At 40.1% G+C, this 280,564-nt stretch overlaps 27 protein-coding genes, 1 long non-coding RNA gene and 1 other non-coding gene across 46 annotated transcripts; 13 read left to right on the forward strand and 16 right to left on the reverse strand.

Annotated features, from left to right (window-relative positions):
• The first annotated feature begins 54,315 nt into the window (after positions 1–54,315).
• LOC112171591 lies at positions 54,316–54,687 on the forward strand. Its single transcript, XM_024308752.1, has one exon. The coding sequence runs from the start codon at positions 54,316–54,318 to the stop codon at positions 54,685–54,687; it is 372 nt and encodes a 123-aa protein (XP_024164520.1).
• Positions 54,688–77,062: 22,375 nt separating this feature from the next.
• Positions 77,063–81,508, forward strand: LOC112171567. Its single transcript, XM_024308728.2, has 5 exons — positions 77,063–77,400; positions 78,256–78,436; positions 79,064–79,466; positions 80,179–80,256; positions 80,491–81,508. Exons 1-5 carry the CDS (start codon positions 77,314–77,316, stop codon positions 80,990–80,992), a joined length of 1,251 nt encoding a protein of 416 aa, XP_024164496.1. The 5' UTR covers positions 77,063–77,313; the 3' UTR covers positions 80,993–81,508.
• Positions 81,509–83,939: 2,431 nt separating this feature from the next.
• Positions 83,940–85,668, reverse strand: LOC112171568 (GDSL esterase/lipase At1g54790). Its single transcript, XM_024308729.2, has 5 exons — positions 85,426–85,668; positions 85,096–85,299; positions 84,840–85,006; positions 84,495–84,765; positions 83,940–84,400 (listed from the first exon to the last, which is right to left on the reverse strand). Exons 1-5 carry the CDS (start codon positions 85,625–85,627, stop codon positions 84,123–84,125), a joined length of 1,122 nt encoding a protein of 373 aa, XP_024164497.1. The 5' UTR covers positions 85,628–85,668; the 3' UTR covers positions 83,940–84,122.
• A 1,577-nt stretch (positions 85,669–87,245) lies between these two features.
• Positions 87,246–90,847, forward strand: LOC112174560 (elongation factor Tu, mitochondrial). The gene is made up of 12 exons (XM_024312349.2): positions 87,246–87,522; positions 87,830–87,905; positions 88,036–88,128; positions 88,244–88,318; positions 88,459–88,563; positions 88,674–88,764; positions 88,846–89,051; positions 89,308–89,391; positions 89,615–89,680; positions 89,772–89,834; positions 90,035–90,275; positions 90,423–90,847. The coding sequence occupies exons 1-12, from the start codon at positions 87,350–87,352 to the stop codon at positions 90,488–90,490; spliced, it is 1,341 nt and encodes a 446-aa protein (XP_024168117.1). The 5' UTR covers positions 87,246–87,349; the 3' UTR covers positions 90,491–90,847.
• A 978-nt stretch (positions 90,848–91,825) lies between these two features.
• Positions 91,826–95,116, forward strand: LOC112174227 (E3 ubiquitin-protein ligase SP1). Of its 4 annotated transcripts, none has more exons than XM_024311968.2 (11): positions 91,826–92,241; positions 92,361–92,413; positions 92,519–92,640; positions 92,805–92,852; positions 93,033–93,107; positions 93,249–93,314; positions 93,738–93,850; positions 93,963–94,073; positions 94,275–94,318; positions 94,402–94,510; positions 94,614–95,116. In XM_024311968.2, the coding sequence occupies exons 1-11, from the start codon at positions 92,168–92,170 to the stop codon at positions 94,714–94,716; spliced, it is 918 nt and encodes a 305-aa protein (XP_024167736.1). In that variant the 5' UTR covers positions 91,826–92,167; the 3' UTR covers positions 94,717–95,116. The 4 variants fall into 4 exon arrangements, with proteins under 4 accessions (XP_024167736.1, XP_024167735.1, XP_024167734.1 ...); XM_024311967.2 differs by having other exon boundaries at positions 91,827–92,241; positions 92,757–92,852; XM_024311966.2 differs by having other exon boundaries at positions 91,828–92,241; positions 93,033–93,170.
• Positions 95,117–106,147: 11,031 nt separating this feature from the next.
• On the reverse strand, positions 106,148–107,914 carry LOC121050174. The gene is made up of 2 exons (XM_040509498.1): positions 107,786–107,914; positions 106,148–107,446 (listed from the first exon to the last, which is right to left on the reverse strand). The coding sequence occupies exon 2, from the start codon at positions 107,443–107,445 to the stop codon at positions 106,306–106,308; it is 1,140 nt and encodes a 379-aa protein (XP_040365432.1). The 5' UTR covers position 107,446; positions 107,786–107,914; the 3' UTR covers positions 106,148–106,305.
• A 2,842-nt stretch (positions 107,915–110,756) lies between these two features.
• On the reverse strand, positions 110,757–115,968 carry LOC112171592 (bystin). 5 transcript variants are annotated; one of them, XR_005801994.1, is made up of 7 exons: positions 115,482–115,968; positions 115,254–115,310; positions 114,705–115,041; positions 114,253–114,336; positions 113,451–113,498; positions 112,583–112,733; positions 112,380–112,429 (listed from the first exon to the last, which is right to left on the reverse strand). XR_005801994.1 is itself a non-coding variant. In XM_040509143.1 (6 exons), exons 1-5 carry the CDS (start codon positions 115,700–115,702, stop codon positions 113,463–113,465), a joined length of 735 nt encoding a protein of 244 aa, XP_040365077.1. In that variant the 5' UTR covers positions 115,703–115,968; the 3' UTR covers positions 112,560–112,733; positions 113,451–113,462. The 5 variants fall into 5 exon arrangements, 1 of the variants encoding a protein (XP_040365077.1); XM_040509143.1 differs by lacking the exon at positions 112,380–112,429 and having other exon boundaries at positions 112,560–112,733; positions 115,254–115,308; positions 115,480–115,968; XR_005801997.1 differs by lacking the exons at positions 113,451–113,498; positions 114,253–114,336; positions 114,705–115,041; positions 115,254–115,310; positions 115,482–115,968 and adding exons at positions 110,757–111,751; positions 111,853–112,067; positions 112,822–112,878 and having other exon boundaries at positions 112,357–112,452; positions 112,563–112,733.
• A 15,462-nt stretch (positions 115,969–131,430) lies between these two features.
• Positions 131,431–136,343, forward strand: LOC112172464 (RNA demethylase ALKBH10B). The gene is made up of 7 exons (XM_024309817.2): positions 131,431–132,134; positions 133,923–134,050; positions 134,172–134,289; positions 134,539–134,640; positions 134,864–134,979; positions 135,156–135,310; positions 135,410–136,343. The coding sequence occupies exons 1-7, from the start codon at positions 131,615–131,617 to the stop codon at positions 135,885–135,887; spliced, it is 1,617 nt and encodes a 538-aa protein (XP_024165585.1). The 5' UTR covers positions 131,431–131,614; the 3' UTR covers positions 135,888–136,343.
• A 779-nt stretch (positions 136,344–137,122) lies between these two features.
• LOC112172465 (BSD domain-containing protein 1) lies at positions 137,123–138,872 on the reverse strand. Of its 2 annotated transcripts, XM_024309819.2 has the most exons (2): positions 137,696–138,872; positions 137,123–137,641 (listed from the first exon to the last, which is right to left on the reverse strand). In XM_024309819.2, the coding sequence occupies exons 1-2, from the start codon at positions 138,800–138,802 to the stop codon at positions 137,294–137,296; spliced, it is 1,455 nt and encodes a 484-aa protein (XP_024165587.1). In that variant the 5' UTR covers positions 138,803–138,872; the 3' UTR covers positions 137,123–137,293. The 2 variants fall into 2 exon arrangements, with proteins under 2 accessions (XP_024165587.1, XP_024165586.1); XM_024309818.2 differs by having other exon boundaries at positions 137,123–138,871.
• Positions 138,873–150,249: 11,377 nt separating this feature from the next.
• Positions 150,250–151,509, forward strand: LOC112171593 (putative F-box/kelch-repeat protein At4g22430). The gene has a single exon (XM_024308754.1). The coding sequence runs from the start codon at positions 150,250–150,252 to the stop codon at positions 151,507–151,509; it is 1,260 nt and encodes a 419-aa protein (XP_024164522.1).
• A 2,233-nt stretch (positions 151,510–153,742) lies between these two features.
• LOC112171594 (probable galacturonosyltransferase-like 4) lies at positions 153,743–155,320 on the reverse strand. The gene has a single exon (XM_024308755.2). It carries the CDS (start codon positions 155,227–155,229, stop codon positions 154,165–154,167), a length of 1,065 nt encoding a protein of 354 aa, XP_024164523.1. The 5' UTR covers positions 155,230–155,320; the 3' UTR covers positions 153,743–154,164.
• Positions 155,321–158,217: 2,897 nt separating this feature from the next.
• LOC112170059 (exosome complex component RRP4 homolog) lies at positions 158,218–160,968 on the forward strand. The gene is made up of 7 exons (XM_024307204.1): positions 158,218–158,459; positions 158,593–158,694; positions 158,791–158,836; positions 158,927–159,016; positions 159,987–160,052; positions 160,134–160,199; positions 160,295–160,968. Exons 1-7 carry the CDS (start codon positions 158,305–158,307, stop codon positions 160,754–160,756), a joined length of 987 nt encoding a protein of 328 aa, XP_024162972.1. The 5' UTR covers positions 158,218–158,304; the 3' UTR covers positions 160,757–160,968.
• A 119-nt stretch (positions 160,969–161,087) lies between these two features.
• Positions 161,088–162,911, reverse strand: LOC112170061 (auxin-binding protein T85). Its single transcript, XM_024307206.2, has 5 exons — positions 162,754–162,911; positions 162,351–162,457; positions 161,901–162,104; positions 161,575–161,642; positions 161,088–161,434 (listed from the first exon to the last, which is right to left on the reverse strand). Exons 1-5 carry the CDS (start codon positions 162,842–162,844, stop codon positions 161,323–161,325), a joined length of 582 nt encoding a protein of 193 aa, XP_024162974.1. The 5' UTR covers positions 162,845–162,911; the 3' UTR covers positions 161,088–161,322.
• Positions 162,912–162,997: 86 nt separating this feature from the next.
• Positions 162,998–165,473, forward strand: LOC112170058 (transcription termination factor MTERF4, chloroplastic). Its single transcript, XM_024307203.2, has 2 exons — positions 162,998–163,111; positions 163,796–165,473. The coding sequence occupies exon 2, from the start codon at positions 163,825–163,827 to the stop codon at positions 165,388–165,390; it is 1,566 nt and encodes a 521-aa protein (XP_024162971.1). The 5' UTR covers positions 162,998–163,111; positions 163,796–163,824; the 3' UTR covers positions 165,391–165,473.
• Positions 165,474–165,702: 229 nt separating this feature from the next.
• On the reverse strand, positions 165,703–167,278 carry LOC112170060 (protein RESISTANCE TO PHYTOPHTHORA 1, chloroplastic). The gene is made up of 4 exons (XM_024307205.2): positions 166,912–167,278; positions 166,360–166,570; positions 166,076–166,245; positions 165,703–165,989 (listed from the first exon to the last, which is right to left on the reverse strand). The coding sequence occupies exons 1-4, from the start codon at positions 167,161–167,163 to the stop codon at positions 165,963–165,965; spliced, it is 660 nt and encodes a 219-aa protein (XP_024162973.1). The 5' UTR covers positions 167,164–167,278; the 3' UTR covers positions 165,703–165,962.
• A 798-nt stretch (positions 167,279–168,076) lies between these two features.
• On the forward strand, positions 168,077–181,635 carry LOC112174060 (piezo-type mechanosensitive ion channel homolog). Of its 2 annotated transcripts, XM_024311757.2 has the most exons (21): positions 168,081–168,575; positions 168,682–168,762; positions 168,912–169,062; positions 169,163–169,323; positions 169,635–169,791; positions 169,884–170,070; positions 170,432–170,547; positions 170,791–170,875; positions 171,890–172,105; positions 172,190–172,367; positions 172,695–172,823; positions 173,003–173,176; positions 173,317–173,550; positions 174,282–175,814; positions 176,152–178,619; positions 178,848–179,243; positions 179,327–179,485; positions 180,015–180,524; positions 180,601–180,748; positions 180,886–181,030; positions 181,130–181,635. In XM_024311757.2, exons 1-21 carry the CDS (start codon positions 168,527–168,529, stop codon positions 181,263–181,265), a joined length of 7,413 nt encoding a protein of 2,470 aa, XP_024167525.1. In that variant the 5' UTR covers positions 168,081–168,526; the 3' UTR covers positions 181,266–181,635. The 2 variants fall into 2 exon arrangements, with proteins under 2 accessions (XP_024167526.1, XP_024167525.1); XM_024311758.2 differs by lacking the exons at positions 179,327–179,485; positions 180,015–180,524; positions 180,601–180,748; positions 180,886–181,030; positions 181,130–181,635 and having other exon boundaries at positions 168,077–168,575; positions 178,954–179,152.
• An 8,308-nt stretch (positions 181,636–189,943) lies between these two features.
• Positions 189,944–191,821, reverse strand: LOC112172509 (methyl-CpG-binding domain-containing protein 4). The gene is made up of 2 exons (XM_024309880.2): positions 191,633–191,821; positions 189,944–190,672 (listed from the first exon to the last, which is right to left on the reverse strand). The coding sequence occupies exons 1-2, from the start codon at positions 191,669–191,671 to the stop codon at positions 190,181–190,183; spliced, it is 531 nt and encodes a 176-aa protein (XP_024165648.1). The 5' UTR covers positions 191,672–191,821; the 3' UTR covers positions 189,944–190,180.
• A 4,507-nt stretch (positions 191,822–196,328) lies between these two features.
• On the forward strand, positions 196,329–200,399 carry LOC112173698 (putative E3 ubiquitin-protein ligase RF298). Of its 4 annotated transcripts, XM_024311376.2 has the most exons (4): positions 196,330–196,573; positions 196,823–196,936; positions 197,206–199,129; positions 199,523–200,399. In XM_024311376.2, exons 3-4 carry the CDS (start codon positions 197,216–197,218, stop codon positions 200,063–200,065), a joined length of 2,457 nt encoding a protein of 818 aa, XP_024167144.1. In that variant the 5' UTR covers positions 196,330–196,573; positions 196,823–196,936; positions 197,206–197,215; the 3' UTR covers positions 200,066–200,399. The 4 variants fall into 4 exon arrangements, with proteins under 4 accessions (XP_040364988.1, XP_040364987.1, XP_024167144.1 ...); XM_040509054.1 differs by having other exon boundaries at positions 196,329–196,573; positions 196,748–199,129; XM_040509053.1 differs by having other exon boundaries at positions 196,329–196,573; positions 196,823–199,129.
• A 3,307-nt stretch (positions 200,400–203,706) lies between these two features.
• LOC112171595 (acetylglutamate kinase, chloroplastic) lies at positions 203,707–204,375 on the reverse strand. Its single transcript, XM_024308756.1, has one exon. The coding sequence runs from the start codon at positions 204,373–204,375 to the stop codon at positions 203,707–203,709; it is 669 nt and encodes a 222-aa protein (XP_024164524.1).
• Positions 204,376–205,817: 1,442 nt separating this feature from the next.
• TRNAS-UGA lies at positions 205,818–205,899 on the forward strand. Its single transcript has one exon. It is a non-coding gene; the product is annotated as a tRNA-Ser (tRNA).
• Positions 205,900–208,343: 2,444 nt separating this feature from the next.
• LOC112174577 lies at positions 208,344–211,891 on the forward strand. Its single transcript, XM_024312375.2, has 4 exons — positions 208,344–209,776; positions 210,816–211,023; positions 211,123–211,252; positions 211,337–211,891. Exons 1-4 carry the CDS (start codon positions 208,896–208,898, stop codon positions 211,609–211,611), a joined length of 1,494 nt encoding a protein of 497 aa, XP_024168143.1. The 5' UTR covers positions 208,344–208,895; the 3' UTR covers positions 211,612–211,891.
• Positions 211,892–216,078: 4,187 nt separating this feature from the next.
• Positions 216,079–218,199, forward strand: LOC112172051 (probable indole-3-acetic acid-amido synthetase GH3.6). The gene is made up of 3 exons (XM_024309218.2): positions 216,079–216,437; positions 216,526–216,633; positions 216,722–218,199. The coding sequence occupies exons 1-3, from the start codon at positions 216,151–216,153 to the stop codon at positions 218,037–218,039; spliced, it is 1,713 nt and encodes a 570-aa protein (XP_024164986.1). The 5' UTR covers positions 216,079–216,150; the 3' UTR covers positions 218,040–218,199.
• A 4,966-nt stretch (positions 218,200–223,165) lies between these two features.
• On the reverse strand, positions 223,166–227,434 carry LOC112173933 (sugar transporter ERD6-like 7). Its single transcript, XM_024311619.2, has 19 exons — positions 227,277–227,434; positions 226,984–227,176; positions 226,818–226,880; positions 226,299–226,388; positions 226,127–226,186; positions 225,952–226,017; positions 225,780–225,845; positions 225,544–225,619; positions 225,383–225,447; positions 225,203–225,295; positions 225,017–225,097; positions 224,847–224,931; positions 224,627–224,670; positions 224,477–224,539; positions 224,325–224,384; positions 224,188–224,241; positions 224,016–224,075; positions 223,809–223,923; positions 223,166–223,456 (listed from the first exon to the last, which is right to left on the reverse strand). Exons 2-19 carry the CDS (start codon positions 227,131–227,133, stop codon positions 223,341–223,343), a joined length of 1,407 nt encoding a protein of 468 aa, XP_024167387.1. The 5' UTR covers positions 227,134–227,176; positions 227,277–227,434; the 3' UTR covers positions 223,166–223,340.
• A 16,541-nt stretch (positions 227,435–243,975) lies between these two features.
• LOC112171596 (F-box protein At5g49610) lies at positions 243,976–245,225 on the reverse strand. The gene is made up of 2 exons (XM_024308757.1): positions 244,974–245,225; positions 243,976–244,929 (listed from the first exon to the last, which is right to left on the reverse strand). Exons 1-2 carry the CDS (start codon positions 245,223–245,225, stop codon positions 243,976–243,978), a joined length of 1,206 nt encoding a protein of 401 aa, XP_024164525.1.
• Positions 245,226–245,580: 355 nt separating this feature from the next.
• Positions 245,581–249,417, reverse strand: LOC112173934 (sugar transporter ERD6-like 7). The gene is made up of 18 exons (XM_024311621.2): positions 249,109–249,417; positions 248,957–249,019; positions 248,502–248,591; positions 248,330–248,389; positions 248,175–248,240; positions 247,957–248,022; positions 247,762–247,837; positions 247,608–247,672; positions 247,420–247,512; positions 247,242–247,322; positions 247,063–247,147; positions 246,881–246,924; positions 246,736–246,798; positions 246,589–246,648; positions 246,440–246,493; positions 246,273–246,332; positions 246,073–246,187; positions 245,581–245,957 (listed from the first exon to the last, which is right to left on the reverse strand). Exons 1-18 carry the CDS (start codon positions 249,244–249,246, stop codon positions 245,842–245,844), a joined length of 1,395 nt encoding a protein of 464 aa, XP_024167389.1. The 5' UTR covers positions 249,247–249,417; the 3' UTR covers positions 245,581–245,841.
• A 1,043-nt stretch (positions 249,418–250,460) lies between these two features.
• Positions 250,461–255,878, reverse strand: LOC112172558 (sugar transporter ERD6-like 7). The gene is made up of 21 exons (XM_040509469.1): positions 255,619–255,878; positions 255,481–255,543; positions 254,867–255,310; positions 253,933–254,140; positions 253,755–253,817; positions 253,471–253,560; positions 253,284–253,334; positions 253,134–253,199; positions 252,925–252,990; positions 252,722–252,791; positions 252,554–252,618; positions 252,351–252,439; positions 252,165–252,249; positions 251,990–252,074; positions 251,846–251,889; positions 251,699–251,761; positions 251,549–251,608; positions 251,411–251,464; positions 251,230–251,289; positions 251,030–251,144; positions 250,461–250,933 (listed from the first exon to the last, which is right to left on the reverse strand). Exons 4-21 carry the CDS (start codon positions 254,098–254,100, stop codon positions 250,800–250,802), a joined length of 1,428 nt encoding a protein of 475 aa, XP_040365403.1. The 5' UTR covers positions 254,101–254,140; positions 254,867–255,310; positions 255,481–255,543; positions 255,619–255,878; the 3' UTR covers positions 250,461–250,799.
• Positions 255,879–264,145: 8,267 nt separating this feature from the next.
• Positions 264,146–268,391, reverse strand: LOC112173931 (sugar transporter ERD6-like 7). Of its 4 annotated transcripts, none has more exons than XM_040509468.1 (20): positions 268,043–268,391; positions 267,892–267,958; positions 267,576–267,775; positions 267,406–267,468; positions 267,109–267,198; positions 266,958–267,017; positions 266,800–266,865; positions 266,590–266,655; positions 266,379–266,454; positions 266,212–266,276; positions 266,009–266,101; positions 265,826–265,906; positions 265,651–265,735; positions 265,511–265,554; positions 265,364–265,426; positions 265,214–265,273; positions 265,076–265,129; positions 264,891–264,950; positions 264,691–264,805; positions 264,146–264,607 (listed from the first exon to the last, which is right to left on the reverse strand). In XM_040509468.1, the coding sequence occupies exons 3-20, from the start codon at positions 267,741–267,743 to the stop codon at positions 264,474–264,476; spliced, it is 1,443 nt and encodes a 480-aa protein (XP_040365402.1). In that variant the 5' UTR covers positions 267,744–267,775; positions 267,892–267,958; positions 268,043–268,391; the 3' UTR covers positions 264,146–264,473. The 4 variants fall into 4 exon arrangements, with proteins under 4 accessions (XP_040365402.1, XP_040365401.1, XP_024167383.1 ...); XM_040509467.1 differs by having other exon boundaries at positions 267,576–267,783; positions 268,043–268,390; XM_024311615.2 differs by lacking the exon at positions 267,892–267,958 and having other exon boundaries at positions 267,576–267,783.
• Positions 268,392–269,527: 1,136 nt separating this feature from the next.
• LOC112172027 (probable LRR receptor-like serine/threonine-protein kinase RKF3) lies at positions 269,528–271,923 on the reverse strand. Its single transcript, XM_024309182.2, has one exon. The coding sequence runs from the start codon at positions 271,724–271,726 to the stop codon at positions 269,813–269,815; it is 1,914 nt and encodes a 637-aa protein (XP_024164950.1). The 5' UTR covers positions 271,727–271,923; the 3' UTR covers positions 269,528–269,812.
• A 465-nt stretch (positions 271,924–272,388) lies between these two features.
• Positions 272,389–274,312, reverse strand: LOC112172893. Of its 3 annotated transcripts, none has more exons than XR_005801885.1 (4): positions 273,993–274,312; positions 273,551–273,642; positions 273,382–273,457; positions 272,389–272,946 (listed from the first exon to the last, which is right to left on the reverse strand). It is a non-coding gene; the product is annotated as an uncharacterized LOC112172893 (long non-coding RNA). The 3 variants fall into 3 exon arrangements; XR_002925392.2 differs by having other exon boundaries at positions 273,339–273,457; XR_002925393.2 differs by having other exon boundaries at positions 273,339–273,457; positions 273,551–273,634; positions 273,993–274,311.
• Between the last annotated feature and the right edge of the window lie 6,252 nt (positions 274,313–280,564).

Below are 280,564 nucleotides of genomic sequence, written 5' to 3' on the forward strand. Positions count from 1 at the left end.
ACGGTGGGTAGTAGATGAATTTGCATAGCTACATGTGATATTACATAACCCAAAGAGGATATATGGAGATTTGTGCGCATTACCAATGTCCGGGCTACCATTGTAGTCATTTCCGTGAGACCATTTGGGTGTGTACATGGGAATATGATGTCCAACATCAGTCTTAGTGATATGCAATAGCCATCGAAAGTCTTCGATGTAAACTCTCTAGCATTGTCAAATTCAATTGACTGAATGGGATGATAAAGGGACTTAGCCTGTTGTCATATGATAAGTGCTAGGAGTGTAGTATAAGCAGCATTTACAAGTAGATAATGGCACACCACGTGACCAGCGTGTTTGCGTGTCAACCAAAATCATGAAATATTTAAAAGTCTGCAAGTTGGTTGAATCAGTCTATAGAATCCCCACGGATTCTATATAAGAACAGAATGAGTATTTTCATATCTTTTGCATAAGACGGTCTCAGTCCTAATTTCCCTAAGGAACGAGGGCTTTGTAAAACGAGCGAGAGGCCTTAGAAACAACTAATGAGGATTTTGGTTGGGCCTTAGCTTCTGAAACACATTTTGATGTAAAGTTTGTGACTACATCACCCTTCATGGTGTTAGGACCATGGGAAGTGGCATCCATGGTGCTACGACCATGGGGATTGACATCCATAGCGTCATGACCATGGGTGACACCTTTTATGGCGTTGTCAGGGGGGACAATAGTGGCCTTAGGGACGCAGTGGAGGTCGGCGTCGCCAAAGGTGGCTGCAGTCACACTTAGACTGGGAATTAATCTTTGATTCTTGCTTCGTTTCGCTCAAAAGAATAGATGTTCTTGTGAAGTCGTTAGTAGACGGATCATCATATCATGACTAGGATGACCTATCCTGTCATGTCAAAGCCAATATGTATCTAAATCTAAGAGATCTTCTCTCATAACTTTATTGGATTTAATAGCTCAAATAGTGACATAAAATCCACTAGAGCGATACGTGAGTTTCTCTATGATGCGCCTTTGTTCGCAATCATTAGAGATATTGCAAAGGAACTCATTTTCGTTCTTTACATGCATTTCTGCATGAAATCCGTTGGCTATTCATATAGTGCGATCTTCCTTAGAAGTGTAGAGAGTTTCTGTGATAGTAATCAATGTGCCATTTGGCAAAGGGAACTTGGGCTATTCCATGTCCTTGAACTAATACTAATAGCCCAGCCATCGTAGTCATAAAGTAATATGCTCAGAATAAAATTTGAGTCACAAAGAACTAGAAATTTTATTCATAAGCCAACAGAGTACAAAATTGTCTCTCAACCATTAAGAGAATCTAATCCAAATGCTAGCTAATGCAAAACAGTAGTAGTCGTCTAACTTCTTTCAGTGACTCCAAAATAAATGTGACCAGGTGAGTAGAGAGATGTTGGTGGAGCAAGGCTCGCTTAAGTACCACTAATCTCAAAACCTTCCTAGACATCACACTTACTTTGGGTGAGCCTACTTTGAAGAAAGATTAAACCATTGGCATTTACTACAAAGTATATGGCAATTGCCTATTACATCTCTTGAAAAAATAAAGACTTAAACAGAATTGCTGATCTATTGATCCCGGCCAGATTTGAAGTCTTCAACCTTTCATTTTAGATCATCTTCTTGATCTTCTTGTTCCACACAGTGAACTTCTTTTGCTTCATAATATGCTTTGTAGGTGGTGACAATATCTCCACGAGCTCTTCAAATGTGTGCCCAATGACCGAATACTCTACATCAAGAACATACATCTCTGTGCTCAGACTCTATTGATTGAGGCGTTTTGAAAGCGTCATTTGGATGGCTCTTAGTGTTGGTGGCACAACCAACATGTCCAGAGGCGTTGCCTCCCTCCTTCATCTCTCTTTCCACGTTGACCTCTTCGGTTCTTTGTTAGCCTGTTTTGGCGGTTACCTTCCTCATTAAAGCGAGAATATGGACCAGAACATCCAGAATTGTCCCTAAATTTAGGGTTTCGCTCTTAGCGCCCTCCCTTAGGGGTGCGACTATAATTGGATTCCAGAATATGCTCTGTTTTCACGGGTCTCGAATTATAGTTCTTCACAAGGATGTTGTTATGCTTTTCAGCGACATTCATAGCTCCAATGAGCTCATGAAACCTTGTGAACCATCATGCAGTAACATTGATTTGAACGTTCTTTGCAACCATCAAAGCAGAGACGGGAAAGGTAGAGAGAGTCATCTCAATCAACATCGCATCCGTGATATCTTTTCCACAGAATTCCATTAAGGATTTAATGCGAAGTGCTTCCGAATTATAGTGAAGAACTTACTTAAAATCACAGAAGCGAAGGCTATGTCATCTCACTTCTAGGTTAGGAAGCAGGGAGTCACAGACGCTGTGAAATCTTTCTTCGAGTGAGACCCGCAACCTTCTGGGGTCTTCTTTATTCATATACTCATACTGGAGAGAATCATCCATATGACTAGTCATTAGGATGATGGCTTTCACTGTATTTTCCTCTAAGACTGCTCTATTTGCTTCCAAAGCTTGAGCTTGCTCAACAGTTAGCACATTCTCGCTAGGCTCGAGAATCGTGTCCAAGATTCCATCGGCCATGAGATCTGCAGACATTACGAACCCATTGTGATATCGAGAGCCCATTATTCCCAATAGAACGAAGTTCAGTTTATTCATGTTACTCATCCTGAAAGAGAACAAGAAATTAGGGTTAGTTTCTGAACGTAAAAGACTACCACGAAAACATATAAAATTTCTTAGCGTATTCGCTCCTAAGAAATTATGAATTTGAGAGCGTAATCGCTTCCAAGAAATTAGAGATTTCTGAGCGTAGTCGCTTCCAAAAAATCCTATTCCAAGAGATATTGGATTAGATAGAATCAATGATGTGTTTGTGGTCGATCATAACTTCTCAACAAACTTTAAGTTTGGAGGACTCTACATGCTCCAAGCTTGGAGTGAGCACGAACCCCCACAGTTCGGCTTTTGATCTCCCTTATGAAGCAGAAAGGGGGGGTGGAAGAAGAGAGGTTACACGTCCCCAAGAAAAAAAAGAGAAAAATAATAAAATAAAATAAACTTCAAAAACAGGAACTAATAGAACCTTTAAAACATACCTGGAAAAGTATAGAAAATTACTGGGAAAAGTCTCCGGAATTTGGTCGTCGGAGGGTGTCGGAGTTTGGCGGTGGTTGGCCGGAGTTGTTTGGTTGGTGGGCTGCCCTTCTTTTTCCCTCTTTAGCCTTTTTTTCCTTTCTCGGCTGGTCTCCTCCTTTTCTCTTTTGGGCCCGCACCATTTTTTTTCCTTCTTTCTTCTTCTCTTTCTTTTCTTCTTTTGGGCCAGTTTCCTCCTTTTTCTTCTGGGCTCGAGCTTTTTTTTTTTCTTCTTCTTCTTCCCTGACTGTGGGCTACAAGCCTTTATTTTTCCCTTCTTTTTTTTCTTTCTCTTTTTATTTTCTTCCTCTTTCGACAGTGGGCCGCAGGCCTCTCTTTTTTCTTTCTTTCTCTTTTCTTCTTCTTCCAGGCTGCGTCAGTTTTTTTTCTTTTCTTTTCTGCTGACGTGGGCCGCCTTCCACTCCTCTTTTCTCTTTGCTGGGCTGCTCCTCTTATTCTGCTTTTTTTTGTTCTTGGGCTGGGCTGACAAGAACAGAGGACAGGTGATCAGTGCTCGTTTCTGGGAGTCCGGCGGTTCAAGGTCATGTGACGTTTTAGCAAACCAGTTAGGCACTTTCCGGCCAGTTTTTGCCGTTATCTTTCCAGTTCTTGGGATCTGAAGTCAGGGCTCTGTTTGTGGCCAAATATGGTAGTAGGAAGCAGTCTGGAAGGGTTTGAACCTGGCAGGATTATTTTTTTCTCTTCTAGGGGCCGGTTATGTACTTTTTTTGCCGGTTCAGGGGCGGCGCTGCCAGTTCTGGACTCCTGGGATTGAGGGTTTCAATATATGCAGTGCTGGTTGCTAGGGTTTGAAGGCTACGATTTTTGGTTTCCAGGGTTAGGGTTTCGTGCTGATAACGTGTTTTAGGAAAAATTGAATTGGGAGAGAATTGAGTCATGCTTTCATTGATAATAGGGGCTTCTTTATATAGAGGATTACAAGCATAGAAATAGAGTTGTATAAGGAAACGTAATTATACATTGATTGGATATCTCTATGATTCTCTGAGATTATCTCTAATACAAACTCTACTACAACTAGAGCAAGTAACCTAGAGTTTGGGCCAGACACATATTCTGGATTTACTTGAACACAATTAAATTTCTAATCTGATAATCACTTTGGCAGCTTTGATTATCTAATTAATTAAGTTGCTTTGCCTCGTAAGTAGGTCAACCATCATGTCAAGCAAAGATCTTATTCTATTAAGATTGCACTCGTGTACGCACTTATAGCACAATCTTGCTTTCCCTAAACCAACAAAATGTCAATGAACAAAATGTCCACTGTCACGCCCCAATTTTTAAACATAAATAAAAATTGATATATAATCTCATAATTATACATGTATGATAGTTCAGCCATCAATACAAAATACTAGAAATTTTTTTTCCTTTTAAACCAAGTATATATTGATGCCTTGAACCTACAATGTCAATATATACCCGCTACACAGAGTAATATATTACATAAGTTTACAAATTAAATTGCCACAATAAAATTATAATTAAATGCTCCTCAGAGCTTACTACAAGCGGAAGTCTTAATAATAGTAAAGTCACAAAATTGGTTTCCTACAGTAAAGCTGCAAGCACGCTACCTCAGTTTTAGCCACGATTACCCTGACCTGCAGGATTAACCCATACACCATTGAATAGTGTACCGGGTTGTCACACAACAAACCCGGAAAGCTTATTAAAGCTCGTATGAGTAACTCAAAACACACACGCACAACTCGCAAAAAAGGAACACACACCCTGTTTTCCCAAAACAACACATTTTTTTCCCAAAAGAAAACAACACAAGCCATCTCGTGACAATAATCATATTAATTGAAACTCTGACAATTTAAATATGATACACAAGTCCACCCCTGACGTTTAAAAGAAAGAATCCCCGAAACTCTCTTTAAAAATACGTTCTCAAATAAAAAAAAAGTCATCCTGTGACAAAATCATATTAATTGAAACTCTAATAATTAAATATAGGACTAATTTCAGTTTACCCCCCTGAGGTTAGGGGTCGTCATCATATTAGTCCCTCTAGTTTCAATTTAATCAGTAACACTCTTGTACTCTCCAAATTCATCAGCCGTATCCAATTTTTGGACCTTGGTCCAAATTGGCCGTTAAATCTGTTATGTGGGCCCCACTTAGGAGGTAAAATGGTAATTTTGAGCTCCAAATTATTTTTTAAAAAAATTCTGTTTTTTTTTTTTTCTCGTTTCTTCGTTTTAAAAAATTTTTTTTTTTATTATAAATTTTGTCTTCAACTTATACACCACAAGTTATAATAGGTTTATAAAAACAAAAAAATACTCTAGGTGTTTCTTCTTCTTTTTTTTTATTTTTATATTTTTTATTTTTATAAATTTTATTTTCAACCTATACACCACAAGTTATAATAGGTTTATAAAAACAAAAAAAATACTCTAGGTGTTTCTTCTTCTTCTTTTTTTATATATTTTTTATTTTTATAAACTTTGTCTTCAACCTATACACCACAAGTTATAATAGGTTTATAAAAACAAAAAAAATACTCTAGGTGGTTAAAAAGCCACTCACTGGTCTACGATATTTGTGATATATCTCCGATAAAGCGAAAATTTTTAGGATATATCTGTAAAATATATCTATAAAATATAATAGGTTTATAAAGTGAAGAATAATATGATATATCCCCAATAAAGTGAAGAAATATCTGTAAAATATGATTAAAAAAATAAATACAGATATTTCTTCACTTTATTGGAGATATATCCTAAAATTTTTCACTCGCTGGTCTACGATATTTGTGGTATATCTCCAATAAAGCGAAGAATTTTAGGATATATCCCCAATAAAGTGAAGAAATATCTGTAGTTATTTTTTTGTAGATATTTTATAGATATTTCTTCACTTTATTGGGGATATATCCTAAAATTCTTCTCTTTATCAGAGATATGTCACAAATATTGTAGACCAACGAGCGACTTTTTAACCACCTAGAGTATTTTTTTTGTTTTTATAAACCTATTATAACTTGCGATGTATAGGTTGAAGACAAAATAAAAATAAATAAATAAGTGAAGAAACAGGAAAAAAAAAAAAAAAACGAAGAAACAGAAAAAAAAAGAAAGAAAAAGGAAACATAATTTTTTTTATTTTATTATTTTTTATATTTACTTCAATAGTGTCTGAACTCTTCGAGGACTTTTGAAATGATACATGAACTTTCAAAGTTATCAATCTGATACATGGACTCATTTTTTGGTATCAACGTCGTACATGCGGTCGATTTCCGTCACAGAACAGTTAACTATGACCACGTGCCCAGCACGTGAGGCACTTAATGAGGTTAAAAGACTAATTTACTCTCAAAAGTATATACTTCAACAGTGTCTGAACTCTTCGAGGACTTTTGAAATGATACCTGAACTTTCAAAGTTATCAATGTGATACTTGAACTCATTTTTTCGTATCAACGTCGTACTTGCAATCGATTTCCGTCACAGAACCGTTAACTATGACCACGTGCCCAGCATGTGAGGCACAAAATAAGGGTAAAAATGACATTTCCCACTTCCTTTAGTTCTTCACGTGTCCCTTCGTACCTTCAGTTCTTCTTCTCCATTTCTATTTCCTTTTTCATCTGCAAAATGCAATAAGATGGGATGATGAAATTTCCAAGCAAAATGCAAAACCCAAAGCAAAACTTGAATCCAATTCTCTGATGGACAGACACCGCCGGGGACTCCATCTAGTCAGAGTTCTCGAAACACAACTTGCTTGACGGTTTTGCTTATCTGAATTTATTGGAGGCCGGAGCGTTGTAGACGGTTTCACTACTCTTGGCCTCCAGATCTGAGACTTGGAATTTACTTGAGATTTCAGACAGAGGGATCAGAGAGAGACTATGGTTGGCGGCAATCCAGACCTTCTTGTGCAGCTTGCCGGAGATATAACGGAGGATAGCCACGCCGTCGTGGCACTCGGTTTTCTCACCGCAACTAACATCACAGCACAAGTTCATGAATTTCAAAAATAGTCTGTGTCTTTGTAATTGATCAAAATCTGCAAAAGTGAAGGAGACTGAGAGTCTCTCTCTTTCTCTCTCTACAACTCTCTCTCTCTCAACAGCGGCGAAAGGTGAAGGATGGTGATGATGGGAGAAAACCCAAAATTGATTTTTCCGCGACTGCGTGTCTGTGTATACCTATATCTATTTGTATATGATTTATCGAACAATGGGGCAATGATCATTTCACTAATTCCAACTTCTAATCAATTTGTCCAAAAAAGAACCGGCCTTTGGTTATTTGCGGCTGTAATATCAGTACTTAGTGGGAGCATCGGACGAGGTACTCCTGCGAGGCAATCGGTGCCAGTCGGGGCGGGTGAGGAACAATCTGAGGGTTTTACGACGGCGGAGGTGGATGACGGGGCTGGCGGATGGGCTGCGCGTAGGGTTTCAAGAGGTGACGGGGAATTGACTGGCTAGGAGCTTCAATTTTTGCAAGGTAGCCATATCGATCTAGCTGAGTTCAATGTGATTGTAGTCAGGTAGTGCTTGGAAAGGGTTGGGTGGTTGAGAGAGAAGGTGAGATCTGATTTGCGGTCATGACTTCCAATCGGAGGGGACAAATCTGAGGGAAGAAGATGTTGAAAAAGAAAAAGAAGAAAGAAAAAAAGAAAGAAAGAAAGCAAAAAAAATAAAAAACAATACTTTTGAGGGTAAATTAGTCTTTTAACCTCATTAAGTGCCTCATGTGCTGGGCATGTGGTCATAGTTAACGGTTTTGTGACGGAAATTGACCACAGGTACGATGTTGATACGAAAAAATGAGTCCAGGTATCACATTGATAACTTTGAAAGTTCAGGTATCATTTCAAAAGTCATCGAAGAGTTCAGACACTATTGAAGTAAAAAACCCCGTGAAGAACTAAAGGAAGTGGCAAAGGTCATTTTTACCCTTATTTTGTGCCTCACGTGCTGGGAGGCACGTGGTCATAATTAACGGTTCTGTGACGGAAATCGACCGCAGGTACGACATTGATACGAAAAAATGAGTTCAGGTATCACATTGATAACTTTGAAAGTTCAGGTATCATTTCAAAAGTCCTCGAAGAGTTCAGACACTATTGAAGTAAAAAACCCTTTTTATATATAATTTGGAGTTTAAAATTACCATTTTGCCCCCGACCCACATAACAGATTTAACGTCCAATTTGGACACGGCTGATGAATTTGGAGAGTACAAGGGTGTTACTGATTAAATTGAAACTAGAGGGACTAACATGATGACGACCCCTAACCTCTGGGGGGTAAACTGAAATTAGTCCTTAAATATACATTTCTCCAAAGAACACAACAAAAGTCACCCCCGTGACAAAATCATAATAATTGAAACTTGGACAATTAAATATGATCACAAGTCTCACTTGGACATTTAAAAGAAAGAATCTCCGAAACTCTCTTTTAAAACATGTACTCATGAGCATCAAGTAGCTCCTCACTACTCCCCATGATGTTCAATGACAACAGACTAGACTGACCGTATCCATTCACCCGACCGAAGACGTGAAGTCTCGATATATATGCCTGAGGTCACTCCCAGCAACCCCAAATCCTCATACCTCCCCGGTCGTCAGATCAAAACATTTCAAAGCGGTCACTCAAGACTAAAAGTTACTCAACTCTCAAAAGGAGATATCACCCAGTGACCTTCGATCATCAGACCTCCCCAATCGCCAGATGAAAACATTAAGCACGCTCTGGACCCAAAATGTTAAACCAAATCAAAAGGATATGTTACCCCGTGACCTCCGAATCTCCAGACCCCTAGTCATCAGATTCAAAACATTAAGCAAGTCACACTGGACCCAAAATATTAAATCAAATCAAAAGGAGAAATCACCACTTGTGACTCTCAGATCTTCGGACCCCCCTGGTCGTTCAAAACGTTCAAATCACATTAAAGTAATTCACACCAAATGTTGACACTTTTCAAACAATAGAAATTCCAAATTCCTAAAACAATGTTTCCTAAAAAGTCAAGCCTCAAAATAATAGAATGAAACCCAACAAGCCCTATTAATTCACCCATCAACCCATAAGAATATACATATTTCACGTAATTATATATATATATATATATATATACACACACACGTGGTCATTCACTCATGAATGCCACTAATATCAACTATAGTTTGCATTTAACTAAATAACTCTCAAAACTATAAAGGTAAATTCGTTCGTAAATGAACATTGTGAGATTACTCATATTTGAATCTTGCTGTGTCTTCTATACAGAATAGAGAAGCACAACCACAAAATATTAGTCCAAGAATACTTCGTCAAGTACCTAATCACATACGGTCTCAACTTAGTACACGAATCACAAGCGATTAAAGTCTGAAACCCCCGTTTTGAACTAAAATCCCCATAAGTAACGCCAATCAAGGCGAAACTTCATCCGAGACCACCCCAAAGTCTCCGGAACACTTCTATAATCGCTATATCAAAACCACAAGTCAATCGGACAATCGAATCAGCACGGATCGAAAATCAAACGGTTCAAAACAATAAAAATCATAACATATATCAAAACGCTCGTATCGATGAGTAGATGATATATAAAACTAGAAACTGTCCCTTACATGGCCGGAACGCCGCCACAGGCGGTGGCACACAATCAAGCCATCTAGAAATGTTCATCATGAAGAGTAGAGCAACTTTCATACCTGGAGCTAAGCCTAGATCGTCCTACATCACGCTTGCAAGATCGATCAATCTCTATCATCTGATCAAGCTCCAGATTCATTGTGCACCGCTGATTTTCAAACCTTGATGTTTCACTCCACATGAAAAATCCTCCTTCAAGGTGGGTATGGGGATGATCAAGAGGAGGAGGAGATTCTAAAACCGAGAAGGATCGGCCAAGATGTTGCTGGAACAATGGATTTCCGACCGGGTCCCGATCATTTTGGCTTTGGGCACTCCAATCTCCACTTTCCGGTGAACCACTGTGAAAACCACCACCACAGGGCGACTCACGAGGCAAGTTTGAGTTGGTCTTGGCTTGTCCCGTTACCGGAGGTGCCCGGAAGAGAAAGAACGAGTCCGGTCGGGTCGGAATAAACCCATCGGGTCTGGGCTGCGCGGAGGAGAGAGAACAGAGAGAATTTGGGGGAGGAAAATGGAAAAATAGGAAATTATGGGATTTATGAAAAAATCCAGAAATTTCTCAATTTTCAATCGCTTGTAACTTTCTCATACGAACTCCGATTTCCTTGTTCCACATGTCCATGAACTGGTATCGACGCGCTCTACGACTTTTATGAAAGAAGTTTTCAGAGAAACCTAATGTATAAAAATTCAACCTTTGCACTCCCCCCCCCCCCCCCAAAAAAAAAGTACTTTTCGAATAACAATTCGTCCGAAATACTTTCGCTCCGTCCACGAGCCACGAAACTGTCTAATAATCACTAAATTAAATTCCACAAAATCCTTAGAAAATAAATACGAATTTCCGAGGCCTCACATCCACAAACTCACAATATGCCTCTGGTTAACTATTTGGCAGGCTTGAGGAATAGTCGAAGCCACACCCAATCAAAAAAGGATTACTAGTAATCGTTTCGTTATTGCCAAATAAATTGGATAATTACTCTTTCAATGAAAAATGGTTTTTTCTTTAGGGTTTTTGTCCATTTACCCTATTTCTAGGGATTTTTTTTCCACTTACCCCATTAAATTTTTTTAATTCTCTCTTACCTAAAACACTCTAAGGAGGTATTCCCTAATACCCATTAAGGTTGTTGTTGTTGTTGTTTTTTTTTTTTTTTTTTTAATTTTTAAAATACCATTTTACCCTCATCCCTTTGTTACTTAGAAAGAGAGAAACCATAGGAGATTTGGCTGAATTCCTGTCACCGGTCACTAGATTTCAGTCGTCAGATTCCGGTCACTAGTCACCGGATTCCAGCCAACTTTCGCCAGATTCGGTCACCGGTCACCCGCAGCCGCCCACCAGAATTTTCTAAAAACCTCTATTACCCCCAATAAACGCAGAGGCAATAGAGGTCTAATAGACGTCTTTTTCCCCCCAATAAAAGGCAATAAATCTCTATTGCCCTCCAATAGAACTTTCGATTACCAAAATGAGAACTAATCTCCCTAAATTTAGACAAATAAAACTTTGATTAAATAAAAAAAACGAGGGGACTACATCAATTCAAAACGTCTATTGCCTCCCAATAGACACTTAACAGATCTCTATTGCTCCAATGGAACTTCCCCCCCACCCCTTTTTTTTCCTTCCGGCTATTCTGCCCACAGGTTACCAAAAAAAAAAAAAAATTCGGCGACTCCAAGTTTGACCATTATTAAGCACAGAGAAGAGGAAGTTCTCCAGTAGTCGTCGTTTGGGTTTAGAAGGTTGAGATTCTCCGGCAACAGAGTCTTGGCGTAGGAGAGCACGCCGTAATTGGTCCACTTGTGGAGAACTTCGGCGACGGTGGCCTCACATCCAGTCTGTCGTTCTGGATTGCCGTCAAATCTGACCAACACCGTCGCCAAACTTGCCGGCGAGTTCCGTGTCCTCGACAGCGACGACGCCTAACTCCTCTGGTGACTGGTCGCCTGTACTAGTTCAAACGGGAGCAGCAATTTACGACACTCGTGCCACTTCTCGAGCTACTACATGTCGCGCGGAGGCTAAATCTGCATTTGATGTAAGATCAAATATGGACATAACACATATCATCATAAAGTAATTGATGATTAGCTTAATATCAATCCTAGTTTAACATGGATACAAACAGTAAATCAATACTTGTAACTTAATGAAGCAGTGTATCTATTCATTAAGGTAAGTAATCCTATTCTTAGTCTGCAAGAAAGATTACAATGAAGTGTTACATTAAGAATCTAACTAGGAAACCTAAACCGATATGGATAGCTTTAATGGGAAGCTTCTTGAGGGTTAAGTCTCCTATATATACAGATGAATTGGTCCCTGATTACTACCGACGTTTTGCATATTGTTCTGTCCATTGAGAAGCAAGTTGGTAAGTAACAGAAGACCATATTCAGTGATCGTGTTTGCAGCTGCATAAGATGGAATCTATGCCAGTGATTGCTGAAGGTAAGCCTTAATCCTTTTATGATTGTGTGCATATGTTGTGAGCATGTAATTATGGTTTTACAATTGGTATCAGAGTATAGGCTCACAAATATGAATGAAGTTTTTGCTTGGCATCAAGATCGTTTTAGGGTTTTGCAAAACAAATACAAAAAAGAAAAAAAAAGAAAAAGGGTTTTTGCTTTACGGGTCAGGTAACTGACCAAGTCACTGATCAGGTAACTGACCATGTAACTGGTCATGTAACTGATCAAGGTAAGTTACTTAAGTCGATTGTTGCATCTGGTTAAATATCAAATTCATGCTTCCGCTGTGATTTTTTAGCAGCAAATTGGGGAAAAAGCAAAAAACAGGTTTTTCTGTGAAATTGATTTCGATTCATAGCATGATAATTGAGTTTTTGATTGTGCTCAAGAACACTAGTTGCATTCCCGGCGTGCGTTAGGTTAGAGTAGATGGTGACCGGATGAAATTTACAATTTCTTGATTGTTCTGTGGTTTCTTGGAATCAAATCAATTTTGGTTATGCTTGAATATGCATGTTGAATTGATTGATGATATGGTATTGTATCTGTGATTGTGTAAAAATTGCATGAAGAACAAAAATCTCCCAGAATTTTTTACACATTATTAAAATTGATAGATACGAGAGCTTAATTTTCTTACAAGGATGAATCTGGGTAGAATATAAAGTTAAAAGCTCATGGGTTTTGTGGTTTTCTGTTGGCATAAGTGATTATGATGCACAAAGCATTCTTCATTGATGTTGGCAGAAAACAATGATCAGGTAACTGACCATGTAACTGGTCAGGTCACTGACCATGTAACTGGTCAGGTCACTGACCATGTAACTGGTCAGGTCACTGACCATGTAACTGGCCAGGTCACTGACCATGTAACTGGCCAGGTCACTGACCAAGTAACTGGTCAGGTAACTAATCAAGTAACTGATTGAATAACAAAACTGAAATTGTGTTTTGTGTTTTAAAACTATGCTTCAGTTTTATCTTCCAAAGAAGTGGTCAAGTATGGTTTTAGAATACAAAACAGCAATATGCGTGCTTGATGAAAATAAATACGGATACTTAGAAATTTTTCTTCTGTCTAAAGATGTGGATAAATTTCTTTGGATAACTTGTTTTCATTGAACATGGTATATTGATAAAGAACTCCAGGATGTTATGCTTCTGCTCAAAAGTGTTGCTTAATATTATTTTTGGTTATGGACTGATATGAATGCAAGTATGGATTGTTTAGGTTTTCTGTATGTTCTTGTTTTGGTTGCTTAAAGCTAAATAAAACACAGAAAACTTAAAGTTATTTTTTTTACAAATTGAGAACTCACACGAATTTTTGTTTTGCTCCTTAGGTAACTCTTACATGAACTTGAACAGTGTCTTGATGCTAACTGGAACCAACTATAGAGCTTGGCTAGATTCTGTAGAGAACTATATGGGAATGCATGAGAACATAGACTATTGCTTCACTAAGGACAAACCTGAAGAGTTAATTGAAAAGAGCACTAAGAAGGAAACTGATCTTTACAAGAAGTGGCATAGATCCAATAGAATGGCTAAGAACCTCATTCGTACCTCTATGTCCAAGACTGTCAGAGGAAGTATAGAAGAACCTGAGCTAGCATCAGATTTTTTGGAACTCATAGGTGCTAAGTTTAAAGAAAGTGAAAAGGCAGAAGCTGCTAGGCTAACCAAGGAGTTTCATGATTTGAAGTACATGGGTTCAGGGGGAGTTAGAGAGCATATTATGAAGATGATCAATATAAATGGCAGACTCAGGGAGCTCTTGATGGGGGTTAGGGATGAGCAGGTAGTGCATTATGCACTACATTCCTTGCCTAACAGTTTTAGTCATCTTAGGACCAGTTACAACTCTCAAAAGGGAAACTGGACTCTAGATGAACTTATATCTATCTGTGTGGATGAAGAATCTAGGATCAAGGAAGAAAAGGAACCTGCTACAACCATTAACCTCATTGAGAAGCCTAAAAGGAAAAAGCCCCAAAATAAGCTCAAGCCTATCAAAGCCATAACTAAGAGTTCAACAGCTGCAGTGGCCAAGGAAAATAGGCCATTTAGGTTCAAGTGCTACTTTTGCAAAAGAGTAGGACACATGAAAAAGGACTGCACTGGCTATAAAAATTGGTTAGCCAAAAAGGGTAAGATTTTTTCTAATACAGTTTTTTCTTTAGAAATTAATCTTATAAATGTTGAACCACAGTCTTGGTGGATAGATTCAGGCTCACCTATTCATATTACTAATTCTTTGCAGAGATTCATAAGGAGGAGAATCCCAAAAAGTGATGAAGTGAACCTGTGTGTAGGCAATGGCATGAGAGTGGCAGTCAAGGCTATTGGAACCTTAAAGCTCGATTTAGGATTAGGAAAATTGTTAGTTTTGGACAATGTTTTTTATGTACCTTCCATGAGAAGGAATTTGGTTTCGGTTTCTCTTTTAGTAAAATCTGGTTGTAGACTTGTTATGGATAGTAATGGAATTCTTATTTCTAAAAATTCTGTTCAAATTGGTTCTGGTGTTATTATGAATGATTATTTACAGTTAAATTGTTCAATGGCTCAACAAGAAATTTTACTTGTTGAAAATAACACAAACAGTACTAACACTTTAACAGGTGTTAAAAGAACCAAATTAAATGAAAAGTCTGCATTTTTATGGCATAGAAGACTCGGCCATGTTTCAAAAGAGAGACTGAAAATTTTGGTGAAAAACAACATCCTAAATGAACTTGATTTTTCTGATCTAACAGACTGTGTTGAATGCTTTAAGGGAAAAATAACTAATACTAGAAAGAAGACTGCATATAGAAGCCAAAATTTATTAGAACTCATACACAGTGATATATGTGGACCATTTAGGCATCAAACTATCTGTGGGAATGTGTATTTTATCACATTCATTGATGACTTTTCTAGATACAGTTATATTTATCTACTTTCAGAAAAAGCACAAGCATTGAAAGCCTTTCAAATCTTTAAGTCTGAGGTAGAAAATCAACTGGAAAAGAAAATCAAAACAGTGAGGTCAGATAGAGGGGGAGAGTTCTATGGAAAGTACACTGAATCCGGCCAACAAAAGGGTCCATTTGCCTTGTTTTTGCAAGACAATGGAATTAAAGCTCAATACACAACACCCTATAATCCACAACAGAATGGTGTTGCAGAGAGAAAGAATAGGACTCTTTTGAACATGGTTAGATGTATGATGTGTACAACTGGTTTACCTAAATTTCTGTGGGGTGAGGCTTTAAAAACTGCAAATTATATTTGCAATAGGACACCTAGCAAAGCCATAGAAAATACTGCTTTTGAGCTTTGGTGTGGCAGGAAACCTAGTCTTCATCACTGTCATGTTTGGGGATGTCATGCAGAAGCTAGGATTTATAATCCAAGCTTGAATAAACTTGACCCCAAAACTGTTAGTTGCTATTTTATAGGTTATCCAGATAAATCTAAAGGCTATAAATTATATTCTGCTCATCATTCACCTAGAATTTTTGAAACACATCAAGTAAAGTTTCTAAGTGAAAAAGTTCACAATACAAACCTTGAGGATTTAACCTCAGATTTTGAGGAAATTGTGTCAGATGAGAAATATAAGTGTAGCATTGCCTTTAGAACAAGATGTAACTGATCATGTCACTGATCACGTAACTGACCATGTCACTGACCAAGTAACTGTACCTGGTCGAGTAACTGACCATGTCACTGACCAAGTCAGTGACCATGTCACTGATCAAGTCACTGCCCATGTCACTGACCAAGTAACTGTGCCTGGTCAAGTCACTGCCCATGTAACTGACCAAGTAACTGACCACGTAACTGGTCAAGTAACTGAACCTCACCATCCTCCAGTGGCTCAGCCTAGAAGATCACAGAGAGCAAGAAAACCAACTTATGGGGGGGAAGAGAGTGACTACATTGTTTATCTACAAGAAGCAGAAATTGAAATGGACTGTGCAGAGGACAATGATCCAACTACATTTAATCAGGCCATTAAAAGTAGTGAATCTCATCAATGGCAGCAAGCAATGGAAGCATAAATTAATTCCATGAGTCAAAATGCAGTTTGGGAATTAGTTGAACCTGACCCCAACCAGAAGCCTATAGGTTGTAAATGGGTTTTCAAAACCAAAAGAGATGCAAATGGCAACGTAGAGAGGCATAAAGCAAGATTAGTTGCCAAAGGTTTTACACAGAAGGAGGGCATTGATTTTACTGAGACTTTTTCTCCAGTTTCTACAAAAGACTCGTTTAGGATAATCATGGCTTTGGTGGCTCATTTTGATATGGAGCTGCACCAGATGGATGTTAAAACAGCTTTCTTGAATGGTGAACTAGATGAAGTGATTTATATGAGGCAGCCAGAAGGGTTTGTACAAGCTGGAAGTGAAAACTTAGTGTGTAAGTTAAGAAAATCAATTTATGGCCTAAAACAAGCTTCTAGACAGTGGTACAAGAAATTTGATTATGTGATTTCTACTTTTGGATTTACAGAAAATCTTGTTGATGAGTGTGTTTATTTGAAGACTGTTGGGAACAATTTTATTTTTCTGGTACTCTATGTGGATGATATACTTTTGGCTAGCAGTAACATTAAATTGCTTAAAGATACCAAGAGTTTTCTGTCAAGGAATTTTGACATGAAAGACTTAGGAGAAGCATCCTATGTACTAGGTATTGAGATTAAAAGAGATAGGGCATAGAGACTACTTGGTTTGTCTCAACAGAATTATGTTACCAAAATTTTAAAGAGATTTGGTATGGAGAAGTGTGCAGCTGGAGAAGTTCCCATGTCCAAAGGAGATAAGTTAACCAAGAAGCAAAGTCCCAATAGTGATGTTGAGAAAGAAAATATGGAGTCAAAGCCTTATGCCAGACTTGTAGGAAGTCTCATGTATGCACAAGTCTGCACTAGGCCGGATTTATCTTTTGCAGTAGGGATTTTGTCAAGATTCCAATCTAATCCAGGCCATGAACATTGGGTAGCTGGGAAGAAAGTGTTGAGATACCTGCAAAGAACTAAAAACCACATGCTAGTTTATAGGCAAGTGGAGGATCTAAAACTCATTGGATTCTCAGACTCGGATTTTGCAGGGAATTATCCAGACTCCAAGAAGTCCACTTGTGGATATGTGTTCTTGCTTGCAGGAGGTGCTATTGCTTGGAAAACCATGAAACAAACACTTGTTTCAACTTCTACTATGCAAGCTGAATTTATTGCAGTATATGAAACTGTGTGTGAAGGACTTTGGATTAGGAATTTTCTCATGCAGACCAAAGTATTGAGTCACATTGTGGCTGGAACACTTGTAATTTATTGTGACAATGAGGCTGCAGTTTTCTTTAGCAAGAACAGTAAAAGGTCAAATAATTCCAAGCATATTGATCTAAAGTATTACAGTGTTAGAGAAAGAGTAAAGCATGGTGAAATAGCTGTTTTGAGTATTGACACAAATTCAAAGCTAGCAGATCCTTTCACCAAGGCATTGTCAGTAGCAGCATTCCAGAAACATACAGCAAGCATTGGAATTTTAGCTAATTTAGATGCTTAGGTTCAGTAGAGAGTTAGTCCAGTTGGAGCATTTAAAATTCTAAGGTTTTTTGAGTTCTTGTGTATTAGTTGTGATCTTTTATTTTGTTTATCACAACTTGTTTGTAATGACAGATTTTATTATTAATAAATTTTGAGGTATTTTCAGATTTTGGTTATTACTGCAGTTTTTGTTGAATGTTCTGAAAATTATCGATTTTGTGTTTAAAGTTATACTTGCTATCAGATGGCTTAAATCATGTGAAGCATGATGTTAAGGTTCAAGCAATATCTTTAAGCCATCAGTGTTCAGTAAATTTGCTTGAGTTTTTGGTTTTAGAAACATAAAGTAGGACCTAATATATGTTTACTTGTTGATACACATTAACATATATTGTATCACTTCTGGTTTGACATATGTGGATTGCAGGAGCTTGTGTTTGTGGTTTTGAAACTCTGCATTTTTGTTAAAATGTATACTGTTTCTTGCTCTGCATAAGTAACTGTGATCTGACCATGTTGGAATGGATTTTCGATTTAAGTTTGTTATCTGGCGCGCACTTCAGTAAGTTAAGTAGGTTTTGATGTTCTCTGGTGCAAATCATCGAGCATGATATGTGTGAGTCCAAAGGGGAGATTGTAAGATCAAATATGGACATAACACATATCATCATAAAGTAATTGATGATTAGCTTAATATCAATCCTAGTTTAACATGGATACAAACAGTAAATCAATACTTGTAACTTAATGAAGCAGTGTATCTATTCATTAAGGTAAGTAATCCTATTCTTAGTCTGCAAGAAAGATTACAATGAAGTGTTACATTAAGAATCTAACTAGGAAACCTAAACCGATATGGATAGCTTTAATGAGAAGCTTCTTGAGGGTTAAGTCTCCTATATATACAGATGTATTGGTCCCTGATTACTACCGACGTTTTGCATATTGTTCTGTCCATTGAGAAGCAAGTTGGTAAGTAACAGAAGACCATATTCAGTGATCGTGTTTGCAGCTGCATAAGATGGAATCTATGCCAGTGATTGCTGAAGGTAAGCCTTAATCCTTTTATGATTGTGTGCATATGTTGTGAGCATGTAATTATGGTTTTACATTTGAGGCTCTCGTCGCCGGTGACAACGTTGTCGACAGTGGAGCGACGAGAAATCTAGCGTCTGGAGAGAGAGAGAGAAACCGGGTCGGGCTGAAGGGATAGATAGAGAGAGTGGCATGATAATAGTTATTTAATTAAGCTGAGGGTAAAATTGTCATTTAACTCTTAAATTAGGCTAAGTTGGTTAAGTTTAGCCAATTGTGATGTTTTGGGTCAAAGACCCTAATTATAAATCTCTAAAACAAAATATATCCCATGGTGTTTGATAAAACCCGCTTCTAATTAAATTTCTAATCTCATAATCACTCTGAATCATTTGGCAGTTTTGATTATCTAATTAATTAAGTTGCTTTGCCTCGCAAGTAGGTCGACCATCATGTCAAGCAAAGATCGTCTTCTATTAAAAATTTAAAACTTCACTCGCATTATCGCATACACTTGCACAATCTAGCTTTCCCTAAACCAACAAAATTTGCGAACTTACGGCAAAACATGTCCGAATGGAATCTCTGATTAGTACAATGAAGGGTCTGTGGATACCTAAGTCTGAGCCGCCGGACAGATCTAGGATTACGGCTTGCCAACTGGGCGGTGGGAAGAGAGTTTTGTTCTCGTTTAAAATGGAATCCGATCTGAAGTGGGCGATTAAGGGCTGCCCGTGGTCTTTTGACAAGTCCGTGTTGGCGGTGGGAGTTACGAATGGTCAGGAGGATCCGTTGTCTGTTTCTCTGAGCACACAATACTTTTGGATCCGCGTCAGAGACTTACCACCGGTGTACTTGGAGGAGAAACAGATTGACTCCGCGGGTAGATGCATTGGTCAGGTGATTGGTCATTTCGTGAGGGCGATCAAGGGTTGTGGGGTGAGTTGTCTGGGGGAGTTTCTAAGGATTAGAGTTGGGGTGAATGTTGAAGCTCCTCTGATCAAATGGGTGAATTTCAAACCTACGGGCTGGCTGGAAAGTAGGCGATTTGCCGTAGAATATGAAAGACTCCCACATTTCTGTTTCTTTTGTGGTCTGCTGTCGCACACAGGTGGGAAGTGCCCTAGGCGGGCGGCGGGGGAGTTATTAGAGCCAGCGTATGATTCACTTCTTAATGTCGAGAAGAAAGAAGATTGGTTGCTTAAGCAACTTAAGATGAGTTCCCAGGAACAAGGGTTGAGTGGTGGTTGCACACTGGGGTTTTTCCCACGGAAGAAATCTGGGTGGGTGATGTCGGCGCCGGAACTCCTTGTCACCGGCGTTACTCGTACCAGGGATGAACGTGATTCTGAGATAGTTCTTCCTGTAGATCAATATGGTAGGGCAATGAAGTTGGATTCGGTGACGACGGGAGAGGAGCGGGAAGGCCAAAAGCATGCAAAACTGAGGAAAGTGGTGACGTCGGCTGGGTCGTCTGCAACGCCGGCGGCGGTCTCTTCTGTGATGAGTAATCTAAGGGAAGTGCCTGTGATGGTGGCCACAGATTTGGGATCTGTTTTAATGGAATCACCAATCTTGGAGGCTGGGAATGGTAAGCAATTTGAGTCGGCATTGGGGTCGAAATCTGTCTCCTAGCTTGATCCGGTTCCTCCGCAGATTCCCTTTATGGACAGTGTTGTAGTTGAGTCAACTTTTAATTACGATAAGTGAGATTCTCTCCCTACTACGGATATTAATTTGAAGTGGGCTGGTGACGAATCAGTTGATTGATGGACCTAAAGGTATTAACCATGATGAATTGATCGATGATGCAAGTGTGGGTGTTAAGGATAGTTGTGATGTGGGGTCTATTAAGAAGAAGGGTAGTGGACGTAAGAGGGAGGAACTCCCCATGCAATCCATGCTGTTCATGCTTCCCATGCACCCCATGCAACTCATGCACCTCATGCAATCCATGCAAATCATGCTTCCCATCCACGTCAAGGTAAGATTGCTAGAAAGGGATTTGTTATGCGTAAGGCTGTGGTGACATCTGTTTCTCCGAAGTCGAGTAATGGGCGTACTCCTGAACGCTCTTCCGTGATGGGTCCGGTCTCGACCCATCACGAGCAATGCATGTTTTTTGTTGGAACTGCCAAGGGATTGGACAGTTAAAGGGCTCAAAGGGTTGATTTCCCTAACTCATCCCAGTTTAATTTTTTTTGTCGGAAACAAGGTGTACTGTAGGTGAAATGGTGGAGATTAAGGGTCAGCTTGGGTGGCGTCATGCTTTTGTTGTACCATGTACTTTCAAGCAAAAGAAGTCTGGGAAGGGTGTAAGCAGGTCGGGTGGGTTGTGTCTTCTTTGGAACGGTGATACTCCGGTCTCTCTGCGTAGTTACTCTAATAATCATGTGGATGTTACTGTGGGTAAGGCCTCGGATCCGAAGAGATGGAGATTTACTGGAGTTTATGGGTTTTCTAGAGTAGAAGATCGTCATAAAACCTGGCCTTGAGTTTATGGACCTCCCTCTTTCTTATCAAAACCCTAGGGTTACAGGATTCCATGCCTTGGGTGTTGGGTGGTGATTTTAATGAGATGCTACACTCTGATGAGAAAGAGGGAGGTTCGTTGAGAAGTACTGATCGTCAAATGGAGGGTTTCCGTGAAGTGGTTGATTTGTTTGCCTTGCAGGATATTGTATTTACTGGAGCCAAATTTACTTGGAGAGGAAAACCGGGGGGGGGGGGGGGGGGGGGTGATAAGGATAAGGTTGGACCATTTTTTGGTCTCTAGAAGTTGGTCTGATCTTTTCCCTATTTCTAGGGTTGTTCACCAGCTCCCAAATAAATCAGATCACTTACCCATTGTCCTAGAGGTGTGTGAGTGCAGGCCTAAGAAAAAAAAGAAATGTTTCTGGTTCGAAGAGCTCTGGTTATGTGATGAGGAGTGTGGAAAGATGGTGGAGTTGGGGTGGAGACATGTGATCGGTGATGACCCTTGTATGGTGATTTCTAACAAGATTAAGAGGACTCGACATGTTCTCATGGAGTGGAGAGAAACCAAGTTTGGGTCCCTACGTAATGATATCACAGATATTAGGGAGCTGTTAGCTTTGTTTTATGATACATCTCTACCCTCTCATCCTGATGAGGTACGATTGGAATTAGAAGCGAAGTTGAATGATCTTCTTCAGAATGAACAAGATTTTTGGAGGCAGCGGGCTAAGATATTCGATCTGGTTGACTGATGGTGATATGAACACAAGTTTTTTTCATAAGCGTGCTAGTAATCGGAAGAAGAAGAATAGAATTAAAGGCCTATTTAACGAGGATGGTTTATGGTGTACTGATGATGGTGAGATTGAGAGTATTGTATTGAACTACTACATGGCTCTTTTCACTTCCTCACAGCCACAGGGAATCTGTGAGGTTGCGTCTATGCTTCCTCGATGCATCTCGGATGAAATGAATGTCTTGCTGGAGCAGTGTCTGAAGCATAAGTTTTCACAGCCTTAAAGCAGATGCATCCAGCCAAAGCGTAGGGTCTGGATGGATTTGCACCATGCTTTCTATCAACATTTCTGGTCTCTAGTAGGAGTAGATGTTACAAGGGCTATACAGTGCTTCCTAGAATCAGATGACATGATGAAAACTATTAATGGCATGAATGTTATGTTGATACCTAAAGTGAAGAGTCCTGAGTATGTTAGCCAGCTTCGTCCAATCAGTTTATGTAACGTGCTATACAAGCTCGGTTCTAAAGTTCTCTCTAACAGGGTTAAGCCGCTATTGAATGGGATCATTTCACCCTTTCAAAGTGCTTTCGTACCAAGTAGATTAATTTCTGATAACTCCTTGGCTGCTTTTGAGATCTCACATTTTTTGAAAAATAGAAGACGTGGGAATCTGGGGTTTGGAGAGTTGAAGCTTGATATGAGCAAGGCGTCTAATCGCGTTGAATGGAGTTTTTTTGAAGGTGGTGCTGCTACAACTAGGGTTCAGTCCTGTTTCGGTTAATTGGGTGATGAGATGTGTTACTACTGTATCGTATTCCTTCATTATTAATGGGACACCTAGAGGCAGAGTTATACCAGAAAGAAGGCTACGACAAGGCGATTCCATTTCACCCTATCTCTTCTTGTTTTGTGCTGAGGCTTTATCAAGGATGATATTGAGGGCGGAAGAACTGAGTCTCATCCATGGGATCCGAATATGCACAGGTGCACCATCTATTTCCCATCATTTTTTCGCTGATGATTCTTTTCTTTTTTTTCAAGGCTGAACAAGAGGAGTGTGTTGTGTTGAAAGATATTTTCAAGCAATATGAAGTTGCCTCAGGTCAGCTCATCAATTATCAGAAGAGCTCTGTTTCCTTTAGTAAGAATGTGAGGATGAGCAAGAAACACGAGCTTGCGGCTATCATGGTTGTCATGCGAGTTGACAAACATGAAAAATACCTTGGCCTCCCTACGGAGATAAGCTACTCCAAGGCTGAAGCTTTCAATTTTCTAACAGAGAGGGTTCGTAAGAGCACAAGTGGATGGAGGGAAAAAAACGTTGAGTGCTGCTGGCAAAGAAGTCATGATCAAGGCTGTGGCTCAATCCATTCCTACGTATGTTATGAGTTGTTTTGAGCTTCTGAAATATTTGTGTATGGAGATGCATAGATTAATGGCTAATTTTTGGTGGGGTGATAAATCGAATGCGAAGAAGATCCATTGGTGTGCTTGGGAGAAACTCTGTGTTCCAAAGAATGAAGGTGGCCTAGGGTTTTGGAATATGAAGCTCTTTAACCAAGGGCTTCTGGCGAAGCAAGGTTGGAGAATCTTACAAAATCCTACGTCCCTTCACTACACCAAAACTGGGCTTTTACCGCTTGCCATGTGCGCCGTAAAAGCCTATTTACGGCGCACAAAAACAGGCTGTAAATGCTCGCGCCGTAAAAGACATATCACATTCACAGCGCGCTTTTGTGAGCCATAAATGTTTATCTATGCACGCCATAAAAGTGTTCCTACTGATTCTCGGATCTCTAATTTGACATATATGTGCGCCGTAAATGCTCAACAAAACGCATAGTAAAAGACTTTATGAGGAACTCATTTACGGCACACATGGTATGCCATAAAAGAATACCTGTAGAGTTATTTACAGTCCACATAGCACGCCGTGAAAGACTTTAGGCATAATTCTCATTGTCATTTGTGACACACTCTGCACGCCATTATTGGCATTTATTCTTTGCAAGAAATTTTATATTGTTGCTCATTTGTTAAATATGGCAGTATATTCAATGTAGCTGCTCAACTAACAATAATTCATTTCAAAACCTTATATAGATTGTCAAAGAGCAAAGGTGAATTAACTAGGCCTGGGATTTTCAAACCGGGAACCGGTGGAACCGGCCCAGACCATACCGAAATCCCCGGTTCGATTCGGTTTCAAGTTCTGGAAGAGGTGTTTTTATAAAAACCCGAACCGATTACCATCTTCCGGTTCAGTTCCAGTTCTGGAATTCCCTAACTGCTAGGAACCGGGAGAAACCGAGGTACTGGGCTTCAGCATATATGGACGCGTATTTTAGAAGCCCACTAGCTCAGTTTAGGTAACCCAAAGATAAAAAAAAGTAAAAAACCTTGACCTCCTACTCATTCTCAACCAAAATGACCTAGCCGTTCTTCAGTTCTTTGACTTCGCTCTTCTTCAGGTCTTCTTCAGTTCGACGTTTGTTCATCACTTCATTGAAGATTGAGATGCCCAATTCATTCGAAAAGCCAAATTCTTCCATTTGAAAAGCCAGAAACTGATAAACTCATAAACCCCCAGTTCATCTTTTGATCTTCATCCCCAAGCGGCGATTCCCATGGCTTCTAATCCTTCAATTCCGTCCATTCCTTTGAATTCAAGTAGTCATTCTCGGTCCGGGAATGAGATTGTACCTGTTGCAGCTGCACAAGGAGATGAAGAAGTTGAGACTCACGATCCCGGCAAATCGAAGAAGGGTGCTGCAAAGAGAAAGAGGGCCGGCACAGAAACAACAGAAACCTCCTCGAAGCTGGGTTTGGCAGCATTTCACCAAGGAGGAGCACCCGCTTATGGGGATTGTTGATGGAGTTGAGCAGCAAGTTGGGCACACCACAAGAGCACAGTGTAAGTATTGTCCAACTCACCTTGCATGTAATTCAACTAGTAATGGAACTAGTTCTCTTATAAAACACGTTGAAATTATATGCAAGAAATATCCGGGTAGAAATCAGTTGGCAGGTGGTCAAACTCAGATTGTAGGTGATGATTTGGATGATACTATTACTGCTAGGCAGTGGACTGAGGAAGGTTGCATTAAAGCTGCTACTGTTATGATAGTCATGGATGAAATGCCATTTAGTGCCATAGAAAGACCCGGGTTTAGGTACTTCTGTAAGGTGGCTATTCCAAAATGGAAAGTTCCATGTAGGAAAGTGATTGTGAAAAATTTTCTGAAAATGTATGAGATGAAGAAGGAAGAGCTAAAAAAGGAATTGAGCTCTCATTGTGTGTGTTTGACAACCGATACTTGGACATCGGTTCAGAACATTAACTATATGGTTTTAACTGCCCATTTCATAGATAATGGGTGGAAATTGCACAAAAGAGTTATCAATTTCTATGTGATCCCAAATCATCAGGGAATTACAATAGGAAAGATTTTGGAGTCGTGTTTGAGGGCTTGGTCTATTGACAGGGTGTTAACTATTTCTGTGGATAATGTTTCTACAAATAAGCATGCAATAGACTATATTAGGAGAAAAATGAATAGTTGGGAAAAGGAAATTATGTTGGAGGGTAAATTTCTGCATGTTAGGTGTCTAGCACACATCATCAACCTTATTGTGAGGTCTGCATTACATTTATTGGACAAATCTGTTGGTAGTATCCGAAATGCAGTTAGATATGTCCGAGTAGCTCATCAAGGTTGGATGCATTCAAGGCTTGTTGTCAAAAGGAGGATGTTGAATCGAAGAAGATTTGTGTGTTGGATGTTCCAACAAGGTGGAATTCCACCTACATTATGTTGGATACAGCTTTAGAGCTTAGGAAGGCATTTGATAGGCTGCAAGATGATGAGGATGTGAAGTACACAAGTTACTTTGATGAAGAAGAAGAGCCGGTTGAGGAGGATGGTGATGAACTGGATGATTTCAGTGTGCCTTTGTCTCAATTTAGGAGCAGGGCATCTCGTAAGAGAGTTGGACCACCTAATAAGCATGATTGGGCAAACGCAGTGGTGTTCACGAAGTTTTTAAAGGTGTTTTACGAGATTACTTTAAGAGTTAGTGCCACAAAACACCCTACCTCACCTCATGCTTTTCATGATATTGTTGCGATACATGCTGAAATTGAAGACTTGTTTACGCAGCCTACAGATGGCGAGGCAAGTGAGACACAAAAAGTCCTTTTTCAGATGGCACAGAAGATGAGGGCTAAGTATACAAAATACTTCGGAAAGCTTGAGGACATTAACCAGCTTTTGTTGGTTGCCTTGGTTTTGGATCCTAGGTATAAGCTAAGGAATGTTGAAAGGACATGCAAATGGATGTTGAACATGGAAGATTCCGTAGTGAAGTAGAAGAGTAGTGAGTTGAAAGACTTGGTGGTGACTCTAACTGATCTGTATGCCTCTTCTAATGGTGCTACAAATTCACAAAAGACCAAGTCATCATCTGACATGACTCAAGTTGGTGGCAGTAGCAGTGTGAGTGGCAAGATGGCAGATATGCTTAGGGATTGGGAGAAAGAGCTTGAAGATGGTGATGCCGTTGTTGTGAATAATGAGGTTTAAAGATACCTTCTAGACCCTATAGAAAAGCCCCCTAAAGGCACTGAATTCAAGATGTTGACATGGTGGAAGCTAAATGGCCCTAAGTATCCCAATCTGCAAGCCCTAGCTAAAGATGTTCTTGCCATTCAAGTGTCAACCGTGGCTAGTGAATCCACTTTCAGCACTGGAAAGAGGGTTATAGATCCTCACATGAGTTCTTTAACCCCAAGATCAATTGAGGCTTTGATTTTCCTTCAAAACTGGCTGAAATCAGATGCCATTACCAACTTGGCTTATGTTCCTACTCCGGAGGAAATGGAATGGTTTGAAGAGGTTGAACAAGGTCTCTTTTTAACCTTATGTTTAGCTTGGTATCACACTTTGATTTTATGTCTCATAACCTGTTCTAACTGATTTGTTTTGCAGAACAAGATAAAGAAGAAAGAGAGAGGAAGAAGAAGGAGAAGGAAAAGGAGGCTACTGCATCTACAAAGGCAAGCAAAGTCAGCAGGGCATCCACAAGCACAGATGCTGCAAAAGCCATCCAAGTGTCTGCTTGAGGTGATATAGCCTATTCCCTGCTGCAGCAGTGCAGCTTGCTTTGTTCTTTTTTTTTTTTGATTGGTTTGGTTGTGTGTATGGTGTACCTATGCAGCTTAGCTTCATTTTAAGTTGATTTTGTGGCTTGTGTTTGGCTATTTGCAGAGAAGATGGTGGCTTTGCTGTTTGCATTTAATTTTTAGCTTTGTTGTTTGCATTATAGTATAATGATTAAACTAATTCAACTCATTCAAGTGTGCAGCTTGCTGTGTGGATTTTTATTTTGTTTGTTTGTTATGTGTACCTATGCAGCTTTGCACTTTAGGAGTGTTTAGGTTCATTTTTGATATTGTTTGGTGGCTTCCAGCTTTGCAGTTTGCAGTTTGCACTTAAACTGATTTAAGTATGCAGCTTTGCACTTTAATATTGCATTATGAATATTGCTTGTATTATGGAAGAATACTGATAATGTCTTGCTGTATTTTGGCATCTTACTGTGCAAAGAGTTTTGGGATGTTGCTATGTATTGATAATGACACAATAATGATACTATCATGGTGGTTTTGCATAATGCAGTTGGAAGAATCAAGGCTGCAAGTCAAGGACCAGCAACCCTTTATTTTTTTTTCCTATGAACTTTCTAGTTTCTAACTTTCTATTGTGCTCAACTGCTCAATTATTATTTGATTTGTGCAAGACTGCATTGTGATTCAAGTTCCATTTGCGAATTGTGCAAGACTGCATTGTGGCATAATGCAGTTGGAACTCTTTATTCAATTCATCACTTCATTGTGGCATTTTCATGGCATTTGTGAGCTTGTGTATTGCTGCTACCACACAGTTGAAAAAGTTAGATGTTCATGAACTCATTGAGCTGTAATTAAAGACTTCCAACTGTTGAAAATTGCATCAAAGACTTGAAGTTCTTTGAAGAGGTTGAACATTTGAACTTTTGATTCATTTGATCCAACTGTTGAAGTGGTTTTGAACTTTTGATTCATTTGATTTTATATTTTCAATGTATTGTACTACTGATTGTTTCATTTCATTGTCTTGGTTGTGTTCTGCATTGAAGTTTAATGATCTGTGAAGTTATGAACTGCAATGAAATGTGGCTGGGAAACTGGAAAAAGTCATTTGTTTAATTTCTGGCTAAAAACCGGTTCCAACCTGTAACTGAACCGAAAACAACGGTTCCGGTTCCTTAAAGGTTCCGGCAAAAAAAAACTGGCACACCGAACCGAAAAAGAGACTTCGGTTCCGGTTCCGGTTCCGACAAAAAATGGCAAAACTAAAACCGATCCCAGGCCTAGAATTAACATATATGATACATTAATTGAAATAGGATATTTGTACAAACTTGTTACTATGCCATATGTAACTAAACTATAAAACAATTGCATTTGCACGTCCCTGCAAACTTGAGTTTAAAAGTAACATATTAAAGTTCAAAAATATATTGCAGGGTAATTGCAAGGTTTCAAGCACCACTATCCAACTACAATTTGTATCTCCCAATTAGTTCGAGCAATTTACCAGCAGTACCAACATAAAACATTAATCTGCATACACCACAAAATTTGGCAGTACCTGCTGGAAACAAGTTTGAGAATATATGTTATACATTGGCTGCACTGTTTTCTTCTTCAATCAAGATAGAGTTAATTAAAGAAGATACTAGCAAAGGATCAGAACAGAATCTAAATCACTGAAACCATAGTACAATACTCGAAATAATAAATAAGATGAGTTCATGCAGTTTCTGAATCTTTCCTCCTTCTTTCAGATATATTTGCATCCAATAAATGGTTTTCAAAAGAGATTCTTATCTTCACAAACTACTTGAACTAAAGTTTATGAAAATATTTATAATTTGAACTTGGAAATTAGTATTCACCCGACTATATTGGCATAGTCCTTGTATAATGACCTTAATTCTACAACTATAACTAAATTATAAGCAAATGCAGAGAGTTGCAATATGAGAACAAACCAAAATAGAGAATCTAGATGGATGTTATTTAACCACAAAAAAAAAATAACACTAGTCAAAACAAAAATGAAGAGGTGATTAGTGTTAGGATATGTTACCGAAAAGTTCATAAACTAAACTTGTTTGATGTACTTGATAGGCCATGCAATTGTACTTCCTTGAGCCATACTCAGTGTTCCAAATTCCCTAGTTGGTCGATATAAAGCTATATCCTGAAAAACATCAAGCACCCAAACTTTCTAGCATTCATGACCAAGGGGCACATGATAGACCTTTTCATTTGGATCTTTTGACTCTAGTTTTGTAATTGCAACAACCTGTTCTTCCATCTCAAACCAACTTAACAATTCGGTTCTATTCTGATCATCCTTTGTAACTTTGGTCCTTTTACCTTCCTTGTTTTTGCTTTGTGACCCATGATCAGCAGAATATTGAATACTTGAAGTTTTCTTTTGGTTGCTTTGCTTGCTTTGTGGCCTCCCACTGTCAGAACCTCGAACACTTGCAATATTTTGTTTGCTTTGTACTCCATCACTGCTATGATGTTGAACACTAGGATTTTCATTCTGTGTTTGCAGTGCAAACATATTAGCAGAATGTTGAACACTGTTACTACCCTGCTATTATGACATTAAGGAAATCAATAACCTGGTTGACTTATCGACCCAAAGTTAATAATTACAAATAAATAAATAATTTAATAGATGTATTTTAAAGACTTACGTGGTTATATTCTTCTTTCTCTGATCTTGCTAAAAGAGTAGCAACCACTTCTTTCCATCGTTCAATCTCTTGTGATTGAGAAACTATATTCTGTGCTTGAGTGGACACTTGTTTCTCTACGTTAAAGACTTTGTTTCCAACTTTGGTCTGATATTCTAACTTTGAAGGGACTGCTCTAAATCCTAACCCTCTTACCCGTCCTCGTGGATCAGGTCCTAGAACTTGTGCTACAACATCATCTTTCAAAGTGTACCTACATGTGCCAGAACGAGCATAGTTAGCTATGATGAGCCACGCTCATGGTACCGCCGGAGGTACCGACTCCCACCAAGGAGGTAACCCGTGGAGGCATGGCCAGGCGGGCTACCGTTCGAACCCTGGACCGCCCCCGGATCACCGCTGACGCGCCGCCACGTACCGCGTCAAGATGGCATCAGAAGCTCCAAACGCTGGGAATCGAAGCACATCTGTCCCACATCGGAAACAAGAAGAAGATCAACCTCTTCCTCACCTATAAAAGGTTCTCTCCTCTCTCCTCATTAATTACGCAATTACTACTCATTTATGATTATGCTGCCCAGATACAGTGACTGACTTGGGCATTGGAGAAGAGAAGGCCGCCCAGCGCGGTTTCCCTCTGAAGTCCTGTCTCTCGTGTTGCAGCAAGCGGAAGTCACCTAATCCTTGCAGTAAGCGGTCCGCCCTCCAGACCCGCGTTAAACAAGAAGCCGGCTACTGCCGGATCTGAGCATTAACATTGGTGCCGTCTGTGGGAATCCTTGAACAAAAAGACATCCCACCACAATCACCATGACTAGCGGTAGTGGGGAGGACGCTGACGACCAAGCAGATCAGTCCGCCATCCCCCAACCCACCAACCCAGCGGTAGGCATCAACCGCGCATTATTCACCACCCCTGTCAACCCCGGCGGTGAGGTAAACCCAGGTAGCAGCCGCCCACCAGGCCAAGACCTCGCCTCTCTATATGAGCTGGCACTGGCGGATCTTCACAAGGCAAACAGAGAGCGTGAACAAGAACGTAAGGAGAAGGCCGAGGCCCAACAGCAAGTGGCCACGCTTGTGTCCCGCTTTGAGGAGCTAAAGAAAATGCTGGAGGCAATCGCCAACCTTGCGCTAAGTGAGCAGTCACGAAGCACCAGGCACAGCTGACCCGGCACAGGAGCATTGATACCAGCAACAGTCGTGCATATACAGGTCCCGCGACACCCACCAGAGCTAGCGGGAATGGGACCACCCCCTGTACCCCAGCTAATGTTGGAACAGGAGGCAGAGTCATCACTGCACACTCACCGCTCGAGACCTCGAGCAAGAACAGAGGGAAACCCACCCGCTCCCAGACGAGGATCAGTTCAGCGGAGTACCAGGCTGGACCCCGCCGGCGACGCAACAGCTCAAATACTGGAAAGGATGCAATAGTTGGAACAAAGGTTGATTCAGGCGGAATCAGGAACCCCAACACCAGCTTCAAATCCACTTTTCGCATCCAGGCCAGGACCATTCACCACTGCAATTTTGCTGGCCGTCAGACCGGCGTATGCGAAGACTCCAAAAATGTCGCATTACAGCGGTAAGACTGATCCCTTCGTCCATATGGACACTTTCAATAAAGTCACCAACAACAAGGGATTCGATGACTCCACCTTGTGCCACTTGTTCAGTGAAACGCTGGACAATGAGGCAATGAATTGGCTCTTCGAGTGCCCTCGGGGATCCATTGACTCATTCCAGGCATTATCACACGCTTTCCTTTCCCGGTTCATCCTACTGTCCGCCGGGCACCACAACACAAGCCAATTATTCAACGTCAAGCAGGGCACGGAGGAAACACTGAAGGCGTTCGTCACAAGGTGGCGAGCAGCGACATCTCAATGCCGCGATCTTGATAAAACAATGGCTTCGGCGGCTTTTAAGCAGGGACTCCTCAAAGGGCCATTTCTCTATCACCTCAACTACAATCATCCAAATGCGGTATACGACCACCTCATGAGTGAGGCAGTCATTCATGCCTAAGCAGAATTTATCACATATGGAGAGACCCCACCGCCACCAGCAGCATTGACAAAGTCAGTACAACCCTCATCCAGTCAGCAGGGGACCGCTAACAAAACTTCCAACACTCCTCCAACTGACAAAAAGCGGGAATGGCAGCAGGGCCAGTACCAAAACAAGCGACAGAAGGACCAACACTACAAGGGGAACCGCCCATCCCATAGGGACAACCGCAACAAACATACGGAGTCTTCCCAGCGGTATGCAGTGTTCACGGTCCTCACGGCCTCATATGAAGAAATATACAATCAGTGCAAGGATCAGATCCCACCACCGCCCCCGAGGAAGTACCCAAAAATAGGAAAGCCAAGAAACACCGGCAGATGGTGCAAATACCATGAAGATAGTGGTCACAATACCAACAGCTACAACGCCCTCAAAACGGCCATTGAGACCTTGTACCATGACGGCAAGCTTGAGCAGTTCAAGGTACGTCAACCGCCACCTGTGATCGCCGACATTGAGCCCATGGGCCGCATTAACACCATCGACGGAGGTGCTCCAATCACCAACATGTCTCATAGAGCTAGAAAGCGTTATGCAAGAGCTAACCACCCAAAGGAAGTCTGCAACATCCGCTATGAGAGATCCGCCAAACTCCCAAGGGCTGGTTGGGAACCTATTACCTTCTCAGAGGAGGAGGAACGCAGTGTGCATCTGCCCCATGACGATCCTTTCTTGATCGACGCCATTCTCGGCAAAATGTCCGTGGGCAGAATCCTGGTTGATAGTGGGTCCGCTGTCAACGTTATATTCAGTGGTTGTTACAACGACCTTAAACGGAACAGAAAATTGCTCCAAGATCATGAACCGCTGCTCAGCTTCTCCGGTGACGTCACGCAACCTCTGGGTTCTGACTATATGCGGCTAGTTATCGGCACTAGTCCATGTATGGCCGAGATACATACAGAGTTCATAATTGTCGATTGTTTAAGCTCATACAACGCCATCATTGGTCCGCCAGCGCTCAACAAACTCAAGTGCATCATCGCCGGGTACATGCTGCTCATGAAATTCCCCACACCCAACGGCACAGGCTGTGTCAAGGGAAGTCAATAGTTGGCACGCGAGTGTTATTCCACTACTATAGCACAATCAGCTCGTCGCCACGAGATCCTGGCGGTAGGCAGTCAGGCACCACTACCAAACATTTTTGAGGACCCTAGGGAAGACGAAAAGAAGTACGTAAGGAAAGAGCCGGTCAACCCAGAAACATCACTTAGGGTGGTCAGCATCTCTGATGAGCACCCTGAGCGGACAGTCCGCATAGGCGCTCAATTAGACCCAGAGCTGGCGACGGAGCTCATTCAGTTCCTACATGACAACGCTACGGTCTTTGCCTGGTCGTATGCAGACATGCCAGATATCTCCCCTGAAATCATCTCACACAAGTTGAGCATCAAACCATCCTTCTACCCTATCAAACAGAAACGGAGAGCCTTTGACGAGGAGAAGTACCGTGCTATAGGAGAAGAGGTTGCCAAGGTCCAGGGCATTGGGTTTATCCGCCAGGTCATCTATCCCCAGTGGATTTCTAACCTGGTTATGGTCAAAAAGGCCAGCGGCAGGTGGAGGATGTGTGTCAACTTCAAAAATCTTAACAAGGCATGCCCGAAAGACAGCTTCCCACTACCCCGCATCGATCAGCTCATCGATGCAACCGCCGGACACGAGCTCCTCAGCATGATGGATGCGTTCTCCGGCTATAACCAGATCAGGATGCATCCCGACGACCAGGAGTGCACCACCTTCACCACCGACAAGGGCCTGTACTGTTACAATGTGATGCCTTTCAGTTTGAAGAACGCAGGGGCAACTTATCAGCGACTGATGAACGCCATGTTCGTGGAACATCTGGGCAAGATAATCGAGGTCTACGTAGACGACATGTTGGTCAAGAGTATTAAAGCCAACGGACATGTGGCAAACCTAAAAATCATAGTAGCCATCCTCCTGACCTATGGTATGCGCCTCAACCCAGAGAAATGTTTCTTTGGTGTCACCGCCAGCAAATTTCTGGGGTATATTGTCAGTGAGCGGGGCATCGAGGCCAACCCTGACAAGGTGCAAGCCATCCTCAACTTAAAAGATCCAGAATGGAAGGTGCACGTCCAGTGCCTCCAGGGCAAGCTAACCGCCTTGTCTCGATTCATCTCCAGACTGACCGACAGGTGCACCCCATTTTTCAAAGTCCTTAAAACAACCCACAAGAAGGTCATCGATTGGAACCCAGAGTGCCAGGCGGCGTTCCAAGGCCTGAAGGAATACCTGGCGGCAGTTCCACTTCTCTCCATCCATGTGCAAGGAGAAACATTATACATCTACCTAGCGGTATCTCAGTCAGCGGTGAGCTGCGCCATAGTCCGGCGGGAGGGCCAGGACGAGCTCTCGGTGTTCTATGTCTGTAGGGGCATGAACGGAGCAGAAACACGGTATCCTCCATTGGAGCAGCTTGCTCTCGCACTCATCGTTGCTGCCAGACACCTTCGCCAGTACTTCCAAGCCCATACAATCCATGTGTTAACCAATCAACCGCTGAGACAAGTAATGCAGAACCCTGAACATTCGGGGCGCCTCAGCAAGTGGGCCATCAAACTTAGCGAGTTCGACATAGATTACAAACCACGAACCGCCGTGAAGGGCCAGGCGGTGGCAGACTTCATTGCTGAGCTCACCGAGCGTCAGCCCAAATCCAAGGTAGATGTACCGCTCGGAACGGAGATGGTCACAATCGAGGGGCCGGCACCCCAACAATCAGACTGGAACCTACACGTAGACGGTTCAGCTTGCTCCAAGGCCAGCGGCGCCGGAATCATCTTAACAGGACCAGGGGGGCTTAACGTTGAATACGCGTTGAAATTCAACTTCAAAGCTTCCAACAATATGGCGGAATATAAGGCACTCATTGCCGGCCTACTCCTCGCCATTGATTCAGGGGCCGACAGTGTCAACATCTTCAGCAACTCTCAGTTGGTCGTTAACCAGGTCAACGACAGTTTTCAAGCCAAGGACCAGCAGTTAGCGGCATACTTAGGGTACGCCAAGGCGCTGCTCAAAAAATTCAAGTTCCACACGATCACACAAATCCCCAGGGAAAAGAACGCCAAGGCTGATTCATTGGCAAGACTGGCAACTGCCCAGCCACATCAGAGTCCAGCGGACACAAGGGTAGAGTCTCTGGACAGGCCAAGTATCACAAAAACCCTGGCGGAGATCTTTAACATTGAGGCCAATCCTAGCTGGATGGACGAAATTATTCAGTACAAACGTAACGGGACATTGCCAGAGGACAAGATCATGGCGCGACAGCTCCAGCGGAGAGCAACCCGTTACAACATACAGAGCGGCAAACTTTACCGCCAAGGATTCACTCACCCCAACCTCCGCTGTCTAACCCCAGAGGAGGGAAAGGTCGTGTTGGCAAAAATACATGGCGGAGAATGCGGAAATCACTCAGGCGCCAGATCCTTGGCTAATCGCGCAATGCGACAAGGCTACTTTTGGCCTACCCTTGGTGACGACGCCCGGCGGATATCAAAATCTTGTCACAAATGCCAACAATATGATGATCTTCCACATGCCCCGGCGGAACCTCTGTCGGTTATCGTGGGTCCCTGGATTCACTCAACTTGGGGCCTGGACTTGATGGGAAAATTCCAAACCGCCAAAGGTCAGTTCAAATACATCATTGTCGCCATCAACTACAACAGCAAATGGATAGAAGCAGAGCCCCTGACGGCAATAACTACAGCCAAGGTAATTCACTTCCTCTGGAAGAACATCTACTGCCGCTACGGTGTCCCACATGCAATCATCACAGACAACGGCACGCAGTTCAACAATAAGGAACTCATCTTTTTCACCGCCAACCTGGGCACCAAGATGCGTTTTGCGTTAGTCGCTCACCCCCAAACCAACGGCCAGGTCGAGGCGGTAAACAAGATAATCAAGAAACTGCTGCAGAAAAAGCTCGATAGGGCCAAGGGTTTGTGGGCGGAGAAACTCCCGGAGGTTCTATGGACCATCAGGACAACCCCAACTTCCGCCACAGGTGAAACCCCCTTTTGTATGATATTCGGAACTAAGGCTGTCCTGCCTATCGAGGTAACCCAACCAACCGCTAGGGTCGAAGGTTACAGCCCCGAGACCAACGGCGACGGCGTTAACCTCGACAAGGATCTCCTAGAGGAAAGGCGAGACGCAGCCCATTTGCGCAATCTCCAAAACAAGCGACGGGTATCGCGTTTCTACAATGCCAGGGTCAAAGCCCGCAACCTCCAACTGGGGGACTGGGTAATGAAAGAAGTCATACCACCGCCAACAAAACTCCGCCCAACTTGGGAAGGTCCATACAAAATTGTAGAGGTCGTGAGCCCAGGCACCTTATACTTAGTGGATAGGGATGGCGTCACAACGACCCACCTCTGGAATACCGAGCACCTTCGGTATTACTACAAATAGTCATTCCGCTACCCAAGAGCATCTTGACTTAGCTAAATTTTTGTTCAATATTTAGCTAAGGGAAGCTACCCAACGGGTACGACCTCGCTTTTGTAAACGCTGTTCAGATAGCTATCAATGAAACGAGGAATTATTCAAACCATTGTTACCAAGTCTAGCACTGGGGGCAACTGGCAACGCCAGTCAGCGGACTACGTCGGCTACATCGTGCACTTGGACCAATTTTAATTCCTTTAATGTTTCATTCATGGCCAAAAACAAAATTGACAAGATCCCTAGCGGTCCACACATCATCACAAACACAAAGAAAAATAATACAGAGTATAGGAGCTTAAATTCCAAAATTTCATTCATATTCCAAACAGAATTACATAAAATATTTATGCCTCAGCGGCTACAAAAATTTACTACTACTTTCAAGGGTTGGAGGGGTTGGCAAGGTCAGCTCCGCTACCTTCGGCACCTCCACTGGCAGCCTGCGGTGGATGTGAAAGGCTCGTCTGGTCAGACCCTCGGGCTGTGGGACTGGGGGTCTCTACTGTGCCATCCGCCCGGGTGTGGGCCGCCAAGAACCCAGCGCGTGACACCTCAGACTGAGTGGGCGTCCGCTGAGAGTCACCCTCTGGGAATCCACCACTCTCCCCGCTACCCGAGCGGGCTCCTTCAACATGACCAGGGGAGGTAGTGGGGGCAGCAGTAGGAGCGGCACCTGCTGTTGGCCGAGCTTCCGTTGATGGCGGCACGACCGGCATCGACGCTTTCGCCCAGTCGATGGCGCCCTTCTGCTGCAGCATCTCCACATTGGCTAGGGCACCCGCCTTCGCTGCTTCGGTCAGTGCCTTCTTGTACTCCGCCGACTGCTTGTATGATTCAATAGCGGTAGCAGCAGCACAGCCCCCCTCAGCCTCCAAGCGAGCGACTTCACCCTCTAGCCACTTGATCTCAGCCTGTTTGGCGGCGGACTCCCGCTGAAGGATCTCAACTTTCTTCTCCTTAGCGGCCACCCGATCCCGCAGCAGGGACATGTCTTGCTCCAGCTTGGCGAATCGTTCGTTCTGCTCCAGGTGCCGCTCAATGGCAACGTTCAGCTTGCCCCGGGCGTCTGCAGCATCGCAGTCGGCCTTTGTCAAGCGTCGCTCGACATCAGCCAGCTTTTTCTGGGCCTTCCCCAAGTCCCTCTATAGGCCCGCCACTTCCTCTCTCAGTTCCCGCTTAACCAGGGGCTGTTTGGACACCGCCTGGAACATCTCATGGAGCCCAACGGCGACGTGCCCAAAGGCTGTGCGGAAGGGCGATCCTCTGACGGGGGTCGACCGAACAATCCCCTCCAAGCCGCCGAACCCCAGCCGCTCGCAGAGGTGATACAGGAACTCCCGTTCACTGTCGTTGAGGAACTCAGAGTAAGCGGAAAATGAGTCCAGGCCGCTAGCACCCACCGCTGTAGCAGCGTCAGCGGGAGCCTCTAGCCGGGCCTACCTTGACTTCTGCGGCTGCTCGCGGGCCCCGGTGACCTCCACCTCTTCCTCCTCCCCGCCCGAGTCGGGTTGACGGCGTTTTCGCTGAAAGGTCCGCGTACCTCTAGCAGCGACAGCCCTCGCACCCCCCGTCGGCGGCTCCAACCCCGCTATGGTTACACCCTCCGTCGGGCGCACCGTTTTCTTCGATACCCCGCGCCGTATCGCCGGCGCTCTCTCCTTCCGTGGGGTCGCCTCGCTCCCCACCTGAACAGCGGGCAGCCCGTCACCACCAAGATGAGAGTGGTGCGGCATGTGCAGCACCACGGGAGCCTATGACGGGCTCAGCGCCAGCGTATCGGGGTCCACCGCCGTTTTCTGCTCCGCCAGCCCGGAAGCATACATGGCCTCCAAGAAATTGTCTATTTCAGCGCGGTCCATTGCTTTCTTGAAAGCGTCGCGGCTGGCCTTGTTTCCCGGAGGAGTCTCTACAAAATATATAACTGAAAGCCGGTCAGTATGAGGCAACGTCACAAAACATGCCACACGGCGGAAAGTACTTACCAACTGCACGCGTCAGTTGTTGAGCTACCAGCAGCTCCCACCCGGTAAGGAGACGGAAGTCCAGTAAGTTGCGATTCCGCCAACAACCCCTGATGCATGCTACGCGGCACTCTTCCTCACGAGTCAGGTTGTACTGCAACCCCGCTGCACAAAAGAAGTCACTATTAGTACAGAGTAAAAAAAAAAAAAAAAAAGAAACCCCGCCAGTCGTGTTCAGCGGAAACTACAAACAACCTCGGATGGGCTGAAACTCCGACTTAATTCTAAACGTCGGCTCCCCCTCGTTAGACCCCGCTTGGTACTCCCACCCCGCTGTGGCAATACAGAAGGAACCCCGCCAGTACGACATTGAGTCCCTCAGGTTCTCGATCAGCTTGGGCGCTCCTTGCGACGACTGAGGTTTACTTGCCCTCTACAACCCTGGCGCTTCACGTACACCAGTTCGTAGAAGTGTAGCACCTCCGCCACGGTCGGTCCTTCGCACCCAGACAACCGCCACAGCGAGTTCAGCGCCAGCAACAACCGCCACATGTTGGGGCACACTTGCCCAAAGGCGATGCCGAACTCGCACACCAAGATCTGTAGGTTGGGCACCAGCGGGAATGTCACTCCCTCATGGAATATAGCCTCGTGCACCGCGGCGTGGCCTGCTGGCAGGATTGAAGCATTCTCCTCTACAGTCGGCAGGCGTAGCTTCACCACGCCGGGCAACTGGAACACCCGCTTCAGCCGGTTGACAGCAACAACGGTCACCCTACCTCCCGCCTCGCCAACAGGGGTGCCGTCCTCGAACACCCACGCCGACTCGGTATCCTCCCCCTCTACGCTCTCTTCATGCAAAGTGTGGGTAGCGGCGGCACTATTACTTTCTAGGCGCTCTTCATGCAAAGTGTGGGTAGCGGTGGCCTCCCCCGCCCTAGAACTCTCCGGACGCGATGCACGACCCATAACTTCGTCCCACGGAATGGTCTACAGCGGCTCGACCTCTAGTGGTTCTGGCAGTGAGGTTCCTGCACGGGCAGACGGACGCAACGAGTCAATAAAATTCCTATCCACCGCGCTGAACGACACTTCCGAGCCGGAATCCTCACTGCTCGAAATCTCTATGACGTCGGCCATCCCCAAACCCTAAAACCCAAATCAGTTAGCTCACACAGGATCTAACTTATCCCTACATCAGTCAGTGGCCAAGAACATCAAGAACACTCAAACCCAGAAAATACCAAAACAAGAACAAACGCACTCAAACCCATATTCGACCATCTAGAAAATCCGTAACAACCCCAATTCTGTCAATTACAACAACCCCTCCCCAAACCCACTCTCACACCCTCACAGCACGTCGACAAAGGACATCACAGAAACACCCAAAACCTAGAAATTCAGAGGCAGACACCCAATCAAACAGGGATATAGGCAAAAATACCAACCTTAACAATGGAGTCTCTGACAGCAGTGTGCACACTAGTCTTCGAAGCCGGAGGTCGTCGGTTCTTCCACGTACGAAAACTCGGCAGTATCACCTCACCTTTCTTCTCCGATCTCAGACGCAGAACGCTTGAAGACGACGAGGGCACAGTTCAAAGTTTAGAGCAGTGTCAAAAATGCTACCTTCCCCCCCTTTTATGTCAACGTCAAACAATCCTACGCCGTCCGTTGAAGAACGACATCAAATGTCAGCCGTACACTTGTCCCACAACTGCAGTTACTCTCCGGATTAACCGAATCGTCGCCTCGGTTACGAAATCCATCATTACTCGACATTAATGGCGAGGAGACGGCTAGGAGGAGGAGGCACGCCTCCGCACGCTAACCCTTTAGGGGATCGCCACGTGTCCACCACCAGCAGACGAAGCGTCTAGTGGAAGCCACAACTTTTGGGGAGGAAGGCGCTAATCGTCGTCAAGATCCGCTGAGCGAAATCCAGCTAGCGGAACTTCTCACTTATCACCCTCCTTCTAGCGCCAAGTGTCGAAGTCCGCTATGCGAAACCCCACTAGCGGAACTTCTCACTTGTCATCTTCCAAGTGTCGAAGTCCGCTATGCAAAACCCCGCTAGCGGAACTTCTCACTTATCATCTTCCAAGTGTCAAAGTCCGCTATGCGAAACCCCGCTAGCGGAACTTCTCACTTGTCATCCTCCAAGTGTCGAAGTCCACTGAGCGAAATCCACGCTAGAAAACTTCCACTTGTCAATTTGCAAGAGGCACCCTCCGCTATGCGTAGCACTGCCGGCAGAACTCCCTCCATCTTGCAAACCCTATGCGTTGCTGAGCGCAACTCCGCTCATCAACTTCCGCCAAACACGTCTACGCGACGCTGTTTCCTACTACATCCAGCGGGGGGTATCCGCCAGCGGCGAATCCCGAGGCTACGCCTCACTCTGACAAACGACCGCCACGCGGCGTTAAGGTCAGATCGTCCCTATGGGACACGGGGACTTGTCAACAGTCTACGACGACCCTGATCAGGTACGTTGACCCCCGTCACCCGGGTACTAAGATTGGGCTCGCTACCCAACACCCTCTGCTCCGCGCAGCTTCCCCTCAACATACAATTTGCCGACCATCCGGAGGTCTGTCTTGGCTAGGGAGTGGGGGACTCCCTAGTGGGCCTGGTAGGGGCCTACCCGAAAGGGTATAAAGCGTTCGGTCAGTAAATCCATGGTTGACAACGCACTGACGCCAATTATGCTGTTGCAAGTCTAGCGGAGGTAACGCTTCACACCGCCGATCAACTCCCCAACCAAGATTGCCCTCCTTGACTGGGGTCTTTGGGGACTTGTACCTACATGTGCCAGAACGAGCATAATTAACTATGATGAGCCACGCTCATGGTACCGCCGGAGGTACCGACTCCCACCAAGGAGGTAACCCGTGGAGGCATGGCCAGGCGGGCTACCGTTCGAACCCTGGACCGCCCCCGGATCACCGCTGACGCGGCGCGTCAAGATGGCATCAGAAGCTCCAGACGCTGGGAATCGAAGCACATCAGTCCCATATCGGAAACAAGAAGAAGATCAACCTCTTCCTCACCTATAAAAGGTTCTCTCCTCTCTCCTCATTAATTACGCAATTACTACTCATTTATGATTATGCTGCCCAGATACAGTGACTGACTTGGGCATCGGAGAAGAGAAGGCCGCCCAGCGCGGTCTCCCTCTGACGTCCTGTCTCTCGTGTTGCAGCAAGCGGAAGTCACCTAATCCTCGTAGTAAGCGGTCCGCCCTCCGGACCCGCGTTAAACAAGAAGCCGGCTACCGCCGGATCTGAGCATTAACACAAAGAAGATGTTTGTGAAGGTTCTTGCTCTGCCCTTTTCTGCTTCACTTGTTTCTGTAAAAACCATTTGTCAGTTAGATTGTCAATTAGCTAGTCTTGTGGTATAGATATAGATTTCTTATTGAATTATTTGGTTAAAGAAATAAAAATATCTATGGCATTCAGTAAATACTTATTAATGACAATGGAAGGTGAAATTCTTAACCGCAAATAATCTATTATTAAATTTATCATTTCAATAACCAATCATTTTAAATTCTTGCAAGATTAGAAGGAAAAAAAAAACAACCATCCAAATTGCATTAGTACATGAAAAAACCCCTGAAATCACAATGACAAAGATAATGCACTGAAGCTTTTTCACACTACACGTTCTGGAATAAATTCAAGACAATCAAAACAAAAGTAACTCACATATAGTCCCCAAAATTCTTTAACAACTTGATATTTGGATAATTCCCATTGAAAATTCTGAAATAAAAAGAGGTACCAATATAATCAAACATGTGCAATTGACTCAGGAAACCTAATTTAAAGCCTGCTTAAGATAAAAACCTCCGGCAGATTGAAACCATTGAAAAATAATCCAAACTAGCAAAGCAAGCAAATAGAGAACAGACACATAATGGAACCAAATTTGCTTCTAGACAGAGAATTAATGACCATTATTTGACTCTTTCCATAGAAGAAGAAGAAGATATTATTCTTGCAAGTAATGATAATTTACGAGTCAAAAAAGACTTCCACTAACCCTTCTGGTACCTCTTCACCAAAATCCAAACTAAATACATAACTGATTAGGGAAAGAAAAAAATACCAAAAGATGAGCCATAAAGAAGAGTATACATACCACTATTTCTGGATCCTCAACTAGTTCATCTGAACTCTTCTTCTTCTTTGCTTCATAAGCATGTATCCATATGTCAGACCTTGATATCGCATCTGGATTTTCACTTTGTTCCCTCTACAAATCAACAAGTAGAAATAATCTTTATGTTATCAAATTATGAAACTCATATGACGTTAATATATAACCACACTATTCTTACCAATTCTTCTTCAAGCCGCCCAAAACTTTTTCTACTAGTTCTATGTAGTAAAGTTCTTCCTGCCCGCATTCTCTTGAATTTTTGACACTTCTCCTATGATAAACATGTGGTTAAAGCATTTTTTGAAATCTGATATTGCAAGATAAATTCAGACTTGTATATATATTACAAAATACTTCTAAAACATACCTTAAATCCCACACTAGTTCTGTGTTTAATAAGAGCTAACCACTCATCCATGGATTCTATGTTATTAGGCTTGAGAAGGGCAACAGCACGCTGTAAACCAACAACTTTGGCTTGCTCTTCCACTTCTTTCATCACTAAAGATCTATTATCTAGCCAAAGTTTCGTCATCCTTCGAAAAATATGCTTCTTGTAGAATTCATCAACAATGAAAGTTGTCTACAAAAGAAAATAAGTGAATCAATTGGTGAACATAAAAGGCTCGTTGTAATATGTTCCTAGCTATATATAAGTTTAGAAAACTTACTATGACATGTTTCCAAATCTGATCTTTGAAAGTATTAGATAGATCTTTCCAAGTTCAAGCGGTCATTGGTATTAGTTCTCTTGTTGAGGCTCCAATGAAAGAAGAGAATATACCTGCGTTTTCTCCAATGGGCTGGCCTCTTTCATTGAATTCAAGTACAATAGGAAGTTTCCTTTTTTTTTTTGGCAATATCCAACAATTTGGCTTTACCCCGAGGTGGAATTTTTTTCTTTTCTGAGTTTGATGTAGCTTGACATTCCGGAATATCAGCTTCTATAAGGGATGAATTTGAATTTCCATTAGATATTTTTAAGGATTCATTCCTTTTTTTCCTTAGCCGCAAGCACAAGAGCTGCTTGTGTAGCTATTTCCTGCCTTTTGGCTTTCTTTCCACCTTGTTTTGAGGTCTCTCCTCCACCCATACTTTATAGGGTCAACAGAATATGTTCTACAAAGTTAATGGAGGTGATCATTTAATCTTTCATTCCACAGAAAAGTTGCCTTTATTACCAACTCTAGCACTGAACTGTCAATGTTGATATCTCCAAGGGTTGAAAAAGTGTAGCTGGCTAATAAAACAACTAGATTAGAAATCATATAATAACAATATAGCAATTAAAGAAAAAGTGGCTAGATAGAAGTAATATAACATAGACGTCCAGAGGACAAACATATAACAAATTTGAAAAAAAAAATTAATTATAACTCTTGTGATCAAATATGCTAATTAATACCTACAACGTTGAGAGAAAAGAGGAAAAAATAAGTAGGCAAAATTGAGAGGAAAGAAGAACAGCTTAGAAAAAGTTAAGGTGGTTTTGGGGTCCTTCTTTCTCTTAAGTCTTAATTAGAGGGTTCAATAACTATAAAGGTTTCAAGAAAGAAAAAACCAAACTCCTCCCTTCAATTTCAAAGGCTTGATTAGCTGCTCTAAGGCCGTAAGTCATGTATAATATTCCCTTCAAGATTATAGCATGAGGGTACCTAATACCAACCATACCAAATGAGATGTTGGAATCGTACACAAACCGCAAACTATCATATCTTTTGCATTGCTTCTATATCATATCAAAGAACATGTATATTCATGAATAATGATGCAGTATATATACTATATCTGTCTTAAGACTGCTCAACTTTATACTAGGATTAAATACTTGTTACTCCTCAAACTTTTCCCTGAAAAACAGTTTAGTCCCTCACCTTTTAAATTAAACTAGATAGTCCTTATTCTCTCTAATTCTCACACAACAGGTCCAAAATAGGTATAAAATGACTATTCTACCCCCAAGATCCTCTTTTTATTTTTTTTTCTCTTTTTCTAATTTTTCTCCCTTTTTTTATTTCTCTTTTTTATTTTTATTTTTTTTCTGGTTCTCTCTCTCTCTCTCTCCAAGATTATTCTACCACCAAACCAAGCGCCTCTTTTCTCCTTCTTTCTTTGTTCTTCACTGCTCTTTTCCCCCCTTCTTACTCTACTCCATATTCCAATTTAATTTAATCTAGAGCCAATCCTCCCCACAAAATTCCTCCACCTCTCCAAATTCACACTCCCAAATCCAAGAGTAATCTCATACCCAAACACAGTAACACACCTTGGCCACCTCTTCTCTGCCAAGGCCTTCTCTGCATGCCTGAGATCGTCAAAATGGACGGTCACGATCCCGTCGCAGGATCTCTCCGTCTGAACCCACCTCACCTGGCCGAACGCCTCCTCGGACAGATCTAAGAACTCTTTGAAGAGTGGACTGCCGTCGGATCCAGAGCTTGGTGCTCGGCGGCTCTGCATGTACTCCTTTCGTACCGGAGAAGATGAAGGGTGAGGAACAGTGGCGCTAAAGCTTGCGGTGTGTGTGTGGGGATCGGGGTCGACGTATGGTCGTGATTGGCTCGGGTTTCGGTCTGGATTCAACTGGTGATTGTGGTGCTGTGAGATGGTGGCCGGAAGTGGTGGTCTTCGATGATGGCAGAGGAAGAAAAGAAGAAGAGAGGTTAAGGGAGAGAGAGAGAGACCGTGGTCTGGTCCTCTGCTGTGCTCATGGAGATCTTTGGCTTTGAAAAAGCAAAGGGAGAAGAGATTTGGATTGCTGGGAAAAGAGAAGAAAGGTCGCGGCTTGGAGACTTGAACTTGCGGCTGCTATCTTACTCGGAGATTTGGATTGCTTGGAAGAGACTTTCAGCGGCGGCGGAGGAGGACGAAGAGACTTGAAGGCTGGGTTCGAATGTTCGACTAAGGGATTGAATTTGAAATCTGGAAGGGGATTGAATCATTTGAATGGGATTCAAGGCTGGGTATGAGTGTTCGACTAAGGGATTGATTCGATTGAATTTGAAATCTGGAAATCTAGGGTTCTGTTATTCGAAGCTAGAGTAGAGAGGATCGGGGACAATTGAGAAAATTAGCAAAAGTGAAAAACGATACCGTATATGAGGATTTTCCGATCTTGAATCCTGGAGTGGAGCTCGGTCCTGGTTGGTAATGGGATCGGAGCTGGAATTGGGGAGAGCAGAGAGAGAAGCAAAAAATAAATTAAATTAAAAAATGATTAAAAATAAAAAGATAAAAAAGAGAAAAAGAAAAGAGAGAAATAATAAAAAAGAGGAAGTGAGGGGTATTATAGTCATTTTATACTTATTTTGGACCTGTTGTGTGAGAATTAGAGAGAATAAGGACTATCCAGTTTAATTTAAAAGGTGAGGGACTAAACTATTTTTCAGGGAAAAATTTGAGGAGTAACAAGTATTTAATCATTTATACTATGTATAGATATTGAAGAATACAGATCTTATCCAGAGCGAGGCATCGCTTTGAAATTTCAGAGTGAGGTTAGGGTTTAAGGTCACTTTTCGGTCGCATATCCACATCTCAACCGTTCAGTTTTTAGGTACTAATTATAGATCATCTCTGCAAAATTTCAGCCAAATTGATGGTCGTTAAGGCATTGATAACTGCCTTAAAGCTAGTACGGTTCAGGTTGGACAGATTCAGTTCGTCCATTGGTTTAAGCGAGTTAGATACCTTAAAGACCATCAATTTCGTTGAAATTTTGCAGAGATGATCTATACATTAGTACCTAAAAACTGAACGGTTGAGATGTGGATATGCGACCGAAAAGTGACCCTAAACCCTAACCTCGCTCTGAAATTTCAAAGCGATGCCTCGCTCTGGATAGAATCTGTTGAAGAATATACTATATTTGCGGTCATATATACTCGGAAAATAAGAGAAATAGATGTTTGAGAATTATTCTCAAGAGGTTCAAAACAAATATAAAATTAGGCGAACATATAACAGGTTTTTATTCGTCTTGCATACTGACTTTATATCCATATATACGATATTTATGTTCTCATGCCCCAAAAATGAACTCAATTCTTCAGGTCTTATTCAAACTAGATAGCTGCTACTACTGATTAATTGTTATTGCAGGGTGCCCAAATAAACAGCCACCCTTAAATTAGAAAAAACTCCTCATGTTCTAAAGTGTTCTGAAGCTATGGCTAGCTTGGAACCATGCATATTGTCCAGAAAAGCTATAGCTTGGAACAAATGAAATTTAAAATGCAGATTTATATGCTTGACCAATCTGTATGACTTTGGGAAGCAACTAATTTGGAGCTATCCGTCATCTAATAAATGGGAATTTAGAGGATAATTGAATACATGAAGCACGTAAGAAGTAGAATAGAGCAAGAAGGGAAGAAACGAATATTTTTGGAGCCGATCAATCATAATACATGTATGATATTAAATTAACAAGTACTAAACATCATGGAAAAAACTTCAAAATGAACTAAATACTCACTCTTGTTTGTTTGGGGTAATGGAGCTGTGAGGTTGAAGCACCTATTCCATGAGCAATATGAGAGACCTGTTGATGTCCGAAGCCGAGATTTCATATGCCAAGAAGCAGCTGGTAATAAAGTTTGAAGATTCACTAGATGAATAGGCTACTGATGATGGTCAAGATAACAAGGTTATCATGCTTGTTCCTTACAAATACTGAAAATGAGGAGAGAAAGAAAGGTCATCACTAACCTAATCCCAGCATACTTCACTATGCCAATAATGCCTTCAGACAACACATTTCAGACTACAGAATTTTTGTTTTCTGTCGTCTGAATCTTTTAAACTTCTTTAGACGACATATAAATTAATTCTATTGTCTGAATAGCATGAGAATCCATACTATTTCAGTTTTTTCATCTTTTTCGTAAGTTAGAAAATTAAGATAACAGATATCTGTCGTCTGAAAGAACTGATAAATTTGCATTAAAAAGTGGAAAATTAGGACAACATTCAAATGTTGTCTGAGTAAACCGGAAAATAATTTCTCTTAATCTGACCAAAAAAATATTTTTGACACAACTAACTTATGGATCTGTTTTGCCCTTAGACCCCGTGTTTTTTCCACAAGACTCAAAAACTCAGCTCTCTTTCCACAGAAACTCAGCCCCTCTCTCGACCAAGAGTGAACTTCCACATAAACTCAGATCGATTCATGTCTCAAAACCAGGAGAGGTTCTTCTCCCCCCAAAAGAGATAGAAGCTACAAACGCAGTCCCCAGGTTGAGTTTTGGTATAGAGAAGAGTCTTCTCAACCTCTCTCCGATTTTGAGGCCCTCGTCACTATTGGTCAAGTTCTTCGATTTGAAGAAGGAGCGAGTCCGATTCATTGTTGTTCATTGGTAAGCCTCTTTCTTTGTCAATCATAGAGTTTCGACTTTGGTTTGTTTTGGGTTTTAGGGTTTTGTTAGATATCGATTTGGGGATTTGGTAGGTTTCAATGGTTTCTATGCCTTTTCATTTTGCAGCTTATCTAATCGGTACCGAAATTTCTGATCGCTTATTAATATATGTGTTGGTCTCTATCTTTTGTTCTCTCTGTTATCTGTATGCTTACTATTTATATATATTAGTATCGTCTTCATTGCGTTTGTCTACTTCTAGAGGAAGTTAAGGGAAAGAAAGAATGGGTGTTCCTAGGTTGGATACAAAATGTGTTATTTCTCTTTTTGGAAAGTTATGGAAGTTTTTTGAATTAAGGCTGCTCAATTGGCGGGCATTTGGATGTTGTTAAGTTATGTTAGATTCTTATTTTTATTGGGTTATTTTTTTTCTGAATTTCTCAGGCATTAGATAGTGGGTCGCTTGATTTGACGAATTTTTGTATGTTTTCCCTGATTTCATATGATTATACTACTTGATATTGTATAAGAAGTGAATCTTTTTCTCAGGTAACCTAAGGGACATCAGAGTTTAAGCCAACACCTCCTGAAAAACTAGAGCAGGTTTGATTTCCTGTGAAATTGTTGTTGCTATTATTGTTCTATGAATTTTTATGTGGTGCAGATTTGATATTTTTACTTAATAATTACCTTTTTGATTGAAGAGGTGATTAAATTTCCTTAATTTTATCTGATTTCAAGGGACTGTGTTTCAATTACGTTGGCCTGTTTACTTATCAAGGAAAGCATCAATCAAGGTAATACTTCAAAATTAGATAATTGTATTGAACAATAGAATTGTATTGAACACTAGACAGAGCAGAGCTAATTGTATTGTGGCAAGTGGTAAAATGGTGAAAATGCCAAGCCTTTGTGCGTTAAAAGGCGATATTTTCTCAAACTAGATATTGCTGCATTGTGGATTGCATGATCCTTTGTTTTATGGTAAATGAGGGTATTTTTGCTGAAGTTTTTGGTATGCAGTTTGAATTAGAATTTATGTGCGAGCTTTTTGTATGTACACTGTTCTTTCTATATCATTTAACAGAAAAACCACCTCTCTGCCTTTCTTTGAACTTTTATATTATGTTTACTTATCAATGCAAAAAGGAATAGGAATGTACCATTTTCTTTAAGATAGTACATTCATCTACTGCATACACAGTTTTCATTTTGTATTACTGTTTGGCTCCAAAACCAGTTGGCTTGCAAACTGTCTCTTTTGGGCGAGTGATTGCGCAGGCGTGCCAGCACCGCGGGGTGCAGTCGTTGGGGTAGTCCCTTGACCTGACTTCTTCTTCAAGCGCTGTGGACGAGGAGAGCACCAACCTCGTCACAGGGTTCTTCTCTTGCCTCTCGGGAAAGGACTTTGGTTGTGATCTCTTTGCGTTCACCGTATCGATACTCAACATTGTAGGTTGAGCAGAGCAATCACTGGGAAGTTGTGAGAAAGCACGGGTTTTGCTAAAGCGTGACTTTAGCTTCGCTGGGTTGCGAGGGCGTTACCCTTGCTTCGCTGGGTTGTATCGGTGGCAGTAGTACTGGCAGTCGGCTCGCGAGGAGACTAGGACTAGAAGCACGGTCGCCGGGTTTCAACGAGGTTGAAGGTTCGCTCCGGGGAGGCTTTGTAATCGCTAGGATTAGTTGAGTTGAGAGAGGTCCTTTCTTTGTCCTTGAACCCTAGTATTTATACCTAGGTCTTCGACTGTTCCTTGCTACCGAAGGATTATTGATTGAAGCTTCTTATTCAATCTCTGCTACTCGACTCCAATAAGGTTTCGTTTTCCTTATGGATTACGGAATGGGCGAAGCTGTAACCCAAACCCAAGTAGACTTATTTTTAGGCCGCAGTTATAGGCCCGCTACCCTAAATCCACTAAAGGATCTTGCCAAAATTACTTTTGGGCTCAAACAATTACTAGTGTTTAGAACAAAAGGGTCTCACATGTTCAATACAATCTCTACAGAGAACCAAGGAACTTGAAACCCCAGACTTACGAAGGCATCTAACTGTTTGGCAGCAACTTTTTTTCTTGCCCTCTTCATTGGCAGGTGACTGATCCAGCATTCATTCCTTTGTTTTGTTTATTTTATTTTATTTTTATTCTTCCTTTCTTTTCAGTCTATCTTCCAGAACATCGACTCAAAGTCAATGTTGTATCTGCAAGAGCTTACCACTCTCTCTCTATGCATAACATGTAAATGGTCAAGCTGATATGATTACGTATAACATCCAATAGAGAGCTGCAAGATCTTACCACTTTCTCTTTATGCAAGAGCTTACCACTCTCTCTTTTTAAGATCATCATAACATTTTTGATATATTGGCTGTATTTTTTTAGATTGATTGTTTCAGTGTTTTTTCCTAGCTACTTCGGCCAAAAAAATCCAATACACAACTGCAACACGTGAACACTTCCAACTCTTTCTTTTTTCTTTTTCCTTTTTTCCTTTTGCTGCTTTAAGGGTGGCCTTAGCAAATGTAAAATACACCCACATATGAAAGCAGCCAACAACAGCTTCAAAAACACACCAACATGCTACTGCAACTTCGCACTAAATTCATTAACAGTCAGATACATGTTGTCAATAGGGTAATTTTTTTCCTTCTTCTTCCTCATTCTTCTGCTACCTCTAGACCATAATTTAAATTCCAGCAGTATGTTCTTGAAGATTATTTGATACACAAACATTTAGTAATAATGGGACTACTAAACCATATAGACTGAAAAATAACGTTTTTCTTATACCATGATCTTCAGTTGTGCTACATTTGGAGAGAAAAATTTAAGATGGATTTTGTGAACTTTCTACATATTAATTAGACATCATTGCATGACATATTTTTCTTCTTTCTTGGTTCTTGCAGAAACCGCTAAACCTCAAAATGGAAGGGAGTGAAGAAGGAAAGTAAAACCATAGTGGAAAATAATCTCCTTGGATGCATTTTCAACATTCAAATCTTTCAAAGGAGCAAATTCTTGACTGGATATTGAGGTTGCTCCTCTGGTCATGAAACTTAATCAGTCCATAACTTTAGTCATATATTTCTTGCATGACTGTCCTAATGCAACTGAACAATAACATACAACAATTTTTCCGCAGCAAAGCGCGGGGACGTTTTCTAGTTGCTTCTATAGGACCTATAAATTTTTATTATTTCACTTTATCTAGCAGTGTAGTTAACTTGGTATTTCTGGGATGAACTCCAGTTATATATATATATATATATATATATATATATATGTTTGTCAGATACTTTTTGGAGTTATTCTGTACTTTACTGTTACGAATGAATTTTGATATGCGGTGTTCAATTCAACATGATATTGAAGTATAAGTTTACTAGAAAACAGAACATGTGTGTTCCTACCAGATTATTGTTATCCATATGCTTATTAATGCATTAGTGTAGATTTGCCAGAATATCTGCTGATGGCAGGAACTTCTTTTTATATGAAGATTTGATAACTTCCAATAATCTAACTTTGTTTTTATCAATTGATATATAGTTATTATTAAACTGCTTTTGTACTTGATTTAATGATCTGCAATATGCATATAACTTCCATATGAGTGACACACGCGCGCACAAAAAAAAAAACAAAAGATATGAGTATCTTAATCACTTGTAGTCCATAAATTGCTGATCCAAGAAGTCATGGATAGGTTCTAACTTCTTTTGGAATTCTGCAGAAACTGCCTTGCAGCACAACTCTCTTCTTTCGATATTGCATTGCTATTGTTGTTGCTGTAGTGAAAGGTTGGAGTACTAGGAGTGGTGATTAGCTAGGCTATGCCTTAAGCAAATTAAGGTAAGCAGTAATCTTCGGGTATGTTTTACGTGAATAGTATAGTTAGTTTGTTAAATTAGCTGATTGGTATGTTGATGAATTTAGTTGGTTGTTTGTATCTGTTTATATGCATGTGGTGACCTAGTTTGATGATGCTAAATTTAGCTCCTAGTTGTTGTATATGTGTATATATGTGGAAAAATGATGGATGGTGTAGAATTGAATTATGCTGATCCTAGGTGATAGTTTAACCAATTGGTATGTTTATGAATAAAGTTGGTTCTATGTACCTATATACATATACATTATATATAGATGTATGAGTTCAGTGCTCTATGATCCTAGGTCATAGTTTAGTTCCTAATTATTGTTTTTGTGTATGTATAAGATGGAAAAAGGATGGATGCATGCTGATAGGAGATCGTTGAGGTTTCAAATAGGGTTTGAGGATTTTCTTAAGTTTGCTTCAGCGAATGCTGCTGACAAATCAAATATCTACTGTCCTTGTTTGAAGTGTTGTAACACTAATGGATTTTCCATTGGAGTTATTAAGGACCATGTATTTTTTTAACAGAAAATTTTAAGAACAGTACATGAAATATTGGCCATTCCGAAGTTTGGTACATCAGGTTTCAAAGAATTAAGATTGGTACATGAAATTGTAATTTCGACCCAAAATCGGTGTATGCCGTTACTCTTTCCGTTATTTAGGATGCTTTCCGTCAAACTTTGAGGGGTAAATCTGTCTCTTCAAGCCTTATTGATGAAAATATATATATATATATATATATATATATATATTCTCTCTCTCTCTTTTTTATAGAAACATCAAATTTATTGACATAGGGATAAAAAGCTAGGTACATAATGAGCAAAGCAGATAAAACCCAAAGCCATTAACCAGTTCAAATTACTAAATCGATAGACACAAGAAAAAAAGAAAATTATTACTAGAAATTAACATTAAGTCCTGCAGTTGAGGCTTCGATTATTGATTATGTATGCCCTGGTATGTGAAATCCATTCTGTGAGAACAGACCAAAGCAGTATGCCCTGCCTCATTGCAAAAACACAATCCCAAAAGCACCAAAAGCTTCAATCTTTCACTTTTAGCAACAAAATCAGCACAAACCCAACAAAACCCATCATCCAAATTAGCATAAACTAGTCTCAAACAGCTCTATAAGTGAATAAAACACATAGAAATCTCACAAAAAAAAAAAAAAGATGAAGAAACTATACCGGTCATAGCGAACAGCGAGATTGAGAAGAGCTAGCAGAGAAGCTTGGCGAGTATCTGGGTAAGGAGACACCAGCATAGTCACCAAAGGTGGAATCACACCTAAAGATCCCAACTTTAATCGAGTCTTGGCCGCAGAAGAAGGAGAGGAGGAGGAGGAAGAAGACTTTCTGATCAAGTTTCTGACATCTCGGGAGGCTTAAATTTGGCCTCGTGCGCCATCCAGGTTTCGTAGCTCGAGCTGATCGCGGTCATCGGTTCTCCGACGTCGTTCGGGAGGAACTTCTCCGGCGGCGTGATGGAGCAGTCGACGTAGCCGAGGAGATTGTGAGCTTTGAATATGGGCATCAGGCTGGAGATGGAGGCGTAGAGAACGTATGTCGTATTAGGATAGCAGGAGGTCGGTGAAGGAGTGGCGGCCATTGCAGAAGTGATGGAGCTTCTCTCTGGCTTTCTGATTTCTTCAATCTGTTAAAAACCCACAGAGAGAGCGAGGGAGAGAAAGAGAGAGAGGAGGAGAGAGACAGATAGAGAGAGAGAGAGAGAGGAAAACCAAAATTACCCTTCAAAAATTGTGTAATTACATAGCCTTAACGGTGTTATTGACGTCATGTACTAAAAATATGTCGAAATTGCAATTTCATGTACCGATCTTAATTCTTTGAAACTTGATGTACCGAACTTCGGAATGGTCAATATTTCATGTACTATTCTTAAAATTTTCCCTTTTTTTAATGGCATTGTGACTAGTTATAAGAATTGGAAATGGCATGGAAAACCTTTTGTCAAGAATACTGATAGAGTAAGTGAATTTGAAACAGTAGATATGAATTGTAACCAAGATATAGGGGAAAGTGAGGATGTGGAGATATCTAGTGACTCGAATGAGTTTCTAAGGTATGTGGAAGATGGAGATAAACCTTTGTACCCCAGTTATACAAAGACAACAAAGCTGTGTCTTATTCAAACGTTCAACTTGAAAGCAAAACACGGAATGAGTGATGCTTGTTATTCCGACATGCTAGTCATGATTATGCTTATTAGGGTTTAGGGTTTATTTCCATATTTTATATATTTATGCTTATTAGGGTTTAGGGTTTATTTCCAGAATTGTTGCTTTTAGCTGTTAAAGTTAGAAGGTGATGAAATATATTTGACATAATCATTTATCTATATTACCTCAGTGTGTGCTTTTTCATAATATATCAGCGATTAATTATCATGTAGCTGACCAGATTTGCTTATACATTTCAGATCATGGCACCAAAGAATAGAGCAGCAGTTGCTAAAGCTATCGCTTTAAGAATGAAAGCTGTGCAAATGAAGAAGCCTAAACCTAAGGATAGAGAGTCGGCAACTTCACCATTGAAAACGTCTGTGTCTAAGAAGAAGTCTGCATCTCCAAATAAGAAGGATGTGTCCCAAAAGAAGAGGACTTTGTCGCCAAAGAATAAGGCTGGATCCCCAAAGAAGAGGACTTTGTCGCCAACGAAGAAGGCTGCATCCCAAAAGAAGAAAGGCACATCATGCTCTAGTGCTCTATCTATGAAGGACGTGACAAGCAGTAAATCTAGAAAGAATGTTAAGTCCACTAAGAGAGCACAGAGAGCAGCAACTAGTAATGAGTAAGATATCAACGTAATAGGTGGTTTGAGGCTGCTAAAGCGAGGAATGGTGACAATGAGTCACATTACAAGGCGGCTTATCAGAGGGAAGTGACTAACTATGGAGATTAATGATAAAGGAGAACCAATTGGTAAGGCTGCAAAAGAAATGCAATCTTACATTGGGGTCTTAGCACGTATAAAGATCCCCATTATCATTGGTGATTGGAGAGAAGTGGACCTGGATGAAAAGCAGAAAATATGGGAATCGATGGAGGTATTTATATTATCCCTTAAACTAACCTTATAGCTTTGAGTTTCACTAGTTTTAGATGTAAACTAACCTTATTGCTTCTGTTTTTATGCAGGAGGCATTTGTGATTCCTAAAGAATGTAGGAAATTGGTGATATCCTCCGCTGCAAACAAATGGCGAGAATTCAAAAGCAAACTGACTAACAAGTACATTATACCTTTTATCGATACACCTGAGCTGTTGGAAAATCCTCCAGATGACTATCGATGCATTAACAAGGAACATTGGGAACAATTTGTTGCTGAAAGGATTTCTGATGCATTTCAGGTTTGTGAACTCTTACAAACTAAGTACATCTGTTGGTTTCAGTTTAGCTATGTTGAATAAGTTGAATCCAATTTTGTTCCTAATCATTTGCTTTGTAGGAGCTGTGTGAAGCCCAAATAGAAAAAAGAAAGGAAAACAAGTATCCTCACCAAATGGCGCTTAAAGGATAGGCTAATTTACAAGAAGAATTGGTTAGTTCTTGGTTCATAACATAAATTTGCTGGGTATAGCGTGATGTTGTTCCACTCCTAATATGTTTCTGATGTGTCATAGTCTGCGACAATCCCGATAGAGGAACTCGATCGTGCCACAATGTGGGTGAAAGCACGGCAAGACAAGAATGGTAACTTCAAAGCAGTTGAGGTGCAGGAGATGGCCAATAAAATTGTAAGTCATTTTATGGTACTTTGATGGATGATATTCGTATTGTACAAGAATTACATCGTGAATCCTAAGTGTGTTTATATATTTGTGTCAGCAAAAGTTAAAGCAGAAAGAGTCTGATGGATCGATTACCACACAAGGTTCTGATGATGTGCTCACTTTGGCGTTGGGGAGACCCGAGCATCCTGGTAGGGTACGAGGAGTTGGAGGTTATATCCAACCAGCTTCGTTCTTTGACCTGCCTAAACGGCGAAAGAAAAGTGTTGAAGAGACAGTGAGGAAAAGTGTGAAGCTGATATTGGAGGAAGAGAAGGAAACCATTCTTGCAAATGAAAGAGCTTTATGGCAGTAGGAGAGAGAAAGTGTATGGCAGTAGAAGAGAGAAAGAGTGGTTGTTGAGGAGCGTGCATATTGGACAGCCAAGTTTGTAGACTTGGCGGCAAATATTGATGGAAAGAAGCTGCCATTAGAGTCACCAAAACCTGTCACACCCCTTCAAGATCCTGGTTCAGGACAAGGGAGTTGTTCCCGACATGCTGAGAAAATTATGCAGAATAATCCAGACGGTGAGCTCAATGCAGTGAAGAAGAGGTTGGTTTTAAATGATGATGCAGCTTGACTGTTAGTTGAAGAGAACCATGAAGTTCCAAAAGGGACCACAAAGTAACAACAATAATCGAGGAGGAGGTTAGAGACATCATGGCTCCCAAAACTTCAGCAAATGATGATCTGGTAACACCATTATTCCCTTCATTTATCTCTTTTCTCATTTCCTATAGTTTGCAAGCTTTAGTGGAACTATTAATGAAACTAAAATATATGAACTAATTGTTTATTTTCATTGTTTGTCTTAGGAGACGACTGCTGTGGTGCATGAGTGTGACTGGCAGTAGATAGGGTGGATAACATTGTTGTTATTGGAACAATTATTCAAGTCAATGTTGCATCGAGCGATCAGTTGATACATGGTGTTCCATTGGGAAAGGAAAATATGCGCGTCTCAATTGTTCGAGCCATTGTTGATGATGCCGTGTTACCTATTCCAGTGAATGATGAGATTGTCACTATTAGCAACGCCATTGGTACTTGTGTTGCCTGGCCAAGAAACCTGGTTGTTATCCCTGGAGAAAAGGCACCCCCTAAAGCCATTCAGCAGAAGGTAATCGATCAGACTTATGTTTAGCTAGTTTGAAAATGGTTTTGTTCAATATGCAATTTTGTTTATGTACTATTGCAATATGTTAATCTGGGAAAAGTTGATAACATGTAGTCTGTACATACATGTGCATTTGCAAGCATAATTAGCTATAATGAGCCACGCTCATTGTACCGCCAGGGGTACCAACGCCCACCATATAAGTGACTGGCGTAAAGACAGCTAGCCGGGTTACCGCCTGAGCCCCGGATCAACCCCAAAGCACCGCCGACGCGCCGCCACGCGCCGTGTCAAGTTAGCATCAGAAGCTACTGAAACTGGGAACTGAAGCACATCAGTCCCACATCGAAAACAAGGAGAAGATCATCCTCTTCCTCACCTATAAAAGGTCCTCTCCTCTCTCCTCATTTATTACGCATTCAATACTTACCTACTGTTACTTTGTCAACATAAATACATTGACTAACTTAGGCATCGGAGAGTTGAAGACCGCCCAGCGCGGTCTCCCTCTGACGCCCATTGTATTTTACTTGACAGGTAACGGGAACCACTAACAACAGAAGTATCGATCCGCCCGCCGGATCAGCGTTAACTAAAGTCCAGCTACCGCTAGACTTTTAGACATTAACATTGGCGCCGTCTGTGGGAAATTCTTGAACTAAAGATCATCCCACTACAATCACCATGACTAACGGTAGCGGGGGAAACGCTGAGGAACAGGCAGAGCTCCCCGCCATTCCCCAACCCTCCGACCCTGCGATCGGCGTTAACCGCACACTATTCACAACCCCGGCGAACCCCGGCGGTGAGGCAAATCCAGGCAGCAGCCGCCCATCAGGCCAAGATCTCGTCACCATGTACGAGATAGCACTGGCGGATCTTCATAAGGCAAACAGAGAGCGTGAGGAGGAGCGCAAGGAGAAGGCCGAAGCCCAAAGACAGGTGGCCGCGCTCATGACGCGCTTTGAGGAACTAAAAAACACTTTGGCGACCACCGACCGCCCGGCACAGAGCGAGCAGTCACGCAGCACCAGGCGTAGTCGACCCAGCGCCGGCACAACGATGCCAGGGCCGGTCGTACAAATGCATGTACCGCTGAACCCACCTGGGTTGTCGGGAATGGGACCGCCGCCCATACCCCAACTAATGTTAGAACAGGTGGCGGAATCACTTCCACGCACCAACCGCTCGAATACCAGGGCAGGGACTGAGGGTGATCGGCCCATACCTAGGCGCAAGCCAACTCGGCAGGTCGGTCAGGCCGATTCCGCCGGCGATGCAACCGTCCAGCTATTGGAAAGGATGCACCAAATGGAGCAGAGGTTGATCCAGGCGGAGACGGGCGTCCCAGCGTCAACTCGGAACCCGCTATTCACTTCCAGACCCGGCCCCTTTTCCGCCGCGATCCTGCAGGCTGTCAGACCGACATATGCAAAAACCCCGAAGATGTCGCAGTATGGCGGAATGACTGATCCCTTTGTCCACATGGACACCTTCAAGAAGGTCACCAACAACAAGGGGTTCGACGACGCCACCTTATGCCATCTGTTCAGCGAAACGTTGGACGGCGAGGCAATGAACTGGTTTTTTGAATGTCCGCCAGGATCTGTCAGCTCATTCCATGCACTGTCGCATGCTTTCCTCTCCCGCTTCATCTTACTGTCCGCCGGACATCACAATACAAGTCAGCTTTTCGGCGTTAAACAAGGGGAGGACGAATCACTGAAGGCCTTTGTCACAAGGTGGCGGGCGGCAGCATCTCAATGCCGCGACCTAGACAAAACCATGGCATCGGCAGCCTTCAGGAAAGGACTCCTCAAGGGACCGTTCCTCTATCACCTCAATTACAATCATCCCAATGCGACGTACGACCACGTCATGAGTGAGGCGGTCATCCACGCCCAGGCGGAATTCATCACATATGGAGAGACCCCACCACCAGCAACGCCAACAAGGTCAACCCAACCATCTTCCAGTCACCAGGTAACCGCTGACAAGCCCCCTCAGCACCGCCAGCTGACAAGAAAAGGGAGTGGCAGCAGGACCACCACCAAACCAAGCGGCAGAAAGGGCAACATTATTACAAGGGAAACCGCCCAACTCATGGGGATAACCACAACAGGCAGGCGGAGTCCTCACAGCGGTACGCAGTTTTCACGGTCCTAACGGCCTCATATGAAGATATCTATAATCAGTGCAAGGATCAGATCCCACCGCCACCCCCTCCAAAGTACCCAAAAACAGGCAAGCCCAGGAACACTGGCAAGTGGTGCAAATACCACACGGACAGCGGCCACAATACAAATAACTGCAATGCTCTCAAAACGGCCATTGAGACTTTGTACCGTGACGGCAAGTTGGAGCAGTTCAAGGTGCTCCAACCACCACCAGTGATGGCCAACGTTGAGACCTTGGGCCGCATCAACACCATCGATGGCGGTGCTCCAATCACCAACATGTCTCACAGGGCAAGAAAGCGCTATGAACGCGCTAACCACCCAAAGGAAGTTTGCAACATCCGCTACGAAAGATCCGCCAAACTCCCGAGATCAGGTTGGGAGCCTATTACCTTTTCAGAGGAGGAGGAGCGCGGAGTACATTTACCCCATGACGACCCATTCTTAGTCGATGCCATTCTTGGCAAATTCTCGGTGGGGAGAATCTTGGTGGATAGCGGGTCCGCTGTCAACGTCATCTTCAGCGGTTGCTACGACCATCTCAAGCGGAACAAGAAACTACTCCAGGATCACGAGCCACTGCTCAGCTTCTCCGGTGACATCACACAACCACTAGGGTCGGATTACATGCGACTAGTTATCGGTACTAGTCCCTGTATGGCGGAAGTGCACACGGAGTTCATTATTGTCGACTGTTTCAGTTCGTACAACGCTATCATTGGTCGACCAGCGCTTAATAAGCTCAAGTGCATCATTGCCGGATACATGCTTCTCATGAAGTTCCCCACGCCCAACGGCACAGGCTGTGTGAGGGGAAGCCAACAGCTGGCACGAGAATGTTATTCAGCGACTATGGCACGGTCAACGCGCCGCCATGAAATCCTCACAGTGGGTAATGACCCACCACCACCGAATATCTTTGAGGATCCCAGAGATGAGGAGGAGAAATATGTAAAGAAGGAGCCGGTCAACCCGGACACGTCGCTGAAGGTTGTCTGCATCTCAGACGAGCATCCTGAGAGGACGGTCCGCATAGGCGCCCAACTAGATCCAGAAGTGGAGGCAGAACTCACTCAATTCCTACGTGATAACGCAGCCGTCTTTGCATGGTCCTATGCGGACATGCCAGGCATCTCTACTGAAATAATCACTCATAAGCTGACCATCAAACCTTCCTTTTTTTCCCATCAAGCAGAAGCGGAGGGCTTTTGATGAGGAAAAGTACCAGGCAATCGGACAGGAGGTCGCCAAACTACGGGACATTGGATTCATCCGCCAAGTCATCTACCCTCAATGGATCTCAAATCTGGTAATGGTAAAAAAGCCCAGCGGCAAGTGGCGGATGTGCGTCGACTTCAAAAATCTCAACAAGGCATGCCCAAAGGATAGTTTCCCGCTACCTCGTATCGATCAGCTGGTCGATGCAACCGCCGGACACGAACTCCTCAGCATGATGGACGCCTTCTCCGGATACAATCAGATCAAGATGCACCCCAGTGACCAAGAATGCACCACCTTCACCACCGACAAAGGCCTCTACTGCTACAATGTCATGCCTTTTGGTTTGAAGAACGCCGGTGCAACTTATCAGCGGTTGATGAACGCCATGTTCGCTGAGCATCTGGGAAAAATCATCGAGGTCTATGTGGACGACATGCTAGTTAAGAGCATAAAGGCCAGTGGACATGTGGCAAACCTCAGGATCATAGTAACCATCCTCCTGGCCTACGGTATGCGCCTCAACCCAGAAAAATGTTTCTTTGCAGTCACCGCTAGCAAATTTCTGGGTTACATCGTCAGCGAGCGAGGTATCGAGGCTAACCCAGATAAGGTACAGGCCATCCTTAACCTGTCGGACCCCAAGTATAAGGTGGACGTCCAGTGCCTCCAGGGCAAGTTAACCGCCCTTTCTCGATTCATCTCTCGACTTACTGACAAGTGCGCCCCATTCTTCAAACTTCTCAAAACGACTCACAAGAAGGTCATTGACTGGAACCCAGAATGTCAGGCGGCGTTCCAGGGCCTAAAGGAATATCTGGTGGCAGTCCCTCTCCTTTCTGTCCCTGTCCAAGGAGAGACACTATTCATATATCTGGCGGTCTCGGCAACGGCAGTAAGCTGCGCCATAGTCCGGCGGGAATGCCAGGATGAACTCCCAGTATTCTACGCCGGCAGAGGTATGAACGGAGCGGAAACAAGGTATCCACCGTTGGAACAGCTGGCTCTCGCACTTATCGTTGCCGCCAGACGCCTCCGCCAATATTTCCAGGCTCACACGATCCATGTGTTAACCAATCAACCGCTGAGGCAGGTAATGCAGAACCCTGAACACTCGGGGCGCCTCAGTAAGTGGGCGATTGAGCTCAGCGAATTTGACATAGAATATAAGCCAAGAACTGCCAAGAAGGGCCAGGCAGTAGCGGACTTCATCGCTGAACTTACCGAGCGTCAGCCGGAACCCAGTACTCAAACAAAGTCCGCAACAGAAATAGTAGCCAGTGCAGAGGCAACTCCCCCACAGTCCGATTGGAACCTCCACGTGGACGGATCCGCCTGTGCCAAGGCCAGCGGCGCCGGAGTCATCTTAACCGGACCCGGGGGACTGAACGCAGAGTACGCGTTGAAATTCAACTTCAAAGCTTCAAACAATATGGCGGAGTACGAGGCGCTCATAGCCGGTCTACTCCTCGCCATTGACTCCGGAGCTGACAACGTCAACATATTCAGCGACTCCCAACTAGTCGTCAATCAGGTCAACGACAGCTTCCAAGCCAAGGACCAGCAGCTAGCGGCATATTTGGGGTACGTAAAGACGTTGCTAAAGAAGTTCAAATTTCACACAATCACACAAATCCCCAGGGAAAAGAACGCCAAGGCTGATTCACTGGCGAGGCTGGCAACCGCCCAACCGCATCAGAGTCCAGCGGACACAAGGGTGGAGTATCTTGACAAGCCAAGTATCACAAAGACCCTGGCGGAAATCTTCAACGTTCAGGTCAACCCCAGCTGGATGGACGAGATCATTACATATAAACGCAACGGAACGTTGCCAGAAGACAAGGTACAGGCAAGACAGCTCCAGCGAAGAGCAACCCGCTACAACATCCAGCACGGCAAGCTCTACCGCCAGGGGTTCACCCATCCTAACCTCCGCTGTCTAACCCCAGAGGAAGGAAGGGTTGTCCTAGCAGAAATCCATGGCGGGGAATGCGGAAACCACTCGGGCGCCAGATCCCTGGCCAACCGCACAATGCGACAAGGGTACTTCTGGCCCACACTTGGTGATGACGCCCGACGGATTTCGAGGTCTTGCCACAAATGCCAACAGTTTGCAGATCTCCCACACGCACCAGCGGAACCACTGTCAATCATCGTGGGCCCATGGATTCATTCCACGTGGGGCCTTGATCTGATGGGAAAATTCCAAACTGCCAAGGGTCAGTTCAAATACATCATTGTTGCCATCGATTACAACAACAAGTGGATAGAGGCAGAGCCACTGACGGCAATAACTACCGCCAAGGTAATTCGCTTCCTTTGGAAGAATATCTACTGCCGCTACGGTGTCCCACACACAATCATTACAGACAACGGCACACAGTTCAACAATGACGAGCTCATCTCCTTCACCACCAACTTAGGCACCAAGTTGAGGTTTGCATCTGTCGCCCACCCCCAGACCAACGGCCAGGTCGAAGCGGCAAATAAGATAATCAAAAAGCTGTTAAAAAAGAAGCTCGACAACGCCAAGGGTTTATGGGCGGAAAAGCTCCCAGAGGTTCTGTGGGCCATACGAACAACTCCAACCTCCGCCACCGGAGAAACTCCTTTTTATATGATGTTCGGCACAGAGGCTGTCTTACCCATTGAAGTTACTCAACCTACCGCTAGAGTCGAAGGCTACTGCCCAGAGAACAACAGCGCCGGCGTCAACTTGGACAAGGACCTCCTAGAAGAGAAAAGACGCAAGGCCCACTTACACAATCTACAAAACAAACAACGGGTAGCACGTTTCTACAACGCCAGAGTCAAGGCCCGGAACCTCCAGCTGGGGGACTCGGTCATGAAGGAAGTCATTCCGCCGCCGACAAAACTCCGCCCAACTTGGGAAGGCCCGTACAAAATTGTGGAAGTCGTTAGCCCAGGCACCTTCTACTTAATGGACAAGGACGGCGTCACGTCGGCCCGCCCTTGGAATACTGAACACCTTCGGTATTACTACAAATAGTCAGAACGCTACCCAGGAGCATCTTGACTTAGCTAAATTTTTTGTTCAAATATTTAGCTAAGGGAAGCTACCCAACGGGTACTACCCCGCTTTTGTACACTGATCAGTCAGCTATCAATGAAACGAGGAATTATTCAAACCATTGTTACCAAGTCTAGCACTGAGGGCAACTGGCAACGCCAGCAATCGTCGGCGGACCTCGTCCGCTACGAGGTGCACTTGGACCAATTTTAATTCCTTTAATGTTTCATTGATCGACAAAAGAAAAATATAACTTAAAAACACTACATGGCAAACCAAGTCAGAAATTTATGTTACGCCCCAAAATTCTTTACAAACTGATATGCCTCAGCGGCTACAAAAAAGCGGAAAGGGGAAAAAACTATGGAAGTCTCAGCTAGCTTCAGCGGTTGGCTTCGACTTCTGGCGCTTCAACAGGCGGCGGCGCGACCGATCGGCTCGCTTGATCGGACCCTCGAGCTGTCGGACTGGGGGTCTCTATGGTACCATCCACCCGGGTGTGTGCCTCCATAAATCCGGCACGTGACACCTCCGACGGGGTCTGCTGGGGAGTCTGCTGGGACCCCTCCGGCGGATGTGGGCCACTTTCCCCGCTGCCCGAGTGAGTACCCGCAACTGGGGCAGGCACGACGTCTGTCTCCGGCGGGACACTCTCGGCCGCCGGCACGTCAGGCTGTGATGCCTTTGCAAAGTCAATGGCACCCTTCCGCTTCAACATGTCTATATTGGCCCGGGCCCCAGACTTCGCCGCTTCGGTCAGTATCTTCTTAAATTCTGCCGACTGCTTGAACGCTTCGACAGCGGCGGCCACAGCGGTACTCCCTTCAGCTCTCAGGCGGGTAACCTCACCCCCCAGCCGCTTCATTTCGGCCATCCTATCGGCAGACTCCCGCTGCACTATAATGAGTTTTTTGTCTTTAGTGGCTATCCGCTCCTGCAGCAATGCGATCTCCTGCTCCAACTGGGAGACGCGTTCATTCCTCTCCAAGTCCCGCCTGATGGCCGCATTAAGCTTGCCGCGGGCGTCCGCATAATCACACTCCGCCTTGACCAGCCCCCGCTCAACCTCCGCCAGTCTCTCCTTTGCCTCCGCCAACTCCCTCTGGAGACCTCCGATTTCTTCCCTGAGCTCTCCCTCAATCCGGGGCTGCTTCGACGCCGCCACGAACATATCATGTAACCCCGCCGATATTTGGCCAAAGGCCGAGCTGAAGGGCGATTGGTCAATTGCCGTCGGGCGCGATATGCCCGCCAGACCGCCGAACCCCAGCCGCTCGCACAGATGGAAGAGGAACTCCCGCTCCCCTTCTGTCATAAATGGCGCATACTCGGCGAACGAGTCTAGCTCACCGACGGCAGGCGCCTCTCCCTCCACCGCCGCAGTCTTTGAGGGAGCCTGTCAGGCCTTCTTCTGACGACGGGACCCGACCACCACCTCGTCTCCCTCTTCCTCGTCAGGAGACTCAGCCGTCAGTCGCTTTCTCTCCAGCGCCCTCTGACTCCCAGTGACGGCCCTCGTCACCCTCACTGGCGGCTCCTCCCTTGTCACAGTGACATCTTCCGCCGGTTGCACAACCTTTTGAGGACCCCGCCTGTGAGCAGGCATCCGCTCCTTCAGTGGCCCGGCCGCAGCACTTCCCCTCTGATCCACGCCGACTGTCTGAGTCCCCGCCTGCACCGTAGGCAGACCATCCTCACCAAGGTGAGACTGGTGCGGCATCGGCATCACCACCGGAACATCGGACTGGCTCAGCGCCAATGTCTCCGGGTTCACCACGGTCTGCTGGGCCGCCAGCCCCTCGGCATACATGGCCTCCAAAAAATTGTCTATCTCCGCCCGATCCATCGCCTTCTCAAATGCGTCGCGACTCGATTTGTTGCCCGGCGGAGTTTCTAAAAAAAAAGGCGACAGCCATTAGTCAAACAATTCAAAAATATAGTACGATATGACAGGGTAGACTCCTCACCAATGGAGCGTGTTAGTCGCAGGTCGACCAGCAACTCCCAACCAGTCAGCAGGCGGAAATCAAGCAAGTTTCGGTTCCGCCAGCAACCCCTGATCCTCGCCACGCGACACTCTTCTTCGCGCGTTAGCGTGTACCGAAGTCCCGCTGCACAAAAAAAAAAAAAAAAAAAAAAAAAAAAACACGTCGTTAGTAGGAATACAAGTGCAAGCACGTCAACACGCCAAATACTTTCAGCGGAAACCGGACACCAACCTCGAATAGGTTGGAACTCAGACTTGATCCTAAATGTCGGCCCTTCCTCATTCGATCTGGCGTGGTACTCCCAACCGTCTGTAGCGACGCAGAAGGTCCCCCGCCAGTAGGACATTGAGTCCCTTAGATTCTCAATTAGCTTGGGCGCTCCCTGCCGGCGACTCAAGTTCACTTGCCCTTTGCAGCCTCGGCGCTTCACATACACTAACTCGTAGAAGTAAAGCACTTCCGCCACAGTCGGCCCCTCGCACCCGGATAACCGCCAAAGGGAGTTCAGGGCCAACATTAACCGCCACATATTGGGGCAAATCTGACCAAACGCAAGGCCAAATTCGCACACCAATATCTGGAGGTTGGGCACCAGCGGGAATGTCAGTCCTTGACGGAATATCGCCTCGTGAACGGCAGCAGAACCCGCTGGGAGAATCGAGGCCTTTTCATCCGCTGTCGGCGGGCGCAGCTTCACCGACCCCGGCAACCGAAACGTCTGTTTCATCCGGTTAACGGCAGCGGCAGTCATCCGCCCACCTGCCTCGTCGACGGCAGTGCCATCTGAGAGAAACCACGCTGATTCGGCATTCTGCCCTGCTACTTCCTCTTCGCCAGCAGAGCCGCTAGCAGCACTATTGCTTGCCAAGCGCTCGTCGCGCCTAGTTTTGGCGGCAGCGGCCTCACCCGCCCTAGAGCTCTCTGGACGCGAACCACGGCCCATAGCTACGTCCCAGAGGATGGTCTGAAGAGGCTCAACTTCTAGCGGTTCTGGCAGTGAGGTTCCTGCATGGGCAGACGGACGCAACGAATCAATAAAAATCCTATCCGCCGCGCTGAACGACACGTCAGACCCGGAATCCTCACTGCTCGAAATCTCTATAACGTTAGCCATCCCAAACCCTAAAACCCACATCAGTTAGCACAAATACAGATCTAACCTACTCTCGCATCAGATATAGCCAAGGGTATCAACAACAAAACCCAGAAAACTCCAAAGTACAAAACAGACGCACTCAACCCAGATTCGGCTATCTATTCCTTAACCACCAACGCTTAGCCAACCATAATCCAACCCCCCAAAGAAATCCCATTCACACCTCAAAACACACCCAGCAAAACCAGCAGTCATCTCAGAAAGGCAAAAACAGCAAAACCCAGAAATAAACAGACCCACTAAAACTAAAACAAAAAGGGGAAATCCAGGTACCAACCTCAGTGGTGCAATCTTCTGCACGGTCGTGCACGGTGACGATCGACGTCTCTCTGGAAACGGTATACCCACGCTCCGGCAGGCTCTCTCTTCGGTCTCGGACAAACAGAACTCGAAGACGACGACTAGGTTTTCAAATTTTCGCAAAGTGGCAAATCTCCCAAGGTTCCCCCCCCCCCACCCTTTTTATCTCGGCATCAACGCGTCCTAAGCCGTCCGCTCCATAACGGCATCACGTACCAGCCGTACACGTGTCATCAGTCTCCACTCACTCTCCAGAGTACCCGAGGCGTTACCTCGGTTATGAAACCCACAATTAATATCATTAAAAGCTAGAAGATGGACAGGCTTAGGAGACAAGCCTACGCATGCTAACCCGCTATAGGTTCGACACGTGTTAAACAGTTGGGATGACTTCGTAAAGAACCGCCTGAAGTCTCCGCTGAGCGAAACCCCGCCAGCGGAACTTCTCCCTCGTCATTTCTCGAGACCAAGTCTCCGCTGAGCGAAACCCCGCCAGCGGATCTTCACTTGTCATCCTCCAAGTGACGGAGTCTCCGCTGAGCGAAACCCCGCCAGCGGATCTTCACTTGTCATCCAAGTGACGGAGTCTCCGCTGAGCGAAACCCCGCCAGCGGATCTTCACTTGTCATCCGCCAAGTGACGGAGTCTCCGCTGAGCGAAACCCCGCCAGCGGATCTTCACTTGTCATCCGCCAAGTGACGGAGTCTCCGCTGAGCGAAACCCCGCCAGCGGATCTTCACTTGTCATCTGCCAAGTGACGGAGTCTCCGCTGAGCGAAACCCCGCCAGCGGATCTTCACTTGTCATCTGCCAAGTGACGGAGTCTCCGCTGAGCGAAACCCCGCCAGCGGATCTTCACTTGTCATCCTCCAAGTGACGGAGTCTCCGCTGAGGGAAACCCCGCCAGCGGATCTTCACTTGTCATCTGCCAAGTGACGGAGTCTCCGCTGAGGGAAACCCCGCCAGCTGATCTTCACTTGTCATCCTCCAAGTGACGGAGTCTTCGCTAAGGGAAACCCCGCCAGCGGATCTTCACTTATCATCTGCCAAGTCACGGAGTCTCCGCTGAGCGAAACCCCGCCAGCGGATCTTCACTTGTCATCTGCCAAGTGACGGAGTCTCCACTGAGCGAAACCCCGCCAGCGGATCTTCACGTGTCATCTCCCAGGTGACAGTCCACAGAGCGAAACCCCGCCAGCGGAACTTCTTTTGTCACCATCTAAGTCTCCAACGGAACTTCTCTCGTCATTCCGTAAACGGGGCGTCCTCCGCTACACAGCACACCGCTAGCGAACCCCCTTCTCATCTGACAAACTGCGTACTTTATTCAGCGCAATACCGCTCAATAAAATACCACCAAGCACGTCTACTTGACGCTGCTTCCTGCTACATCTAGCGGGGGGACTTCCGCCAGCGGTGGATCCCGAGGCCACGCCTCTCTGACAACGCCGCCACGCGGAGTTACGGTCAGAATGTCCCTACGGGACACGGGGACTAGTCAACAGTCTACGACAGCCCTGATCAGGTACGTTGACCCCCGTCACTTGGGTGCTAAGATTGGGCTCGCAACCCAACACCCTCTGCTCCGTGCAGCTCCCCCTTAACAAACAATAATAGCGACCATCCGGAGGTCCATCTTAGCCGGGGAGTGGGGGACTCCCTGGGGGGCCTAGCAGGGGCCCACCCGAAAGGGCACAAAGCGTTTGCTCAGTAAATCCATGGTTGACGACTCACTGACGCTAATTATGCTTCTGCAAAGTCTAGCGGGAGAAACGCTTCAAACCGCCAATCAACTCCCCAACCAAGATTGCCCTCCTTGACTGGGGATTTGGGGGACTTGTACATACATGTGCATTTGCAAGCATAATTAGCTATAATGAGCCACGCTCATTGTACCGCCAGGGGTACCAACGCCCACCATATAAGTGACTGGCGTAAAGACAGCTAGCCGGGTTACCGCCTGAGCCCCGGATCAACCCCAAAGCACCGCCGACGCGCCGCCACGCGCCGTGTCAAGTTAGCATCAGAAGCTACTGAAACTGGGAACTGAAGCACATCAGTCCCACATCGAAAACAAGGAGAAGATCATCCTCTTCCTCACCTATAAAAGGTCCTCTCCTCTCTCCTCATTTATTACGCATTCAATACTTACCTACTGTTACTTTGTCAACATAAATACATTGACTAACTTAGGCATCGGAGAGTTGAAGACCGCCCAGCGCGGTCTCCCTCTGACGCCCATTGTATTTTACTTGACAGGTAACGGGAACCACTAACAACAGAAGTATCGATCCGCCCGCCGGATCAGCGTTAACTAAAGTCCAGCTACCGCTAGACTTTTAGACATTAACATAGTCTTATTGGTTTACACAACTAGAAAAAAAATCGTGCTAATACCAAGAAGAGAATGAGAGATGTATTTGATGACAATGAAGACCTTGGAAACTTGCCACCGAATCTGCCAACGACATTAAAGGATTTGTGCACGTGGGGGAACAATTTCCTTAGAGACGGGGTCACCATCCACATAACATTTGCTGCAGACCTTTTCGGCAGTTCAAAGAAAGTCTGTCTATTTAGAAGTGATCTCTATACCATGGCCAACAAGCTAGAAGTATCAAATCGTGTACTTGTGTTTTACATGAGGTAAGGAATTATTAAAGCAAGTTGGGTGCATATAGTCAATAATTCATTATATGATTGAATTTTGACTGGCATGTATCACTGTTTCTTTTGAAGTACTTTTAACAGTTTCATATTCCAAAATAATTTGTAGCTACCTTCATGAAGTCTTGAAGAGGTGTAAGATGGTGGATATGGTTGCCTTTGTCGATCCTGATTAGACTGGTATACTTGGGTGTGGAAATCCCACTGAAAGGGCTCAGTCTTTGTTAGATCGCTATAGGCAAGGGAGGTTAGGGCAAATCTTTGTGGTTCCATATAACTCAGGGTACGTAAAAATTAAAGCATCTGGTCTGCCAAGTTATATTGTTAATGGTAATATAACAGATTTTTTTTATTTTTTTATTTTTATGTTATCCCATAGTGCTCATTGGATGTTGACAGTTGTGAACCAAAATGAAGAAGTCGTGCACTTCATGGATCCACTTAAAAGGCGACTCGATACTGGGGAATGGAAATCTATTGTCAACAAGTAAGTGTCTGATATTGTACTATAGTGATTGATCAGTTGGTGTTACTTGTTCATGTACTGGACTTGTTTACTAATTATCATTTTTTGTTTGAAGCTCCATTAAAATCTATAATGCTCACAAGAATCGGAAGGGAAGGAAAGTAATTCAATGGAAGAATCTTGCTGTGAGCCGGTTGAACTTTTTGTAGTGGTTAGTTTTATGTACTTCATTGTATATTTCACCTTCGATTACCTTAATTCTTTATTTTTAGGGTATTCCAGAGCAAAAAAATGACAAGACTTGTGGATATTTCATTATGCGTTACATAAAAGAAATTGTGGAGGACAAGAACTTGGATTTTAGTATTAAGGTAAAATGGATCAACTGCTTACCTATGGACTTTATTGTTTAATGATATAGTGCATGCTTTGTGCATATAACTTTCATATTTAATTTGCTGCATTTCCTTATTGCAGTGGGAAACGAGGTCAAATTTGGTTTACATAGACAAAGATATTGATGAGATCCGAGCGGAATGGGCTAAGCATGTTTTGAAGTTCCCAGAAAATTAAGTATCAGCCTATATATTTGCTTTTGTTTCTAGTAGCTTGATAACTTGCAGTAGTAGTGTCTAGGAACTGCTTTTGTACATTTTGACAGAACTGATGGAAAGTGTTGAACAATATAATGCATGCAGTTGCTATAACTACTATATGGATGCTACTAGGTTTTTGTCTTAGTTAGATTAGTATCCATGCAACAATGGCAGGGGTTAATGTAAAGGCTAGCATGCTAGCTAGTTTAATTACTATTATGCTACTGATGGGAATGTATTTTGGTGGGTTAATTGATGCAATGAGGAATTTGCTGATTTCAGATCTTATAATATGCCTTTTTGAAGACTAGTGTACAGAATGAGGTTTGCTATATGGTTCAAATCCAACAAATGCAGGTTTATGATATGTTGTATCACAAATACAGTAACAACATAAAAGAATATCTCTCTGTTGTTCCTTCATACTTGTAACAACAGAAAACTGAAGTTTATTTCACTATCAAACAACAGAAAACTGAAGTTTTATTCATTATCAAACAACAGAATACTTTTACCAGACAACAGAAAACTGAAGTTCAATTCACTATCAAACAACATAAATACTTCTAACATACAACATAAAACTAAAGTTCAATTCATTATCAAACAACAGAAGTTCTTCAAACAAACAACAGAAACGCGTAGTTCATTTAATTATCACACAACAGAAGAGTGAGTTTTCGACCTCAATCAAACTACAGAACTACATGATTACATATAGTTATATTGTCTATCATACAATATAAATTCTTAAAACTGTGGTTGGAATACAAGATAAAAGACATAAAAATAAAGTCTTAAAACTATTTAGATTACAGATGAGCATAATTTACCCAGTTATAAGTGATTTTCAAACAACAATTAAATGTCTTTGAAAATGCATTCAGACAACAGATTATTAAACAAGCCTTGATTTTGGTAAATTCAGACGACATATAAATGTGTTCTTATTACATGTCAGACAACAGCAGTTTTATTAAAACTGTAGTTTGTAGTTCATTTGAACAACATTAATTTATCGTTGTATGTGATTATTAACGACAGAAAGTCCCAAATCCTTCAGTGTTGGGTTGTTCAGACGACAGAGTCTTGTGAAACTTCTGTTGTCTGAGTGAGAAGAGACGCCAGAGGATATCTGTCGTCTGATGCCGTAAGAGACGACATCTGGATAGACAACATATAATTTACATATCAGACGATAGATCTCATCTGTCATCTGAAGGCTTTATTGGCATAGTGCTTTGCATTAAATAATGAGAACCTATATCCAGCGCATGCACTTTGTAATAATATATATCTTCCTCAGCACACTCTTTTTTCCCAATTCCAACATAGTGAACTTAGAAACAATTTTCTCAAAGCCTTCTCATTCAATTCAAATTGCTGAGTTCTTGACAAAAAAAGAACCCACATATATAGAACCCAAACTAAAAGCAACAACATTTAACAGGAACCAACAACAGAAATTTAAACAAGCCCCCCAAGTGAGGGTCATATACAGACTGCTGCAATAACAAAGGCATCTAGAAGACTTGGTCAAAGCAAGTAACAACTCACATACAATCCCACTCCTAGTCAAAAATTCAGAGGAACGTACCAATGCATCTACCTTGTCATGGTGCGCCAAAAACTCATCACAATCGTGCATAAGACTTTGATCTGCTTTAACCGAGTCATCCACCAAATCAGAAACTTTGTCGCATCAATCAAACCAATTCAATACACTCAATCAAACCAAAAGTTTCAGATATTACATATCAAGCAGAAGCCCATCTCAGATAAACCAAATACCCAGTTCACTTTTGTTATAAAAACTCAATCAAATTTACCAAAATCCATATGAATCCACAAGATCATATGGCCATACCTGAATTTATGAATAGAAATCACAATCTGAGATGCTTATCTTCGTCCTCGAATGAACACACAATGGTGGTCGACCCAAACCTTGTCGCGAAATCCGATAACCCAAGAGTAGAACTTGCGCGAGGAAGAGTTGAGATTTTTGCAATATCCTGAGAACAGGGTGATTAGATGGGAAGAAGAACTCGTGGGAAGGTTTGAGATTTTTGCTTTCAGTTTTGGGGCATTGCGAACTGGTGATGAGTTTTCAAAGGGCATGACTTTCTTAGAAGAGAAAACTAAGAGAAGTAAATAATTTTCGGGAAAGTTGCCAAAAGAGGGAAGAGAAAAGTGAGAGGGAAATCAGATATTTTAGGTTAAATTTCGCGCCTTAAAAAATTATGTTTTTACGGCATGCTTTTTTGCGAGCCATAAATAAGCTTTTCTATAGATGTTTTTACGGCATGCTTATTATGTGTGTCGTAAAAGCATAACACAATTACGACGTGCTATTTTTGTGAGCCGTAAAAGACAAACTGATAAAGTTATTAACGGCATGCATCTTACGCACGCTGTAAAAGAGTACATGACAAAGGTTATTTACGGCATGCATATATTTACCACATGCATCTTATGCACGCCGTAAAAGGGTAACATTTATGGCGCAAAAAATTGCACGCCGTAAATTTTGCGCAGTAAAAGCCTTGAGTTGTTGTAGTGCTTATTGCCTCTTTGTATAAAGCGAAATATTTTCTAGAGTGTGGCTTTTTAGATGCTGAATTAGGGACTGGTGTTTCTTATGCATGGAGAAGTATTATTCATGGTAGAACTTTGTTGAAGAAAGGGCTTCGTGACAGGACCCGCCCCGGATTTCACCCTGAAATCCGAGGTGGCCCTGCGGGGCCCACCTTAGAGATAACTCTACTAAGAATTGGCCGAGTCACCCCTAAAGTGAACTACCCAAAACTATTAACTCACAAAATATCAGAGCCAAATGAAGAAGTGCGGAAGCTATTCATCAACTATGCCTCGAACCACGTACACCCGACCTCAACTAATAACGCCTGCAAACTGGGCATTAGAAACCGAAAGGCCCAGGGGAAAGTAGACGAAAAACGTTAGCGTGAGTGGACAAAAATAAACAATTTAAAAGAATAAGGATTTCATACTTTCCCACATTTATTCCTTTAAAAACTCGATGCATGCACAAATGGTAAAACACATTTAGCTTTAAATCCAAGGATTTCAAAACGGTAAACCGACTAGCCTCGCTAGTCACAACATTCGAAAAAATATATCGTAAAACCGAAATCTCGTTTCTCAAGAAGATAAGACCAGCCCCGCTGGCTACAGTGAAAATCGGACTAGCCCCGCTAGTCAAGCAATGATAAGATATGGGGAAGAAGTTTCACCATACGAAAGAAGGGAGCCTCCCAGGCTCGGGTCGGAGTGTCCCACACTCTGGAGCATCCCATGCTCTGCTCTTACTCACCCACGAACACATAGTAAGCAGGGAGAAGTACTAATAGGCTAGCTAGCAATAAAATATAGCGACCCAGGTATGGCGGGTAAAAACCATTCAAATCCAGTAAATCTATAAGGCTTCCCCATAAGTCCCGCGAATAAAGAAAACACGGGTACGATTCCCAACCGTACCCGAAAATTCTCGTAGTAAGTCACAAAAATCAACAGCGTGTCCCACACGCTAAAAGAATAAATAAATAAATCGTTTCCTCGAAAAAAAGTTCCATTTGAAATCCAAAAACAATTCATTCCCAAAATCACTTTATAATATTTCATAAATCTCAAGACCCAAACAAATCCGAAATCACTTCCGATAGCAAATCATCATACTTTATTTCAAAATTCGCAATATCCTTTTAAAACTTGGAGCCAAAATCATTCTGAAATTATAACCGAGATAAATCAATTTATATTCTCAAATAAATAAACGTAATAATTAATTACGAAACAATATTGCATGCATCACTTAAAATCAAAAGTCCACTCACAATACTATTGGGCGACCACGCAAACGAGTTCCTTCATCCAGCCGTAGCTCGCAACATTGCCCTGTACACAATTATATTTCCGTAAACGGCAATCCGATAAAATAAATACGAACCTAAACGAAACCCGAAAATCCCTATCTCCATTACTTCACAAATTCCACCCAAATCTCTTCAACAACACCAATTCCTCAATTTACATATTCCACAATCACAAAACTTCAAACTTCAGAAATTCACAAACAATTCCAAACTCCTCCAAAATTCACCAAACTTCACATATATGCTCTATGATAATTATAGAATTTAACTAGCCAGAAATCGAAATTAAAAAGCTACCCTAGCCGCCGCTACAGCCGCCCACAGCGGCGGCGCCGCCGCCACTGCCACCAACTGCAATGGACACCAAAATTTGACAGCAACACCTACTCAACACACTGATCATTTTTCTCAACTACAACATATCCCAATTTTACCTTTAAACAGTAGAAACCGGCCGGTGCAAAAATTTCCAGAAATTCCAAGAACCCTAGAAATTGAAATTGTTAATTCGACCTCTACACTGCAAATTGAAATGAAAGACCTTAGGGGAAATGATCTATGTCAAAAACCGAACCTTTGACGCCTGTTTGGTGGCCGGAGACAGACGGAATCGCCGGAAATCGACAAAACTCCCAAACTGCTACAGTGAACTTCACGGCTCAATTCCGAGCTCTACCGGTCGACCCACCGCAAAACACCACCACAGGCGTGACAAGAAGGAGGAGGCGAGCTTGCCGGTGCCCGGATTCCATCGTGGGTGGCCGGAGGAGGAAGAAATCAGAGGAAGAAGAAATCGGGCCGAAAAGAAGAATGAATCGGGAGAGAAGAGATAGAAAAGCTGGGTAAGTTTCCAAAAATGGCAACTTACCACAGTAACTCGGCTATTTATAGAAACTTACCACATGAACAGTCATTTTAGTATTTCGCTTATAACGTTTGCATACGAGCTCCGATTTTTACGTACCACATATGCACGTGCTCGGTTTAACGTCCCCTACAACTTTCATGAAGAACATTTTCTTAAATTTTGACCCGAATAAAAAGTTAACTTTTAGTGCCACTAAAAGAATCGAAAACAAAGTAAAAGTGAAAGTAATTGTCGTTTACCGTCCAAATGACTAGTAAACAGGTAAATTGAGATACGGGACGTTACACTTCGCTACCAAGTGGGTAGTGGTAGTAATATCAGGGCCTGGTCAGATCCATGGGTTCCATTGCCATATAGTTTCAAACCTTTTACTAGACCTCCTTAGGGGCTGGAATCTCTACGGGTGGAGGAGCTCATTGATACTGACATGCATGAGTAGAATTTTCCATTACTTCAGGAGTTGTTTACAATTTTTGAGACTGAGTTGATTGGGCGCATACCGCTTAGTTTGCGTGACTCGGAGGACAGGCTAATTTGGCATTATGACAAGAAAGGGTGCTACTCTGTTCGCAATGGGTATCACGTAGCTAGAAGTGCTGCTAGGCGTGATTCTAAAGCCACTAGTTCCTCAGGTTCAGTGAGTGCACACTGGAAAGGGATTTGGCATGCTCGCATTCCTCCTAAGGTACGTTCGTTCATGTGGCGAGTTTTGACTGGGATTCTTCATACAAAAGCTGCATTACTTCACAGAAAGGTTAGTCTCCCTAATGTGAAGTGTGTGTTTTGCCATCGTGCAATTGAAGATGATATACATCTATTTAGGGAGTGTGACATCATTGGAGGTTTCTGATTGCTTAGTGGCTTGCATTTGAATGTCAAAGCTATTCCTGGTCATAATTTGGTAGAATGGGTGATTAATATTATGGGTGGATTGCATGGTAGTCAACGTGAACTTTTTTTCATGCATATGTGGGTCATTTGGACCAAGCGCAACAACACCTTGTGGAAAGGTACGTACTTCAGTGCATGCAATGCAATTAGATGGTCTGTTACCTTTTTGTCTGATTACCAGAAGCAACACCCAATTGGTTTAACCAAGAGTGCACGACCCAAGTCCAAATGGCAACTTCCCCACCCCCCCCCCCCCAATAGGCGTCTAAAGATCAATGTTGATGGCAATTTCCGGTCTAAGTCGGGGGATGGAGGTATTGGTGTTGTGGTCCACGATGAATTTGGTACATGCATTGCATCCATGGCTCGCTACTTCCCTCATGTCCTTTCCGCTACTCATATGGAAACGGAGGCTTGTAGGGCAGGTATCCTATTGGCTATTTGTGAAAGTTGGGATGCTTTCGACCTTGAAAGTGATTGATCACTTATGGTGTCGGCGCTGCAACAAAATATGGAAGATCGATCTAACATAGGGCGTATTATCAATGATTGTAAATCATATTTGACATCTTTTCAGATTAGACATGTCTTCCGTGAAGTAAATGGTGTAGCACATCGATTGACTCATCTTGCTAGTTTAAATTATCTTGATGATATTTGGGTAAATGAGTCTCCTGTGATTATCCAGGATATACTCTACAAGGATTTATGTACTGAGGCTAAAGATCAAGGTATTATGTACCCCTCTATGCACTCTTCTAATCTTAATATAATGTGGGGATGAGCCTCCCAGTTTGGGTTCCAAACCCCTTTCAAAAAAAAAAAAAAACCCAACAAAATTGACGAACAAAAGGTCCACAAGCTGAACGGTTTGCAATAAGAGGCCCTGATCCCACCATAGAAGAAACATAATAAGAACGTGCACAGAATTACATTGGATAACCACCTACATTGCAGAGAGCCAGAGACTCCAAGTTAGAAGAAAACAAACACACTCTTCCAACCTGAAATCTCAGATCAGAACAAAGGGGAGAAGGGTATCAAAACAACTGGACTCTTTCAAAAAAAAAAAAAACAACTGGACGACATAAATCCCACATTGTGATTTTCAATCCTCCTAATTTGGGTGCCACTCAAATCGAATAACACCAAATTCTAATAAAATATCGGATTTTGAGTCCTGGGATGTATCAGTTTATGGTGGCCTGAAGAGGCACCAAGCACAAAAAGGGAGAGGAATTTAGTTTTCTGTACTTGGTTTCTCTTTTCTTTTTAGCTTCATGGTGGATAACGTTTGCCTGATGGCCTCTCATGGCTACCCTCATCGGCTTGTTTTGCAACAAGAACAGAACATGGGCATCATTAAGGTAAAGTGAAGGTCTTTGTGGCTTAGTTTATGGGATTTGTTGGGTTGATATTTGGGGTTAAAGATAAGATTTTTGAGATGCCCTGAAAAAGTTTTGAGTTCTTCTGGGATGTATGTTTGATTTGTAATTGTGGGCTGTCTATGTGGTGATGAAGTTCAGTTCTTTGAGTCTATGGTGTGTGTTTAGCTGTAATTAGCTCCAATTGGGCTTTGCTTATAAGATTTATGAGATATCCTATTTGTTTGAGTTCTTCTGGGATTCATGTTTGGTTTGTTAATTTAGGCTGTCTGTGTTAATCAAATTCATTTCTTTCAGTCTATGGTGTATGTTTAGCTGTATTTGGGATCTCAATTATCCTTAATTTGTTGTACTTTGCTGAATGAATTTGAAGGGTAAATTGAGATATTGTTCTTTTGCTATTAAAGCTGTGCCTACAATGACGAATTTGTTTTAGCCCCTATAGTGTATATTTCTTCGTTCCTGTAGTCAATCGGTATTTGAGAAAGAATCGATCTTTGATATTTGCGCTTTGCGGATAAGTTTTTATGAGATACCTTACGATTGTTGAGTTCTTCTGGGACGCATGGTTGATTTGTAATTTGGGCTGTTTACATATCAATCAAATTTCAGTTCTTTTGAGTCCATGGTGCATGCTTAGCTTCCAATGATTCTTGTTTTGTATTATTTTGTTAAATGAATCTCAAGGTCAAGTTGAGATATCGTCCTTTTTTCTATCAAAGCTGCTGTTATAGGGTTTTATCTAGTTGACAAATATGCTTTAGCAGCCTACTGTTTATATTTTGGTTATTGACCTTAATCAGTATTTGAAAAAGAATAATTCTTTTACTAATGCAGGATTTCCAACCCTTCCTGCCGAATTATGGAGCAAAACAGGAAATTACAAAGTTGGGATCTTTAAAAATGATGCCTCAGCAATGTGAGGAGCCATGGAGAGCAATAAGTGGATTTTCAGAGTCTAACTGGTTTGCCAAGACTGCCTCAGATATTGAAAGGCCTGCATTCACTGATGTGCAAGGTATGCACCTACCTGGTATTTATTGGTTTCAATGAGAAATTTTGTTTATTTTGTTCCAATATGTAAATCTTAAATGTCACAATATGCAGAATTCATCCGTAGACATGAAAAAAAGAGTAGTTGTATATATGGATAGGCTGACTGTAAAATGATATGCCGAAATCATGATGGAGGATCCTTTGTGATAGACAAAAATTGCACGACTTTAGCGTGCACTATTATATTTAAATGTTCTAGATTGGCTGGGGCTTTCTTACCATATTTTGATTCACGTGCCGTGTAACTTACTGTAAAGATGGACTCATGCATCCTAACCATTGTGAAAGAAAGTTGAGAATTTAAGATGGCATTAATGACATATCTTATTGGCTACAGATGGTGTGTGGACATATTTGTTTCACTGAAAAGGTGCAAAGTTAATATGTGTTTGTGTGTGTATGTGTGCATGGTCTCAAATATATGTGAAACATGAGCATCACCCGCTATATATGGTGTTTTCAGGAACCAAAGGTGGTTTTCAACAGAGTGCTATGTGATGATTGATGCTGCTAAATTGTTGCATATATTGTAATGTAATGTACTTCTTGAGCAATGTGTTGAATGATCTCCTTTTACTGCTGATTACAGATGTTCATCGAGATTCAGTGCTTTTCAGCTCTGGGATTGCTGAGCATTTCTTACGACATGAAAAAATGGCGCAGTTTCTCATGTCCAGAGAAAGTGAAGTAGAGAGAGGTGGACTAGATATAACTTCACTATATGACTTGATGGGGTTAAATGAAATGCACCAAAAGCCCTTAATACCTTCTCTCATCTACCCAAGTAGTGAGTCGAATACAAAGCCTCTCTTGGACTTTGTTGGTGGTTTGGCATCTAGTTCTAAAATTACATTTCAGCCAGATGGTCGAGTCTTCTTCACTGGTACAGGGACTGAGATGAAGCATCTCCTTTCAGTTGTTGCGGAGTTTTACTCATTGAAAACCTCAGCTAATTTGGGAAAGCATTCTGTTCTGGTTCCGTACTTTGATAGGTATGTGTTGACTCAAACCTGTTTGACTCAAATCTGGGATCATTTGTTTTACAGGATCAAATATTTTCTGATGCTTCTCCTTTGGATGAATATTTTCTAATAAAATTATGTATTTATTTCTTGTAGAAGTATGGCACCATTATAGTTGTTGAAGGCAATCTTGTTCCTTATTTACCTCAGTGTGAATTCTCTCTTTCTATTTGCGAAAGAAAAGATAAATGATATGATCAAAATTTTCTGCTAGTTTAATCTAGATTTTCTAACCCATTAATCATACATGTTACGCCCACTGAACACAAATGGATTTTCTGTAAATATTTTATAATGCCAGTTTTCTACATTTGAACATTTTATTTGTTTCTGCTGGTGAGTTTCTCATTAAAAAAGCGTACTATGTTAAATTCTCTTTTTATGTCTTTCTGCATAAAACCATTTTATGCTTCTCCTAGTTCAATGTGTTCTTATATATATATATATAACATGTACTTGTTACCTTGTTACTAGTTGGCAGTTTGGATATCGTGTAAACTATTTTTGACGTATTTGTGTCCGGAGTGTCAGCTATGAAAGTGGATGACTTACTTTTAAATAGTATTTTTTTTTATTACTTTCAAATTTGACATATATTTCAAAATTCAAATGTTCTCAATTTTCTTTGATTTTGTTTCGTTCCATAGACATGACCTGACAGTCAACTTATTTCATGTAACAGGTTCCAGTTCAGGGAAAAAGTCAATATTGATGGTTCTCCTTTGAAGATGCATGGGACTACAGTTGCTCCTTTAAAGAGGTATATAATGAGAGTGTTTTAGTACTTTTCCCTTCTAGCTTCATACCTGTGACTTCCTCTCTTTTTTCAGCTTCTTGGTAGTTCTAGCTGTTTAAGTGGTATCAGTTTCAACATTAAATTGAAATTCCTATTGTCGTTGATTGGTGTCAGCTTTTGTATGCTTGTTCTTCTGTCAAACCTTGGATCAAGATGTACATGCTGCTTTTTAACTTTGTGTCATCCTTTACTTTACAGTCCTGAAAAATTCAAGACAAGGGGGATGCCTAAGGAGAAGAATGGAAAAAAGTTGGGCAGAGACAGAGATCTATACACGAGGAACTATTTCCACGCCTGTGAGAGCCTTCTATCATTAATGATCGACAGAAAGAAGAATGGGAAATCAGCAATTCATTCACTTCAAAAATCTGGCACTGAGCTTCCTCAGCTCCTGACCCAGTTTTCTGCCAGTATTGCTGGAACAGGATTGGCTGTCCTTTTCTCTGTTGTCTGTAAAGTAGCTTGTGCAAGGGTACCCTTCTGCTCGTATAAACTCTTGAACACTGGAGTTGGATTTGGGTTAGTTTGGCTGTCTTGGTCAGTGAATAAGCTGAGGGACACAATTGTTCCTATCAGCAAGAATCCAAGGAAGTCGGATTTAAAAGAAGAAGAAATATTGATGAGGGTGGAGACGAGCGTGAATGAGATTTACTTCAGAGCTGCAGCATTGATGGCGGTGGCGGTGTTGAGGTTTGCTTGAACATGAAGCGAAGACAAAGTTTTGGGAGATACAGATGGTGTGAAGAACATTTGGCTAGATGGTCAGTATTTAAGTATAATTGCATATGACAGTAGCTAAGTTGGCTAATGACCAGACAGGTGAAGCACTTTGATCGAAAGTGTTCTTCAATTAGATACAATTGAAGAACCCATCTTTCAAAGAATGAATATGTTCAAAAAACTCTACAGTTGACGTGAACCAGAACTCTGGTGATCCAGAGCTCTGGCTGATGACCAGTCAGCTGGTAGTAATAGTAGTAGTTCATGTAGAATGTGAATTGATAGGAAGGTTGCATGTAGTCTGTAACATAGTACAATTTTGTGCATGGAACTGTCTCTGTCTTCTTCCTCTCTACCGTGTTACTATCCGTAAATAAACTCTTCTATGTTTGTTGTATAAGACATGTTTTGCATGACTAGAAATAGTTGGGAATTGTGTATTACTTCACTAAATGAGTGATAGCAGCGCCAGCATAGTGGACAGGTTCTAATTTAATCATTTGAATTACGACTTTAGAATGAAGAGTTTCTTATTTATTTTTCTTGGTTTTAAGATGAAATGGAAATGCTACAAAATGAATGAACAACACCAACATAATGTCAGTATGTATTTCATTGTTAGTTTCACTTCAATAATCTGCAAAAGCAGAACGGTAGCAATAATACCACCCGCAGACAATGTGTGCAGCGTAGTCTACTGCAGTCGCGGCTGCTGCCCCGAGGGTTCTGATGGCTTGCTTTCTCTACCTTGATTGGCGTTGGGTATTGGCACAAGGGACGCGCATCTCCAGCCACGGGACAATGCAGTTTCCATGATAAAGATGCGCGCAGGGCAAGCAAGCAACTACTGGCTGATGATCACTCCCTTGTTCTTCTACTCCCTCAAAGTGATCAATGCCCTCCTTACAAATAACGCGCAAGGTGTCTGCTTAACAGTCGCCTCCAAACTCCCAACTTTCACTTTCTTCAAATCCCCATTTGGGCTGTTCAACTGCCAGAAATATCTGATGAATAATAGGTGGCTGCTCATCTTCCAGGACATGCATGCGGCTGGAAAGAAATTCGGCCACCTTGTTTGTATCCTTTTAGATGGAGCAGGAAATTAGAGTGAAAGACTGTAATATGTTAGTCCGCTATAATGTGTTCTTCATGACTGGCAGCTAGCTTCCGAATAGCTTGAAGAAAGTTAATCTGATCAGAAGCACGCCGCTTTGGATGCCAAAGTGAAGCGGTAGTTCATGTTCTTCTTGTCTTACTCTAGTAGTATAATGATGGATCACGGTATCAGTAATTGAGTAAAGATACTCATCGATTCCTCTATCAACAAAGAGAAGGCTGTCTAGCTCTTATTAAGAGGTGGTTTAATAAGAGAGAAATTAGGTGTTCTGAACTGGGTTTCTCTCTACTCTTTGCTTCGTGGTGGATAATCTATGCTTGATGGCTTCTCATGGCTGCCCTCATAGACATGTTTTACAACAAAAGCACAGAATGGGCATCATCAAGGTAAAGTATAGCTTTTGTAGCTTAGCTTATGAAATTTACTGGTTTGATATTTGCTCTTGCAGATAAGATCTAGGGATACCTTGAAATTGTTGATGTTTGTATTCGTAATGTGGACTGTTGACATATCAATCAATTTCAGTTCCTTGAGTCTATATCGTATGTTTAGCACGCAAAATTGCTTAATGAAATTGAGGGCCGATTTGATATGTTGTCCTTCTGTATCAAAGCTGCTGTTACAGGGTTTTGCTACAGTAGCGTATTGTTTTTGTCTTGGTTCCGTACTTTGATAGGTATGCTTGAATTCTTATACCTGTTTGACCTAGATCTGGAATTGTTTGTTACACAGATCTCTAATACTCCTGTTTAGGATTCATATTTTCTGATACTTTCTACATGAGGACATTTTTTCATCTAATGAAGCATTTTACTTGTTACTTTGCTTGACATAGTGTAAGTTCCTTATTTTTGTGTTCAACTCCTTGGTACCTGTTTAAGCAATCATTGGTGTCGGTTTTTGTATGCTTATACATCACTTCTTTCACCAAAAGCTTGGATCATTTACATACACGCTAGCTGCTTATGAACTTTCTGCCATCCTTTTGCTTGACAGTCCTGAAAGAATCAAGACAACGTAATGCCATAGCAGAAGAAAGGTGAAAAGGTATGCAGAGGGGGAGATCTATACACTAGGAACTATTTTCACACCTGTGAGAGCCTTCTATCTTTAATAATGGACAGAAAGAATCATGGGGAATCGGCGATTCATTCACTTCAAAAATCTGGTACTAAGCTTCCTCAGCTCCTGACACAGTTTTCTGCCAGTATCGCTGGACTAGGCTTGGCTGTCCTTTTATCTGTTGTCTTTAAAGTAGCTTGTGGGAGGGTAACCTTCTATGCATCTACACTTTTGAACACCGGGGTTGGGTTTGGGCTAGTTTGGCTATCTAGGGCAGTGCATGAGCTGAGGGACACTATCGTACCGCTATCAGCAAGAATTCAAGCAAGTTGGATATAAAAGAAGAGGAAATATTGACCGGAGTTGAGAGAAGCATGAATGAGATTTACTTCAGGGCTGCAATATTGATGGCATTGGTGGTGTTGAGGTTTGTTTGAACATGAAATGAACACAAGTTTTGAAAGATAAAGTTGTCAGTTGTTAAAGATATGCTGACCAGATAGGCTTGGGGTGGTGTACTTCAATTAGATACATTGAAGAACCCATCTTTCAAAAGAAATTGTAATCTGATTTAACAACAGTATGACAATTGATGTGAACCTAAGTTCCGGTGATCTTGAACGCGCTCTGGCTAGTGATCAGTCAGCCGGTAGTAGTAGTATATCATGTAGGATGAGAAATTGTGAATTGATAGGAAGGTAACATGCTAGTCTGTTACATGATAAAAGTTTGTGCTCTTCTTCCTCTACATTGTTACTATCTAAACTCTTTTGTTCAATGTAAGAGAAATCAACCGTTTCAAAATAGTATGCTTATTGTGTATTACTTCACTAGTGAGTGTAGCCGTGTCCTAAACATAAATGTAGTCTATTGATAATTTGATCATTTGAATTGATTACTTATTACATTGTTTTTGAGTGTTACATATATGCTACTCAAGGTTTGGATTCCCATAAGAAATTTTGCTTCCAATTGAAGAGTTAAAGTAGTCTGAGTAGTTTCCTGTTAATATCTGCGATGACACGTATTGATTTGCAGCTTCTGTATAATGATTACCATCCCAATTCACATACTCAGCTGGATTACTGCATGGTGTTGCAGTGACCACAGTCCCATTTAGATTCTTGGTCTGGCCACAAGCTATCCGGTTATCAAAATTTAATGGCGGACCACCATACCCACAGCAAGCTGCTATGCCTTGTTTGAAACCTGGAAAAAAGCAACATTAACCCAGAATTTGCCATCAATAAAAAAGGCAAAACATTGTGAAAGATATCATAGTTCTATGAAAAAGCCATGTTACCATATTGAGCATGGTTCGTGATGAGGTCCAACTTTATGGTGAAGATGTCAACATAAGTAACATTAGCTTCGGGGAAGTTTTTCTTAAACTTCAAGCAAAGATCATGTAGTTGTTCATTGAAAGCAGTAGCAGCACGGTTATGTGAAGCAACACATCCAACCTGGTTCAAATTTGATGGATCTTTCCCAAATGTTGCTATAATTCTTGGTAGGCATCCTAGTGGACCTGTGTTATGGATCCAAAAATTCCTAGCCCCCTGATTGTATAGTTTCTGCAAAAGAAAGCGATTCTTGGTTGTCACGAAAGACTTTCGATTCCTAAGAGGGAAAAGAGATGGCCAATTACCTCAAATCCAGTCTCGAGTTCTGTTAGAATAGCTGGAATTGAAGCAACAACTTGGTCTTCTGATTTGGAAGAAAATGCACCATCAAGATCATTCTGTCCCACATCAAAAGTGTAAAGGCCTTGCTTGAAATAATCTTCATATGGGAGGACCGGTTGAAGCTTCTTGTCTAAATTATCACACATCAAAATTTCTCATGATCATTAAGTTCCACATGACAAACCAAACACATCATGCATCCATGCACAACATTAATACCTTTCTCAGCCAGTAACTCAAGAACTCGAGCCTTGAATCGGACAAATTGAGCAACCTGAACTCCGAAGGAAAATGGATATGTTGAAGATGCTTTGGCTGGAAGAATGGTAGCTCCCCCCGTTGCAAAATTACATCCTGTTTGGAAGCTTGGTGCACCAACTGAATCCAAGTAAGGATTCAGATAGGGTAGGTCCATTGTAGTCACTGCAACATAAAACATGCAAAGTTTCAGCATGTAAACTCCTTAAATACTAGACTTCAAAGCTCATCAAAATGCTTTACACTAAAGTTATGTGTGACATAAACACAACACCAATTAATAGGCCTTACCAAAATAGTCTATAATCAAATAGCCATTGCAAAAGCGTTTAATGGGAAAACCGACTCCTGCTTGAAGGCCTCCGGTGTCTGAATTCGAATCACCGAAGTTAAAAACTGCCGGATAAGTGAGATTGATGGGGATACTAGTTATAGGTAACAGTGCAGACACAAAGGGTAGGAAATGAAGGATGGAGACTACTTTCAGAGCCATGGCAATTGAAGATGTATGGGTTGATTAGATCATAGAATAAGTGAAACAATGGTCAAGTAATATACGTGCCTAAAGTTTGGTGATGTCTTTTTCTCGTTCAACAGAAGAAAGAGTTAGGTGGTATATGGGTGCCTTGTAAGCTGAAAGAAATGTGCTAAATATGGATTGGATGTAAATGCCATGAACTTGAAGTACCTTAAATCCAAATGGGAATGTTTAAAAAATCCAAGTCAAATTGATGCCAACTTCTAATTGTGGTGCTTCGTCAAACCAAACCCTTAAACTACAAGCCTCGTCTTCGAGACACTTGGGAGATGATCCAAAGCAATCTAAGACAAGTTTAACCAAAAGCCTGCCTTTTAAACTCCTTTTATGGCACGTTCACTTACTTGGAATGAAAAATAATAATGAATCGGAGACAAGTGGAATGAGAGAAGAAAAGAATCGGTATTGATTCAGGAGGAATGATTCCTAAACCCATCTCTCTCATTCGTAATCGAATTCATGAGTATTCAGGAATCGATTCCTGATAAGGAGGTGGGACATACATCCATTCCTATTCCTTCATGTGTTCGTAAACGCAGGAATTCTTTTACCCGGAATCATTCCGATTCCTTTATGTGTTAGTAAACGCAGGAATGTTTTTACCCCGTAATCATTCCATTTCCTTCCAAGTAAGTAAACGTGCCCTTAATTTCCTTGTGTATTAGTGATTACAGATTTGGAGTGATACAAATCAACCGCTGATTTTGAAATCTGATATAGATCACTGTTTAGATTTCGTATCTTTAAATTTAGGGTTTCATGTCATACAAAAATCAGCACAGTGTAATATGCCATATATAATCTAGTGTCTATTGTTAGAGCTTCGAGGCAAAAAAGATGAAAGTTTTTATATATTACTATATTTACAATATATATATATATATATATATATGTGTGTGTGTGTGTGTTACTACATTTACACTCAATTGCTCATTCATAAGAGTCGAGAAATGAGCTTCAATCCTCTTATATATAATTACAAGATTGATTCGTATAGTACACATTTTTGCTTATTCCGACTTAGATTTTCACGTTCATCATAGTTTATAAATTTTAACTCCTGTCAATAGTCATGATGTTCCGTTGTCGATGGCAATTGTGGCTAATTTTACTAATGTTGTTAACTTATTTACTTAACGGACAATTACTAATCTTATTCACTTAACGTATAATTTTAAGAAACTGTGAGGGATAAGTACATTTTAACAGTATGTATTAAATCTAATACAGCTAGTATATTAATAACTTAAAAATGATCATTTATTTTCAATCATCATGTTTCCTTGTCCTTCACTATCCCTAAAAACTATTATAGGGAATTTGTTAGAACAAAATCTGCTTATTTTTCCCTAAAATAGAAAAAAATTAAAATATAAGAAAGCTGTTAGAATTGCTCTAAGCGAGCAAGCCTTTGTATTGACATATGTGCAAAAGATATAGTTAGTTCTTATAAACACAAACACACGAGTCTCTCATGTGTCGTACAATTAGCTAATAAGACGGGCCGGGTTTGGTAGATTCGGGTTATGATCCAAAGGCCCGCGAGTAAGACCCTTGAGAAATTAGAAAAACCCCAAAAGCTAAACCCTCAAGTCTCCGCCACAACACTGCTATAGTGAGTAGTAGAGGCTCTCTCTATCCCTCTCTTCTTCTTCTTCTTCTTCATTTCGATTTCCAATGGCTTCGGTCGTTCTCCGGAACCCTAATTCCCGGCGCATCCTCCCCGTCTCCTCTCAAATCTACTCCTGCTGCCGTGGATCCGCCGCCGCCGCTTCTCCGATCTCCTCCGAAAATGACCGCTTTTACACCCCCATTCCTTGGCTGAGATCCATGGCCACCTTTACACGCACGTTAGTATTTCTCCTCGCTCTCCGTTTGTTACTATTAGGGTTTAGGGTTTTGAGCGGATTAGTAATATGGGGTTTCATCTTTAGTTGATCAAAGCTTGTATCTTGAAGTGGTTTATGTACTTGTTTCATTAGGAAAATGACTTTCTTAGAGAACCCGAGTTAAATTTTGTATTGGGTTACTTAGCCCTGTTGATATTTTTTGTTTTTCTGAATTGGGTTTGGCGTAGTTTTACTTTTCTTGTTTACTGTGATGAACTTGAATGTTAAAGGATGAGGCTTTATGTATATGGTGTTGTTTGCCTAATAGGAAACCTCATGTGAATGTGGGAACTATTGGTCATGTCGATCACGGAAAGACGACTCTGACTGCTGCAATCACAAGGGTCTGGTCACTGATTCTTATTGGCTTGTTTTCATTTTCTTCTCAATACATACTTTAAAAGGAAAATGCTTTGTTTAAAAAGTCCCAACTTTAGCATTTTCGATGGTAATAATGGTTTGGGTTTTTCTCAGGTACTTGCGGAAGAAGGGAAAGCTAAGGCAATAGCCTTTGATGAAATTGACAAGGCCCCTGAAGAGAAGAAGAGAGGGATTACAATTGCTACGGTCAGTATGTGTTGTTTGATTTGAGGCCTGCCCTTTTGATTGGAATAATCTAGCTTCCATATCCATTATCTTAATCATCTTTTCAAATGTAACTTTGTTTGCCTTGATTTTGTAGGCTCATGTGGAGTATGAGACCACTAAACGCCATTATGCACATGTGGACTGCCCAGGACATGCTGATTATGTCAAAGTAAGTTTTTTTTTTTGGTTACATATGTCAAAGTAAGCTTTGAATTCACTGAATATTATTTCTTATTAAAGAAAAGATTTTAATGGAAAATATTTTATAGCCTTGTGCCTCCATAAATTAATTTTATTCGTGATGTGCAGAACATGATTACTGGAGCTGCTCAAATGGATGGGGGTATCCTTGTTGTATCTGCGCCTGATGGGCCTATGCCACAAACTAAGGAACACATTCTGCTTGCACGCCAGGTGGGTATTACTGATGCCAAATTTAGAAATCAACTCCAACCTGTGTGTTTATCTCATGCATTTGCGGTGTATAGTAATGCATATATTGTTTTTGTTGGGTGTAATCTTAGGTTGGTGTGCCATCACTTGTGTGTTTCCTCAATAAAGTTGATGCTGTTGATGATCCAGAGTTGCTGGAGCTTGTCGAAATGGAACTCCGTGGTCAGTAGATTTACACTTTGACAATTTGACAGCTTTATATTTTACTTAAATTTCTCATGTTTGCTCTACAATTTCTGGCAGAACTTCTTAGTTTCTACAAGTTCCCTGGGGATGAAATCCCTATCATCCGTGGTTCGGCTTTGTCTGCTTTGCAAGGCACAAATGAAGAGATAGGCAAAAAGGCAATTTTGAAATTAATGGAATCTGTAGATGAATACATTCCAGACCCTGTACGCCAGCTTGACAAGCCTTTCCTTATGCCAATTGAAGATGTGTTCTCAATTCAGGTAAGCTGGACATACTTTTAGCTGTAACACATATTTGCGGTGCAATTTTTTTTTCTTAGTAACATGTGCTGCATTCATGATAATAGCACTGTTACTATAATTCAGTTATTATCAGCCTTTCTAGAAAATTCAGTTCTTTTTTATCCCGGATTACTTATGTTCTCATGTCATAGACTTGAAATGGTGGTTTGCACTGTTCTGCTTCTCATATATTGTTTTTTTGGTGCTGAATTCATCAATTTCATGTGTGTTAAAGGGGCGTGGAACTGTTGCTACTGGACGCATTGAACAAGGGTGCATTAAAGTTGGTGAGGAAGTCGAGATTCTGGGGTTACATCAGGTGTGTGTATACCCGCTCTTTAAATTATGCGATGCCACGTGTTGTTCCTTGTACATTTCTTTAGTGGAAGATTTACTATGCAATTAGTGGAGCTTCAGTTAGAAGGCTATAAAGCACTTTGAACTTTGGTGGCATTGATCCTTGAAATAGCAATTTTGAGGATAGAATACCATTCTAAGAATTGTTGGTCCTGACTCCTGAGATTGAACTTTTTATTTTTCAGGGTGCTCCTCAGAAAACTGTGGTGACAGGTGTTGAGATGTTCAAGAAAATCTTGGATCAAGGGCAAGTAAGTGACTGATTCTAACACCTCTTCAAGATGCTAAGGTTTTTTTTACAATAGGAAATATTTCTCATGATGGGTTTGTGAACTTGACTAGGCTGGTGACAATGTGGGTCTTCTTCTGAGAGGTCTAAAACGAGAAGATATACAACGAGGACAGGTGCGTGGTTTTATTTGCACCAGGAAATTTAGCTATTCTCGATTTTTTACTTTAGATGTGTTACATTTTAGTGGTTTATTATTGTATTTGTACTCCTTACGGTCAGCAATGATTTTTCTATTGTGTTGGCAACTGAACTATGAATTGGCATTGACCTTTTAAATTTTGGAAGGTACTTACTTTTTTATACTCGTGTATAGGTAATTGCTAAGCCAGGAACAGTGAAAACACACAAGAGGTTTGAAGCAGAGATATATGTCCTCACAAAGGATGAAGGTGGACGTCATACTGCTTTTTTCTCAAACTACATGCCTCAGTTTTATTTGAGGACTGCAGATATCACTGGAAAAGTAGAATTGCCAGCTGATGTTAAAATGGTTATGCCTGGTGACAACGTGACTGCAGTTTTTGAGCTCATTCTACCTGTTCCTCTTGAAGCAGGTACTTTAATGTCATGGTTTATTCCTCGTGATATCCCCAGTTATTTGCTTTATTCATTAGTTTGGCTTGTTTTATTCTTTCAATATTCTTTGTAAACCAAGTGTAGCTGTTTTGTTCATGCTAAGTATTCCCGATATTGATTTGCAGGTCAAAGATTTGCCTTAAGGGAGGGAGGTAGAACAGTTGGTGCAGGAGTAGTTTCAAAATTACTTTGAGCAGAGATTTTCTAACGCTGGAGCCTTGATTTCCCTTTTCTATGCTCATAAAGTGAAAAGGGGCACTTAGACAAACATGACATGGTTATTCGTTGCATATTTTGAGTTTTATGCGTTTGTTTTAGGCATTCTCGACGAGATCGTTTGTTAGAGAAACAGCGTAAATTGAAAAGGAAACTTCGCAGCTCAGCGATAGTTTTTTTTGCACATTAGTTTCTTTTCAGAGCTGACAATAATAATGTAATCAGGGTCGTTTTGGTAAGTATTTTATATAGTTTGTCATGTACAATGTGACTTCCTCGCAAATTTGTTCTACTGTCATTGAAGGAAGCCTGATCGTTCTTTGTTAGTTTCTAATTTCTGCCGGTGTCAATATGTTTCCACTTTGTACCTAAAATCATTGAAGGTTGTTACAAAAACAGTTGCTGCAGAAATAAATAAGAATCACGCACCGGCAATTAAAGTGACTCTATCAATTGTTATTGTAGGATCTATTCTTTGGAAATTAGCCAAAAAACTGAGAGCCTCAAATTATTATTATAGATGTTAGAAAATTTGTTGGACATCATAATGTGAATCATGCTATAAAGTGAAAGTGTATTTTTCACTGATGAGAGCTTGTCATGCATTGTCTCGTTGACGGTTGATTGGAGATATTGTTGATATAAAATCACATATGAATCATTTTTATGTTTTGGTTTTAATAATTTGTTTTATCCTAATATTTATTGTCAAAAAAACTCGTACTTATTCTTCTTTGTACTTCAAAATATGACTTTTGTACTCAAGTAACCCCTATAAACTTTATACAATTTCTCTCTCTCTCTCTCTCTCTCTCTTCTTTTTTTTAACCAAGTAAATAAATATATAAATTTATTCTTTTTTTTTTTTTTTTTTTAAAAGGAGGTACTGGGAAGGACCACAAGGAGGCACGCAATGGCATTTTTTACCCGAAGTCCAGCACAGTGCCGCGCCAAAGACGCAGCGACACCCCCCTCCGGGCATCGAGTACACCAAATAGGTGGGCTTGCCCTCCCCGCATAGTCTTTTCCATACACAAGGCTCGAACTTGAGACCTCTGCCTCAAGTCCCTCAACTTGCTTAAGGAGCACAGTCAACTTGCCAACTGAACTGGACCATGTGGGGAGGGCAAGTAAATAACCAAGTAAATAAATATATATATAAAAACCATATTTACCTGAACTGGACCATATTTAACCAAGTAAATAAATATATAAAAACCAATTAAAACCCATATTGCAGATTTTTCTGTCAAAGAAAAACAAAACTATAATAAATAGTAAAACACCCATATATATATATATATATATATTTGCATTCCTATCCCCAATCAACGTTAATTCCCAAAAGAAAGCTGTATCACCACCTCTGTCTGTCTCTCTCTCCAGAGTCTCTCACACTTCAAACTTGATTCTCCCTTTTCCACACTCCTCGTATCTGATTCCCCTTTCCCGTCTTTTTTAAATTTCCCGGCAACCCTTTTCCTAACGCTTTCCAATTTCCCCACAAATTTCACTCTACTCCTTTTCAATCCCTAATTCCCCCAATTTATTCCTTCCTCAAATTCCATTCCAAACTCATACCCATCTTTAATCTCTCTGAACATATGCCTAGATAGCAAAAGCCTCTGGATTTTAGGCTTCTTATTCAATAAAGATGCTACCTTGGGGTGGATTAAGCTGTTGTTTGAGTGCTGCTGCTCTCTATCTTCTCGGCAGAAGCAGTGGCAGGTCTCTTTTCCTCCGATTCTTAACAATCATATTAGCTTCTAATTGCCCACTTTGAATTTTAAGCTACCTGTAGAATCAAATTTGCTTACTGGGTGTAATTTTTTGTTGTGATTTTACAGGGATGCTGATATTCTTAGGACTGCCACTCGGGTCAGCCAGTTGAAGGAATTGGGTATGTACCCTCCCTTTTTATTTTCGAAACAGAAAGACTTTTCTTTGCTAGTGAGGGCATACCCCAATTGGTTGGAATTTTTACCGTCTTCTTCTGAATTTTCAGCTAAATTATTGGATTCTGAGTCTATATTACCATTGGTGGTTGCGATTTCGGGGAGAGTTAGCTCTGACACTCCCATCACCTGTGAGTTCAGTGGTTTGAGAGGTGTAGTTGTGGAAGAAACGGTACGGAAATTAAACTCTAGAGCATTGTTTTTATGCTTTTTTTCTTTTTTTGGTGGTTAGTTGTTTGGGTAATTGGTAATGGATGATCTTGTTTATATATATATATTTTTTTTTAGGCAGAACAACATTTTCTGAAACACAATGATGCTGGATCATGGATACAGGATTCTGCTTTGATGCTGTCGATGAGTAAAGAAGTCCCCTGGTATCTGGTGAGATAACTGCATTGCGCCCTCTCTCTTGCTCTTGCGTGAATATCTGCAAACATTGCCTATTTGTGGTTTTGCGATACTTCAGCTGTTCATGATTGAGTGAATAGTAATTTTTGGTTTCCTTGGAGTTGAAAGCTGACTAACAGAATATGATGACGGTGCATTAATTCTTTATATCAGGATGATGGGACTGGTCGCGTGCATGTGGTGGGAGCTCGAGGTGCCACAGGCTTTTCATTGCCGGTTGCAAGTGAGGTATTTGAAGAGTCAGGGCGATCCCTTGTACGAGGGACATTAGATTATCTTCAAGGCCTCAAGGTCTGTCTGGGTTAGTTAATGTTCTTTGTCTCATGCAGAACTTAATTAGTTGACTAATATGGTGACTACTTTTGTTAGATGCTTGGAGTGAAACGAATTGAGAGGGTATTACCAACTGGTACTTCTTTGAGTGTTGTTGGTGAGGTATGTTGTTGCTCAATATTATGCTGCAAATACTTAATATACATGCAAATAGACTAAAAGCTAATGAATGACTATTACTGTTCAGATGGCATATATATACCAGATTATATTATAGAATTACAACGTAACCAACGTTTTTAGTTTAATATGCTACCAATTGGATGATGTGCATGTACAATCCAACCACATTAAGGTTTTCCACTTTCCTTTAATGGCCCCTGTGAAGATTTTGGTATGGTATACACTCCTATAAACGGATTTGGGTGTACTTTCATAACCTCGGTTTGTTTATAGGAAATCCTTTGATTGAGATTTTATTCATTGAAGCCTGTCATGTTGTAAACTTGTAATATATCCCATCCCTTAATTTTGTTTGTCATCACAAAAGGTTATGTATCTCTGGTTGTTTCAATTTATGTTCAGGCTGTTAAAGATGACATTGGTACCATTCGAATTCAACGACCCCATAAAGGACCATTTTATATCTCCCCCAAAACCATTGATCAGCTTATTGCAAACCTGGGGAAATGGGCAAGGTTGGTTATTAATTCTTGAATAGATACAAAATGGTCTGTACATGTGGTTGTGTGTGCGTGTATTTTCGTGTGTGCTTCCTCTGAAGTCTAATGGTATAGATGTATTCACCAGGTTGTACAAATATGCATCTTTGGGTTTGAGTGTGTTTGGTGTTTATTTGATTGCTAAGCATTCCGTCCACTACATCATGGAAAGAAAGCGGCGTTGGGAATTACAGAAAAGGTAGGTCCCTGCTCATATTTTTATGTAAAGGAAAGACAACATATATAGTGGTTATCACTCAAAAAGGTGGGCTTCTTGCTTCAAAGAGGTGTACATCTTTTGGGCAGAAAATCAAGTTTGTTCAACTCCTGTGTATTTGAAATTGTTTCTTCTGTCTTTCAAGAAATTCTATACAATTATATGAAATTCCTCTCGCTGCAGGGTTCTTGCTGCAGCTGCTAAAAGATCCGGGGAAGATGATGAAGGTAAGTTGTTTATTGTTGACTGCCCCATTACATGATTATTTGCTCAGAAATTTACTAAAATGCTTTAAATCTGTTTCTCCCAGGTTCACTTGAAAGAGATGATAATGCATCAGATGCTCCCAAGAAAGACCGTCTGATGCCCGATTTATGTGTGATATGCCTTGAGCAGGAGTATAATGCGGTTTTTGTCCCGTAAGAACTGACATTTAGGCTTTTGACACAATAAATTATCTGCTTAATAGTTCATTTCTTCATAAATTAGCGGTGGCTGACTCTTTTCTTGTTTTTTTGTTAGGTGTGGTCATATGTGCTGTTGTACAACCTGCTCCTTGCACCTGACCAATTGTCCTCTCTGCCGGAGACGAATTGAACAGGTGGTTAAGACTTTCCGCCATTAAGATTCAGCTTCAAATGTTTTCAGCTGCCGTAGCAGATTAAATGGGTCATAGTTTTGTTGATCTGAAGGTCTACCTAATTAATCTTTGCACTGGCATTTCGGCTTTGAAATGTGGTGCAACGCTCCCAAAGAACCCTCGACTTGTTCTTATGAGTAGATTTCAATATGTTCTCATGTTTTGTTTCAGAAAAGTTACTGAAACACAGTTCTTTCTGGACTCAGATCTGAAATATGTCTGAGTTAATGAAACTTGTAAATGATTAATTGATGTATTAATGTATTATATATCGTTGTAAATTAGTATTGATGGAGACTAAAAAGAGGATGAGTGATGTACCCTCTATGTGTACGAGTTTATGCTGCCGAAAACGTATATGAGGTCTCCCGGGAAATTACTCCAACCCAGATATCCATTGCTTAACATATTCATGTTATCGGAAATGCTTTTCGAAAAGATGTGTTGCTTAACATATTCATGTCAAGGTTCAGTCAAAATATTAACGTTACACTTAGCTGAGTTTCACTTTTGTCGCAAGAACAGATTAAACCGATTGTCGCAAAATATAGCAAAAAAAAATAATATCTTGGATTTTAATATAAAAAAAGAGGATAATAGGCAAAGTAGTTTTTCCTATATTTTCCTAGCTAGTAAAGAAAGAGAGAGATGAATGAAGTTAGGAAAGATCAATACTTTCCTAGGTAGTCAAGAAAAGGCTATACTCCGAAAGTTAATAGGAAAGATGTATAGTATATTACTGTATATATATGCATGCTGTGTACACCCCATCGACACCAACCCTCTTCACTTTTCTTCAAAGCAAGGATCGTCAAAATAATAATGGGTTGTGCTTCATCAACTATGACTTTCGACCCTAAGACTTTCGACCCATACATCATCTGTCCAACAGCCCTCTCTTCCTACCATAAGAGATTTCGTGGGCTCATCCGGAACGACCTCTTATTCCTCACATCCGTCCCTGGCCACTCTTTGGAGCTAAAACAGGTTCTGTACACCCACAGTGACGGCCGTACCGTCAACCTCATTAAGCTAGAGGGCACAATCCCGATACGGAGCAGGAATGACAACTGCCCCATCGTCATCTGGCTCCCTGAGACCTTCCCTCTCTACTCTCCTCCGTTGGTGTACGTTAAACCAACCCAGGATATGATCATCAAGCAACCTCATTCCTGTGTTGACCCCTCAGGCAAAGTCTCCATTCCTTTCTTGCAGTACTGGCACTACACTTCACACCATTTTGTTCGCCTCATTGACTGTTTAGGCACTGTTTTTGGTGAAGACCCCCCTCTGTGCAGACGTCCCATCCGTAACAAGGCTGTTGAAGAAGCTGAAGATGCAATCCAAGTGCTTGGTTTGTCTCGTGAACATCAAGATTAGTATCTTTTCCATGACATGATTAGCTAGCCATTATCGTTTCTGTTTCAGTTTATATCAGTTTGTAGCATTAATTTTTTCATGAACTGATGTTATGGTCTGGACGTGTGAACCCTGTTTTAATTAATTAGTTGGGAGACCTTTTGGCGTTTTCTTTTGTTCTTTCTTTTGCTGGGCATGACTCAGTTTATATCAGTTTATATTACGTAGTTTGTAGGTTAGAGTTTCTAACCACTTAAATCGATCTTAGAGTTTCTTAACAACTTAAATTGATCTCGGGTTCCACGAAAAGCCTTTCCCGTAAAATTGCCAGCCAAATGTTTTTTGTATGCTGCTTTTGGTTTCTTCGAGCATCTTTTTCCTAAATTTTTTTAAGAAAATAATTTTAAGAAAAAATTAAAAGTATCACACAAATTATTAAAAAAAGGGGGCCATCAATTATAGGAAGGAAAGTGTTATTGTTTTTCCTAGTTCATTAAAAAAAAAATTTGATATAGTTTTACATAAAATTAATCAAAAAAGAGAGAGTATAAAGGCCAATGTAACATAATAAGTAATTTTGGGTCCAAAGTTTAAGATAGTAAAGTGATCGAATCTAGTTGAAGAGGGAGTTGAGGGAGATAGTGAAAAAGAGTCAACAAAAGAGACAAAACGAGGAAGGAGCTAAATTTAACGTGAAGAAGAGTTTTTGACTTTTTGAAAGCATGTTATATTATAATTGCTTTTGCAATATCGTGATTTTTGAACTATTAGAAGGTTTTAAAAGGTTTTAGGATGGTTTCGTCTCATCTGTATTAATTAAGCAAATAATAGTTAAGGTTAATCTTTCAATATCCCAAATTTACAATTTACTTAATTAAAACTTTAAAGATATCAATTTAATATGTAAAGGTTAGCATGGTAAATAGTAATCATGAAAATTCCAAAAAAAAAAAAATGTCATTTGAACTTTTGAACAGTTGAAAACTGCACAACGTGCATTGATTTTTAACCTGGCCGTAGAAGTAGAAATCAAGCTGAAGATATGAGAAATAGCCATTTATGTCGTTAACACTTTGAGCAGAGTTTAATTATCCTCATTGATTAGGGAGTTCGTATTTTTAGGATATACTATGCTCTTAATTTCAAAGACTACCAAAAAACGAAAAAAAAAAAAAAAGAGATCGATCATCTGTATTCACCTTTGCCTAAAAGGTAGATTGGAAAATTTGGAACTAGAGGAGAATCAGAAAAAATTAGTGGTACGAACTACGAAGATAGAAGATTAGTTTTTTTGGTCAAATAAGATAGAAGATTAGTGAGAATCACTAAACAATATCATAACCACACAAGTTAGGAGATTGAAGAGAGAGAAATAAAGACTACTCGACCATGGTCACCAAGAGGAGGATTTAGAAGGGTAGGCATTCTGATAGAAGATATAAGAAGGGTAAATTGGTAATTTTAAGTACTTTAACATATGATCATTTATCCGATTTTAGGCTAAAAATTGTCCACTTGCTCCACCAACTGTTTTTTAACCCCATTTACCCAAAACACTCTAAGGGATTATTTCCCCTTTACCCAATTAATTCTTTTTTTTTTTTTGAGACTTTTTTGCCCTCTCCTTCTTTTTCACTTAGAGGGAGAAGTCATCCTCCACCTTGCCGGCCTCCGGTGACCAGTGACAGGGCGCCGGTGACGGGAATCCGGCGACCGTGACGGGAATCCGACGACCGGTGACCGGAATCCTACGACCGGTCCCTAATAATATCCAGTAACCATATTATTGCCCCCCAGTAATCATATTATTGCCCCCAATAATCATATTATTGCCTCCCAAAAATCATATTATTGCCGTCCAGTGAATTGTATGAACTCCCAAAACCAAAATGAATACACTACAGGCACAATTGATCAATTTATAATCATATTATTGCCTCCCAATAATCATATTATTGCCCTCCAATACAAAGTCCAATGTCTCTACTGCCTCCCAATAGACCACCAAAAATGCACTTTTTTGTAGGATTCACAGATAATTTGACTTTAATACACAGAAAACAACATGTAACTTATCAAAACACCACACTATAGTGATCCCTGTCTCTCGTATCAAAGTCTACTGGGGGTCAATAATGTGTCTACTGCCCCCTAGTAGACCATCAAACAAACCCCACAGTTACATTGCAATGTCAGATTACTTACATTGTTGAACAGATAGTAGATCATTGGCCTCCAATCCAATAGACATTCCAAAAAAAAAATGCTATTCCTTGCCAAAAAAAAGAACTAAACAACAATACTTAAAAAAAAAAAAAAAACGCAGCAACCGGAGTAATCCCATGTCACTCCTCCGGCGACACCAGCAACGCCGTCACTCGGCCCAGACGAACGAGGACCTGCAGCGCCTGGGATATGCAAAGAGAGGTGCAATGTCTCTGCGGCCGAGCACAAGAACCGAGGTGAGGAAGAATTCTTATAAGTCGGGGGTGGACACCGATGTTCCTATCCGACCCGAATTCCCACATCGGGACCAGCGCCTCCGGGAGCTTCCAGCACGAGCAGCAGCGACTGGGACGATGGGCTTTGATGGTGGGCTCGAGGTCGGCGAAGATTACGCCTGGGACATGCTTGCCGGCACCGATCTCGGAGAATAAGATGGTGGGCTTTGACGGTGGGCTCGAGGTCGGCGAAGATTACGCCTGGGATATGCTTGCCGGCGCCGATCTCGGAGAAGAAGATGGTGGGCTCGAGTTTGGCGAAGATTACGCCTGGGACATGCTTGCCGGCACCGATCTTGGAGAAGATGGTGCTGAAGGCGTCGTGGCTCGGCATCTGGCCATCCTGCTGGGGGAAGGGGGAGAGAGAGAGAGAGAGAGAGAGAGAGAGAGAGAGAGAGAGAGAAATCGGTGAGGGGGAGAGAGAGAGAGAGATTAAAATGAGGGTAATTATGTCAGTAGAAGTTAGATTGGGTAAATGGGATCAAAAAACTCTTAGTGGAGCAAGTGGGCAATTTTTAGGTTAAAATTGGGTAAGTGGTCACGGCCCCAACATCTTAAGTTAACTCCTCCGAGCTCGAGCATCTTAAGTTATCTTAACTCCTCCGTTAACGGAGAATATCTTCTGTTCATTGTTCTTTTTTGAGACGTTCATCGTTTCTGTTTAGTATGGACAAGAAGTACTTATCTCTGTCAGGCACATAGAATCAATAATACTAATGTCTGAAGTACAGGAATGCACCGAAATAGGACTCACAAAAAGATTTGGATATGGCAATTCGAGTACAATAAACTTGTGGCTTTCGATCAAATAAAAGTTTGTCTATAGTTGATTGCTGAAGGAATCTGGTTGAGGATTTGCTTTGTATATGACTAGTCACTAGCGTACGACTGAAAATAAAGATAATGATGTACTGCTTCTGTATCCTCTCTACTTACCATTTTGATGAAAACTTGCAGCGCAAGGTAATGGAAACATGCATAATAGGTATTGGAACCTTTTTTAGTACTTGCGAACAAAATTGGCACTTGACTGTTGAATTTTTACATTTAATTTCATTTTGTGCAGGCATACATGGGAACATGACATCTATGATCTGCAATTCTTTTTTACCAGTATTCATGTTTTCGCAGGCCAATTTCATGCTGGATGAAGAGATGGGATTGCAAGGCACGTTGCAAGATGATGTGAAAAGGTGTGGCTTTTGAATAGGTTGGCAAATAGTGAAGTATTGTAAAACTATAGCATAAGTCCTGGATGTTTAAGGACAAGTAAATTGACAGAGAGAGAGAGAGAGAATAGAGTTTCAAGTGTGTCTTTCATTTCATTCAAAGGAGGTATTTATAGGGATACATTTTGAAGTAATTAATGATACAACTTGATGGCATCTTCAATTGTAGCCTCATCTTGTGGCTTCTTCATTTGCAGCTTCACATTGTGGTTGTGATGATGATGATTGTAGTGATCCCTGTCTCTCGTATCAAAGTCTACTGGGGGTCAATAATGTGTCTACTGCCCCCTAGTAGACCATCAAACAAACCCCACAGTTACATTGCAATGTCAGATTACTTACATTGTTGAACAGATAGTAGATCATTGGCCTCCAATCCAATAGACATTCCAAAAAAAAAAATGCTATTCCTTGCCAAAAAAAAGAACTAAACAACAATACTTAAAAAAAAAAAAAAAACGCAGCAACCGGAGTAATCCCATGTCACTCCTCCGGCGACACCAGCAACGCCGTCACTCGGCCCAGACGAACGAGGACCTGCAGCGCCTGGGATATGCAAAGAGAGGTGCAATGTCTCTGCGGCCGAGCACAAGAACCGAGGTGAGGAAGAATTCTTATAAGTCGGGGGTGGACACCGATGTTCCTATCCGACCCGAATTCCCACATCGGGACCAGCGCCTCCGGGAGCTTCCAGCACGAGCAGCAGCGACTGGGACGATGGGCTTTGATGGTGGGCTCGAGGTCGGCGAAGATTACGCCTGGGACATGCTTGCCGGCACCGATCTCGGAGAATAAGATGGTGGGCTTTGACGGTGGGCTCGAGGTCGGCGAAGATTACGCCTGGGATATGCTTGCCGGCGCCGATCTCGGAGAAGAAGATGGTGGGCTCGAGTTTGGCGAAGATTACGCCTGGGACATGCTTGCCGGCACCGATCTTGGAGAAGATGGTGCTGAAGGCGTCGTGGCTCGGCATCTGGCCGTCCTGCTGGGGGGAAGGGGGAGAGAGAGAGAGAGAGAGAGAGAGAGAGAGAGAGAGAGAGAGAGAGAGAAATCGGTGAGGGGGGAGAGAGAGAGAGAGATTAAAATGAGGGTAATTATGTCAGTAGAAGTTAGATTGGGTAAATGGGATCAAAAAACTCTTAGTGGAGCAAGTGGGCAATTTTTAGGTTAAAATTGGGTAAGTGGTCACGGCCCCAACATCTTAAGTTAACTCCTCCGAGCTCGAGCATCTTAAGTTATCTTAACTCCTCCGTTAACGGAGAATATCTTCTGTTCATTGTTCTTTTTTGAGACGTTCATCGTTTCTGTTTAGTATGGACAAGAAGTACTTATCTCTGTCAGGCACATAGAATCAATAATACTAATGTCTGAAGTACAGGAATGCACCGAAATAGGACTCACAAAAAGATTTGGATATGGCAATTCGAGTACAATAAACTTGTGGCTTTCGATCAAATAAAAGTTTGTCTATAGTTGATTGCTGAAGGAATCTGGTTGAGGATTTGCTTTGTATATGACTAGTCACTAGCGTACGACTGAAAATAAAGATAATGATGTACTGCTTCTGTATCCTCTCTACTTACCATTTTGATGAAAACTTGCAGCGCAAGGTAATGGAAACATGCATAATAGGTATTGGAACCTTTTTTAGTACTTGCGAACAAAATTGGCACTTGACTGTTGAATTTTTACATTTAATTTCATTTGTGCAGGCATACATGGGAACATGACATCTATGATCTGCAATTCTTTTTTACCAGTATTCATGTTTTCGCAGGCCAATTTCATGCTGGATGAAGAGATGGGATTGCAAGGCACGTTGCAAGATGATGTGAAAAGGTGTGGCTTTTGAATAGGTTGGCAAATAGTGAAGTATTGTAAAACTATAGCATAAGTCCTGGATGTTTAAGGACAAGTAAATTGACAGAGAGAGAGAGAGAGAATAGAGTTTCAAGTGTGTCTTTCATTTCATTCAAAGGAGGTATTTATAGGGATACATTTTGAAGTAATTAATGATACAACTTGATGGCATCTTCAATTGTAGCCTCATCTTGTGGCTTCTTCATTTGCAGCTTCACATTGTGGTTGTGATGATGATGATTGCCACACTTGTTCCCCATTGGCATAAAGCTTGACTCACAAGTCACTATACCTAAAATACCTATCTTATACATGACATAGACATTTTATACTATGAACAATACAACATGTTTCATATATACTACAACACTCCCCCTTGGATATTTCATGTTGATAGTATTTGTCTAAGCCGTGCGCTTCGAAATTGCCTCGTTAAAAACCTTGCCAAGTAATAAAACCCTGGGAAAAAACAACCTTGGTCGAAGGAGAAAAAGAGTGCAACGCGCATTGAGTGTGGAGTATGATTCTAGATACTCCTCCTGATTTAGACTCCCCCTGAAGATCATGAGAGTTCGGATAATCTTCTTAATCCGATACTCTTCACATGTTTCTCGAAAGGGGTTTTTGGTAACGACTTAGTAAATAAGTCAGCTACATTATCCTCTGATCGGATTTGATTTACTTCAATGTTTAGAAGTGTTTGCTGTTGCTGATTGTAGAAGAATTTCGGTGATATATGTTTAGTATTGTCACCCTTGATAAAACCTAATTTCATTTGCTCAATACAAGCTGCATTATCTTCGTAAATGCATGTAGGTTTATCTGTGGTGGACTTCAAACCACAAGTTCCTCGAATGTGTCTATTTATAGACCTTAGCCATATGCATTCACGCACAGCTTCATGTAGAGCAATAATCTCTGCATGATTTGAGGAAGTAGCGACAAGTGTCTGTTTTGTAGATCTCCAAGATATCGCCGTGCTTCCCATGGTAAAGACATAACCTGTTTGGGAGCGACCTTTATGAGGGTCAGAGAGATACCCTGCATCAGCAAAGCCCATCAAAACATTATTTTTATTTTGATGGAGGGGAGGAGGAGAACGTCGGTCACCATGGATGGTGTTGCCGGCGTCTGTATTACGGAAGGTGGCTTTTTGCCTCATAGGGTCTGATCCCAATCTTCCGTCTTTTATTTTCTCTCTGTAGGGATAAAACAAGCTCATATCAATCGTACCTTTTAAGTATCGAAAGATTGTCTTTATGCCAATCCAATGGCGGCGTGTTGGCGCAGAACTATGTCGAGCTAACAAGTTCACTGCGAATGAGATATCTGGTCTTGTGCATTGTGCTAAATACAATAATGCGCCTATCGCACTTAGATAGGGTACTTCAGCCTCTAATAATTCTTCGTCCTCATCCCTTGGACGAAACGGATCTTTTGTGGGCTCAAGACTTCGGCCGATCATGGGAGTATTTACAGGCTTTGCTTTATCTTCATTAAAGCGCCTTAGTAATTTTTGAGTATATGCTGACTGATGGATCATAATCCCATCACTACGGTGCTCGAGTTCTATTCCGAGGCAAAACCGTGTTTTCCCAAGATCTTTCATCTCAAACTCGGATTCCAAATATTTAGCAGTTTCCTTTAACTCATCTAGAGTTCCAATTAGGTTCATGTCATCGACATAAACTGCTACAATTGCAAATCCGGAACTTGTTCTTTTAATGAACACGCAAGGGCATATTTCATTGTTAATATATCCCTTTCCAATCAAGTAGTCACTTAGACGGTTATACCACATCCGTCCGGATTGTTTCAATCCATATAGTGAGCGTCTTAATTTTATTGAAAACGCGCTCCGTGGTTTAGAGCCACTTGATTTTGGTAATTGAAGTCCATCAGGAACCTTCATATATATCTCTGAATCTAGATCCCCATAGAGATATGCTGTAATTACATCCATAAGCTGCATGTCAAGTTTTTCGGAAACTACCAAACTGACAAGGTAGCGGAACGTTATAATGTCCATTACGGGAGAGTATGTCTCCTCGTAGTCGATTCCAGGGCGTTGTGAGAAACCTTGTGCCACAAGGCGGGCTTTATATCTCATCACCTCATTTTTCTCATTACGTTTTCTAACAAAGACCCATTTATGGCCAACAGGCTTTATATTTGGTGGTGTCAGCATTATAGATCCAAATACCTGTCTCTTTGTTAGTGAATCCAATTCAGCCTGGATCGCATTTTTCCATTTAGGCCAATCTGCTCTTCGTTGACATTCTTCAACAGAGCGAGGTTCGATATCATCATATTCTATGATTCCTTTTGCAACATGATATGCAAACGCATCATCAATTGCCATAGAATTTCTATCCATCATCTCATGTACACTATTGTAATTTATGGAGATTTCTCTATTCTCTGGAGTTGGTTCTGACATTGGAGCGTCCCCCAATGGTGTCTCTTGGACATAACCATAATCCGGAATATTCTCGTGGGATGGATTATTCATATCTATGATTAATGGATTATTTTGTGCCAAACTCGCCTTCTTTCTTGGGCGAGAATCCATCGAACCTATAGGTCTCCCGCGCTTCCTGGCAGGAGCCGTGGGCCTAGCCAATGTGTCACCCATAGAGGGAACGTTGGCGCCATTCTCGTGTATTTTTGAGATGACATTATGTCTTTTAGGGACATCAATCCTTGCAGGTACATTTGCAGCAGGTATGTGTGATCTCGTCACTTTAGCGATATCAGAAAACGCATCAGGCATCGATTCTGCTACGTTCTGAAGATCGAGAATTCTCTGCACTTCTTTTTCAGATTGTGCAGTTCGGGGATCAAGATGAGACAAAGTGGGGACAAACCACGACAATTCCTGTCCTTTTTGTTGAACTTTAGTTATGTTCATGTCTCCCCCTAAAGACGGGAAGACTGTCTCATCAAAATGACAATCCGCAAATCTAGCGGTAAATAGATCACCTGTCAAGGGTTCTATGTAGCGGATTATGGTTGGAGAGTCATAGCCAACATAAAGGCCTAATCGTCTTTGAGGACCCATTTTAGTGCGCTGTGGTGGCGCAATTGGCACATAGACTGCACACCCAAATATGCGTAAATGTGAGACATTAGGCTCATACCCAGTCACCATCTGGGATGCAGAAAAAGGTTGGGTGGCAGTGGGCCTTAGACGAATAAGCACAGCTGCATGTAATATTGCATAGCCCCAAGCAGAAATAGGGAGATTGGTGCGCATAACCAATGCCCTAGCAACCATTTGAAGTCTTTTAATGGCAGCTTCTGCGAGACCATTTTGGGTATGTACATGAGGGACGGGGTGTTCAACCTCGATCCCAATGGACATGCAATAATCATCAAAAGTTTTTGATGTAAACTCCCCAGCATTGTCAAGACGAATTGACTTAATAGGATGATCAGGGTGGTGAGCCCTTAACTTAATGATTTGTGCTAGGAGTTTAGCAAATGCAGCATTTCTTGTGGATAAGAGCACGACATGTGACCAACGTGTCGATGCATCAACCAACACCATAAAATATCTAAATGGTCCGCAAGTTGGATGGATAGGTCCACAGATATCACCTTGTATTCTTTGCAAGAATGGTATATTTTCTTTAATGTCTTTTGCATAGGATGGTCTCGATCCTACTTTTGCTAAAGAGCAAGCTTTGCAAAACGAATGATATGCTTTAGAAGTAATTCTTTGAACCTCTTTTTGGTTCGTATTCCTTTTTGTTTTAAAGAATGGATGTCCGTGTGAAGTTTTTAATATACGGATCATCATATCACGACCTGGGTGTCCCAAACGGTCGTGCCAAAGCCTGTATGTGTCGGAATCCCATAAATTTTCATTCATGACATGGTTGGATTCAATGACTCTAATAGTGGTTGCGTACAATCCACTAGAGCGACACATGAGTTTCTCTAATACTCGTGCATTTCCGTAGTTATTAGAGGTGATGTAAAGGAACTCTTGTCCATTCTCACAATGTGTTTTCACATGAAAATCATTGGCTCTTATATCTTTAAAACTTAATAGGGTTCTTCCAGCCCTTGGAGCATATAAAGCTTCGGCGACATTAATATTTGTGCCATTCGGCAATAGAAATTGAGCTGGTCCACGACCATGAATCAATTGAGATGGTCCTGCCATCGTGGTCACTGAAGATTGACTAGGTGTCATCCATAAGAATAATTGCCTATGTCGTAATATAGTATGTGTGGTGCCACTATCAAGAAGGCATTCCAATTCTCCCGAAGACATACTGAAAAAATAAAGTTCGGAATATTAACACATGTCAATGACATTGATAATGCGATACTTTATTAATAGGGAAAATAGTCAATGATTACATCAAAGTTTCCAAAGTTTATTCCAATAAAATCAAACTTTATACAAATTGTAATTGCTCAATCCATTTGGTAATTTCAATAAAATATGACCAGGTAAGTATAGAGATGTTGGTGGAGCGAGGCTCGCTTAAGTACCCCGATCTCAATTACTTGCCTAGACATCATACTTCATTGAGTACGCCACATAAGAAAGAGTCAATTGTTATTTGACTAAGGCACATTTGCCGTTTTATTGGAAAATAGAAAAGACTATTTTAATCAAAGTCTGCGGCATCCTCGTGCTCTTCATTTTCAGCTTTGAAGTCTTTTATGGTGAGAATTACATCTTCACCATCATCTTCTTCAGCAAGGTGAGCTTCTTGCTCCCTCATTTCCCTGTACTCCTTGTAGCGTGCAGCTAGTTGTGTACTTGCTTGGCATTGCTTAAACCAATGCTCGATTGATCCACACCTATGACACACGTCATTGTGGTTGACTTTCTTTATTTGAGGTGCACGTTGTGGATATTCCCTAGGCGGGTTGTTGCTACCACTACCACGGCGTATTATGCGACCTCCACGGCCCACATTGTTACGGCCCATGGTGTTGTTATATTCTCCTCTCCCACGTGTGGATTTGCCACCACGTGTGCCCACTCCAAAGTTGCGGTTTCCTTCTTTATTGGGGCGGTTGTATGGACCCATGCGTCCGTCATGTCCCTTGTTAGGGTATACATGCCCCTTATTAGTAGGGTACCGCTCCTTGCGCCCTTTCTTGGGTGCATTATAATTCGCCTCACGAACGCTTTTGGTTCCTACGGGCCTTGAATTATAATTCTTTACAAGGATATTGTCGTGCTTCTCATCTACCGACAAAATATTGATAAGCTCATTGAACTTCGTAAGTCGTCCAGCATTATATTCAGTGCGATATTGCTTTGATAGTATAATTGCTGCGACGGGGAAGGTGGAGAGAGTCTTCTCAATTAGCTCTTCTTCTGTGAGAGGTTTTTCACAGAACTTCAGCATGGCTCTTAGCCGAAGAGCTTCTGAATTGTATTCAGCAACAGACTTGAAGTCGGAGAAGCGTAAATTGTTCCATTGAACCTTCAAGTCAGGGAGGAGGGAATCTTGGATATTATCAAAGCGCTCTTCTAGCGCTACCCATAGGTCCCTTGCATCTTTGATGGACATATACTCCAATCTGAGTGCTTTGTCCATATGGCGTCGCATCAAGATAATTGCTTGTGCATGTTTTATGGGTGTTCGTTGGAACACAAGGCCTGCATTTGGTGCCTGGATTATGGGCAATATCCCTTTTAATGTGAGATGGTTCTCAACGTCGGTTTTCCAACTATGGTAATCCGAACCAGTTGAGTCAAGGATTTGAAAATCGAGTCTAGGTTCATTCGACATCCTTGAAATATAAGAAGAAAAAGATGTATTAGTTTCGGAGTTTAAAACTTCCACGAAAAACTAAAATAATAAGATTTCCGAGCTATGCTACTAAGAAATCAATTTCCAAGAATATTTGGATTAGACCGAAACAATGATGTTTAATAGGGTCATAAATCGATGCTTGCGGACGCTCTTAGTCCGAATATTATGAACACTCTTAGTTCATTGACTACGAACGCTCTTAGTTCGTTTAGCGTGAATTTCTATAATTCCGCTTTTTAATTGTAAGTTCCCAAAAAGAAAAAGAGGAGAAAAAATAAATAAAAACTCAAAAGCGGGAACTTTTAGTAAAGAATACCTTGAAATAGTGTTGTCGGAAATGACCGAAAAAGTTGCCCAAAAGTCGCCGGAAAGTCACCGGAAGTGGCCGGAAAAATCGCCGGAAAAGTGTCCGGAAAGTCGCCGGAAAAGTGTCGGAAAGTCGCCGGAAAAGTCGCCGGAAAAGTGTCCGAAAAGTCGCCGGAAAAGTGTCCGAAAAGTCGCCGGAAAAGTCGCCGGAAAAGTGTCCGAAAAGTCGCCGGAAAAGTTGTCGGAAAGTCGTGTCGACAGATGCTCGGCAGCAACTCGGCAGCTGCTAGGCAGCAGCTCGGCAGGTGCTGTGCAGGGGGCTCGGCAGCTGCTCGGCAGCTTCTCGGCAGGAGCTCGGCAGGGGCTCGGCAGGCCTTCGGCAGCAGCTCGGCAGGTCCCTTCGACAGATATCGACAGCTGCTCGGCAGGTCTTCGGCAGCAGCTCGGCAGCTCCTCGGCAGGTGCTAGGCAGGCCTTCTGCGCAGCTGCTCGGCAGGACTCGGCAGCAGCTCGGCAGGACTCGGCAGCAGCTCGGCAGGACTCGACAGCGGTCCGGCAGCGGTTCAGATCTTCCGGCAGCCGGTTCGAGCGGTTTCCGGCCGGTTCTGGGGGTTCTGAAACCGGTTCTGGGCTTCTTGAATCAAGGGCTTTGATATGAGCTAGGGTTTGGAGGTTTTTTGTAGGTTTGAGAAAATGGCTTCGATTAGATTATGAACTACCTCTTCTCTTCTCAACTTCGATCCTAATTCTAGAGCAATTTCGTGCTGATAACGTGTTTAAGGACAAGTAAATTGACAGAGAGAGAGAGAGAATAGAGTTTCAAGTGTGTCTTTCATTTCATTCAAAGGAGGTATTTATAGGGATACATTTTGAAGTAATTAATGATACAACTTGATGGCATCTTCAATTGTAGCCTCATCTTGTGGCTTCTTCATTTGCAGCTTCACATTGTGGTTGTGATGATGATGATTGCCACACTTGTTCCCCATTGGCATAAAGCTTGACTCACAAGTCACTATACCTAAAATACCTATCTTATACATGACATAGACATTTTATACTATGAACAATACAACATGTTTCATATATACTACAACACTGGATGATTAGTTAATAAAAGTGATGCCACAGTCTAAAAGAGTGTCGGTAGTTTACCTACATATATAATTAGGAAATAGATAGATAAGATTTTGAACATGTCTCACGACTAGAAGAATCTAGCCATGTTCATATCAACTTCAAGGTTTCACATTACAGTTATATGAATTGGTGGTTTATATGCTGCTTTATGAGTAAATTTATATTCCAGTTCAAAAGTATTCGATCCCTTTCCTAGAATTTTACTCGGAGACCGAAGACAAGGGAAAAGGGAACGAAACATATTCAATCACTCAAAAGCTGGTGTATGTTTCTACCCTGATTTGGTTTTCCACCACTCACCAGGCTGCAAAAGTATGATTCTTGCAAGCTTTTTAGTTGCGAAAGCATCACAATTTCACAAGCCATAAGAGAAAGATTCCTCTAATTGCAAGGGTTAATTGGTTCGTTAATTGGCCAATCGAATACAATCCACACATAATGTACATGCTCATTTCTAGAAGTAATCGGTCTTAAAACTCATTTGCTTCTGAAACCAATCTGTTACAATCAAAGTAGTTGTGGAAACCAGCTAAAGATTTCTTTAATAATCTCTTTGTGCAAGCTTTCTTTCTTAGATTCTAATATCCGTAGAAAAATTGGTCACATAAAGTGATGAAGAATATGATTCCAAACCAAATATGTGTCACTAATGGACAAAATACTTTTCTCTTTACTTGCATAGACCCCAAGTTTAGTCACATGAGGTATTACAAATTACAATGCATATAAATACCTTCTCTGGTCCTTATTTCATGCATCACCTCAAGCTCTCAGCTATCATTAAGTTTCAAACTTTATCATATATACTTGAATACTTCATGGAAAAGAATGGCAATGGTACTAGTACTACTACAGATTCATCAGGGGTGTGTGAGAAACTCTTCAGTGCCATTACAGCCAATCCTGCTTTTCAAACATTCCGCCGAATCTCCTCTCCTGCTAGAGATCGTTCCCCACTGGCAAACCTCAATCATGCTGCCGGAAAGAAAATAATTGATAACCAAAGCAAACCTCAACAGTCCAACAAGTCGGCAGTGATTCAGGTTCCCATCAAGTTTGAAAAGAAGGAGGTTCTGCCGCCTGCTAGTACTCCAAATGAGAACAGAGGAAAGTTGTCAACCTCACACAAGGCTGCTGCTAAGATTGAACCTGGACCAGCACAGGTGGCCCAAAAGAAGGTAATTGCTATTGAACACATTATTCATGGCCAGGAAGGCAAGAAGGAGAAGCACAAGACCAAGTCCGAGTCATTGCAGGCAAAAGGAGGAGCAGTTGGGGAGGGGCAACATATCAATGCTACTATGAAAGTTGTGAAAGCACAAGAAGTACAAGTTAAGAATGATGGTAAGAAACCAGGAGGAGTGGATATTAATGATAAGTTTTCTGAATATATCACTCGTGCTAAGATCAAGATCAGAACCATGTCATCAAAGAAGATACAAGAATTTGATCAGGAGGGTATTGATGGTAGTAAGGACGTCCATTTTTCTGCTTTTATTGATCGTGCAAAGAACAAGTTCAAATCTAGCAAATCGAATGTTGGTGGTACCGGAAAGACTGTCTCATTTAAGAGAGATCAGTAGGAGGTAATGAAGATTGAAGGTTCAACTTTTTGGTTGATGGGTTTTCATAAATAACAGTGGTGTTGTTGTTGGTGATCAAGTAATTCTGTGTGCATTCATAAGCTAAACGTATAATGTAATATTGTGGCATCAGTTTCCCTGGTGGCTAAGGATAAGATGAGCATTATCACTAATGTATCTGGTTTGTGCAGGTGATATTAAAATAACATTAACTATTTACATTTGATCATTTTTGCTCATTTAGATTGAATTTGCATTTAAAATTTTAAATGTCGATCCTGTATTCTCAAAAAGAAAAAGAAAAATGTCGATCCTGTACCAATAGAAGAAAATATGAGGTCGCTCAGTACGTAACTCCACTATTGAAGCCACCTACTTCTTGCTTCAGACAATATATATGTATTATCAAACGCACAGTACTCTAAAGAGTCCTAGCGGAGGAACTTGCAGTCCAAGAAACCCCAGGAATATAGGGAATATATACAAATATTGAAAATCTTGAGACCTGATCAGCTGGGAGTATAATTCTTCATAAGCTTCAAAACAGCAGGAATCACAGTAAATCAAATAATCAATTTTCACACTATAGTAGGCCTCATCCATAATGCTCAAGGGAAATTTCTAGCTAGAACTCCAAACTAACTAAAGTATTAAAAATTTTGTAAGGACAAAAATAGGAGTACTAAGCAACTTCCCATAGCCGGCCAATCTGCGAGATAACAATTACCAATAGAAACCTCCATGGCAAAACATTTGACCAAAGAAAAACATCATGACCAATTAAAGTCAAGTCTTTGAGAAAGCATCCTTAAAAGCAGGTAGACCGAAAAGGAAAATTTTCTAAAAAGAAAACAATAGTTTGATAAATTTCACTCCAGAAAATAAATTAACAAGTTGGGTACAAAAGACTTGTCCAATCATCTCTTCCCGCCAAAAGAGTAGAAGCCTTAACTCTACTAGGGGACTAAGGAAAACTCATTTTGGATTTGAGGGTTCATTGTGTCATATTCATACCCCAACCCAAAAGGTAGAAGCCTTAACTCTACAAGAGGGCTAAGGAAAAATCATTTCTGGGTTTGAGGATTCATTGTGTCATACCCCAACCCAAAACATAAAACTAAAATACTGGTATAAAAGTAACCACATTGACTGCCTGATACCAGGTGGCTACATTAATGCCATTCCAATGCAAGAACAGTATTGCATTTCCTCCCAAGCATGTACTTGTGCATTATTTCTTTAGCCAGACCCACCTGCAATACAACCATGGATTGGCAAAGTAATCCCATGTTAGTAAAACAGAGATCAAATTAAGAGGAAAAGAACAACATTGCCACAAAAACAAAAGGCATACCTAGTATTGAATTAGTCATCCTCCAGAGGCACCTCTGGAATATCAAACATGTCTTCATCGATTGGTTTATTGAACACAGACATCAGAGAATGTATGTAAAGTCAAGGGGAACACAACTTGTACCAATTTTTTTTTCCAAATTATTCTGTAGATATGAATCTTGGACTTAAAGGTTGAACCAATATGCACGTGCGCTATCAACTCTGGCATTGTTTCTGTAGATATGAATCTTGGACTTAAAGGTTGGACCAATTCAATTTTCTTCTTGAATTCAGTGATAATATATATTCTATAATTCAAATCGCTAAAAATATTTAATTATAACAGAAAACAAGAATAAAAGAAGGATATCACTTGACGTATGATCATGCTCCTTCTCACCATGATTGCAGCTATGAAATAGCTCCCTTCTTATTTCAGGAGTAATCTAAGATTCAATCACCTACATTACATTATGCCACAGATTATGGAATTGAAGTTCTTCTAGAGAAAATTTACTCTTACCTCACGGTGGTTTTGTGCTTCAAGAAGATTCCTAAGCTTATCTTTGTTGTCCTTTGTTATATCATTTTTGTACCTGCAAGGGATTATGCACACCAACTGTAATTTGGAAAGAAAAAAAAACCACAAATCATGAACTCTTAAATATGACTCAAAATTGGAAGAAAATTGCTGCTCATTAATCATTTAGGCAAGCAAAAACCTCTTACAAAGTTATAACGGTTATAACCTTCCTTTGCACAAATGCAAGAAGAGACTGGTGCCATATCACAGGCATTACTCTTGGTTCCTCCACAGATCTCATAAAATGTGCAACAAGAGCCTCGATTACAGGATTTGGCAAAGCATACTGTTTCTCCAAAAGAAGCTTTATAAAATAACTGCAACAATTACAGTGTCAAGTAACTGATAACATTGCTGCCATGAATCTATAAGCTTTAAGCTTGAGGAAGAAGAAGATGAACTCACCGAGAGAAAAGAGAGCTTCAGACAAAAATATCTGAGAGTTTTTCCAATTAATGAAGTAGTAGAAATTATTACAATGCAAGAGCTATTTATAGTAGTAGAGAAATGAAACGAAACAAAAAAACTTTCCTAGCTATTACAGCCTGTAAGTACACATCAGCAGCACATCAGCAACAGGTCACCACTACATGCGTTACAGCTGGACAGCATCTTATTGGCCAACTGAATCATATTGACGTTTACGTTGACTAGCTTTGCTAACAGTAACATTATAAGCGGTGGATCTTCTTCCTTTCATGATAACATAACTCTTAAAGTCTTAATAAAATTCATATACTGGACAGATCACAGAAGGATACAAATCAACATTTACAATATTATTGTATATAAAGAAACTGAGGAAGTTTAGAGAATGAGATCGTCAATACTTTCTTTAGCATCAGGAAACCTCATCTCTCCTCCATATGAAAAAGCATAAATTTTGTGGTTCTTATGTCTCTAACAAATCAATAAATATCCCAAATCAAAATCCTATATGCTCAAGTACACATCTTGACAATACTAAATATACTCAAGTCTTTCAAACTAATATGTTGACAATGCTAAATGTCATAGTCTCATAGAGCTGATACCTTCTTGCGCTCCTATATTCCATCTCTGCTAGCATCATTATTGCAGCACTGCAAATACATTAGAAGAATTTATCAGAGACCTCCTAGATGCTCACAAGAAATTACATAAAATATGGTAACTTCCATAAGCATACACCAAAGAAGAAAACTTTTTGAATACCAAACAAAGAGAAGTGTAATACATAAAAACCCAATTCAAAGAGAATAAGGCAATTAGTTTTCGGGAACCACGGAGGGGAGGTTAACACATAAAGTTTACTATATTCCTCCTTTGGATTCCTATACGTGTGGCAAAAGAAATTGAAATCTGAATGAGATTTTTATTTTTTCTCTCTCTCTCTTCTCAGAATGAATGGAGGGGGAAAAGGATCATTTGGTTGATTCGGATTTGGTGATTTAATTGGTGGACTCCTTACATACAGTAATGTTTATTTGATTTTGGTACAGAACAGAAATTCAACGGACCACCGTTAACTTTCTTCTTTATAGAAGAACAAAGAAACTTTTATTAGCAACAAAGCTCAAATAGTACATGACAGTGGAGAAGATATCCACTTTTAAGAACATCTCCTAAATTAAACTAATTATGTTCATAGAACTCTGGGGCCTGCTCCTAAAAGTATGCAAGGTTTAGAATTTACTACTTTAGTATCCTTACACTTATATCAAACACATTTGGAAAATAAAACACTTCGACTAGCAAGTTTTTTTGCTACCTACTATTCAAATTCCAAAACAAACTCGTAATCTCAAAAGCTCTATCTAGTAATCAAAAACAATCTGAGAGGGGAAGCCAACATACCCTGCATGACTTGCAGAAATTCGAACCTTTTGTATGATCGATGCTCCCAACAACGAAGGCTTCTTTTAGAGTGCATGTCCTTGACTGTTAATAAAAGAGCAGGGGGGACGCAGTGGATTAGAGTCGCCAAAAGCATGCAAAAAGTGAAAAACAGAATAATATTATCAGTTCCCTACATCCCGTTTGAAGTATTATGGAATTTTGAAGAATATATATCACATTTTACAAACTTGGGTTGCAATAATACCAATGGATCAGCCAAAGAAAAGTTCTGCATCAATCCACCATCCATTCACTGTGTGGATTGCGTTAATAAGAAATAGAAGACAAACTAAACATATCATGAAGAAAAGGAAATTTATGAGTGAGTGTCAAGCAAACAAGCATCACACTCAACCTTAAGAGAATTGAATTTAGGTAGACAATCATCACGTGTTTGAAGAATGGAATACCTCACACAAAGGCAACAGTATTACTTTAAAAAAGGCAGCACGCTTGTGGACGGACTTCCTTAGAGATTGATACAGGGAAAAATGCAAGGGCTTCTTCTTCTTCTTATTCCGAATTTCTTGTCTCACCCGTGGGAGCGAGACATGCTTGTAGAAACGTTCTGCTTTTTGTGGAGTCAAATTAGAAGCAAGAATTCTTGTAGCTTCATACATAGCAGTTGGTGACCAATTATCAGTCTCAGTGAAATAGAGGGCATCCTCCCATTGTTGCAGTGCAGGGATAAATTTGAATGGTTTGGCAATCTTGCCGGCACTGTAGCTTTTCATAAACTTTGCAACCCTGTTTAAACCCACCATCAACAACTTCGGTATTACATATACATGCATACATAAATATATATATATATATATATATATATATGACATTTATATAACTGTACAAATCAATTTGGATCTCGCACCATCTAGAACAAGAGAGGCAATAATTAAAAGATAACTTTCCTTGACCTAACATGTCAAATCCATTAATGGAATAATGGAGGGATTGCTTACCCCTTGTAGACTTCTATGCAATCTGTATCCATTTTAACCAAAGACCTAGCATCTGAGACCAAAGAAATCGTTACAATATGTCAATGAAGAGATACCAATATTTTCTAAATGGTGCAACTTAATATATGAACAGTATCTCCAAGAGTTGTCTGAACTATAGTAGTTGGGATTCATTAACATCACTAATTGTAAACCTTGAGCAGACTTTGAGATGAAAAATTCTTACAGGTGACATCATACTGTTTGTTCTTAATGGTTGCAAGTATGAGGTCTGCGAGATTACGCTGTGGACCATCATCATCCTCCTCCTTTGATAAGAATCGCTCTAGTAACTTCTCCTCATCTTCGTCTTCAGTCTCATTCAGTATGGCCTCCATCACTTTGTTTGCTTCATCATGCATCTCTATGTGTTTCAAGGAACGTATCAAAGTCTTCGTCGTCCTCTTCATCGTTGTGCGGCTCTTCAGTGAAGGCGTTTGTGTTCTCCTCTTCCTCGATCTCCTTCTCCTGAATCTGAGCTTCTCTGAGGATTTTCGAGCTCATGCCTGCTGATAGAACTAGATTCTCTTGGCGCTGGAGCGCCATTTTGGGCTGTTTGGTTAGCTGTGTAGAAGCCACAGAGACATCGTCTTCGGCGAGGAACGGCTTTGGATTCCGATGCCTCTCTCTCCCCCTCTTCTTCGTCATTGATGGCTTGGCTTGGTACACAAGAAGCTCTCTCTCTCTCACACAGAGAAACCTGTCTCTCACAATTAGGGTTTTGACTAGTAGTGAGTCACAGGGGCGCCAGCTAAAATAAATTGGCGAAGTTTTAAAAATGGACTTATGGACAATCTTTTCATAAATCGAAATAAGTTGTCGAATTTTTTTTTTCTTTTTAACCGTGGCATTATTTGAACGAGAAATATGCACATTAATTCTTACCTTTATGTCCTGGCCTCCTTACCTTTAATTTAGGTTTTTTTTTTTCTCTGAAATTTTCACTATTTGCAGGACTCTCCCTCAAGTCACTGGAACTAACGGCTCTGTATCTGGGAATTAAGGTGTATTGCAGTGTGCTCATGACAGATGAGTGGTGGGTCCTGTTCTTACATGAGGTGCCTATTCTGATGGCAACGCTGTGGATTATCTATATGATTCGGTTCGAAGTCAGGTCCAGCTATATGGAGGGCAAAGACAACTTCCCAATCTGTCACTAGGTTAGTCCTTTTTTCACAATCCAATGGTTTACGTACTAAGCTGATTTTTTGTTTGAGTCGGTGAAAATTGGTGTATGATCTTCCCGTCCCGGGGGCATTGAGAATATGTTAAGTCAGTAGGATGTTACCCTTTAATGTTGGAAGTTTTGATTATCTACTTGTTTCTTGGAAAAGTTATTGCTTAATTAGGAAAAGTTATTGTTTCTTAGTTTTGTTTTATGAGTCCTTGAAATGAATTTTAACTGTTCTGGCTTCATAATGTTTGGTAGATTTGTTCCTAGCTTCCATATATGTGGTGCGAAAATGTGTTGAAAGACATTTTCAAAACCCATTGTTTCCCGAGTTTGATGGATATAAAATGACCAATCTATGTCAGCACTGTCGCTGCTCCACATATTGCAAGTTTCTGAACTCTCGTAAAATTTTGTAAAGATCACGCATTACATTAAGTAATGATAGTCCACAGTATAGTTTTATAATTGTGGAGATGAATTTTCCTTTTTTAGGTTCCCTTATTGATTGTTCTGTTGATTTCTTAACTTAATCTAGGTGGTGCCATGTCTTCTGCTATCTGTAGCCATTCCCCTATCCACAGAGCACTTCATTTTGAACAGAATTTTGTGGGCTTTCTACGAAAAGTTTATCTTAAAGCTGTGTCAGCATTACCTCAGCTATGGATTATACATAATACAAAGGTACGGCTCAAAGACCCCGAATGATCTTTATTATTTGGTAATTGAATGCTTATCTCATTCTTGGTTCTCATCTGAAGAAAATTTTGTTCAGCAAGAAAATGTTTGGCAATTATCTGTTAATAAGTAGTCTTTATTAATTTTTCTTCCCACCTTTATTCCTTTATCTAATCTAACTTTTTTCAGATTGTGGAACCATACAAGGCGTATAATGTTGTTTCACTTGGAATTGCACCTTTCATCATTATTGCAAATTGTGTCAACCAGGTTTGACATGCCAGCTTACCGCTACTTAAAATTGATGTTTGATACTATGTTTGCCAGTATAAGCAGTATGAGCACCCTTTTCAGTATGCTTATCTCAAGTAAATTCTGGAACTTGCATTGACTCTCAGTGGCACTACAACGCTCACCGTTTCACATGTATTCACACTCAAACATGCACTGTCGGACAGTGTTTTGTCTTTCTTTTGTTTGGTTGACCTGAGTTTCAAGAGAAATTAAGCTAGAGGGGGTGAACAATCCTATCTGTTAAGAATTGCTCAACCTACTTATCTCATTACTATCAATAGAATTTTATTTCTAGGTTTAAAGGACTATTGTAATTGACCAGGTTAACTCTTTTCAATCTTCTTTGTATTAATTTAGCTTGTTTGGAAGTGTTCCTCTCCTATCTGACCCACAAATTGATATAATTTTTTCACAGATAGCTCTTTTCGACTCTGATCTTATGCTGATGGTAATTCATACGTAGAAATGACTGACTCATATACTCTGGTCTAAAAGTTTATGTCTGCATTTCTTCTTTGGCACAGGTTTTGATGCCTAGAGGTGACTTGGCATGGGGAACGATTTGTGGCCCACTATGATGTTTACATCACAGGCTTTCCAGACTTTGACACTTGCATACTTTTGCTACTGCTACATCAAATGGTCAGTAATAAGTTCTGTTCATGAGTTCATCATAACATGCCATCTCTTTCATTTTCTTCTTGAATTTTCCTGATACATGCTATTCTAGTTGCTGTAGTTTCAATGGAGCAGGTGTTTGGCCCCATGAGCTACCTTTTTCAGCACAAACTTGGGAGATGTGGTTGATAAGGTCTAAGCTGTGGATATTGAACTGTTACAATGGGGATATTGAACTGTCACAATGTGGTTGTTATTAGTCATTTTGACCAGTTCTTACTATTCAGGTTCACAACGTGGTGTAGGCTTAAGGTTTAGATGGTCTCTTATTGAGAGTCAACTTCTGTTGCTTGTGCCTCTTTATGCCTCTCTATTGCCTTGTTGATGAGATGTAAAGGCACTTGAGTAGAAGATGCTTCTGATGACCAAGAATGTTGAATGTTCTGATAATGTTCATCGTGTAAATAATGATAATTTTGCTCATTATGTCAATACCATGGTTCTTGGAGGGTTGTGACCCAACTCTCTGAGGTATTTCCCCTGTTCTAGTGTACTGTGCTTATCTCCTTGTAAGCAGGATCGTCCTTCGTCTGTGAACATCTTGCTTGTCACTGCTTTAGGGGTTTTTTTTTTCGATTACTTCTTTTAGGGGTTGATCCTGCAGGATCCAAGAAGCCCAACATATTAATATTAGCCCACAAATGGTCGGCTCAATAATCAAACCTCTATTTGGTCCATTTCTGGTTTTTTTTTTTTTTTTTTGGTCTCTTCTGTGAATAAATCAATAAATCCAAATTACTAAGACTCAAGGTTAGGCTTAAGGGTTAGGGCTAGTACAGAATATCTCGAGCTCAGTACATATACCATTTCTTGTACAAAATCATATGTGAGGTTGAGTGATTTGTATGGCAAGGTATATGCTGCCAATATAAAATTTATGTTTTGCATTATCGTGATTGGTAACCATTTTGATAATAGCTTAATGGTAACATTTTTTTTTTTTTTTTGCGCTTGATTAGCATGAGATTACTTATGTGGGCTAAACCCGGTTATAAATCTCGTGCTTCAGTTGGTGGTTAATATTGAACTAACATCCCAATTTACTTATTTGATTATTTTGCTCAGTTGCGTAGATCTTTGGACAAACCATAAATGCCAAATAAACCTCATTACCTATTTCCCTTGTTGTTAGATCAGACGAGTCTTTGGAAGTTTTGGTTGTGATATGCAAGTAGAACAACGTGACTGATCTCACAGCCAACTCATTTCTCATTCTCCATTAGTATACATGAAGCAGAACAATATGGTCATATAACCCACCTAACCACCCAACTGCTCGTTCAAACACCAAGCCACCAAGGCTAGGGCTCTCTTCATGTGCTTCACAAAATATCATGATTCATGACTTGTGATACTTATGATCAAATTTTTTTCCCACTTGGCGAAGTCTGTTTTGTTGCTTCATAATATTTACTGGCATGGACCCTATAACAAACTCTTTGTCCTTCAGCTGAAGGTGAGTCCCTCCTTAAAATGTTGAATGTTGCTTAATCACAATGGGGGTGACCCCTGCCCACTGTCGGAAGATCAAGGAAGTTGGTGGACCTGATGACAAGAAAGTGGGCAACTTAAGCCTCAATGAACTGTTACAGGTTTTAATGTAGTGAAATTTTTTGTTTTCTAAGTTTCTCTACTCGTACAAAGAGCGTAGCGAACTGAGTTAATTAGAAAGCTCGATAAAATAGACATGTATATGTAAACATAACCTACATGTACCTTGATAGAAGAATCCTATAAAATCTCATGGTGTCATGTATTAGATCAAACAATGTACGAAAATTGTTTCTTTGCATTAAGTATCTCAAGAGTACGTATCTAATCCAAAACAAAAAAGGAATTTATCCTTAATGAAAAAAAAATTATATATATATATATATATATATGTATTATGTGTGATTTCACTCAATTTATGTTCTTCACGTGAAGACATTTTTTTCCTCTCAAATTTAACATAAATTTATTAACACCGAGAGTGATGCTATAGACGAAATTTATATAGAACGATCGCCGAAATAATTTTTCTCCGATGCTACATGTTAGAGTTGGGCCAGTGGGACAGTGGGCCACCTTTCTTGAATTGAATTCGTGCCTGGCGGCATTAAACACCATATGAGTCCATGACCATGTTTTGTTCTTCCCATTATTTAATTCTTATACGACTACAAACTTCGAATAATCCTCTAAACTAATAATTCACCGATTTTTTTTCCTTCAGTTTACATATATATCTATAAATTATGGGTCCAGTTTTGAAATATTTCGTTGACTGTTTTGTATTATTTAGCTGCCTCTTGTAGAAGGTTTCAAAGTTCTATTTGTTTCAGGCCCTCAGCAGCATGCGGATATATGACGGCATATACTGCACGTACAACCCATTCACTATATACCAAATAATTGCTAGTTCCACCTATATGTGAGCTAAGACTATATAGACTTATTTAATCCTCTGTTTATTTGTTTCACATTGTGATTCAGGTTTGACGTCAAAGACAGTTATGACTAATATGTACTCCATACCCTAAATTCGGCTAACGATCTCCATTCTGTGGGTTGGATGCGATTGATCTGCAGCTTTTGGAACTTTCGTTGGCGAGCAGGAAGGCTTGAATGATCGTCGGAGAGTTGATTTCGGTCTTTCGGGGATTTTGGAATGGTGTTGTGACTTCCGGTGAGTCTGTATGCATGCTATATATTGTTTCAATCTTTTATAATATTGACGATTCTCATGAAAGCATACTAACTTACTAAGGACATGGAAACCCTAGTATGCATGGAGATTTCATCCATTTAGCTACATTAGTGATCAATACCTCAATTTCAATAGTGATATATGCATAGTGCAATTCAGTAGTAGATCGATTTAATTACCACTAGCGAGCTAGTGTATTGATTCATTAGTGTAGTGTCAATTTTCCATAAATATCGATATTTATTTTATTTGTATTTTGTGATGATTGATTTGTCATTATATATATTATTATAAATTTAAAGTGTAAGAGAAAAAAAGTTAATTTAAAAATATTATTTGGGTTTGTGTAAGCGTCACAACCCTAAAATAAGTTCAATGTTGAAAGCCTGAAACTTATTAAAGGTAGGACCATTTGGTAACATATTTGTTAATGTAGGGCTAAACATCGTGGTATTCTTAAGCTTATAATGCTAATCTAATGATGGACCATTTCCATAGCCACCATTGAATCCAAAAGTGAAAAAGTATTGCCCGGTTGAAAAGGGGCAGAAGATCGATATTGCTTCAAGTGACAGATTCATGTAAATAGGTTGGCTCGTCAAAGGATTATTACATTAATCCAGACCCACATTTAATCATATTCAAAATAGAGCAGGGAACTTTCCCAAAAGTTGTTTTTTTTTTTTTTTAAATTTTAAAAGGACTTGATGCATTGATGCATGCATGCTAAGCAGATGAGAAAACTATCGGGATTTCAAGTGTATTTCGATCTAACTCGAAACCTCTAATTTAAAAAGATACTTATGTTACTAGATTAAGTGATCGTTTTAAATGCTATAGTTAAACTATTATTTATCAAACGACCAACTTACCATTTTGATTAATTTTCTAGTAAATTAATTAGTATAATAATTTGGTACACCTGATTATATAATATCAAGAGGCTAAGCAAAGCATGCTGCATACGTGCCTATGAGGGCAGCAGCAATATATCAACATGCTGTTAGCAACATTAGCTAGACTGAGAATTATCATGTCATTTTCAGGAAAAAAAAATATTTATTGTGTTAATGACATATCTATTACACATATACATATATAAATAATTCCTCAAACATGCATATACATCAAAGTCATCAAGTAAATTAATCAAGGTTACCAAACTAAGAAAGTATTATTTCTTGTTCTTTTCCACGCAGTAAGTAGTAGCTAGATAGTGGATTTCTTAATATGACAATAGCTGGTGCCCAAATAAAACCAATATTCATGTATTTTTTTATTATCGTTCTTCTTTTTTGAAAAAAAAAATTTATTAGTGCCTTGTGATTAGAGGGAAATTAAACACAGTTCTATTCTTTTCATTAAGCATTAGGTCAAGCCTGAAAATGAATAACAAATATACAGCATGCTAGCTCACGCGTGCTGAGTTTTCTAGCAATTAGTTAATATGACAGAAACGCCTTTCACAATTCAACTTTGACACAAAGTATTATGGAGGGGACTAATGATCTTTGAGACACATATATGCATGTGATGTGGCATCTACGTACGATGCCACACCCTATATTATACATGCTTAGCAAATCCCCACATATACACATATAATTATAGTACTGTAAGATTTGGCGAAAGTCAAACTGATTACTAAACCATCATATTGAATTTGAAGCATGATCGCCAAGGTCTTAAGGTCGATGAAGTATACAACAAGGATCCATGCCGACCATGCGTAGCTAGGAGGGAGTTATTGCAGAAGACATTTAAAGTTTTTATGGATCATTGACTAAATTTCTTGTATTACTTATAGATTCCGACAAAAACTCAATTTCTTACGGTTGCGCATAGAATTGTTCGATTTATAATTTGCTACGTGATCTATTTGTGTTGTTAGAGTAGGGGATTAAGCGACTATTGATAGTAATTTTTTATTTCTAGTTTTTTAGGTTTAAGCGTGAGAAAACTCTTAAATCGACTACCTAAAGTAAAATAGCATGAACAAAGGGTTTTATATATATATGAATTTAACTATTAGTTATCTAAGTAAAGGTTTTTGACTTTGAGATACCCTAATCTTGAGAGGAAACTTGTTCATTAACTTAATTAGGAAGATGATGACAGTTAACAATCAGAGATAGTGTTTATGGGGTGCCGTTTTATTTAATGATTAAATTTTAACCTAGGTATAAGATGGTTGGTAACTATATTTTATTTCTTCTTTTGTTTGTCTCTGTTGGCTTTTGTAGTATAAATGATGTTGATATGCTTCGATAGATTTTTTGTCATGCATAGGTGCTGATCAAAAAGTATTTGTCCGTTGAGGCCAATTAATTAGTTTAGTGCGAACATTGTTAATTATTTGTCACTTGTTTACGCTAGAATGTGTAGAGTAGAAAGCTTAATTAGCTACATTCTTTAAAAAAATATAATAATAATAATAATAATAATAAATCTTAATTAACTAGCCCTTACAAGAAAATAAGGATGTACTTTATTCTTTATATATTTTCATGTGCTGCATGCAGCATTGCAGCCAAATGACTTATGAGGCTCTGTGGCTTTGCCTTCCAGTCCACAAAATCCGACTCGGACAAGAAACAAAAATTACTGAAAGAGAGGAGGGATTCGAAAGTATATAATATACTACAAATTAATACTTTTTGGGGCTAAAGTGGAACATCGGGACTCGAGTGAATTTACCCGGTTAAAACAAAATAAAAAACTGTCACCGTCGAGTATTTGGTAAATTTTGCTTTTGAAATATATTATGAATACAATAGGTAAATAAAACTTTAATGTCAATTGTTGCAAGATAAATTGTGAATAAGATTTTCAATAACACCTCAATCTTAAATTATTAGTTATGAATTTGGGAATCACAAGGAACCCTAGCTAACCATTGCTTACGAAATCATCGATCAATACAAGTCATATATAGAATGCAATGAACCATCATATTACATGATCGAAGAGTACATTTTGATTATACGTCAATAAAGTATAATTAATTTAGTTTCGTGTGGTGGAATCAGTGGATGTAGGGGAAAAAAATTATTATATATATGTATGATTAAGATATGTTGTAGTTTGCAAATAACAAGTAGACAACTAGACAAAGAAAACTTTTTTCCTTTTTCTCTCATCTTTTTCAGTTTTCTGTCTCCTCCTCTCTCTACCCGGTTTTGCATTTCCCATACTCAACTCTCACTTCTCTAATTCTCTTTGCACATCATTATTATAGGGGTCGGTCTCTCTTCTTTGCTGCACTCATTCCCATTCTCTTAACCTTGTGAATGTATTACACTTTAACTTCTCTTCTATAATGAAATTTTTGACGAAATTAGAATGTAATTTATGTTAGAATTTGAGTAATTCATGTTAGAATTTGAGTATTTATCGATTTCTTGATGTAAATAATTAAATCTATTGATTTCTAAAAATTTAGTCCACCTCAAATTTAATTTCTGATTCCGTGCCTGGGTGGAATACGTGGTAGGCCATAGTATTGTACGAAGTTGATGTAGAAAATTAATCTAGTATTTGGAGATGATGTTGTATCCAAGTCTTGACACATCAATATGGTCGGGAGGAGCCATAAACACGTACACGATATCAACCAACTTTAACGAACATATATTATAAATTTATAACATCGATTTAAGGGAGCTGAAGCACCTGCACTTGTTTTATGCATCTAGAGACCGATCTCCAAAATCTCCTGTAATCCAAGTAGATTTATTATTTTCTACCTAATTAATTAACTAATCGAGTTCTGGCTAAGAAGTTGGGTGTAACAGTACTACAGCTCTAAGCTATTAATACAAAAACAAACTTTAACATGCTGCAGTGGCTTTAAACCAAATAAAGAAAAAAGGAGGACATCTTTACTTAGTTTATAGTAAAAATAGAGTGGCCTGACCAAGAATCAAGCTCTTCTTTTTCTTGGATCACCTTCTTAATTGGTTTCTTTGTCCATCACCTAGATTTAACAGATCATAAAAACTATGAAATTAGGAACGGGAATCCGGCCATTTCTGCTAGCTTTGCTTTGTGTTCATGTATATATATCTTTTTCATAGCTTAACGGCCGTGAAGATCACATGCCACATTGCATGTTGGGACATTTTTGACGCTTTATCACGATAAATATGAAAAAAAATACGATCACTTTCTGCTTGATTTAGTTTGGATGGTCTAGGTTTGGTGTGTGGGTTTTGTCCTCCACCATCCAAATTTTAACAAAATTAAAGTGCTTTTGGGCACAAGCACGTTCAAGGAAATGGGGTGGTCTCATGTTTTGTGTGAATGTAGAAGGGTTCCTTATCTTCTTCGTGTTTAAATGGTTTTGGCTTCGGAATATATAGTAATATCCATAGTCGTTAGGTCCAAGTGTAATATATTGTGGGTGTGTAAGATCTTATTCGATCTACCATGCATGAAAAAACTGAATATATGTGGTTATTTTAAGTTCAAGCTATTTGTTGAACTTAGAATAATGATCAAACACAGCCTAACATTATTCTTATTAGTTTACAATGATTACTTTAAATTTCATGACATAAAAGGTAGCATTGTACATTCGTATACATAATTTTATGTATTTCAATTAGGGTGTATATCGAGTTGGATATCTTAAAGTTTGTGTTAAGTTCAAGCTAGCATATTTATATGTATTTTCAATCGCGATAACAATTTGTAAAATCTATCATTCGTAAATTTTCTTGATTAGTGACCTATTAAAGAAGAACCAAGCAATTTTTCTCCTCCATCCAATTTACAAGGAAACAATCTAATTGTAGCGTAGATTCAACGAGGCTGTGAGGCACCCATCACATCTTGAAAAAGAACATTATTTATCGTTTAGCATTTTCATTGAAATAGTGTAATATAATTAGCAATACAACACTAACTAAAATTCTTATACCTGAATTGGTCACACCTTCAAGTCGGCCATAATCATGACGGTGAAAATCTAAGTCCAAATATCACAAAGCATTAGTCTCTGTCACTATCAATGTGTTCAAGGGCATCACGATTTGGTTTCCCAAAATAAATATACGACATAGATTGATGTTGGTGCATAATATAATTACATGTAGGGTGTCTATTGGCAACCAAGTCTAATTTCATAAATACAAATTTGAGTTGAAATGCAAATTGACTTTTTCTCTAGAAAGTGCTTTTGTAGTTTTGTGGGTCTTTGTGGGTCTGAGTCATGGGATGGTCTCCATTCAAATGGGCACCCTACTTTTCACTCGGACCTCTCATACCTCATGTGCAACCCTCGATTTTGACCTAGCTAGAAAAGGTAACAATGGAATCCAGGGCATTCTATCCCACTTAAGCTTTGGCTTGGCTTGCAAACTTGGTCACGTAGGGAATAAAGATTATTTTTGACGGGTAGAATCAAATAAAGGTTAAAAAGACTGAAAGTTAAAATTGTTTAACGGGTAGTTCACTTAAAGAGGATGGCTTTGTCATCCTTTTAGCAACATTGGCTTTATGCCCTAATGGAAAGGGTTAAAAGGATAAAATTATTCATTTGCAGTATAATGGGAAGTGACAGGTAAAGATTTATGCCCTAATGGATTAAACAAAAGGAAATTCATTAGAATATGTTAAAGGTGCGTAGGAGGCACAACTACTAATGTTCTTGTTAAAAAGTTAGAAATAATATGGATGTGCAGGTTCTGTCAACGTATCCTATCATGGTTAATTAATGTCATGTAACTGATCAACATATATATAACACTGATTATGTATGCCAAAGCTAAACCATATACTTGGCATATAATATGGACACTCAGTGATCGAAATGCATGTTAATAATAATTAGTCCATCTATATTTAATTGCTTCAGGTACTGGAGATCGAATCTTGAAACATGTAGATTGATCTAATGTTAGCATAATCATATTATCAGTTATTACATTAGAGATATTGGAAATTATTTAACCCTAGCTAATAATAGACTTAATTCAGTACGGTACGTGAAGAAAGTCAAAGTTGATGAAAAATTAAATTTGTTTCTATGAGAGAAAAGTAAGTCATCATAACATATATATATATATATATATATATATATATATATATGTACATCCAATTTTTATGAGCCGCCTAATTTTTTATCATCAAAAACTTGTATAACTAAAATGTATGTTCATATTTTTTACCAACATCCTATAATGCAAGAAGGTGGAGAAGCCGTAGAGAATTCAAACCTCATTAGATGAACCCGTCTCAAACTCTCAAGTCGGGCACCTACGAATGCTAGGTCGAACACGTAGACTCGATCCATTAGACTTGTATAACCTATAAATTCAATGCTTGCACAAATGTTTTAGGGTCATTAACTAAAATCCTCCTCTGCACGAAGAACTACCTCATTGAACGAGTCTACCCCAGCCATTAGGGCACCCCAAGAGGCCAAAATTTTTAGGGCCAACCTTGACACGATCAGCATAGTGCATGTCAATCACTTAATATTATCTTATCTTATATGCATTCGAATTTAGAACTAAACATATTTATAGATCGAATTTGGTACCTCTAAGAATAATGGAAGATGGAAGCTAACTCACATGAATGACAGGTATACGTCAACCTTCTGAAAGAAGCTTCCCTCTGTTATCATGCAAATTCTTGGCGATGAATTCGAATTAGACAGCGAAGCCCTTTCCCTCAATAAAAAACGGAAAAGGAAAGTTTTATAAAACAGTCTCTGTTAAAAGAAACGCCCAAAAGGGAAAGTTGGCAGCCGAGCCGAGTCGATCACCAGCCGGCTCAGGATCGTCTTGGACGGCGTGTCGTCTGTGGTGGTGGCTTTCCGTTCCATGATCCATGTTATATATGCGACACTTTATGCAAGTTAGTGCGCAATGCGCATCGGTGGACACAACAAGAAGAAGTTGAATTGAGCAAGTGCCCCTCAGCCTTTTAGGCTCCTCCCCCTATACCCTAAGGGGGGACCCACGCAACTTTCCTTCCTCGTCTATAAGCCAACAATAGCGGCGGGTGCGGGGCCCACCACCCAAACGAACCTTACTGGTTAGAGGGGTGATACCCTACGCCACCGTACATGCATGGCATTTTCTGGGGCGTCTCGTCGTTTGGTTTTGTCCTGCTTTACTTGGTCATGTCAAAGGAATAAATTAACGGCCTCAGTACCTTAAAAATGATTAAATTTTTGGTTATTATCGCGACCAGTTTTTGAAATTACGTGGCAATGAAAATTGTGTTACCCAAAACAAATGTTTAGAGTTGGGAGAAATGAGGATGTAGCAAGTGAGTTGTTGATTAATTAAGTTCATGATCATTTTGCTGAAGATACTATTAGTTCAACTACTTGTGAAAGTTGTATAATTTAAGCTCAGCTTATGGAAATATATTTGGAGTTTTTTTTTTCTTTTCAGGCCGAGGGCGGAAATCGAGCTTAGTTGAGTTATGTGAACTTAAAGAGTACTCACATGTCACATGGACTCATGGAGGTGCAATATTACGAGCCACATGATCACCTATTCACATGTTAATCTCAAAGATTTTATAATTGATACATAAGCTCTCTAATTTCATACCACCTAACTGGTAATAGAACAACACAAATGTAATTAGTTTGAAATTTGTTTATCATTTTATTCTTCTAATACATATATGATATTGATCATTTAGAATAAACATACGCGAGAATTTTTCTAATAGACATATCTAGTTATTTAAATGAGAAAAATGCACAGTCAGTGTCTGAAGACTCTGAGGACTGTCAAAATGATACCTGAACTTTCAAACGTATCAATGTGATACCTGGACTTATATTTTCTTGTCAACGTAGTACCTACATCAACTTTTCGTCACAGCTCCGTCAGTTCAAGTCACGTGTGACGCATGTGAGGCCGAAAATGAGGGCAAAAAAGCTTTTTTCCACTCCATCAAATCCTAAATAAATAAATTTAAAATTTAAAATAAAAACAGAATTATTTATTATATTGAAAATAAAAGATGATTAAATTCTTTTGCTTTTTCTATTAACCAAGATCAATCCAATATATTCTCAAAAAAAAAAAAAATCCAATCTGATAAGTATGAACCTAACATTTCTTCTTGTTCATCTTCTCAAACCCAGCAAAAAGGCAAAAAAAAAAAAAACAAAAGAAATCTCAATTGTTCATGTTCTTGAACCCATTCTTGTTCATCTTCTTAAACTCGACAAACTCATTTTGAAAGAGAAATGAAAGATCTGGGAACTCCAAGAACAAAAAAGAATGAGAAATAATTTTTTTTAGCAAAGCTTCTCCCTTGTTCGATTCACTTCTAAAACACAAAACCAAGTCCAACTTGTTTCTGCAAAATCATTAAACCATATTCAACTCCCAAGTCTGCCTTAATTAGTGGCCACACCATGCTAGCAGCTGCGGCGAGGACCACGAGGTCTGTACCCGAAGAAGCGGGTCGAGCATTGGATCTAGGAGGAGACCCGCTGCCTTATCAACTTCTGCCGCGAGGTCGATGGCCTCTTCAACACCTCCAAGTCCAACAAAGAAAGCATGAAGACTTGGATTGCAAAACAACCAAAACAATCACAGATGTATCAGATCGAATTAACACAAAATTTCATTCGTCCTTTGAAATCGCCTCAACAACATCAATGCAGACCTGTTGTGAAATGGGCAATGAAGAAGAAGAACCAAGAAGACCTTGCAGAAACCTTGAATTTCATTTTCTGTCACCACCCACACCCACACCTCCACCAAAACTCGAACTCAAACTCAAAATCCATTAATATCAAGATATTAACTACAACAAAAACACTAGCAAATAATGATATAGACGATCTCTCCATCCTCCTCCTTCCTCGATCTCAAGTCCCGCTTTGAGTACCGTCGAAGTTTCCAGAGAACCCAATCCAAATCCAAATCCAAATCCAAATCCAAATCCCAATTTCAATTTCAATTTCGTCCTCCAAAATGTTGGACAGAGTCTTCTCGAAGCCTCGCTTGTTGAAGATCTGAAATCGGTGATGAAGTGCGCCGCCGATCCTTTCGTCTAGGTCAACAGCGTCAGCGCCGTGTGCCTGAAATCGAGGAGTACTGAGGTGTTGTTGCGGGAGGAATCGGTGAGGCCAAACAATCTTTTTAGAGAGTGGTTGATCAAGGGGAGAGGAAGAAGACGAAAGGTGGAGGGGTGAAAAAAAATTAAAGGTAAATAAGTCTTTTTACCAAAAAATATATATATATTTAAAATATTTTTACCAAAAAAAAAATATTTAAAATGTCAGTTATATGGGCAAATCAGTCTTTTTACCTTCATTTTGTACCTGACGTGCCTCACACGTGGTAAATTTAACGGTGCCGTGACGGAAAGTTGATGTAGGTACTACGTTGACAAGAAAATATAAGTCCAGGTATCACATTGATACATTTGAAAGTTAAGGTATCATTTTGACAGTCCTCAGAGTCTTCAGACACTGTTCGTGCATTTTTCCCTATTTAAATTGAGAGATTGCATGCGTGTTTGCTTATGCGATCTAACTCTGAAAATTATTTTAGTCCTACATTATGAATCAATTAGTCATTAATTAATATTTACAGTCGGTTATCATTTTCAATGATTATTACTACAAAATCGTGTTCGATAATCTTAAAATTTAATACTTTAGTTACGAAGTAATTTCTTCGTTTCACTATTTATGTATACATGCATACATAGTATAGCTAAGTTTAAAGTACACTACCTAACTGGTTAAGTAGTTATATTATTTATTATCATTACGAATGAGCATATAGATTTAATTAATGTACTAATTACATAATCGAAACTAAAGTTAAAGATATTACTAACAATTATTTACATATCGATCATTGGAATATTGGATCGATTAGTTAATTATGAGTTGTGCAAGACATAACGGCTTTGTGATATTATGTTCGAGGTTTATAAAGTTAAAAAAGGGAGCAATGTTCAAGTTCCTCAAATTCCTCAACGTACATTCCGCAAGAGAGGGGCAATTAGTCATCGATCCTATCATACTCTAAAAAACCTCAAGGGATATGATAAACTAGCAAGACTGGAGCAGTACATGCTGAGCAAGTTATTGAAAAATCCACCTTAAATCTTGGTATATAAGACGATTAACATGCATAGAAAATGTGGCAGAGTTCTAAACCAAATCCAAATACCAAATTAGGACTTGACGACTTGTACCGCACGTTAATTTTTACCCCCAAAATTTAAACGTCATCAAATTTTATGGATAACGCTAAAGACATAATACATTTACCCTAGATCAGACGGTCCAAAAATCGAAATCGGCAAGTAATTTCTGCACGTGCAAATATTTCACTAGACCTACCCACAGCCAACTACCTCTTTGTTGAAGAAAGAGTAGGGCTAGTTATGTAACCCTACTTACCTTACTCCGCGCCCTAAAGTTCCCTAACCAAAAAACATAAGCTCCTTAACCATCTTTCACAAGGCCCATTCACCAAGGTAGTACCAAACCACCCAACCTTCGCTTCTGTTGTGCCACGTCACTGAAACCTCGAAATTGCCACCTCGACGCGTGGTCCCCACATGCACGGAAATGCCACGGCCCAGCAGCACCCTCCTCCTAGTATATATATAAATCCCAACACCACAAAACCCTTCCATGTGAAAATCTCTCTCCTCTTTCTCTCTCTATAATTTCTCTATTAACTTTCTCTGCGTGACCGTAATCTCCACCGAGCAACCACCGTGCCGGAGCTTTAAGAGACCCGATATTTCGGACTCTGGAGCGTGAGTGATTTGGGAAAAAGGAAAGAGTTTTTGAGCTGACTGTACATGGCGATGGCTGTTGGGCCAGCTGCGTTGCCGCCGGCCGATGGAGGCAGTCCTCCAGCGATGGGACCCACAATGATGCCGATGACGGTGGTGCCGGACGCGGTGGCGAAGGATGCAATAATTGGGTGGTACCGCGGCGAGTTTGCGGCGGCCAACGCGATCATCGACGCACTCTGCGGGCACCTCACACAGCTCAGCGGCGGAGGGGCCGACTACGGCGCCGTGTTCGCCGCGATACACCGGAGGCGGATGAATTGGATCCCTGTGCTCCAGATGCAGAAGTACCACTCCATCGCTGACGTGACGGTGGAGCTCCGAAACCTCGGGGCGAAGATGGCTGAGCGGGAGAGCCACCACCAAAACGGGGACGTTTTTGAGGCCGAGGACAATTGCAAGAGCAGCGAGGGGGCTAAGTCGTGTGTGGAGGACGAGAAGGTGGAAGAAACTAATGGAAATGAGCCAGCCGCAGATGAGGTCACTGAAGAAGACGGTTCGCCGGAGAGTGATATTACCGACTCAGGTAAGTGATCTGGTTCCTTTTCATTCCAAGCTGTGGTTTTTATGAATCATTTCTGATTTTTAATATTTTTTTTCGATCTATATTTGCTAGTTTTACGGTGAATTTACCATAACTGAGTGTGCAGAATTCGTAGCACTGCACTATTTGAACTTTTCTGTTTCCGATTTCAGTTGTTTGATCCCCGGTGTTTGAATTTCCGATTCTCCCAAAAAAAAAGGCGAAGGAAGTTGTTATGATTATGGTATTATGAAGTTTAGGTCCATTTTGGTTGGTGAGAAAAACTGGAAGAGAAAGTGGTCTGGAATCTGGAGAGAACTTTTCCTCTGTTGGGTGCCCGAGAAAAAATGAAAATCATTTTTTTTGATTAATTTCCCTGACTACGAAAAGATTTTATTTTTAAGTAACACAGCTAGACTACCTTTTGCGTCATATTTTTCCAATTTTTTAAAGAACGAAATGATAACATGTTTTTCTCCACCAGATCCTAGATTCAATACGCCGTTCTCTACCTTTGAATTCAACGTTCTGTTGTTAGATAATGAAAGATGGACCTTTTTCAAGTTTACCTCAGTAAAATAAAATTACTGTTGTTTTCGCATGAGAGAACAAGTATATTTTTATAATTGCGGTTGGTATCGTCCCGAGGTTTAAGGGGGTTTGGAAATTTCGAGGCGGGGGGAGGAAAGTTTGGATGTACTGGCTGTCACAGTTAGTTTTGGGGGTTAGCAAATGGGGTTGAACTGTTGAGGCATCATCAGTTTGATGCAATAATGGCTCGAGAGGCGTGCCGTTGATTTAATTGTAGGCGGCGGTCCATCTGAGCCGTCCCTTTTATGGTTGACGTCACGGGGTACGTTTGGTTTTGTGGCGTGAGTTTTGACAAAAGCGTAGGCCTTAGGGTGGTCATTCCAACATTTAAGTTGGTGGACTCGGTGTTGGTTTGACTCGGTTGATATTACCGAGTTGGAACTCGGGGCCGAATATGGTACTGCTGGGGAGATTCGGATATGTAGTGTCGATGTCTCATTGCTTTACTGTGTGTTTTTGTTTGTTATTGTGTCCTGTCTCTTTGGGTGCATGGTGAGTAGTGACAGCTTTTGCAAAAACAAAGCAAAAGTCCATTGTTCTATTTGGAATAAAGGTCGTAAGGTACGGTTGGTTGTATGGTGACCGGAAAGTGACGTAATTAAATTTATTCGGATACGCTGCCAATCTATGATCTCTGAGATGAACATTAAAGCCATGTGTTCTCCCGGATCATGTAATCAGAGAATTAGACTCATAGTTACGTACAACGGTGGTAGGGATGAAAACCCGGGATATATAAAATGGTTGAAGGAAGGAGTCTCTGATGGGTTTGAATGATAATAGAAAAGATTAATGAAGGATAAAAGATGCTGAAATGATCTGTGGTATAATGGAGGTGGTTTCCCCATTATATTGGATATCTTTTAACAGTTTTGAGCATCTACTTTAGAAACTCGTTTTCATAGTTGCTTCCCTAGTGTTAAGTGGGGATCCTCCTACTCCTACTTTTGCTTTGCCTTCTTAAATTTTTCCTAGTTGCAGCTTGTTTAATGACTTCAAATATTGTGATGTTCAACGATATGATATAAACTTGCTTCAGTTTCTGTGATATAGTCGACAGGTTTAGACAAATGCTGGATTTTTGAGTCTAATTGACTCAAGAAGTACATAAGCCAATCAGTATTCTAATCTTTTCTCTGTCTCAACTGTCGCAATGATCATCTGATAAGCTTTTTGTTCATCTGTTTGATGTGAGTGCAGGATCTCAAGAAGTGCTCAATTCAGTGAACACTGAGATATGTTCTAACCATGATGACTGTGAGGCACGTCGTGCCCAGATCAAGTTGACAAAAGGTTTCTCAGCAAAGGAATCAGTCAAAGGGCATATGGTAAGTTCTTTCTTCCACTATCTAATTTCTATACAGAAGGTCGAAGCAAACTTGATTCTTTGATTTATTCTGTGAAAGAAATACAAGTAGCTATGACTGATTGGTAGATGTTACATGGCAGGTTAATGTTGTGAAAGGCTTAAAGCTATATGAGGAAATATTTACTGACTCTGAGCTCTCTAAATTGACTGACTTTGCAAACGAACTCCGCACGGCTGGTCTGAATGGAGAGCTCTCAGGTAAGCCCATGCCCTTATCCTTTAACCCCATCCTTGTGATAATTCAACTGAGTTTATGTTACTGTGTAAGTAATGCTATTCTAGACAAGGCCATCTAAGCCTTCTGTACCATGCACTTTGCCATGTACTTGGTATGAAAACAGGCGCAACTTGCCTTTTCGACATAATACCTGAAAGGCCAGTGCTGCAAATGTCAATTATTTACTTTTATGCATAAATTGTGATTCTATGTTGTGGTGTTGAATACAGGTGAGACCTTTATTTTGTTCAACAAGCAGATTAAGGGAAACAGGAGAGAGCTGATTCAGTTTGGAATTCCAATATTTGGACAGGTCAAAGATGAATCTGCAAGTAAGACTCAAACTATCAATTTTTTCAGTTTGGGACCTCGTTACTATCAATCTTGCATTTTATGCAGTTGTGACTACATACCGACTTTATTTTAACTTGACCTGTTATCTTCAGGCAACATATTTCAATTTATTCAGTTTGGGACCTCGTTACTATCAATCTTGCATTTTATGCAGTTGTGACTACATACCGACTTTATTTTAACTTGACCTGTTATCTTCAGGCAACATAGGGCCAATTCCAGCTCTTCTCCATGATGTGATTGATCACCTTGTACTGTGGCAACTAATTCCAGAGTATAAAAGACCTAATGGTTGCATTATCAACTTCTTTGAGGAGGTATTCACTGTTTCGCTGCATTATCATGTTACCTCCTCTGTTATTGTTTACTAGCAGTCTAGCACATAGCTGCAAAGAGGGCGCTTCACACCATGGGTTTGTGTTATATGTCTTGTTATTTACTTTAAATTTGAGTGTAAGAGAGAAACCCGGAAATCATGATATTTCTTGTGCAGGGAGAATATTCGCAGCCATTCCTGAAACCACCACATTTGGATCAGCCCATCTCCACTCTTCTCCTCTCTGAATCCACAATGGCTTTCGGGCGCACCCTTGTGACTGATACTGAAGGGAACTACAAGGGGCCGCTGACCCTCTCCTTGAAGGAAGGGTATGCACTCCTAGTTCTTTTAATTTCATCCCCATATCTATTAATTGTAATTTCCATTGAGAATAATCAACTCATTAACATTGATTCTACACTCTGCAGGTCTCTCCTAGTTATGAGGGGAAACAGTGCTGACATGGCAAGGCACGTCATGTGTCCATCTCCGAACAAGAGGATCAGCATCACATTCTTTAGAGTCCGAGTAGACTCCAACCAATTTCAGTCATCACCACCAAGTCCAACACCGAATGGTGCCATGACTGTATGGCAACATGGCGTTATGAGCCCATATGCAGCTCCAGATGGAGCACCCAATGGCTATGAGGCAATGGATGTAATGCCAAAATGGGGTGTCCTCCGTGCTCCGGTGGTCATGTTAGCCCCAGTTCGTCCTATGGTAGTGAGCCCTCGAAAAGTTCCTCAAAGTGGTACTGGAGTTTTCTTGCCATGGACTGTGGGATCAAGAAAACCAGCAAAACATCTTCCACCTCGCGCCCAAAAAGGACGGCTTATGGCTCTCCCTTCCCCGGCCGAGACACATGTAGTGGAGTCCACTTCTGAGCCAGGCATCACCGTTTAAGGAAAATCATTGTGATTAGTCACAGGCAGCCCTGGGTTGAAAATGATATGAATCAGCAAAGATAGTATTCATATTTACTTCCAAGTTGTGCAGGAGTTTTTCTTGTTGTACAAACAGGCCTAGGTGCTGTTAGAAGAGTCTGTCTCAATTTTCAAAATTTTTCCCTTTTCTTTTGCTGAGTAAGAATAGGTTTAAAGGGGGTCACAGTACTTTTAAATTGGATGCCAGTCATGTTAGTGCTTCAGAGGTAGTTGAGCTTATCAAGTTGTGGGGTGTGAGTTAGTTTAAGTGCTGAATTTTGTATTGGGGTTATGTTAAAGTTTTTATAGACAGGTTATATCATATCTTTCTTTTTTTTTCAAGTAATCCAGGTTATGTGAATTAGTTTCTTTTAGAGAAGCGTTAACTTCTAATTCTTAATGTCAACCGACACATTTCGGATTAATTTTCTTCAAATGACCTATCGGGAATTCCTCGTGTTGTGCCTTTTTTTATTGTTGATTCTGTGACTCTTATTTTGAAAGCTGTACTGTATCATGTGTTTTAGTTCTGCAGAGTGGAGACATGTGAATATCACCTGTAACAGATATGGGGGGTAATACAGAATTTCACCTGAGGAACAGAAAAAAGAATATCACCTGTAACCCAAAAAAAAAAAAATCCACCGGGTTGAGAAGGTAAATGACTCGAGAGGCAATCTGTATCCTTTCAAGTGGGGCAATGTGCATACAATTTGCAGCGTACAATGATAGCAGCGAAGGTTAGGGGTTAGGTATAACTATAAGAAGGCATGCTGTTGCACCAGAACTTCCTCATACTTGTGGAAATGGCACTGAGAACTCATGGTTGAGTAGTTTGGTGCCGCAGACATCTGTTGTTCTGTGTATATGCTATAGCTTGCATTCTGGCACAGGTCCCTCAAATGGAAATTCAATTATCCATAACACATACAAAACGTGGTCAACATTGAACTGCTGAAACTTCAAATTTTGGTACTGGGGATGAATAGGACGGGCAGCACTAGAGATTGTCTTATGAAACAAGAGAAGAAAATTACCAGGGTATCCAAAGCAGGCTGAAGCTCTGGTTAATCGAACTACAATCCAGAAGGAGGCCGGCACAGTTGGTAGCTTTAAAGATGCAAGTCATCAACAGCAAGTTGCGGAGAGAATGCACTCACTAGCTATATCAATACGCAAAAGCATCGAATATTTTTAGAATTTTGTACACAAAGCTGGTTCAACTTTAACATCTTTGCATTTCAAACCATCTTAGAGAAAATGAAAAGAAAAAGAAAAAGAAAAAGTCTCCCATTACATATGACACTTCTTGCAGAAACAGATATGGGGGGTAATACAGAATTTGGTGACTAAATACGAGAATAAAGAACTTAAAATTAATTGCTGTCAAGCTTTGGCGGGTTCATCATCATCATCTTCTATATCCCAGCTCAAGTCTTCTTCTTCTTCCGCAGTGCTGAGCCGCTTCTGCAGCTCAGCTCTATTAGCACTTGCACCACTTGCACCAGGGTTTGCTTTCTTTTCATCAATGCTGCTAAGATCCTCAATCTCATCCCAGCCAAGGTCTTCTTCCTCAGGTTCTACTGAGGGCCGGACTGAAGCAGGAGCCGATACACCACTCTCTTTGCTAGATGCAGGAGCCTCATTCTTCACCTCTAAAGCCGCTTTATCATCCGATTTTGATGGCGGCAAGTCTTTCTTCCCAGAATCCCCTTCTACATTCACTTTCTTCTCCTCATCAGATTTTGATGGCATCCCAGAATCCCCTACTTGATTCACTTTCTTCTCCGACTCCTTATCACCACTAGACTCCACAGCACTTTCTTTCTTCTCATTATCAACTTTCAGGCTCTTCCCTTCCTTCTCTTCAACAACCTCAGAAGTCCCACTTTGCAATTTCTCACCAGAACTCTCTTCCTCGACAACCTTTTGCTCCACCGAATCTGTTTTCGCTGCCACATTAGCCTCTTCAGCAACACTGCTCACCTCTCCCACCTTTGAGGAACCCTTATCTCCAACCTGATCATCACTCTTCAACTCCTTCTCTTTCACATCTTCAGCACCAACTTCACTACTCTTCCCTAGACTCGATTTCGCAACCACATTGCCCTCACTTTCATCATACTCATCATCATCAACATCCCAACTCAACTCCTCCTCCAATTCAACCGAAATCGCCCTCTTCACTAGATTCGCCCTGACATCCTCAGCTTGCTTGAGCTTATACACCCTATAATAATACCTGCTCCAAAACGTCTCATCATCAACCACATTGGGCGCAACCTTGTTGTAAATATTCTCCATTGCTCCATTCCCCTCAAGCAAACCCTCAATCTCCTCCCTCTTCTCCTCCAACACAAACCCCGATCTCCACTGCCTATACTCCTCCAAATCCTCAGGCTCCTCACAGTAGGTGCTGGCGTCACCCTGAATCGCGCGCACCTGAGACTCGAACCTACTGTACTTGTTGGAATTCAAGCTCCGCTGGGGGGTCGAGGTGTTGTTGGAATCGGACGAATCGGATTCGTGATCGGGGGCGAGGATGCCCTGGGAGATGATCTGGGCCGTTCCTGCGAGGACTGTGTTGCCCAACTCATCGATTCTGGTGCCGACTGTCTCCAGCGACCCCTGGGCGACCTCGATCTCTTTCTTCAGACCCGACCCGAATTCCTGCAAGTCGCGGCGGTAGGTATCGATGACGGTCTCGGACTTGGTGGCGATGGTTTTGATCAGATCGCCGAAGTTCCACCCGCCAATGCCGGCCGGGTTGGGATCGGGTTGGCTCGGCTGGGGCTTCGGATCTGGATCTTGGTTACTCGTGGGCCCCGATTCTGAGTCGGATTCGGGGTTTGACGGATCGGGCTCGTCTGCGAATACGGACTTGAAGAAATTCATGGAGGATTATTGGGGAAGCAGAGAGAAAGTTAGAATTACCTGAAAAAATGTGGACGGAGAGAAAAATATGGAAGTTTGGGAGCAGAAACTAACAGACGCTTTGGTGCGCGGTTGGTGGAGGGTCAATGTCGGGTCGGGAATTGGGCTCATTTACACTCTTTGCCTCTTTGGATTGTAGGCCCAAGCCACCCACAAGTCCATTAACTATTGTTTCACCAAATGTCCAAAAGTGTAGATGCCAGACTTCCAGTACAATTATGATTGAAAATGTGAGTCCAGTAGTATGATCATGATGAATGAGTTTTATGAAATATTATTTTCATAATTTTTCATTTTCTTGTAAGATGTGAGTTTTTTTCTTTATTTATTTTCAATGAGAAGATAAGATTACTCTCAAATATGAGTAATTGAAAATACTTTATGTTGATTCGCTCAAATATATCTAGAAGAGAAGAAGTAAAGAAAAGTAGACCATCCAGACAACCAAACAGAAAAATGAAAATCGGTGGGGCAACTACCCGTTTCAGCAGCAAAAAATGTCACCCTAATATTACTCTACTTTAGTTGTTTAGAGGTTGATAATTTTACTATATAAATTGGTCAGCCTCCAGGGTCAATTACTTGATGTTGGCAATTATGCTAGTTGTTGTTTCAGAATAATAATCACTTGAAGCAAAGTAAAATTCGAGCTCTCTCTCCAATGCTTGGTATCAAATCATAACTTTCCTTTTGATATCCTTGCAGGTTGGTTTTGCTTCCCACCAAAGCCGGTGATCGATGAGAAAGAACTTCATCGATCACTACTTTCTCTTATCTCTTCCTCGTTAAAGTCACATTCTTACTTTTTGTTACCACATTTCCAAGCATGGAATCAGATATCCAATTAATCATGTTGCCATTTCTCCATCTTAACACTCCAGCTCTTTGTTTAAATCATCAAACACATTGTTCTTACTAGCATTGCTTGTGAAACCATAAGCGATTATGCAAGAGAAGAGAAAACACTGGCAGCCTCTTGGCATTTGCCACAGCCTCTTCACCTTCATCATGAACAGCCTCAATGCTAGAAGGTTTGTCAAGCACGTAACGATAACCAGCCATCATCCAACCCCTCAAGGTTCAAGCAATGAAGTGGTTTTTGTGGAAGACCAACAACCCCTTGTGCCAAACAGGCCTAATGGAGTGGAGAGCATATACATTCAACAGGCTCAGCATACACCAGAAGACAATTCGGGTTTTGAGATCCAAGTTCACTACAAGCAGACAGATGATGATGATTCAAAGATGAGGAATTCTTCGGATAGCCACAAATTGTCTTTGAGTAAGAGTTTACAAGAGTTGAAGCCTATTGTCACAGGTGTATCGCAAGCTAAGGACCCGGAAAAGTGTTTAAGCATTGCAGATGCAGTGGGGTTGGAGAAAGAGAAGGACAATAAGAAGAAAGGTATAATGCTAATGAGTAATGAAAAATTTACACTAGCAATGGTGGGTGAAGAAGATGAGAGATCAAAGCTTCCTTTGATGCGTGCAAGGCCACTTTTTTATGTTGCACCAAATATAAATGAAAAATCAGACGAATTCATTCGGAGTAGAAAGGAAGCTATGAGAAGGAGCCAAAGCCTCGAACTGCCCAAAACATATTAGCCTCCATGTTCTTCATAACAAAGGTGAAATGGTTATATATGCTTAAATGTATGTTATGCATAGAATAAATTGCTATATTTGTTAAAGTAAAATGACAATTGGAATTGGTCTACTCATTTCATTTCATAGCCCCTTTATATAGGGAGAGAATTACAATGGAAAGAACAATTACAATGATGACATTAAACTCTAATTGATCCGTAATTGTGTTTATTGATGGTAATCACTGATTCCTTGATTCCCTCTCTGTCAGTCACTTTGACGAAGGCACATAATGTACTTTTCCTTTAACACTCCCCCTTGTGCCAAGTCAAAGACTAAATGGTGCATGAGTTGTTGCCTCACTAAAAACCTTGCCAAGTAACAATAAAAACCCTGTGGGACAAAAAATACACCTTGGTCGAAGGAAAAGAGCACAACGCACCTTCTACTTTTGAGTATGACATGTGTGTGTTAGACTCCCCCTGATGTCTACACCTCCCCCTGATATTTACATTAATCAGGGGAGCTTAGAAAGTTTTCGCATTCCTATGCTTTTCACATGTTTCTCAAATATGGCCTTGGGCAATGATTTGGTGAACAAACATGCCACATTCTCCTCAGACCTTACTTGATTCTTTTGAATCTTGAGGAGGGCCTGTTGTTGCTGATTGTAGAAAAACTTTGGCGATACGTGTCTTGTATTATCACCCTTGATATATCCGAGCTTCATCTGTTCGATACAAGCTGCATTATCTTCATAAATGCAAGTAGGCTCTTCAATGGTAAAACTCAAACCACTAGTCCCTCGAATATGTGTGATGATAGCTCTTAACCATACACACTCACGAACCGCCTCATGTAGAGTAATGATATCTAAGTGGTTCGAGGAGGTAGCCACAAGATTTTGCTTGGTTGATCTCCAAGATATCGCCATGTTCCCAATGGTAGATACATAACCAGTTTGAGAACGATATTTATGTGGGTCAGAGAGGTACCCAGCATCAGCAAAACCAACCAAAACATTATTTAGAGTTTCGGTGTAGTGAGTGGCGCTTTCGCCATCAACATTTCCTTTAGGGATTGCAGTTCCATATGCGGTCCCTCTTGTCTCTCTGTAGGGAAAGAACAATCCCAAGTCAATGATTCCTTTTAGGTATCGAAAATGTTCTTGATACCATTCCAGTGACGCTGCGTTGGCGCTGAGCTAAATCTAACAAGTTCATTGAGAATGCAATGTCTGGTCGAGTACATTGGGCTAAGTACAATAATGCGCCTATTGCACTTAGATAGCGAATTTCAGCTCCCAACATCTCTTCGTCATCTTCCTTTGGACGAAATGGATCTTTCCTTGCATCCAAACTTTGACCGATCATGGGAGTGCTAGCAGGATGCGCTTTGTCCATATTAAATTGCCTGACTTTTGGACATACGCAGACTGGTGGAATAGAATTCCACAAACTCGGTGTTCTAGTTCAAGGCCTAGACAGAATCGAGTTTTCCCAAGATCCTTCATCTCAAATTCAGATTTCAAATAGCTCAAGGTGTCTCTTATTTCATCAAGAGTACCTATTATGTTCATATCATCGAAATATACTGCTACAATTGCAAATCCGGAACTTGTTTTCTTTATGAATACGCAGGGGCATAATTCATCGTTCTTATATCCCTTCCCAATCAAGTAGTCACTTAGACGGGTATACCACATCCGCCCGGGTTGTTTCAATCCGTAAAGTGAGCGTTTCAACCTAATTGCAAACGCACTCCGTGGTTTAGAGTCACTTGACTTGGGTAATGTAAGGCCATCAGGCACTTTCATATATATCTCTGAATCTAGATCCCCATAGAGATATGCAGTAACCACATTCATGAGCTGCATTTCCAGTCCTTCGAAAACTACTAAGCTAACTAAGTAGCGGAAGGTTATAACGTCCATTACGGGAGAGTATGTCTCCTCGTAGTCAATTCTAGTGCGTTGTGAGAAACCTTGTGCCACAAGATGAGCCTTGTACCTCAGGACTTCATTGTTCTCATTACTCTTTTTGACAAAGACTCATTTATGTCCTACAGGCTTTACACTTGGTGAGGTTAGCACTACCTGACCAAATATCTGTCTCTTTGTCAGAGAATCTAATTCTGCCTGGATTGCTTCTTTCCATTTAGGTCGATCTGCTCTTTGTTGATATTCTACAATAGAGCGTGGTTCGATATCATCGTGCTCTATGATTCCTTGAGCAACAGTATATATCATCAATGTGTATGGAAAATCTTTCTATCAACTCATACGCACTCTCATAATCCTTTGAGATTTCTTTGTTCTTTGGAATCATTTTAAACATCGGAGCGTCCTCCAGTATTGATTCATGGACATAACTATAATCAGAGACAATCTCATGAGAGGGATTCTATACATTGATGATTGGTTTGTGCCTTACTCGCCCTCTTCTTCCTTGGGTGAGTGTCAATCGAACTAAGTGGCCTCCCCCTCTTCCTTTGGGGAGCCACGGCCTCAACCACACCTCCACTAAGTGTGGTTGTAGTGCCTCTATCTGCAGCATCGTGCCCCTTGTTGGGGACTTCTAACCTTGCAGGCACATTTGCAGCTAGTATATGTGATCTCGTCACTTTTGTGATATCAGTAAACGCATCAGGCATCGAATCTGCTACGTTATGAAGATCGGTTATTCTTTTCACTTCACTTTCACATTGTGAAGTGTGGGGATCAAAATGAGACAGAGTGGGGACAAACCACGACAATTCCTGTCGTTCCCTTGGAAAATCATTTTTCCTATCTCCCCCTAATGACAAGAAGACTGTCTCATCAAAGTGACAATCCACAAATCTAGCGGTAAAGAGATCGCCTGTCAAGGGTTCCAAATAGCGTATAATTGTTGGGGATTCGTATCCAACATAAATACTTAATCGTCTCTGAGGACCCATTTTGGTGCGTTGTGGGGGCGCAATAGGCACATATACTTCTCAACCAAATATGCGTAAGTGTGAAATGTCAGGCTCATATCCAGTTACCAACTGGTATGCAGAAAATGATTGGCTAGCAGTGGGTCTGAAAAGAATAAGTAAAGCTGCGTGCAATATTGCATAACTCCAGGCAGATATAGGCAGGTTGGTGCGCATAACCAATGCCCTAGCCACCATCTGCAGCCTGTGGATGGTGGTTTCTGCGAGACCATTTTGTGTATGCACATGGGGTACAGGATGCTCTACCGCGATCCCAATAGACATGCAATATTCATCAAATACTTTTTATGTAAACTCTCCAGCGTTATCAAGCCTTATAGACTTGATAGGATGATCAGGGTGGTAAGCCCTTATACATATAATTTGTGCTAGGAGTATTGTAGCATTTCTTCTGGACAATAAAACGACATGTGATCAGATTGTCGAAGCATCCACCAGAACCATAAAGTACTTGAATGGTTCGCATTCTGGATGGATAGGTCCACATACATCTCTTTGTATCCTTTGTAAGAATGGAATTTTTTGTTCTGTATCTTTAGCATAGGAAGGTCTCAATCCTGTTTTTGCTAAAGAGCAGGCTTTGCGAAACGAGTGATGTGCCTTTGAAATAGTCAATGAGGCATAATGGGAGTGAGGTAGTGCTTCTGGTACTTCAGAAGGGAATGGCTGCATTTGAGCAGTACTAGGACCGACACTTTGCAGTGTGGCGGACTTTTCTCCCATTTTATTTTTCACTCGAAAGAAGGGATGTCCATATGAGTACTTTAAAATATGGATCATCATGTCACGACCGGGGTGCCCTAGGCGGTCATGCCAAAGCCTGTATGAGTCAGTGTCCCACATTTCATTGTTGGTGACAGCATAGGATTCAATGATCTGAATCGTAGTGAGGTACAGTCCACTAGATTGACTCATAAGTTTCTCTAAAATGTGTTTCCTTCCACATTCATTAGAGGTAATATAAAGGTATTCAGTTCCATTCTCACAGTGTGTTTCTACATGATAATCGTTGGCACGAATATCTTTGAATCTTAACAAGGTTCGACTAGCTCTTGGTGCATACAAAGCGTTTGTGAATTGAAATGTTGTGCCATTAGGCAGCAAAAATTTGGCAGTTCCATAGAGGTATTTAGAAAATATAATTCATATTCTTTAGAGTATTTCTATTTGCGTAGAATGATATTCTTTTCATTCTAATAATTTTTCTTTTTTTTCTAGATGTATTGCTTTACATCTTTATAGTGCTATTTCGAACCATGTAAATATGTGTAGTAAATAAATTTGAATACATTCAATGCTTCAGAATAAAATTTGAAATTTATTAATAAGCCAACGATAATCAAATCAAGGTCTTTGTTCAGAAATCTAATTCATCAAACCATTCTTTAAGACCAAATAATAGTCTAACTAAAAATAAGGCATTATGCCTTCACAACTGTCTTTGGAAAATAAAGCAGATCAGTCAAGATTGAGAGCATCCATTGACTTAGCAAGTTCCTCTTTGCCATTGAAGTCTGCAATTGTAAGGTTGACGTCTAGGTCATGACCTCTTTCTTCTATATAGTGAGCCTCTTGTTCTTTAGACTCTCTATACCTCTTGTAATTGGTTGCTACTCTGTTATTTGCTTGGCAGTTCTTGTACCAATGCCCAATGAATCCACACCTATAGCATGATTCATTGTCAACTCTTTCCTTTTGCATATTGTTTCCACGATCCCCATGTCCCTTTCCACGTGGTGCATTGTTGCCACATGGGAGGGATTAGTACGTCTAAACCCCGTTGCATTGGAGTTATTTTCACCTTTCATTTTTCCATAATTAGCCTCTGGAATTTTCTTTGTCCCAGTAGGCCTGGCATTGTTGTTCAAGAGAACCTCATAATGTCTTTCAGCCACTTGCAGTAGGCTGATCAACTTATTAAAGGTTGTGATTCTTTTGTTGTCATACTCCAACCTATACTTGTCCGCTAGCATAAACACTAAAGTAGGAAAGGTGGAAAGAGTTTTGTAGATCATATCATCTTCTGTGATTTCCCTTCCACAGAAATTGAGACGTACCTTTAGGCGCAATATGTCCTTGTTGAAGTCATTGACCCTTTTGTAGTCAAGCAAACGGATTCCATTCCACTGAACGGCCAGTTCTAGGAGCAAAATGTCATGAATGTTTCCAAAACGTCCCTTAAGGGCATCCCACAGTTCTTTGGGTGTCTTCAACTGAAGGTACTCCCAGCGTAGACTATGATCAATATGTCGCCTCAGAAACATTAAGGCATTTGCTTTCACCTTATTAGATGGTTCATCATCTTTGGGGTCGGTAATTGTGGTAGTGTAGTCTTTTGCTACAAAGGCAGTTTCTACATCGGAAACCCAACGATGGTACTCAAGTCCTTCTGAGTCCAAGATGTCAAACTCAGATCGAGTTGGATCAGCCATCTAAGTAAACAAGAGAGAAGATATAAATTACGCAGTTATAAAGACATCCACGTAGATTATTTTCCAAAAATGTGAATTAGATTTCAAGACCAAGATTCGTAATGGTCACATTTTTTTTCCAATGCTCATGAATTTTCATTATCATGGCAAAGCGGATTATATATGTTGCATTCTAAAAATAAGCATAACACATTTAAACATAGCATATATAAGAAATAAACTACATGGCATGCTCCAATTTCATAAATATACAACAAATTATATACTACACATAATAATAGCAAGAATATATCATGCATAAAATAAAATGTAAACAATAGCATAATACAAAGCATGCATAGACATAATTTATATAAGCGTAAATAAAATAAAAACATGCTCAAAATTTCATCAAATAAAATAAAGAAAACACACTTGATTTCGAGAAAACAAAACTATCTTAGCGCACGCGTGTGTTGATGCAGGCGTGCGTAACGATGTTTTTGTGCTTGAGGTTTCTCCCTTTCTCTTTTTAGCAGTGGGCCAGGAGGCCTTGTTAACGTGTTAAAGTGTTAAAGTAAACTAGAAAATATTTTTTTTCTTCTAGGGTTTTTTTTTTTTTTTTTTTCGGTAGAAAGAAAACTAGAAAATTAGGATTTTTTCTCTTGGCTATTTGCTCTTAGCGTGCTGATAACGTGTTAAAGTAAAATGACAATTGAAATTGGTCTACTTATTTCATTTCATAGCCCTTTTATATAGGGAGAGAATTACAATGGAAAGAACAATTACAATGATGACATTAAACGCTAATTGATTCGTAATTGTGCTTATTGATGGTAATCACTGATTCCTTGATTCCCTCTCCGTCAGTCGCTTTGACGAAGACACATAATGTGCTTTTCCTTTAACAGTATTTGAAATTTAGAAGTAACATGCTTAAATTTATGTCGGAGATACACTCAATTTTTTATTTGATTTTTCTTGATGAGTGAGGAAGTTTAATATTTAAAAGGACACCACTCCGTATCATAACTTAAACTTGATATGAGGTCCTTGTGGATTGATGAGCTTAACTGTTTAAAATGATACCCTGCCTACTCTCCTAGAGGTTTCTTATTCATTAAATAATCTAAATATTTCAAAGTTACATAATTCTATACTATGTTAACATAATTCAATGTGCCTAAGGCTTAGTTGGGATTGCTTCCCAGGCTGCTTTTTGGACCAAAAGCACTTCTAGGCCTAAACTGACATGTTTGGTAAAACTCTAAAAATCAGCTTTTGGTCCATTATGGATTCTCCCAACCGTGATTTTGAGAAGCTACAATTCGTAGCTTTTCAAAATTGCTTCTGCGGAAGGAAGATGAAAACACGGAGCTTTAAATGATTTATATCATACTACCCATTTTATCCTTCCTCTTTTCTAGAATTTACATTGAAAAGTCTGAAACCTATCTCATATGTGCGACCTCCATTTTCTCCTTCACCTTCCCTCTTTCTCCTCAATCTCACTGAAATCCAACCACACTATCTGCAAATAATTCTAACAAAAATTTCTCCACTGATCTCAACACACAATCGTCTGATCTTGAAAAGAAAGCTGCAAATCACATGAACAGCAGTTTAACAACCCAATACTCATAACACCCAGATCTAATCATAAACCACTAATATCACTTCTGAAGAAAAATCAACGAAGTTTGGTAGTTGTTGGGTGTTGGTCTTCTATCTCGAGACCGCCATTGGTGCCGATTTGCCCTGCGGTTTTAGGCCAAACTCTCAGTCAAAACACCGAATACGTCCGTATTGGAAAGGGATTGCCACTGGGTGCGATTGGTTTCTGAAATTGGCAGCAATTTAGTATTGACGAAAGAAGAGAAGATGTGAGGTTGGATTGTTTTCCTGGAATTTGGATGAAGCTTGGATTGTTCTCCGGGTTCTTTGCTTAACTTCTCCTTGTTCCAGTTTTTGAGAAGAACCACGAAAAGCAATAAATAGTCTTTTTTTATTTACAATAATTAGGTTTTGTTCTCTTTTTTTTTTTTTTTTTTTTTCAGAAGATAATCAAGTGTTGTATTAATTAATTCTCTGTCAGTGAGAATCTTTCTCAATATTCTGTTGCAAGATACAAAAGAAGTCAATTAGTTGAAAGAAAAAAGAAATAAACTTTTTTTTGGTCTGAGAAAAAAGAAATAAACTGAAATATGAATTGTAGCTAAAAAAAATTCTGAAGAAAGGGAAGAATTAGATACCAAATTTTATTTTTATTTTTTTTTATTTATTGGTATTTCAGCATGATGTCCCTTTTGGTAATTACAAATAGCTTTTTGCTCTCACAGCACTTGCAAAAAGAGTTTACCAAACACTTGACTGCTTTCTGTCACAGCAACACATCAGAAGTGCTTCCTCTCACAGCAACATTAGAAGTGCTTCCCCTCACAGCACAACAATCCCAAACTAAGCCTAAGGCTAACGCTAAATAGCGCCATCATCTAATGCCGAGTGGTTTCTATGGACGGCCAACAACCCATTGTCCCAAACAAGCCTAATCGAGTTGAAAGTGTCGTCTACCTTCAAGCTTCAACAGGCTTGCCATACACTGTTACCAAATAACGATGCGGATTTAGAGATTCAAGTTATGATATAGTTCTCTAAGCATTACACCCGACCCTATTTGACAGTGGATGAAGAGGGTTAAACCCTTCCAAACTCTCAGGAAAGGCTGTCCATATTCCACCAATTAATGTGGGATGTGTTCTCCGTCATGTGAACTGCATAAATGAATCCTACCGTTTTTCATTGTGTTGTTCACCCTCATCAAATTATTTATTTCCAAGATTAAAAATAATATATAAGATTAATTACATTTTACCCGCCGAATTATGGGGTCATTTACAATTCCATACCCAAATATAAAATTTTGTCATTCGAATACCTGAATTAAGCTCTGTTGGAAAGAAAAAAAAATTTGACATTTTCATATCTGGGGTGCAATACTTGGTTAAAAAAATTTGTTAGTCGATGATGTGGCAAGTAATTGCTAATTTGGCTATTATCTAATGATGTGGCACTGCCACCTAGATTAAACCGATTAAAGAAAAAAAAATTCTATGAATGAGATTCAAATTTGCTCACCACCACTCAATATAAAACTGTCATGTGTTAATTGTTATAAAACATAATTATAGTTAATCATAATATTTTATTAAAAAGATAAATTTTAAGTATTAAATTAATTTTACATGACGTGGCAAGTTTTAATTGGGTGGTGATATCACTACTAAATAAAAATGGTGAGCAAATTTGAATCCTTTGAATGAAGACTTAGATTTCAAAACTTGCAAAGTTGCAGCACGCACCCTCGTCCTACTCCTCACTTAACCCATTTCCTCTTCTCCTCCTTCACCTAAATATACCCAATAACAACCACCAGCTAGACTCTCCGCTTCGGAGTCTCTAATCTGTTTCAACCAAATTGAGTTCAGAAACAAAGGAGAGCAGTGATGGGCTTGTGAGGGCATGCATATCAGATGGATCTCAAGAACTTGGATGAATAGCTGGAGAGGCGCTTCATTGCTTCAACAGGGTTTTGATTAGACCAAGAAACCAATTCGACCATCAACAACCTCACCACTGCTGTCGCCGCCGCTGCAACCTTTACTCTATAGGCATGACTCTATACCAAAATTCATCTTCCGATTTGAAATTTAAAACCCTAGTTCATAGCCCAACATGAAATATAAAACTCGCATATAGGCTTGGCGTTGTCCCTTGCCAGTTGCCACCGCACTCGAAGTAGACAGTCATTTGAATAGTAAAGTAATGAATGTTTAAGTGAAGGGCTAGGAGGACTGGAAGAGAGGAACTAGGGTTGGATCATCATATTTTCATTAAGAGAAAGGTTGAGAACAGCTCAAGGCCTCGAGAAAGCAAGGCTAACTCAGAAAATGAATTTTATTTTTTAAGGTTTTGGGAATTTTTTTCTTTAATCTGTTCAATTTACGTGGCAGTGACGGATCATCATATAACGGCGAACTCAGCATTTAACTATCACGTCACCAACTAACAGATTATTGTAACAGAGTATTTAACCCCGTGTATGAAAATGTATAACCGAACCTAGTTCAGGTACTCAAATGACAAAATTTCATACTTGAATATGAAATTAAAAATGCCCCTATAATTTGGGGGGTGAAAAGTAATTAATCTTAATATATATCTAGAATGTAAGTTGTGATAATGAAATTTATCTAGAATTTTACCCAATATGGGCTTATCTTTTAGTCGTGAAGACGTTTCCTATAGGTTTTGTAAATTTTGTAAATTGATGAGGTTTTTCTTTTCTTATACAACTAGTATTTCATTCCGACTCCATCTAGCCTCTCTCTTGTTCAGATAAATTTCTATCAAACACCCAAGTTTTTTCCGGCCGCCATGAGAATCACTTATAGCAGGGGAATCGCTACTGTTACATTCGATTCTCAGCGTCTCTTAAATATATTCCCGATAGATGATCTCCCCGACATTGTTTTGGTTGACATCCTTTGTCGACTTCCATGGAAGTTTGTTCTTCAATGCAAGTGTGTCTGCAGATCTTGGTTGGCTCTCATCTCCCATCCTTATTTCAATAGCCGTCGTGCTCTATATCTCCGAAACCATTGTGATGACGACGAGAAAACTCTGATGTTCGTCAAAATTTCAAGGCCTGAACATCACGCAAGAGAACTCTTTACAATTTCAAAGCAGACTCCTCCAGTGTTAACAACACTCAATTTTCTTCCCAGGAGCCTCATCCATTCTTTGGATATAGAGCTGGTTGTTGTAGCCACGTACAATGACTTGATTTTGTTGTGTGAAACATGGGGTTTTCAAAGGAAGTACAAGTACTACATCTGCAATATATACACCAAGCAATGGGTTGCTATTCCTCCTACCATTCAATTCCCCCGGCCAGATGTAGTCCGTGTAGGAGTGGGATTTATATGTGATTCCGACTATAGGTGCCTGATTGTACGACTCATTCAGTTTGAAGCAGAACCTGACTTCCGATTAAAGGTGGAGATGTTCTCTTCCGAGACTGGTAAATGGATAGAATCAGTTGTCCTATGCCCGCAAAGGTTTAGACCTGCTGATCTCAAGCCCATTACACCAGCCCTTGCTTACGATGGAACCCTGTACTGGTTAGGTCATGGTGGCTTTCTTATTGGGTTGGAGCCTTTCAAGCTCAACCATAACCATCATTGTCGTTTTATTTCCAGGCTTCCAGTATACTTTCGTGAACTTCCCACCGAGTGCCTGGGTGTGTGCTGGGGTTGTGTGAGGTTGTGCCGGTTGTATGTAAATCATTCGACTCTTGATGTCTGGGAGCTGAAAGAAGATGATGATCGTGAGGTGGATGAAGTTGGAGGCAAAATGATGAAATGGTGTTTGAAAGAGAGGGTCATCGTGGACCAAACTTTTTTGCGGAGTCCCGAGCTTCTGGCTTTGGACCCAAATGATGAAGATATATTGTACCTACGATGTTCTAACTACCGTGAGGCAAAGATTGTAACGTACGATATTCGTACAATGAAGGTGATTGACATCTCTCGAAAGTTTCCATGTCCTGATTTTCACATGGATGCCTTTCCATTTGTGCTCCCATGGTGGCAGTGGCCAACCCCAGTTCCTAGACTAGACTGCCACACCAATTAATAATTTAATATGCCTTTGATTCTATTATTTCCAATTGGAGCAAAACAATTGTACTTTCTGTTTTGTTGAAACGCTAGATTAGTTGTTCTTTCATTTCCTTGTTTCAATACTCGTATTTGTGTGTGTGTGTATATATCTATATATTTTTTTGAGCACTCCTCCTGAAGGGGTCAACAAAAAAATAGGTGGTGGAGAATGAAATGAAGGAGATACTGAAGAGCTATATGCAAAGCCCATGTAGCTAACCGGTGAGCCATTTCATTGGCCTCCCTATAAATATGATGGAACGGGGATTCTAAAAGCTCATGAAAGTGTCTGCCAATGTCCTCATAGATGGGGTGCAAACGCAACCCATGTGAATCAGTGGAAGATAGGTACTGCACCAAACCAAGGTAGTCTTACTCAACACCGGTTCCTCCTTGACCGGCCAAAACATGGATTTGGTGATGTGGTGACCCTCAAACACCAAATTGTAGCTTCCACCGGTTTCTCCTTGACCAGCCAAAATTGAGATTTTCTTGACCCAGTCCAAGAAATAGGGCAAGGGGTTGACAGAATTCTTGCCCAGTCGAAGAAGCTGCCAGCTCGGCCCAAGAAGCAACGTGGGTGATGTAAGCCGAAGGGGTACAGAGGCTGAATGTTGCAGAAGATCGTGAGTAGCCCTTTTTTTGTCGCGTAGCACTGGATTGCTTCATGCGTGCAGGAGACGCCACTTTTGTTGTGTAGCGCTAGTGGGAGGGACAGCCGCAGGGACGTGGCAGTCAGCTGTTGGGAGGTTTGGAATTTTAAAACTAATTGGTCAATTAACCTTGCAACCAACGGCCAAGGAGGGCAGTGTATGAAGCCTAGCTAAGTAGCTAGGCCCTCGATCTTATATATACAAGCACAAAATCGTAGAAATTCCTTCTATTTGCACAAGGTTTCTTATATCTTATGATTAATGATTGTGGGCAAATCATCAGTTGTACTTTGTGCCAAGTAAACATATATTTGCCCTCTCCTTTAATTTTTGGGTCATTAATTTGGATTATGCATGAAGCAATTTGGTGATGTACGTTTAGCGGCATTTGTAATTTGCTCGTACTTTTTACATTGTTTTTGAGCAATATATGCATAGAGGTATTGCAGCTTAGGAATATTAATGAACTGGCTGAAATTATAAATTCTGATGCTTTTGATGATAGAACATAAAACCTTAGCTGCAATATATAGATCATAAAATTCCTGGTTGCCTTGGTAGTAAGTGGAAGGGATTGGCATTTTCTGCTGAATTGCTTTAGTAGAACACGTACTGCCTTTGTTTAAGGGTTAAGAGTGCAATTGAAAAGTGTAGAAAGTTGATTTAAACTTTAAATCACCGATTTGTCAGCCTGCGTTTCATTCACTTAATTTGTTCCCATTTATCTATCTCCAACACTTGGGTTTAAATCATCGAATTGTTCAAATTGACTTTTGTCATATTTTTTCGTTGTTAAGAATCTTTTTTTTTCGTCGTTAAGATCAATAAAAATCACACAAAACATAACTGATGGCTACATAGATCAAAGAAAATGATACTGCAAAAGCTTCAGTCATTCATAAAAGAGTTGAGCAATACAAAGAGCATAATTGGAAGACTGTCCCAATTTTTCCCTTCATGACATCAATTCCAGTTTCATCCAAACACTAAAATTGTTAAATGGGAATGTAAATGCTCTTTCCATTCGGAAGCAAGAAAGGATAAAGATCCGTTCTATCATTCTAGACAACCAAACGGGGCCTTTGTCTATAGTATATATGACATTTTATTCTTCTATTTTCCCCTCAAAACTTGATCAAGGAGTCTTGATCGAATCAAACGTAGGTGTGGAAGCTAACGTACAGGTTGTATGGGATATTTCTTCTTTGTGAAGATGTTAATTTCGTGTACATACGCGGTGTGTTTGGTATTGGTAATTGTTTAGCCCCCACAAGCAGCATGAATTACTTTCCTGATTCTTTTTCCTCAGTTTTAACAGGTAAACCCTAACTTGTACCCCAAGTCAAAATTATCATATAAGTCTATTCCAGTAATCTCACCCTGACCTCTCTTCTAGATCTTCTGTAGTTCCGCTATATGGTGGAACTAATAAAAACGTATAGACAAACTGAGGTAATTGAGAGGATTACTTCTGGCAATCAAATCTATTCTATATACAAATTAAGGAGTACATAATATATATCAAAAAGAGAAGAAAGAAAAAGAACACTCAAATAATATTAGTCTCTTCCTCCTTGTGTAAACTATGCCACTAAAAGACTCCTCTAAAGTATATATGCCCATAACCATTAACAACAGTACAAATTAGTCCTTTCTTCTTAATTAGCACCCTAGCTTGTGGAACAAAGAATTAAACCCTGCATCTAGTTAACCATCTTCAAGCCAAACCAAAATATTATTTCCCACCCATTTTTTTGTTTTCTCCCCTCTACAATTTAATCGATCCAATTAAAGAAGAAAAGCTAAAGAAATTAATAAAAAGGTAAAGGCACATACCCATTAACCATTTTCACCTTCTTCCTCTTTTCAATTAAACTATTTCAAACTCCCTTATCCCCATTGCCTCATTTTGATCCAACTGATCAAATTAGCTCCACTCGTCAGTATCCTTTTTGTTTGGCTCTTTCTTGGTCTCATCATTCTTCGAAATAATGCGCAGACGAACGGTAGAGATCGTACGGAGCCCAGAGATGATCCACGGTGCAAGGCTTTCTTGAATCTAACCTCAACCAGGGTTTTCCCTTCCCACTCCAATGAAGCAAGCTAATAGGACCAGGATGCAAACTCCTACATTTTCCTTCAAGATTGTCGCCGCCAAGCCCGTGTTGGTTCCACCTGTGATCCACAGCCCTAATATCTCCCGCCAAAACCAACAAAAAAGGTGGCAGAGACCCCAAGTGGTAAATCCTCTTCTGCTTCTGCACCGTCATCCACTCCTCCATTTTCTTAGTGTAGCCACCTTGTCTCCACCTGTCCACATCCACCACCATCACCCCTGTATTGAAATAGCAAGGATTTCGGCCCCCAAACGTTTTCGAAAGTTCCCGGTCGGACCAAAACACGTCGGTAAAGTATTGTGTGAAATTCGCGTGACAGTACTCCGGTGCAGCCAATACCTTGCCTTGCAAGTCAACCTTCCATAGCTTCGCCACGTCATCGACCACCACGAGGTCCGAGTCCAGGTACAAAACCCTCTTCACGTCCGATGGGATGATGTCAGCAAGGTATATTCTCGCGTAGTTCAAGGGCTGGTCTAGGGCTTGGCGTACGGACTTCGATATCTTGCCACGTACCTTGCTGGAATCGAATCGGTAAACGTTGAATTTGAGATAGGGGAAGGTGGCATTGATGTTGGAGAGTACGTCGGGCTCGAACCGGGCCCACAGGAAGTGGAACTCGACCATCTCCGGGCATGTGGAGTGCTGGAGGATGGAAAGCACGGCGGCCATCGTGCCCCGCAAGTAGTTAGAGTCCAACGTCATGGCAATGTGGATCCTCTCCTCGCCGCTGCAGGAGTCGCCATTCCGAAAGGCCGGGGCCTCTCGGAATATGTTGGCAACATCCGGAGAGGGCTTCCGGATGATGCCGGCCAAGCGTATACCTTTCGCGGCTGGGAGGTGGTAGTGGAAGAGGACGAAGAAGACGAGAAAGGGGGAAGACAGGAGGCCCAGACGGTGGCGGGTTGTCGGGGAGGAGGCCATCCTGTCCTTTTAGTTGTTATTTACAAAACGGTGGAGCCAGTCAAGGTTGAAGAGGAGGAGGGAGAGTGGTAGCCATTGTGAGAAGATTTAGGGGGGAGAGGTTAGAGATTAATGACTTTATACGAAACGATCGAGAAGGGAAACAAAGTTGGTGACATTGTGAGGAAGAGAAGATTCTTCGGAGGCTTTTGTAATAAGGTAAAACCTATGTTGCAGAATCATGCACTGAAAATCATCCAAAACTGTTGATTCGTATAGTAATTTTTTTTTTTTTTGAAAGAAAATAGTGATTGTTTAAATGTTTGTGTATCAATTTTAGCCACTTTGTTAATTACCTACCTTCCGTATTTTGTTGCCTTCTTGATAGGTGCGCAATGCGGATTTTTAGTAGTCACGGTATCTTTTACATAATCAAATCAGTTTCATAAAAACGATTTTTTCCTAATCGAAGTGAAAAGAGTCAAATTTTCTTCGTCCAGTTGAGAATTACTTTTTTTTTTTTTTTTTGAGTTGTAATGCCACGGGGTGAAATAATATATTCATCACAAACCAGAATGGGTGGTTCTAGTTGGACCTCCAAATTTGCTATTTGGACCTCTTATAAGTATAGCTCAAATTTACTTTTCAGAATACTTGAAAAGCTAAATAGACCTCCTTATTTTTACCAAAACGCCCTTGAACATGAGATACAATAATCTGTTACTCTATTTTTTATCTCTATCTTCAACCACAAGAAGAAAAATGAATCAAAATCACATGATATTTCTCTCTTCTGATTATGTCTCTCCTCCACCAAAATTAATTAGTGGGTTGGTTCTTGATCTTAATATGTTGCTAGAATCCCTTTGAATTTGGTAAAAGAAGGATTTCGCTTGGAAGATTGAGTAATAACTATATCATAATATTCAATTAATTTAATTTAAGAAAATTCAAAATCAGATTGTTTTAAATTTACTTTTGTATTAAATGATGGGCCATGTATATAAATGATTATTTTTACTTAATTGTTTTAGGTAAATTATAAAACTATATGGCAATACAAGAAAATTCCGGAAAAAGAAAAAAACAATTTAATTGAATATTATATTTGGAGAGGTAATAAGAGTAATTTTTTTTAACCACCACATGTGGTCGAGTTGGTAAGAGCCTCTAGGTGTGGAACCCCTATATCCGGGTTCGAATCCCGCCGACGCTTATTGGAGTTAAATTCCAATATATTCTTGGTGGCCTGGGGGGAGGAAGCGTTCTGACAAGATCCCCCGAGCACGGATTAGTCTCTGAGCCTAGGAAACCTTTGAGGACACCATGTGATTGAACAATAATTTTTTTATATTTTTTTATATTTTTAATAAAAAAGAGTATTTTTTTTTTTTTGCATTTTTCTTACTTTGTCCTTATTTGTCTTTTCATATGACTTGACAAACTCATTTAATAATTGAAAAAACTTACAGGTCCAAATATCAAATTTGGAGGTCCAACTAGAACCACCCCATCTTTTTTCTGCTTGTGAGTTCTGCTTTTGTGTTTGTTAATATGGAAAAGTCTGTTTAGTATAAAGGATTGCGCCAGATCAAAGCTCATAGATACATATCAAGGAAAAACTTATCAAACCTACATAACTGAAACAAACTAAATTGGTTGGTTTTAATTTTGATAATCTAACAGTTGAAAATTGAAACCGAACTGAAAAAATGACCCAAACGTACCCTTTTTCTTGAGGTATATATATGTCCGAGAGGTCGGACTAAAATGACTTATTTTTTGTTTTTGAAGATACTTGGTTTTTCAACAACTCCATACAGGTTTCTACTTGCAAAAATCTCATGTTTATAGTGAAGCATTTTCTAAGTTGCACTCTTGTTGTTGTCTACCGATAGCTGGTATAATAGTAACTAGTCTTCTTCATACATGCATGTGTAATAATTTTTTTTAATAAAAAAATAAATGAAATAAAACAGTTATTGCGGAGAGAAAAAAGAGAAGGTTGTGAGATCATTTTTTTTTTTAAATTTTCATAATAGAAATTTATTTTATAATTGTCACATTTATTCTTGTTAAAGTTTTTTAATATTTAAGGGTTAAATCTATTAAAATTTTGAGTTTTGGCTAACAAAATCTCTTGTCTTTTTTTTCTTTTTTTTTGAATTGGCCCTATGGGCCAAAAAAACGCTAGGCGCTAGTCGGGCGGTGACCCAGGGACTAGCGCCTAGGGGCCTAGGCTCCCGCCTAGGCGGGGATTAGGCGGTTTTTTTTTTTTTTTAATTTTTAAATTATTTTAATGACATATAATAATATAAATGACAATATTTAAAGTCTAAAAATTAATTATAAATATAAAAATAGTCAAAATATAGAATAAATTAGGGTTTATGACCGCCTAGTCCCCGCCTAGCACCGCCTAGCACCACCGCCTAGCCCGCCTAGTAGCCCAGCACCTAAGGGAAACGCCTAGGCCAAAATCGGAGCGGTTCCTTGCCGCCTAGCGCCTAGGCCGTTTTTTAGAACATTGGGCACAGTCCAGTCCACCATCTCCTCCCCTCACCCATCGTACATCACAGTTCGGCCAAGTTTTGGCCGACCCACGGCTCCAACCAGCGTGGCTTCGATCCGCCCCGCCACACTGTCATCCGGGCGATCCAACAATAATAATATAGATAATAATAATAAATAAATAAATAAATAAAATTCACACTCTTTAATTTACGATCTACACTATTTCTTTATTTTTTGGTTGAAATTTTTATAAAAAGACAAAATTCAACGTATGAAAGAAAAAATTTATTTATTAAAAAAAAATAAGAAATGTGTAGATTGTAAAATAGAGAATGTAAATTGTAGATTTCACTCCAAGTGGTGAGCAATATTGAGTCTACAAGGCCCAGTTAGTGTTGTGTCCGTTTTAACGTGGGCTCGTGTTTCTAATCGGACCCGATCGGTGCCTCCCAAATTACCCAAAAAAAAAAAAAAAAAAGTCTCTTTTGGTCCTTTAGAGAGTCTGAAGTCTCTTTTTGTCCTAAGAGAGTCTAAAATCTCAGGCGAAGGTTTAGTTAGGGTTTTTGAAACAGTGAGTGAAAAATGAGAGGGTTGCAGCTCTCCTTGAACCAAACCCAGAAGGTTCGCCTTCAGAGAGCTCTGGAAAAGCTCGAGTCTCTGTCGTCAAAACCCAATTCCAATGCTTCTGTTATCGTCGCCGATTCCATCCCCGTTAACCACGAAGACGGACTTCTCAAGTACCCACCTCGAATCTCCCTCTGAAATGTTTAAATTCGTGAAATTTCGGCTTTGGGTTTTTATGAAGTTGTCATCTTTGTTCAAGAATGCTTCTGGGTAACTTTTTTTGTTTTTTTTTGGGTGTGAATTCAGGGGACATGGGACCTCTGAAGTTAACGGTGAAGTTGTTGCGACGGTTTGCGGCGTCGTCGAGAGGGTTAATAAGCTGGTCTATGTGCGTTCGTTAAGAGCTAGGTAGTTACTGATTCAGTGTGCATAAGTTTTTGTTTTGATTTATTTCATTGTGTTTTGGTCTTTGTGATAATTGAATTGTGGAAAAAATGATGGTAGGTACAAACCAGAGGTTGGAGATATCATAGTAGGGCGTGTTATCGAGGTAAAAGCATAAGAATGTTCGATTTCTTTGAGTTAGTTAGCTGACATTTTGATGCTTTTGTTTGTTTATTGATCATGAATTCTTGTTCAGGTTGCTCCGAAACGTTGGAGAGTGGAGATAAACTATAGCCATGATGCAGTGTTGATGCTTTCTTCAATGAACTTACCCGATGGCATCCAGGTAAAACTGTTAACTGAATTGTATCATGTTTCAGTAGCGATGAAGTTCTTTTACCGAATATGATTCTTAGTGTTGCTATGTAGTGGACTCAGAATGGTGCACAAAGTTGCAATAGAATGCTAGATGTTTGTTTTTTTTAATATATTGATTCCAACCAACTGTTACTGATGGCAATGTTAACTAACGCATGCAAGTCTGTTTCATACACTCAGCTGTGACTCCGTCTGTGTTTAAATCTGGGAGATGTCATATCTGTAATGTTCATCAGTAGCTGTGAACAACTTTTATCAAAGATTCAAGTCTCAGTGTTGCTAAATAGTTGACTAGTGGTGCAAAAGGCTAGGACAAGCTAATTAGTTTGTTGTTTAGTACAAGTGGCCCAATCAATTATTATTGATTGGTCACCCACATAATGATTATTGAAGCCAAGATTGCCAGCATTCAACATATGTTGCGAACCATGGAATTCTTTTGTAATTAACTGTCTGTGCATTAGTGTGTTTGTAAATCTGTAAGATGCCCCAGCTGTTCTAAATCTTAACTTTTGTGTACCAGTGTGTTTCCTAACACAAATGTGACTTCATTTGAGGAACTTAATTGGAATTTATTTAATCCATTAAAACTGGCATAATTCCTATCATCACCCCTCTAAAATGGAAATACAGTGAGTTCTGTTTGGTTCATTCATTATTCTAAATTGATGGACTATACTTGAAGGTAGGTTCCTCTAGTTACTGCCTTTTGCTCGATAGTTATAAGATTATAACTGTAAATTTTATTTATTGGACGTAGTATTGTTTTATTTGTTAATGAGAAAGCTGCTAACTGTCAAAAAATGCATTTATAGTAGTAATACAAAAGGGTAGCTACAAGACTTCATTTTTTGCTCATCTGTGAATGTTCAACATATTGTGAGCTCCTCTTTTATCATGCAATGACCTCATTTAAGTTTCATTCCTTTGTTTGCTAGAGGCGTCGAACTGCTCTGGATGAGCTGAACATGCGCACTATTTTTGAAGAGAACGATGTCATTTGTGTAAGTCCTGTAACATAGGTCAGTTAAGAAAATGATGAACTGATAATCTGTTCCATCTCTCTAATAATTTGTCTTTTCCAGGCTGAAGTTCGTGGTTTTCAACATGATGGTTTACATCTCCAAGCAAGAAGTCAGAAGTATGGGAAGGTATGTCTTTCTAGTAATTTTTGGACTCCTATTAATATTTCTCTGAATAACCTTTCAATAGTGATTATAATCAAATATTATAAACCTTAATGCAGCTTGGAAGGGGCCAAATGCTCACAGTCCCTCCTTATCTAGTGAAAAGACGCAAACAACACTTCCATAATTTGGAAAAGTACGGAATTGACCTTATTCTTGGCTGCAATGGATTCATTTGGGTTGGTGAGCATGTTGAAGTTACAGACGATATGGTAGTGGATCAAGTGAGCAATTCTGAACAACAGAGCGCCAAAGCTGATAAAAAAATTCTAAGCCCTGAAGAGCAAGAAAGAAGCTACACTCCCCAGGAGACGAGAGAGAACATCTGCAGGACTGCAAATGCTATTCGCGTATTGTCTACTTTAGGCTTCAATATTACGGTTGAAGTGATCATGGATACAGTGGAGTTGAGCATTTCTCTTAAACAACAGGTTCCCATACATGAAATGCTTGGTGCAGAGTTTTATGTTCTTGTTGCAGAAAAGGAGGCCGCAAGGAGAAGTTTGACTAAAAAGAAATGATGATTTAACTTTTATTTGAAAGAACTTTCTTGTACCATCTTTTTCTTTCTCTTTTGTGTTGCGCCTTTAAGTTATCAGAAGAAAATCAGCGAACGGATAAATTTTTGTAAGGTATCCCCGGGCGTGTGGATGGATATTGGGAGCATACAGCTGCCCATCACTACTAACATCAGTCTTAAGTCTTTATCAATAGAAAGTTCCCAATTGTTTAATCTGTGTTTTAGAATACAAAACATGTCTCCTTGACCTAGAGCCCACCTGAAAATGTATAGGTTGTAGAATAGACTTGACGATGTACATTGAACAACCCTGTCCGAATAATTTGCTACAATTGGAATCACGAGATACTTTTGAGTTTTGATCATTGCATCTAATTCAATTTTAAATGCAGTAACATGATGTTATAAATTGTTAACAGTTGAGATCATCAGATCATTCAGAAACTAGTTGCATTTGTCACTAACAATCTACCAAAACTTGAAAGTCTGAAAAATATTTTGTACTCATTCCTCTCAAAGATTTTTGATACTAGTTGCTTTACACCAGTTGTATACAGGGTCTCAGATTCACAGCTCATCCTTTGGAGGTGGTTCCAGTTCAAGGCATTCTTCGTCCCAATCGTAGGGAAACTTTAGTTTCGCTGCAGTGTGAGGCATTGACCAGTTTTCATATATGAACCTGAAATCAAGGATTCAAGTAGAAAAAGATTAAAATAGAACAAAAGGAGAGTAAAGAAGTATCATATAACTCATGGTTATTCAAGGAACATGAAGCAATCTAACAGATCAATATTAAACACGGAGGGAGACAGATCATACACTTTAATGGGCGGACGAGATATGACAACAAGCACCTGCAAATCCTCATGCTCATTTGTATTTCGCACCTGGAAAGCGATAGGAAGGATAAATACGCAAAACCACATAAAAGTATTTTCAAAAATCCATTAGAGAATAATGTATCTGCTAATAATACAATTAGCAACTCCTTGATCCAATTCAAAATCCACAACCTAAACTCAAAACTCAACTATGGACACACTTGCCTGGTTAACTGCCAACCCCGTAATAGTTTATAAATGAGAAAAAAGGTACATCAACTGAATCAACGTCATGGATTTCATTGGCATGAACACACTAATTACCTGGTGAACATCGTTAACAGGGATGTGAAATGTGCTATTTGCAAAGATGAAGAACTCTTCTGGCTTTCCAGGGTACTTCTCATGTGAGCTTGGTGCTAGGTACATAGTTCCACTACCCCTTAGGACAACAAACACTTCTTCACAAGAATGCCTGTGTATCGGTGTGCCTGACCCTGGAGAAAATGTTTGTAGCCAAACCTCAACCTGTAAAGCCAGTAATTTCATTACATATTGCCCCCAAAAAGGATATCTCCAAGTTAAACTTGTTCATCACAAAGAAAATGTATAATGTCTACAGACAGTCACATTAAAACATCACCAACATGAGCATTTCCTTCCGATAAACTTCAATATAATTCTTCAAAGATCATCGGTCTATTATCTACATGACATGGCCTTCCAATTCCCAAAAGCACAAGAATACTAAAAACTTTCACATCAACTCTGTACCTCTTTCAAGCCGAGCAAGAGTGAGCCTGCAACAGTAGTGTGTGCCAAACCTCCCCTTCCATAGTTATTCTGCGGAAGCTCACTGATATTCCTTACCACAGGAAACTCTGCATCAAAAATTGACAACAACACTAAACTTAGTTTCAGAATCCCAGCAGATAACCAAAACTAAAATTTTCAATACAGAAATGAAGCAAAACCAAACACCACCGGAAATTTCATCAATCGTGTACCAAATGCGCATTAAAACCATAAATCCATGAACAAAATAAACAACCAAGTAGAAAAAACCATTAGGGTTCCAGTCATACTAGTCACTAATCCAAGCCTGCAAATTTTGAAGCACAAATTATACAATCCATGTTACTTGATTCTGGGTATTACCCACAACTCCTAAACCCACCTTGAGCTGAGCATTTGGAAGCTTCAGATATTGCAGAGAAGGACAGCAAGCTCAAGAAGAAGAAGAGGAAGATACTCCCAGTCCCAGCCATTGTTTCTCACTGATTCTACCACCTTCCATATTCCGGGTATTAATACACAGACGTGAAGGAATATGAGCCGTTGGATCAAAGCAACGGCCCACATCTGTTTTGACCCGTAACCCGAACTCGTACCCGTTTGGCCTATGGGATGTGGGATAAGAGGCACAACGACCGTGCCAGTTTCCTCCATTAGTGAGCTGCCCAGTTCATATAAGGGTCGGGTCTGGATGAGCCGTTAACCCCAAAACTTGGGTCTGAGTCAACTCGCCGGATTAGGTAAGCTGCTGCTTCTTCTTCTTCTTCTCCTTCATTGTGTGTAAGTTTCTACAAGTTCAGAACAGTACAGTGACCAAAAATGTAGATAAAGGAAACTGGAAAATGATAAGGTTATGGCTTTTGAAGCGTAAGAGTTGGTGAAATCTTCTGGGTTGTGAGGCTTTTATGTTTATTTGGTAGCAGAAAACAAAAGGAGGCATTTTTTTTTTCTTTTTCTTTTTTTTTCAAAGTTGGTATTTTGATTTATTGGACTGGAGATGAAAGAGTGATTCATTCTTTTTCATAGTTAACCAAATCCCTATGATTTTCCCTCTTCTGGGTTGTCTCTGTTATTCAAGGATGAACGGCTTACCAAATTTCAATATAAAAAAACCCAGTTTTTCAATGTTATCCAAGATAATAGAGATGGAACAAGCACTATGTAATTTGGGCCTCATCTGGTTGTTGTGAAAGTATAAAGAGAAGTTGGAAATGATCTTTAGAGTTGGTGTCAGAATGTGGTTTCATAATTTATATTCCTAGATTCATTATTCGATCTTTAGAGATGAAATTTGAGTCATTTTCTTGCCTATGTTAAATCATTGCCATTATTTTCTTTTGCCAGTATGATTTGTTTTGAATGAAGTAGATATTTGTGTTGTGTTGTCAGCTTCGTTTTATATGTCTTCTTTTTCTTTTTGACAGATTCATTGATAAATCTAAACACTGGGAATATGAGGATCATAAGCTATGCTGGTGTTACAAAACCCAGCTTTTTGCTTGTGCATCCGGAGTTACCAGCACTTGCATGGAAGCTGCAATTAACTTCTATATCGCCTCGAATCCCTCGTACTCGTGAGAAGTTGGTTGGGTTGACTACAAGGTCTCAGCATTCTGATACTGGTAGAACACAAGCAACCAGATATGCGGATTCATCTGTGTCAAAGACAAAGTCCAGTCGTTTGGGTCAGAGACAACGAGGCCCTTCATCATTGTATAGTCGTCCTAGTCTTTTAGATATGAAGAATGACAAGGTGGCAAATCGTGCCCGGGTTTATGATTTCTTACGAGGAATTGGTATTATTCCTGATGAGCTTGATGGTTTGGAGCTTCCTGTTACAGTTGAAGTTATGAGGGAGCGTGTGGATTTTCTTCACAACCTGGGGCTTACAGTTGAAGACATCAACAACTATCCACTTGTTCTAGGCTGCAGTGTGAAGAAGAACATGATTCCTGTGCTTGATTATCTTGGCAAATTGGGTGTTAGGAAATCCACTTTCACCGAGTTCTTGAAAAGATATCCGCAAGTCTTACATGCTAGTGTGGTTGTTGACCTTGCACCAGTGGTCCAGTATCTTCAAGGAATGGATATCAAGCCTGATGATATTCCTCGTGTACTTGAAAGATATCCAGAATTGATGGGATTCAAGCTTGAGGGAACCATGAGCACGTCGGTGGCTTATTTAGTTGGCATTGGGGTTGCAAGAAGAGAGATTGGAGGTGTTTTAACTAGATATCCTGAGATTTTGGGAATGCGTGTAGGTAGGGTGATCAAGCCTTTTGTTGAGTATCTTGAAAACTTGGGTATTCCAAGATTAGGGGTGGCTAGATTGATAGAGAAGCGGCCGCACATTCTCGGTTTTGGATTGGAGGAGAGTGTGAAACCAAATATTGAATCCCTTTTGGAGTTTCATGTTCGAAAAGAATCACTTGCTTCTGTTGTTGCACAATATCCTGAGATAATAGGAATTGACCTAAAGCCTAAGCTTTTGAGTCAACAGAGTTCACTCAAGTCAGTAATTGATTTGGGTCCGGAGGACTTCGGTAGAGTTGTTGAGAAGATGCCACAGGTTGTTAGCCTGAGTGATAAACCCATGATGAAGCATATCGATTTCCTTAATAATTGTGGGTTCTCTTTGGAACAAATGAGGAAGATGGTCACTGGGTGCCCCCAGTTGCTTGCTTTGAATCTTGACATCATGAAACTTAGCTTTGATTTCTTTCAGAAAGTGATGCAAAGGCCTTTGGATGACTTGGTTGCTTTCCCAGCATTCTTCACTTATGGTCTGGAATCCACCATAAAACCAAGGCATAAGATGGTAACAAAGAGAGGGTTGAAATGCTCTCTTGGATGGCTTCTCAATTGCTCTGATGAGAAGTTTGAGCAACGGATGGACTACGACACTATTGAAATGGACGAGATGGAATCATCGCCATCATTCGACATGAATACTCTCACAGAACCAAGGAGTGATGAGTCAGGTTCAGACTATGATAGTGATGATGATGAGTATGCATAGAATCATGAGTCAATCCCAGGGGTTTTCTTGTAGAGTTTTTGAATGTTATATTATAAAAGCTAGTTTTTTTTGCTTTTAGCGTCTTAGCATTCTACCTATACACAAACCCAAACAAAACTACTTCCTCATAAGGAATTGAAGGGGCAAGTTTGCTTACCCATCTAACCCCTATTACCGGCTCTGATATTTATCCATTTCTCAACACGCTGTAGTGTAAGATATACGTATTAGTTATGTTCTGTACTAGTATATCTGCAAAGTGACAAGCTTGTTTGCTTTGAACTTTCCTATTTCTGATTGTTTTCTAGAATCCAGAACAAGAGCAAAGAACATGTATGGAAAATAGTATTCATGACATTGTATATACAAACAGATCATTGCACTACTTTGTTCACTATATCTTCATTTGTTAATATCCCAAAAAATTCTGCTATCTCGCCCTGCAACTGAGGAAAGCGCCAGTATGTCCTCAAAATGTACAATCTTCCTTGTACTAGGGGCCATCATCATTCAGAAAATTTATACAAGGCTATATGCCTATGTTCTCTGAAGAAAGCAAGTAATTTGGATTCCTAGTCTTCTCTTTGTAGCCACCCCAACTGTAGAAAAATAGACCTGATGTTAGCAGAAACGAGAGTAACACGTTATTGAAGGAAATGGCTTATTTATAGATCTGATTGCATACCTTCCACGCATACATGGCAAAGAAGGCTACGGTATCAGCAGACCAAACAACTGCAAACGACTTGACGAAAAATGGGATTGTCACGTTGAGTAATGGAACAAGGAGAAAAAGATAGTTCAGAGCTTCCTTCTCATTTTTCGAGCAGTCTCGGGCACGCAGTGAAGGAATTGCTGCAAACGATAGTTACATTCTTCGTTAAAATGTTTGATCATTTGCACTCTAGCTAAAGTAATATGATTTAGTATACAAAGTGTGCAAATAAAACCTAGTAGGGGATTACTTACTAAACATCCAAATGGACCACATTCCCATTAATCTCCAAAGGTCTGGTTCATTTGATGGGAATATGAGATTGTAAGACAGAACTCCACCTAAGAGCATGCAGGCATAAGCTTGAACCTCGAAAACGGTGTACAAGACGGAACCAGGCACTGCCGGGTTTTTGCTTGCTGTTGAAGCCCTTGGTGCAAATGTTGCAGCAGTCTTCTGAACAACCTGTGTGCAAATGAAAGCATTGATCTTGAGAGGAATTGAGGACATCATAACTTTCTCTCCCATAACGGTCTATTGTAATACTGCTACATATGAAGATATGTAAAAACTGAATCTAAAAATAGCAGAGGCCTATTTGTAAAACTAGATTCCAGGATTACAATGCTTGATTAAATTACATTCATCTCAATGGTACAATAATACCATTTCTTTTATCCAAGAAAACCCAGTTAACATAACAAGTCTGTTTCTACAACGGTACAACCCAATTTCAAAACCTTCAAACCATTTACAATACAGACCCAAGTCTGGGTATACGCAGTAAAGTTGAAAAGAAAACCAACCTTTTTGAGGTCCTTATCAAGTGGTGCAGTAGCTGATATAGTAGAAGGCTTGGTTGCTTCCTTTGGTTGAGCTTCTAGCTCTTGTTTCTGTTCAGCTTCTAACTCATTGGCATTGGCATTGGCATAAACTTTGAAGCAGATTTTGGTAGGAAATGAAGTATTAAAGGGTGATATGTTTCTCTGGTTTGAAATGTTAGAAGGAAATCTTGAAACTTGATAATTGCAGAGGGATGTTGAAGTTAAGGTGTTCATGTTTAAAGGACTCCGCTGCAAGAGAGAGGAGCAGAGGACCCCTGAGAATTCAACAAGGAGGAGCCACAGAGAAACAGAGGGAGATAAGATACTAAAGGCTCAAACCAAATTTGGGTTTGGGTCTCATTTGAGCCAGACGTATATGTGGCCCAATCATATACCCTCACTTGTATGGTTTGGGACTTTGGGGTCTCTTTCCAGTGGAAGATCAAAGAAAGTGAAATCCACGCTCTATTTTTTTTTTATATTTTTACTTGTAGTTCTTTTAAGTTATTAAAAATAAATTTTTAAGTTACTTAAAATAGAAAGAGGGAGCGTAAATTATAAAATAGAGAGTGTAAATTTCACTTTCAAAAAATAACTCTTATAGAACTTTTATTATTTGCATACATTTTGCATTGTAGATTAATAATCATAACTTAACATTTGGTCTTTTAAATCACATTTTAAGAATCATTTCAATGAAACTGAGGATAATTTATTCATCAAATTATATCAAACAAATAAACAGTTGACATAAAAATATTAATTGATTTTATTTGACACAATTAAATGACTAAACAATCTTCAATCTGTAATACGGATAACTTTAAACAGTAGTTTAATATGAAACGGTGCTTCTTATAAACTCGTTGATAATGATTCGGATCTAATTCATAACCCATTATTAGAAGTAGAAATTGCTCCGATGAGATCCTCATTGACAAAAAAAAAAAAAAATATTGCAGTCAGTTTGATAATGATCGAGTGACATTGCTCCTTCTATCCCAACCAAAACAAAATCCCATAGATATTAAAAGAGAAAATTAATATGGACCGTGACTAATGGGCCCAGAATTTGGTCCAAACACACAGGTGGCCCAGTGAGATCCGTACACTAGTTTCACTTGGATGAAGCAAGTTGTTTCCCCGCGAAAACGAATCGCAGAGTAGAGGTGGCGTAAGATTCCGGCTCCAGGAAACACAGAAAGATTTGGAGTATTCCTCCTCTGTCTATTGGTCAAAACATTTGCTTTTTACAACAGAAACTTATTTTTTGAAATTGCTTGCTACTTTGCCCAATCTGTCTCAAAATTACAATGGCAACAGCAGCGTGATACCGACATTTCCGCTGCAAAACTGCAAAAGGGAAAAGGACTTTCAGTTCTGACTGGTAGCTAGGCTAGGCTAGGCTAGGCCGATTTAATCCTTACTTTCTCCGACCGTCGTGTTTCATTTGCCGCGAATTCAGATTACTTTCTCTCTCTCTCTCTCTCTCGGGGTTTGGATTGGGACATATGGGTTTTCGTGAATTGAATTTGTTGATAGACGAAAACCCCATTTGGGAATTGAACTGAACTGATCATATTGGTTGGTTTCTCCAATGGGGAGATTTCTCGGTGGGTTTTTGTTGCCTCTGCTGCTGCTTGCAGGTATATATACTAGTTTATATGATTTATAGTCTCATTACTATCAGGTATAGTAATGTGAGAATTATCGGAAGTGAATTTGATTGATGCTATCATCTTTTTCTTGCAGCTGCTTTCATGCACTGGAGCTTGATCTCTCTTGGTGATCTCATATCTTTTCTTCTTATTCTATTTCATGCACCCAAACTAGGTAACTTGTTCTATGCTTTCTCCTACGGGGACCATATTGTCCATAGTTTACACAAGTAGAAGCATTCTTAATATCTCACTGAACCTAAAATTGTTAGATATAATCAGTATCAATTTTAGTACTTCTAACACTGCTTTTCTTTGTCGTAGGATTTCATTTTGGAAGGAGGCTTTTATTGTTGTGGTTCGTCATCATATTTTCTTTATGTGCTATTTTTTCTCAAGTTCTATATCTGGTTCTATGGGCTATCGAGTGGAGTACAGCAGAAGAGTGGTGGGGAAAGCTCATTGGACTCTTGATGTATGGGTTGTCTTTCTTTTCTGTTTGGATCACATATGCACTTATTTTCTGTATGTATACATTCATTTATACTTTTACTTCTTGTCATTGCTTTTTGCAGAGCTGAGTCATGGAAATCACCATCTGTGGTATACTTTGTGGTCCTTCAACTCTCCATAGTTGCTGTTTCATTAGTTGATTTGTATGGGAACAGATTTGGTCCTTTTTCATCATTTGATTCGTGTTGGGGGCAATTCTTATCAACTGTTGATCGTTTAGTCTGTAAGTAATTTATCGCTCAGATTCTATTATTTATTCCTGCTTGGTTTTGTCTATGCTTTTTCATACCGTGGAGACTTTATAGCATGATGTATATACTGCCATTCAATGTATAAAGTTCTCGTGATGCATTTGATATCATTGTGAACTGTTTCAAAATTCTTGCAGAGTAATTGATTAGTAGCCGTATGTATTAATGAAAGATGCATGCATGCCCATCTGTGGTCATCACTTTTTAGTTCATTTAAGGACACCATAGTTCATAGCATAAACGTTAAAACTGATTGGGATTATTTCTCTGTTCCACAAGGAAGGTTCTCATATAAGGGTTGCTTCTTGCTTGCTGTTGCCTGCTATTCAACTGGTTGTTGGAATCAGCCATCCCTCATGGGTTTCTCTACCATTTTTTATTGGGAGCTGTGTTGGTCTTGTGGATTGGTCCTTGACGAGCAATTTTCTAGGACTTTTCAGGTGATTTCCTCATAAATCTTCACTCTTTTTATCCAATATTGTTGCCTCTCTCTCTGTGATTTAATTAGTTTGTCTCTCTCATGGGTTTGAAGGTGGTGGAGGCCTTTTCACTTGTATGCAGGCTTCAACATTGTCTTGCTTTATCTGTATCAGCTCCCTGTGGAGTTTCCAGATATGTTACAATGGGTAGCTGATTTCATTGGTCTCTTCAAAATAACTTCAGGTTCCCAATGGACCGAAGTTTGTTCAAGCTTCTCTCTTGTACTTTTTTACATAATGGTATGCCTATGATTTATGAATTTTATAAAACCAGCCCTGTTTAATATTTGCAGGATACTTGTAAACAGCTCCTCCTCAGATGCTCTGAAAGTTGATCATTATAACTCGCTCCTTGATGATGTTATTATATTCTTTCAGTTGATCTGGCTGTTTGAAATGAATTCAAAGTACTAAAACTATAGCTCTAAATTTAATTAGTAATCATGGAACTCTCGATTATGTGCACCAGAGAATATTACTTAACCTACCAATTGTGTTGTGCCTTCTACTTTGCTACAATTTGTTTCAGTTCTTAAATTCTTTATTCATTCATTTCAGCTGGTTGTGGTTTTCTTTTGACCGATTTTCCCTTCTAATGCAGTTATCCTGTGTTAAATGTGATCTAGAGGAGATGGATTTTATTTTGTCTATGAAAGAAAATAACTTGACGGAGCATCTTCTTCCTTCAAAGCATTCATTTTTTATTCGTCAATCTAGGTAATATTCTTTGAGGTTAAAACATCTGTTCATCCGGTTCACATTATGCCATCTTCTATGATCATTTCCTTCATTGCTTAGAAGTTAACCAACCATGTGACTTTGTTCTTTAAACACAAATGAAAGGAAGACCCTAAGTTGGTATCTTTGATCGTGCCGAATCATAGTTGGTTCGACATATCAACTTTATTCTAACGTTAGTATGTGCATTGCAGCTTAGTGAATTGTTTTTGTTGCTTGCAGATCTGGCGTAAGGCATACCAATGTCATGTTGACAGGGGCAGTTTTCCGGACCTTCAGTATCAACTTTTTCACATATGGTTTTCCGGTATATACTCCAATACTCTCTTTCCCTCTTGACTGAACAAAATTGTGATGTTTATTAAGGTTGACTTGACACATACAATGCCACTTTTTGAACGAGAAGATGAGGTAGTTGGATTTCAGTGCTTGAGTTTAATGCATGGTGCATTAGGTATATATTTAGTTTGAAGCATCATGTAGGGATCCTATTTCTGAGAGTGACATATTTTTAATGCCTTGCCAATCCAGTGAGCCTGATTTGGTAGTTGAGCACTTGCTTGTCAGTTGCAAATTTTGTTGGTCTCATAAGATACTTGTAGACAAATTCATGCTCCTTGTCCAATTTTATAATGAAAATTTATTGTATGAGATTATGAGAATGGGAAATTTTTTGATTGTAACCACATAACTTCTGCAAGTAAGCAACTAAAACATGCTTTGCGCTCACTTAACAGAGAAGCCTAGGATGATTTTTTCTCCTCCAATGGGGCTAGGATGATCATATGAGTTAGCCAAACCCACAGAAGGCAGAGAAAGAAGTGGGAAAAAGAAGAAGAAGAAGAAGAAGAAGAAGCTAAAGAGATAGGGTTTAACAGGAGATACATATAATTGGAAAAAAAAAAAAAAAAAAAACATAGAATCTATATGATCGACTTTATACAACTAGGACAAAGGTAAGGATGATGATAGTAAGAATATAGGTATTTCAACCAATTCAAATGGAATGGAGAATTTGATTGTCACGCAAGCTGAGATTTCTTTTGGCTGAAGGCTCGTGAGAGGTGCCCGTCTTTAACCAATTTATTTCATGAACATTTTGTCAGCAATATCATCTGCTGAGTTTATTTGAATTCATTAGGGACTTCCTACGGGTTGGTGTTATTTGGGTTCTAAGGAGCCCATTTTAGACATTTTCAACTTGTCACTTCCACAGTTTCACTTGCTGTATCTAGAAAAACTTGATGGTATGACAATATATTGTCTTTTGACTCTAGTATAATCAGTTCATATGAAAAGTTTTAGCTGATGATTTCAACAGGTATCCTTGGTTGCTCTTTCCTTCTGGAGTTTTCATTTTGCAAGTGTTTGTGCTTTTGGGCTACTTGCATATGTTGGCTACATCATATATGCATTCCCTTCCTTATTCCGTTTGCATCGACTGAATGGGCTGCTTCTTGTCTTCATTCTCTTGTGGGCTGTTAGCACATATATCTTCAATGTTGCTTTCACATTCTTGAATTGGAAAATTGGGAAGGTAGTACTCTTTTCTGATTAAACTCTTTTATGTCTGAATTTTACAGAAAATGATTGGAACTAACTATTTCCATTACATGTTCAGAACATGGACATATGGGAGATGGTTGGCTTGTGGCATTATCCCATACCTGGATTCTTTTTGCTTGCACAATTTTGTCTTGGAATGTTGGTTGCTTTGGGTAATCTTGTGAATAACTCAGTTTTCCTTTGCTTGTCTGATGAGGATGGGCGATCATCAACTGACAATAGTACTATTGAAGGTATTGAAATACAAATAATCGAATAATTGTTGGCTCTACACATTCTAATTTTTTAATTTCTTGGGGGTGGGGGACACTTCTATGTAACATTTCTGATCTTATAGGAGACATTAGAGAGCGCTATACGTAATACTCATCCTTATGTCTACCTGATATCATATCAGAAATTGGATTTTCTATTATGACAATATGCTGCTCCCTATAGTCTTCCTATTCCTTTTCCAGTGACAGAGTTTCTTATTTTATTTTAAGTGATCCGCATAGACTTTTCTCATTCCTTGTTGAGTCTACTTTCCATATGTAACTCTGTTTAATCTATAATCACAGGTGAGGGAGAGACCAAAGTATTGATTGTTGCCACAATAGCTTGGGGACTGCGCAAAAGCTCTCGGGCTATCATGCTGGCACTAATATTTCTCATTGCCATGAAACCTGGTTTCATCCATGCTGTGTATGGTATGTGTCAAATAAATTTTATTGTACTTGATTTAAAATTACAAAATTGAATGTTGCAGTGATGCTGTTCAATCTTATATTTATATGTTAACTAGCATGACAGTTGATGATTAGAATACAATGTGGCACCATCTGGGACATTTTTCTAATTGGTCGTTATGTTCTGATCTGTGTTTCAGTGATATTCTTTTTGATATATCTTTTGAGCCACAACGTTAACAGAAAATTACGCCAGTCTTTGATTCTCCTATGTGAGGTTCACTTTGCACTATTGTATATCATTCGGATCAATCCGATCTCCAGTAGTTTGGAGCAAGAAGGCTCTTTGAGTGCAGAAGTCTTATTACAGTTAGGTATTCACATTTTTTTTTCTCTGGTCATTTGTGAATTGGTGAACACAGTTATGGATTATTTTGTCTTATTTAATGCAAGAGCTAGCTACTAAAAGGAAAAAGGTATGCCTAGTGATATTATTTTACTGGAATTATTGCAGGTCTCCTTGAAAAGGAAAGCTCGTGGGATTTCTTGGAAATAGCTTTGCTTGCTTGTTTCTGTGCAATTCATAACCATGGTTTTGAAATGCTTTTTTCGTTCTCAGCAATCGTGCAACATACACCTAGCCTTCCATTTGGATTTGGCATTTTGAAAGCTGGTCTGAACAAATCAGTATTGTTGTCAGTGTATGCCTCCTCGTCCACTAATTACAGCCATGACAATCCTTCTTATGGTATTTTTTTGTCCATTCTATATGTATTCATATGCTCTTGATTGACTGGTCGGTCTGATCAATTAGTTTCAAATGATAATTGACTATTTAGTTGGGAGTCATTTTGTTCCTGTCAAACAAGTCAGGGGAATTTAATGATAAGAGTTATTCTCTCCTGTGCATGAGTTATTTGCATAACTCACATGAGAAAAATCAGCTGCTGAAATTGGGCTTTCAATGAGAGTGCAGTTGACGGGGAAGCTGGGTCTAAAGTTTGTGTACCTAACCTATGAGTATGAGAGAAAAACTAATTAGAATATGGAATGGACAAGAACCAGAGTTCTGGCAGACAATTTCTTGTAGGTATTGGTAGTTATCCACTGCTTATATGATTATGACTATTTGATAGCATCCATTGGGATGCATCAAAAGAGTGGTGAATTGCCAGTTGTGAAATTAACTCTGGATGAAATAAAAATAGATCTGATGAACCTGCAAAATATATGTTGTTAGTTTTGTGATGTTAAGAACCAACCATCATGGCTTATGCTAGCGGAGAACTGTACTCATCCAGTTTATAATAACGATTAAAGACAAAAGCAGCAGTGTCTAAACCCATTGTACAGGGTACTGCACCTAGGAAAACTACCACCAGTACTAGTGTCTTTTGTTCTACTTCTACTGCAGCTGCTTGCGTTGTCTTTCAAATTTACTTGTATCAATGATATTGCTGTTTTGTTTTCTCTTTTCAGAGAGAAGAATAGCATTATTCCTCAGTGCAATCGGGCAGAAGTTCCTATCTATGTACCGATCATGTGGAACCTACATTGCCTTTCTGACTATTCTTGTTAGTGTTTACCTGATGAGACCAAATTATATCTCATTTGGGTACATATCTCTTCTCCTCGTTTGGATAATTGGAAGACAACTCGTTGAGAGAACGAAAAAGCGCTTGTGGTTCCCATTAAAAGCATATTCAATTACAGTATTCATATTTATCTATAGCTTGAGCAGCTTCCCCAGCATTGAGGTTTGGTTGTCCAGGTTGATAGACCTTGATTTCTATCTGGGGTATGACTCAAAAGCTTCGTCTTTGGAAAATGTTTGGGAATCCCTAGCAGTCTTGATTGTGATGCAACTTTACAGCTACGAGAGGAGGCAGAGCAGGTACAACAGGTCAGATGATCCTGATTGGACAGAATTTGGAGTGCTTGGGTTTGTAAAGCGGTTTCTCATTTGGCACAGCAACAAGATCTTGTTTATTGCATTATTCTATGCATCTTTGTCTCCAATTTGTGCGTTCAGCTTTTTGTATCTCCTTGGCCTTGTCATCTGTTCAACTTTACCTAAAGCTTCACGAATCCCGTCTAAATCATTCTTGGCTTACACAGGATTTCTAGTAACAGCAGAGTATCTTTTTCAGATGTTGGGTAGCCAGGCTGCAATGTTTCCTGGACAAAAGCACTCTAATATTGCTCTTCTTTTGGGTTTCCGTGAATTTAAGGCTGGCTTCTGGGGTCTAGAATCTGGATTGAGAGGAAAAGTGCTGGTGATTGCTGCATGCACTCTTCAGTATAATGTTTTCCACTGGTTGGAGAAGATGCCAAGTACTATTCTAAGCAATGGAATGGGAGAGCCTTGTCCATTGTTTGTGTCAGCAGAAGATACAAATATTAGTGCTCCTATCCCTAGTGAGGATAACAGGCCATCAACTCCACTTTCTGTGAAGCGAGAAGCGGCGAGAAGCCATTCATGGCCATTTTTCTCCCCTGGTCTGTTGCAATCACTCAATCCCTCAACCCCAAAAGCAGGAAGTTCTGAGGGTAGTAGCGGTAGCAAATATTCATTTGGGTATATTTGGGGAAGCACCAAGGAGAGCCATAAGTGGAATACGAAAAAAATCCTTGCCTTGCGAAAGGAGAGATTTGAAACACAAAAGCTCATCTCAAAAATCTATATGAAATTCTGGATGGAGAATTTGTTCAATCTCTTTGGTCTTGAGATAAACATGATTGCTCTGCTTCTTGCAAGCTTTGCTTTGTTGAATGCCATATCTATGCTATACATTGCATTGCTTGCTGCTTGTATTATTTTGAATCGGCAGATTATACGCAAGTTATGGCCAATATTCGTCTTCCTGTTTGCTTCCATTCTCGTTCTTGAGTATTTTGCCATCTGGAAGAGTGCTTGGCCTCCAAATCATCCTGATGCAACTAATCCACATTGCCATGATTGCTGGCAAAAGTCAACCATGTATTTCAGTTACTGCAAGTACTGCTGGTTAGGTATTACTCTCTTAGCCATGTTATACTTAGACTGAAATATATACATGTGAATGTGCCCACAGACACAATACTTCGGTTGAGTTTTTAAACATTAACCTTTGAAAATGCAATGTCATCTGATATACTCAGTTATTCATTTTCTTTGATAAATTGGAAACATTATTGCTAATAGTTTATATTTTAATATGTCTACTGCCCCATTGCTTGGATTTATTTCAAATTGAAAATGCTGTTTATGTTTTTCCCTGACCTTATATCTTGTTTGCTTAGTTTTAATTGTTGTGGAGCCAATGCGCTTTACCTTATGTTACTAATGGGTGTTCTGCTTCTGTTATAGGACTTAATGTTGATGATCCTCGAATGCTTATCAGCTATTTTATTGTCTTCATGCTTGCTTGTTTCAAACTTCGTGCTGATCATTTGTCCAGCTTCTCGGGCTTATCAACGTACCGTGAGATGATATCTCAACGTGAAAATACATTTGTATGGAGAGACCTCTCTTTTGAAACTAAAAGCATGTGGACTTTCCTTGATTATGTGAGGCTTTACTGCTATTGCCATCTACTGGATCTTGTGCTTGCCTTGGTTTTGATTACTGGAACCATTGAGTATGACATCCTGCACCTTGGTTATCTCGCTTTTGCACTGGTTTTCTTTCGGGTTAGACTTCAAATACTAAAGAAAAGGAACAAGATGTTCAAGTTCTTGCGCATATACAATTTTGCTCTCATTGTTCTATCTCTTGCATATCAATCTCCTTTTGTGGGTTGTTCTGGGAAGTGTGAGACCGTATATGAGATGATTGGCTTTTATAAATATGACTATGGGTTTCAGATGACTGCAAGATCAGCTCTCGTTGAAATTATCATATTTATGCTGGTATCACTTCAGTCATATATGTTTTCCTCTAAAGAGTTTGATTATGTGTCTCGATATCTTGAAGCTGAACAAATTGGTATGATTGTGCGCGAACAAGAAAAAAAGGCTGCATGGAAAACTGCACAATTACAACATGTTCGTGAATCTGAGGAGAAGAAACGCCAGCGTAACCTGCAAGTGGAGAAGATGAAGTCAGAGATGCTCAACCTACAAATCCAGCTTCACAGCACGAACTCAGTTACTGACTGCGGTGACTCTTCTCCTGTCAGTGAAGGCCTAAGAAGGAGGAGAAGTACTTCTCTTAACTTGAACAATGATGCTTGGACCCCTGATAAAGAAGGTTTTCCCATGAAAAAGGAGCAGATAATTAGAGAGACTTCTAGCAATGAATTGCATGAATCTCCTGCAACAGGGAATCTGGAAAACCCCACAGTTGTGGATTCTATGAAAAATTCAATGCAATCTATTCATTGTGAGATCACCGAAATTGAAGAGGACGTTGCTGATGGTACATTTTCTGATTCAGAGAAGAAAGAGAAGGGTAAAGGGAAATCAACGGATAACCCTCTAATATCAGCAGTTCATCTGATAGGTGATGGTGTTTCCCAGGTACAGTCTATTGGAAATCAAGCAGTTAACAACCTTGTCAGCTTCTTGAATATTGACCAAGAATCCGATATCCATGAGCACTCTGCTGAGGATGGGGTATATGATGAGATGGAGAGCCAGAAAATAAAGTACGCCAGTTTTCATCGTTCATCTTCCCTGCAGTCTGATGTGAGTTCTGATGCCACAAGTCTGCAGTTAGGAAGGATCTTCCGTCACATATGGTCCCGAATGCGGTCCAATAATGATGTTGTCTGTTATTGTTGCTTTGTCATCGTCTTTTTGTGGAACTTCAGTTTGCTTTCCATGGTGTATCTGGCAGCTTTATTCTTGTATGCACTGTGTGTTAATTCTGGTCCAAGTTACATATTCTGGGTTATCATGCTCATATACACAGAAGTTTATATTTTGCTTCTGTATCTATACCAGATTATCATCCAGCACTATGGTACGCGTATTGCTTCAGACCTACTTCGTGAGTTGGGATTTCCTGCGCGTAAAATGTCTTCATTTGTTATCAGTTCGTTGCCCCTATTTCTCGTGTACTTATTCACCCTTGTCCAGAGCTCTATAACCGCAAAGGATGGCGAGTGGATGTCTTCAACAGACTTCAACTTCTATAGGAGGAACGCTTTGCAGGGAAAAGAGGTTCCTGTCAGTTATAGCTGGAGTGAGAGGGCAAAGGACCCGCTGCACATAATTGTAAATGTCATACAGTTGATATGTAGAAGCTTCTTTAGGTACTGGGTATCACTGACACAGGGAGCAGAGTCCCCTCCTTACTTTGTTCAGGTTTCTATGGATGTGTGCTCCTGGCCAGAGGATGGGATACAGCCAGAAAGGATTGAGTCTGGAGTAAATCAATTGCTTAGAATCATCCATGATGAAAGATGCAAGGCAAAGGATCCTAAGCGATGCCCTTTTGCTAGCAGGGTGCATGTACAAAGCATTGAAAGGAGTCGAGAAAATGCAAATGTGGCCTTGGTCGTTTTTGAGGTAGTATATGCCTCCCCCATAACAGACTGTGGTTCAGTAGAATGGTACAAGTCACTAACTCCAGCAGCTGATGTGGCAAAGGAGATTCTTAAAGCACTGCATGCTGGCTTTGTTGAAGAAATAGGATTCCCATATCCTATACTCTCTGTTATCGGGGGAGGCAAAAGGGACATTGATCTGTTTGCCTATGTATTTGGTGCTGATCTAAGTGTTTTCTTTTTAGTGGCCATATTCTACCAGTCCATTATAAAAAATAAAAGTGACTTTCTTGACGTGTATCAGCTTGAAGATCAATTTCCTAAAGAGTTCGTCTTCATCTTAATGGTTAGTTGTTCTTCTATCCTTTGTTTCTTGCTCTAACTAGTGAAAAATTATTCACTTAAAACCCATTACACAACACATTTTTTAATACTAAACTGAAGTTCAATAATCATGTTGTGTTCGTGGTTTACTCTATGGAACACGTTATATGAATAGATTGCATTTCTTATGTGTTAATAAGCCATATATGATTTTATCTAATTGCTAATGAATAAGTGGTTGTCATTGCAGATTATTTTTTTCTTGATTGTCCTTGATCGAATAATCTACCTCTGTTCATTTGCCACTGGAAAAGTGATTTACTACCTTTTTAACCTCATCCTATTCACATATTCAGTTACAAAGTATGCTTGGCATATGGAATCTTCCCGCCAACATGCTGGAGGATTAGCACTCCGTGCTATATTTCTTGCAAAATCAATATCTCTGGCACTGCAAGCTATACAACTTAGACATGGAATTCCTCATAAAAGCACTTTGTACCGTCAATTTTTGACCAGTGAAATTTCACGAATTAATTACTTAGGATATCGACTATATCGTGCTCTGCCATTCCTTTATGAATTGAGATGTGTACTTGACTGGTCATGTACAACCACATCTTTGACCATGTATGATTGGCTGAAAGTAAGTTTTCAAATCTATATGTAGATAATTTGACTGGAATATTTGCATGCTTATATCTGAAACTAATTATGGCTTTCATTCAGCTGGAGGACATACATGCAAGCTTGTACCTCGTCAAATGTGATGCAGTCTTGAATAGAGCAACGCACAAACAAGGAGAAAAGCAAACACAAATGACCAAATGTTGCAATGGGATTTGTCTGTTTTTCATATTGATTTGTGTTATTTGGGCTCCAATGCTGGTAAGAAGATTGACAATATACCAATTACCAAATTCTTATACTTACCGTGGTTGGGAAAGAGTCATTGTCTAGCAAATGTTAACAGGGTAATTAATGGTTACCTGACTCGATAGTATTAAAGAATAGGTGCATATTATAAAATATATATATATATATATATATATATATGATTAAAAGCATCTTAAACTGCTTCCTAGAGCCTAGTTGTACTGTGCTTAATTAGATTTATCAAGTGGCAAATGCTAAGAGAAAAGACATAAAGCCTCCAGATTGATGTGCATTCTTCCCCTAAGAAATCAACTATGTGCAATGAGAAATTAATCTTTAAAGTAGTATCTGGAGAAACCATATATAAAAGTTTGACCAAGCATGAAGTTGGTGTCTGTCACTGCTACTGAAATCCACAACATAATTGTTAGCCCCCAGTTCCTCCTACTTAATGTTGAACTGGTACACACACCCAGGCATGCTAATGTGTCATAGTAGCTTTTTGGAGTAATGCATGGAAATCTTTTTTCCCTACTCACAGATGTATAGCAGTGGTAACCCAACAAACATTGCAAATCCCATTAAAGATGCCAGTGTTCAAGTTGATATCAAGACAATGAGTGGAAGGTTGACCCTGTATCAGAGCACCCTCTGTGAAAAGATTGATTGGGATAACGTCAACACTGATGTTAATCTTGACCCTCAAGGTTATTTGGAGACATATAACAAGAAAGATGTCCAGTTGATATGCTGTGAAGCTGATGCAAGTGTTCTGTGGCTTGTTCCTGATGTCGTTCAGACCAGATTCATACGGTCCCTCAATTGGGAGAGCAACATGGCTATAACTTTTACTTTGGTACTTTCCAGGGAGAGACCCAAAGGCAAGGAAGTTGTGAAATATGAAAATACTCTTGGTGTTGAGGATCTTCCAAAACAATCAGATGTACAAAAAGTCCTTAATGGCTCTATCAACAGCTTTAGGATACACAATGTCTATCCAAGATACTTGCGTGTCACAGGTTCTGGTGATGTCAGGCCACTGGAAGCAGGGGTACGGACTCTCACTCTCACTCTCTTTTTCACAGCAGTAATTTTATTAAGATTACTGAATCGCTGGTAATTTACAGGAAACTTTTGTCACTGCGGACCTCGTTATAAATCGCGCTAGTTACCAGTGGTGGTGGTCCTTCAGTGACATCAATTCATCAGATGTCAACGGATGTGGCGGTTTGAGAGGTCCCATGGCCATTATTATGTCTGAAGAAACGCCGCCACGTAAGTTTACCAAACATATTCTGTTTCAGATGCATATCTTGATTTTGTGGTTTAGTGACCCATATTTTTTGTTAAGATGACTTCTGTTCAACATTTTTATGGTGTTGCTGACCTGCATAGTACTGTCATTATTTCAGAGGGTATTCTTGGTGACACACTAAGCAAGTTCAGCATCTGGGGTCTCTACATAACATTTGTTCTTGCTGTTGGCCGCTTTATCAGACTTCAGTGCTCTGACCTAAGAATGAGAATCCCCTATGAAAATCTTCCCTCCTGTGATAGGTAAGCAACCTTGATCTGAACCTTCGTTCTTATGTTTCATTTACAACCACTTGAGTTCCAAATACAACTTAATCTTAAATTTTCTTGGTTTTGTTGCAGGTTGTTGGCCATTTGTGAGGATATATATGCTGCAAGAGCAGAGGGTGAGCTTGGTATTGAAGAGATCCTTTACTGGACACTGGTGAAGATTTACAGATCACCACACATGCTGCTAGAGTACACAAAACCTGACTAGACCAAACATCAAATGCTACCTTCTGTTGTCGATGACTCCAGTACTGGGTTTAATGCTGGCATTAGGTTTGACCAACACCCATTTATAGACCTCAGAAAAACTGAAACCCGGTCAATGTAATACAAAACACAATTCTTTTGTAGCCCTGGAAAACTCTGGCAGTGATGTTTCTTGTCTTCCTCCAGAGAACATCTCACAGTTTAGCATACCTTTTGCCTACTCAAAGGGGAAAATAGTGGTTACATGTATACATGTATTCCCAAATGACTGTGGTTATGTAAATAGTTCAATACATCAAAAAAAAAGAAAAAGAAAAAAGTAGTTCAATACAAGTTCAGTCAAAGCCATCATACAGTTATCAAGGAAAATGTCTGGTAGATTTCTGTGATATGAATTATGAAGTGTGTACATCAGTTATTCTCAGAAGAAAAAAGTGTATGATATCAGTTAGGAAACTTTATGAGCAAGGGAACTTTTGCATAGTCAGCTTAGTTAACTTATCATAAAAAAATTAAATAAAAGTGATGTATTTTTGTCGACAGATAATTTGTTGCTAATAATAAAATAAGTGATCCATTTCAAAAAAAAAGAAAAAAAGAAGAAGTCAAAATGATTGTCGCCACAAGATTTCCGAAAAAAAAAAAAGAAAAAAAAAGGGGGCACGGTTCGAGAGTGTTGGATTTCCATCGGCAAAAGTGTAAGAAGTAACAAAAACTCATCGGCAACAGATTTTCGTAAAAAAGGAGAACAACTTGGAGCGACGAAATTTTTGTCGGCAAATAATTTCCATAAAAAGGAGCACACCTTAGGTAGACGAATTTTCTTCGGCAAAGCCTTCCCTATGGGTCACCAAAAGCCTTCCATAAGTTTTTTTTTTTTTTTTAAATGTTCGTCACTTAACTCCATTTGTGTTCCTGATGATTTATAAGAAGATAAACTATAAAAATATTCAAGTAAATCCAGAATATGTGTCTGGCCCAAACTCGAGGTTACTTGCTCTAGTTGAAATAAAGTTTATATTAGAGATATTCTCGGAGAATCTTAGGAGATATCCAATCAATGTACGATTATGTTTCCATGTGTTTGGCTCCAGTTTTGTTGCAGCTGGTCAACAGTCTCTTTTCTGTACGGGCGTGCCAGCACCGTTCGGGTGCGGTCGTCGGGGGTGTCCCTTGACCTGACTTATTTCGAGCGATTGTGGACGAGGAGAGCACAAACCTCATTGCGGGATTCTTTATGCCTCGTGGTGAGGATTTTTTCTAAGCTTCTTCAAAATCACACAATTGATACTCGACGTCGTACATCGAGCAGAGCGAAAATCACTGGGAAGTGGGGAGAACTTGCTAAAGCGTGACTTTAGCTTGGCTGGTTTGCGAGGGCGTTACCCTTGCTTGGCTGGTTCCGTAACCGTTATGGTCGCGGTACTACAGTCGGCTCCCGAGGAGACTAGGACCGAAGCACGTTGAAGAGGGTTTGGTGGCACTGATAGTCGGCTCCTGAGGATTCTGGGACTGGAGTGTGGTCACCGGTAAGAGAAGGAGAGGAGTTGCTCCGGAAAGGCTTGGATGATCATAGAGATTAATTGATGAATTGTGTTTGTTACTTCGTTGTAGCCTCCATATATAGGTTACCAGGCCATAGTGGTTGGCTTTAAACAAATCATGATGGGTTAAGCACTTAAGCACTATTGGAATCATGGTGGGTTAAGCACTTAAGCACTAATGGAATTATGGTGGGTTTAGTACTTAAGCACTAATGGAATCATGATGAGTTAAACACTTAAGCACTAATGGAATCATGATGAGTTAAACACTTAAGCACTAATGGAGGTGGGTTTAACAATTAAGCACTAATGGAATCATGATGACATATTCCCAGTTGGCCACCATGAAATATAGTTGAATGCTTCCTCACGTGCATGCCATATTCCTTAATTGAATGGAGTATGAATATTCGTATGGGCGTGCCTTTTCTTGCAGCTTGCATAATCTTCCATAATTCTGCAGGTAGGCTTTATTTAGTCTCTAAATAATATATTTCGAACTTGTTGACAATATATAGCTTGAGCCATTGACATAGGCTCAATTTCTCCAAGACACGCCTTGTCAGGCCAAAATGCTCATTTTGGGTTCAAACACCATGTACAACTCTATCTCTATGCTTGTGATCCTCTATATAAAGAGGCCCATATTATCAATGAAAACACGATTCAATTCTCTCCCAATTCATTTTTTCTTAAACACGTTATCAGCACGAAGCCCTAACCCTGAAACAAATAGCCAAACCCTGATTCAAGAAGCTAAAACCCCAAATTCGAATACAAAACCTTGAAGCCTTTTCTGCCTTCACTTCACACCTTGAAGCCCTCTACCCCAGGAGTCCAGAACCGGTGGCGCCACTCCAAGAACAGGCCGGAAACCTACCGAATCGGCCACCGGAAACTCCATACAACCCGCAGCAAATATTCCACTGGTTCACCATCTTATGGACCTCCAACTTCCACCAAATTTTGTCCGTAGAAGCCCCTAGATCTGTAGATCCAGGAACCGGAAAAAATATCATAAGAACCGGCTTAAAAAGATGTGAACTAGCCACTTGTGCGTCAGCACTCTTGAACAGGCAGAAGCAGAAAAGAAAAGAAGAAGAAAGAAGCAGCCCAGCCCAAAAGGAAGAAGTCAAAGCCCAGAGAAAAGGTCAAAGCCCAACCCACTGGCAGAGGCCCACTGACATCAGTGCCACATCATCAGCCACGTCAGCGCAACACGTCAGCCTGCCACGTCATCACCATGGCCACGTCAGCACAGGTCAACGACTTTCCGGCCACTATTCAGGCGACTTTCCGGCAACTTTTTAGGACCAAATTTTCCGGTGACCTATTTCAAGGTATTTTTTATTTAAAGTTCCCATTTTTGTAGAGTTTTTTAATTCAATTTCTCTTCTTTTTCGGAGACTTGTAAACTCCCTTCTCCTACCCCCTTTCTTAATTATAGGGGAGACCTAATTAAGCCGAACTGTGGGGGTTCGTGCTCACTCCAAGCTTGGAGCTTGTTGAGATCTCCAAACTTAGAGTTTGTGGAGAATTTACGATCGACCACTTACGTCATTGTTTCGATCTAATCCAATACCTCTTGGAATTAAATTTCTTGGAAGCGATTACGCTAAGAAATTCCTAAATTCTTGGAAGCGATTACGCTCAGAAATTTTATATGTTTTCGTGGTAGTTTTTTCAGCTCCGAAACTAACTCTTTTTCTTGTTCTCTTTCAGGATGAGTAACTTGAACAAATTGGACTTTGCTCCATTGGGAACAACTGGCTCTGGATATAACAGGTGGGTTCGTGATGTCCGCCAGCATCTCAAGGTCGATGGAATCCTGGATACGATTCTAGAGCCTAGCCAGGACGTGCTAACTGTTGAGCAAGCTCAAACTTTGGGAGCAAATAGAGCAACCTTAGAGGCAAATAAGGAGAAAGCCATCATCCTAATGACTCGTCATATGGATGATTCGCTCCAGTACTAGTGTATGATTGAAGAAGACCCCAGAAGGCTGTGGGTCTCACTTGAAGAAAGATTTAACAATGTCCATGACTCCCTGCTTCTTGACCTAGAAGTGAGATGGCATAACCTCCGCTTCTGTGATTTCTAGTCAGTTCTTGACTACAACTCGGAAGCACTTCGCATTAAATCCTTAATGGAATTCTGTGGTAAAGAGATCACAGATGCGATGTTGATTGAGAAGACTCTCTCTACCTTCCCCATCTCTGCATTGATGGTTGCTAAGAACTATCGAATCGATGTTACTGCAGAATGAATCACAAGGTTTCATGAGCTCATTGGAGCTATGAATGTTGCTGAAAAGCAAGACAACATCTTTGTGAAGAACTATAATTCGAGATCCGTGGAAACATAGTATATTCCGGAATCCAATTATAGCCGCGCCCCTAAGAGAGGGCGCCAAGAGCGAAACCCTAATCTTAGGGATACTTCTGGACGTTCTGGTCCATATAATTGCTCTACTTGGGAAGGTAACCGCCAAAATAGGTGAACAAGGAACCGAAGAAGTCAACGTGGAAAGAGGGAGGGAGGCAACGCCTCTGGCCATGATGGTGGCGCCACCAACACTAAGAGCCATCTAAATGACGCTTTCAAGGCGCCTCAATCAATGGAGTCTGAGCAAAGAGATGTATGTTCTTGATGTAGAGTATCCAATCATTGGGCACACATTTGTAGAGCTCGTGAAGAAATTGTCACCGCCTAAAAAGCATATTGTGAAGCAAGAGAATCTCACTATGTAGAACAAGAAGATCAAGAAGATGATCTAGAGTGAAGGATTGAAGACTAAAAATCTGGCTGGGATCAATAGATCGCCAATTTTGTTTAAGTCTTTATTTTTTCAAGAGATGTAATAGGAAATTGCCATATACTTTGTAGTAAATGCCAATGGTTTAGTCTTTTTTCAAAGTAGGCTCACTCAAAGTAAGTGTGATGTTAGGAAGGTTCTGAGATTAGTGGTACTTCAGCGAGCCTTGCTCCACCGACATCTATCTACTCACCTAGTCACATTTATTTTGGAATTACCCAAAGAAGTTAGACGACTACCATTGTTTTGCATTAGCTAGCATTTGGATTAGATTCTCCTAATGGTTAAGAGACAATGATGTACTCTATTGGCTTATGAATAAAATTTCGAGTTCTTTTCATTTTGACTCCATTTTGATTTTGAGCATATGACTTCGTGACTACGATGGCTGGGCCATCAGTATTGATTTAAGGACATGGAATATCCCAAGTTCCCCTTGCCAAAAGGCACCTTGATTACTGTCGCAAAACTCTCTACGCTCCTAAGGCAAATTGCACCTATGAATAGCCAACGAATTCTATGCGAAAATGCATGTAGAGAACGGAAATGAATTCCTTTGCAATACCTTTAATGATTGCGAACAAAGCGCATCTTAGAGAAGTTTATGTGTCTTTCTAGTGGACTCTATGTCACTATTCGAGCTATTAAATCCAATGAAGTTATGAGAGAAGATCTCTTAGATTTAGACACATATTGGCTTTGTCACGACATGATAGGTCATCCTGGTCATGATATGATGATCCGTCTACTAAAGACTTCACATGAACATCCCATCTCTCGAGCGAAATGAAGCATGAATCAAAAGTTGATTCCTGGACTAAGTGTGACCGCCGCTGCTGCCTCTGGCACTGCCGTCATCCACCACCAGCCTAGGGCTGGCACAGTCCCTATCCATGACACCATGGATGGCTTCCATCATGGAGATGACGCCCCAGGTGATGTTGCAATCACCAACTTTGCCTCAAATAGCGTTTCAGACGCTTAGGCCCAACCAAAATCCTCATTATTGGTTGATTCTAAGGCCTCTCGCTCGTTTTACAAAGCTCGTTTCTTAGGGAAGTTAGGACTGAGACCGTCCTATGCAAAAGATATGAAAATACTCATTCTGTTCTTACATAAAATCCATGGGGATTCTATAGACTGATTCAACCAACTTGGGGACGTTTAAATATCTCATGATGTTGGTTGACACGCAAACACGCTAGTCACATGTTGTGCCATTGTCCACTTGTAATGCTGTTTATGCTACACTCCTAGCACATATCATATGACAACGGGCTCATTCTCCGAATCATCATATTTAGTCAATTGGATTTGACTATGCTGGAGAGTTTACATCGACGACTTTCGATTGTTATTGCATTGTGACTGATGTTGGACATCATATTCTCTTGAACACACCCAAATGGTCTCGCGGAAACGACTACGATGGTAGTCCAGACATTGGTAATGCGCACCAATCTCCTTATATCCTCTTGGAGTGATGCAATATCGCATGCAACTATGCTAATCTGTCTATGACCTACTGCCACTCAATGTACCTCTGCGTTACAGCTAGTGACTGGGTACAAGTATCGTACTTACGTGAGCCATTTATGTGCCAATTGTGCCGCCACAGCGCTCTATGATGGGTCCTTACAGACGAATAGGCAACTCAGTTGGATTTGAGACTCCAACAATCGTCCGCCACTTAATGCCCTTGCAAGGCGATCTCCTTACTGCTAGATTTGCGGATGTCACTTTGATGAGACAGTATTCCAGTCGTTAGGGGGAGATAAGAACACAGATGTTCAGCAAGAATGACAGGAATTGTTGTGGTCTTTCCCCACTATGTCTCATCTTGATCCCTATTAAAGTGACGAGATCACACAAATATGCTGCAAACATGCCTGCAAGGATGGACGTCCTACGAGAAGACGTAGCGCCACCCTACACGGAGGTAGGCATGGCGCCAACGCCAAAGAGAGTGGCACTCTGGCGTTACAGGCCATGGCCCCAGCTAGGATGCGTGGGAGGCCCGTGGGTTCGAAGGATGCTTTGGCACAACCCAATCCTTTGATCATCGACACTCAAAATCCGTCTCATGAGAATCTTCTGAATTATGGTTATCGTTGGGGGACGCCTCAACGTCAGAACCTATTCCTGAGAATATAGAGCTCTATGAAAATTACACTAGTGTACATGAGACTTGGAATAGAAACTCCATCATAATTGATGATGTAGTTGCGCATTTCGTTGCGCATGAGTTTGTTGAGTCTGATGATATCGAACCACGCTCCGTTGATGAATGAATGCCAACGTAGAGAAATTTGGCCTAAATGGAAAGATGTGGTCCAGGTTAAGTTGGATTCTCTAACGAAGAGGAAGGTTTTGAGCCAGTAATGCCAACACCTCCTAACATAAAACCTGTTGACTAATGGGTCTTCGTTAGAAAGCGTGATGAGAAAAAGAGATGGGTAATCTCGCCTTATGGCGCAAGGCTTCTCACAAAACACCGTGGAATTGACTACGATGAGACATATTTTCTCATAATGGAAGTCACTGCACTCCACTACCCTGTCCGTTTGGTAGTTTCCAAATAACTGAACATGCAGCTTACAAATGTGGTCAACACGTATCTCTATGCGGATCTAAATACGGAATATACATGAAGGTTCATGGTGGACTTCATTTACCCAAGACAAGTGGCTCTAGACCACGGAACGCGTTTGCAATAAGGTTAAAACGCTCACTAAAGTGACTACTTGATTGGGAAGGGATATGCCCGCGCGTTTCCATAACAAGTTTCGGATTCTATCGCGGTTCATGTTGGACATGATCTTCATTAGAAGCCCTTAAAGAGTTAAGGGAAACCGCTGAACACTTGAAATCCGAGGGAGATGAAGGATTTTGGGAGAACACGATTATGTCTCGGTTTGAAACTTGAGCATCGTGTTGATAGATGCTTAGGCATTTTGACAAGGTCAATCCTTCAAGCACCCCCATGATCGCCCGTAGTCTTGATCCTGAAAAGGATCCTCCTCGTCCAAAGGATGATGACGAAGATGTGCTAGAGGCAGAAGTGCCTTACTTGAGTACAATAGGCACATTATTGTACTTAGCTCAATGCACAAGACCGGACATCTCATTTGCCATTAATTTGTTAGCTAGATATAGCTTTGCGCCAACACAACGCCATTGGATTGGTGTAAAAGATATCTTTCGGTACTTCAGATGTACGATTGATATGGGCTTGTTCTATCCCTACAGAGAGATGATGGATTCGGACCCATCACACACCAGGAACGCCGCCAACACTGGCCTGCGTCCACTATCCTCATTCCAAAAAGACATGTGTTTTGGAAGATTTTGCTGATGTTGGGTATCTCTCTGACCCACACAAAGGTCATTCCCAAACTGGTTAAGTGTTCACCATGGGTAAAAGACTGTGATATCTTGGAGGTCTATAGAACAAACCCTAGTCACTATATCTTCGAACAATGCAGAGATCATTGCTCTTCACGAAGTGGTCGTGAATGTATATGGATTGGATCCATAATTACGCATGTTCGAACAATTGTGGTTTGAAGTCTACTACAGATGAGCCTACGAGCATTTAGGATAATGCTGCTTGTTTTGAACAAATGAAGCAATGCTACATCAAAAGCGACAACGCCAAGCATAATCAGCAACAACAGACTCTTCTCAAGATCAAAGTGAACTAGGTTCAATCTGAGGACAGTGTGGCAGACTTGCTCTCTAAGTCATTGCCTAAATTCCATATTCGAGAAACATGTTGGTAGCATCGTTTGCTGAAGTTGTCTGAACTCCCATGACCGTTGTCATCAGGGGGAGATGTCTACATGTATAGTCTCGAAACGTGAAGCGTGTGTTGTGCTTTTTTTCCCCTTCGACCGAGGTTATTTTTGTCCCACAGAGTTTTTGTTACTCGGCAAGGTTTTTAATGAGACAACGAGAGGAGCACCACGTTTGGGTGACACAAAGGGAAGGGTTCAAGTAAATCCAGAATGTGTCTGGCCCAAACTCGAGGTTACTTGCTCTAGTTGAAATAGGATTTATGTCAGAGATATTCTCAGAGAATTTTAAGAGATATCCAATCAATGTACGATTATATTTCCATGTACAACTCTATCTCTATGCTTGTAATCCTCTATATAAAGAGACCCCTATTATCAATGAAAGCACAATTCAATCCTCTCCCAATTCAGTTTTTCTTAAACAAAAATAAAATAAATTAAAAGTTTTTTTTTTTTTTTCCAGTAGGTAATTCTGCACTGAAGAAAAATATTAAACCATTTTTAGTAGATCACCAATTATATATTTGCTGAGACAATTTGGAACCAACATGATGAAAACTTGATATAAAGCACTACAAGCATCATCTGGGGTCTATCCCCCGTCATCTTCGTTAGTAAACTAAGCAAACAGATATAAACTCACATAACAGCAGCTGGATATCCCAATTCCATCACAATGATAAACAGACGTACTTTCTACACAAATCAAGAGTCTCCCACCAAAAATTTGCCCCGATCTTCTAAGGTACACTACTTGGCCTCAGTCCATTGTTGTTTTAAGTTTTTTGTTGCTGCTACCAGGAACCTTCTTAGGAACATCCACAGGAACAGTGTCTTCCATGACTTTTGGGCTTCCAAAGTCAAAATCTGAAGGGGATATGCCTTTGTACTTGGGATTGCTTTTCAAGATTGCAGCTACCTCATTTTGGGATCTCACTTTTTTGCCCTCAGGTGTAATATAATAGGTATCCAGTTTGGAATAGTCTTTTCTAAGCACCAAATGCCTCTTAAACCCTTCCGGTGTCTTCTGAATGTCAGGCTTGTCAACAGCCCATGTCCTAGTAGAATCGTACTCAATATCAGCAGGATCTTCACAAGACACAGCAGATCTTCTGTTGCAATAGAATGGTTCCTCACTGAGCTTGCTTCTGATTTCTTCGAACTCTTCTTCAGATTGAATCACCCTCCATTTCTTGCATTTCTCACATTGTGCAGCAAGTACATCAATTGAACTTTGCCCTGAATATGGTTTCTGTCAAGACAATCACAATAAGTGTAGAGTGTTGTAGTCATCAATATCGCAAGCAAAAACAAACCCAACAAGCACATGCAAAATAAAGTCCAAATCCTAAATGAAGCACACATGCCAGACTGCACATAATTAAAGCAAGAAGAAAAATATAGTATGCACACATATGTTCATTCAATATACCCCAACTCCACCTTAACTTTATACCAAGGCTCTCAGCTAAGCATACAAACATTTTCAGCTACTCATGCAAATCAACCTTCTAAACCCCAAAAGAAGAACACATGCCAGAATACAAATTATAAAAGGAAGAAGAAGGACATACGAAACACACATATGTTCGATCAATATACTCCCAGCTCCACAGTAATATTGGCTCTCTGGTATAGTAAATATGACCCATATCTTTGTAGGACACTCGTGATTACTCTAAACTCAACTCCTTAAACATCTTTTAAGGCAATTTCCAACAACAGAAATGTAGTGAAGGCGACATCATCCAACCATCAACTATATCAACACCATGCCAATAGGCAATAGTATGAGCATTCAACCTTCAAAAATCACTTTACAAATATCAAAATTCAATTTGAACTGAACCTAGGTCAACATTCTATGTAGGCTAAATTCCAATATCAACCCACTTGTGAAAGAAAAACAATCCACTTCTCGAAAACCTATCCTCCACGAACCAAAAACCCCATTTCCTAAAACCCATTGACATGCAGCTAAGCAGAAAACTACACTATCATATTGAGCTAGATTTAGTGAACTTCTATGCTTTTCTGGGCTCCCAAAACATAAAGACACTAACTTTCAGTGTATTTTCCATTAACTTTCCTTTTTGTTGCGTTTTCTTGGCAACCAAACATTTCAATTATCATGAATTGAAGATCTACAGAGAACCAGAATCAGAAAAAGAAACGATATTGGGGAAAAAAAATTGAATCGAAAAGATTGTACCTTGGACGAGGATTTTGGGGTTCCGTGAGTACCCTTCATTTCGTCGCTGATTGAATCTCTTTGTTTCCTTCAAAACAGGCAGAAGAAGAAGAAGACGGGTGCTCCCACTCCCAGGTTTCTTATGAAGCTTTTTCTTCGTTTTTTCATAGGCATTTATAGTCAGGAGGCCACTCCATTTATGGTCAGTTTTTCCTCCACCCAAGGATTTTGTCCTTTTTTTGCCCTTTTATAAATACACCCATGTTTGTTTCTTTCCGTTTAAATTTCGAGAATTTCGTTCATTTTTGTGTTTTAAATGAGAGAAAATGTGCAAAGAATGGTTTGGTTGACTGATATTCATAAGTGAAAGGTTATAAGTTCAAGATATAGAAAATTAATTATAATTTTTAATTGTTGATGTACTAGAGAAAAAGTGACATTTTGAAGTTTCGTCACAGCACGATATTAAAAGCTTGAAAAATGAAATTCAATTGTTTGGTTTGCGATATTATACGCTTGAGAAAGTAATTCAATCGTTTCCTATATTTGGTGTGCACAAGGATAAACAACTTTCATTTAAGAAGAAAAAATAGGGAGAAAGTGCATCCTCTAATTCCCTCATCTCCAATAATATCCCTTTTTATTCCAAAAAAAAAAAATTCCCTCATTTCCTATGTTTGGTGTGCACAAGGAAATAAACAACTTTCTTTTAAGAAGAAAAAATAAGGGGAAAGTGAATCCTCCAATCATCTAAGAGATTTATTTTCTCTTATATTTTCCTGCATTAGTTATATAATATAAAAATATTTATATCTTTACTATATTAATATGATTTATATAACTGAATATTTTAATCAGTAAGGATATAAGTGGAATAGTAATATGATTTAGTTTGTCAAGTACCACTTGGTCTAGTGGCATAGCCTCCTCTTTGTAAGTGGGAGGTTATGAGTTTGTCTCACAATAGACTATAACTTAATATGATTTTCTCGTTGCTTTCCTAGTGTTTGAAATATTGGAAGTGAAATTAAACTTCCTATTTTTTTCCCCATGAGAAATACAAAGGAATTGATTTCCTCTGCGAATCAAACAAGACCTAAATTTGTAATAAATTTCCCGGTCTCCAACAATTCTCAAATTTTCAATTAATGGATGATATGGCATGCTACTCTATCCTCCCCAAAATCGATGTTTCCAGTCCCTCACATACAGCTCTCTATTCATCAACCCCGTCAGCACCGCCTCAACTTCCTCGTCGGAATACTTCATCAGCATGAATTCAATCAAAGTCAACGACAAAGTCGTCGATATTAATACCATCTTGCTCTCCATCAACAACTCCTCCAATATGGGTGGGACTAAGATCAGTATAGTGAACCCCTACACTGTTTTAGAAGCTTCCATTTTCAAAGTCGTAACTGAACTGTTCATGACTGAGTCTGCGGCTAGGAATATCTCTAGAGTGGCTGTCGTGGCTCCGTTTGAGGTGTGTTTCAGCATGAAGAACGTGTCGAGCACACACCTGGGGCCATCGATGCCGGAGATCGACCTTGTGCTGTAGAACGAGAGCACATACTGGAGAATGTTCGGGGCCAACTCAGGATTTGCTGGTGTGGGTTGAGGCTAGGGATTCTCTAGTATATGTTACGGTTTGGGCTCCATTGAAATTGGGGTGGGATTAGGGTTAGGGTTAGAGTTTGGGTATAAAGACTGAGGTTAAAGAACAGAGAGTGATGCTAAATATCGTCAAAAAATTTGGGTTTCCAGATGCTCTCTACTTCTGTAACTGTTTGTTAAGCCTTGCGGTGTGTAACTGTTTGTTAAGCCTTGCGGTGTGTAACTGTGTATGAGTATTAGTCGGGGCTAATAATCAAGAACAAGAAAATTCCAGACAAACAATAAGTGAATCGTAGAACAAAGTATATCAAACGCTCACCCTAGAACTCACAGACGTGAGGTTTCCTAGCTAGCTTCAGAGAGTAGATGCACTACTTTTTTTCACAGAAATCATAACTGCCTCTATGATTGGAAGACCAGTGAGACGTGAGGGCTCTGCCGCCTTTCCTCCACGCATACTTTCTCTTCTTATCGTTCTCTACAGTCAAGCATTGCATACTTTGAACTTATGACGCTCGATCAGATGCTGGAGCAGCTTTGGAAATGGAAGGTCGCAATAACAACATGTTTTGATGGTGTTTCCAGCTCATGATTCGCTGGTGTAGGTTGAGGTTGGAGATTCTCTGGTGCAGGTTGCGGTTCGGGCTCCATTGAATTTGGGGTGGAAAAAGGGTTAGAGTTTGGGTATAAAGATTGAGGTTAAAGAATGGAGAGTGATGCTAAAGATCTTTGGAGAATTTGGGTTTCTAGATGCTCTCTACTTCTGTAATTGTTTGTTAGGGTTTAGGGTGTGTAACTGTGTATGAGTATTAGTTGAGACTAATAATCAACATTAGACACGTGGCATGTATTTAACAAATTAAACTTTGTCCTTCTATAATCACTAATATTAAATATTGTGGCTCTGGTGGTAAAAAAATAAAAAATGAAATGCGCCTCTTTTTTTTATTGAGAAGATTGAATGATTTTATTCAAATTATGGACATACCATTAGAGTAGGACATCCAGTACTGAATCTGGAGCTTGATTCGTTCAAATTAGATTTTTATCCGACTTAAAAGGGTTATTATCACAAATGGTACCTGAACTTATCCTCTATTTTATCGATGATACCTGAACTTCAATTTTGATCACAACCAGTACCCGAACTTTTCGACTTCATTTTAAATGGTACCTAAGGCCACCTTCGGTCACTATTCCGGCCAAAAAAGCCAAATCTTAAAAAAAAAAAAAAAAAAAAAAAATTCAAGTTCAAGGCAAGTCTATTACCAAAAATCATCACTATATATGATCGCAACCCTTGAAATCATCAAAAATCATCACTATGATCGCCTCACATGTCGTTTTTAGTCGGAATATTGACCAGAGGTGGCTCTAGGTACCATTTAAAATGAAATAAAAAAGTTCGGGTACTGGTTGTGATCAAAATTGAAGTTCAGGTACCATCGATAAGATTGAGGTATAATTCAGATACCATTTGTGATAATAACTCGACTTAAAAATTACCCCGACAAGTCTTGAGCTGCTTTATTAGTTGTTCAAAGAGTATGAATAACTACTAACTCCTGAACTTGAGCTATTCCAACTTTTATATTATCAACAATGCAACCATCATGTATCAATTTAAGGCCATAATTTTTGTTACAGCTGCCAAACAATCACTTTTAAGTAGTACCTCTTTCAATTGTAAGTGTTGGAGTAAGTTAATACCAGCTCTAATTGCTAGCAAATCAACTTTCTTGATTGAGAAGATGTGTAAATTCAGGCATCCAGCAAAGAAAATGGCCATTTGCGTCATTGGCTACGTTTGTGTGACGACCCAAATTTAAATCTATAATTTTAAAAGTCGAAATTTACTATTTTTATTCTGATTTTACTATTTTAAAACTCTTTAAAAATATGAATTTTTTTAGTTGGTCGAATTTAATTTTCAATTACATAAGACTAAAGTAGTCATTTGCACGAATTTTGTAGCAATTTTCGTTGATTTTTAAAGAGAGGAGACTTATGCCACTAGACCAAATAGTATTGGGCAATTCCAAACTATTTTTAATTAATTTTTAAAGTTATATTAAAAAAGATTAAAAGGATTTTATTCATAAATTCTTGTGCTCGATTATGTCAGCAACGGAAAGAAACTTTGGCAAGCACATTGGGTTTTGCATCCTGATCACCCTAGTCAGTTTTTTGATCGAGGTCCACGAGGGTATCCAAGCAAAGAGAAACTAATTCCTCGTCGCAGGCACATGAATCTGAAGACCCCTCAAATCTTCTGGCCACAACTGGTAGGAGTTGGGATTTGAACGCTAAACATGAGAGTTTTATGTTAGGTCGTTCGACCAACTTTACCACACCATGTGTTTGAACAAATGTTAGGTTGAATTTGTCAAGTAATTAGGTAATTAATTTAGTGAGATTTAAAGTAATTAATTCAGGTAATAAATTAGCCTAGATTTTGAGAAAATGACGAATATAGAGTGGTAGACTAAATTTAGTAATGAATCTCACCCGAGAGATATTATTAACAACTTTTTGACCACGAAGATTAGAAATGACAACCTTTCTTTATTGACTCTTACTCTTTTACCCTAAAAGTGAACTATTGAGATTCTTTATGAAATGTACAATTAACGCATTTTAATAGTATCTGACCGCATAATAGATTAGATGGTGGAAAAGTAATGCGGTTTCATTTAGCCAACCATCGTAACATAACATTAGTTTAAATCCAAGCCATCATTTTAAATGAATCTATGGGCGAGCAAACAAATCATCTTTTGAATAAATACACCAAATTAGTCCATCTCAATAAGGTTATTGATGTATCGTCGAGATTTTATTTATATATGGTACGTATTTTGAACCTTCTCAAAATACTGGATTATTTGCCAAACTGGTCCATCGTATTTCCGAATTAGGATTTCGAGTCTAGCTCCGGGAAGTGGGTGCGGGGTATTTTGGGGATATGCAAAAAGAGTGAGGTAAAATTGTGGGATTGGTGAATAGTGTGAGGTCAATGGGATAAGTTTTGCTGCTTGGTGACCACGGCGGTTATCGATATCGATATAAAGCTAAAAAATAGGCCAAAGACGCCAAGTGCAAAGCAGGACCATTTTCCTCTTCTTCATATATAAACATATAAAACCCCTCTCCCCAAACCCAACAGTCACTCAGTGACACACAAACACAAGCAGGTGGTGGGCAACCCGAGCTCACACATTGCTCTCTCTCTCTCTCTCTCTCTCTCCCTCGCTCTACCCACATAAACCCTTCACTTTCCCACCTCGTTTTTGGCTCAGCACTAAACCCCAGCAACCGGCTTGGTTCGTCTACCCTCGATTTTGGGTATGGAAAATGATTTTCTTTTAGTTGTTCATTTTGGGTTCTTGGTTTTTTTTGTTTTTGTTTTGCTGTGTCTAATTTAGCGTTGTGTAGCCACCAGGATCGAGGTTTTGGTGGGTTTTTTTGTTTGTGAAATGGGTTTTAATTCTGTGATGGTTTTGGAGAAATGGTTTGTAGTCGGTGATGTGTTGTTGTTGTTGGTGGTGTTTGAGCAATTGGCTGCATGCGTTATTTGCTTTTTGCTGGTTTCAGCTAACTCATAATTACTGCAACATTGCTACGTGGCCGGCTTTCGGTTTCGAAACGATTTCAGTGATAGGGAGGAGAGTGATTACTGTGTGTTTTGTCCTCAGATTACTAGTTCAGGTATGAAACTTTTGCCGCTACCCTGTTTGTTGATTTTCATTTACAGAATGAACAATGCGTTTCTTGTTGTTTATGGGTGATAGAGTTTAATTTGCCTCTGTTATGTGTGAACTTTTTGAGATATTGCACCTTTCCCTTTTGACAAGGTTTTATTTTGTTGTTTTAATAAAGTTCACATTTCCATCATTTTTTGTTTTGGGTTTTCTAGTGTTTATTGATATAGATTGGAGTGGTGAAGATACTGTGGCGTTTGTTCTTGTTGTTTATAGGATAAAGAAAATGGTCAATAGTGGTGGTACTGGCAGCAACCAAGGGATGTCGTTAGAGAAGACTAAACCAGTAGCTGTTTGTTCTATAAAGAAAAAGCTAGCTGAAGCTGCTGTAGTGAGTATAAGTAACCATTTGAGTGAAGCACCTCCGGAGATATCTAGAAAACGGAGTGAACCTGAGCCCGTAGAGGCTACGGTGGTTCAGCCTAAGGAGGAAGCGGAAACGGGAGCCGTTGAAGAAGGTAGAGATTGGGATGATCCCATTGCATGCCAGCTTGAAGAACTATTGTTGTCTTATTTGCAAGCAATTTTCCAGAGTGCAATCAAGCGGATTACTGAATGTGGGTACAGTGAGGAGGTTGCTGTGAAGGCTGTTTCTAGAGGCGGCCTTTACGTGGGCGGTAAAGACTCTGTATTGAACATTGTAAATGATACTCTGGAATTTCTCAAGGGAGGGAAGGATACTGATGCTTCAAGAGAAAATGAGTTTGATAATTTACAGCACGTGGTGGAGTACACAATGCTAGAAATGATCAGTGTGCTTAGGGAGGTCAGGCCGTCCTTATCAGTTGCAGAAGCAATGTGGTGGTTACTGATATGTGACCTAAACATTTTGCTAGCCTGTACAATGGAAGGAGATCTATCAAGTGTTCTTGCTTTTGAAGAAGCCTCAAGTGAAAGCTCCTCTGATTCTTCCTCTTCCCAGTTAAAATCAGAGGCAAATACTGAAATGAACCATCCAAATCCTAGCAATGCAAATTCCTCAAAGCCGTCACTGCCCAACTCTCAAAACCATCGTTCTCTCTCTGAAACACTCAAATTTGGAAGTTTCCCAAACTCTGCTAACCCTGAAACGCCAGAAGGCAAGGAAGAGAGTTTGTCATCTATGCTAGATAGTTTGGAGAAATGTTTGGGATCCACAAAGGATTATGTCCTCTCTTCATCTCAGACATCTACCTCTGAAGAAAAATCAGGAGCTGTTCGAAAGGGGCGGACCAAGGCAGAATTAGCAGCACTTCGGAAGAGGTCCTTCCAGATGGAGAGAAATTACAGGGCTTATAGGTCAAAAGGAGGCTTCAAATCGGGGAAGCTCGCTGCATTTGGTAGTTTTGTTATGGAAAAGAGGCCAAAGCCTCCATCTGATCTTCCTGGAGTTCACACAAAAGATTCCTCATCAAAGGTAACTGGTTCATCTGCAAGAGGTTGCTTGTCAACAGTACCTTCAAAAGGTACCACATCTTCATTGCCTTCTGTGGATACCAAGCAGAAACAGAAGTCTGATTCAGAAGAAAAATCTGACACTAAGACTCCAGTCAGCACCTCTGTTCCACCCAAGACTATTGATTACTGTGCTGGCATCCCATATGATAAGTCTCTAGGGAAGTATGTCCCACAAGATAAGAAGGATGAGCTGATTTTGAAGCTAGTACCCCGGCTGCAGAAGCTGCAGGATGAGCTACAAAGTTGGACAGAGTGGGCCAATGAGAAGGTTATGCAGGTTTCTCGTAGACTTGGTAAAGAACGACCTGAACTTAAAGCACTGAGGCAAGAGAAGGAAGAAGCCGGGAAATTTGAAAAGGAGAAACAAGTGGTGGAAGAGAATACCATGAAGAGGCTGTTTGAGATGGAGCATGCATTGAATAATGCATCCAGCCAGGTTGAGAGTGCTAACTCAACTATCTCTAGGCTTCAGGTGAACAATTCCACTCTCAAGAAGCAGTTGAGTTCTGCAAAAATAATGGCTATAGAATCAGCTGCTAATCTCCAGGAAGCATTAGAGAGGGAGAATAAAGCACTGAAAAAGGTCCAGGCATGGGAAGGGCAGAAGGGATCATTGCAGGAGGAGCTTGAAACAAAAAAGAACAAGGTGGCTGCACTTCAACAGGATTTAGGCAAGGCAAAAAATGCTCTTCATCAAATTGAGGTATGCTTCTTCAACATCGATCTACAGTTAACATTCCAATATTTTGTCAAGTATACTCGGAGGTGTGGGAATATGGGCTGCTGAACAAAACATGGGGCCTGGTGCCTTGTTTTCATTTTAATGTTATTTTGTGATGCTACTGTGTCACAGTTTGTCTCACCTTGCATAACAAGGAAGCTTGTCTTTCAAAAGTTTAGTATGACACTGAAAAACCAACAGTTAAATTACAAAAAAAAAAAAAAAAAAAAAACCAAAGACAAAAATACTCTGTATGATTGCTTTATTAAATCCTAGTTTATACGAAGTTTCTGCTCAAAGGTGTAAATTATTTCCTCATGCATGATAGGAACACAAATTTCTACTGTGATTTCTTACGAAATCTAAACATTACAGGCCAGATGGAAACGGGAGATAATGGAAAAGGAAACAATACTCGCACAGGCTGACTCTATGAGAAATGAAAGAGAACAGCGTGAAGCTTTAACACAAGTGGAGGAGGCCAAGATCAAACACAAGGCTGAAGATGACATGCAGAAGTATGTGGAAGAGATCAAATTACTTGAGAGCAAGTTATCTGAACTTCAAACAAAATCTGACTCCTCAAGAATAGCAGCGCTAAGAAGGGATGCTGCTGGAAGCTTTGGGGCTTGCCTGTCAGACAGAAAAAATGTGAAGCCTACTAAGGGAAGCCAAAGTTCTACCAGCTTCAAGAAGTTAACAAATTCCCGGGACCATTTGGGGACTGAAAGTTTGAGACAGGACCGTGAGTGCGTGATGTGCCTATCTGAGGAGATGTCAGTGGTTTTCCTCCCGTGCGCGCATCAGGTTGTCTGTGCAAAATGCAATGAGCTGCATCTGAAACAAGGAATGAAGGACTGCCCTTCATGTAGGGCTTTAATTCAGCGAAGGATCAAAGTGCAATATGCTCGTCCATAGTGTGTAAACCACACTCAGAATAGGAACTGGTTAGTCTGGGCAACTACTTAACCAATGAAGTTTAGCTAAACTCATTTTCCTAGATGGATTTTGTCTTTTCTTTTGTTTTCTGGGTCTTACAGTTCATAGAGGCGGATCAGTCCCAGAAAGAATTAGACACAGTTAGTGGAGATCATAGTTTATTGTATAGTGTAGGCGACTTTTTACATAGATGAAACTCGCCTTTCGGATAAGCCCTTTATTGTAGTGCTTTTTAACCTGGATATCCTCTTTTTCCCGAAATAATTTCAAGGGACGATGCTATGGAATCCGACAAACACAACTGCAAATTGTCTGTTCAATTTTTTTTATTTTTTATTTTTATCAAAACTTTATTAATAATGAATTGCATGCAATGAGTTTTTTTTTTTCATGACACTGCATACAATGAGTTATGGAACAATAATCTACAACAATACCAACATGTGTAGCTATTGTACAGAATTGACCACACTAGACTTCACATTGGAAATCTATACTGACACACTGATGAAGCCAACTAGGCCCCGACTCCAAATAAAGTAAAGGTTGACTAACTTTTAAAGCCTCTTTTGCCAAGTCAATGAGCAACCTTGTTGCCTTCTCGTTTCACAAAATGGTTACTACAAATAGATAAAGACTGAAATAAAAACTCAACTTTGTCAATTAAATGACCTTCAGGACTAAGATCCTCTAAACTATCTTGCAAGGCGTTGATGATTGAGAGGGCATCACCTTCGACTTCAAGGTTGGTGAAGCCAACATGATCTTCAAATCTGAGACCGTGCAGTAATGCTAATGCTTCCACTGGTCTTGGGGACAGATTACCAATTTGTGGAACTGCCAATCCACCTTTCAGAACTCCTTGGTTATCTTTGAACACTACCCCAAGACAGCAAATTCCATTTTTTTAATGCCCATCAAAATTCAGTTTGAGGTGCCCCTGTTGCGGAGGTTTCCAACTGACCCTGTTATGTACAGCAGCTGTATTCAACCCGTACTTCGAACATGCCAATCTCATAAATTCATTCTGCCATTCAGTAGCTAATTGAGCCACCTCTGCTGGCTCCATAGTTTTTCTCACTGTGCCTATATTTCTATTTCTCTAGAGCCACCAAGCTGTGTATTAAAAAGTCAAGAAACATGATGCACCAAGTCAAGAAAGGTTGGCTCCTGCCACACTTTGCTCACTCCATTCAAGAAAGTTTTCTTCCACGTCTTCTTAGCTTTTGGACAATCCCATAACACATATCACCGACTCAACAGGCCACCTACATTGCCAACAACAAGGGTCATCCAAGATCTTCCTATTAAACAGCGACAGGCGTGGCCCGTAGCCCACCATTGTACAGATACTGTCCTAACTTAACCACTCATTAGGTGTTGGGTTTTAATCACAAAAGTCTCGGTACAATTGGATAAGAGCCACCCACTTATAAGTCATATTATATTTTGTCACTTTTCCAATGTGAGATCTTTCATCTCCAACACGCCCCTCACATGCAACCTAGCTCTATTAATTAACAATCCAATTCCCACATTGGAAATTGAGACAGAAGTCTCATATGTGCAACCTAGCTCTATTAATTAACAATCCAATTCCCACATTGGAAATTGGGACACAGGTCTCATATTGGATACTTGGTCAATATAACAATCCAATGCCCACATTGGACACTTCGTAACAATCCAATCAGAATATTCCGATGGCAATATAAGGGACCCCAATTAGGGCATGCCAATCTCATAAATTCATTCTGCCATTCAGTAGCTAATTGAGCCACCTCTGCTGGCTCCATAGTTTTTCTCACCGTGCCTATATTTTTGTTTCTCCAGAGCCACCAAGCTGTGTAGCAAAAAGTCAAGAAACATGATGCACCAAGTCAAGAAATGTTGGCTCTTGCCACACTTTACGCACTCCATTCAAGAAAGTTTTCTTCCACGTCTTAGCTTTTGGACAATCCCATAACATGTATCACCGACTCAACATGCCACCTACATTGCCAACAACAAGGTTCCTGTTAAACAGCGACAAGCGTGGCCCACCATTGTACCGATACTGTCCTAATTTAACCACTTATTAGGTATTGAGTTTTAATCACAAAAGGCATCGGTACAATTGGGTAAGAGCCACCTACTTATAAATTATATTATATTGTCACTTTTCCAATGTGGAATATTTCCTCTCCAACACGCTCCTCACGTGCAACATAGCTCTATTAATTAACAATCAAATTCCCACATTGGAAATTGGGACATAAGTCTCATATTAGATACTTGGTCAAAATAACAATCCAAGGCCTACATTGGACACTTGATAACAATCCAATCGGAATATTCTGATGGCAATAAAAGGCCCACATTGGACACTTGGTTGGATACTTGGTCAATATAACAATTCAAGGCTCACATTGGACACTTGGGAACAATCCAATCGGAATATTCCGATGGCAATAAGGCACACATTGGACACGGATTAATATAAGATATTGGGGTCCCAATTAGGGCCCATGACAATTGGAGACACAATTTGAGAGAGACCCGGCCCCTCTGATACCATGTTAAACAGCGACAAGCGTGACCCATACTGTCCAAACTTAACCACCTGTTAGGTGTTGAGTTTTCATCACAAAAGACTTCGGTGCAATTGGGTGTGATCCACCTACTTATAAGTTATATTATATTTTGTCATTTTTCCAATGTGAAATCTTTCGTTTCCAACACTTCCTTTGTTTTAGGTTTGGTGCACATGGTAAAGAATCCTTGCACGGCCCTCCACATAAACACCCTCATTTTATGTGGTGCATTTAAGCCCCATATTTTCTCCCAAACCTCCTTGCAACCATTGGTACTGGACCCTGCTTCGCAACCTCTCTAGACAGTCCCTAGCAACCCAATACCCAGACTTCAGACTATAGATCCCATTCTTAGTAAAGTGCCATACAAGTTTGTCTGTTCAAATTGATCAAGTATTTTTTTATATTTTTTATTTTATTATTATTATTTTTTGGGCTAAATACTGTTTACCACCCTGTGGTATGGACCTCACATCAATTCAGTCCCTCGACTTTCAATTTCATCAAAAACACCCATGCGGTATTATTTTCTAGTCCAATAGGTCCTTCCGATTCAATTCTGTCAGTTTCTAACGTTAACTGCTGACGTGGCATTCCAACTCAGCAAAAGTGGGACCCACAGGCATGTGAAATTCCCAAAATGACCCTGGGCAACAGAATATGGAAAAATCCAAAATTAATTCCGGATTTGAGGTTGAGGAGATTCGAACCCCTCCCAAAGCATATGCAAATGAATGGCCCAACCACCAGACCACTTGCATACTTCTAGTATATTGCAAACAAAAATAGTATATATATCTACATAATAGTGTTTTTTTTTTAAAAAAAATATCCACCCACCTCTCTCCTCCTCTCCTCTTCTTCTTCCGCAACCCGCGCTCCCAAAGCCTCCTTCTCCTGCTCCATGCCTCGCCCTCCAAATTGAAATCGCCGAAACCGCAGACGAAACTCCAACAGCACCACCACCACCGTCCCCACCGCCAAGCCCGCCTTCTACACATCTTCTGACCCTGAAAACTTCCTAGCCACCTTCAACCTCAACAGCCTCTACCACTCCGACGCAATCACCGAAATGTGGTAGTCGTCCACCATCGACCAGAGAATTGCGGGGTCCACGCGTGCCACCTCGCCGACAAACCCTAACTTGGCAGCGTTGGGGGCGGGGCGGGCGGTGATGAGCTCGCCGTCGGAGCCGCAGAGGCTGATGGCCTTGACTCCTTCTCGGTTGATCAAGGAGACCAAATGCTTGTTGACTTTGCCGGCCAAGACCGTGGAGACGATCTCCGTGGTTGGCGCGTCGGTGACACGGAGGCCGTCGTGGAAGTTGACCTCAATGTTGAGGCGCTTGAGCCAGAGGTTGATCTCGGGGCCGCCGCTGTGGACCAAGATGGGGCGGAGGCCGACGCAGGCGAGGAGGACGAGGTCTCTGACGACGGTGGCCTGGAGGGTCTCGTCCTTCATGGCGGCGCCGCCGTACTTGACGACGATGGTTTTGCCTCGGAATTTCTGGATGAAGGGTAGGGATTCGGAGAGAATGTCGACCCGGAGCTGACCTAGAGTGGTATGAGCTGGGTGTTGGGCTTTGATTAAGAGTGAGTGCGAGTGCGGTGGACATTTGGGGCGGAAGAAGGTGAGGGTGTTGGGGAGGTTGCGGGGTGTTGGGGAAGGAGGGAATGAGATCAGAGATGGACAAGGGTGGATTTTAGAAGCCAACATTTTGAGTTTGATTCTAGGGTTGTTTGGGTCTTCTAATCTCTTTGATTGAGAAAGGGTGGGTTTTCTCACCTATCGTCGGTGAGGAAGAGCTCAATGGTGGCTGGCATGGAGTAGGAGAAGGAGGCTTTGGGAGCGCGGGTTGCGGAAGAAGAAGAGGAGAGGAGGAGAGAGGTGGGTGGATATTTTTTAAAAAAAAAAACACTATTATGTAGATATATATACTATTTTTGTTTGCAATATACTAGAAGTATGCAAGTGGTCTGGTGGTTGGGTCATTCATTTGCATATGCTTTGGGGAGGGGTTCGAATCTCCTCAACCTCAAATCCGGAATTAATTTTGGATTTTTCCATATTCTGTTGCCCAGGGTCATTTTGGGAATTTCACATGCGTGTGGGTCCCACTTTTGCTGAGTTAGAATGCCACGTCAGCAGTTAACGTTAGAAACTGACGGAATTAAATCGGAAGGACCTATTGGACGAGAAAATAATACCGCATGGGTGTTTTTGATGAAATTGAAAGTCGAGGGACTGAATTGATGCGAGGTCCATACCACAGGGTGGTAAACAGTATTTAGCCCTTATTTTTTTATAACTGTTTCCTTGCGATGCACTGTCTCTAGGGTTTTTAGGGGTCAGTCGAGCTCTGTTCTGAGACCAAGAATTCTGTTCCGGCCTAAAAGTACATTCAATTCATAAGTTCCTTTATGTGAACAATCTTAATCTGCCACCAGGAGATTAATATTGTTCAAGTGACCAAGAACATCCTAGAAACTAACAGAGGACTACATGAGTTGGAAGAAAGAAAAACTAGATGGAAACTAAAATCGTTCAAACCATATCTACGTAATGATTCCTGATAATACAATACTTGTCATCTTGTCCATAGGTGGTTGTGCAGGTTCATAGTTGTACTGAAACCTCCCCCAACAATTATACCTCTGTCATTATTTAAGTCAAGATGTTTTATAAGAATCAGCACAAAAAGCAGAAGAAAATCATTTTTTTCAGAAGTTATGGCGGAAAAAAGTGAAAAACATTAATCAGGAAAGACTTGGTGAGGTTGATTATTGATGTAAGTTTGGATTTCTTCTCAGCGATGACAAGCGATTGTGATTAACCACCAAATGACAGGGAACATGATTAGAGTTGCTTGCCCCATATGACAGGGTATGATCAAACACCACCAATTATAAGCACACAGCATCATTAGATGAGACAGTTAACACCTTCATTTTGCAGATGACATTCTACGTTGATTCTATAGTATTGTTCCATCAATCAAGAGGAAATTAGTAACGGAAAAGTACCCCATAAGTTGACAATATAACTGGGGGCATTTAAAATCTTGATGGCGATCATTCTCACTAGGCAGAAAGGCAAAAATAATGGAAATGTGAAACCTGATAGGTAATATATAAAAATTTGATGCTCATTAATATGAGGTCGATATGTCCGAGTGGTTAAGGAGACAGACTTGAAATCTGTTGGGCTTCGCCCGCGCAGGTTCGAACCCTGCTGTCGACGATTCCTTCTTTTTTTTTTTAATTTATTTTTTATTCTCTTATTCTCTAAGCTGTACAATTTTTTATTTTTCATTTTTAAATTTTTGACAGAAAGAACACAAATTCCAAACTTTAATGCCTTTGAAAGTTTGAAAGCTTGGTAAGAGGTTAATTAACCACTTAAATGGTTCTTCATTGACCTATTTCATATGAAAGCAATCCCCCAGAAGTTTCACCTAAAAGGCTATAACACCACCTAGGTAGGCTCCATACCGTCTGCCTAGCTAATACCAAATTCCCTAAAACCCTTGTGATCCTATTAAAAGCAAACTCTTAAACTCCCATAAAAAGGGGGGGGGGGGGGAGGGGGAGGATTATTGTGTGAGGTCTAAAGCTGAGGGTGACTCAACCAGATTCCATTTCTGGTCCAATGACGAATGTCCTTTCACATATTGATGAAATTTCTATGTTCTGCTTAATCTAAATTAATGAGCCTTTGCTCTATCAGTATTTAGATCAATTGGTCCATTGGCCATGTGATCAACTAAAGGCTTTCTATATCTCTATAATTAATCTACCCATGTACAATTAAAGAGAAGAACTAATACACAGAAGAATGATTGGTCATGCTGATAGAAATTATAACTACCCAATTAAAAATGTGCTCTTAGTCACTGCAATATTAATATCTATTCTCTCTTTTTTCAGAAGAATCTGACTTGTCTATGTTGGACAGAAGTTGTTATATATTCTGATGACATATATTTCTTCTTCAATTCTAGATTTTTTAAATGCGTTACTGAATCATAATTACTTCAATTACTGAGCTAGCTAGCTAGCTTCCATCGTCTCATATAATTGAGATTTCCCAGCAGAACCCTAAAGTTCATTATATCAGAATGGTAGGTGCAGAAACTTAAAAACCCAGTTGACCTCTGCAATTTTTTCTCTTGATTTCTGTGTCATATCATCCAGGTTATGGGCCTCAGTGTCTCCTTTAGGGGACATAGACTAGGAGAGGCACTTGGATATTATCTGTCTTGTATCAAAAGCTTCTGGTAGTGAAGGATCTGATATGAGTGTGAGAATTTTAGTGGGACTTGCAGAAAGCAAAAAAAAGCTGTCATTTTGCTGAGAATTTATTAGAAGGTCGTACATAGTTCCTTCTAAAGGGTATGCATTTCGGCAAAAGGCATCTTGTTTAAGACATAATTAATCTTCAGCTAGACCCACAAAATAAGTCACCTACAGTTCAAATCTTACCTGCTCTGTATATAGCAATTTATTAAAACAAAACTTTGAGAGATGTGGATTCCAAATTTGTCAACACTTGTTGTCTTAGCATAGTTGGCTTTTCTCTCCAAAATATTCTATATCTGTAGTGCAGGCTAAGTCTGGCCATGGAGTTCACACAAAAATCCCAAAAAGTAGGTCTCTTTGATTTCGTATAACACAAAGCTAATGTGGGTTAAAAGTGAGGTTATATCTGTATGTACAATGACTCTGGATCACATTTGTTAGCAAAACTTCGATGTCAAACTGACTGGTAATAGAAAATGTAATGCATTGCAAGCTATGGGAACATTTTGGAAACAATACTATTTTCGACCATGTTGCTTAACAGTATGTTGAAAGCATTCACCCTCGTATTATTGAGAGTCAAATGAAGACCAAAATCAAATTGAGTGGCTAGAAATACATTCAACAACCCCCATTGAACAACATTTTAGAAAAAAGATCATTCATAGGTGTTGAAACACTCTTTCATCCTTTTTTGTTTTAGAGTTGTACTGTGAGTGGTGAGACCCCCCCCGGTTCCCCAGTAAACATCTGATTCGAGTAATTTCCGAATTTCTTCTACAAATTTCAGTTGAGTAATTTCAGAACTTCTTCTAGACCACCGACAAGTGGTGGTCAAAACCATCCAACCTCCTCAGTTAAAAGGTCATACCTCAAAGTTAATTGGTTAAAAAGTTATAAAAGTCTAGAAACAGAATTATTTTCTTACGTGGACTATTGAATCATCGTATTTGATAATTTTCGGTTTCTTTATAATCAGTATTGTGTATGATAAAGAACTTAGATATCCAATAATAATAATAGAAAGTAAGGTTTATTAAAAAAATAAAAAGAAAGTTGACGTGTAAATATGTATTTTCGTTTATATAAAAGAACAATGTCCTTTCAAAAAAAAAAAACATGTTTTAAAATTGTTGTCAAAACCCTCCACGAACAATAAAGGCTCTGTCAAGGCTTCTTAAAGTAAGAAATAGATTCTAGAAGTTGAAAGCTATATCACAAGTGTCTAATATTCTAAAAATTTGCTTGAAAAATATTGAAAATCTTTAGCAAGTAGAATATTTTTCTTGAATTTCCTCACCTATTAAATCACTTGCAATTTCCCCACAGGACCCTCAAACACCTCATTAGTCACTATGATCCTTTGATAAAAGGAGTGGACTCCAGTGTCCAGCTCCACTAAGGCTGCATGGGAGTTGGATACGCCGGATTTCAGGTGTCGTGGCGTCCCAAATAAGGATCCTACTTCCTTGTTCTCCTCCATGCATCTCCTCTCTCTCTCTCTCTCTCATTCAATATCTTAAATTCTTAATCCATTTTTTTCCCCTCTTAATTTTTTTCTTAGAAGTCTCTACTTTCTACTTTGTTCTCCATTATCTTAATCAGATTGACAGATTCCCAAACCAGTTCCAATAAACATATCCATGGAGCAGTTGAGAAATGAGGGCTTCACATCTCTATGAATCACCACCAGCCTTCAAGTCTCATTTAGCCTCTCCTTGCCTGCCAAGTGTCACCAACCCATTTCTTCAAAGACTCCTTCAACCTCTTAAACCCTCTTTAACTAATCCTCCATCAAATTCATGCCAAACCCAACTCCTCACCCCCAGAGACTTTTGAGTCTTCTTCCTCACCTCTGCAAAAGACTCCATCTTTTCTCCTCCCCCAACTAACCCACAACCCAAGACCCATTTTTGACCCCAACCCATTTCGCCTGCAATGCTCAGAAACCTCCGCCGCCTCTGCTCCCGTCTCCGGTGGCCGTCCCGCCGCCGGTCCCGGAGCAAAGTCGTCATCAAACGGTTCTGGAAAACGGACTCCAAGTCCCAATTCGAGCACGAACCCACTTCCAACGGCTCGTCGTCTGCGACGGTTCACCCGAACGGCCAGCTGGGCGGGTCGGAAACTGAGAAGTCCAGGCCTATTCGGGTCGCCACTTTCAACGCCGCCCTGTTCTCAATGGCGCCGGCTATTCCGACGCCGGAGAAAATCGAGCAAGACGAAAATGGCGTCAAGGTCGTAAAGAACATAAATTCCAGAGCCAAATCGGCGTCTGACCGACCCAAGAGTATCTTAAAGCAGTCGCCTTTACACCCAAATTTGATGAACAACTCAGAGAATCAAAAAACCCAACAGAAATTTGTGAAATCCAAGTTGAGGGTATCGATCAATTTGCCGGATAATGAAATCTCATTACTGAAAAGCAGACAGTTGAGCTTTGCTGAAGGGAGAGAAGTTGACGATTCTTCATCTTCTTTTTCCCCAAGTAGAGTTTCAAGAGGAAAAGGTCCAATGAAGCCTAGTTTGAGCTTTCCTAATAATATCGGGAACGGTGGTGGTGGTGATAATGGAGATTACTGTAGAAGCCACAGAACTGTTCTTGAGGTTCTGAGAGAATTGGATGCTGACATTTTGGCTCTGCAAGATGTGAAAGCCGAGGAGGAGAAGGAAATGAAGCCTCTTTCGGATTTGGCCGCCGCTTTGGGGATGAATTATGTCTTCGCCGAGAGTTGGGCGCCGGAGTACGGCAACGCCATCTTGTCAAAATGGCCGATAAAACGGTCTAAGGTTCAGAAAATCTTTGATGACACTGATTTCAGGTGAGTCTGATTTTGCTTTACACCACATTCACTAAGTTAAAGGCATTGCATATCTCTGTTTTTGAATGAGAGTCACTAAATTTAAAGTGGTTTTACTTCAAGGAAGATTCTTATGCTCATAAAGATCTTAGCTTTTTAGTTTGCCTTTCATAAAGTCAGCAATTATTCTAAGCTTTATTCTTTTGGAAATAGGATATGAAATTATTTGGGTACCTTTGCAAAAGCCAGAAGAAATACCCCATAATGTGCTTAGATTTAATTATATGGGTTCTGGGTCATACTGGTCCTCTTCTGTACAAAAAAAAAAAAAAAAAAAATTATATCTGTTTTATGATGTTGAATTTTCTGCTAGGCTTGTATTGAGTATTTGCTACAGGCTGTACTGGTGCGTCTGTATTAGGTAGAAAGTTTGTTGTGTTACTGGGGATGCTAATCTCTTCAGAGCAACAGCTATTTCTGGTGCAGAGTTGTCTACCTAGTTTATATTATCTTCTGGGTTTATTCCGGGACTAGATGAGTATTCATTTCAGCCTAGACAGAGTTCTGAATCTGTTTCGGACCATTTACTTTTCTAGATCAAAAGACATTTTAAAAAAAAAATTTGTTTTAGTAATGTGGATGTAATTCGTTTTTTTGATGAAAAAGATAATGCATTAGCAACATGTAGCGATGTATCACGTTATGGATGATTAGCAACATGATTGTCTTTATCGTTACGGCTCTACAAGCCTAAATCCTCCTAGCTAACCTTAAGCTCACTTTTAATGAAAGCGAAATGTCGCTGTTAGAGAGTATAATACAGCAATGTTAGGTACGGAGTTCATTGCATGACTGCAATATAGGTAAAGATATATGACTAAACAATAGGCATGATTGGGTTACACGAGACTTACTTATCTGACGGTTTCTTGAAAATGCAGCATTCTTTGAACCGTTGGTGTTGACATTTCTGTTAGCTATGAAGACCAGCATGATTAGTTATAAGTAAAATAGTTTTTAGTGAAAATTAAATAGTATTATGGTTGAAAAAATGACACAGGAACGTTCTAAAAGCCACCATTGATGTACCCCAAGCCGGAGAAGTCAACTTCCACTGCACCCACCTTGATCATCTTGATGAGAACTGGAGGATGAGACAGATTAACGCTATAATCCAATCGAGCAATGAGCCTCACATCTTGGCTGGAGGTCTCAATTCACTAGAGGAATCGGATTATTCTCAAGAAAGATGGACTGACATTGTAAAGGTGTCACATATAAACTTTTTCATTTAGCTAAGTTTAGAATGAAAATTATATAAAGAATTAATTTACCTTCTTCTTTGTGACTTTATTTGATTGATGCAGTATTATGAGGAGATGGGAAAACCAACACCTAAGGTCGAAGTAATGAGATACTTGAAGAGCAAGCAGTATACAGATGCCAAGGACTTTGAAGGAGAATATGAGTCGGTAGTTATGATTGCCAAAGGCCAAAGTATAATTACTACCCTAATGTTGATAGTTCTTTTGTAAATAGGCCTAAAAGTTGAATTTGATTTATATTTCTTTAATGATGCAGGTGTGCAGGGGACATGTAAGTATGGAACACGGGTAGATTACATATTGGCGTCCTCAAATTCGCCCTACAAGTTTGTTCCCGGATCATACTCTGTCTTCTCATCCAAAGGGACATCTGATCATCATATAGTAAGAGTTGATGTGATCAAATCGGATAGTGGTTGTGATCCAGGAAATGTCTCCAGACGAGGGCAACGGAAACAGAAAGTTATAAAGATATCGGAGACTACTCCATCAAAAGGTATATGGAAAACAGAGATAAGATCGGAAGGATAGAAATTATTGACTTTATTTATTTTACAGTTTAGCTTTTTAGTGTTGGTTTGCTGACGGAGGGAGGGGCAGGTGGTTATCTCCTACACTAGGTAAATTACTCACTCACTGAGTCACTGTCTACATGGGTTTAGGAACAGAACAGATCAACGAAAGAGATGAAATTTGGTGGCAATTTTTTTCTTCTTCAAATTGTACAGCAGTGAATATAATAAGTATATATAAGAGTGATTTCTTACTTTCACAGTTTCACCAGTACTAGTGTTGGCAACTTCCTCATTGATTAGCTTTGCAGTACTCTCTCAATGCTTTGTAATTCTAAAACAGCAAATTTGATGTTATCATCGGTAATAATACACAACTGCAAATTTGTGATAGAATTGTTAGTATTGTATAGCAAGGCAAAAGTTAAAAATTGACATGATACTCTTGTGTATGACATGCTCTAGTTTACGGAATGTGTGATTGACCAAATGTCAAATATGCAAAATAAGTTAAGGATTGGGCCAGTATGTAACGGGTGAAAAACCAGTGATTTGTATTCACAGACCCAAACATTCAAACAAAGTTTTCTGAACTCAAACAGACTTTTTCCGACTTGGTTAAACCCTAATTATAGCAACAACAAAAAAAGGCTAAACCCTAATTAAGTTAAGCATGGAGATTAATTGCGGGAAACCCCTCAGCCCCTCTGATATCTCCCATTACCGTACATAAACGACCGCGTTTAGGACCGCCGTAATTAGGCAGCGGCGACTCTATGCCCACCGTTAAACAATCACCGCCGCTCTATGATCCTAGAGTCTCCATACACCCCCATTGGTTCTAGCTACTACACACTCTCTCTGAAAATTATATACTAGCTAGTAGCGAGGTCGACCTTAATTCTCTACCTATATTTAGAATCAGAAAGAGACTTTATAAGCATGCAGACCTAGCTACAGTGGTAGTGATCAGGAACAACGGCCAATCGTACCACAACAATGGTATATATCAATATATGTCTCTCTTTCATGCATGTATCGATTCATTTTGTTAATGATATTCATCCATTGCCCTTTTTCGTTCCCTTATATTCCCCCTTATAGAGTTAGAGATCATGAATACCTTTTTTTTTTTTTTTTTTAGAACAGAACATATCCATTAATCAATCACGCTTACAATGGGGGACATAAACTTAAACCCTAAGAAACCACGGTTACAGAGACCATCAGGCCAAAGGGCCCAAACTCTAACCACCAAGCGCCCATTTCCAAGGGTACTTTGAACCCCCTGAAAATTCCAGTAAAACCTTATAATCAACCGCCAAGAAGGCAGCGTCCTCTTCAACACCGTGTCCGAAAGTGCTAGACCACGTGTAAATGATCGCATACCAGCAAATTGACAACAAAAGTAAACCAGATTTGAACAAAATCGTCCTCGTCCTCGGAAATGACACCATTTACATGGCCAAACACCTAGGCCAACTCCTAACTCAACAGAGCAGGAGACCCACCCTAGCTCAAAAGAGTAGGGACTTATTAAACCTAACCAAACCAAACAAAAAACCCTAATTAAAACACAACTAAAACCAAAGCAAACTGAAACCAAGCCACACCACTAAGACCCAAAAACAGGGGCCCGACCCAACACCCACTTCCCCGGGCAGTACTCCACCAATGCAGAAACCCAATCCCCCCGCCGGCAAGCACCAGAAACGCCACCCCACAGCCTCGCCGCCTCCCGATACCGCCGCTCCACCGTGCCAATATGCAGACAAATTCTACACCCAATTGACACTGCAACCAGATCCAGAAACTCGACAGAAACAGAGCCCAACCAGGATCCTTGCTGCCGCGAGTTGCCCGCATCCACCATAACCCAGATCGCTTCTTTGATGACACCAACTCCCACCGCCGGCCAGAAACAAGTTGCTACATCCCCACAACCGTTGTCGGCCCCGATCCGAGAGGGACCGATCGAGAGATCTACCCATCCCGAGCTCAAGAACCCATCCTCCTCCCCTGGACCGCGTCTCTGCCTTGAAGACCCACCACTAACCAGCAACACCATCCCCTCCAGGGCCGGAACGCAACGGCAGAATCACAGGTGGCGCTCGGCCGGGAGAGAAACGAACTACTCCGGGTTTTACTTCTTTGCCGCGCGCGTGGGGCGCGTTCCTAAGTGATCTTGGGACTTTATATTTGGACTTGCATATAATTACATATATAAGTACGTAAGAAAACCTAATTAATTGAGATCATGAATACCTATAACACCGCCTTTGTTGAAAAACTTGATGACTGTCCTCCACTGTTGCACACCCGTTCTTCTTTAAATTTGACCCAGTTTGTCCCCATGCAAATTTGGTGAAAACTATGAGGCGTGCATTGGGTGATTATATGTGAACATATAATTAACATGGCAACGAACAATCATGATATATTTCTATTTAAAAAAAATGGATCAATCAATGTATGGACTATACCACTGTTTTTCGTTCTGAGTAACTTGCAATGTTTGGAATTGTGATTTTGTGGTACACTCATATTAGTTTTTTGTTTGTTTGTTTGTATGGTTGCCTTGACTCATTTTATCAATTCATTCTCATATGAAATATTGGAAGAGATTAAACAGAATCTATTTAAAGATTGTGAAGACCATATAAATTAGGTTATTGTCAAGTAACTGAAAGTCATAGCCTTGACAGATATTTTCTTGATTTTTGATCGTGAAACCCATAGTTTGCTTTTGATTGTGATATCTTGTTATCATATCAGTATTGCTCATTGTTGGATCCATACTTCTTATCATAGTTTTGTTATTTACTCTTCTTTTAAAGAAGAACATCATAAATCATCATCAGTTTTGGAAAGCACCAAGGGAAGGCAGTCTCAAGTTGAATACTGATGGTGCGTTTTTAACAAATAGGGTATGGTGCAGTTGGTGGTGTTATCCGGAATGATCACGGTGACTTTGTTGCTGCTTTAGCGCATAAGTGCTATTATTGAGGATATCAAGGCTGGTACAAGAGGTTTTCGGACCATCTCTTTTGTTCATGCTTCTCGTTCTGCAAATTGTGTTGCTCATAGGCTAGCTAGTCATGCCTTTGAAAATGAAGGTAACTTCGAGTGGTTTGTTCATGCTCCAGATTTAATCTTGGATGCCATCATGTACGATTGTAATCATCGTAATTGATCAATAAAATTTCTGGAAGTTTATTTCAAAGAAAAAAAATATATATACTTCCTATCATATTTTATTATTTTTGTTGTTCACCGTTCTTTTAAAGGAAAACATCATTTATAATTATTATAAGGATTTATCAGGAAAACAAAAAACCAAAATCATAATATTAAAATATTCTAAAAATTATCAACAATACAAAGCCAAGTATAAGTAAATCCATTATTGAAGTAAAAAACTATAAATAACATAGTAGCTGAAATGAATTTTGTTGTCTAATTATTCTTCACTCTAACAATAGTTATAGACTAATAAAGTCATAAGTAACTAAATGTATATATTAAAAAGAATGTGAAGTGTACACTTCAAAATTTGTAATCCGCACTCATTCTTTTTCCTTTTATAATGAAAGGGTGGGTCTATTTAGACCTCCCAATTTACTATTTGGACCTCTCTTCATTTTTTTTGTCAGTGAACTTCCTGATTTACCCCTATTTTTATCTATTTACACCTCTGTTATATATGCGATGTTCCAATAATAAAAGAAAAAAATACTTGCACCTCCAAACTCCAGTTAGCTTTCATGATCAACTGGGAACACACCCAAAAAAAAAAAAAAAAAATTCTTTTAAGATTAACGATTTCTCTGTTTTTGGTAATTACGATCGACTAATTTGAACTCTCAAATTCACACCCCATTTTGTGTTCTTCTTCAAACAATTTGGCATTACTTGATGCAGTTGAAGTTAGATTTTCATTGGAGCAATTTGGTTATAATTCTTGATTGCGCAGCTAGGTTTGATGAATATTGGTCAATCCTTTTTGGAGAGAGGATTACAATAGAGAGTTGGAGAGAAAGAGATATGTCTACTGCTTAGATCATATGATACATGTTTTTCTTTTTCTGTTTTCTAGTTTTGATCAAAACGTATTTCTTCCTCTTCTTAATTAATCTTTGATAAGATGGTGATTTCAAATAAATAAGATGGAGTAGTTATTTCAAAGTTTGAATTTTAACTTTCTAAATTTTGTGGATAGGGAAAGAATTGGAGAGAGAACTGCAAGATGTAAGAGGGGAGTTGTAGCTCCCACGATGTAGATGCAGTTTTTTTTATTAAAAAAAAAAAAATTGTAGAGGGGTAGAATTGGTTTTTAAATTGTGCAAAGAATGAAGGAGGTTCAAATAGAAAATTGAGAGGTCTCAATAGAACCATCCATAATGAAATTCATACCCAACTTTTGCCCAAATTACAGACTCATATAAACTCCTTAATAGGCTTCTAATATAATTAGAGGGTAATTTGGTCCCGCGAAAAAATTGACAAGCAAAAACCTTCTCCTTCTCCTTCTCCTCCGCCATTTGCGACCTGGACAAAAATGACTGACGAAGAACTCCTAAAGAACGTCAACGACTCCACCCTCAACGCCACGCGTCACCAGCACGAAGCTCTCAGTTCCATACTCCACCAAAACGGCACCGTCCGCTACCTCCAGCCTCACCTCCCACACCACAATGCCCCGCTCGACGCCGCCACCTTCCGCCGCGCCGTACCTCTATCAACCTACGACGACTACGCTGACGTCATCACTCAAATGGCCGAGACCTCACTCGATCATCAACAGCCTCTCCTCTCCGTCGATCCCCTGCTCTGCTTCTTCTACAGGTACTCAAACAATCTCACTCTCTGCTTCATTTTCCAATTTTAAATCCAAAAAAGTTCGATTCTTTTTTTGATTTTGGCGTTGTTGAAGCTCCGGGACGAGTTCACCGAGGCCAAAGTTGATACCTTACTTCGATTCCAAGCTCTCAAAAGCCGCCTCCTACATAGCTCACCAAGGCAGTTCTGCAATTCTCAGGAGGTAAATTTCTCTCTCTTCTTAATTTGCTTGATCAAGTAAAATTTTTTGGCGTAATTGGTTTAATTTAAAATGGTAAAGTTTAAATTAGGTTGTTTCCTCCAAGGCCCTCGGTGAATAAGATACTATGGCTTATATATGCTGATGATGTGACAACTACTAGAGGCGGTGTTAAGGTCATGGCTGCTTCTACATACCCTTTGCAGAGTGGTAATGCAAGTTGGTCTCAGTTCAGCTTTGTAGTTAGTCCTAGGGAAGTCATTCTTGGGTCCAATGTGGAGCACCAAATGTATTGCCATCTTCTTTGTGGCATTAGGAACTGTGATTTACTTGATGCGATTCGAGCCCCCTATGCTGTGGGATTGATCAAAGTGTTTAGCCTTTTAGAGTCAAAGTGGGAGCAGCTGTGTCGCAATCTTGAAGATGGGTTCCCAAGTTTGGAGATTTCTGATAGTGCAATGAGGGATTCTGTTATTGAGGTTCTCGGTGGGCCTCAAGTGGACTTGGCAAAGAGAGTTCGAGCAGTATGTGAGGGGAACAATTGGGGTGGGATTGTGAGCAAGTTATGGCCAAATGTTCGGTATGTTAGGTGTGTTACCACTGGAAGTATGCAGCAGTATTATCCAAAACTTAAGTATTATGCTGGAGAGATACCTTTGTTGGGAGGGGACTACTTTGCTTCAGAATGCTGTGTTGGGATTAACTTGGACATCATGCAACCTCCCGATAAAACCCGATTCGTGTTGCTTCCAACTGCAGCGTATTTTGAGTTTCTTCCATTTGATATGAATGAGGCTGAGGCTACTGGTAGAGAAACAGTTGATATTTCTGGTGTTGAAGTGGGGAAGATGTATGAAGTGGTTGTCACTACTTACAGAGGATTTTACAGATACCATCTGGGTGATGTAGTGAGGGTTGTTGGTTTCTATAATTTATCTCCACTGGTGGAATTTGTGATGAGAGCACCGAAAGGTCCTGGTGAGATTATAACTGAGAGGGACTTGATGTCTGCAATGCAAAGTTTTCAGCTTATGTTTGAAAATGTGACGGCAACAGAGATTACAGAGTTTGCAAGTTTCTTGGACATGGAGTTGAGCCCTAAACAGTTGAAGGTGTTTGTAGAAGCTAGAGAGGGAAGCAGTCTTATGCAGGAAGAGTCAGTTGTAGCTCTGAGGAGGTGTTATTCCTCCCTTGAGGATGGTTTGGGAGGCATTTACAAGGTGCAGAGAGATAGGGGTGAAGCAGGTCCTTTGATATTATCTGTTGTAAAGCCTGGCAGCTTTGATAGACTATCACAAGTAGCCATTGCAAACGGAGCATCAGCTGGTCAGTATAAGCCTCCCAAGATCATAAGAAATCGTGAAGTTGTTCACTTCCTTGAAGGATTTACTGTTGTTACCATATCTTGAAAGCTTTCGGCGTGATATCTCATCTTGAACCCAACATTACAACACATCTATAATAGTAGTTCTCCTTGTATTGGTTTTGAGTAGACATTACCTTCTTGTAAAATTGATTCTTATATTTTTTTTTCATTCTTTTGAGTAATCTGATTGTCTGCAACTCCAAGACTGTGTGACCTCGTCTACTTCCTGGGTTATGTTAATGTTCATTTTTCTAAGAGGTGTTGTTGATCTAACATCTAGAATAGTATCACCTGAGATCTCTTGGGGTAAATAACAGAAAAGAATAATATAAACATTTCTTAATAACCGTCGAAACACTAATTCTGGCACGAATGGATTAGTTATTCTTTTAAGAAAGGCAGTATAGTATTCATGTGGTTTTGAAGCACTTTCTATGTACCAAGTTGCTGGATTGAGCTGCCACAATTTCAATAAGAACTATCCCCAAAGCATGCTCCTCAATTTCTTTACTTCATCTTCCTTCAAGATTCAAGAATTTGTTTGTTGATGGATGCTTGGATTTGTTCCACGGTTCTGCAGTTTGTCTCAATCACGAACAATATAGACAGGGCATTGATTACTGCATACAGAATGAAGGTACCTGAAAATGACTCGTTATTTAATGAGCAAGCAATACACATGAAGTTGCTAAAGACTGTGAAGGAGAATATGAGTCAGTAATTAAGATTTCCAAAGGCCAAAGTAGGAGACACATGCATTATAGTTGTCTTTTCTTTCTAATTAGGCCCAAAACTTTGAATTTGATAAGGTGCAGGTGTGCATGTAAGTATGGAACGCGAATATTACATATTGGCATCCTCGAATTCGCCCCTACAAGTTTGTTCATATATGGATCATACTCGGTCGTCTACTCATCCAAAGGGACATCCGATCAAATCGGATAATAAATGCGCTCAGGGAAATGTTCCAGATCGACTGGGGCAACGGAAACAGAAAGTTACTACTCATCAAAAGGCGTTTGGAAAACACAGATTTGATCAGGTAATTTCAAAATATTGTCCTATTGGGCCTGGTGAAAATTCAATGTACGCAGCCCCCAAACATTCATACAAAAAAACATAAAACAAACTAGGAGAATATGAATCCTAATTAAGCTAAAACCACAAAACTCGATCATGATCATGCATGATCTTCTTCTTCTTCTTCTTCTTCTTCATCAACCTCGGTGATGGGTTCCAATTGGCTAGTCCCCGTAACATTTTCCAGCCCTCCATCTGATGCCCCCACTTTCTTCAAAGTAAATCTGGGCCACTCGTCCCTGTCCAGCGTGGACATTATTGGCGGGAAATTTCTAAACCTCTCCTCCGAGTCCATTAACGACGTCGTCCCGGTCGAAGCTGATCGTGATCGCCGGGAGAACCGCCACAGAAACTCCATCGCCGCCGTCAAATTAAAATTACTACTCGAACCCATGGAATTTAATTTACTACGCAGATTAACTCTCTCGATTTCTGGAATCGTACGTTTGGTTAATTTATACTAGTGGGATCCTTATCTTACCTGGATTTGGAATCACAAACCTTTTCGCACACAACTAATTAACCAAACCGAAAGCAAATTATACGGAGAGACTAAGTAATCGATTGAATTTTGAAGATTGAAAACCGAATTAAGTGGAAGCAAGCGAGTCTATCTTCTTCTTCTTCTTGATTATGGTGACGTCACTGCTGCGGAAAAAGCGTTCGTCCCTCTCCATAGTAATCAACAGCCGGAGACTCTCGCCGTTCGAAATCCTCACTTTCTTGAGAACGAATCTCGGCCGTCCGTCCGGGTTCAGTGTGGACAAGTACTCCGGCTGGAAATCTTGGCCGTCGGAACTGACTGCCACCCTGGTAGTGGAAGCGGAGTATGACGACGATCTTGATATTCCGGCGGCATTGGACTGAAGTGGTACTAGTACTGACGCTGGCTCCTCCTCCGCCGTGAAATGATCGCCGCTCTCTGAGCCTAGGATCTCCGTACAGTCGTTGAACCATGCGATGTCGTCTCTTCGATGAGTGGTGGTGCCGGAGAATGTAGGGCGTGTGATCTGATCATAAAGATCAGGATGGAGAGAGTTGCCGTTTCCAAAGAATTTGAATTGGGTAGAAGTAGAACCGAGAAGATCGTCAAACAAGGAGTTGGAGCTCATGGTTAAATCTCAAGGAGCTCCTGATGGAATGGTATTTATAGTTTTTACTTTTTCCTTGACAATGCAATTGAGTCCCCCAAAGACTATAATTCTATCTTTTTTTTTTTTTTTTGAAGATAAATTCACTTTTAAATTATTGAAATTCTGATATTGAGCGAATTCAAATCTAATTTATGAAAGTAACAAAGTCGGGGTTTAATTTACCCAATTGATGATTGAGTAGTAACTTGTTATTGAATGCTAATTCTCCATTTGCAATGTTTAGTCAGTTCTTTCAAGGCTTTACTTTCATATTGGCTTGAACATCACATGTCATTGTGTAGCCATATTGGGTAACTTCACGTTTTTCTCAAGCAAAGTGTATAAATAAGTCTTGTACATGGCCTTCGTATAAGGTTTCAAATTTGCTCACCACTTTTATTTTGTAGTGATATCACCATCTTATTAAAACTTGTCACGTCATATAGAATTAATTAAATACTTAAAATATAATCTTTTAATAAAACATCATGATAAACTATAATTATATTTTATAACACGAGGCAGTTTTATTTTGAGTTGTAGTATCAGTATCACCACCAAAGTATTGATGGTGAACAAATTTGAATCCTTTGTATAATCGTATATAAACGTGATTGGCAAATGGAGACTTAACTAGAAAAGGGAGAGTTCAATTTTGAATTTCCCAACAAAATTGACCATCGAGTATCACAAGAGTCATTCTGGTTTAGATTTGTTGTCACTACCCCCATATGAAAGAGTTTGTGAATTTCAGAATGTCTAGTCATCTCTTTGAGAGGAGCACTTTAATTATATAGGTACAAAAGTGTTATGTTAAGGAAAGAAATAAACATATAGCTAAACACAAGCAATTACGTAACATTAATAGCTACTGCATATAAATTGAATCTAGACTTGGTTGAATATAGTGAAGTAATTGCAAACAACAAGAAATATGGAGATGATTAAGGTGGTTTAACACCATATATATAGAATCTTGATCTATCGTCAATTTTAATCATGAACCGTCTTTATAAGATGTTGAAACTATTTTTCTTATTCTCGTTTCATAATTGAATTCTAAATCATGACATATCATTTTTGGTGTTCTTCACATTTTTCTTTAGCAAGGTGAAAGAGTCTCATGTCTTCAAAAACTGTGGTTTGCATTCAAAAGGCCTTTGCCTTCCACCAAACTCACTTGGTCATGAGAAAAGCCTTATCGTTATCAACCTCATTACTCCGACATAGCTTTCTTAGGCAGTCTTGCAATTCTCACAAGGTAAATTGTTTGAATTATTTGATCTGCTTAATCCGAATAATCCCATAAGACTTCTTGCGTAATTGGTTTGATGTTACGATTAAATTAGGTTGTTCCCTCCAAGGCCCTCGGTCAATAAGAACTATGGCTTAAATATATGCTGACAATGTAACAACTACTAGAGGTGGTATTAACGTCATGGTTGCTTCTACATACCCTTTGCAGAGTGGTAATGTAGATTGGTCTCTGCTTAGATTTATTACTAGTCCGAAGGAAGTCATTCTTGGGTCCAATGTTGAGCACCAAATGTATTGTCGATCATCTGCTTTGTGGCCCTGTGAACTCCTATAGCACTCTATGCAATAAGCGTGATCAGAGTGTTTAGCCTCCTAGAGTCCAAGTGGGAGTAACTACGTTATGATCTTGAACATGGGTTCCCGAGTTTGGAGATTTCTTATAGTGAAATGAGGGATTCTGTAATTGAGGTTCTCGGTGGGCCTCAAGTGGACTTGGCAAAGAGAGTTCGAGCAGTGTGTGAGGGAAGGAATTGGGGTGGGATTGCGAGCAAGCTATGGCCAAATTGTCGCTATGTTAGGTGTGTTACCACAAGAAGTTCTTGTCAAGAACTATGGCGCAGTATTATCCAAAACTTTAGTACTATGCAGGAGAGATACCTTTGTTAGGTGGAGACTTCTTGGCTTCAGAACGCTGTGTGGGTATTAACTTGGATATAATGCAACCTCCTGAGAAAACCCGTTTCGTTTTGCTTCCAACTGCAGCCTATTTTGAGTTTCTTCCATTTGATATGAATGGGGGTGAGACTACTGCGGTAGAGAAGTAGTTGATGTTTCAGGTTTCGAAGTGGGAAGATATACGAAGTGCTTATGACTACTTACAGAGGAATTTAAAGATACCATTTGGGTGATGTAGTGAGGTTTGTTGGTTTTTATAATTTATCATCCACTAGTGGAATATGTGATGAGAGGGCTGAAAGTCCTGGTGGCTTGGTGAGATTATAACTGAGAGGGAGTTACGGTGAGATTATAACTGAGATTAATGTCTGCAATGCAAAATTTTCAGCTTCTGCGTGGAGATGTGATGGCAACAGATATTACGGAGTTTGCTAGCTAGTTTCATTGACATGGATTTGAGTTCTAATTAAACAGTCGATGGTGTTCGTAGAATTTAAAGAGGGAACCATGCTTCTGCAGGAAGAATCGGTTGTAGCTCTGAAGAAGTGTTAGTTCCTCCCTTGAGGATCTTGTTTGGGAGACATTTACAATGTACAGAGAGATAGAGGTGAAGCAGGTCCTTTTGATATTATCTGTTGTAAAGCCCGGTTGCTTTGATAGACCATCACAGGTAGCCTTTGCCAATGGAGCATCAGCTTCTCAGTGTAAGCCACCCAATATCATAATAAAACGTGAACTTGTTCACTTACTTCAAGTCTAAGCTCTTGTTACCATATGTTGAAAGGTTTGCTCTCGTCAAGATAATAGCTGTATGATATCTCATCTTGAACCCAAAATTACAGACACAGCTATGATAGAGAATTTGTACATTTTTGTGAACTTGATTCTTGCATTAGTTCTTAAAATTATAACAGTCTGCGAACTTGTCTCTTACCTTGTCTACTTGCTGGTTTATGTTTAGGTTGGCTTTTCTTTGTTTTTGTTAGAGGTGTCGTTAGTCCACATCATCTAGAATAGTACCATCTCTCGGGGTAAATGAAAGCTTAAGATAATATCAGCAAACATTTCTTAATAACAATTGAAACTCTAATTCCAACGCAAATCGATTTAGTTAATTGTTGTAGATCGAAAGGCAGTATGTTATTCCTGGGATTTTAATACATGTTCTTATCCGTATCTTCCATACTTCCACCAACTCCTTAGGTGTTAATGGATGCTTGGATTTGTTCCAGGGTTCTACCCTTTGTCTCAGGTACCATCACAATCACGAACAATATGGCCAGAGCATTGATTATTGCGTACAGAATAAAGGTACCTGAAAATCCACATAGTTAATTAACAGCTCTTACAACTTGTTGTGATCATACCCACAACCTGTGAAATGACACTTTTGAATCTGGAAAACTCTATTCACATGTCTTCTGTGCTTTTGGCCAACACTCTTTCATATTCCAGAACACTTAACCTGTTCAAATTCTTTGTGATTCTAAATAGTTCAGTAAGCCAGTGATTTCTATTATATTGCACATTTTCATTTCATATCCATAACTTTCATAAAAGAAGAATTGTCATTACCATGTATGGTCGGCTTGCTTCGTAACTTTACACTACCAAATATTACTCTTATTAATAGACTAAAAAAACGAAAATATGTTAATTCTATTTACCGTAGGAGCTCCAACTCATAAGAAAGTTGAAAGTATAGGAGCACAACCAAGCACCAAACCAGTTCACTAGGGTTGCAAAGCTTCCTGCCTGTCCTTTAATATTTATAGGGAATATCTGCAGTAGATATAGCAGTTTCTTTAGATTACTGTCATGATCAATCATGCATGCATTAATGAGTAAACTTCTAATGGCCTAAAACTATATACCTCTGACATCAGAACCCATGGAACTGCTCCCATTCCTATTGAAAAGGATCCTATGAATACCTGAGACCAGAAACTAATTTTTAAACAATGCAAAGGAGAAAAATATAAAACTCAATCTTAAATAGGACCAATCTGCTTGGATAAGATGTTTTTGACAAGGCAAGTGAAATACCAATATGCCAGTTACTGCAAGTATGGGAACTGCCTCGGCTGACAGTTGATGAACCTGGTTCACAAACAGTGTTCTTGTCACTTCATTGATTGATAGACTAGACAGAGATTTTAGTTAGGGTCAAGTTTTAGGATTACCTTCAGAAAGAATGAAATGGCAGTCAGGACGCAACCAAGCAACAACCCTGTTGCAGAAGTCTAGAACACAGTGGAAAAATGTTAAACCTTCCAGATATGAAGACCTTGTCTCAAAAAATTCTCAGAACTGAAACTTTTGTGCACTAATATACCAAAATTAGAGGCTTTCTTCCAGCTTTATCCATTATGGCTGCACCAATGCCAGTAACCACAACCTGAAAGACAGAACACATGACGATGCTTCTAATGGACAGAAAGTAGAGATTCCAAGATCTGTCACTTTAGGAATATAAGAACCATACCTGAAGAACAGCGTAGATTATAGTTCCCAAGCTGGAAGAAAATCCTGAGATATTTCAAATAGAATATACAAAAATCAATTGTAAAAGAAGATTATTTGCTTTAAGTGAATGTTTCAATTCGCATTCAAAAAAATGAAAGATAATAAGATGATAATGTAGTTACTAAAATTATAGTTTGGAATAGTTTCAAGACGCAAGCAATTTCTTACTAAAATTGTACCTGCTTGCTCAAAAATATTGCTGACATAGAAACAGACCCCGTTTATTCCTCCCAATTGTTGACAGATCATCAAGCCAACTGATATCTGATAAAGATTGATTATAGAAGTTAACTCAAAGCCAAAGAAAACTAAAGTGACCGTATGAAAAGTAGTTGGGAGAAGTTATTACAATGAGAGAGCGTGAGTATCTCCTTTCAAACAGATCCAGCAATTTGGCTTTAGGGAGCCGGTCAAGAGTTGCTATATAATCCTGTCATGGAATTAGGGGTGTTTTTTCTTTTTAACATATGTGATCTTTCCAATTGGCTAACATATTTTGATCTATACGAGATGCAGTTGAGTAGGAGATAAGAACCTGGATTTCTTCTGCTTCTTGAGATATGTTGGCATCTCTGCCACGAAGTTTCTGCAGTGCATCTTCAAAATCTTTTTGGTTTCCTGTCTTTGCCTGTAATCACAAGGAGGTAAGTCTTCATTTATGGAAAATTACAATTAAATAAATAGAAACAGATGACAAAAGTTCTAAATTTCTTACCAACCATCTTGGAGACTCGGGAATAAAAAACAGACCAAAAATGGTCACAGCACAGGGAATAAGTCCTGTAATCACCATTCACCACATAAATGAGTCCTCTTCCACTGTATTAGACAGGTCATCTGATCTAACTACAAGCACTGATTGTCTAAGAAACTCACCAATTAATGCTAAAGTCCTCCAACTTACTACTACCCCAATTACGAAGGACACTGACACTCCAGCAACGATCATCAACTGTAAAAAAATAAAAATAAAGGGATAGATGAATGTAGGTATGATACTATGATTGAAACCCATATAATATGTTTTTCAAATAATTGGTATCATTTCTTGGCTCTTGTTTACTTAGAAGAACAAAGCTAGCTAACAAAAATTGTTGCTAGCTTCAAGGTACCTGATTCAAAGCAGTTAGACTTCCTCGAAGATGTTTGGGTGCAATTTCAGCAACAAATATAGGTACCTATTCATGCAATCAATATTGCATCAAGCTTTGTTAGTATCATGCATTGAAATAGCAATAAGTCTCAGGAATAATAAAAAGTTCAGTGGTTCCATAATATTCTCACCACGTATGAAAAGGCTCCCATTCCATATCCTTTTGCCATTCTCCCAATGTCCAGAAGCAAAGCTCCCTTTGATCAAAATAAGATGTAGAACATGAATAAGCTAAAAATTTTGAGGAGACTATATTTATTAGTACGTAAAATTATAGAAAGATTTCAAGAGTAACATAATGCCAACCTTGGAAAAGTAAATGGCAAGCCAACCTGCAACACAGACAACACTGGAAAATCTCAACGCCTGCATACAATTACATAGTATAGGTGTTAGATAGTGAAGAACAGTGGAAATTGATTAGTTTACTGAATAAGTGGTGTCCCTTGTATGCACAGTACAATTTTCCAACACGTACCCCTTTTCGACCAATAAAATCAGTGATCGGCCCGATTGTGATAGCACCTATCATTGCACCGAATGTCAAGATGGCTCCGAACATTGAAAACTGCATACAGATTCACAGATTGAGTTCAGCATGGAAGTTATCGATACTGCAAGTTCCATTTTACTCTCAAATTCTATATTCCATTTCAGGAATAATTTTCTATATTTTGTTCATTGGATCCAAACTTTGCATCCTTATGTGCGTAGATTTCTTACAGTCCTGTTATTGGGGACTGTATTCTCTTCCTTGTGAGAAGCATAATAGGTCATGGCTGTGAGGTTTTGGCTGTATTATTGGTGCCTTGGCTAGAAAGCAGGAAGAATTCTTTAAGACTTGGCTGGCAATTTGTACAGTCTAAGACTACAATAGGCCTATATAGATTTCTACATCACCATGAACTTGCATATAAAGCATTAAACCACTGCTTTGATACAAATCATAAATAGAACAGTTAACAGTTAAATGTGTTCTAGTTTATCAGTTTCATACCTGTGCTAATGATAAATTGAGATCTTCCCTAATGGCTGATTGCGTAGGCGAAGAATAACCCACCTGGAATCCACACAAGGTGTCAGAATCAAAACAAAACCAGAACACATTTCAGGTGCAAAGATCACAAGTCTCTGATGGCAATGAAAATTATCCAAGCGCTTACACAGCATCCGAATTCATAAGAGCCGCAAACTGCGACGAATGTGCTCATGTACACCATCCATTGATCCTCTTTGGTTCCATGATCCAATCCTCCATCCACGAGTGGCTTTCTTACCTCATGATGTGCAGAATTCTCTTCACGACTGGCCATGTTTGCCTTACTAGTTATATACACAGCTCAACTCCCAGTATGTCTTTGAAGGCAAAAAGAAAGAAGATTCAAAGAGATGAGTAACGTACGCAGGAAATCTCTTATATCTAGTTATATATGCATGAGGATATATCAATACTTACATGGAAGTCTCTGTTTGGGAACTTTAAAGTTTGAATCTTACATTGGACATGCGCATTGAAAATATATAGAAGAGCTAAAGAGTAGGCAATTCTTGTGCTAATCTGTTAAAACTTGACTTTGAGCACGTTTGCAACTAATCGGATAATTACTGACGAGGCAGAGCAGAAGAGGAGGCAATGTAATATACTCCGTCGTATTGAATGAATCTTTGTCGTTTGCATGCAGATGAGATAAGGAAACAGACATTGAAACGAAAGAGGACACAGCCTTGCTTTTTCTGGCAAATACATGTGTTTCTTCTTCTGTTTTTTTAAAGATGATCAAAGTATTTCACTCCTACCCTCATGGTGACGCGAACTCATGACTTTGTCATAATTAGGTGGTGGGTATGTGTTTCTGGTAAATTTATTTCCGAAGAAAGAAGTTTTTTTTTTTTTGATTACATCAACAACTTAGATGTACAACAACTTGTCTTCTGACATTCCACTTATAAAGTGAAGATCTATGCCTCTTAATTAAATGATATTACGGTGAAAGAAGAGATTTTTAGATTGTGATCTTTCAAAAAATTTGGATTAAATGACAAGATTTGGATTAGTAGAATTCTACACAAATTGGTATATTTGTTTTTATAGTTACTGATTTGGACTGTATTTGTCTGAGTGGTATTGTATCGATCAACATTTTGTATTACTGTATATATGAAGTGCAAATAATAAGTTGAACACTTTCAAAATAAACCGAGAGTGATGGTAAATAGTGAAAAAGGTAAATAATGATCCAAATTTGAGGCATCCATCATTATTGGAAAATCAGTTTTGATACATCATTATTGTCAAATCAGACCCAGAGACAACAAAGCATTAATGCAATTGATCTTGTGATCCATTTACAGGGTATTTTCAAAGCTAAGACCATCTAAAGCTTTTTATGCATGCTAGTTTAGGGATGCCATATTTGTTCGAGCAGAAAAAACTGAAAATTAGAAACTAGAAACAACCCAAAAAAAACTATTGACACTGATCATTAATATTTACTCAGATTTAGGAAACTGCGTGAAATGAGGATTGGTTTCTTTTGAAACATGTAGCATGTTACACGTACGACAATGAGAATTATCACTATATCAACATGATAAGATAGGTAGCACGAGTAACATGATGCACATGCCAATTTCTTCCAGTATGTATTGAAGCTCTTAGTTATCACAAGATTTTAACCTTTGTGCATTACATGATTAAAGGCCAAAAAACAAATTTGGTGACTTTTTTTATATTCTTTGTTGCTGTGCTCATGTTGTTTATATTACATAATTCTTTTACATGCAACCAAAAACATCAAACACAATATTTCAATTCGGTAAAAAAAAAATGTACCAATTCTTTTTTATTACCAACCAGTTATCCATTCCTTATATTTTGGGTGTGATATCGGTTCACTTATTCATGGGCATACATGATTTCATGATTATTCCTTCTACAAGATCAACAAAAAATCCCCTTCTATTTCATTGATCTAGTTGACTCTAATAAGAGCCCTGTTGAGTTTACAGACTTTTGTGTAAGGTGTTAAAAATTCCAATTGACTAAAGAATACAGTCCCTGTTTGAAAGCTCACACACTCATGTGCAAGAAAATCATATCAGTTGAAAAATGAATACCCTCTAAATCCTTTCACCCAATATTTAGTTATCCACCAATACCCTATGGAAATGAGTCCTGAAATAAGAGCAAGGATATTTACCCTTGCTAGATAAAATTGGTCATGATTCAGTGACAACTATATACACTTTCATCCCATGATTACAAATTGTCAATAAATAACGCATGCAGTACGTATTCTGTTTTGTAAAACAATAACGAGCTAGTGATCGACCTTAGTCTTTTTACCTGAAATATGAATGCAATGGCCATGAAGACATGAATTGATAAAGGTATCTACTACTGCATCCTCAAAGTCACCAACCTCCATGACCACAATGTCGCTCAAAAAGCTTTTCCAGCCATATTCGAGGTGGTCAACAAGTTTCACATCGCGGCAGCCATTGTTCTGGTATACATCTTACCATAGCATCATTCATGTAAGAAGAATTTCCAAACATGCATGGTCGCAGAATTGGTAGGTATGCATTCTCCACTATAAAAATAAAAAAATTAAAAAAAAATATAAAAAAATAATAATAATAAAATAAAAAAATTGGTAGGTATGCAGATGTCCCAAGCTAGATGGAGACTCTGCTTCTCACTTGGGTAATGTAGAGCCGTGATAGTCCTGTCGAATAGGAGCAGAACCTGAGAGGTGAGTTCTGTGATTTCTTCCATCTCACCTAGTTACTGCAAGATCGATCACACTTTTTTTGGTCTACGTAACCGGCCAAAACTATGTAAATTTGCCTTCACTTATGACTTATTCACTAATCTTTTAAGATAAAATTTAGTGTAACGTATTGAAACGATATGATCATCAATAGAAAGAGAAAAAGTATAGCTTCTTACTATCTAAAAGGACGAAAATTAATTGTTCATACATGACCCTAATTTGATCGACGGATAAACTGATGAGTACAATTGCTTTGTTCCAATGAGAAATTATAAAAAAAAAATGATATGGAAGAAATCACTAAACTCGCCTCTATGATTCTGCTCCTATTCGACAGGACTATTATTACATCTCTACAATACCCAAGTGAGAAGCAGAGTCTCCATCCAGGGACATCTGCATGCCTACCGATTATTCTTCTTCTTCTTCTTCTTCTTTTTTAGTACATTTGCTTGCATGTGGATGATTAATGTTGTGGTAGTCTAGCCTAGTCTAGGAACTGGTGTTGGCCACGGCCTCCATGGGAGCACAAATGGAAAAGCTTCTATCCGACAATCAGAGTATGGAAACTTTTCAGAGATGTCACTCACTGATATCACACTTGACGATGTGAGTAAGAAGCCAGGTCCAAGCCCACACATACATATCTTCATCATTTGGGTCGAAAGCCAGAATTTGCAACCAGGACTTCAGAATCTCTCATTTGGGTCGAAAGGTAGCCAGAATTTGCCACCACGACATCAGAATCTTGGAAACGATCCTCGCTTTCTTACAGAGTTTCATCACTTGAGATAAGCCGAGATTGATTGTATAATAGTGAAGAAAGGTAAATAAAGATCCAAATTTGAGGCATCCATCATTATTGTCAAATCATTTTTGGTACATCATTATTGTCAAATCAGACCCGAAACAAAATACAGTAATGCAACATCACTTCTGGTCCATTTACAGGGTACTTCAAGATAAGAAAATCCAAAGCTTTTTGTGCATGCTAGTTGGGGATGCCATATTTGTTCTAGCAGAAAATCTGAAAACTGGAAACAACCCAAAAATTTATTAACACCGATCATTACTCAGATTTAGGAACCACGTGAAATGAGGAGTGATTTCTTGTGAAACATGTTACACCACAATGAGAATCACTACATCAACGTGAGAAAATAGGTAGCGAGAGAAACATGACGCCCATGCCAATTTCTTCTGGTAAAACATGCATATCCCCATGCCATTTTCTTCATGTAAGTGGCTCTCACCTAGTTACCACAAGATTCAAACCTTTTATGCTATACATGACCAAAAGAAACAAAAAAAGGAATTGTTATTGCTTCTTTATATTACACACAAAACTTTGATGGGGTAATAAAACCAGCCATCAAGTTACTAATTTTGTTTAACAGCTATCTAGTCATCAACCCCTTATGATTTTGGGTGTGTGAATGTGTGATTGGGGTAATTTCATGAGTATACAAGTTTCATCAGAATTCTTCTCCCCAAATATTCAACCGGAATCCCATTCCTTACCATACACATGATGAAAAGTTACCACAATTATATTAAGATTGGTTTAGAATGAGAGAAGTTGAGAGAATTTGATGAGAGAATTGTGTGTTTCATAATTGAGAATAGGAGCCCTATATATGGAGATTACAAAGTACATGTTCTAATGATACAAGGAAAACGATTTCGAATAGGACTAGGAATTCTAGAACATTCTCTCCTATTACAATCATGGAACTACTCCTAGTTTGATTAGGCACACAAAGCTAATTTTCTTCAACACTCCCCCTTATGCCGCTCAAACTTGGTGGTGACGCTTCATCCGTTGCCTCGTTAAAAACCTTGCTCGAGTGAAAAACCCTGTGGGACAAAAATAAGCTCGAGGAGGAGAAAAAGAGTACAACACATCCTTCACTCTTTGAGATCGAACATGTAGACATCATGACTCCCCTTGATGTCGACATCTCCCCCTGATTACTACAATCATGGGAGTTCGGATAACTTTCTCAATCCGATGTTCTTCACATGTTTCTCGAAGGTGGATTTAGGTAACGACTTAGTGAATAAGTTTGCTACATTATCCTCTGATCAGATTTGATTCACTCCAACCTTTAGAAGTGATTGTTGTTGATGATTATAGAAGAACTTAGGCGATATATGCTTGGTGTTGTCGCCTTTGATGAAACCTAGCTTCATTTGCTCAATACAAGCTGCATTATCCTCATAAATACATGTAGGTTCATCCGTGGTAGACTTCAAACCACAGTTTCCTCGAATATGTCTAATTATAGACCTTAGCCATATATATATATTCACGCACGGCTTCATATAGAGCAATAATCTCTGCGTGATTTGAGGAACTAGCAACAAGGGTCAATTTTGTAGACCTCCAAGATATCGCAGTGCTTCCCATGGTAAAGACATAACCTGTACGAGAGCGACATTTGTAGGGGTCAGAGAGGTACCCTGCATCAGCAAAACCCATTAAAGCATCATTGTCGTTTTGATGGAGGGAAGGAGGAGGAGGATGGCGCTGGCCACCATGGATGGCGGCATTATGCCTAATGGGGTCCGATCCCATTCTTTGGTCATTCCTTTTCTCTCTGTAGGGATAAAACAAGCTCATATCTATTGTATCTTTTAAGTATCGAAAGATTGTCTTTACACCAATTCAATGGCAACGTGTTGGTGCAGGGCTACTTCTAGCCAACAAGTTCATAACAAATGAGGTGTCCGGTCTTATATTGTGTTAAGTACAATAATGTGCCTATTGCACTTAGGTAAGACACTTCTGCCTAATTAATACGTCTTCGTCATCATCCCTGGGACAAAACATATCCCTTTTAGATTCAAGACTACAGATGACCATGGGAGTGCATCTTGACTTTATCAAAATTCCAAAGCATTCATTGACACAGTATACAAGTTCTAAATCTAGACAAAAACCATGTACTCCTAAGGTCTTTCATCTCAAACTAGTATTTTAGGTGTTCAGCGGTTTCCCTTAACTCTCAAAGGTTCCAATTATATTTATCAACATAAACCGCAACAATTGCAAATCCGAAATTTGTCATGGAAATGCGCGAGCATAGTTAATCATATCCCTTCCCAATCAAGTAGTCATTTTAGTGAGCGTTTCAACCTCATTGCAAACGCGCTCCGTGGTCTAGAGCCACTTGATTTGGGTAAATGAAGTCTACAAGAACCTTCATTATATTTTGTATCTAGATCCCCATAAAGATACGTAGAGACCACATTCGTAAGCTGCATGTTCAGTTATTTGGAAACTACCAAACTGACAAGGTAGTGGAGTGCAATGACATCCATTACGAGAGAGTATGTCTTCTCGTAGTCGATTCCAGGGCGTTTTGTGAGAAGCTTTGCGCCATAAGGTGAGATTACCATCTCTTTTTCTCATCACGCTATCTAACGAAGACCTATTAATGTCGACAGGTTTTATGTTAGGAGGTGTTGGCATATTAGGCCCAAAATCCTTCATCTTCGTTAGTGAATCCAATTCAACCTGGATCACATCTTTCCATTTAGGCCAATCCGCTCTTCGTTGTCATTCTTCGACAGAGCGAGGTTCGATATCATCATATTCTATAATTCCTTTGCAACATGATATGCAAGTACATCATCAATATATAGCCATAGAATTTCTATCCATCATCTCATGTATACTAGTGTAATTCATGGAGATCTCCCTATTCTCTGGAATTGGTTCTGACATTGGAGCGTCCCCCAATGATGTCTCTTGGACATAACCATAATCCGGAATATTCTCATGAGATGGATTATTTACATCGATGATTAATGGATTATTTTGTGCCAGACTCGCTTTCTTTCTTGGGCGAGAATCCATCGAACCTATGGGTCTCCTACGCTCTCTAGCGAAACCCATGGCCTATGACGCCATTATGCCACCTTGTGACGTCACAATACCATCATCCATGGTGGTGGTGCCTTGCCCATCTCTTCTGGATGGCGCCATGTCTTCTTGAGGGGACATCTATCCTTGCAAGCATGTTTGCAGCAGGTATATGTGATCTCATCACTTTTAGGGGATCAAGATGAGATATAGTGGGGACAGAACATGACAATTCTTGTCGTTCCTGTTGAACGTTGACGTTCTAATCTCCCCCTAACGACGGGAAGACTGTCTCATCAAAGTGACAATTTGCAGATCTAACGGTAAAGAGATCGCTTGTCAAGGGTTCTACATAGCGGACAGATAGTTGGAGATTTATATCCAACATATATATATATATATATATATATATATAAATGCATTCGTTGCAATGACCCATTTTGATGCGCTTATGGCAGAGCAATTGGCACATAAACCGCACACTCAAATATGCATAAGTACGAAATATTAGACTTGCACCCAGTTACTAGCTATAACGCAAATAAAAGTTGAGTGGCTATGAGTCGTAGACGAATTAGCATAGCTGTATGCGATATTGCATAACCCCAAGCGGAAATATTAGTACGCATTACCAATGTCTGGGTTACCATCATAGTAGTTTAATGGTGGCTTTTCCGCTAGACCATTAGGGTGTGTACATGGGAATATGATGCCTAATATCAATCCCCAATGATATGCAATAGTCATCGAAAATTTTCGATGTAAACTCTCTAGCATTATCAAGTTGAATTGACTGAATGAGATGATCCGGGTAGTGAGCCGATAGCCATATGATCTGGGTTAGGAGTTTATCATAAGCAACATTATGAGTGGACGATATATAGAGCGACATGTGACCAGCATGTCTATGTGTCAACCAACACCATAAAACATCTAAACAGTCAGCAAGTTGGTTGAAGCGGTCCACATAATCCCCTTGGATTGTATGTAAGAATGGAGGATTTTCTTTAGTGTCATTTGCATAGGATGGTCTCGATCCTAATTTTGCTAAAGAGCAGGCTTTGCAGAATGAAATATGAGATTTAGAAACAACCAATGAGGATTTTGGTTGAGCCATGAAGTCACAAGTGACTGCAGAAGTAACAAGAGTAGGCGAATTAGGGGGTATGGCATCAATGCCATATAGTGGCCGCAGGGGGTAGGCGGCGCCGGCCATGTGTGGTCGGTTTTGCACAGTCATGGCGCCATGAGGTGTAGGTGCAGCTCCTCAAACCAATTTTTGGTTCTTACTTCTCTTCGTTCTGAAGAATGGATGTCCATATGAAGTCTTTAATATACGGATCATCATATCATGACCTGGGTGTCCCAAACGGTTATGTCAAAGCCTATATGTGTTAGAATCTCATAAGTCATCTCTCATGACATAGTTGGATTCAATGATGCAAATAGTAGTTGCATACAACCCACTAAAGTGACACATAAGTTTCTCTAAGACTTGTTTATGTTCGTAGAACTCTTGTCCATTCTCACAATGTATTTCCACATAAAAACCATTGGCTCTTATATCTTTCAAATAATAAAGTTTGAATTTAAGATATGTCCCAGACATGGAATAAAATAAATCGACACTTTATTAATAATAGCCAATGATTACATCAAAGTTTCGTGACCATAATCTAATCCAAAGTAAAAATCAAACTTTAGATAAATTGTAGTCACTCAATCCATTGGGTAACTCCAATTTAAATATGATCAGGTAAGTAGGAAGAGATGTCGGTGGAGCGAGGCTCACTTAAGTACCACTAATCTCAAGCTACTTTCCTAGACATCATACTTAATTAGATGAGCCTAGTGAGAAAGAGTTAATCCAATAAGTCATTTTATTGATTAAGGCATAATTGCCATTACATAAATCTTGGAAAAATAAAAACTATTCTAATAAAATCTGCGGCATTTTGTCTATCGCCAGATTTAAAGTCTTCCATAGCTCGATATCATGATCACCATTGATCAGGTACTCCTTAAAATACCATGAAGAGGATGCTCTCTTAATTGAGATGTATTGACGCAATACATATGGTCCCTAGGACCAATGGCGTTGGAATAGTGCTACCATGGCCAAAAGTGGTGTCATGGTGTCCAACCTTATACCCTCAACGTCATGACTCCTATGGTCACGTTAGGGTTTTCTCAATCAATTTGTTCTTTTGTGATTTTCCACAATCATGCATCAATGATCTGATGCGGAGAACTTCCGAACAATATTTCATAACTCTTTCAAAGTTTAGAGAAGCAGATATTATTCCATCGTGCTTCTAAGTTCTGAAAATCGTGAACGTTACCAAAACGTTTACGAGGCGCAACCCAAAGGTTCTTAGCGGTATCCTCATTCATGTACTTAAACTGAGGGCCATCTCTATGTGGCACTTGATCAGGGTAAATGCCCTGGAATTATCTGTCTCAGTTTGAGAACCTTGAGTGGCTCCTTTAGAACAAGGCTCCTAGATTGTAGGCAATAAATAAAGGGTAATTAGGTGGAGCTCAACGTTATGAGCCATGAAAATATCCCGTGCCCGTAGAATCTAATGGAGTAAAATCGAGCTCATTCAAGTCTGACATCCTGGAAATGAAAGCAAGAACGTATTTAGTTTCGGAGTCAATGCTGCCACGAAAACTAATATAAGATTTTTGAGCCTTAATGCTACCAAGAAATTGATTTCCAAGAATATTTGGATTAGACCGAAACAATGATGTTTATATGGTCATAAATCGATGCTTACGGACGCTCTTAGTCCGAAGCTTAAGAACACTCTTAGTCCGTAATATTTCGATGCTCACGAACGCTTTTAGTTCGTATAGCGTGAATCCCCACGATTTCGCTTTTTCAAGAATCGAACCCACGTTATAAGAAAGGTGGGATGTAGAAGAAGGGAGGTTGCAAGTCCCTGAGGAAAAAGAAGAATGAAATTAAATTTCAAAAGCAGGAACTTTAATTAAAAAACTTGTTGAAATTTGGAGCAAATTCGCTTCTAAACAGCTCTCACTTCGATTGATGTACCGGTCACAAAATGACTCCAATAGGGCTGAAATTTGGAGGTCAGATATAAGAGACAGAGACGAATAACTTTAATGAAGGAAAGATTTTGATCTGAAGTCTCGATCAAGACGTTTTGGGGCGTGCAAGAAGGCTGATCTGCACAGGAACGAGTGTCCTACTGTGTTGTAAGGGCAGCAGACGTGCGGTGATGCTACAGGGGTAGTAGGCTGCACACGGGAGCGTAAGGGCTGCAGGGGCAGCGTATAGCACAGGGGCGCGTAGGCGGGCAGCAGCGGCTAGGCTAGCTCGGGCTAGGTGCAACTGTGGAGAAGGTAATGGTGAAGAGTATTTTTATTTTTGTGGTTAGGGCTCGTGCTAATAACGTGTTTAAGAATAAGAGAAATTGAGAGAATTGTGTGTTTCATTATTGAGAATAGGAACCCTATATGTAGGGATTACAAAGTACATGTTCTAATGATACAATGATAACTATTCCGAATAGGACTAGGAATTCTAGAACATTTTCTCCTATTACAATCATGGAACTACTCCTAGTTTGATTAGGCACACAAAGCTAATTTTCTTCAACAAAGATTACAATAATGATGAAAACCACAATCATATTAAAATTAGGCTAAAATGCCAAATTGCCCCCTGAGGTTTGCGCATGCTGTCAATTTACTCTTTTAGGTTTTATTTCAACCAATTTACCCCCTCACCTTGTGGCACGCCCGGTGGGACACTAATGTTTTAGGCGTATTCACAATAAGTTTCTTTTAGCCGGATTCAAATGGCTCTAATTCAATATATGATGTTAATGGTGGATATAACTACGTTGTGTACAACAACATTGTTGATTTAAATAGTCATGTCGCATGCAACTTACAAACACCAATAACGCAACTTCAATATAGTTGCGGAAATTATTATGAGGGCCAACATAATCATAATTATTGTAATTATGATTTTAATGGCCATTTCATGGATGAAATATGGACTAACCAAATGGCTGGATATGTAGTCGATCCACAGCTTGAACTTGTTTCGGATCACCAGCAAAATTGTTGGAAAATCATGGAGTCAATATAAAAGAATACAGAGAGTTTATATGAAAACTCCCAAAGAACTCAAGAAGAGTTGGATGAATACTTTCGAAAGCACAAAGAGAAGCTGGACGATGATTGGCAAAGGTATGAGGAAGAGTCAATGGAGAAAAGGAGGAAATCCGAGGAAGAATATCGAGCACAACAAAATGCATATATGATTTCAGTGGTGTCTTGCCCAGCTCATCCATCCATCCAATATGACGAGAAGGATTTCAATTTAGTTGTGGAAGATAAACCCAAGTGAAAAGATCTGTAGTCGGCTGAACTAAAGATCAAGGCCAATATTTGTCATTCAAGTGTGCTAGAAGAAAATCCAATTAGTTGAAGAGATTGAACATTTTGACATGGTTGTCGGAAATAAAGCCGACTTAGAAAAATCACAATCGGCTAAATTTAAAGTAGAAGTCGAAGCTGGTGATTCAAGTACATATGTAGAGCTTGAGAATTCGGCCTACATAGTGGCCGAAAATCAAGAATCTACCACAAGGGATTTGAGTTTGATGCTTCACGTTTGCAATAAAGAAATTTTCAAGTTTGCAATAAAGCATCGTTGGCCACCTCCATGATTGCCATGATAATTTTTATCTTGTTAAAGTAAATTTAGAATATGTGTTTAGCCCAAACTTTAGGTTACTTGACCTAGTTTTAATAGGATTTTGAATTAGAGATATTCTCGGAGATATTCATAGATATCCGATTAATTGTACGATTATCTTTCCTTGTACAACTCTGATTCTATGCCTTATAATCCTCTATATAAAGAGGCCCCTATTATCAATGAAAGCACGACTCAATTCTCCCCCAATTTTAGTTTTCCTTAAACATATTATCAGCATGAAGCTCTAACCCTGAAGCCCTAATTTTGTAGCCCTCAAATCCCAGCATCCACCGCCTCACATTTTGAAGCCCCAGTCTCAAGGAGCCCAGAACCGGAGGTGGAACCACCAGAACCAACCGGAATCCGCCTGAACCGGCCATTGGAAAATTCAGACCGGCCCCTGCCTTGTGCCTGCCCCCTGCATATCTGCCAAGAAGCTGCCGAGGACCCTGCGTGACAAGACCCGCCCCGAATTCCACCCTGGAATCCGAAGTGGCCTTGCGGGACCCACTTTTAAAGAAGGTTTACCAAAAATTTCGGCATAACCTCCCTTAAAAATGGACAACCCAAAACCTATGGAAAACAAATTTCACTTCTAATAATCCAACCACAAACTTCTGGAGCCACCCTGCACCCATCATTCAACCACTTAAGCCCAATATAATAATAATTTAACAAGTACTTCAGGTCTAAGAAACTCCAAGATTTAAGATACTACAATTCACAAAGTTCGGTCGTAGACCTCAAATATAAATTCCATACAAGTCTGGGTCACAAATCTCATAGTAATCAGAGCAATTCTAGGAACGTAAATTTAACATAGAATACAGTAGGCTAAATAGATAACCTACAAAATATGATGACGGAAGCAGATGCGGTCACTATGGCTCACTCCCGAACGCCGAGCAGCAACACTGAAAACTGGGCATTTGAAACCAAAGGGCCCAGGGGAAAGTACATAAAAACGTTAGCGTGAGTGGACAAAAATAAACAAATTTAAACCAAATGGATTTTATACTTTCCCACGTTTATTTCTTTAAAAATTCCCGATGCATGCAGTGATTAACGAAAATAAAAGAAGAGGAGTTTCACTCATGAAAACCGACTAGCCCAGCTAATCACATACGATTTAAAAGAAAAATTTGGAACTCTGCTACTCAATGAAAAATAAGACCAGCCCCGCTGGTTAAACGAAAATCGAGCTAGCCCCGCTAGCTTAAGTAGTAAAGTGAGTAGGGGAAGGCGATAGCCATACAAGTGAGCCTCCCAAGCTTGGGTGATAGCCTCCCAGACTAAAATACTCCCATAACTCCCGTAATATACCCTTACGCCACTAAGTGTAGCGATAGGATACCGGGCTACAGAATTACTGTGACAAAGTCAGTAACCTGCGCCACAAAGGCGGAGGGCTACGGTGATCCCATCACCGCGCCACAAAGGCGGAAAATCAATGCTAGCAATGATAAGTCACCCAAAGTATGGCAAAAGAAAATCCGAAAACCAAGTAAATCCATAAAACTTCCCCAACTCTCGTAAATGAATTTCCCATGACGTGTCCCACACGCCAGGATCATCTCAATTCAAAAATAAATAGGAGATAAATAAGTATAAAGATTAACTCCATCGAAATCTCATTTCGAAATTCTCAAATCGCCGGATATAAATATAATATAAATAGTATAAATCCGGAAATCACATCGGAAATAAATAAATAAAAGAAAATAAGCATAATCCAATGACGTGACCCCGCACGCCATAAAACCTTCAAATAATCAATTATCCGAAACCATTTCTGAAGCTAACCATATGCTCGGGAAAGTAATACGATAAATAAATTATAACCTTGGAACCGATTAAATAAATGCATGCATCATTCTTTGAAAATAAAAGTCCACTCACAGTATATAGTCAATCCTGACGTCGCTCGGTATTTTCCTCGTATGAAGATTCCTCTCGTCCTGTACGAATAACACTCGTAAAAATATATTTACAAGACGGAGATTAACTTTACGATAATTAGAAATTGAAATTCAAAACGTCCCCCTTCAAAATCCAACTCCTTAATTCACAACGAACCCATCCACAATATTCCAACAATATTCATTCATCGACATACAAATTCTAAAGTGAATTCGAAAGAATTTCGGCGATCGAATTCACGTAAATCGATAATTATCCAAATATAATCAATTCGTAAATCCTCCAATTTCCACAAAACTTCATGTATAAAATTCTACAATCGTTAAGGGATTTATGGAGCCAAAACAGAAAATAAATTGCAGCTCCACGCGCCACCCACAGTGGCTGCGCGTGGGGCCCACGCGCCACCGGCAAATCACCACCAATGGCCACCAAATTTTGGCAGCACCACCTACACAACAGACCCAATCTCTTTCTCAACTACAACAAGTGCCAATTTTACCTGGAAGAGTTCCAATTAAGCCGGTGAAGATTTTCCAGAAAAATTCAAGAACCCTAGGATCGGGTTTGATCGATTCGACCTCCACACTGCAAATTGAGAAGCAAGACCTTAGGGGAAATAATCTCCAGCAAAAACCCGACCTTCGACGCCGGTCTGGTGACCGGAAATCGGCAAAACTCGCAAACTGCAACAGTTACCTTCCCGGCTCGAAATCAAGCTTCTCCGGCCAAATCTCCCCAAAATACCACCACAGATGCGTCAAGGGGGAGGAGACGAGATTGGGGATAGCCGGATTTCGCCGTGGGTCGGCCGGAGGAGGGAGAAATCGGAGGAGAACCAACTCGGGCCGAAAGGGGAAAGGGTCGGGGAAGGAGAGAGGGAGAGTTACCGTGGGTTTCCGAAAATGGAAACCTACAGTGGTAACTTTCCATATATATATTTTTATTACCATGAACAGTAACTTCCACATTTTAAGCTATAACTTTCACATACGAACTCCAATTTTTACGTACTACATATGCACGCGCTCGGTTTAACGTCCTCTACAACTTTCATGAAGGAAATTTTCTCAAATTGTTAACCCATAAAAAGTCAACTTCTAGCCACCCCCCTAAAAGATAAAACTATAACCACGTATAGTAAGACATACAGTGATTCGTGTAACTCAGTAAAAGGGTCAATCGGGTGTGGGGTGTAACACTGCGCTTATCTGCCGACAGCCCCGCAACGCCTGCACGACACTTGCCGACATCTGCCAAGTAGCTGCCGAGTGCCTGCTGACCCCTGCCAACAGCTTGCGCACCAGCCCCTCAAGCCTTCGCCTTCGCCTGCCCCTGCGCCTGCTGCAAACACCTGTCGAGCCCCCTGCAGCATCTGCCAACAGCCCCTGCACGAGCCTCGCACAGCACCTGCAGCAACCCCACCTAGCTCCGGCCATCGCAGACCACCGCCGGCCACCAGTTTCCGGCGACCTTTTTCCAGCCATCTTTAACCATTTTCTCCGATCATCTCCGGCAACCTTTTCAGGTCAAAATTTTGGCAACTTTTCAAGATAAATTTTTCTAAAAGTTCCCGTTTTTGAATTTTTTGTTCTTTTCTCTTCTTTTTCTCAGGGACTTGCAAACTCCCTTCTCCGCCCTCTTTCTTTATCATAGGGGAGACCTAATTAAGCCGAACTGTGGGGGTTCGTGCTCACTCCAAGTTTGGAGCTTGTAGAGTCCTCCAAACTTAGAGTTTGTTGAGAAGAAACGATCGACCACAAACATCATTGTTTCGATCTAATCCAACCCCTCTTGGAATTAAATTTCTTGGAAGCGACTATGCTCAAAAATTCCTAATTTCTTGGGAACGATAACGCTCATAAATTTTATATGTTTTCGTGGTAGCTTTTTCCTCTCCGAAACTAACCCTTTTTCTTGTTCTCTTTCAGGATGAGTAACCTGAACAAATTGGACTTTGCTCCATTGGGAACATCTGGCTCTGGATATCACAGGTGGGTTCAAGTGATCTTATTATTGCCCTCCAATAATCTTATTATTGCCCTCAAGTGAATTGCATAAGGGAGCTTCTATTCATACCTCCAAAGTTGGCATTTGGACCTCCCAACTTAATAGACCTCCAACTTACTTTTATAGATAACCAATTTGCTATCTAGACCTCCCTAATTTTCCCACAACTCCTATCGTCCAATAAAATCAATAAAAACTTCTTCTTTTACGTTCTATTCATACCTCCAAAATCAGTAGTCAAACCTCATTCAATTTTTGAAGATTTCACAATCCTATTTTACCCTTCATACAATTAAGCTACAAAAAAAAAAAAAAAAAAAAAAAAAAAAAATCTCTAGTTGGTAGTCAATACAGTATTTTTTCATTAAATTAATTGAATATAGAAGGACGTTGGTATACTGCTATCTGAGATGTTTAGATAGTACTCCCAATTCTCAAAATTTTTAATTAAACTGAGTTTTTGGATTCAAAGTTTTCATCACTTAATTATGATTTACGTACAGATGCCCGTATTGAAAGTGGTCATGGTGTTCCAAAGATGGTCCAACATAATGCTCCTTAGCTTGCAGAGAGACATATTTACTAATTACTTCTAGTTGGAAAAAAAGTGCAAGCAGCAATATAATAGGCAATGCACTGCTTAGAATTTTGTGAATTGCCACATCGAAACATACTATTTGTAAAGGTAAGAAAATACTCTCTCTTTTTTTGTTGGTGAGCCGTGACCTGTTGGTTATCTAGAATAACCGATATCGTGGATATCACAGTTTCAAACCTCACTGACATCATGGGAGAGGAGGGGTGGGGTGGGGTTAATAAAAATAAAAAAAGGGTTTTTTTTTTTTTCCTCTTTTGTGTCCTTATTGGTAATTTGGCATGAGTTGACTATAATTTAGAAAAAGAGAGAGGTCTAAATACCAATTTTGGAGGTATGAATAGAAGCTCTCATTGCATAAACTACTAAAACCAAAATAAATACACTACAGACACAATTGATCAATTTATATGTTCAATTGTACACGTTCACTTTTTTTTTTTCCTTCCTCATTCTCGGAGCTCAAAGTATATTAAAAAACAAAGTGCTATTGGCACCCAGAAATTGCTCTGGGCACCCATCGGAGTGTGAGGCTGGCTGATTTTTTCGCCCGTGCTTCCCCGGTGGCGGTTTTGAGGTCGTGACTGGATTGGGCGGCGGAAGATGCGACCGAGTTGGGTTGGAGAACTAGCTGGTGATTGGTTTATCTCAAGCCGGGAGACTGGAGTCGGGTCGTGTTCGTCTTTCTCAGTTGGAAGGAGTGGTCGGGGCGTGGTTGTGCAAGGGGAGCGGAGTCAAATCAGGCTGGGATCGGAATCGGATCCCCGTTGGGGCTGAGTTGTGGCAATGGGTGTTGGATCAGTGGTTTGGGTGACGGCGGCGCTCGGAGGTTCAATGCGGATCCGGATTCAGTGCTCTGATCTTGGGGCTAGCTTGGGGTGGGACCCATGTCAGTTAAGATCGTCTCTGATGGCGGTGGAGACTTGATGGATGTGTTGGCCTGAAGCCAGTGGTGGGGCGCCGGAGCTGCCATGGCAGAGAGAGAGAGAGAGAGAGAGAGAGAGATGAGTGTAATTTATAAATTAAAATGAGGGCAATACTGTCAAACGCTGTTATATTAGGTAAATGGGGTTAAAAAACTCTTAATGAAATAAGTGGACAATTTTTAGGCTAAAATTGAGTAAGTGGTCACGCCCCGAGTACAAATGCACAATTGCTTTGTTCCAATGAGAAATTAAACAAGAATAAAAGAAAGGGAAAAAAAAAAGTATTCTTATGGTGGGAAGCTGGGCGGATGATTAATACCTAGGAAATGGTGTTGGCCATGCACCGCCACCATGGGAGCACAAATGGAAAGGTTCTTAACAGACAAGAAGATGAAAACTTTTGAGAGATTTCAATTACCGTCAATTTACGTATATTCTCCCAGTTAATACGCCATAGATACAATATATCTTCATCATTTGGGTCGAAAGCCAGAAGCTCATAGCTCCCCCAGAGACTCGAAATAATTGGACGCAGGTCAACCAACTTTTTCAAACACCATTCGCTCCCACCTCCATCCCCCTCATGATCATCATCTCCTTTCAATTCCCAAACATAGAGACTGCATCTGCCAAGTCCCCTACATAACCGGCATAGCCTCACACACCCCTGGCAAACACATACCATCTCTTCATTCAATAAGTTTTCATCAACAGGATGAGGGTTGGAAATAAAACGACCATGACATTTAGTGCTATTAATGTTCAACTTATTGAAAAGCTCCAGCCCAATAAGATAGCCACCAGCAGTCATCCAGTACAATGTTCCATTGTGAGCAACCGGTGAAATTCTCCTCTTGATACGTTCATAGTAATAAAGAGTTGGGTTAATGCCTTGTAATACAAGGTCTGATTTTATCCATTTACCAGTCTCAGCAGAGAAGATCTCCACCTCCAATGGATGCGTCTCCGGCTCTACTTTAAATCCAAGAATTCTTACAACCTTGCAGCACCTAATGTCGGAATCACAGGTAAACCCCACATGCACATCTTTTCGGCGTCGAGGAACCCGAGGAAGAGCAACCCATTGCTTCGTGTATGGATTGCAAACGTAGTAATTCCTTTGATAACGCCAAGTGTCACACAACAAAATAAAGTCATTGTATGTAGCTACCACAATAGGCTCTTCATCTAAATGGAGGAGGCTGCTGAGACCAAAATTGAGTGGTTTTAACCCCGGATGAGACTGCTTGGAAATCGTAAATAACTCTGCTCTCTAAAATGTCCATCAGCAAGGAATGAAATTTCAACAACACACACTTGCTCATTGTCACAGTTGTTTCGAAGATATAGAGCACGGTGGCTTTCAAAATAAGGCTGGGAGATGAGAGTCGACCAAGATTTGCACACACACTTGCATCGTAAACCAAACTTGCATGGAAGTCGACAAAGGATTTCAACCAATAAAAACTCTGGGAGATCATCAATCTTGTTCAAGCATATTGTGTTTGGGAGAGACTGATGAGAGGCTGCTCCTAGAGATTGGGATCTAAGAGTAGCATCACTTTTCATGGCGAAAAGAAAACTTGGTGTGCTCCTTTAAGAGAATGAGAGAGGCTTAAACAAAACGACTAACCTAACCTAGATGTTGAGTCATCAAAGGGCTTGAAAGACAATCCTAGATATAATTCTCTTTCGGTAAATCACTGCCAAGCCCAAATATTAACAAGGCCCAAAATTGTGTAGTCCATGTAAAGGGGGAGGGAATTCCAGCTAAGAAAATCCAAAGCTTGTTACCTGCTTAGCGGAATGCTTTCTGCAACACATATTTGCAGTGTAGCTGACACAAATGCTGTATTCAGCAATAGAAATAGACAATGAGATTTTTCTCACACTCAGAAATTAATAGTAAGCTAGCTAGTACACATTTTGAGACCCCAATATCAATTGCCAAAACAAAAGAGGTTGGTTTTTAAGTAAATAGATATGATGAAACACATTTTTAGGTCATATGATGACAGATATGTTTTGTTTTCATTACATAGGTGCAAACCTCGTTTCCAAGCTATTCCCCGGTATCATCTTCCAAGTTGCTTGTAATCTCAGCTGTAAAACGTTTGAATGCACCGATAACCACAAACAAAGCGTGAACTTCATTAATTCCTTTTCTTGATCTTCCTTCAATTCTCTATTTGTTAATGGCGGCTTGGATTTGTTCAAGGGTTTTCCCCTTTGTTTCAGGTACTAAGAAAACCACAAACACTATACCCAGGCCATTAATTGCTGCATACAGAATGAAGGTGCCTGCAATTCACACACTAGTTAGCAACTACCTTATAAAACAGAAGAACCTTGCTTTTAACTTTACTAAATCTTACTCCTATTAAGACTAGGAAAGGAAAATGTAGATTATAATTACCATAGGAGCTCCAACTCATCAGGAAGTTGAAAGTGTAGGAACACAACCATGCTCCAAACCAGTTCACTAACGTTGCTAAGCTTCCAGCCTGTCCTTTAATATTGATTGGGAATATCTGCAAGAGATAGAGATTTTCTTTTGATTGGTGAGATGACCAGTCACAGAACGATGCATATATAATTTTTGGAAGCTTTATTTACCTCAGACATCACAACCCAAGGAACTGCTCCCATTCCTATTGAAAATGATCCTATATAGACCTGAATCCAAAAGCTAATTGTTACAGAATTCAATGAACAAAAATGAAATCTCAGTCTTAAAATCCAATGTTCTTCCACAATTTGTTTTGATAGGGCTAGGGAATTACCAATATGCCAGTTACAGCAAGTGCACCAACTGCACCGAGTGCCAAGTCATTAACCTGGTACACAAAGACCTTTCTTGTCATTTAATTGTTGCAATAAAACTAAACAGATAGCTGTTAGGGACTTGGTATTATCAATCTCTGAGGAGTACCTTCAGAAAGAATGAAATTGCAGTCAGGACACAGCCAAGTACCAACCCTGATCCAGAAATCTGGAAAGGAAGAATTTCAACTTTGTTAAATGTGAATAAGAATTTGTCTCAGAAATACAGAAGTTAAACATTCGTGCAGTGATTTACCAAAATTAGAGGCTTTCTTCCAGCTTTATCCATTACAGCTGCACCAATGCCTGTAACCACAACCTGTAAACATGACCACATCAAGATGATACTAATGGAGAGAGATGGGAAGATTCCAAGAGATTCAACGGTAAGAATTTAAAACCTGAAGAATAGCATAGGTTATAGTTCCGATGCTTGAAGAAAATCCTGAGGGGTGTAAATTGAATACTTTAGATTTTAGTTGTTGAACAATCTGGACTAAAAAATATGTAAGCTAGAGAAGGTAGACAGTTATAGTTGCATGTTACAGGTGGTGTCAGCTTTATTATAATTGGGTCTCTGTACCTGCTTGCTCAAAAATACTGCTGACATAGAAACAGACCCCATTGATCCCCCCGAATTGTTGACAGACCATCAACCCAACTCCTATCTGATTTTAAATAAAAAATAGAGCAATTATTGAGCTGAAAAGGCAGGGGAGGATGAAAGTTGACTTTAAAGTTTCTGTAGAGAGCAGCTATTACAATGACTGAGCGCGAGTATCTCCTTTGAAACAAATCGAGCATTTTGGCTTTCGGGAGATGGTCAAGTGTTGCTATATAATCCTGCAGAGGTACATAGTAGATGGAATTTATTCACATTATGATGTTGCAAGTTCTACAACGTATCTTCAATGTGGATATTAGGAAGATGAATAAGAACCTGGATTTCCGCTGCTTCATGAGATACATCAGCATCTTCACCACGAAGTTTCTGTAGTGCAACTTCAAACTCTTTGTGTTTTCCTGTCTTTGCCTGCATTCATGATGAGGTGAGGCTATAATCTATGTCACTTTATTGGACTTTACCATAAACTACATAGAATAATAGAAATGAAAGTAGTCTCTTACCAACCATCTTGGAGACTCGGGAATGAAAAAGAGGCCGAAAATGATCACAGCACACGGAATAAGTCCTGCAATCACCACACAAATGAGCCCTCTGCTGTATTGTGTTAGACAGCATACAGTATTCTAATTACAAGCACAAGTCGAAGAAATTCACCTATTAATGCTAGAGCCCTCCAACTCACTACTATCCCAATTATGTATGAAACGGACACTCCAGCACAGATCATTAACTGTAAAACAAACAAGAGTCGCCATCACTTGTTTGCTCTTGCTTGCTGAAAAATCAAAGCCAACTTACGAAATAAAGGTACTAGTAGCTTCAAGGATTACATTCTTATTACATGTTTACCTGATTTGCAGCAGTTAGCCTTCCTCGAAGATTTTTTGGAGCAATTTCGGCTATGAAAACAGGTACCTTATGTTGCAACAAACTTCGTTAAAAACATATATAGAAGTAGCATATATTGTTAACTTATCTTAGGAGTGTTGTGTTCTGTACTTCTATGATCCATCATACTGTGGTCTCTCAAAATGCTCAAACAACAATAGAGGGAAGTAGTCACTCACCACGTAAGAAAAGGCTCCCATTCCATAACCATTTGCCAGCCTCCCAATGTCAAGAGGCCAAATACTCTTCAATAGCAAAAAATGTAGAAGGTGAATAACTCAATAAGGTCACAAGCATAAAGCACAGATGATTTCAAGAGTGGCATAATACAAACCTCAGCAAAGTATATAGCTAGCCAACCTGCAACACATAAAGCACTGGACAGTCTCATGGCCTGCATACAAGTTATACAGTCCAGATATTGTTAGACTGAGAAAAGCGGTGGACTAGTTTAGTCCTGGATGTTCTGAAATAGGTGGTGTTCCCTGTATATTCGACATATTTACCCCTTTTCGACCAATGAAATCAGCGATGGGACCAATCGTGATAGCACCAATCATTGCACCAAATGTCAAAAGGGAGCCAAACATTGAATACTGCATACAAATATAGAGGGAGAGAGAAGAAGATTCAGTTTCAAAAAAGTTGTCAAGAAAATTGAAGGAAAAAATTGGCTCAAGTGTTATATATGCTAAAGTTTCCGAATCCCTTCAAGAAAATTCTTCCCTGTTAGTACTTTTGTTCATTTCAGGAATCAATCCAAAACTTTTCACCCTATATGGGTCTGCTTCACTGCTAACTCCTCATAGATTGAAAGCAATGGCTTGAAGCCACGTATTGATTAGAGCAACTAGTTACAAAATCCTTATATAGATTTCTGTTCATGAGCTTACATATTGAAAATACAGCTCTTGTTGTAATATCAATAGAACGGTCATAGCTGTTCTATTCACTTTCATACCTCTGCTAATGACAAACTAAGATCTTCAGTGATGGCGTCCTGAGTAGGAGACGAAAAACCTGCCTGGAAGCCACAAAGAGTGTCAGAACCAGAAAATATGCTTGTTCAAAATTTGAACTTCAAATATCATAACATTCATATCAAGTACTTACACAGCATCCAAACTCATAAGAGCCACAGACAGCAACGAATGTGCTGAGGTAAACCATCCATTGATGCCCTTCATGAGCTGATCCATCTCTGTTCATGAGTGGCTCTCTTGAGTTCTCTACATCCTCTTTGTTGGCCATGTCTGCAAAAATTTATACAACTCCCACTATCTCTATAAGCGGAAAACCAAAGAAGATCCAAAGAGTTGAGTAATGCAAGGAAGGAAGTACCAAAATATGGAAACCAGGAATTGTTTGATGCAAGAATTTGCTACAAAAGTAAGGTTTCCTCAACTTGTAAGTTTGGTCTGGACTGACTGACAGTTGCTGATATTAAAGAAAAAGCCAAAGCGTAGGCGCGCAAGTCTTGTGCTCACTCGGTTAAAACTTGACTTGCTTAAGTTACTCGACTGCGGTAGCTGACAAGGCCGTCAGTGGCATCACTTCTGTAAAAGTGGAATATATATATATATATATATATATATATATATATATAATACTCCGCTTATACTATGGAATAAATCTTTGTCGTTTGGAAGTTAACAAAGTAAGATTAACATGTACATTCACAACTTGCTCAAAGACACGACAGAATGAAGAAAAGGATTTTTAAAAAATAAATAAATAAATAATAATAAAATAAAAACATGATTGCAAACATATTGGTTGGTTTGGAAAGAAAAACATGCTTTTTCTCGGACTTTGAAGATTCTGCGTCAAAAAACAATAGGACCCAGATCCGAGAACGAAGGTAAAATGGTGAAAGAAAAATATAATGATGGCAAATATATTGGTTGGTTTGGAAATAAGTTACGAACTGGCCGCCAGTGCAGGTTTTCTAATTTCTATCATATTTTCTGTCCATTTCATGTATGGAAATTAATATTGTCGTCCATTCTAACACACATATCAAGGTATGAAAATCAAAGCTTCTAAGAGATTTCATTGATGCTTTCTTTTCTATCCCTTTCTTTATATTGTTCATGCTAGCTGGGGTTGTCATAATTAGTTGCATGTGGCTGAAAATCAATGAAAGTGATTCTCCTTGCACTGTGCTTCTGACCAAGTGATGCAAGTATCTGAAATAGAGGATGGGAAGAATTGCGGAGAAGTCCCTGAAGGTATGGGGATTAGATTACATACATACTCCCACCACATAATAACCTAATTCTTGATCTATTGTTAAATTGTTGAATAGGGGATAAGTTCCTGAAGGCAATGATAAAATCAGGGATTATTGTTGAATAGCAGATCATGTTAATTTATTGTTGATTAATTCTACCATTTGTATCACCTCTTTTTCTTTTCTTTTTTTCCTTTTTTCCTATCAAATTTCACAGGGTAAACATGAAATGCACTGTTACTGATAAAGTACACTCATATCAAAATTGAATAATATATACAGATTTTATCACCTATATCGGCTCTTTCGGGGTAAATAAAATCACAAAACTAGAAAAATAAACGACAGGATCTGACTTCATTATTCTTAAGAAATTAGCACAAAACTAGAAACATAAACGACAGCATTTGACTTCATTATTCTTAAAAGAAAATAGGAGTTCAGCATTCCCATACAATACTCTTGTTGTTTGGAAGCATAGTCCACCCGCCAGGTTTCGGCAATGGAGTTGCAAAAGATCCCATCATCTCGATGAGAATTACCCACAGAAATGCTCTCCATTTCGTCTCTTTTATCTTTCTTCACTTCTCTCTTTGCTTATGGCTGTTTGGATTTGTTCCAGAGTTTTCCCCTTTGTTTCAGGTACAAAGAAAATCACAAAAACTATAGCTAGAGCATTGATTGCTGCATACAGAATGAAAGTACCTGCAGACATAGAGTACGTTACTACGTTTAGCTTCCTCAGTGATTTTGTTATATCTGTATGATATCATAAGCAAGGAAAATATTGATTCTATTTACCATAGGTGCTCCAACTCATAAGGAAGTTGAAAGAGTAGGAACACAACCATGCACCAAACCAGTTCACTAGCGTGGCTAAGCTTCCGGCCTGCCCTTTAATATTTATAGGGAATATCTGCAGCAAATAGCAGTTACTTTAGATCGGTCACATTATCAAACCATGGATGAATAATTGAGTAAATCTTGTGAATCTTTTGTACCTCAGACATAATAAGCCAAGGTACTGCTCCCATTCCGATTGAAAAGGCGCATACGAAGATCTGAAACCAAAAACCAACTGTTAATAAAGAGTAAAACTACAGTAAAAAAAATGAGAACTTCAATTACCAAAGACACCAATCTGTGACGGAGAATATGTTTTGACAAGGCTGATGAACTTACCAGTATGCCAGTTACAGCAAGTACGGGAGCACCATTGAGAGCCAATTCTTGAGCCTGGTTCAGAAAGAGTTTTATTGTCATATTACTATCGGATAAAACCTAAAACTATAGGTATTAAGGTCAATGTTTGAGGATCACCGTGAGAAAGAATGCAATTGCAGTCACCACACAGCCAAGTAGCAATCCTGATGCAGAAGTCTAGATCGAAGTGGAAAGTGTTAAAAAAATTTAACGTGAAAAAGAATCTCAGAAAATTCTCAGTACCAAAACTTTTGTGCACTAGTTTACCAAAATCAGGGGCTTTCGTCCAGCTTTATCCATTATGGATGCACCAATGCCAGTTACCACAACCTGTAAACCATAACAGCATCAGGGGACTACAAATGGAAACAGATTAAGAGATTGTAAGAGTGCTGTCAAAGAACTAATTTAAACCTGGAGAATAGCGTACGTTATAGTTCCAATGGTGGAAGAAAATCCTGAGAAAATTTAAATAGAAGATTTAGATTTCGATAGTAGAGCACAACTACTTGCTTCAGGCGAGCAGTTCAGGTCATTAGTAAAAATGAACTTATATACCTGCTTGCTCAAAAATATCACCGACATAGAAACAGACACCATTGATTCCTCCCAGTTCTTGAAAGACCATCAAGCCCACTGCTATCTAATACAATAGAATTGACAGCAAAGGAGAGTGAACTCAAGGGAAAAGAATGACAAAACTGATCACACAAATGAAGGGAGATGCCATTACCAAGACTGAGGGCAAGTATCTCCTTTGAAACAAACCTAGCAATTTGGCTTTAGGGAGACCATCAAGAGTTGCTATATACTCCTGTCAATGAAGGGACATGGTATTTCATCAGATATATGATCTTCCCAATGCTCTCTGATATGGTCAATAAAGAGATGAATTTCAGGAATTTGAGATAAGAAAAGGATTTCTGCTGCTTCAAGAGATACGTCAGCATTTTTCCCCCGAAGTTTCTGCAGTGCAACTTCAAAATCTTTGTGGCGTCCTGTCTTTGCCTGCACCCATGATGAGGTAAGTCTCTATTTTGCGTGCATGAAACCATGAAACCATGAAAATTAAGAGAAAAACAAAATCACAAACAATTTAGGAAAATAGAGGCAGTTTCTCACCAACCATCTTGGAGACTCGGGAATGAAAAAGAGACCGAAAAGGGTCACAGCACACGGAATTAGTCCTGCAATTATTCACCGCACAAATGAACCCTCTTGTCGCCGTATTAGACACCATAGGGTATTCTAATTTCTAACTAACAAGCACAGTTTGTCTAAGAAATTTACCTATTAAAGCCCTCCAACTTACTACAATCCCAATTATGAAGGAAACAGAGATTCCAGAAACAATCATTAACTGTGACACAGATACCGAAAGAAAGAGCATAAGGGAAATTCAAAATAATAAGAAATTATCCAAATCCCTCTAGTTTGTTGTTGAAATTATCAAAAATTGTTAACACCATTTCCATTTCTCGTCAACTGTTTACCTGATTTAAGGCACTTAGTCTTCCTCGAAGATTTTTGGGTGCAATTTCGGAAATGAAAACTGGTACCTTGTCATCCATCCAATATTTCATCAAACTTTTTTAATAACGTATATTCACATAGCATCTTTAAGGTACTTCCTCAGCATTAAATTAATTCCATTACAGTGTGGTCTCATAATCTAAAATTACAGAGGATGGCGAAAACTCACAACATATGAAAAGGCTCCCATTCCATATCCAGTTGCCAATCTCCCAATGTCAAGAGCCCAAGCACCCTTAAATAGCAGTAAGATGTGGAACATGAATAAGGTCACATAGGAGAAATTTGTTCTAGGTAAAAACACATACCGAATACTAACCTCAGCAAAGTAAATAGCAAGCCAACCTACAACAGAGAAAGCAGTCAAAGGCTCAAAGCACAGGACAGTCTCATGGCCTGCATACAATGTTACAGTAAAGACATTGCTAGATAGTGATTATCAAGGAAACAGAACAATTATACTTTATAATTTCAGAATGAGTGGCAACATAGTTTCCAATTCATACCCCTTTAAGACCAACAAAATCGGTGATGGGTCCAATAGTGATAACACCTATCATTGCACCAAATGTGAGAATGAAGCCAAACACTGAGTACTGCATAATGAAGAGAGAAGAAACTTCAGTTTGGAAGTCTTCATGACCAAAATTTTGAAGTTGTTAACTGAAAAGATACTTGCAATGGCTCAGCAGCCATGGACCATTCAAATGACAAGTGGCCACAGTTCAAAATCTCAGACACTCCAGCAGCAATAAAAATAAAAAAATAAGTGCTCTAATCAATTGCATACCTCTGACACTGATAAACTGAGATCTTCCGTGATGGCAGACTGAGTAGGCGATGAATAACCCACCTGAAAGCCAACAATAGAATCGAAGAATAGAACTCTGCTTATACATAGATCACAGCTTTCATGATGAACCAATGAAAAGTTAAATAAACATGCAGACTAGCACTTACACAGTTACACAGCATCCGAATTCATAAGAGCCGCAAACTGCGACAAATGTGCTCAGGTAAACCATCCATTGATCCTCTTTGCTGCTTCCATGACCAGATCCCTCTCCAGTACCGCTAATGAGTGGCTCCCTTATGTTCTCCTGCACAACATTCTCCACATCCTCTCTGATCGCCATGCTTCCCGATTTATACAACTCTCACAACGTATCTGAATCTCTAAAAGAGGCAAAGAGAAGATTCAAAGAGATGACTTCAGTGAGCAAAAAACAATGAGATTATGGAAGCCAAGAAATCATCATCCTCTTTATAGACAAACAGACACACACAGAGAACACATCATTGCAGCATATGAATGATGCAAAGTTTTCTACTGAATGTATATATTCTAAACCTGTTAAGTTTGACCAAACGGGGCCACAGACAGAGATCTAACCGCAGAATTAAAGTATTCCATGGCCAGCTCTGAGATTATTCAAAGAACACTAGAAGCCATTTGAGACCCTAGCAATTACTAGAAAATAGAAATACAGGCATGATACCTACCTGCCTTCTCCTCCATGTTGTTTTCCTTTATCAAAGTACCAACGCCCCTAATGAACATGTATACCTACCAGCCAGTCGATATTTTTAACAGCCAAGATCGAATATGAAAGGTTCACATCTCAGTAAAATATGCAGCAAAGAATGGCATCACATTTCAAGAAAATTCACTCCAGAGTCCAGAGAAATGTTGAGGATCTATCTATCTAAATCACGTCCAAATATGGTACAAATGTGATATTGACATTAACATCGACAAGTCTGATAGCAAAAAATGTGGAACTCAAACTATTCTACCTAAAAGAATCAACTCTATGATCATACATCTACTTTATCTTTACAGTGGGAAGTTTAATAGAAGCAATACAATCAAAGCCAACAAACAAATTGGGGTGAGCATACCAATTAGTGGAAATCTCTGTCAAAGAGTCGATGCTTTATCTCTTGCCAGAGTCACCTCCCTTCTGTTGTTGAACCGCCTGAACTTTCTCCATCTCCCTTATGGTCACGAGGAAGGCTACTTTCAAATGTGTAAGTCTGGAAGCCTCCTGTACTGAGAGCTGAATGGAGTCACAGCTACAGTATCTTTCTATATCATCAATCTCGGCCACAAGGGGAATTGGTCTTTCCGGGATTGAGGGAACTGACAAGTCTGTTTCCAACATTTTTACAACCTGATCCATTGTTGGCCTAGCATACAACTGTGGATGAGAACAAAGAACAGCAACCAATACATACTTCTCTAAAACTTCAGGTGGATCCTTCTCTGGCATATCTTCAATGACATCCAGCGCCCTTCCTTCTCGCACCATGGACCATGCCCAATCCGTCACAAGTGATCGACGGCTGATTATCATTGTTCACATAGAAAGCAATGGCTTGAAGCCACTTAATGAGTAGAGAAATTAGTTCCAAAATGCTTATATAGATTTCTGTTCATGAGCTTACATATTGAAAATACAGTTCTTGTTGTAATATCAATGGAACAGTTATTGCTGTTCTATTCACTTTCATACCTCTGCTAATGACAAACTGGGATCTTCAGTGATGGCGTCCTGAGTAGGAGACGAAAAATCTGCCTGGAAGCCAAAAAGAGTGTCAGAACCAGAAAATATGCTCGTTCAAATATCACAACATTCATACCAAGTACTTACACAGCATTCTCTACAAAAAGAGTGGCTCTCTTGAATTCTCTACGTCCTCTTTGTTGGCCATGTCTGCAACAATTTATACAACTCGATCCCACTATCTCTATAAGCGGAAAACCGAAGAAGATCCAAAGAGTTGAGCAATGCAAGAAAGGAAGTACCAGAATATGGAAACCAGGAATTGTTTGATGCAAGAATTTGCTACAAAAGTAAGATTTCCTCAACTTGTAAGTTTGGTGTGTGACTGACTGACAGTTGCTGATATTTAAGAAAAAGCTAAAATCTAAAGCGTAGGCTAGTCTTGTGCTCAATCAGTAAAAACTTGACTTGCTCATGTTGGGTACTCAACTGCGTTAGCTGACAAGGCCGTCAGTGGCATCACTTCTGTAAAAATGGAATATATCTATATAAAACTCTGCTTATCTATGGAATAAATCTTTGTCGTGTAGAAGTTAATAAAATAAGATCAACATGTACATTCACAACTTGCTCAAAGACACAACAGAATGATGAAAAGGATAAATAAAATAAAGGGAAAATGCTCATTTACCCAATTTTAGCTTAAAATTTGCCCACTTGCTCCACTAACTGTTTTTTAACCCCGTTTACCCAAAACACTCTAAGGGATTATTTCCCCTTTACCCAATTAATTCTTTTTTTCTTCTTTTTATTTATTTTTGAGACTTTTTTGCCCTCTCCCCCCCCCCCTCTCTCTCTCTCTCTCTCTCTCTCTCCAGACGACGTCGGATTTCTCTCTCCCTCCCTCCATCCCTCGAACAGGTCGCCCACGACGCCTGCTCTCGCCATCGTGGCGCCGAAACTCATCGTCGTGCTCTCCGTGGCCAGGCTTGACTCCAAGCCAACGGTCCTCGTAGCTTAGAAGCTCGGCGAGGCCGGGGTTGACCTTCTGAAGGAATCGACGACGGACTGAAAACTGCTATCTGCTGTTGTGCAGTCATAACCATAAAAGTTGTTACATTAGTGCCCCCCAGTAGACTTTGTATTGGGGGCCAATGATGACTGCTTTATTTATTAACGGACTGAAAACTACTATTCCAAAGTAAATGTAGTGTTAAATTGCAGTAGTCGATAAATGAAAAAAATTGTGTGGTTTGTGTCAGTCTAGTGGGGGCAGTAGACAGAATATTGACCCTCAAAATGTGGGTTTTTAGACATTATCTGTTGTTTTGAGTGTGAATAACTTCTATAATCTGTGAAACATAAGAAGCGGTGTAATGTTTGATGGTCTATTGGGGGGCAGTAGACACATTAGTGCCACCCAATAATGTCTTACTTAGGAGATAGTAATCATCTCTTGTTGATTTGTTTGTGATAAAGTGCAATACACCGTGAATCCTTGAAACTGGTGCAAGTTTTAATGGTTTAGTGCGGGGCAGTAGACACATTACTGCCCCCCAAATAATGTCTTCGTTTTAAGTCAGAACCCTTCACTTAATTATCATTGACAGATTATTGTACTTTAATAAACTCAAGACAACATAAGACTTATCAAAACTCTAATTTTAGTGATTAATTAACCACAGTTAAGAAATTAGTGGGGGGCAATAATCTGTCTATTACCCCCCAATAGACCACAGTTTTAACGTCGTCCGAGACCTGCAAGGGTAGCCCAGACCCGATTCCGGCGTGGAGAGCTTTCCGTACATCTGACGAACAAAACCGGCGAAGCCCAGAGGGGTTGGGATCGTGGAGTTAGATGGCGTCATCCTCTGGTGGTCCGACGGTGGGACGGAGCGGCGACGGTGGAGGCCGACATCGACGGTGGAGTGGTGGGCGTGGTGGCTCAGAGAGAGAGAGAGAGAAAGAGAGCCTGAGACGAGGTTAGAGAGAGAGAGAGAGAGAGAGAGAGAGAGAGATATGAGTTTAATTTGTTAATTAAAATGAGGGCAATACTGTCAAACACTGTTAGATTGGGTAAATGGGGTTAAAAAACTCTTGGTGGAGTAAGTGAGTAATTTTTAGCTAAAAATTAGGTAAGTGGTCACAGCCCCTAAAATAAAAACCATATATGGTTATTTTTCTCGGACTCTGAAGATTCTGAGTCAAAAACAATAGGACCCAGATCCGAGAATGAAGATAAAATGGTGAAAGAAAAATACAATGATGGCTGATATATTGGTTGGTGGAAAATTTTTGTTATGAACCGGCGGCCGCCAGTGCAGGTTTTCTAATTTCTATCATATTTACTGTCTATTTCATATATAGAAATTAATATTGTGGTCCAATTTACTTAGACACACGTATCAAGTTATGAAAATCAAAGCTTCTAAGACATTTCATTGATACTTTATTTTCTGTCCCTATCTTTATATTGTTCATGCTAGGTGGGGTTGTCACAATTAGTTGCATGTGGCTGAAAGTCAATGAAAGTGATTCTACTTGGACGCACACTTGCACTGTGCTTCTGATTAAGTGATGCAAGTATCATGAGATGAATTGCGGATAAGTCCCTGAAGGCATGGGGACCTACATACTCCCACCACAGAATCTAATTCTTGATCTATTGTTAAGTTGTTGAATCGGGGATAAGTTCCTGAAGGCAATGATAAAATCAGGGATTATTGTTTTGTAGTAGATCATGTTAATTTATTGTTGAACTGTGGAAGGAAAATTGACTTTGTGTGCCTAATCAAACTAGGATTAGTTTCATAGTTGTAATAGGAGATAAAGTTCTAGAATTTTTAGTCATATTCAGAATAGTATTCCTTGTAACATTAGAACATCTACTTTGTAATCCCTATATATAAGGGGCTCCTATTCTCAATAATGAAACACAATTCTCTCATCAATCTCTCTCAATTCTATTATTCTTAAACACGTTATCAGCACGAGTCTTAACCTTGAGATCAATAATCTAAAAACAGAAAATTCTTCAACATCACATTTTCACCGTTGCACCTAGCCCGTGCTAGACTAGCCGCTGCTGCCCACTGGCAGGCCCCTGAGCCGCACGCTGCCCCTGCAGCCCTTACGCACCCGTGTGCCACCTACTGCCCCTTCAGCATAGCCGCACAGCTGCTGCCCCTACAGCACAGCAGGACGCTCGTTCCTGTGCAGATCATCCTGCTTGCAAGCCAGTAAACGTCTTGATAGGGACCTCAGATCAAAATTCTTCCTTCATCAAAGTTGTTCGTCTCTGTCTCTTCTATCTGACTTCAAAATTTCAGCTTTATCAGAGTTGTTTTGAGACCTGTACACCAATCAAAGTGAAAGCTGTTAAGAGGCAAATCTGCTCCGAATTTCAAACAAAAAATCCTTGAAAACCGCTACTGCCACCTTCAAGCATCGCTGCAGCAGCTCCTAGCCCACGCCAGCCTCATCTACGTGCCTGCCCCTGCAGCGCCTACGTGCCCCTGCTCACGCATCCGTCAGCCAGCTCCTTGGCTTACCTCAGCCAGACCTGTATCGGCCACACAGCAGGGATTGAAAGATAGTTTGCAATCCCCGACCCAGGATCGATAGCACGCCTGCATCAACACGCGCATGTATTGAGAATTTCAAGTTCCGAAATTCATGAGTAAGTTTTCACAAATAAGTTATTCCCGTTTTTGAAATTTAAATTTACTTTTCTTCGGGGACTTACAAAATCCCTCCTTCTACATCCCACCTTTCTGTAACGTGGGTTCAATTTGCTAAAAGCGGAATCGTGGGGATTCACACTACATACGAATTAAAAGCGTTCATAATCTTCGGACTAAGAGTGTCCGTGAGCATCGATTTTTACGAACTAAGAGCGTTCGTAGACTATGGACTAAGAGCGTTCGTAAGCATAAAAATTTGACCATATAAACGTCATTAGTTTCAATCCAAATCCAAAAATTTGGAAACTATCAACAAAGACAGTGGTTATAACTCTTTCTCACTAGGCGTACTCAAGAGTAATTGTGATGTCTAGGAAAGGTTTGAACTGAGAGAACGGCTTTAAAAGTGAGCAACGCTCCACCAAAATCTTGCCTTACCTTACCTGGTCACAACCAAATTGGAATTACCAAATGGATTGAGTAGCTACTGCTTGTCTAAGCTTGATTACCCTTTTTGGATTAAATTTAGAAACTTTGACGTAATCATTGGCTTTCATTAAAATAAAGTGTCGATTTTGATTCGAACTTTATTCATTCAAGTATGTTTCCCGGAGAGCTAGAATGTCTAGTGGATAGTGCTACTACGCACACCATACTTCGAAATAAGCAGTTATTTCTTGAGATGACGCCTACTCGATCTTCAGTGACTACAATGGCAGGGTCATCTAAATTAATTCATGGTTGAGGACTAGCTCAATTCTTGTTGCCAAATGGCACAATCCTTAATGTCACTGAAGCTCTCTACGCTTCTAGGGCTGAAAGAACCCTTTTGAGCTTCAAAGATATAAGAGCCAATGGTTTTCATGTGGAAACACATTGTGAGAATGGACAAGAGTTCTTTTGCATCACCTCTAATGACTACGGACACAAAAGAGTCTTAGAGAAACTTATGTGTCGTTCTAGTGGGTTGTATGCAACCACTATTCGAATCATTAAATCCAATCATGTTATGAGAGATGATTTATGGGATTCTGATACATATAGGCTTTGGCATGACCGTCTGGGACACCCAGGTCGTGATATGATGATCTGTATATTAAAGACTTCACACGGACATCCATTCTTCAGAACGAAGAGAAGTAAAAACCAAAAATTGGTTCGAGGAGATGCACCTGCCCCTCACGGCCCCAAGACTGTGCAAGACCGGCCACTTAGGGCCAGCGCCGTCTACCCCCTACGGCAACAACATGACTTTGACGCCATGGACCATTGTTTGACTCCTCCTTCTACTTCTAAAGTTAATTGTGACTTCATGGCTCAACCAAAATCCTCATTGGTTGTTTCTCAAGCCCATCATTCGTTCTGCAAAGCCTGCTCTTTAGCAAAATTAGGATCGAGACCATCCTATGCAAAAGACACTAAAGAAAATATACCATTCTTGCAAAGAATCCAATGTGATATTTGTGGACCTATTCAACCATCATGCGGACCATTTAGATATTTTATGATGTTGGTTGATGCATCGACACGCTGGTCACATGTCATGCTTTTATCCACAAGGAACGCTGCATTTGCTAAACTCCTAGCCTAAATTATTAAGTTAAGGGCTCACCACCCTGATCATCCTATTAAGTCTATAAGATTAGAAAATACTGGGGAGTTTACATCAAAAACTTTTTATGATTATTGCATGTCCATTGAAATTGAAGTTGAACATCCTGTTCCTCATGTTCACACCCAAAATGGTCTCGCAGAAGCCGCCATTAAACGGCTACAAATGGTCGCTAAAGCATTGGTAATGCTCACCAATCTCCCTATTTCTGCTTGGGGCTATGCAATATTGTATGCAATTGTGCTTATTCGTCTGAGGCCTACTGCCACTCAACCTTTTTCTGCGTCCCAGATGGTGACTGGGTATGAGCCTGATGTCTCACACTTACGCATATTTAGGTGTGCAGTTTATGACTTTATGTGCCAATTGTGCCTCCACAGTGCACCAAAATGGGTCCTCAAAGATGATTAGGCATTTATGTTGGATATGATTCTCCAACGATTGTCCGCTACTTAGAACCCTTGACAAGCGATCTCTTCACCGCTGGATTTGCAGATTGTCACTTTGATGAGATAGTCTTCCAGTTGTTAGGGGGAGATAAGAACATAAATGTTCAACAGGAACGACAGGAATTGTCGTGGTCTGTCCCCACTCTGTCTCATCTTGATCCCTGAACCGCACAGCCCGAAATTGAAGTGCGGAGAATTCTCAATCTTCAAAACGTAGCAGAATCGATGCCTGATGCGTTTTCTGATATAGCTAAAGTGACGAGATCACATATACCTACTGCAAACGTGCCTGCAAGGATTGAAGTCCCTAAAATTAGAGGACATGACGCCATCTCAAGGGCAACTGAGCATGGCGCCAACGTCCCCTCTCATAGTGATGGTGACGTTGTGCCTAGACCCATGGCTCTTGCCAGGAAGCGCGGGAGGCCTATAGGTTCGATGGATTCTCGCCCAAGAAAGAAAGCGAGTTTGGCACAAAATAATCCATTAATCATCGATGTAAATAATCCATCTCATGAAAATATTCCGGATTATGGTTATGTCCAAGAGACATCATTGGGGGACGCTCCAATGTCAGAACCACTTCCAGATAATAGAAAGATCTCCATGAATTACACTAGTATACATGAGATGATGGATAGAAATTCTATGGCTATTGATGATGCATTTGCATATCATGTTGCAAAAGGAATTATTGAATATGATGATATCGAACCTCGCTCTGTCGAAGAATGTCAATGAAGAGCGGATTGGCCTAAATGGAAAAATGCGATCTAGGCTAAATTAGATTCACTAGCAAAGAGACAGGTATTTGAGCCTATAACGCAGACACCCCCAGATGTAAAACATGTTGGCCATAAATGGGTCTTTGTTAGAAAGCGTAATGAGAAAAATGAGGTGGTTAGATATAAAGCCCGCCTCGTGGAGCAAGGTTTCTCACAACGCCCTGTAATCGACTACGAGGAGACGTATTCTCCGGTAATGGACGTTATAACGTTCCGCTACCTTGTCAGTTTGGTAGTTTCTGAAAAACTTGACATGCAGCTTATGGATGTGGTTACATCATATCTCTATAGGGATCTAGATTCAGAGATATATATGAAAGTTCCAGATGGACTTCAGTTACCCAAATCAAGTGGCTCTAAACCACGGAGCGCGTTTTCAATAAGACTAAAATGCTCACTATATGTATTAAAATAATCAGGACGGATGTGGTATACCCATCTAAGTGACTACTTGATTGGGAAGGGATATACTAATAATGAAATATGTTTATGCGTGTTCATTAAAAGAACAAGTTCCAGATTTGCAATCGTAGCAGTTTATGTCGATGACATGAACCTAAATGGAACTCTAGATGAGTTAAAGGAAACTGCTAAATATTTGAAATCGAATTTGAGATGAAAGATCTTGGGAAGACACGGTTTTGTCTCGGTTTAGAACTCGAGCACCGTAGTGATGGGATTTTAATCCATCAGTCTGCATATACTCAGAAAATCCTAAGGCGCTTTAATGAAGATAAAGCAAAGTCTGTGAGTACTCCCATGATCGGTCGTAGTCTTGAGCCCGGAAAAGATCTGTTTCATCCAACGGATGAGGACGAAGAATCATTAGAGGCTGAAGTACCCTATTTAAGTGCAATAGGCGCATTACTGTACTTAGCTCAATGCACAAGACCGGGCATCTCCTTCGTAGTGAACTTGTTAGCTCGACATAGCTCTGCGCCAACACGCCATCATTGGATTGGTGTAAAGACAATTTTTCGATACTTAAGAGGTACGATTGATATGGGCCTATTCTTTCCCTACAGAGAGAAAAGGAATGACGAAAATTTGGGATCGGACCCTAAGAGCCAAAAAGCCACCGTCCAAGAGTTGGCCACTGGCCATGTTGCGGCCACCAGCACCGCCGCCGTCCATGGTGGCTAGCGTCTTCCTACTCCCCTCCATCAAAACGACAACAATGTTTTGATGGGTTTTGCTGATGCAGGGTACCTCTCTGACCCTCACAAAGGTCGCTCCCAAACGGGTTATGTCTTTACCATGGGAAGCACTGCGATATCTTGGAAGTCTACAAAATAGACCCTTGTTGCTACTTCCTCTAATCATGCAGAGATTATTGCTCTACATGAAACTGTACGTTAATGCATATGGCTAAGGTCTGTAATTAGACATATTCAAGGAAGTTGTGGTTTGAAGTCTACCACGGATGAACCTACATGCATTTATGAGGATAATGCTGCTTGTATTGAGCAAATGAAGTTAGGTTTCATCAAGCGCGACAACACCAAGCATATATCGCCTAAGTTCTTCTATAATCAGCAACAACAAACGCTTCTAAAGATTGAAGTGAATCAAATCCAATCAGGGGGAGATATCGACATCATGGGGAGTTATGATGTCTACATGTTTGATCTCGAAGAGCGAAGGACGTGTTGTACTCTTTTTCTCCTCCTAAAGTTTGTTTTTGTCCCACAGGATTTTTCACTCGAGCAAGGTTTTTAACGAGGCAACTGATGACGCGTCACCACCAAGTTTGAGCGGCACAAGGGGGAGTGTTGAAGGAAAATCGACTTTGTGTGCCTAATCAAACTAGGATTAGTTTCATGGTTGTAATAGGAGAGAAAGTTCTAGAATTCCTAGTCATATTTGATTATTCGGAATAGTATTCCTTGTAACATTAGAACATATACTTTGTAATCCCTATATATAGGGCTCCTATTCTCAATAATAAAACACAATTCTCTCATCAATCTCTCTCAATTCTATTATTCTTAAACATGATCTAATTAATTCTACCATTTGTATCAGCCCCTTTTATTTATTTTTTTATCAAATCTCATTGATTGAGAAATGCACCTCTCAAAGCTGATCGAATAGCCTCTATAGGGTACTACTCACTACTGTAGAAAACCCTAGTATGATCACACGGTAAACATGAAATGTACTGTTACAATGATACACTCGATCCAACTGCAAATGCAGCATATAATGCTTTCAATATGTTTTCAAAATTGAATAATACATATTTTATCACCTTGTATCGGCTCTTTTGGGGTAAATAAGCACAAAACTAGAAACATCAGCGACAGCTTTTGTCCTCATTATTCTTAATAAGAACATAGGAGTTCAATATTGCCATACAATATTCTTCTTATTTGGAAGCATAGTCCATCTACCAAGTTTCGGCGATGGAGTTGCAAAAGATCCCATTATCTCGATGAGAACTACCCACAAAAATGCTCTCCATTTCTTCTCTTTATCTTTCTTCACTTCTCTCTTTGCTTATGGCTGCTTGGATTTGTTCCAGAGTTTTCCCCTTTGTTTCAGGTACAAAGAAAATCACAAAAACTATAGCTAAAGCATTGATTGCTGCATACAGAATGAAGGTACCTGCAAATCATGTGAAGTTAGCTTCGTCTACTATGATGTTACATCTTCATGATATCATAAGCAAGGAAAATGATTCAATTTACCATAGGTGCTCCAACTCATAAGGAAGTTGAAAGTGTAGGAACACAACCATGCACCAAACCAGTTCACTAGCGTGGCTAAGCTTCCGGCCTGCCCTTTAATATTTATAGGGAATATCTGCAGCACATAGCAGTTACTTTAGATAGGTCACATTATCAAACCATGGATGAATAATTGAGTAAATCTTGTGAATCATTTGTACCTCAGACATAATAATCCAAGGTACTGCTCCCATTCCAATTGAAAAGGCTCCTATAAAGATCTGAAACCAGAAACTAACTGTTAATAAAGAGTAAAACTACAGTAAAAAAAATGAGAACTTCAATTACCAAAAAGACCAATCTGTGACAGAGAATATGTTTTGACAAGCTAGGCAGATGAACTTACCAGTATGCCAGTTACAGCAAGTACGGGAGCAACATTGAGAGCCAATTCTTGAGCCTGGTTCAGAAAGAGCTTTATTGTCATTATACTATCGGATAAAACCTAAAACTATAGATATTAAGGTCAATGTTTGAGGATCACCGTGAGAAAGAATGCAATTGCAGTCACTACACAGCCAAGTAGCAATCCTGATGCAGAACTCTAGAATGAAGTGGAAAGTGTTAAAACTTTTTAACGTGAAAAAGAATCTCAAAAAATTCTCAGAACCAAAACTTTTGTGCACTGCTTTACCAAAATCAGAGGCTTTCGTCCAGCTTTATCCATTATGGATGCACCAATGCCAGTTACCACAACCTGTAAAACATAACAGCATCAGGTTACTACTAATGGAAACAAATTAAGAGATTGTAAGTGTGCTGTCGAAGAACTAATTTAAACCTGGAGAATAGCATAGGTTATAGTTCCAACAGTGGAAGAAAATCCTGAGAAAATTTAAATAGAAGATTTAGATTTCGGTTGTAGAACACGGCTACTTGCTTCAGGCTAGCAGTTCAGATCATTAAAGTAATTTATATTACCTGCTTGCTCAAAAATATCGCTGACATAAAAACAAACGCCATTGATTCCTCCCAGTTGTTGAAAGACCATCAAGCCAACTGCTATCTAATACAATAGAATTGACAGCAAAGGAGAGTGAACTCAAAGATAAAGAATGCTCAAACTGATCTCACAAATGAAGGGAGAAACTATTACCAAGACTGAGGGCAAGTATCTCCTTTGAAACAAATCTAGCAATTTGGCTTTAGGGAGACTGTCAATAGTTGCTATATATTCCTGTCAATGAAGGGACATGGTATTTCATCAGATATATGATCTTCCAAATGCTCTATGATATGGTCAATGAAGAGATGAATTTCAGGAATTTGAAATAAAAACCTTGATTTCTGCTGCTTCAAGAGATACGTCAGCATCTTTCCCGCGAAGTTTCTGTAGTGCAACTTCAAAATCTCTGTGGCGTCCTGTCTTTGCCTGCACCCATGATGAGGTATGTCTTTATTTTGCGTGCATGAAACCATGCATGAAAATTAAGAGAGAGAAAAAATCACAAACAATTTAAGAAAATAGAAGTAGTTTCTCACCAACCATCTTGGAGACTCGGGAATGAAAAAGAGACCAAAAAGGGTCACAGCACACGGAATTAGTCCTGCAATTATTCACTGCACAAATGAGCCCTCTGTTGCTGTATTAGACAGCATAGGGTATTCTAATTTCTAACTAACAAGCACAGTTTGTCTAAGAAATTTACCTATTAGTGCTAAAGCCCTCCAACTTACTACAATCCCAATTATGAAGGAGACAGAGACTCCAGAAACAATCATTAACTGTGACACAGATAACGAAAGAAAGAGCATTAAGGGAAATTCAAAATAATAAGAAATGATCCAAATCCCTCTAGTTTGTTATTGAAATTATCTAATATTGTTAATAACCATTTTCATTTCTCGTCAACTGTTTACCTGATTTAAAGCAGTTAGTCTTCCTCGAAGATTTTTGGGTGCAATTTCAGAAATGAAAACAGGTACCTTGTCATCCATCCAATATTTCATCAAACTGTGTTAATAACGTATATTCACATAGCATCTTTAAGGTACTTCCTCAGCGTCAAATTAAATTCCATTATAGTGTGGTCTCATAATCTAAAATTACAGAGGATGGCGAAAACTCACAACATATGAAAAAGCTCCCATTCCATATCCAGTTGCCAATCTCCCAATGTCAAGAGCCCAAGCACCCTTAAATAGCAGTCAGATGTGAAACATGAATAAGGTCACATATGTGAGGAGAAATTTGCTCAGTAGGGTACAAACACATGCAGAATACTAACCTCAGCAAAGTAAATAGCAAGCCAACCTGCAACGCAGAAAGCACAGGACATTCTCAAGGCCTGCATACAATGTTGCAGTAAAGATATTGTTAGGTAGTGATTATCAAGGAAACAGTTCGGAATGAGTGGCAACATAGTTCCCAATTCATACCCCTTTTCGACCAACAAAATCGGTGATGGGTCCAATTGTGATAGCACCTATCATTGCACCAAATGTGAGAATGGAGCCAAACACTGAGTACTGCATAATGAAGAGAGAAGAAACTTCAGTTTGGAACTCTTCAAGATCAAAATTAGAAGTTGTTAACTGAAAAGTTACTTGCAATGGCTCAGCAGCCATGAACCACTCAAATGACAAGTGCCCACAGTGCAAAATCTCAGTCACACTCCAGCAGCAATAAAAGCATATATACATACTGAAAAATAAGTGCTCTAATCATTTGCATACCTCCGACACTGATAAATTGAGATCTTCCGTGATGGCAGACTGAGTAGGCGATGAATAACCCACCTGGAAGCCAACCAGACAATCTAAGAAGAGAATTCTGCTTATACATAGATCACAGCTTTCATGATGAACCAATGAAAAGTTAAATAAATATGCAGACTAGCACTTACACAGCATCCGAATTCATAAGAGCCGCAAACTGCGACAAATGTGCTCAGGTAAACCATCCATTGATCCTCTTTGCTGCTTCCATGACCAGATCCCTCTCCAGTACCCTTCATGAGTGGCTCCCTTATGTTCTCCTGCACAACATTCTCCACATCCTCATTGATCGCCATGCTTCCCGATTTATACAACTCTCACGACGTATCTGAATCTCTAAAAGAGGCAAAGAGAAGATTCAAAGAGATGACTTCAGTGAGCAAAAAAGTATGAGATTATGGAAGCCAAGGAATCATTATCCTCTTTATAGACAAACAGACATACACAGAGAACACATCATTGCAGTGTATGAATAATCCAAACTTTTCTACTGAAGGTACATATTCTAGACCTGTAAGTTTGATCTACAATGAATGACAGTTACTGATATTAATGAAACAGGGAATTCTGCTGTTCTCAATCAGTAAAAACTTACCTGCTCAAGTTTGCTACGTAATACTTGCATAATTGCTGTGGTGGATAAATCTTTGTCGTTTGATTCCAAATAAAATAAGAAAACAGATTCAAACTTTCACGGAAGCACTGCTGAATGAGAATAAAGGATTAAAGAAAAGATGGGATTCTCTTCTATGCGTTTGAAGAGTCATAGGCTTGGTTAAAGTCAAACAATATCAAAACAAGAGAACCCATAAATTCCTTTGTGCCCCTTAATTTCATTGGAGGAATTAATTTTCGGGTCGATTAATTGCTCACGGAAAGCTAAGACAAAGCTGGATTTCTTAAAATTCCATCCACATTTCCCTTTCCGTCCCTTTCTAATGTGCAGTGAATATGCGTTGGGTTTGCCATATTAGCTTTAGCAGAGCAAGTTCTAAATAATGGCAAACTTCCTATAACAGAGGCGCTTAGGCACAGAAACTGTCTTAAGAATACTAATCACTCATTAAATATCTGACATGTTATGTCATCGGACAAATCATTTCTGATCGAGGATCAAACATGATGCTATCCAATCCACACACACACCTGGATATACCAGGCTGGGATATAACATGTATATTAGTACTTATACTTTTCACTCTGTGTCAATCATTGAAGTGTACCTACCATTCCTTAGCTACTTTTTTTTTAATAAAAAATAAAATAAAATAAAAAAATCAAAGGTTTCACTCCTGCTCTCGTGGTGACTTAGACTCATTACTTCGTACATAGATAGTGGATGCTCTAACCACTGAGCTAACACCTACTGCAAACTTTGATGTTTGTTAAAGCTCAGTTTTGGGATTTACAAGAACGAACCAGAAAACATATTCAACTGTACGATAGTTGTTTTATCATGATCAAAGTTACTTCCTTACATGAAACAGACGATAACTGACGGATTTGTTGAGCAGACTACTAGACTTGGAACTTGGAATTAAATAGGATATTTTTATTGTGAATTTCCTCTTTCTGGCAAGGTCAGATACCCAGGCTACAAGTAGGATAGAAACCCAAATCAAGTAAATTGACAGAGTTACACATCTATGATCACGATGTTAGATTCGCAGTATTGAAGATAGTCTTTAGTCCACTTGGGTCACCTAAACGAACTCGAAAAAAAAGACTGAAACAGTGATTGTTTGAAAAGGAGAGCTCGTAATCACGCACGTGGTGGAATAAACTGGCCATACAGATACAGAGACAGAGCTCTAACCCCAGAATTAAAGTAGTGCATGGCCAGCTCTGAGACTATTCAATGTTAACTAGAAGCCATTTGAGACCCTATCAAATATTAGAAAATAGAATGATAGACATGAGACCCTACCAGCCTTCTCCTCCGCGTTGTTTTTGTCCCAACGGCCCTAATCAACGTGTATACCTACCAGCCAGTCGATATTTTAAACAGTCAAGATCGAATACGAAAGGTTCACATCTCAGTAAAATATGCAGCAAAGAATGGCATCAAATTTCAAGAAAATTCACTCCAGAAAAATGTTGTGCATCTATCTATCTAAATCACGTCCAAATATGGTACAAATGTGATATTGACATTGACATCGACAAGTCTGATCGCAAAAAATGTGGAACTTGAACTATTCTGCCTAAAAGAATCAACCCTAATCATACATCTAATTTATCTTTACAGTGGGAAGTTTGATACAAGCTTAGAAACAATACAATCAAAACCAACAAACAAATTGGGTGAGCATACCAATTAGTGGAAATTCTCTGTCAAAGAGTCAATACTCATCTCTTGCCAGAGTCACCTCCCTTCTGTTGTTGAACCTGAACTTTCTCCGTCTCCCTTATGGTCGCGAGGAAGGCTACTTTCAAATGTGTAAGTCTGGAAGCCTCCTGTACTAGAGAGCTGAATTGAGCCACTGCTACTGTATCTTTCTATATCATCAATCTCGGCCACAAGGGGAATTGGTCTTTCCGGGATTGAGGGAACTGACAAGTCTGTTTCCAACATTTTTACAACCTGATCCATTGTTGGTCTAGCATACAACTGTGGATGAGAACAAAGAACGGCAACCAATACATACTTCTCTAAAACTTCAGGTGGACCCTTCTCTGGCATATCTTCAATGACATCCAGCGCTTTTCCTTCTCGCACCATGGACCATGCCCAATCCGTCACAAGTGACGGCTGCTCATCATTGTTCACATGGAGTGCTTTCTTTCCACTCAAAAGCTCAAGCATCACAACACCAAAGCTATAAACATCACTTTTCTCCGTCAACTGCCCATACAATGCATACTCTGGAGCGAGATAACCCATCGTTCCAGCCACCCTAGTGCTCAAATGCGTCATTCCCTCAGGCGTAAACTTTGCCAGTCCAAAATCCGCCACTTTGGCCTCAAAATCCTCATCCAAAAGTATGTTATTTGCTTTAATATCCCTATGAATGATGGACGGCTGAGCCCCGTCATGCAAATAAGCCAACCCCCTCGCAGTCCCTAGCGCAATCCTTTGCCGAATTGGCCAACTGAGCTTGTTCTCAAAAGTTCCAAACAAATGGTCATGGAGACTCCCATTCTTCATCAAATCACACACAATGATCCTCTGGTGACCTACCAAATGCGTCGTCGCAGTACAATAACCTCTCAAAGCAACAAGATTCACATGCCTAACGCTCGCAATCACCTCAACCTCGTGAGCGAAATTCGCATCACCGGCAGCAGAGCAATTCTTGAACCTCTTCAATGCAACTTCAGAGCCATCAGCCAGAGTGCCCTTGTACACATTCCCATATCCTCCCCTCCCGATTATATTATCTCTAGAGAAATTCTTAGTAGCCTTGCTAATCTCTTCGAATGTGAACTTAACCAAAGTAGTACTCCCACTAATGGACTCTAATGCATTACCCAAACCCGACTCAATTCTATCATTAGCAGCCTTTCGCCTCTTGTTGAATATATAGTCTTCGTACTTGTGCCATGAGAACCAAATCCCACCGATTAAAACCAACAACCCGAAACCACAAGCAACCAACACAATCAAAATCAGAGTCCTTGTCTTCTTACCGGAGCTGGCCGTGGTGAAATCGAGCTGAAAGAAGCACTTGGCGTTGCCGTGATCGGTCGGGCCGTACGGATTGGCGAACGCGGCGGCGTAAATGGACGGGTAGGCGGTGCAGCCGGAGACGTTGCCGATGGATTCTCCGGTCAAATAGGTGGCGGAGAGGCTGGAGAGGCTGGTGGTGCAGGCGGCGCAGGGGGAGTTGTTCTCGAGCGACTGGTTGCAGTTGGAAACGACGTCGCGTAGGGCGGTCTGGCCGACGAGGTCCTCGAATTGGGCCTTGGTGGTGATGTTCATGCAGCCCTGGGAGATCCAGGAGGTGTCGAAGCCGCAGGTGGAGCGAATGTCGAAGCCGGCGACGAATTGGTCGGCGAGGGTTTGGTAGGCGGACCAGCAGGAGTCGGAGGCGTTGGGCGGGGGGAGGAAGTTGCCGGTGAGCTGGAGGTAGTGAGAATCGACGAGGCGGAGGCCTTGGAGGATGTACTGGCACTCCATGTTCTGGTTCATTTGGGGGCGCTTGGAGCCCGGGTCGAACTGCTGCAGGATCGTGAAGTTGAGCGGGCACGGAACGGTGACGTTTTGCTGGGAGAGAACTGGAGCTGACAAGGATAGTAAAGCGAGTAGTAAGAGGAAGAGGGGGGTGTGGGATGACATGGTAGAGAGTGGGGATTAGGGTTTCATGGAGAATTGCGGGGGGGGAGATGGAGGTGGAGAAGTTGAAGTGGTATGGTGAGTGAGAGAGAGAGAACTAGTCCACGCCAGGCGGTTTGACGGTTGAAAGGAAGAAGAAAGTGAAAAAGGTCAGGTTTTTAGTTGGGGTACCTGTCAGGTAGCTTCCTGCGCCTACTGGATCTTGTACTGGCCCATTTCTTTTTGTCACTTTTTTGAGTCTGTGTCTGTTTAGAGGCCCAAATCCAAACTCTCGTACGACGCGACGGGAGGTCGGACGATTTTTCGGAGTTGTAGGACGGTCGGACAATCTTTTGGACCTCTAGGGGTGTGTTTGGTATGGCTGTGCTTTGAAGAAAAGCTGGTTTTTTCTTATTTTTGAAAATAAGTGGCTGAAAAGCAAAGCAGCTGAGTGTTTGGTAAACTGGCTTTTTATAAGTGCTGTCAGTGGCAAAAGCAGTGGCAAAGTATTTGGTAAACTCAAACTGGCTTGTGCTTTTTATTTGTGAAATGACCAATTTGGACATGAAAGAATTTTTGCTTAATTATGTGGTTATATAATGTAGTTGCATTGCTCTTGTTTCTTTTTTTTTTCTTTTCCCTTTCCTGTGAAGAACTTGAACGATTAGTAACCTTTAGAATTTACATATAAAATCTTTGGTGGTTAACCACCTCCATTCCATTACCCGGGGAATGTAACATTTCTTATTTGATGCTATACATAACTAGCACAGAATACTTGTGCTTCTACATCAAGCTCAAACCAAGGATCAAAACTAAAAACTATAAAATAAAAGATCATCACGAGTCCAGTAACATTGGTTTCCCACTTTGGAAACAAAGCTCAAAATTGGCAAAATCAGTATCATCTAGCTTCATTTCACCACATGACAAGTAAGACAACTTGAGCATCAATCAACTTCCTTTGCTGATGTGATCTATACTCCATATAACGCTATGTGAAACTTACTCTAAAGTGATATATTTCAAGATCATAGCAGAGGTACAATGATCTCCGCAACATGAACAATATCATTCAATAATTCACTTGAGCACTTATTGACAATTCACTTAAATTTCAGCATAGTAACATCTTATTGACAATTCTTTTCCACGAATCCGCCTGCAATTGGTTCCTCCAATCCCCTGCATCCATTGCAGGATCTCCACCGTGAGGAGGACTCCCATCGTTGCTATCCATGAACCTTACCAAGCAACAATTTGTCAAACAAAACAATAGATATTCAATATCAAGTTGCTAAACTCATAAGTTCATGAATTCAATTACGCAAAATCAAAGCCTGAAATTCACATGGAATCGAAAACCCAACAAAGTTCATGGACAAGCCAAGCAAGAAAATCACACACAAGTTGCTAACTTTGATGAATCATAGATGATTTTTTATTCTGAAAACTTATCCATTTGATCTAAACTTTAATGGATCATACACAAGTTGATAACTTTGATGGAACATGGTGATTTTTTATTCTGAAAACATTCACACTAACACATTTTACTAATTTGATCTGCCACACGATATTGATTAAGTAGCTAGCTCTGAATACTATGATTCTTTCTTTATTTTACACAACTTACTAATTAACCCATGATGTTAAGAAGGGGTTGGTAAGTTGATTACAGTGGTCTTGATCTTGGTCATCATGTTGATGCTGTTGGTGATTCCCCGTGACCCAATTCCACTATATTTATATACCCTGTCATTTATCACAAAACTCTATGTTAATATATGATGCAATGCAAGCAAACTAGACTACTTTGCTGGGTGTAATTCTGAAGAGATAGCTCACCTGAAATAAAAAGTGATCTGGACCACGAGCAGGCGTAAACTGGGTGGAAGTCTAGAAACTGGAAACTGGGTATTCCAGATAAAACTTGCAGACTATTAAGAAAATGGATATGAACCATCAGCAATCATAAATCTTTGAAAAAAAACATTTGACAAGATAAAGCTACAAAAGACTCCGGCTTCCATCTCGTCAAATCCCACTTGTTCATCTATTCTCATTACAAAACAAAATTTAACCAAATTCTCAATTCTCAATTCTGAAAACAAAACTTGTTCATCTATTTCCAATTCTCCAATAAATATACAAACTTGTTCATCTATTCCCATCACAAAACAAAACCCAAAATTTTATCAAATCCAATCCACCAAAAATTTCAGGTTTTCGGGACAAAGAGAAATGAAATCAAACCCTTGAAATCAAAATCACTAACAAAACCTCTTACCGAACTCAATGTGACCACCGGGGAGAACGAAGATGGAGGAACGACGTCTTAAGAGCACCGAGAGAGAGAGAGAGAGAGAGAGAGTTGACGGAGAAGACGGAGAGTTGAGGAAGAGAACTAGAGAAGGGGCGTCTCATTGGTAGGGGTGGAGGTTGGGTCGTGTAATTACATCAAATTCATAAGGGTACCCATTGGTATTTTGAAAAGTTCATTTATTCGCTACAGTGGCCGCACGGCTTTTAGAAGCCAGAAGCAGCCTCCTGCCTGCTTCCGCTTTTCCTCTCAGAAAGCCAGGGCTTCCAATAAAAGCAGGTTGTTAGAGAGTTTACCAAACACCAAATTGGGCTTTGCTTATAAGCACGGGAGCTAAAAAGCTCCCCCCCCCCCCCCCAAACATAGCCTCGATCATCTCGTAAAATCTTATTACGTGTGCAATTTTTAGACGAGAAAAGTTAGGGTGTTGTACGACAACAAGCAGGATTATGGTAGTTGTACACTTTTGATACTTTTGAGTTGTGATTAGCTGGATAGACATATCATGTGTTATGACTACAGTAATGAATACTTTTGTTGTCAAACTCAATTTTCTCGTCTCTATTTTCATTTGTGTAAACCAATGATTACGGTTATTGATTGTTATCATTTTAATTTTAACTTGCTACGTTTGTAGATAACAGATGATCAAGTTGTATTTATTTTAGTAAATTTGTTATATAAATGATCCTTGTTGATACACATTTGGTCAGCAATGTAATCCTTGTGAATTTCCCATGGCGTAGTTCGTTGCCGTTTTTTCACACCACCCCTTTGTTTTAATCTTGGTATACTTCAATTCAATTTATCTTCTTTTTATCTTTTGTCTCATTCAATTCAATTTGGTATTTGGACAAAGTGTCACATTTAAAACATTTCACCATACTCAAGTAGAAAATATATCATGTTTAAAAAAAGGGAAAATGTGGAGAGAGATGCATGTACAAGTAACAAGTTGAGTCTAGAAGAAGCATCTTCAAAAGACTATTTTTTATGCCATAGAGTTCGTTATAATCTACTGTTACATATATAATATTAGATTGAATCTAGAGTCCCCAAATTCCAAAACAAACTATAATGCCACTATGGAGTAGATATACAGTATTATTGACCAAAAATATAAAGAAAAGAAAATAAAGTTAATAATTCAACATCTGTGTGCCTAACATATTCTACATCACGATTATAATGGCCGTTAGGGACATGTCATTGTCTATTATTTCTAACTGTCACTAAGAACATGAACCAATCCTAATGTTAGTGTTTGGACATGAGGCAATACAGGTTCTGATGAGAGGCTTGTTGGTCTGTAACTGGGCTCATATTAATTTCCAAAGTCAGTAATAGTATTGCCTCTCATCTTGTTCGCAAAAGCTTAAGCACTAGCGTAGGATGATAGTTGATCTACTCGAGTTATGTGAAAATTTTCAAGTCATATCTTTAAATTCTTCTCAAGTGGCTTAAATAATCTGACTAAACTCAAGTCCCGCATTTAGACGAGTCCTTTTGAACTGTCTTTAGGGTCAAATCGTGTTCTCTCGAGACCAAATTCTCCATCAATATTATCCAAAGAAGAGGGCAAGAGGTGCACCTGGGTGATGATCATGTGGTATTGCCAAGTTTTAGTTCCGTCAATAGGGTCACGACATTTTGGTGGAAGTGATCATATTGAAAATGAAAAAAAAATATTTTAGTCCAGCGAGGACTCAAATAAGTCATGGACACGTGGTGATTCAGAAGTATGCAATAACTTTCTTGTTATTGAAATTAAATTTGGTTGAAGAACAAAAATGAAAACTAGTGGGAGAAAACATAAAAATAAGGTGTACCAACTGCTAAGCAAATGGTGGAATTCAACTAGAAACCTCTTTTTAATCATTTAGAATGAAATTTTTCCCGCTTTAACATCATCGGTGAACGAACCCATATCCAGAATTCCAAATACACCAAATTCAAGTACCAAAGTGATTCCATCCATGGAGTCCAAGTTAGGGACTTGGATACAGCCGCAAAGCGCGACACAATTTCCTTGTCTTGTGTGTGGTGGTCATCAACCTCAGCTTTGGGGTTCATCCTCCGGCAGAGGGCTAATCTCTCTGCTATCGTTCCAATTTTATTGGATGTCCTATAAAATTGGAACGATAGCACAGTATACGCTTAGCCCGCAACCCAGCTAACATTTTTGTTCTCCTCCCACTCGGTGTTGCCCTCCCCGTTGAGCTTTCTGCGGGAATCTCTTTTTCTGTTTGGTCTTTCATGTTCAATCAAGTAATGGTTCTGCTGGGGACTGAGATCAAACTGTGTACAGTTTAGGGTTTTAGCTCATTAGCAAAGCTAGATTTTCATGAGAACATGTTCTGTTGTGTTTGCTTGAAACAATATTGTAGCTACACGAAGATCTTTGATTAGTCTACTTTTCAATCCGTGCATGTCTGCTTTTTGGATCATGTTTTAAGTTTAGATATGAAATGGGGTGGAGATCGGCTTATTGGTTGTGTTTAATTTTATAAGCTTTCTTGCTTAAATCCCAGAACACCAAACCAACTTGGACATGATTTGCCATGATAATATCTCTCCAAATCTCTAGTAAGGTACTGGATACATCTTTTGGCAATTGAAGAAATATTGTAGGCTTAAATTAGGATATCAAAACAAAGACTTTTCCGAAGAAGTAACAGGGTGTGTAAAGATCATCCACGCGCGCAAGGAATGACCGTCAGCACAAGAGGATTCGCCTGTGATCAAGGATGGAGAGTGGGGTTGCCACCTTTGGGGAGTTTGCTCTATTGAAACTTCGTACTTCAACCTTACTACATCACTAACAGCTTGCAGCCTCATTCCCATTTTCTGAAGCTCTCTTTCACCTTATAAACCAAACCACCCACCCAACTTGGCTCAAGAGAATCATCTCGGCATGATATGTGGACCTGGGTTTCTGCTAAACTAGTAATTTCATCAGCAATCATTTCATCTTATGCTTCTGATTGCCTCAATATGTAGACCAAGAAGTAAACCATAACCCATATATATGAAATGCCAATGCATATCTGATGGATTGATATCATATCATTTCCCCACAAGTTGATTATTGCGTGCGAGTTAATTCACTGTGCATCACATAAAGGAATTTATGCCAACTTGTACACGAAAACTGTGACATGCAATTCCTTCTCATACAAGAAACACATCAGAACAGCAATTAATATTTGTGGCACAAAACCATTAATATTGGAGGTCAAATATAAGTTAAGAGGGTTTTCTGCTATACTTTCTATTTGATAATTTGAAATTCATGGGTCTAAACTGATTTTATGTTTCATTTGTTAAACAATAGACAAGATCTGGCTTCTTATCTTAAGACTTAAGCTACAGTATCAAGATTTGGTTGACATTCTTGTTAGTTTATACAAAGAAGGTTAATTTCAGGATTAACGGAATAATAGTATGATGCAATGATTTAACAATTCAAAAAAGCTTAATCGTTTACGTTAACAAAATGACTACAATATATTGTTATATTTACTCACTTCAATTATTAGAAAGCGTGATTTTATTTTAGGGGCTGTGATCACTTACCCAATTTTAGACAGAAAATTGCCCACTTACTCCACCAAGAGTTATTTAACCCCATTTACCCAATCTAACAGTGTTTGACAGTATTACCCTCATTTTAATTAATAAATTACATTAATCTCTCTCTCTCGCTCCATCCCTCCCTCCCTCACGCTCACGGCCCAGAACCTCAATGCCTGGTGATGATCCTCGTCGCCTCGATGCCCGGTGATGATCCGCTTCGCCGTCGTCTCCTGTCACAAAAACCAAACCTCCTTCACTTCTCTGATGGTGGCGATGTCGAGGCCTTCGGAATCCGACTGAAACTCTGTCTCTGTCAGAACCGATTGGCGGAGCAGTACAGCCCGGTGATGATCCTCGTCGCCGTTGTCTCCGGTCACGAAAACCAAACCTCCTTCACTTCTCTAATGGTGGTGATGTCGAGGCCTTCGGAATCCGACTGAAACTCTGTCTCTGTCAGATCCGATTGGCGGAGCAGTACAGCAATCGGAGCAACCATCTCGGTGCCGCGACGCTGTCGGAGCCAGCCGGTCATTCGGACCGCTACCTCCTTTGGCGCGGTCAAGTATGGAGGCCGCGCATTCTGCTTCTCTCAGATTGGTGAATGGCTGCGTGGCACTACTGTTATGGTTTCTTCTCTAGCGGCTGGCGTTCGAGGTGGTCATGCCTTCTGGTGTTGCGCGTCTCAAGGTGATGGCATGGATTATTTTGACCTGCTACTCTGGGATTGGTGTTGATGAGTTGTAATGTAACTGTGAGGTTTGTTTGATGGTCTACTGGGGGCAGTAGACACATTATTGGCCCCCAGTAGACTTTGATATGAGGGACAGGGATCACTATAATGTGGTGTTTTGATAAGTTACCTGTTGTTTTTTGTGTATTAAAGTCAAATTATCTGTGAATCCTACAAAATGGTGCATTTTTGGTGGTCTATTGGGGGGCAGTAGAGACATTGAACTTTGTATTGGGGGGCAATAATATGATTATTGGGGGGCAATAATATGGTTACTGGTGACCGGATTCCGGTCATCGGTTGTCGGATTCCGGTGACCAGTCGCCGGAGTCCAGTCACAGGTCGTCTGAGTCGGCGACCGGCCATTGGTCACCGGAGCACAGCAAGGTGGAGGATGACTTATCTCTCTAAGTGAGAAAGAAGGAGAGGGCAAAAAAGTCCCAAAAATAAATAAAAAAGAATTAATTGGGTAAAGGGGAAATAATCCCTTAGAGTGTTTTGGGTAAATAAGGTTAAAAAACAGTTGGTGAAGCAAGTGGGCAATTTTTAACCTAAAATCGGGTAAATGATCATTTCCCCTTTTAACTCAACAATCAGAATGTCACAATCCATGAACCTTAAGACTTTAGTCACATTGCTATTTTTGAAGTTCAGTCACTTTTTCTTACGTCTCTTCTCGTAAAACATGTCCTAATTAAAGGCCTAAACTTCATTCTCACAGTGTTAAGTCCCAAATTTACGTACTTTCACATAGGTTTAGCTAGGATGCTTCAGAACCCAATAGTTATTTCTAATTATACTTTTACAACGTCAACTAATGGTGCTTAATTACTTGGTAAATAATTCTAATGATCTATGAAGTCCAAAACAAAAAGAGAAGCAAGGAAAAAGTGAGTTGGTGGTGACACTTTAAAGAAGGTGGGATTGAATTCTACCACCTACCACTAACACAAATCTAAAGCATAATGCGGAGATTATTTCCTTGACCTATATATCGATTGTTGATTGGTTGCAATCGATAATCTTAAGATGCAAGTTATGGACTGTAAAGTACATGATTTGTGTATACCTAACTGTATTTATGTAATTAATATGCGAAATAATCATGTAAGAGAAACTAAAATTGAATTATAAGAATGTCCATAATCATTCCCATAATCTAATTCCGTGCGTGAGGGTTTTGTTTTATGCTTTGCATATTATCTGATTACATGATTTACATCCACAATGATTAATTATCAAGCAATCAACTAGCTATCTAGCTAGCTAGTTAAATAACGGTTTCTTCTGGGGTTTTAATAAGTTTTAAAAAGAAAAAACTATCACGATACCGAGAAGAATGAAAATGAACCAATTCATCCGTAGTATGAAACAATTAGAGAAGAAGTTCAAAAGTGTAAGTTTCAGCTTGCTTTGCATGTTTAGTTTAAACGTCCTTAAACGTATCAAACCCTAGGCTTTTTCTGGCGATTCGCTCAATGCCTTGAGTTTCTTTAATTTTTTGGGCAGCTTCTCGCTCTCCCTACACCGCAATATGTGGTATAATACAGAAAAAAGTAAAATACATTTATAGTGGTTTAATACTACAATGCTCAAACAAAAATTTAATGAGGATGATTACATTCACTCCCCCATATTTTCATCCGTTTAACTATTAATATATAGGGGAAATGAGCATTTACTCAATTTTGGAGTTAATTAACCCCACTTGCCCAAACACTCTAAAAGATTGTTCACTTATCCAAACACTCTAAGAGATTATTTCCTTAATACCCAATTAATTATTTTTTTATTCTTTTTTATTTATTTTTGAGACTTTTTTGCCCTATCATTTTTTCTCACTTAGAGAGAGAAGTCATTGAAGACCTTGCCGGATTTCGGTGACCAATGGTCGGCCGCCGACTCCGGCGACCGGTGACGGAATCTCGAATCTGGCTACCGAACTGGTGACCAGATTCTTGTGTCTGAATTTATTGCCCCCTAATAATATCCAGTAACCATATTATTGCCCCCCCCCCCCCCCCCAATAATCATATTATTGCCCCCAATAATAATATTATAGCCTCCCCATAATCATATTATTACCTCCCCATAGTTATATTATTCCCCCCAATAATCATATTATTACCCTCTAATAATCATATTATTGCTCTCAAGTGAATTGTATAAACACCCAAAGCAAAAAAAAACACATCTCTCCAAATGCGTTGTTGTCTATACGAAACTTAAAGAG

Source organism: Rosa chinensis, chromosome 6 (assembly GCF_002994745.2).
Source record: "Rosa chinensis cultivar Old Blush chromosome 6, RchiOBHm-V2, whole genome shotgun sequence".
Lineage (NCBI taxonomy): Eukaryota > Viridiplantae > Streptophyta > Magnoliopsida > Rosales > Rosaceae > Rosa > Rosa chinensis.

What these genes read in the sequence shown, in the direction of transcription:
- LOC112171594 (XM_024308755.2), bottom strand. Translation starts at nt 155,229, where the DNA reads ATGGCCTCCTCCCCGACAACCCGCCACCGTCTGGGCCTCCTGTCTTCC.
- LOC112174560 (XM_024312349.2), top strand. Translation starts at nt 87,350, where the DNA reads ATGGCTTCGGTCGTTCTCCGGAACCCTAATTCCCGGCGCATCCTCCCC. An exon ending in ACATTCTGCTTGCACGCCAG is followed by an intron (nt 88,564 to 88,673) that starts GTGGGTATTACT and finishes GTGTAATCTTAG; the next exon opens with GTTGGTGTGCCATCACTTGT. An exon ending in ACCTGTTCCTCTTGAAGCAG is followed by an intron (nt 90,276 to 90,422) that starts GTACTTTAATGT and finishes ATTGATTTGCAG; the next exon opens with GTCAAAGATTTGCCTTAAGG.
- LOC112172558 (XM_040509469.1), bottom strand. Translation starts at nt 254,100, where the DNA reads ATGGCGATCAGAGAGGATGTGGAGAATGTTGTGCAGGAGAACATAAGG. An exon ending in TTGCTATTTACTTTGCTGAG is followed by an intron (nt 253,200 to 253,283) that starts GTTAGTATTCGG and finishes CTGCTATTTAAG; the next exon opens with GGTGCTTGGGCTCTTGACAT. An exon ending in CAATTGCATTCTTTCTCACG is followed by an intron (nt 251,465 to 251,548) that starts GTGATCCTCAAA and finishes TTTCTGAACCAG; the next exon opens with GCTCAAGAATTGGCTCTCAA.
- LOC112170059 (XM_024307204.1), top strand. Translation starts at nt 158,305, where the DNA reads ATGAGAGGGTTGCAGCTCTCCTTGAACCAAACCCAGAAGGTTCGCCTT. An exon ending in GTGCGTTCGTTAAGAGCTAG is followed by an intron (nt 158,695 to 158,790) that starts GTAGTTACTGAT and finishes AAATGATGGTAG; the next exon opens with GTACAAACCAGAGGTTGGAG. An exon ending in AAGAGAACGATGTCATTTGT is followed by an intron (nt 160,053 to 160,133) that starts GTAAGTCCTGTA and finishes TGTCTTTTCCAG; the next exon opens with GCTGAAGTTCGTGGTTTTCA.
- LOC112172509 (XM_024309880.2), bottom strand. Translation starts at nt 191,671, where the DNA reads ATGAAGGGTACTCACGGAACCCCAAAATCCTCGTCCAAG. An exon ending in CCCCAAAATCCTCGTCCAAG is followed by an intron (nt 190,673 to 191,632) that starts GTACAATCTTTT and finishes TTGTCTTGACAG; the next exon opens with AAACCATATTCAGGGCAAAG.
- LOC112173698 (XM_040509054.1), top strand. Translation starts at nt 197,039, where the DNA reads ATGTGTGAACTTTTTGAGATATTGCACCTTTCCCTTTTGACAAGGTTT. An exon ending in ATGCTCTTCATCAAATTGAG is followed by an intron (nt 199,130 to 199,522) that starts GTATGCTTCTTC and finishes TAAACATTACAG; the next exon opens with GCCAGATGGAAACGGGAGAT.
- LOC112172464 (XM_024309817.2), top strand. Translation starts at nt 131,615, where the DNA reads ATGGCGATGGCTGTTGGGCCAGCTGCGTTGCCGCCGGCCGATGGAGGC. An exon ending in GAGTGATATTACCGACTCAG is followed by an intron (nt 132,135 to 133,922) that starts GTAAGTGATCTG and finishes ATGTGAGTGCAG; the next exon opens with GATCTCAAGAAGTGCTCAAT. An exon ending in AATCAGTCAAAGGGCATATG is followed by an intron (nt 134,051 to 134,171) that starts GTAAGTTCTTTC and finishes GTTACATGGCAG; the next exon opens with GTTAATGTTGTGAAAGGCTT.
- LOC112172027 (XM_024309182.2), bottom strand. Translation starts at nt 271,726, where the DNA reads ATGTCATCCCACACCCCCCTCTTCCTCTTACTACTCGCTTTACTATCC.
- LOC112174060 (XM_024311757.2), top strand. Translation starts at nt 168,527, where the DNA reads ATGGGGAGATTTCTCGGTGGGTTTTTGTTGCCTCTGCTGCTGCTTGCA. An exon ending in CCATGACAATCCTTCTTATG is followed by an intron (nt 173,551 to 174,281) that starts GTATTTTTTTGT and finishes TTCTCTTTTCAG; the next exon opens with AGAGAAGAATAGCATTATTC. An exon ending in CTGCAAGTACTGCTGGTTAG is followed by an intron (nt 175,815 to 176,151) that starts GTATTACTCTCT and finishes CTTCTGTTATAG; the next exon opens with GACTTAATGTTGATGATCCT.
- LOC112171593 (XM_024308754.1), top strand. Translation starts at nt 150,250, where the DNA reads ATGAGAATCACTTATAGCAGGGGAATCGCTACTGTTACATTCGATTCT.
- LOC112173934 (XM_024311621.2), bottom strand. Translation starts at nt 249,246, where the DNA reads ATGGCCAACAAAGAGGATGTAGAGAACTCAAGAGAGCCACTCATGAAC. An exon ending in CCGAGTCTCCAAGATGGTTG is followed by an intron (nt 247,513 to 247,607) that starts GTAAGAGACTAC and finishes TCATGAATGCAG; the next exon opens with GCAAAGACAGGAAAACACAA. An exon ending in TAACCTATGCTATTCTTCAG is followed by an intron (nt 246,799 to 246,880) that starts GTTTTAAATTCT and finishes TCATGTTTACAG; the next exon opens with GTTGTGGTTACAGGCATTGG.
- LOC112171568 (XM_024308729.2), bottom strand. Translation starts at nt 85,627, where the DNA reads ATGGCTCTGAAAGTAGTCTCCATCCTTCATTTCCTACCCTTTGTGTCT. An exon ending in AACTCGAGACTGGATTTGAG is followed by an intron (nt 84,766 to 84,839) that starts GTAATTGGCCAT and finishes TTTCTTTTGCAG; the next exon opens with AAACTATACAATCAGGGGGC. An exon ending in CACGAACCATGCTCAATATG is followed by an intron (nt 84,401 to 84,494) that starts GTAACATGGCTT and finishes GCTTTTTTCCAG; the next exon opens with GTTTCAAACAAGGCATAGCA.
- LOC112171596 (XM_024308757.1), bottom strand. Translation starts at nt 245,225, where the DNA reads ATGAAAAGTGATGCTACTCTTAGATCCCAATCTCTAGGAGCAGCCTCT. An exon ending in ACAACTGTGACAATGAGCAA is followed by an intron (nt 244,930 to 244,973) that starts GTGTGTGTTGTT and finishes TGGACATTTTAG; the next exon opens with AGAGCAGAGTTATTTACGAT.
- LOC112170060 (XM_024307205.2), bottom strand. Translation starts at nt 167,163, where the DNA reads ATGAACACCTTAACTTCAACATCCCTCTGCAATTATCAAGTTTCAAGA. An exon ending in TTGATAAGGACCTCAAAAAG is followed by an intron (nt 166,571 to 166,911) that starts GTTGGTTTTCTT and finishes ATTTGCACACAG; the next exon opens with GTTGTTCAGAAGACTGCTGC. An exon ending in GTGGTCCATTTGGATGTTTA is followed by an intron (nt 166,246 to 166,359) that starts GTAAGTAATCCC and finishes TATCGTTTGCAG; the next exon opens with CAATTCCTTCACTGCGTGCC.
- LOC112174577 (XM_024312375.2), top strand. Translation starts at nt 208,896, where the DNA reads ATGCTCAGAAACCTCCGCCGCCTCTGCTCCCGTCTCCGGTGGCCGTCC. An exon ending in TTTGATGACACTGATTTCAG is followed by an intron (nt 209,777 to 210,815) that starts GTGAGTCTGATT and finishes AAAATGACACAG; the next exon opens with GAACGTTCTAAAAGCCACCA. An exon ending in TATGATTGCCAAAGGCCAAA is followed by an intron (nt 211,253 to 211,336) that starts GTATAATTACTA and finishes TTAATGATGCAG; the next exon opens with GTGTGCAGGGGACATGTAAG.
- LOC112171567 (XM_024308728.2), top strand. Translation starts at nt 77,314, where the DNA reads ATGGTGGATAACGTTTGCCTGATGGCCTCTCATGGCTACCCTCATCGG. An exon ending in AGAACATGGGCATCATTAAG is followed by an intron (nt 77,401 to 78,255) that starts GTAAAGTGAAGG and finishes TTACTAATGCAG; the next exon opens with GATTTCCAACCCTTCCTGCC. An exon ending in CTGGTTCCGTACTTTGATAG is followed by an intron (nt 79,467 to 80,178) that starts GTATGTGTTGAC and finishes TTCATGTAACAG; the next exon opens with GTTCCAGTTCAGGGAAAAAG.
- LOC112171595 (XM_024308756.1), bottom strand. Translation starts at nt 204,375, where the DNA reads ATGTTGGCTTCTAAAATCCACCCTTGTCCATCTCTGATCTCATTCCCT.
- LOC112171591 (XM_024308752.1), top strand. Translation starts at nt 54,316, where the DNA reads ATGGCACCAAAGAATAGAGCAGCAGTTGCTAAAGCTATCGCTTTAAGA.
- LOC112170061 (XM_024307206.2), bottom strand. Translation starts at nt 162,844, where the DNA reads ATGGCTGGGACTGGGAGTATCTTCCTCTTCTTCTTCTTGAGCTTGCTG. An exon ending in TTCCAAATGCTCAGCTCAAG is followed by an intron (nt 162,458 to 162,753) that starts GTGGGTTTAGGA and finishes TTTTTGATGCAG; the next exon opens with AGTTTCCTGTGGTAAGGAAT. An exon ending in TCTCGTCCGCCCATTAAAGT is followed by an intron (nt 161,435 to 161,574) that starts GTATGATCTGTC and finishes CCTTGATTTCAG; the next exon opens with GTTCATATATGAAAACTGGT.
- LOC112173933 (XM_024311619.2), bottom strand. Translation starts at nt 227,133, where the DNA reads ATGGCCAGTCGTGAAGAGAATTCTGCACATCATGAGGTAAGAAAGCCA. An exon ending in CCGAGTCTCCAAGATGGTTG is followed by an intron (nt 225,296 to 225,382) that starts GTAAGAAATTTA and finishes TTGTGATTACAG; the next exon opens with GCAAAGACAGGAAACCAAAA. An exon ending in AAGAAGCAGAAGAAATCCAG is followed by an intron (nt 225,098 to 225,202) that starts GTTCTTATCTCC and finishes ATTCCATGACAG; the next exon opens with GATTATATAGCAACTCTTGA.
- LOC112172465 (XM_024309818.2), bottom strand. Translation starts at nt 138,802, where the DNA reads ATGAATTTCTTCAAGTCCGTATTCGCAGACGAGCCCGATCCGTCAAAC.
- LOC112170058 (XM_024307203.2), top strand. Translation starts at nt 163,825, where the DNA reads ATGAGGATCATAAGCTATGCTGGTGTTACAAAACCCAGCTTTTTGCTT.
- LOC112171592 (XM_040509143.1), bottom strand. Translation starts at nt 115,702, where the DNA reads ATGAAGAGGACGACGAAGACTTTGATACGTTCCTTGAAACACATAGAG. An exon ending in CAAACAGTATGATGTCACCT is followed by an intron (nt 115,309 to 115,479) that starts GTAAGAATTTTT and finishes TTTCTTTGGTCT; the next exon opens with CAGATGCTAGGTCTTTGGTT. An exon ending in TACTGTTGCCTTTGTGTGAG is followed by an intron (nt 114,337 to 114,704) that starts GTATTCCATTCT and finishes TTTTATTAACAG; the next exon opens with TCAAGGACATGCACTCTAAA.
- LOC112173931 (XM_024311615.2), bottom strand. Translation starts at nt 267,743, where the DNA reads ATGGCGATCAATGAGGATGTGGAGAATGTTGTGCAGGAGAACATAAGG. An exon ending in TTGCTATTTACTTTGCTGAG is followed by an intron (nt 266,866 to 266,957) that starts GTTAGTATTCTG and finishes CTGCTATTTAAG; the next exon opens with GGTGCTTGGGCTCTTGACAT. An exon ending in TATGAGTTGGAGCACCTATG is followed by an intron (nt 264,608 to 264,690) that starts GTAAATTGAATC and finishes CATGATTTGCAG; the next exon opens with GTACCTTCATTCTGTATGCA.
- LOC112174227 (XM_024311965.2), top strand. Translation starts at nt 92,168, where the DNA reads ATGCTACCTTGGGGTGGATTAAGCTGTTGTTTGAGTGCTGCTGCTCTC. An exon ending in GTGTAGTTGTGGAAGAAACG is followed by an intron (nt 92,641 to 92,756) that starts GTACGGAAATTA and finishes ATTTTTTTTTAG; the next exon opens with GCAGAACAACATTTTCTGAA. An exon ending in TATAATGCGGTTTTTGTCCC is followed by an intron (nt 94,511 to 94,613) that starts GTAAGAACTGAC and finishes TTTTTTTGTTAG; the next exon opens with GTGTGGTCATATGTGCTGTT.
- LOC112172051 (XM_024309218.2), top strand. Translation starts at nt 216,151, where the DNA reads ATGACTGACGAAGAACTCCTAAAGAACGTCAACGACTCCACCCTCAAC. An exon ending in CTGCTCTGCTTCTTCTACAG is followed by an intron (nt 216,438 to 216,525) that starts GTACTCAAACAA and finishes GCGTTGTTGAAG; the next exon opens with CTCCGGGACGAGTTCACCGA. An exon ending in AGTTCTGCAATTCTCAGGAG is followed by an intron (nt 216,634 to 216,721) that starts GTAAATTTCTCT and finishes AGTTTAAATTAG; the next exon opens with GTTGTTTCCTCCAAGGCCCT.
- LOC121050174 (XM_040509498.1), bottom strand. Translation starts at nt 107,445, where the DNA reads ATGTCGAATGAACCTAGACTCGATTTTCAAATCCTTGACTCAACTGGT.